The sequence below is a fragment of the Prionailurus bengalensis genome, chromosome E3 (genome assembly GCF_016509475.1).
Source record: "Prionailurus bengalensis isolate Pbe53 chromosome E3, Fcat_Pben_1.1_paternal_pri, whole genome shotgun sequence".
NCBI classification, from domain to species: Eukaryota; Metazoa; Chordata; class Mammalia; order Carnivora; family Felidae; genus Prionailurus; species Prionailurus bengalensis.
In genome coordinates, this window is record NC_057357.1 from 1,038,289 (window position 1) to 1,292,409 (window position 254,121).

The 254,121-nt window shown below is 60.3% G+C and overlaps 3 protein-coding genes and 1 long non-coding RNA gene across 12 annotated transcripts; 2 read left to right on the top strand and 2 right to left on the bottom strand.

Annotated features, from left to right (window-relative positions):
- Window positions 1–28,605: 28,605 nt before the first annotated feature.
- Window positions 28,606–47,828, bottom strand: PDGFA (platelet derived growth factor subunit A). 6 transcript variants are annotated; one of them, XM_043559480.1, is made up of 7 exons: window positions 47,238–47,828; window positions 45,690–45,786; window positions 40,929–41,033; window positions 38,587–38,774; window positions 31,924–32,050; window positions 31,450–31,518; window positions 28,606–29,705 (listed from the first exon to the last, which is right to left on the bottom strand). In XM_043559480.1, exons 1-6 carry the CDS (start codon window positions 47,298–47,300, stop codon window positions 31,463–31,465), a joined length of 636 nt encoding a protein of 211 aa, XP_043415415.1. In that variant the 5' UTR covers window positions 47,301–47,828; the 3' UTR covers window positions 28,606–29,705; window positions 31,450–31,462. The 6 variants fall into 6 exon arrangements, with proteins under 6 accessions (XP_043415415.1, XP_043415416.1, XP_043415412.1 ...); XM_043559481.1 differs by lacking the exon at window positions 47,238–47,828 and adding an exon at window positions 46,252–46,329; XM_043559477.1 differs by lacking the exon at window positions 47,238–47,828 and adding an exon at window positions 45,919–46,215.
- Window positions 47,829–70,301: 22,473 nt separating this feature from the next.
- Window positions 70,302–193,099, bottom strand: PRKAR1B (protein kinase cAMP-dependent type I regulatory subunit beta). Of its 3 annotated transcripts, none has more exons than XM_043559488.1 (11): window positions 192,994–193,099; window positions 178,882–179,082; window positions 162,397–162,555; window positions 159,590–159,681; window positions 108,597–108,658; window positions 108,153–108,199; window positions 95,236–95,394; window positions 89,464–89,524; window positions 83,957–84,078; window positions 72,049–72,130; window positions 70,302–71,707 (listed from the first exon to the last, which is right to left on the bottom strand). In XM_043559488.1, exons 2-11 carry the CDS (start codon window positions 179,059–179,061, stop codon window positions 71,535–71,537), a joined length of 1,137 nt encoding a protein of 378 aa, XP_043415423.1. In that variant the 5' UTR covers window positions 179,062–179,082; window positions 192,994–193,099; the 3' UTR covers window positions 70,302–71,534. The 3 variants fall into 3 exon arrangements, with proteins under 3 accessions (XP_043415423.1, XP_043415425.1, XP_043415422.1); XM_043559490.1 differs by lacking the exon at window positions 192,994–193,099 and adding an exon at window positions 180,559–180,672; XM_043559487.1 differs by lacking the exon at window positions 192,994–193,099 and adding an exon at window positions 180,113–180,223.
- Window positions 193,100–193,218: 119 nt separating this feature from the next.
- DNAAF5 (dynein axonemal assembly factor 5) lies at window positions 193,219–237,199 on the top strand. Of its 2 annotated transcripts, XM_043559485.1 has the most exons (13): window positions 193,219–193,852; window positions 196,315–196,499; window positions 199,778–199,902; window positions 200,285–200,403; window positions 211,471–211,703; window positions 212,825–213,037; window positions 217,949–218,092; window positions 219,361–219,529; window positions 221,493–221,640; window positions 223,980–224,130; window positions 225,536–225,692; window positions 228,042–228,236; window positions 236,170–237,199. In XM_043559485.1, the coding sequence occupies exons 1-13, from the start codon at window positions 193,234–193,236 to the stop codon at window positions 236,304–236,306; spliced, it is 2,595 nt and encodes an 864-aa protein (XP_043415420.1). In that variant the 5' UTR covers window positions 193,219–193,233; the 3' UTR covers window positions 236,307–237,199. The 2 variants fall into 2 exon arrangements, with proteins under 2 accessions (XP_043415420.1, XP_043415421.1); XM_043559486.1 differs by lacking the exon at window positions 217,949–218,092.
- A 4,974-nt stretch (window positions 237,200–242,173) lies between these two features.
- Window positions 242,174–245,043, top strand: LOC122471194. The gene is made up of 2 exons (XR_006294142.1): window positions 242,174–243,653; window positions 243,734–245,043. It is a non-coding gene; the product is annotated as an uncharacterized LOC122471194 (long non-coding RNA).
- Window positions 245,044–254,121: the final 9,078 nt, after the last annotated feature.

Sequence of the window (254,121 nt, forward strand, 5' to 3'; positions counted from 1 at the left end):
GTCTCTGTCTCTCCTCTCTCTGTCTCTGCCTCTGTCTCTCTCTGTCTCTGTCCCCCTCCCCTCATCCCACTCTCCTCTGTCTTGGGGAGAAAGCTAGGGGACGCTGTGTCCCCTCTCTGTGCCCCCCTGGGCTGGGCTGCCCCACGGGAGCTGAATGAGAGCCCAGCAGGGACCCCCTCAGACCTGGCGCTTTGTTCAGCTTCAGGGAGGGTGTGGGGGCCTGGGGGCGCAGCACTGGCAGGACGGGGCTCACGGGACTTCCCCCGGGCTGGCTAAGAGCTTGGATTACACAGGCTCCAGGACGGAACCTGCTAAGAGGCCAGGGCCTCCTGCATGGTGGGGGCCCCACTCAAGCCCTCCCTTCTGGGCTCGGGCAGGCCGCCCTGGAAATGACAAAGGCCAGTTAGTCACTTCCCTGGAATTGTCACATCCAGCTGCCCGGTCCTAAATAAACAAGCCAGCATTTCGCCCAGCGTTTTCGATTTTCCCAGGCACACACCGTACCCCGTGTGGCCATGTGGTCTCTCCGGGAGGGGGCTCTGGGCCTGCCCCCAGGTGGCAAGTCTGGAGTGGCCCGGCAGGAGGCAGTGGAGCGGGCCCCCCAGCAGGTGCCCGGAGTCACACCCTTTGCCCTCCTCCGGCCCCACCAGCAGAGCCCTTGTAATTTGGGGTGACATCACCCTCATATTGGCCACGTTTGATGAGAATTCTCCATTGGCGGGAGGAGGGTGACATTTGTGGCTATCCCAAAATAGCCCCCAAAGCTGCCCGCCACCCCAGGGATACCCGGAAACCACGCCAAGCTAAGAGCAGAGGTCACCCAGCTCCCAGGCCTTTGATGTTCAAGGGGCCTTGAAGAAACTTCCAGAAGAGGCGCGGGGCCACAGCTCCACCAGCGCCTGGTTCACTGGAGCCACGGCAAAATATCTACAGAGGGAACAGATGAACGACTGATTGGATGAAAGAACGAAGCTAGAAAAATGGAACGTGAAGAAACGGGTGTCCCTGGGGCCTCTGACGGGGACGCCTGGCAAATGTGGTCGGAAGCGTGGCCTCCAGAACTGTGGGAGGTGGGTCCCTGCTCCCAGCTGGTGTCTGCTCCCTGGTTAGGGCAGCTCCAGGACACTGAATCACAACAGCGCCTGGGCGTGTGATGCCCACCACCAGTGTCACCCTGCTCAGGGAAGGACCGGCGTCGCCCCATCTGAGAGACGGGAGCGGCTGCAGGAGGATGTGCCCAAGGTCACACAAGGTCTCACGCTGCCCTCTCAGCACCGGTCGCGGGGCCCTGGGCGTTATGCCTCAGCACCACATCCGCCACGGGACCGTCCTGGACCCTGCGCCCTCATGGTGGTGTAAGGGCTCCACGCATTTAGCCACGGACACCTGCCACGTGCAGACGTGGGCACAGTGAGCTCCAGGGGGAGCGTCGCAGAACTGCAGTCCTCTACCTGGCCGCCGTGTCCCTCCCGGTTCCTTCCCCAGGTGTGGATGAGCCTGGGGGCCCCGCGTGTGGCCTTGGGGCCCAGGAGGCACGTCCCCACCCTCTCCATTGAGGGGCCCAGTGGGGGGTCGAGAGTCAGGACCTACCTCACAGCCTGGCGTGGGCATGTTCTGGGCGTGTCTTCCGCTCCCGGAAGACAGCGAGGGGGTGAGGACGACCCCGTCCTCTGGGTTGCCCAGAGGTCACAGCCAGGACCTTGCCCCGCCTGTGTCCCTTTCATCCGGCGGCCAGCCAGAGCCGTGGGGGCAGGGCCACAGAGGTGCCCAGACCCAGGCAGAGAAAATGCAGGCGCATGTGGGAAACCCTGGAAACCCAGGAAAAAGCGATGTTACGTTCAGCAAACGTGTGTGTTGTGTGTTTTGTCCGAGACACATCTGTTTATCAGCTGGCCTATGAGCCCCCATTTCACAGACGAAGAAACCGAGGGCAGAGAGGGGTGAGCCACACGCCAAGGTCACACCATGGTCCCAAGGTCACACCATGGTAAGGAAAGACCCCCATGTCAGCCCCCAGTTGTTTAAGTCATACTTTCCTGTTATGGTCAGTGCTGTTTTAAGGGAGTTACTTATGGAAGATGAAGTCCACGTGGGGTCATGTCCCCCCGTGGCGGGCACCTCTGTCCTGCCTGGGGCCGCCGTTCCTTGGACCGCCTGGATGCTGGATGCCTGTCCTGCCAGCGAAGCCTGGTCTCCCCCCAACCCTTCCACGCACGGGGGCCGTGGCCGTCCTGAGACTCGGGGAGGGGAGTAGATGCCCCAGGTCTGAGTTCCTGACCACCGAACCACACTCAGGAGCGTGCCGTGCTCTGGGCAATTGGGGGGGGGGGGGGCACGGAGCGGCAGGACGTCGATCCCCTCTCTGAGCCTCAGTTCCCCTGCCCCTCACTCGGGTTCCCGCTAGAGAGTTCCAAGGCTCTTGGCCCCAGCCGCCCACCCCAGACCAGCACAGCGGGTGCACAGACCCACGACAGGGCTAGATTTCCGTTGCCGGGGTGGGCTGGGGTCTAACGGGCAACCTTCCCTGTGCCTCCCAGGAAGGAGACTGTTCTGTGAGCTTCCTGCCCCTACACCCACAGGGCGGCTGGCGGGAGGGACACTTCCTGGCCGCCTGCCAGCTCCCCGGCATGCCTGCGGGTGACTTCTGGAGCCTGGCCAGATGCCGTCACACGTCCCAGGGGCCCCTCCGCATTCTTGGCTTTTGTTTCCGATGACGCGGGGTCCCCCGGAAGAGGGGAGTCATGGCGGGGAGGGGCCTCGGCGTGATTCCGGATCCTCACCGGGACATCAGGCCCTGAGCCCAGTGGCAGGAAGGGGCCGCACAGGCCCACGTGCAGAGCACAGGCCTGGGGGCTGAGGCCCTGCGGCCCGGGTGCAGGGAGAGCAGGACTGCCCAGGCCTCGGGGCACATGGGGGCCAGGGAACCCGGCTGGGTGGCTCCGGCCCCACAGTCCACTCCCCTGGCTGTGGGCGTCGACGGGGCCCCTCCGGGTTACAGGCAGCAACAACTGTGCCCTATTTATACCATTGCTTGACTGTCCATGGGCTGCGGCCAGCAGATCCCGACCAGGATTCCACTGTGATCGGTTTACATTTAAAATAAATGTTTCCTTAGCTCGAGTCTGATCCCCGGCAATGAATTTCGGGAAGCGGGGAGCCAGGTCTAGCCTGCAAGGGAGGCCTCGCTGCTGGGCACTCGGGGACAGCAGCGACGCGGCCAGCAAGAGTGGTCCCCCCACCCTCCTGTACCCCGGGGGCTCCGTGCACCCTGGAGCCTCACCCGCCAGGTGACCCCGAGGCAGTCCTGCCCAGCCAGCCTCCACGCCAGCCTCCCTTCTCCCCACCGGAGTCCCGGCTTCCGCACGCCTCAGACACAGTTCCTCACCCGGCCCTGCCCACCTTACAGACGGCTCTGGAGCCTTCCCAAGGCGGGCTGTGAGAGAGACTAGCTCGAGGCACGTGGGGCCTTGTTTTCAGGGACCCCGACAGATGGCAGCAGGTCAGATTGAACTTCATGGCTCTTCCCGAAGACGCCCCTGACCTTGCTCTAAATGCAAAGGGACTCTCAGAGTTCGCTTGGGGAACACAAAATGCAGCCTCCTAACCATGATGGCAGCAGCCTGAGCTTGGCTGTGCCTCAGGTTCCAGTCCTGTCGGTCCCGGCCCCAGCACGCCCCATGGAAAGCAGACGGGGAAGAGGCCGGGGGCAGCTGAGGTGTGCTCACGGCCACCTGCTCCTTTGAGCCAAGATAGGGGAGGGGAGCACGAAGACGGCCCTGGCTGGGCTCCCAGTGAAGCCACCAAAACCCCCAGACCGATGAGCAAAGCCTCCAAGGAGGCTCCTCAGTGCCCCTCTCTGTCAACCCAAGCTCTTGGAAAGGCTTCTTCTTGGCCGGATGAGGGCCCCGGGCCCGTGCTCTGAAGAGGGGCCCGGGTCGTCAGCCCCTGCCTCGGGGGGTGGCACGCAAGGCCAGAGCTCGGTAAGACAAGGGCGCTTGTCTCGTGTGTGAAGAGCGTCCGAGCCCGACGAGCCCCAAAGGGGCTGGTCCAGCTCCAGCCGAGGAGCCAAGCCCTGACGCAGGTGTCAGGGACCCCGGGTGGTCCAGGGAAGGGGAGGGCGATGGGGACCCCGCCTGCATCCCACCCCAGCCTCCAGCAGCCCTGCCCTGGGGACCCAACTCGCTTCCAGGCCCCGCGGTTTTGAGGACACACGACACCCCCAGCCACCTGAGGGAAGCCTCTGCCCAGGGGAGACGCGGCAAGGTCATGGGCGGGGCTGGCAGGGGAGGCGGGAGGTCTTGGTCGGCCGAGGCAGGCGCTGGGCCAGGCTCCCCTTCTTTTGCAACCCTGTTGGGGCTGCGGTGCTCACTACCTCCCCTCCGCTAGGGCGAGGGACTCCAGCCTTGAAACCCACGACTATTGTGCCCCGCTTGGGGCCCTCTTCTCTCCAGACAAGGGGGTCTTGGCGGGGCGGAGCGGGGGGGGGGGGGGGGGCGGTAGTAAAAGCAGCCCACGTGACTGAGCGCCCTCTGGGCACCAGGCTCTGTGCCTAGAGCCTCACCCTCTGAGGTGGGTGTGCTGTGACACCCATCTGACAGAGGAGGAAACTGAGGCTCGCGGGGCCGGGGGCCAGATGCCGGCATGCTGACTTCCGAGGCCCTGTGCTGGATCACGGTGATGTCGGGACGGTGGCGACATTGGGTGAGGACTGTGTCCCGAGAAAGGCAAAGACGTGGTCTGATCCCAAGGCCGCCTCTCATGCAGCGGGAACCACAAGCGTTTCGTTTCCAAGCCCAGCAAACCCTGGAGGCCACTGTGTGTCCCACCGAGTGCTGCGGTGACCTGGAACTCACGGCCTAGCGGAGGAGGCAGAGAGTGGGTAGGTGGCCCCGGTGCCTGCGGTCAGGGCTACAGAGCTGCAGGAGAGCAAAGGAGGGCCCAGTGTCTGTGGGCTGGGGTGCTTCGGGGACAGCTCGACCCAGGAAGTGCTACCAAAGCTGGGTTTTGAATGCTGAATAGGAGTTTTTCTCCGAGGAGAAGCGTTCCGAGCGCAGAAGGCAGTATATGTGAAAGCGTGACGTCTGTGAGAGCGTGCTGAATGCCAAGTGCGTCGAGGGGCTCGTGCATCAGGAGGGGAAGTCGAGGGGGAGCCCCGTGTGTATGGCAGTGGCAGAGACAGGATCCACTGTCCCCGCCCCAGCTCCCCTGCCATCCTGGGGCCCCTCCCGTCTATTTGCAAACATCCCCTAGAGGCCTCTCACTGCGGACCGGAGGTGGTGCAGCACAGGCACCCACTCGGCGGGGGCCAGAACTCCCGAGGCCAAGACAGCAGGCACTTCCTGGCTCTGGGCTCAGTTCCCGGGGGAGGCGGGGAGGGGCACCCAGGGTGGCATTCCAACTCCTACTACACAATTTGTCCATTTCCTGCCCTGGCTGCAAATTTCAACCATTCCCTCACAGGCCATCTCCGGCCTCTGCCCACTGCCTGGCCCTGCATTGACCCTGGAACCGGCCAGGCCCTCAACCAGCATCCTGATGCGGGCACGGGTGCCAAGCCAGAGTGGTGGGGAGCCTGGGGTCTCACGCGGTCTGTGCCTCCCCGGGCCACGTGCCTGGCCACGGCGCCACCTGCTTTTGGCCGTGTGGGGCTGGTGTCAGAGGCCCTCTAAGGTAAGAGGCGCCGGCCAGAGGTGGGACGTGGGCTCCTGCGACCTGCTGAGGGTGGGCCTCTACCTGTTAACCCTGAAAGCGTGGTCCCTCCTCTCGGGGAGGGGGGCCTTGAGGGGGGCCCAGGCCCGAGGCGTCAGCGTTCCAGGTCCAGCACTCAGATGCCCAGCACCCCACTCCCCGGCAGGCCGACCTAAACAGATCCCGGGAGATCTGGCAGGGATCCTTCTGGAAACTTGAGAGAGCAGAGCACTCCGTCTCTGCGGGGACCCTCTCTAAACTCAAAGATTGTCCCGCCCTTAAGAGCATCATCCTGGAGACCAGGTGAGGGCGTCCGGCCTCCCTTGCAGCTAGAATGCAGTCCTGTGAGCTGGGCCCTGCACGTCTGGGCCCCGAGCAAGTCTTCTGGGGAAGCTGGGAGCCCCGGGGACCCCCTCCTGAGGGCCTGTGGCCTGCCAGTAGCCCAAGGCCTTTGGGGTGCGTTCAAGTCCTGTCCACAGAGTCTGGGGGCTACCCTTAATACGTGATCCTTAACAATTGTCCTTGGGCATAAACTAGCTGAAATGGGGCCTGCTGCTGGCAGCCAAGAATTTAACGCAGGCTGACGCCGGTTGGGAAGCTAGGTGCCGGGGCCGACGGGCACTCTGTGGATGGTGGCAGCCTTGTATGGTGCCCACCCAGCCTGGAGACCCCCTCCCCTGCCCGCTCAGCTCCCATTTCCTGGCCCCAGCCTGGGCCTGCCAGGAAGGACCCTTCCCCGATGCCCTAGAGGGGTCGATCTCTCTTCGTCCCCAGAAGCAGGCACCCAGCTGAGCCCCTAGGGGTGGGAACGGAAGACCCCTGCCTCCCAAACCCCGTGTTGAGAACGGCAGGCCCTGGGAGGTCCCCGGCGCCGTGAGAAACCCCAGAAGAACCCTCGGGGGTTCAGGCCCCCCCCCCCGAGCTGGGCCAGACCTCTAGCTCCCAGTTACAGCCCCAGAGCATGCTCCCCAGGGCCTGAGGAAAGGCTGTCAGTGGACACGTCCCATCTGGGGACACCCATGACCTGGCCGGGATGGCAGGGTCCCAAGAGTGCCCCGCGGTCACCTCACGCTGGAATTTGCACGGCAGGCCCAAAGGATCCGGCCATGTCTCTAATCGGGGGATACCATGGCTCTCTGTGTGATGTGAACCCACTGACCACCAACGAGCGATCTCGTCCTGTGGTCTGGCTGTGCCCGAACAGCTCCATCCTGACCGTGGGGGAGGATTCGCTGAGAAGGTGCCCCGAGAGGGAGGGGAGAGTCCCAGCTCACCCAGCTTGCTGCTCCCGCTGCCATACCAGTGACCAGCCATCTGTGCGGCATGGGGGCTTCAGGAAGGGCAGAGAATGCCACGCGGATGCAGACCCTGGGGGCCACCCGGCCAAGGGGGAGCCAGGAGAACACAGGGTGTGATGTGGGGCCAAGCTCACATAAAGGGTGTGTTCATCCAGGCCGCGTGGGGCTGGGCGCCCTCCAGCCCAAGCTGTGAACCCAGACAGATTTTCCATGCTGGGGCCCAGGGCCCCCGCCAGCCTGCTGTTAATAAAAAGTCACAAGGCTAAGCCAGAGCAGCTCAGAGAGACGGGACGGCCTTCCAACACATTCTAGCTTAGTGATTTAATGGCAGAGCCGGCGTGCACTATTTATGTAATAAATCCATCCATTTGGGGGTTTTAGTATGTCAGAGGAGGCTCCTCCCCAACCCCACCCCCCACCCCAAACACAGAATCCTGAGAAAATCTCATTTCACAGGTTCCCATGAAGCCAGGTGCAAAGCAGCCGTGGCCGGCGTGGAGCCCGACTCCGGGAACATCGCTGCTGGCAGCCGGAGGGAGAGCACGAAGCAAGGCTTTCTGGGTGTGGCCGCCCTAAGGCAGGCAGGTGGCTCTCTGCTTCCCAGGAGAGGCGCCCCCCCCCCATCGCCTGACCCCGCTCTGGGGGGAGGGGGTCAGCCCCTCCGGGCAGGGGCTACATCCCAGCCGAGAAGGTCCTAATTCGACTTGCTCACCGGCGACCGCACTCCTACAGACTTAGGCACTGAGGCAGATGCTTCGGGCACAGGCTTAAAACGCGCCTCCAAGCTAGACATTCAGCTAAGGTTCACGGACCGAATTTCAACTCCAACATCAGAGCAGACCCTGGTAATCTGACGGACGCAACTCAAACAGCCCGACTACACCCCAATCTGCCCCAGGCAGCGAACCAAAGACCTCTTAGTACTTGGCTTGCAGGTGCAGGCAGAGGGCACGAGGAAACGCCCTCTTGCAAGACACCAAAGCCCCTGAGGCGGGTTGAGCTCTGGGGCCGGGACTTCCAGGCCCCAGCGGGTGGGGACAGGCGAGTGCCCCCGGGGTCTGCCAAGCAGCCCCCTCCTCCATCGGCCGCCGTGATAGGCGGTCGGTTTGCTGCCAGGCGGGAACCGGGAGTCCATGCACGGTGGCGGGCTGGTCACACACAGGGCCCCCCAGGCCCCACACCCACCCCGAGAGTGAGGTTATCGTTCCCCGGGGCGGACGAGGGCACACGAGAGCCTGGGGGTGTTGAGGGGTTGGCCAAGGCGCCCCAGCCGGAAAGGGAGAGACGGCACTCAGGGCGGAGCCTCGCACAGCCCACAGCCCACCGCCCACCGGGGGAGCCCACTGGGCCCTGCGTGCTCTCCTCTGCTCCCGCAGGGCCCTGGGCCCGGGAGGGCGTGGGGGGCGGGCACGGGAGTCTCAGCAGGCCCGCCCCGTGACCCCGCTGTGCAGAGGCGACAGGCAGACGTGGGCCCTGCCGATGACCGACGAGGGCCCTGACTTCATGCGTGCCCCAAGAGGCACGACCAAGCGGGCCAGCTCTGCCCCGAGCCCCGAGCCCACCGACCGGCACCCCGTACCTGGGTCAGCGCCGCGATGCGCTGTCGGTCATCTGCCTCCCGGGGCCGCCAGCGCCGTCAGTCGGTAGCGAACACAACTCGCCTCTAATAAAACAAATCATCTGAGGCTGGGGAAGCCACAAGAGGAAACAGCTGTGTGCTCTTGGCTGCGAACACGTGTTTCTACGCCCATCTCCCCGCTCCCCGCTCTGCTTCTGCGGAATTCCGGATTCTTGGCCATTTTCTGACGGCAGAGCGTTCTGTGCTGGGGAGAGCGGTTCCGAGGCCTCGCGCACATCACCTGGTCACACGCAGGCAGAAGCCGGATGCGCAGGCCACGCTCAGTGCCCGCTGTGTGGGTGCGGAAAAGTGAGCCGTGGACCCTGACCCGACTGTACCCCACAAAGGCCGTCCCGGCCACAGATACCGACAACGCCCAAGGTGAAATGCCTCCTGTGCACAAAGGCGTCGGCCAGGACATTCAGATGGGCCCTGTCCATAATTGTCACAAATCGGGACACATCCAGATGTCCACCAGTAGGCGAAAAGAAAAACAATCTGGGCGGGGGCGGTGGGGGGGCGCCTGGGTGGCTCAGTCGGTTAAGCGTCTGACTTCGGCTCAGGTCATGATCTCGCGAGATCTCGCGTGATCTCGCGTGAGTTCGAGCCGCCCGTCGGCTCTGTGCTGACGGCTCAGAGCCTGGAGCCTGTTTCGGATTCTGTGTCTCCCTCTCTCTGACCCTCCCCCGTTCATGCTCTGTCTCTCTCTGTCTCAAAAATAAATAAAAACCGTTAAAAAAAAAAAAGAAAAAAAAAAGAAAAACAATCTGGGGAACACAGCGGGACCCTCATGAGAACGACAGACTGACCTGCTGATAAATTCAATGACACAGGTGACTCTAGGGAGCGAAAGCTGCGAACCAAAAGCACATGCAGCGTCTGCACCCTTTGCTGGGAATTCTGGAGCAGAAAGCACGGGTCTGCGCTCGCTGGGGCCAGAATAGCAGCTCTCCTGATGGGGGACTGGTCCCGGGGTGCAAGGAAGTCTCCTGGGTGTCAGGGGATGCCCCATACTTTGGGAGCTGGGTACCCAGGTGTGTACGTGTAAGAGGTCACGAAGCTTCGCACACAGCTTCGTGCATTCCAACAGAGCCCCATGGAAAGACAGGTAAATGCTTGAGGGGCGTCAGTCCTCCCGCACCCTGACCTCCTTCAGCTGAGCTTTACCTCCTAAAGGCAGGAGCCAGAGGCGGGTCCTGCAGAGGGAAACCCACCCACCCACCTGTGGCAGCAGAGAGGTTGTTAGGGGGCTGTGTCCTCGGACCAGGTGAAGACAGGTGCCTACTTCGGCCCCAGGACCCCTGTGTTGCGGCGGGTCTTAGAAGTGGAGACTCCCAGATCTGAGCCCGCTGGCTCCAGCCTGATGTCGGGGTGGAAGGGTGTCAGGCCCACGGCACCAGGCAGGTTCCCTCGGGATTCGCCGACCCTGGGGAGAAAAGGCAACGTCCAGAGCCTCCCCAAGGACTGCATCCCATCACCACACGCCTCCACCAATACCAGCACCACGGCTGCCGACCTCACCTCCGCCGTCACCTCGACCTCCACCACCTCCTCCATCACCACCTCCACCGTCACCGCCATCGTCTCAGTCATCCCTGTAACTGTCGTACCACTACCCCATCCCCTCATCACCATTACAACCCCTCTGAGCCTATTTCCTTCACTGCTAAGATCTGGCTATCTGGTATCCGGAGTCCCGAGGCAAGTGATGAGCCCTGCAGTCCAACGTGGGTCTTCAGGCTCGGACTACAGGGCTCTTGCCCCTCTGCCCTCGGTCCCACGGCCCCACCAGCTCCCTCCACAGCCTCGTTCCGAGATGCTGAGATGTGTCCCCTGGAATCCCAGCTAAAAGTCATCCTGAGATCCTGTTTTCGAAGCTCCGTGTAATCCACGCGGGTCTGGACATCCTACCCTCTTCCTCACGCACCCAAAAGCGTTAACTTGAAGGCAATCCCGTGAGTTGCGCCAAGTACCAGGGCTCTCCTCAGAACCAACATGGCGGCACCCCGTCTCAGCACCCTGAACTCAAGCCTCCCCCGTTGGAAGTCTGCTGGGGGGAACTGCCCCCCCCCCAAAGAATGGCTACCACCAACGGAACAGCCGTGCCCTCGGCAGGCACAGAGCAGAAACCTCCCCCAGGACTGGACGGAGGCTCCGTCCATGGGATGGAGCACACCTGTCACCTCTGAAAGGCTGTTGGACTTTGTGGAGGTGACAAGCCCCAGTCAGGACCGCCTCAGGATCCAGAGCCAAGGGTCCGGAACCCGTGCAAGTGTCCTGGGGGAGGTGGGGCAGAACCAAGCACCCCAGACGGGGTGGCTGTGGACAGCACATATCTGCCCCCCGCGGCTCTGGAGGCTGGAAGTCCCGGAGGAAGGGGTCTGCCGGCCACTCCCTTCCGATGCCGTGAGGGACAGTCTGCTGGATGTCCCTCCCCAGCCTCGACTGGCTGCTGGCCGTCCTTGACGCTCCTTGGCCTGCAGGTGGCGATGCCGATCCCCACCGCCACTGCCACGTGGCCTCCCGCGCGCGTGTCCGCGTCCCCTCTTCTGTGATGACACCAGCCCCCACTCCAGCGTGGCCTCAACTTAACCATCACGTCTGCAGGGTCCCTACTTCCAAGTAAAGCCACTTACACAGGTTCCGGGGGGACATGAGTTCTGGGGGGGGGCCCCGCCCCCTCCACCCTGCAACTCCTCGTGCCCCCGTCACCATCCGCACTCTTTCATGGAGACCCACCTGCTGACCGTCTGTCTCTACTCCTAGGGCACCGGCTCCTGCGTGGGCGCCTGGCCTTATCAACACCGCTCAGCAGGAACCCGGCCCACGGTACACGCTCAACAAACACCTGCTGAATGGACGGGCGAGTAACGCAGGGGCCACAGTGGAGATCAGATTCCAGATTATCTAGAAGGCCTAGGTCGCGTTGCGCGCCCCAAACAAAGCCTTCCGGATCCCGGCGGATGATCGGGGAAAGATCAGCCTGGGTCGGAAGCCTGCATCTGCTGGGTGGTGCAGTCAGCCGTTCACTGCCCTGAGCCCCCCTTTCCTCATCTCTACAACAAGCCGGGAGGCTCGCCTCTGCAGGCTGACCTGGGGGTGGGCAAAAGGATGGCCAGGGTCGGGCCTGATGGAGAATCACCCCGGTCTCCAAGATGGCCTTGGGCGAGGAAGGGTCTTGAGGAAGGGGCTGTCTGCGCTCAGAAGGCCGTGAGTGCCGCACCAAGTGACGGTGTGGCCGTGTCGACCAGTCCTGGGGAATCGGCTCCAGGGAGCCACTTGTCCGACGTGGTGGCCGGGAGCCACGGCACAGAGCTGAAGTCTGGGGACCTTGCCACTCCCGCCTGCCCCCAGAGTCCCGGGGGGGCTGGGGTGGGAGGGAACCGGGGAGAAGGCAGCTGGCGGCCCAGGGAGCTTCTGGAAGGGAGCCACTCTGGAGTGGCGCTGGGCCTCTTTACGCGGCCCGCCCAGGCCGGGGCGCGTACTCCTCCTCCCCCGGAGAGGAGGAAGGCCAGGGGGCTGGTGGCAAACCGTCCTGGCAGCTCCCCAGGGGCTCCTGGACAGGCTCGAGTTTCCAAGGAGCATAAACTGTCTTACAAATTAAGATAGCAACTCCGATGACTGAGAACATTAAAAATAGCTACGCTTGCTCAGCCCCTCCTCAGGGTTCTGTGGGAAAGAGTCCGTCAGCCGGACGGCTGACCCCACGGGCCTCACGCTGACGCGGGACCGGCCCAGCTCCTGGAGAAAGCGTGGGAGGAGCTACAGGCCTGGGTGCCCCGTGAGCGGTGAGCGGCCAGGCGGCCCACCCTGCAGCGTCCCTGGTGACAGGAGGGGACATCGCTCAAGGAGCGTGTTGCCACGGCATCTGCCCCGGGGGACCGGTCACAGCCCCTCTGGCCCCTCTTTGTGTCACTTCCTCTCCTACAGCTGCCTTTTCCCAGCCTGCCGTGCACGAGAAGGAATCCTTTGGCCCCACTCGAATGTTAAGAAGGGACGTGTTAATACACAAGTCCTAGCGTGTGCATGACAAGGACGTAACCGAGTCGGGTGCCTTTGGCTCAAGTACGGAAGAGCTGACTTGAAATGGCTTTAAAGCGTGCTGTGTCGCGTGACAGGAAGTCTGGGCTGGGGCGCTCAGCGATTATGTGACATCACAGCACTTGGGATCCCTCCTCTTCTCTGTTCGGCCGTCCTCACTTGGCCTCAGTTCTCAGAATTGGTCTTCGTGTTTGTAAGATGACTGCCATGGCTCCGGGCATCACATCCCCATCCACCAACCTCTAAAGATGCCCCTGCCTTGGGCCTCTTTGTAAGAGCCAGGAATATATTCTCAGGGACCCTCTAAAGTCTCATTGCCAGAATAATTACAAGAAGTTGTCTCTTGGTGCTAAAGGGAACATGTATTCCTTTTGTAGTACAAAGAAAGCTTAATATACTTTTCTAAAGAAACCCTCTTGTCAGCGGAGTGCAGGATGTGGACTCCAGAGCCGTGGGCTCGGTCCTCCCAGAGCAATCCCAGGCTTTGCCGGAAAGGTCCAGGACAAGGTGGGCCCGGGACAGCCAGCACCGCGTACGAGAACCCACCGAACCCCCGGATCTCAAGGATAGGAAGACTTTTCTCTCCTCAGTGCCCCCGCCCCCGGCTGGCGCTCCAGCATGGAGGGTTCCAGAGGGCGAGGCCTTTTCCCCTCACCGGCTGCAGGGTCCTTCCAAGGAACACAAACGGGCATCTTGCCCCACGAGGCCCGGCCCTGTGTCAGCTCACGGGCTCTGCTGTCCCTCGCCGCTCTAGCGAATCCGGAACTCAGCGGCCTGACGTGACAGGAGTTTATGGATGGCTCACTCGAGGCCCCCGGATGCTCCGCGACCCGGGGATCACTCAGGACCCCAGACTCCAGAGGGAGGACAGGCCCCCCCGCGGGCGCCTTCCTTCCCCACCCCTCCGTCCTTCGTGGGGACTCGGGTCCCGGGGGCACTCCGTGACTCCACGCCGTAAAGCCACAAGCCAGCGTGCAGCGTGGCCCTGTCTCCTGATGGACCCTGGCGGTGGGCTTGGATCCGAGGGCCATGATGGCAGCAGGAAGCATCCAGGCCCCCCTGTGAGGAGCGTCACTCCAGCGGCAAGGGGTTTGTAGGGAGGAGGCCGGTGGGGGGGCCCTGTCCGCGGAGCCCATCCCGCTCTGTCCAGGCCCCCTGGTCCGGCCCGGCTGGACCAGCTCGCAGGACTGGGACAGAGACCGAAGCAGTGTGGCTGTTTCTGTCACGTTAAAGCACAACATTAATTCAGCCATGTCTCCTGACCTCAAAATGTCTGAGGAGCAGAGCTCTTAGAGATGAATTATTCATATCTGGGGGACCCATTCTCCCAACATGTGGGAAAATACATTGGGTTTTCCTCCTAAAATGGGGCTGTTCCACCTGAGGGGCTTGTGGAGAAAGAGGCTTTCCGGCAGACCTCCCCCCCACCCCCCACCATGGTCTCCCCTGCGGGTCACGACCCCCGACGCGGGCCTGGCCCGACGGATGACTGATCGGGTCTGGATCGATCGCAGGCATGCGTGGATGGAAGTCTGCAGGAAGCTGTGCTGGGTCTTGTACCCCGGCCAGAGGCCAGCTGGGGGAGTGGGGACACGGGCGGGGAGGGAGCGCTCACGCCCAGCACCCCCGGGTGTCGGCCTGCTCTGTGGCCTCCTCACCACCGCCCCCCCCAACACCCGCATTCATAAGCTGTTTGCTGAGCCAGACGGTGACCAAAGGGCCCTGAGGCTCAGTGCCAATATTCTGTGGCTCGAAACCAGAACATTCCTGGAGATTTGCCTTAAATTCACCAGCACCGGGGCCGGGGTCTCTCTCCCAGGCTGGGAAGTCCCTGCGGCCCCTCGGGCTGCGGGAAGGACCAGGTCCTCCCAGAGCTTTGGTGAGGGAGGGGGGTCTGGGGGAGCTTGGCCCCTCGGCGACTTTCTTGTGGTCACTCATGTTTGCGTCTCCCTGAGGGCTGATGGTGGACAGCATCTTCCTCCAAGCCTTTTGCCAGCCGTGGAGCTTCCTCGGTGGCGCATTGGATATTCGCACGGCTGCTGTGTGTCCGTCCCTGGCTCCCAACACCCACTGCAAAGACCAGAGACACCATCCTTTCCCTTTCCTGAGGGCCGCTGTCCAGTGAGTGAGGCCCGGGCGTGACGCTGTTTGGTAAAGTGAGCACAGGCCTTTGGCCGGCTGGGCTGGGCACCCCTCTGGGTCCACATGAGGAGTCCCGCCCTGGGCTGCCACCCCCCGGGTTCCAAGACCTGGAGAGACAACCCCCCCACCCCCCGCCCCGCCCAGGTCCTCATCTATTAACCGAGGACAGGAAGGGTCCTGCCCCAGGCCCACCGCTTACTCATAGCACCAGGGGCACAACTTGAGCTTGACCCACACCTGCCCATCCTGGCGACCGGCACTGCCTCCTCCACTGCTGGGTGGAGAGTCAGGGAGGGCTCCCCGGAGATGGAGCCAGAGCCAACCCCGGAGAACGAGCAGCCAGGTGTGCGTCCCAGGGGTGGGCTCCAGAAGATGTCCTGCGTGAGCATCAGCACCAGGCACCATGTTCCAAAGCTGTCGGGCCCGCTTTGTTTTCCAGAACTCAGGTCCAGGGGAGAGGGCAGGTTGCTGGGCATCCCGATAAGTGCGGGGAGCGTGACCCCGCCAGCCCCTCCTCCACCCTCCCCTGGCCAGCTGGGGCAGGAAGGCTGCCTGACCTCCCCTCCAGGGCCCAGTCTCAGCATGGCCTTGAAGGGGTGGGTCTGGAACTGACCTGGGGGCTCGGCCCCGGGGGTGCTGTGGGGTGGGGTCCCCCTGCAAGCCTCTGCCCCCTGGCTTTCCCAGGGCCTTTTACCGCCACTGTGTGGGACCCTTTCAGATTCACTGACAGGAGGGCTACCAAGGGCCGGGGGCCGGCAGGAGGTCTGCTCACAGCTCCTACTCAGGTAAAGGTGGGCTGGGGGCCAAGGCCCAGAGGAGCAAGTGGGGAAGTGGCCAGGCTGTGGGTCTCTCTACACTTGCAACATGCACCCTCCCCGGACGTGGGTGGGCACCAGGTGTAGATAATCCAGCCTGCGTGCCAGCGGGGCAAAGACATCCTCTCCCTCTAGACCCGGGAAGCAACACTTAGGGGGTGTTATCCAGCAGACAACCAGAAAGAAGGGCCGGGGGGAGGTAACAGACTGTGCAGAGGGATGCCCCCGGGATGGTGGGGCCCAGAAGAGAGGTGAGCAGCGGCAGGAGTCAAGGGCCTGTCCCGTGGCCCTGGCAGGAGCTGACCTCCACTGGGGCCTGGGGGGGAGGGGGGGGCGGGGCACTCCTGACCCTTGTCCCGCAACTGCCCATGGTGATAGGGCACGGAGCCTCGGGGGAAGCCCTGGACCGAACTGCCTGGCTGCCTTAGACCCCGGTCCGAGCCCCAGGCACTGCTGAGCGTGGACAGGAGGGCAGAGGGGGCACCAGGTGCCCGGCCTCACCCAAGGTCACTGCTTGAGCTCCCAGGAGGCCCGGAGGGCCAGCTGGAGGCCAGGAAGCAGCGAGCCCAACACGGGACCCCAGGACAGGAGGCCGCTGTGGCTTCTCGCAGAAGCCTACCCCAGGCCTCAGTTTCCCATGAGCCCCAGGGGAACGGGCCGAGCCAGAAAGCACGCCGGGGCAGGTCCCACGTCTGCCGGAGCTGGGCCAAGCCGCTCCCGCCCTGGATCAGGAGCGCCCCTGACAGAGGCCAGCCTCCAGTGCGCGCAGGAAGGCTGAGGGGAGGCTGAGTGGCGGCAGGGAGCCAGCACCTGATCCCGCTAATTAATGGCTTCGAACTGCCCCGAGGAACAGCCCCAGCCCAGGAGCGTCTGGCCTCCAGACAGTGGCGTCTCCTCTGAAGAACCCCTTTGTCTAACTTTGTTTTAATGTTTGGAAACCAGAGGCTAACCTCGCCTAATCTCTCCATCTCGTCCTCACGGGCAGTCCCTCAGCAGAGCTCAGTAACAGGTGGTCCGGGGTGGCAGGCAGTCACCCCCCCCCTCCCAGGCCCCCCTCCCCTCGCCCCCGCCAGCCCCCCCTTCTGTTAACGGCAGAGGCTTCCCCGAGTTGCCACAGGGTCGTTCTCAGCCGGCCTTGCGGGAACGCTCTCCACCCCACTGCTTCAGCCTGGGCCCCGCCAGCCCTGGGGTCCCCACTCACACGGGGGTGTCTTCCCTGATCCCAGGAGGGCAGGGCGGGTGCCCTCAGCAGGCCCTCTCAAGCCCCGGAGAGGCCGAAGGCCCGACGGAGTTGAACCCCAGGCTCAAGTTCAAAGTCTGAGTCCTCTGTGCATGAGACTTGGGGTCAGGTTCCTTTCCGAACCCGCACCCCACTTTTCCTCCTGCGAAACTGAGGTTGCTCATGGCTCCCGTCCCGAGGCGTGGCTGTGAGGGTCAGACACACGACGCGGCACTGGGATCCAAGCCACTCTAGCCGTTTTCTTTCAAGCCTGCCTTTTCGTTTACTGTGTGCTGATGCCTGACTTTCCCCCTCAGCCAGCAGCTCCATGGAAGCAAAGATTCAATGGTGCCAAGCACAGTGACAGACCCGTAGTAGGTGCTTAAGAGATGCTTGCTGGGAGGGCGCCTGGCTGGCTCAGTCGGTTCAGTGACTGACTTCGGCTCAGGTCATGAGCTCCCGTTGGTGGTTCGAGCCCCCGCCTCGGGCTCTGTGCCCACCGCTCGGAGCCCGGAGCCTGCTTCCGATTCTGTGTCTCCCTCTGTCTCTGCCCCTCCCCTGCTCACACTCTGTCTCTCATTCTCTCAAAAATAAATAAACATTTTAAAAAATATATTAAAAAAAAAGAAAGAAATGTTTGCTGGATAGATAGACGAACGGCAAATGGATGGAAGGATGTAGATGGACGGATGGACGGACGGAAGGGTGGGTGGGTGGGTGGGCTCATGGGAAGGTGGATGGGTGGAGGGACCAATGCAAGGGACGCTCCCGAGGCAGTCCCTTTCTGATGTCTAATTGCAGCGCAGTCAGGGGCACCCGGCCTGGCAGGAGGCACGTCTCTTCCCCCCCACTGTGGAGTTCAGGTGCCCTGGAGCACAGCTGTGCAGAGAAGGGTGTTCAGCCTGGGTTCCTGAGGGCCGGGACGAAGGGAGCTCTGCCACACCCCATCTCCCAGGCAAGGGGGAGGAGGTACAGATGGGGGCGGACGCTGGCAGAGTCCCCTGGGTGGGGACCGCCCTGCCTGAGGGAGGGAGGGGCATTTGCCTCTGCCGGCCCCGGGTCGGGCCACGTTTGTGGGACTCAGGGTAAGTGCTGGTTGCCACAGGGCATCCTCCCTCGGCCTACAACCTGGTGCGCTTTGCGACCTCCCCCCCCCCCCCCCCCCCGGGCCCTTCCTCCACATCCCCCCCCCCCCCAGGATGCCCTTCACGCTGGAGTCACTCTTCACAGTTTTTGTGGAAAATCCGTCTATTGTCTTCATCGCTCGGAGAGCTATCATCTCGAGGCTGGGGCTTCCGAAGGCGTTGCCATGGAGACGAATTTTCTGTCATAAATAAAAGTATTCTGGGGTCAGGAGATCTCAAGCATAACTAGGACAGATTTTGAGGGGAAAATGCCAGAATTCTTTAAGCACACGAGACGATGATTTGGGCTGCTTTTTTCCGGAGGGTGTTCTTTGGGCTGTTATGAATTGGCACGGGAGCCCAGCCTGCCTCGGAAAGTGGGGTCTGTCCCTCTGCTGTCCCCAGTCGGGCCCTCCCTCTTCCTACTGCTCGTGGACTGGAACCCCCACCCCGCCCCCGACCTGGTGTGAAACCCAGTTTACCTGTTCAGTGAGGCCTGGAGAAGCCAAGAATGGGAGGGTCCCTGGGGGTCCCCCGGGCCTCCCTCTCCGGCCCTGAAGCTGTGACCGGCTCACCCTACGTTTCTTGGCACATTCCTCAGCCGCCCTGAGGGGCCGGAGTCTGCTCAGGTGCTTCCCTGTGAGCTTCGGGCCAGAGAAGACGTGAGCGGGCGTGCCTCCCGAGGCCCCACAGACGAGCCCCCAGCCCACCAGCCCCGTGGAAGTTAGCTTTAGGGATTTCCTGTGTTCAGGGTCGCGGAAGGTCAGTGTTTCAGGAGGCAGGGGAGGCGGGAGCAGAGCCGGGGGGGGGGGGGGGAGGGAGGGAAGGTATGCAGGGCTGAGGGGGTACAGACGCCACCCAGGCAGACAGACGGAGGGTGCAGGCCCGCAGCCAAAGGCTGTTTGCCAACCCCCCCCCACAGCCCGTATTAGGTAAACAGAGTCTCCGCCCGGGCCCCAGCGCCATCCCTGCACAGAGCCCCCCCATAATCCGGGAGCTGTGGCTGCTGCCCGAGGCTCCGGTCCCCAGGGTCTTCCCAAGGTAGCTCCAATCCCTAGGAAGGTGGCTTCCAAATAATGAAGGAGGAGGAAGGGAAAGGGGAGGAGGGTGAGAAGGAGGGAGGAGGGGGAAAGAGGGAGAAAGAGAGTAGAGGGGAGGGGAGGAGGGAGAAGGAGGAGGGAGAAGAAGGAGAGAGGAAGGAGAGTGAGGAGGGAGAGGGAGAAGGGAGAGGGAGGAGGGAGGGGGAGGAGGGAAAGAGAGGAGGAAGGGGAGGAGGGAGGGGAGGAGGGAGGGGGCAGAGGGAGGAGGGAGAAGGGGGAGGGAGGAGGAAGGGGGAGGAGGGAGGAGGACATAGGGAAGAGTCCTGTTCTGGTGGGTCATGTCCCCACTCCCCCAGCTGAGAGGGTCTGTGTCACAGTGGGATGCTTGGCTAAGATGTCTGAAGTGAAGTCCTGAAAAACGTTCTCCTTAACCTGCAAATATTCTGTAAAACACAGCCCCAGATAATCACCAGGACAATCCTCTCAGGGCCCAGGGGCTGAGATCCAGAGAGGGGAGGACCTGCCCAGGGTCACACGGCCAGTCCTGTGCCCCGCACCTGTCCGGTGTCCCCAGACCTGCTTTCAGCCTGGGGTTCTGCCTCCCGATGAAGTGTGACACTTCATGGATTCAAACACAGCAGGCTTTCAGGCCCCTGTGCCGTCAGAGGCAGGTCTGCTGAGGCTACTCCCTGCCCCTCGGGCCAAGTGGGGCCACCCTAGCGGCACTGCCCCCTCACTGCCACACGCCCATGGCATTTCATTAGTGCGGGCCATGGGTCCTGGCACTTGCTTTCTGTTCAGGAGGGCTGGGCGTCCACGTGCTTGTGCAGGCCACAGTGTCATCCAGAGAAGGATGCCGGGGTGTACCCTGTCAGGCCAGGGCATGGACGCCCACTGCTGGGCCGGGCTGGCAGGATAGGACACGGCCTTTACCTGTGCTCCCACTTCTGGAAAGGCCGCATGCCCGGGAACTCAGCTAGGTCCCACAGCAAGTGGGAAACAGGGGGTCACCTACGTGGCCACAGAGGGCCACCATCAGGTGGTGGTCGGAGCCCGGTGCCCACCCTGGAAGCCAACAGATATCACGGTTTTGAAGAATATTTAATAATCGGAAAGGGACTCTTTTCAGGAGTGGAAAGAAACATGAAGTACATACAAGGAGTACTCAAGGGAAACTAGAAAATTCTTTGAGGTGAATGAAAACTAAAACACACACACCAAAACTCATGGTGAGTGCTACAGCTGTGCGTGGAGAGAGATCCAGAACTTGGAAACTCCTAGTCTGTAAAAAAAAAAAAAAAAAAAAAAAAAAAAGATCTCAAATCAGTAATTTAATCTTCTATCTTAAGAAACGGGAACTGAAAAAGCAAACTCAACCCAAAACAAGCAGGGAAATGAAATAACAAAAATTAGAGGGGAATAATAACATAGAGATAAGAAAACAGTAGAGAATGTTAACAAAGCCAAAAGTTGAATCTCTGAAAACAGCAACAAAATTGATGAAACTTCAGCTTTACTCATAGAAAGAGAACTCAGACTACTAAAATCAGAAATGGAAAAAGAGAACATCACTACTAACCTTACAGAAACAAAAAGAATTAAAAGGGAGCACTCTCAACAGTTGTCAGCCAAGCAATTACATCACCTGGATGAGATGGATGAACTCTCAAAACCCTACAAATTATGGAAATTGACTCAAAAAGAAATGACTCCAAGAAAAATGAAGATCCATAATGAGCAGAGAGAATAAATTCATTAAAAAACAAACAAACTTCCTACAGAGACAAGGCCAGCCTTCATGGGTGAATTCTACCAGACATTAAAAAAAAAAAAAAATTAACACCACGGCTTCACAAACTCTTGCAAAAAATAGAAGGGGACGGAACTCATTCTCATGGAATCATTATTTTTATGTACTGACACCAAAACCAAGTGATCACAAGCAAAGAAGACCATGGACAACTACCATTCGTGTATAGACATAAAAGTCTTCAGTCTTCAAGGAATTATTAGCAGACCAAATCCAGCAACACATAAAAAAGTGATGATACTCCACGACCAGCTGGGGTTTATGCAAGGAATGCAAGGTTGGTTTAACATACAAGAAACATATAATATTGTATGTGTGTGTATAACATATATATATAACATTAAAAGAATAAAGAAAAAAAAACATGATCACCTCAACTGCAGAAAAAAGCATTTTGACGACAACCCAGCACCACTTCATGATAAAAAAAACAAACAAAACAAAACAAAACACTCAGCAAAGGAGAAACAGAAGGGACCTTCCTCATTGGATAAAGGGTGTTGACAGAACAACGCCATATTTAATAGTGAAAGACTTAACACTTACCCCCCAAGACCAGGATCAATACAACACTGTGTGCTCTTTCCACATGTACTCAATGTTATACTGGACATTCTGGCGAGTGCAATTAAACACACACACACACACACACACACACACACACACGGAATAATGCATTGGGTTGAGAAGGAAGAAATCACTACTCCTATCTGAAGGTGATGTGGTCTTGCACATAAAAAATCCTATGAAATCCAAACACACACACTCACACACAGCAGAGCTGATAAACGAGTCAGCAAAGTTGCAGAATACAAGATCAATACCTAAAGCCAGTTGTCTGCTGATCAGTAAGCCCTAGCAATAAACAATCTAAAAATTAAAGAAAACAATTCCGTTTACAATAGCATTGAAAAGAGTAAAATAACTTAGGAATAAGTGTAACCAAAGAATTGTGAGACTTGCATGTTAAAAATCACAAAAATATCACTTAAGAAGTTAAAGACGCAGGATTACGGCGGCAAACCCCAAACTGATTGGCAGATTCAGTCCCCATCCAAAATCCCAGCTGCCTTTTTTGAGGACATTGACAAAGCTGATCCTAAAATTCAAATGGAAGGACAGTAGACCCCAAACAGCCAAAACAACATTGGCCAGGAAGACCAAAGTTGGAGGGAGGACTCACACTTCCCGATGTCACCCTTCAGTCACAAGGAGGGACAAGTCAGTGGAACAGAACTGAGAGTCCAGAAATAAACCCTTACATTCATGGTTAGTTGATTTTCAAGAAGGGTGTCAAGCCAATTCAATGGGAGAAAAATAGTCTTTCCACGAATGGACAACTGGACGTCCATGGGGAAAAAAAAAAATTAAAGTAGACCCCTACCTCACACCATGTACAAAAATTAACTCAGAATGGGTTAAAGACCTAAATATAAAAGCTAAAACTATAAGCTCTTAGGAGAAAACATGGCCATAAATCTTCACCACTGCATCCCCTAAAATCATCCTGTTCATACAATTTGGGGCAACTCTGGTGTACTATAATCTCGGGGCACAGGTGAGACAACCAAGGCCCAGAGAGGGGGCAGCCCTGTGTGTAACCTGTGACTTCTTCAAGGAACTCCCTTGGTGTGCACTCTCTCCAAGACAAGGACGGATGGGTGGGTGGATGGATAGACGGATGGACGGATGGATAGATGGATGGACGGATACATGGGTGGACAGATGGATGGATGGGTGGATAGATGGCTGGACAGACGGATGGACGGATGGATAGATGGATGGACGGATAGATGGATGGATGGATAGATGGCTGGACAGATGGATGGACGGATGGATAGATGGATGGACGGATACATGGACAGATAGATGGATGGATGGATAGATGGCTGGACAGATGGATGGATGGATGGGTGGATGGATGGATGAAGAACTTCCAGAGATCTGGCGGCCACAGCCACGGCCCTCCAGCTCTCTAGAAGTTAGGGCTGGCCGGCCCTGAGGACGTCTGGGTGGGTGCTGTTCTGGGGGAGGGGGCAGTGGCAGCTGGCACCACCAGGCTGTGCTGGGGGACAGGGTGGAGGGCTCTGGACCAGCAGAGGATTGGAAGGCAGCCCTGGGGTCAGGCAGAGCTCCTGGCGGGTGCTACAGTGCTGAGCTAGGAGACCCCGTGTCTTGGCAGCCGCCTCTCTGGGGGCACAGTTTCCAGTAGGTCTACAGCAGCCTCTTTCTCGCCAAAAATGCAGCTGTAGGGAAAGGCCCAGAGCCTCTGTCTGGGGTCCCCGAGGGCGGGCACCAGGGGGTGTGGCGGGGACAGCTGTCTGCTCTCCCTGGGCAGGCGGGACTGAGCAGGGACCAGGAAGGACCCTGAGGGCAGCTGGACAGAAAGACCAGGGTCCCTGCGCCTGTCCCCAGCTATCCCGAGTGGAAGGCCCCTTCCAAGCACCTAGAGAAGATGCCTCTGTCCCCCGGGGCCCCTGGAACTGCCCCGGGGCCATGCCCACCCAGGCCCATGCACAGCCCAAGAGACCAGCAAGCTTCTCCGGTGCAGCAGGAAAGGCCAGAACGGGCGCCCCACCATCGCCCTCCGACGGGCACTCCCTGCGAAGGGCACGGCCGGCCCAGAGCCCAGAGCTGGTGATAAACGCAGGACTGAGCCACTGGCAGAGCTTTGGGGAAACTGTCCAAGGCCGGCCGAGCTCTGGGGTCCTCGTCCCCTGCCAGCCAGGATGAGGGGCAGTCTGGGAGGTACTCTTAAGGGCCTCGAGTCCCCCAGGTTAGGTGAGGGGACTCAGCCCATGTTCTGTGGCCAAGGACTGGGGCCGGCCCCATCGGGGAGGCCGGAAGCCCCTGCCCACACCTGAAGCCGGCAATGGACGCCCCACCCGGGGACCGTCCAGGAGGAGCTCAGAGGGGAAGCAGTATTTCTGTCCATCTGTCTGTCTGCTGTACATCAGAACCACAAAGGGCCTTCTGGGCAGCAAAGCGCCTGGTGGAACCCCCGTGTGGCATGGCTATGCCAGCAAGGGCCACAGGCCGCCAGCTCCAGCCCAGGAGCCAAAAGGGCCGGACGGGGGTGCCTCAGCCCCCGGGGCTCCGGGCAGGGCCTCACTTGGGCGGCGGGGCGCAGGCCCCAACAGGGACCGCGTCTGCTCCCTGGTCCTCCCAGGAACACTGCCCACTGATCAGCAGGCTGGGGGCCAGATAGCGAATACTCCACATTTTTGGCGGCTCAAGGGCCTGGTTGGAAACAGTCACTGTTTTATTCTTCAGAAACCACACGCTTTGCGCCCCGTGCCCTGCAGGGAGTGGGGGTGGGCACTGTGGGGCGGCAGGCCAGCTCCTGCACACTGCTGTCACCTCTGAGGCCAGGCTGGGCGCGGGCCCCCGGCCCGGGGGTGAATCCGAGGGCGCCTCCCTTGGTGCTGCGAGGACCATCTGAGACGGGGGCCCTCAGGGGCACGAGGACCCGGGCTCTGCCTGGCGCCCCAGGGGCCACCAGGCCTCCCTTCACGGGCTGCTCAGGAACCTGGAAGCACGGACTCCTATTCCTGCCTCTGAGAGTCCCCGGCCGGTGAGGAGAGACAGCCTGGGACCCAGAAGCCACGTCAGCTGAAGAAGGTGTGAGCAGCGTGAGGTGGTCCCGCCCGGGAGGGGCAGGCAGAGAACCTTCCAGGCCCTCACACCTGGAGGCCACCTGGCCCAGCCTTCACCTCCTCCACACACTCTGCGCCTGCGGCGTGGGAAGGTGGACGGGTGCGTGAGTTTGTACCCTCCGCCCTCCCTGTGTGAGAAGCCGCCTGGGTGGGTGGAAGGCGGGTTGGACAGTTTTGGGGCCTGGGGCCACCCCCAATCATGCTCCCCTGGCCTGAGGGGGCAGCTCCTCCCCTACGCCTCCTTTGTGTTTCGAGGACCCCGTGACTCCACTCCGAGGGGCTGCTGTAGGCCGAGACCCTTGAGTACGTCGGGGCGACCAGCACAGACGGCCAGCAACGGTTTTCGAGAGCAGGAGGTGACTCGCCGGAGTTATCCGGTGAGGACACTCAGGGTCACACGGCTAGGTCGTCCGAGGTCACATGGTGAGACACCCAAGGTCTCACTACCGGGTGGGTCCAGGGCACGGAGGAGCCCCACAGAGCCACATTCTCAAACCCCACCCTCGGCTGCCCCCAGCCCGTGGACACGAACGGCCCACAGATGGATAGAGCCGGGGCGGTCGGTGGAGAGCAGGGGGCGACGGGTCCCGGCCAGGCAGGGCCCCAGGCCCACCCCTGGGTGCAACCTTCACGTTAAGTGGCACGGAGGTGGGCACACTGGGAGGTCTGGGCCGCAGACGACCGCGGCACGGAGACCCCAGATCAGCCCCGAAGCCGCGGAGACACGGCCCCACAGCCCCGTGGTTTCCGTGGCCACCCACAGCTGGGCGCCCACTCCTTCCCCGCCAGCACCCCCACTCGGCCCCACGCAGGCGTCCTCTCGTGCCAGGAGGGAGCCCGTAGGACCATACGCTCACACGGGCGCCCCCTTTCCCGGGGGAACGGCTCCCAGAGACGTTTGCAAGGCCCCCGGGGTCCCACGGGAAAGAGCAGAGGTGGGTGGTGCCCTGGGCGTCTCCCTGCTTCCAGCCCTGTATCTCTTCTCCAAGGAGCTACCTGCCCACCAGCCGTCCTCAGGCTCTGCTCTGGGGAGCCCAGGTTAAGGCACCACAGTCTGAGAACACACGGCCGTCCACCATCCCCCGTGAGCGCGGCCTGCCCGGAAGCCGGGCCCGGCCCGGGAGTCCCCTCCGTCCTGCCACTCAGTCCCGCGGGCCAGGGCTCCGCTGCCAGGCACCCCTGCTCCACCGGAACGGTTAACTGAAATCAACAGTCTTTTAAAAAACTGAAGTGCACGTCGCTGACAAAAATGAACGGTCACGGCACCGGGGCCAACTGGATTCCTAGTGCATCGCTGCTCAGTGAGCACGGACCCTTCCGGGCCACACTGGCACATGCCGAGCCCCAGTCTGTGCCTCTACAAAATGGGCCACGCGGCAGGCAGGGTGGACCGAACCCAGAGGGCTTTGGGGGCGGGGCCTGGGGCACCCACCGCAACCTTGCCGGGTGCTGATACCCGGAGCCCCAGGACGAGACCCATCGCGGAGCCACCTGGCGTGCAGCCGGCAGGGGCGGGGCTGGGACAGCAGCGGGCGCCCCAAGGGAACTGCAGCTGGGACCCCAAGTGGACGTGAGCGGGGCAGGGGCCAGCCTCAAATCCCACCTCCAGCTACTGCCTCGGGAGGACGCCTGAGCATCGGAGTCTCTGTCCCCGTCCACACAAGGACGCCACACGCCGTGGCAGACCACAGAACCTGACACTCACCAGGGACCAGGCCCGGGGACCAGGCGTCTCTGCTCCATCCCGGGTGAAGCAAGACAGGTGGAGGACAGCCTAACTGGCCTGGAGCTTCAGCTTGGCTGGGAGCAGCTGGGACCAAGGGCCGGCCCTTCCCACGGGACGTGGTGACGGCTGCGGTGACGGGGAGGAGGAGATAAAACTCAGCGCTGCTGGGGGTGGGGGGCGGGCGAAACAGGGGAAGGGGATTCGGAGGCACAAACTCCCAGTTGGGACACAAGCAGGTCGCGGGGGGCGGGAAGGACAAGCGGAGGGGAGAGTCACCGATGTGATGATGTCGTGCGGGGACAGGCGGGGACACGAGTAACGGAGAGAATGGTGCCACCGCTAACTACACTATGCGCGTCACATCGCCGGCCAACCACACGCACTTCGGTACAACGCACTCGGGCTGCACCGGCCGGCGGCACGTGGCAGGAAGGACTCGCCGTGGCGCCAGGTCACAGGTCAGGGCCTGGGGCCCGCCTCCACGGGGATGGGTTGTAGGTGCGGAGAGGACTATGGGAGGCCTTGTCCAAACCCCTGACCCTCTGGGTCTTCTCCTCTTTTTCCTTCTCCTCTGACCCTGGGCATGTTGCACTCGCTGGGGGTCCGGGCGGCCGCCATCCCCAACCCTGTTCCACAGCACGTGAAGGCCCTCACCCGGGCCCGGCCACAGCCACGGCCACGGCACTGCAGAGAGGCTCCCCTGGCTCACGTGTCCCAGGGAGGCCGAGGCCAGGCTGCCTGCTGCGCCCCGCCCCCGGAGAACGTGGCCCCCTCTTCCGAGGGCCAAGGGCATGTCAAGGGCGCAGCGCCCCATCCTTTGTCCTCACCCCCAGAACGCAGTGGTCTGGGCCCGGCCCAGGCTGGAGAGCAGCGTGTGGAACCCCACCACACACGCCAGGAGCACCCACTTCACGGACCAGGGCGGCAAGTGTGGGCAGGGGGAGTGGGCTGCCCAAGCTGGGAGGAGGAGCCCTGGGCAAGGACAGGCGACTGTGGCTCTCCGGGCAGTGCGTCCAGTGGAAGGGAAGCCACCCAAAGCTTTGCTCCGCTGCAGCGTCGGGCCCAGAAGCCGAAAGGACAAGCCAGGGGGTGGGGGCGCCGTGCTTCTGCACAGGGAGGTCCCCGCTGGGGGTCCCCGTGCGCATTGTACAGAACCCTTGCTGTATGCCAAGCTGCGGTCCCCACGGTGCAGATGGACACAGAGGCCCGTGGCTCAGGGACACAAGGCTTACAAGATTGCAGAGCACCAGCCCCGAGCACACGCACCCAGGTACGGGCTAGGGTGACGGGCTGGGAGGGGCCCAGGCAGGCGCAGAAATGCCAAGAATTTAGGGCAAAGCCGCAACAAAGCCTGTGGGCCGCGTAGGCCTGCGATCCAGAAACAACCCGGCCACAGACCGCGGCCTCCGCCGGGTGTCAGCCCCTTCCTGGCTGGGTGTGGACGCCAGCCTGCCCGCCCCCGCTCCACCCAGCAGCACAGGCCCTCAGCAGGGAGACAGGCGGCCAGGTCTCCCCCCCACAACCCTCCCCTGCTGCCCCGGGCCCTCTTCCCGCCTCACCCCCTCCCCAGGAGGGCACCAGCTTTTCTGCTCCAGCGCTAATGGACAGATCCTTCGTCCGCCGGCTTTGGGCAAAGGGAAGAAACGGGTGGTATCATCAGCATCTCACGGAGACATAAACACATAAATCACCATCGTCCATCTCCCGTCAGACCCACTGCCAGCGCACGGGGTCGTGAGCGGCGCGGGCTCGAGATGCCCGGCACGGGGCCCGGGACGGCGTCAGCTGCGCCTGGGGCTGGGCGCGAACAGGGGGCCCGTGGCCACCTGCCCCCTCCGGCCCCCCCACCCCACCCCAGCCTCCCTTCGCTCGTCCTGCCGACCAAAAACTACACCGTGGAGATGTGCTGCTGGAGAAATTCCTTTATAAAAGTCCTCCCGCGAACACACAGATACCGGAGACACTCGCTCTCGCGCTGGAGTCCCCGCCCACAGCAAAGGGATCTTGACGGCCACGTAGCGTGTCCACTTTGGGGACACGGACGGCAGGCCACGGGCGACGTGGGGCTGCCTGCCTTCACTGGCTCACGCACGCGGGGACAATCAAGTCAACTCACTTCCAGATTAAACCCATCGTCTGCTTGGCCGCGCCCCTGGCCCGGTGGCTCCGTTGGCCCATCCCCGCGAGGCTCCGGAATCTCGAGCGCCGGCCTCGCTCCTCTTGTGGCGGGGAGGGCGCGGGGCTCCTCCAAGTGATCGTCCGCAGCTCCAGAAACCGCTCCGCGGACACGTGATGGGAGACGGGTCTAGACTCGGTTACGCAACCAGAAAAATGGACCACAAAGCACTTTTCCCGTGTATGGGTTTTGTTGGTGAGTTTTTCTTTTTCCTTTTGGTTCAAAAAAAAAAAAAAAAAACATAGCAGGCTCTCAGGTATATAAAAGTGGTAATATTAGATAAAAATACAAACTTCACCTTTACAAAACAAAAACACAACACACACACACATTTCCGTTGAATACATGTAAAGCGTAACATCTTCCCAAAAATAAAGAATTTAGATTCTGTCCAAACACTGGCACAGGGGCGACCTGGCGGCGGCCAGGGCGGGGAGCCCGGGATCGGCAGGCCGGGACGGACTCGATTGGTTCACGCAACTGTTCTCTCGAAATGGCTTAAATTAAAAAGTAAGATGAAATGGGGCCGGGGAGAAACACGTAAAGCCAGAAACATTTAGGAAATGATGCATAGGTGGGTATACCATTTTATTTTAATACATCTCGTTTGTTTGCATCCTGCGAGGAGAAATACCGTCCCACTGTCCTGACTTACAGCAGCCTGGTGTTATAGGTGTCAATGCCATCCAAGAGATCATTTAAAAAAACAAAAACAAAAACAAAAACAAAAACACTAGCCAAAGAGTAAAAAGGAAAGCTTAATAATCACTTTATGGTGTAAAAAAAAATCCACTTAAGGCTCTCAGGAAGGTTTCTGTATAGACTTAAACACTACGGCAAGGAGATGTGTTTCTAAGTCCCGTGGCGGTTCTGAGACACTCCTGGCTCCCGCGTGCCCCGCAGGGCCCTCGGCACCCGCCCGGAGTCCTCCAGAAAGCAGGCGCTGTGTCCCCGGCAGAAGCACCTGTGACCACCCTGGACAGAAATCCAGTCCACCGAGGCGCGACACGTCCGGCCCACGGGGCGTCCCTCCATTCCGACAACTGTGTAGATATTTGTGTGAGTCAGTTTTGTTTGTCATGTTTCGTGGTTGTTTGCTCGCTCTCTGTCTTTTTTGTTTGACGAGGAGGCTTCCTATTGTTTCACCGAGCGCTACAATACTTGCTTTGATGTCGCACTGAACAAACGTATACTGTCTCTTTGTTCTCCAGAGTGCGCGTGGAGACAGTTTTTCACGGAGGACAAAGACCACACACTGGCAGTAAGCACCGCACATAGTAGGTTCAGGAATGTAACACGCCATGTACATCCGTGTCCCGGAGAAGGGCCGCTGGCTTATTCTCACCTCACATCTGCAGGGAGAGAGGACACAGGCAGACACTGAGGGGGGGGACCGAGCGCGCTCGTGGGTGGGGACTGCCGCGGAACGATGAACCTGAGCGAGGGTACGCACGCACGCACGCACGCACCACGACGAGTCTCGGGATTCGAGGGTTCGGTGGAATTTTTCAAATCAGGTGTACCTCATTACCCTTTCCGTAACATCCTGACCAGGATTGGGGTTAGACTCTTGGGATCTCACAGAACATTCCTTAGAGCAAGCCCCCATTCTCCCATTGCACAGATGAGGGGAACTGAGGCCCAGAAAGTTGTGTTTTTGTTTCGCTGGGTTTTGTTTTTTTATTTTTTGCCTTTTTCCTCCGACCTAGGGCTTCACGTGATTTCTGGAGCTCTGGCAGCCATCCTGGGCCATGAGACCACCCTAAAGCTGGACACCACCAGGCATACAGGCAGGGTTTCTGTGTCCAGACAGATACTACACTGAGCTCTGAGCTAACAGCCACTCTTCCCTACCCATGTTACCTGTTCGCCGCTCATCTCAACACCTTTACCGCCCACACGCTAGCAGGGCCTGGGGTGGCAGGGATACCCCCGGCCTCTCACTCGGGGTCCTGTCATCGGCAGGCCAAGCCCAACCGGCAGTGTGCCGACCGGATGCGCAGGGAGGCGTCGAACCGCACCCCTGGGGAAAGCAAAAGCCTCAGCCAGGCAGTTGTTCTGAGGCTGCTTCAGGAACCCCCACGTGGACCTTTCCTCCCCAGAGGATTCTACCGAACGGCCCTGACCCTCGGGCCCCGGCACGCCTGACCTGGCAGCTTTCTGCGCTCACTCTACCAGAGCCCGGGCTCTTGGACACCCAGAGCAGACAGGCCACCAACAAGGAGCAGAAAGGCTGGAAACGGCCTCCGTGAGGGCCGTGCCTGCTCAAACCCCATCTTCCTCTGGGAAACGGTGCACCTCTCTACAAGACTACACTTCCCGGGCCCCCGACAGCCGAAGGACAGCCAGGGTATGTATGAGAGCACCAGTCCCCAGGGGGCACTTCTCCGAGAGGGTTTTTCTGCCCCTCTCCCCACCTTACTCTTCCAGCCTGGGGTGTAGATGTGATTTCCGGAGCTTCAGCAGCCATACTGAACCACGAAGCAATTCTGAGGACACACACCACCAGTCCCAAACGGAAGGGGGTCCTTCCCGATGATACCCAGAGGAGGCCACGCCTACTCTTAAATGCCTATCTTATCTCAGCCCTGTTTTCGGTGTGGTTACTAGCAGCCAAACACAATTTCCAACACAGTAGCCAACAGCCCCGTACGTTTATGAAACGCTTTCAGGCAGGACCTACTCAGTCTCTGACTACCCTAACCTACCATCCTGTAAGCCTCAATTTCTCATCTGTCAAATGGGGCGGGTAACCTGCCGGACGTGGTGATCCCAGCTAACGAACGTCGGAGCTACCCCAGGGCTGTTCAGGAACCCAAATCACTCCAGTCACGTGATGCTGGGGCCTCCCCAATCAGCGGAAGAGGCCAAAGCCAGAGCAGGGGCTCCAGAGCAGAAGGGAGCCGTGGATCAGGCTCCGTGTGCGGCAGGAGGGGGGAGCCGGGGACGGGAGCGAGCAGACCCACAGCCCAGCCAGGCCCCGGAAGCTTGCAGCCGGATCAGGCCCAGTCAGGCCGCCGCGGGAGGGATTCGCCGTGTGATCAGCCAGCACACCTCCACCCGCAAGACCACAGCGTATCCACGGGCAGCTCCTACCTGGTTGGCTGCGTTAGGTGGGTTTTAACCTTTTTCTTTTCCGTTTTTTACCTGACTCCCTACGCCTTCCTGTTAACAGAAGGGCAGGGAGGGTGAGCGGGCCTAAGGGAGGGCTGCAAAGCTGCAGCAATAAATACCTCAGGTGTTTGTCTTTCTGGAAGAAAACTCGATTAGCTTTGGCACAGAGACACTTCCTGGTGCCCTGAGCCAGCCTGACACGGCGGGTCCCAACGCCATGCTGCTTCTGGGCAAAGTCTGCCCGGGACGGGGGGAGGCCGCCAGGTCCCCCAGCACACCCAGCGCCCACCTCCCGGGGGCAGGGCCTTTCTCGGCCACACGGCCCCCAACCCCCCGCGTGGTGGGGACGTCGAGCGTCTGCCCCTTCGCACTCCGGCGACGCCTGCGGGCAGCGGTGTCCCCAGCAGGTCCCCGGTCGGCCGCAGCACCAGACCCCACGGCAGAGGCAGCGCCTACCTGTCTCCTCCTCCCGGTGGTCCGGGGTCGGGCCGGTGGCCGTGCACGTGCACTCCAGATGCTCCTCCAGCCGCACCTGTACCTCCTTTAACTTTGGCTTCTTCCTGATGTACTCCACCTTGGCCACCTGCCGAGACAACCCCGCCGTGAGCGCCTCGGCCGCGCCCCACACGAGTCACTGGGGGAGGGGGGATGTGCCCGGCCCCACCCGGGGCGGGCCGGGAGGGCGACCTCTGAACTCCACCCTCTGACCTCCTTCCTAGCGGAAGAGGCAGGCGTGCCTCGGCATCTGTGGTCTGGTCCACTTCACTCGGAACCCAAAGGCTCATTTGTGCCAGCCCGAAGGCGTGCAGGTGCCCCTTGAGGTAAGAGCTCTGAGGGACACGGGGCAGGGAAGGGGTTCGCTTCCAGGTCTTAAGGGCATCCGCGGCAGTGGCCGGTTTCCAAACGCAAGCTTGCTTATTCAAGGGGAAAATCCCACGGCCGACGAGCTGGCCTGCTGCACGGGGCTTGGGGGGGGTCACTGTCCCCTCTGCCCATCCCGCCAAAGCCCCAGGAGGAGCGAAGCGAGCACAGCCCTAAGGGCCCACAGGAAGGCTGTCAGGTTTGGACGTGGATTCTGCTCTGCTTTGGACGGCAGATCAGGACACCACGGGCTCCAGGCCACACTGCCCACCCCACGGCCACCCCACGGCCTCAGTCCCAGCCTTGAGGCCTTCTCACGCGCCCCCCCCGCCCCCCGCCCCAACCCGCAACCGCCCTGGGACTGGAGAAAGCCAGGCTTCCCGGAAACATGGGCAGGGACCCAGGGCCCTTCCGGAAGGCTCTAGAACTGAGCCAGCGCCTGCTCCATCCACAGGCCGTGTCGGCCCAAACCCTCGGCACGGAACCACAGCGCAGCAGGCCTGACGGTCCAGCCCGTGGGGCACAAGTCCGGGCAGCCAAGTGACCAAGTCCCCACGGGCCCCTTCTGTCATGGGAACACAGCTCCGCCCTCCACGTGGACACACACGTGCACTTGTAGCACACACACACGCACGAGCCGTGTCCCAGAAACAGAAACTGCTTACACACACATACACACGCGCACGCATGCACCTGGCATCAGAGGGCACTTCGTACACACAGGGAGCAGGGTCAAGGTGGCCTCGCTTCATCCCAGGGCACGGAGGAAATAGGTGACGTGAGAAACAATCCTCCCCGCCCCTCTCTGCAGCCCCAACGGGCTCCCCCCGCCACGTGCCTGAGCTCAATCCCCAGCAGGGGCAGGAGGGCCATCTTCCCGCCAGCCCTGAACCCTGCGGACCCGAGCACAGGACACACATTCCATCTGCACCAACACTGGGGCTGTGGTCTCAGGTCCTGGCAACGGCCCTCAGGGGTGTCCGTTCTATCCCCCTCTCTGTTGGCCTGGGGAAACTGAGGCAGAAAGGGAGCAGGGTCCACCCAGGCATGACTGACAGCAGAAACCCCCAGCCTGGGGACAGTCAGGAGGGGAGGAGGCAGGAGGGACGGTGTGGTGGTGGGGGGCGGGGGGGGGAGCGGGAGGGATGGCTCCTTTGCAGAGGCCTAGAGTCCAGAAGCCAGAGGACCCCAGGCAAGTGGGACAGCCCACCCCACAGGTCAGCTGGCCCCTGGCTTGTCCAGACCTGTGGCCGCGGGGCTGCGTTAATGGTTAACCCGCAGCGCAAAGGGGGCTGGGTGCCCCGCGAGCGCGGGAAGAGGTGTGCAGCCTCAGGTGTGAATGTGGACGCCCAGGTGTGGGCTCACAGGTGGGGTGGGAGCCAGGCCAGGTCTGGGGCCAGGCCTGGGAAGCCTCCTAAGTAGACAACAGAAAGAGAAAGGGGCTGGGGGCATGACCAACCACAGCCACAGGGCACAGTTAGCTCCACGGGCTGTTCTGGGAGCCAGGACCACACGGGAGGCAGGGAGGGAGGGAGAGAGAGGGAGGGAGGGAGAGAGAGGGAGGGAGGGAGGGAGGGAGGGAGGGAGGGAGGGAGGGAGAGATCCCTGGACATGGGGCTCTTGGGCACAAGCGTCACAGCCCCCAGGACTTCGCACGCATAAAAGCACTGGGACTTGCAACGGGCACCTTCCGGAGCGAGCGGCCCCCTGTGCCTTCCCACAAGCGGCCCCCAGCCCTTAGGGCACCGGGAGGGTCCACCTCACAGGGACCCCAGCCTGGCCCCCTTGCTTGCACAGCCTCTATTCAGCAAGCGCCTCACCTATTATGTCTCCGGGGGGGGGGGGGGGGGCAGATGCGGGGGGGGGGGTGGGCAGGCTTGTTCTCTCCACACGACAGACCGGCCACCAGGGGGAGGGTGGGCAGTCCACGAATCCACCCCCCCGTGGTCCCCTCGGCAAAGCACTCACAACCCCAGCCACTGCGGTCTGGGAACCCACTTTCTCCTCAGACGGGCCCGTCTTTATCAAAGAAAAACAAACAGTGATTTATGATTGCACCTGCTTCTGGGTATGTGAGGATTCCGGGCTGTTCCGCCACCTCTGTCTGGCCAGGAAATGGCTGCATTTTTCCCCCAAGAGCACACTGTCAGTGTTAAATTCTCAAAAGCGGCCTCCATGCTAGCCAACCCCCAGAACAAGACGGCTATGTCCTCGGGACCCTCATGGGGGCTGAAGCCCCCAGACCCATCCAGGAACCCAAACGGGGTGCCGTGCCCCGCCCCTCCCTCCCTTCCCCTTCTGTCTGTCTCCTGGGGGCCTGAGCTGCACCTGATAAACAGGACACTCAGCTTTCCCACGGCAAGTCGGCCCGCCATGAACCGCCCCACACCCGCTCACTCCTGGGGCAAATCCACCCAAACACGTCACCCGGTGATGCCACGACCCCTTCCAGATGAAGGACGCTCAGCAATGACCTGAAGCTCCGCGCCCCCGCCCCCAGAGTCCAGGGCGGGGCACCGTCGAGGACAAACACCAGCATTTACTGGACCCCCGCTCACAGCTACCCCGTGAGGGCACGGCTAGGGTCCGTTTACAGACAGGGAACCTGGGCGTCTCCTTTCGCTGGAAGGAGGCCTGGACTTGGAAACCGCAGAGGCCCTGAGCTCATCCCTTAACCAAGGGACTTTCTAAGTGGGGGAAACCTGTCCCGCTGGGCATGAGGCCTCCAGAGCCCTGCTGTTCCAGACACGGGACTCCTGGTGTCCCTCCGCGTCCTCCACGTCCACGCCGCGGGACTGAGCCCCAGGGTCACGGCACATGCTCTGACCGGGCTCAGCAGGCAGGTGGTGTGGAGCCCTCGTCCCCCCGCCGGCTGGAAAGGCCAGCACAGCCCAGGGGCACTGGCTTCCTGAGGCCACGTCTAGGGCTCTCCACAGGCAGGCAGGGGGCGGGAGCCTGGAGCCCGGCTCGCCGTGGGGAGGGGCTCGGAATCCCTTCACGGGAGACCCTCGCCGCTAGAGCCACTCACCTCTCCCCAAGGCCCCTGAACTGGACCCCCCACTCCATCCGAGGCGCAGAGGCCTGTCCGGGGCACCCCAGCGAACACGCTCAGACCCCCTTCCGGAAGCCGGAGGTCTAGCAATGCAAAGCCACAGCCAGCTGCCCTGGACGTGGCCACAGAGCTGGGTCCTGGCCTCTGGAGACCCGGGGGCCTGACCGACTTAACGGAGCGACCAACTCAGCTGTAAGCCCGCGGGCTACCTGAAGAACACGGGAGCCCCCAACTCCCAAGGCCACCCCATAGCCGGCCCAACCAGCACGACACCACCAGAGTCCGGGGCCGTGCTGTCTACACCACCTTCTCCTGGCCCACGAGGCCTGGGTGTGGGGGACAGGGTCAGATGCCTGCAGGGTCTGGGGTCAGCCCTCACTGGGGAGTAGAGGAAGGGCTCGTCCCTCCGGGATACCAGTCAGAGAGCATGCTTGGTGCCCCCAAGAGCAGACCCCAAACACTGACCACGGCAAGCTGATGCAGGGACACGGCCCCCAGGACCACGTGCTCACCTCTCCCTGAGGTCTGATGGCAGCCGTCCCTAGCAAGCCCAGGGGGGCCCGCGGGGGACCATGGGGTCCAGTCCCCCACCAAGGGCAGGTCCCGGAGAACGGACGAGGCCACAGCCCCAGAGAGTGAAGGCCCGCACCTGAAACCACGGTCGAGCTGGGGTCACACAAAAACCCTCAGGCCACCCTCTGTGGCGGTCACAGAAGAGAGCCACCCTCCAACGTCAGCGAGTCCTGACGCTCAGGGCCTGGGGACCCCTGGCAGCCTTCAGCTGGGCACACTGGACAATTCACCGCCTGGGCTTCAAGGAGGTGGCCACTCCCGGCCTTCCCTTCCCTTCTCCAGTCTGTGACCTTCAACTGTGATCAAAAGGCCATAAACCGGAAAACCAGGCACGTGCCAGCCCGGGGCAGGACCTCCCACCTGCCCGGCAACACGGTCCCCTGCTGGCCCCCAGCGCCCCTCACGGACGCTCAGCCCGGGACTCTGCAGAGCCCAGGGCCACGAGCTCTGCCTCAAACCCCACGGACCAGGGACAGCTCTCTGGGCAGGCGTGGGGGCCAGGCTGGCCTCCACAATGGACCTCCTGTTCCCACTGACCTTTTGTCCCTTCTCGGCCAAAACCCCCAGTGTCTGGGGCCGGATGTTTCCCTGCCAACCCTGTGATGGGGAGGCAGGGAGAGGGGAAGGAGGAAGGGGTCTGAGAGGAGCAGGACGCGGGACATGGAACCGGGCCACTGAGCTCCAGCTGCAGGACTAGCCCCTCTGTCCCCTTGGGTGGACCGCGACCCCATCAGAGCAGATGAAGGCCCGCAGGGGGAGCCCTGGCCCAGTGCCACTCTGCCCAGCCCTTTGGGCCTGTGCCCAAGGCAGACATGGGCCGCACCCCCCACCCACCAACACACACCGTGCTGGAGGCCCCGCTGGAGCGTCTGGACCCCCACCCACCCACTCAGGTGGGCCAGGGAGAGGGCATCCCTGCCCGTCCCAGGACCAGACGCTCTGCAGTCCTTACCCCTTGGGAGGCAGGAGCCCACTTCATTCCCGCACCTCTGTATCTGCGAGAGCCCGACTGGGCACCAAAAGGCAGCCCCAGCGCCCACGCGTGGGGCTGTCCCATCAAGAGCACCATGGGGCACTCCGGTAGCTCAGCGGTTGAGCGTCCGACTTCGGCTCAGGTCATGATGTCACGGTGCGCGGGTTCGAGTCCCGCATCGGGCTCTGTGCTGGCAGCTCAGAGCCTGGAGCCTGCTTCGGATCCTGTGTCTCCCTCTCTCTCTGCCCCTCCCCTGCTCATGCTCTGTCTCACTCTGTTTCTCAAAACTAAATGTCAAAAAAAAGAGAGAGAGCACCACCATCCATCCCAACGCCCAGGAAGGAAAGATCTCAGCACCTGGATTCTTGGGGCTCAGGCCCCCTCACAACATGGCACAGGTGAGGACACCGAGATCTGAGGGAGGCTGCAGTGGCCACGGCCCCACAGCAGGAGCAGAATGCACAGGTCCTGTCCCCTCTGGCCTCTGCGTCCCCCTTTGACAAGGGTGCTGTGCTGGGCTCGGCACCCGGGTGGGGGCCCCGTCAGGGGTCAGGCCCGAGAGCCCCGTGGAGACAAGAGTCAGCATCCCAGGCCAGCACCCTGCGAGCCCCGCTGCAGGGGATCGTCCGCCTTGGGGATCACAGTGCAGCAAGCCGTGGAATCTGCTCACTCAAGGCCCCAGGTGCTCGAGGACCACAGCCCCAATTAAGGTCTGACATGCCTTCCCAAGTGACGAACAAGTGGGGCCTGACCAAGAAAGTGCCCGGGGCCTCACCTGGGAGCCCACAGAAAAGATCTAAAATACCTCCCATCAAGGAATGGCCTCTGATGCCCCCAAAGAGGAAGTTTGCAATCCGGGGAAAAGGGACCCGCCTGCCTCTTGGAGGCCCAGCCAGCCGGGCAGTGCCCGCTGCCCAAGTCCACACTCCAGGGTCACCCGGGACAAGTAACCTGCCAGGCCAGAGCCAGCTTCCCAGGAAGGCAGCCCCCTCCCGTAGACAGGGACCACCCGGGACTCGCCTGGGTCCCACACAGCCCCAGACAGACTCATCTCACAGATGCAGCAAATGAAGCCCGAGGGAAGCAGACCCACGCCCCAGCAGAACCTTCCGGCCACTGGCCCCCCAAACAGACCCCCATCTGGCAGGCCAGAGTGACCTGAAGAGACACCTCCCCCAGTTCTGCCTCGGAGGTCACCACGGCCGGCACCCTGCCTGGGACAGTGAGCCCAGCGCCGATCCTGGGGGTCTCCGGGCAGAGCACGGCTTCTGAGAACGAGGGGAGGGGTTGGCCTTACGGCCCCGGAGAGCGAGGCAACCCCGGGAGGGCCCTTCTGGAGAAGGACTCCACAGACACACACGCACCCCGTGGCACGGGGCTCGGAGAGGACACCAGGAAGTGCACGAGCAACGTGTCCTGAGGCTGCTTTTCTCACGGCCCTTCCCCGCGGCCACCTTGCGGGGGAGGCTGTGTGCAGTTGGGGGGGAAGGGAGCCAGACACCCCCCCCACTCCCCCCACCCCCCTGGCAGCCGACCAAGCCCCAGTCCCGGCTCTGCCCGCCCCCGCTCTGCACCCAGAGCCTAGCAGTGTGGCCAAGGGAACAGGCGTGGCCTCGGGACTCGAGCAGCTCCCCGGCCGCAGGGCGCCCCCGGGGCTCACCTTGACGCTCCGGTGGTGGACGCGGGAAGGCTGGCACTTGACGCTGCTGGTGTTGCAGCAGCCCGCACAGCGCTTCACCTCCACGCACGGGGGCCAGATCAGGAAGTTGGCAGACGTGGGGTCGACCTGACTCCGAGGTATCTCGTAAATGACCGTTCTGGTCTTGCAGACCGCGGGGATGGCTTCCTCTGCAGGGCAAGAGCCACGGTGAATGTGGAGGCCACGCCCCGGCTCCCACCAGCACCCAGGCCACCCCGTGACCCGCGCGGCCCTAGAGGGGCAACCGGGAGCCCAGCTCGGGCTGGTGTGCCCCCACCTGGCCGCGGCCTCTCCCAAGCGGAAAACATCCCACGGCTCCCGGGCCCAGCAAAGGGGGAGAGACACCCCGGACCCGGACAGGTGCATCTGAGCAGGATCAAGGTGAGGGAGCAGCAGCGAGGGCCAGGCGGGGACCCCCCAGGAGAAAGGCCTTGCTGGCAAAGGGGACCACAAGACACAGGGAGCCCAGAGGCCCAGGGAAGCCCCAGGTGGCCCGCAGAGGGGGCGGGCGTGGGAACCGATGCTGAAAGGGGAGTGTCTCCATCAACGGTTAGGGCACTCCCAGGGCCGGTGGAAAATGGGTAGAACAGGGAAGCTGAGGCTGGGACCCCCACAGCGACAGCCCTGCCTGCTGCCACCCCCACAAGGCCAGGCCCTGCCCCAGGAAGGGACACGGCCCTGCCTCCCCAGCCCACCAGCCACAGTTCTGCTCAGCAAAGGTCACCAAGAGACCACCCCACCAGCCTCCGAGGAGAAGCTGGTGCTACCTCCTCTGCGCTCCTCAGCACAGGCCAGCCCGTCCACCCGAAGCCCCGAAGTTCAGGGGACCCCAGTGCACATGCTGCCCTCTGGCAGCATCCGGCCGTGGCGCTGGCCCTGGCCCCGGCCCCCCACCGTGTGCCTGGAGAGCCCCGCCAGGCTCTGGTGCTGCCCACGGGAGCTGCTGCCTCCAGGGGCAAGCAGGGACCCCGGAGCCCAGAACTGGAGGGAGCCGCTCCTGGACGCAGAGGGCTCGGCCTGACCCCCGTGGCCAGCTGGCATGAGGCAGGGCCTTGTCTTCTGCAGACAAGCTTGAGATGCGGGTGAAGCCAGGGAGGGGTGCCAGCCTCTCTCCTGCCCATCTGCCACTAGGGTGAGATCCCCCCCCCCCAGAGCCTCTGGAGACTCGGGGTACTTGAATCCCCTGAGGTACTCAGGGAGCACCTGGAGAGGGGGGCACTGGGCCTCCAAGAACAGCCCCGCCTACAGGGAAGGCTGGGTGCTGGGCGGGGGGGGGGGGGGGGGGGGTCTCAGCTCCCAGCCCAGTGTCCACCACCTGGGAGGGGTCTGGGGAACCCGTCCAGGTGGGGCCGAGGGTGGAGCTGGGGAGAGAGGCCTGTGTCCAGGGCTCCTGGTCTGGAATAGGACAGGCCTCTGACACTGGTCTGGAGAACCTGAACCCTACAGTCAAACGGTAAACGTCCACTGCCTTCGCGAGGAATCATCACCCACACGCTGCACTCAATGACAGAAGCTAGGAGATCTACCTCCTGGGAGTAAATCTCAGGCTCAGAGAAGGCAGGTGCTGCCCAATGGCACACAGCAGAGAGCAGCAGTGCGTGGTCACAACCAGGCAGTAAGGAAAAGTGGCAGGAACGAACCCCCAGGTGGCATCGACTCCAACCCCGGAGCCCGAGTCCCAGCGCAAGAAAGCGCAGGCCGAGGCTGTGTCGCAGCTGACCCAGAGCCCCCACGCCCACGCCCCGTTCCCCCCCCCCCCCCAGCCAGTCCTTCCTCAAGGGCCAGCAGACACGGGGATGCCCTGCTAGGCGACAGGACAGAAACGCCACCCGAACCCAGGAGCCCAGGAGCCGAGGCCGAGCGGGGCGGGGGCCGAGGGCAGGGCCCAGCGCACACAGCTCGGCCGCATCTCAGGCTCCGCAGCCTGGAGCCTGAGCTCCAGCGCACCGCGCCACAGACTGGAAATGAAACACGACCACGTTTTCCAGCGAGGCCTCCTCCAGAACAGGCCCCAACAAGACCGGGCACTTAAGGAATTTATGATGGCTCTCCTCTCCTGGAAACTCTTGGCCCAGGCCAGGCTGCAGCAGGCAGCAGACGGGCCAGGGCAGGGAGACGCCCCCGGCAGAGGAGGGAGGCCTCCAGAGACGGCGGGCGGCCAGAGCTGAAGTCGCTGGGGCCCCTGCGCAGGCCGGGCCTTTGTTTCACGGAGGAGGGCGGGGGTGGTGGTCCTGAAGGCACGGTGGGGGCGAGCCCCCCAGCCCGGCGCCCCCCCCCCCCCACCCGGCAGGCCCGGGGCTCACCAATGCTTCTCTTCCTCCGAATGGGCACGGGCCGCTTCTCGGGCGCATGCTTGGAGGAGTGGCCCCCGTGGGCTCTCAGACTCGCCTCCAGAGCACCCTCGGGCCCTGCAGGGAGAAAGAGGAAATGGTGACCGGCGGGCCCCCCATCTGCGTGGCACCCGGGGACCTGTCCAGCAATGCTTCCTACCTGCCTCCCCCAGACAGACAGGGTCCCCTAGGAGACCCACTACTCCCACAGGCGCAGAGGATGCGAGTTCTGACTGCCAAAACTCGGCCCCCCAACCTCTGCGAAGCATACACGAAGGGGCCCGGGCTGTGCCCTGGCCGTACCTTGAAGCAAAGCTGTGGACTTGGGGTAAAGGGGCCACGTGTGGTCTTCCCTGGGGCGCCTCCCCAAGTGAGGGCCAGAGCAGGGAAGGCCTTCCTTGTCCAAAAGACCCAGGCCCCCTGCTCACAGCCCCCTTTTCCCAGGCCCACCTTCGGGAAAAGGTGTCAGAAGGACCAGCACGCTGTGACTTTCCTGGGGTGTGTGTGTGTCTCCCTCTTTCTCACCAAACCGACTCTCGATGAAGCACCCTAACCTTCGAGGGGCACGGGAAGCCAGGCCCGACTGGACCGACAGCTGGACCCCGCCTGGCCCACTCTGAGTCCACAAGAAACACACGCAGAGAAGCAAAGGAGCAGGAATCCCAGTGCGCGGCCAAGAGGCCGGCTGGCAGGAAGGCAGGCGTGCTTGCTTGCCCTTGGCCTCAGAGCAGTGGTCCCAGCGCTAAAATCAGAACCGGACCCTCATCCCCCAGGCCCGCGACAGCCCCAGTACACAGGCCACCGCCCTCTCCCACCCCAGTGCCCCTGGGCAGCCTAGGGGAGCCCCAGGTGGGGTAGGAGGGACACACAGTCCTGCCACCTGCCACTCACACCGACCAGGCCCCGTGACACGGCCCGTGCCCGGATGACTGCTGTGGGTCGCACCTGGCCTCCCTGCCTTGACCCCAGACACAGCCACGGGGGGAAGGGGGTCTCCTTCCACGTCGCCCTCCAGCCTCCCCCTGTAGATGAGCAGGGGCCCCGGGTCTGAGGAGCTCCAACAGACAGGGGCTCCAGCAGACCCCTTCTTCCGTGGTGTCCCAGCCACCAGCCCAAACCGGAGGCCCCCTCCTGGGCGCCCGGACCACCAAGTCCTCAGGGACTGTCTACAAACCCACAAATCTGAAAGCTCCACTCTTTTGAAATGAAAACCAAATACCAGGCGAGAGGTGCAATCAGCAGAAGATACGTTCTTTCAGAAAACCGAAGTCTGGGAAAAACCCAACTTTTCACTTAAAATGACTCAATGTTCCACTGCCACTAATTTTTTTGAGACCCGAAATAAGATCAGAACACAACTATTCATGCAGTAAGAATTTCCCATCAACCAACTGTTACAAGAGGCATTTTTTCGCAAAAAAGTGACATTTATGAGTCACGTCCCGGTGGCGGCCATCTTGCCGTCCCCACACCAAAGAGCAGCTGGCCCCGCTGTCAGCTTCCAGGGGCAAGCGTCACGGCACACGGGCCACCAGCTTCCGAGACTTACTAAAGCCAGGGGTCACCTATCGCTTTCCTGGAGACTCAGTCCTGACGTGTCCGCAGGAGGCACCTCCACTTCCTGACATCTGAGGAAACTGAGGCCCAAGACGCGAACGCTGGGTAGGGGCATGGCCATAGGAGGACCCGGGAGCCCCGTCCGGGCCTCTCGCCTGAATAAACAGAGAAGACAAGGGCCCTGCCAGCTTATCAACGGCGCTGAAACCTGAACCCGCAGATTGCTTTCAAGACAAGAGGCGGGGTAGAAATAGCTCCTGGTCAAACACGCCCTGCGTTGCCCGCGGATCGGATCCAGATGGGTGGCCGTGCGCTGCGCGCCCATCCACGCTCACGGGGGAGCGGACTTCTGATTGATGCGGCTTGAGAAATGGCCCAGCAGCGACTTGGGGGAGAAGGCCCCGCCTGAACGATGCCCTAAAACTGCTCTCGGGACAGTTAATCAAGTGGGTTTCCCTTTTGTCTCTCGTGCACAAATGTCCGAGTGACAGCTCAGGATGGGGACAAGCCCCCTCCAGCCTTCAGTCCTAGAGCAGCATTAATGGCCCAGGACGGGGATGTTTATGCATCAGTCACTCAGTGACCACCCCCACCCCAACCCCGGCTGCTGGAATAACAAAGCACCCCCGCTGTCCTGCTCAGTGGCTCTTTCTCATCCTGAACTCAGAGACCACACACTGGTCCCTCCACCCAAACGCCCCACGTGGAGAGTCAGCGACGCCCCAACTCCATTCGCCCTCCGGCAGCGCTCAGACTCAGGGCGGTTCCCATTGCCCCTGGGGTAGGAATCCTACCGGGACAGGCTTCATCTGTAAAATGTGGATACACCCACCCGGCCCACGGGGAAGAACCTGGGATCCTACAGGTCCCCCCAAAGCCCCGCCCATGCCAGGAGGGAGGAGTCAGCCTGTAAGAAAAAGCCTTTTCTGCCCTTGGGGCCCAATTCCCTTCACACCCCGACCTCCGACCTGGGGTGGGGGTCGGGGGCGCCTCACCCTTGAGTTACCAAGAGGGATAAAGACCCACCGGCTGGGTGTCTGGGTTTCTCCACACCCCAGCTCCTTCCTCAGGGATCCCAGACAGGCTCCAGGGCCTGGAGGGCAGCTCAGTCCACAGGCAACTGACCCCTCGGCTGTTTACAACCTTCCCCAACAGCAAGATCTGTTTCAACTCATCCCTTTGGGCGGGAACAGGTGTTGGGGGGGAAAGACCCCAAAACAAGCTCCAGAAGCAGCCAGCAGCAACCCCTACGCTGAGGCCAGAGGCCACGCACTGCCGTGGTTCCCAGCTTCCACATCCCCGTGAAAGGGGCCAGACCTGGATGGAGAGCCACCCGAGGCTGTGTCACAAAGGGCCTCCTAGGCCCGCTCCTGGCGAGCACGTAAGATCCCAGAAGCCCGGCTCCATTCTCACCCCGGTATCCCCAGCAAGATGAGTCCTAACCCAGGATCCTAGCCGGACCCCAAACCTTGCGGCAGACAGGGGTGGGGGTGCAGGACGAGGAGGAGGAGGGCCCGGGGCTTTTGGTAAGGGGGCAATTTGAGACCAGCCCAGGGAACCGGCTGGTGCATCCACCTTCTCCAGTTTGGACCCTCCCAGAGAATCCCGGGCCCAAGAGCCCCCAGGTCAGGAATGCCATCAGCATAACCCACCCAGCAGCAAATGCAGAAAGTGTTAATGGGTGGGGGTTGGGGGCGGGGCTGCAGAGACCAGAATAAGAATGGTCCCAACAGAAAGCGAATGGCCCATTTCCCGGTGGCGTCCCAAAGCCGTCCCACAGGGAGGCCCAGCCCTTCACAGGCCTCGTTCCCGAAAGCTGAAGAAAAAAGGCCGTGAACCTTCTCAGGGAAGCGGTCTCCCCACTCGCACAAATCCGCCAGGGCCCAGCAGAATGCAGGCTTCTCCTCAGCTAACCAAAGCCAAATCCTTCTCCCCAGGGTTACACATCAAGGAACCAGACCAAAATCCCCCCCTGGCCCAACTCTGATCTCCGAGTGAAATTCTACCCCCTTCCTGATAAGGATCAGCCAAAGGACTTCCTGGGTCACGAAACTACAGAAACCATGGGCCTTGCTAGAAAATGGTCTTGGCATGAAATGAAAATAGTTCAGGCCTCTCCACCACCATAATTAGGTACAAATTTCCAAATGACTAGACCATGTGATTTTACTTAATTCCCCCTCGGCCCCCCTCTTTCAGGGTAGTCTGCAGGGAGAGAGAAATCTTCACTGAATCCTTCCACTGGCCTCCACCACTTGCCGTGGCTCCGTCTGACAAGTCCATCTTGGGCCTCTTTTCAACCAGACACTAACAAATGTCCTCTGACAGATGTATTTCTGTAGCTGACCCTCCACATGCCTCGTTTCCCCCACCAGACACAAATTTCGAGCAGGACACCACGAAGATGTGGGTCAGAATCCCGGCCCTCTAGAAAAGGGCTCCCTCAGTTCACACCGCAGTGCAGCCACCAACAAACACCACCGACGACGACCTGGGTCCCAGGGGACCTGTGCGCGCCAGTCCCCTCCAATTCTGCAGCTGACGCTGAAGATCTTCAAAACTCTCCATTTACAGATAAACCGGAGTGGCTAGGCTCCAGGGCCTGGGGGTGAGCCCCAAAATAGTCCCCAAACACCAGATGTGTCCACCACGTGCCTTTTTATTGGCCCGTGAAAACAGAAAGGCACGGGTCTCCGGAAACCACAAAGGCCCCGCCGCCCCCCGCCACAGGAGCGGGGCACCAGTTCCCCGCGAAGACAAGGGGGCAGCTCCTCCAGCACACGCCTGCCCGCGGGGCGCACGGCCAGGGCTCCGCGCCCAGGCCCCGGCCCGTTCTGACGCTCCTCCGGCCGGAGGGCAGGCCGGGGGCCCGCACACCTGGCCCGGGCGCCGGCGCCCCCTATGCGGCTGAACTTTCAGTGACACACACGGCATTTTCCTTAAATGCAAAAACAATCCCCGGGCAAGCGAGCAAATCGCGGCCGCCTCCGGAGAGAAAGTGGGGATTGGAAGAGAAACTCCTGACTCATCCGCCTGGGCTTTTATGGCCCGGGATTGGATTCTGACCTTTCGGTTCGTTCCTGAGCGGCGCCCGGCCCGGCCCGAGCGCGGGAGGCGGCGCGGGGCGCATACCCCCGCACACCCACCCCGCGCGCCGAGGGAAGGGGCGCGATTTACCTACGGAGTCTATCTCCAGGAGTCGCTGGAGGTCCCGGATGCTGTGGATCTGACTGTGCGCCAGCCTCTCAATCACCTCGTGGGGGATCTCGGCTTCCTGCAAACAGACCCACACGGTCAGCGCCAGCGGCGGGGCCGGCTAGCGCCCTGCGCCACCCCCCCCCCCCCCGCGCCCGACCCCCTCCCCCACCTCGCACCCCCTCCTGCTCCAAGGCTGCCCGGCCCCTACCCGCGGGGCCCTGGAGTCCGAGGCCAGGGGTGGGGCTGGGTGAGACCCCAAATGCTCGGCTCCCATCCAGGTCCACCTTTGCAGAAAGAAAGCCCTCCCACCTTTAAATTTTCAAACAAAAGCCCGGCACTGCGGACCCTCCGCCCCGGGTGTCAGTTACAGTAGGTCTAGGGGCAGCGGAGAGCCCGAGGAGTTTCTGATTTAATAGTGAAATCGACATCCAGAAAGATCAAGTTGAAATGCGTCACGGATCGGCGACGAAAGTCACGGCAGCCTTAACACTTTAATCCTGCCAGCGGCTTAAATTTCACACCCCGGAATCCCCGGCCGAACCTGCGGGGTCGAGGGTCTCCGTCGCAAAAACACGCGCGCGCGCATTCACTCGTTCACACGCGCGCCCCACCCGCTACGGCCCGGCCGCGGCCCTAGCGCCGCCCAAGACGCCCCAAATCCAGCCGCCGGCTGGGAGAGGCTGCATGGCAATGGGAGGGTTAAATCTCCACCTCTGGCAGCTCGCGGTCCCTGCCCAGACCACCCCCGCCTCGCGGGCTCCCCCCTCCTCCAGATTTTTAAAGGGAGTCGGGGGTCGCTGCTGGGGAGGGGGGGGTGGGGAAGGGGTCTCAAGCACCAAGTTCCCACGACGGGGGCTGCAGAAAGTCATTCATCACAGGAGAGCTCCCGGGGATTCGGGATTCGACATTGGGGGGGTGGGGACGCCGGCGGTGGGAGGGCGCGGGCGCCTGGCCCGGCCCGGCTCGCCTCACTCAGCCACCTGTAAGCAGGCCCCGGGCTGGCGGGACTGCGCCGGCCCAGCCGCCAGGGCTAGGCTCAGGGACAGGGACCGGGGGGTGGGCGGGAGGGGGGGGCGGCTGTGACCCGCCCCCCCCCCCCCTGCTGCCCACCCTGCCTGACGGGGACTGCCGCAGCAGCCGCCCCTGTTTATCCGCCGCTGGCTCCGCCAGGTCACACACACCCCCTTCCGCGCTCCCCGCACCCCGATACTGCATTGTCCGCCGCCCCCCGGACGCCCCTTCCGGAGAGGGGCCCGCGCCCCCCGAAGTTTCTCCCCACTCGTCCACCCCGCGCCACTCCGTCCCTCCACGGCAGAGCGACGCAACACGCTGGAAACTCACCAGACACACTTCGGCTTGGCAGAAAATAAAACCCAGTTGGGAAAATCAAAAAATCGACCACCCTAGCAGAAATCAAAATGCGCTCCGCAAAGCCCCAGAGCCCGAGGCGCCCCGGCCCGCGGGCGGCTGCAGGAGGCGTGCGCCGGGGGAGTCGGAGAGGGGACGGGGCGCGGGGGTGGCACCCACCTCGGCCAGGGCATGGGCGAGGTATCCGCAGCCGAAGAGCAGCAGGCAAGCCCAGGTCCTCATCGCGTCCCGAGGCGCTGGCGGCTCGGCGGGGAGGCGAGGCCGCGGGGCGGGCGCTCCAGCCGGGCTCCTGTGGCGGCGAAATTCAGTACCATCCCTCAGGGAGCGCGGCCCGGAGGAGGGTGGCGCGGAGAGCAGGGAGCCGGCGGAGCGCGCCCGGCGCGAGCAGCGAGTGCGGAGAGGCGGGCAGCGCCAGCGAGGAGGAGGAGCAGGGAGTGCGCGCTCGCCGCGCCCGCCGCGCCGGGAGCCTCCTGGGCCGCCGGGTAGGGGGTGGGGACGGAAGGGGCGGAGGGCGGGGGCTGGGCCTCTTCCTTGGTGCGTTCCCGGTGCTGGCCGCCGCCGCGCTCGCTCCCCGGCGCTGGCTTTAGGAGCGACCCGGCCGGTAATTCTGCATATTTGCGGGCATCAGCCCCGAGAGGGACCCCGGAGCGAGGCTGGAGCCGCCGCCGCCGCACCACCCATCACCTGTCTGGACGCCCGCCCGGGCCCCGGCCGCGGGCTCGCGCTCTCCCTGCGGGCTGCGGGCGGCCCTGCGCGCCCACCGCCGGCCCCGCGCTCGCCTCCGGCCCTCCTCCTGCAGCCGCCGCCCGGCCGGGCACGGCGCGGCCCAGCACGGCGCGGCCCGGAGGCCTGCGTGCGCCCCTCCGCGGCGTGCCCTCGGCTCTGGCGCCGCGCTCCGCCCTCCGCCGGCCCGAGCCGAGCAGCGCCCGCGGCCGCGCCGCCTGGCAGCCGCCGCCCGCCCGGGGCCTCGCCGCGCCGGCCTGAGGAAGGCGGGCGCAGGGTCGAGCTGGAGCAGCCGCCGCCGCCGCCGCCGGGAGAGGAGGAGGACGAGGAGGAGGCGCCGGCAGGCCCGGCTAGCCGGAGTTGTGCGGGCTCCGCAAGGCGCGCGTGTGGAGCCGGCCGGCGGCGGGGAGGGGGGTTATAGCGCCGCCGCCGCCGCGCCCCTCCCCCGCCCCCTCCCCCTCGCCTCCCCCGGATTCCGGGCCCCGGACCCGCACCTCGGAAGCGCGCGGGGGCCGCACGGGCCGGGCAGGGCCCGGCCGCCGCCGCCGCCGCCGCAGTGAGCACACGCCGGCGCTCACGCAGGCAGTAAAATCCATCAAAGCCCCGCGCCCGGCTCCGAGCACAGCCGCCGGGTTCCGCTCGCCCGGCGGGGCTCCCCGCGCGCCCCTCCCCGGAGCTTGCCCACCCTCCAGTGCCAGCTGCAATCCTGCGGCACCGGACGGGGAGGGGAGGAGGCCGCCGCGGAAGAGCCGCCGTCGTCGGCTCTCCTCCCTCGGCCCCAGCGGCGGCGGAGGGCAGCGCCCAGAGCTGCTACGCCGAAAAGGGCAAAAGCGAGCCGGCCCCCGCCTCCGGCCCCCCGCCCCGGCGCTCGGGCCTCTTTCCACCGCTAGGATCCAGGGCCCCTGCCTCCCCGTCTCCATAAAAGGAGGGGGAGTGAGTCTCTGGTGAGAGGTGGGGCGGGTTTAGGGGCGCGTCTGGGGCACTCACCTGGCGGCTGCCACGCGCCCCCGCCCAGAATCCGATGCCTGGGGCGCCTGAATGAGGAACCTCCACCCGCATTCCGAGATGGGAGAGCGCCCAGGTCGGAGGAGGGGGCTGCAGCGTGCCTGGTCCCCACCCTGGGACCCCGCGTCCCCACTCCCTCGTGGAAGGCTGGGCTGCGGCCTGAGCCGGGAACTCGAGGGGGCGGAAGGGAAGGAGGAGAAAGGATCCGCTCGGGGAGGAACCCCCAGAGTCTGAGCCTCCCACGCCGGGATCCGCTGGGCGTACAGAGCGCCACCTCCGGCCGAGGCGCGGCACAGAGCGCGATGCCGGGGACCGGCGCGCGGGAGGCCCAGGCCTGAGCGGGCTGCACCGTTCCCCTGCCGCCGAAGGGCAGGTGCGCCCGAGCTGGGCAGGGTCCGCGCGCCTACACCAGGTGGGATCGGCCCCCCGGCTGGTCTCTCGAGGGGGCAGCCGAGCCTGGAACCCGGCCTAGGAGGGAAGGCGGGCCTCGCCACCCCAACGCTAGACGGAGAGGCCCCCTGAGGGTTAGGGGACTCCCCGATGGGTGGGCGGCTGCCTGGAATTCCGCCCGCCCCAGGCCTCCGCCCCCATCTGCCCCATCCTGTGGATTAGGCCCGCGCCCCGCCTCGGCCGCCCTCCCGCCAGACAAAGGCAGTAAAGGCGAAGCCTGCGGGCGGTCTTTCATCGAACGGCGGGCTCCGGCATTTCAAAGGCCAAGTCGGGAAGGCGCTTCGGGGGGCGCTCGCCTTCCCCCCAGATACCTCGGGGTGAGGGTGAGGAGGGTGGAGGCAGGACCTCTCCTGCCCTTCCCCGAGGGCCCGGGTCTACCAGCGCCCTTCCACGTGCCTTCACACACCTGCAGCCTCCCCGATGCCCCTGCCTTCCCCTGGCGGCAGCCCCTCGCAGGGACCCCGCCACGAACCCCGCTCTCCAGGTGGTCAGGATGGAGAAAGCCCGAGGTGGAACCAGGGAAAACTTGGAAACGTTTAGAAGCACGTGAGGGCCAGTCCTTGTCCGTCCAGCTGGAACCTTCGATGGCTCCGAGAGGGGGACCACTGGCAGGCTTGGGGAGGGCAGCCGAACAGGCACCCCCAAGGACTCAGGCTGGACCGGGTCTGAGCCATCGCCTACGCGCCTCCCGAACTGACTGCATCACGTCCGCTCGAGCCTGGGATTCCTCTCCGGCAGAGGGGCCCGAGGACAGTCCCTTGGGGCTAAAGGGCTGGGTCCGGTCGTGGGCGCGGGAATGGAGGAGGAACTCCGCCGCCTGTGCGGGGGCTGAGGTGGGTGCCTCCCTCCGCGCCCCTCCCTGGCGGCACTTCAGGGGTGCCCAGCTGGAGTTTGCGGCCAGCATGGCGGCCAAGGGGTCGCTTTCGATAGGAGTTGCAGGCCAGCCCCAGGGCGGAAAGCAAGGGCGAGGCCGGGGTGCATCCCGCCCCCGGACTGGAGAGCTTTTGGGGGCGCGGCGCAGGCGTCCCTATAATCGCCGGCGGCTATTAAAAATAAAAACCTCAGCGAGTCGTCATAGCGACCAGACAACAGCCGCTGCGGGAGGGCGGCAAAAACCGTGCCACCGGCGCCTCTGGGGGAGATTCGGGGCACGCCGCGCGTTCCAGCCGGGGCGGGGCTACGACCCCAGCCCCACGGGCCCCGCCCTCCCCCACCCCCGAAAAAACTGGCAGAAACAGAGCCAGGGGCCCGGCTTCCAAGAATGCGACGTAGAGATACAACTGACTTGACCAAGAGGTCAGCAACTTGGGTGAGAACCCACGCGACGCGCTCCCTCCTCCCCGGCCCGTGCCGCGCGGCGCCCCGCCCACTCAGGTCCCAAGCGTCTCCCTTTCGGCCCGCGGAGGGGGGGGGGGAGGGCACTGGGTGAGCAGGTGGGCTTCGGGGGCTCACCCCGGACAGGGAGCCGAAAGTCCGGAGGCCAGGCGCGTGGGGGGCTGCTGCACCTGCCCGGTGCGCCGGGTCCGCGCTCCTTGCGGATCAGGCGTGGTCACGTGCTTCTTTCTGCCCCGGATCGAGTTTCCCTTCCAGCCGCTATTAGGCGGTTCACACGGTTCATTGCAAATATTTGATAATGAGGCTAAATATACATCGGAATCGGAGGAGGCGTGGGCGGCCGTGCGGAGAGCGTGGGCGCGGCGTTCCCGGCTGGGCGGGCATCCCCACCCAGGCCCTGCGGAGGCGCCGGACCCCGGGACGGGCACCAGGCTGTGTGCTATACGGGGAGACCCGCCCCGCGCGCCGCCCCCGGGCCATTCCGGCCCCAGGCTCGGGCACTGTCCCCAGAGGCCAGCTAGAGGGCCCCTGGCGGAAGGAGGGGGCGCCGCAGGGATCTCCAGGGGGGGAGGTGCCGGCGGGAGGTGAAGGTGCACCTGGCCGCTGGGATGTCCGGTCGCCCCCGGAGCGGGTGCTTCCGGGCTATCTCGGGCGTCTCCGGCGCGCCCCGACGTGCCTGCAGGCCCATAATTAGAGTGAGTCAGGTGCTCTAAATAGGCGGAGAGAGGGGGTGCCGTGCAGCTGGGGTGACTGGTTGGGCGACAGCCACTGGTGCCTCGCCATACTGCCCATGATCCCGCAGCAGGGAGGAGTGGGAAAGGACCTTGGCCGTTCCTCGGAGCAACGTAGGGGCCAGAGGGGCACCCGCTTCATTAGGCACCCGGTGAGCTGCGCAGCCTGCGTGTCACCCTAACCCCAGCTCACCTCATGCCCTCGCCGCCCGCCGCCCGTGCCTGCCTGGGGCCTGGCGCCAGCTGACAAGCCGCTACGGCTAGGATTGCTGTTGCTTCCCGGTGGGACTCACGACGAGCATCCACTGAGCACCTGGGTCCCTGTGTGACTTCATTTCCCTCACGCGGACACAGACGAGAGCAGGTCCCTCCCACCTCTCCCCATTTTACAGATGGGAGCACTGAGGCCCGGAAGCCGGACCCTTGGCCCGCAGGGCCGGAGCTGAGGCGTGGCTCCGCCCCAGGCAGGGGGCTCTGATGGCATGGGCTCCTGGGCGCAAGCCGAGCTGCTCAGGTGGCATTTGTCTGTCCCACGGGTCACAGACAGGACGGTGACGGATGCTGCGGCCGCCAGCGGTATATATAGGCAGCAAGACTGGAGTCCGCGCGTCCACTTGGCCCCCGCGCACGGGGGCAAGGAGGGGCTGGCTGCCCGCCGCCCCCCGTGCTGGGCCTCGGTGATGTGTCTGTCCTCACGCTGCCGTGTCTCCGCTCTCTCGTGCGGGAAAGGGGGCCGGGAGAGAGCCTCCGCCCCCGCCCCACCAGGGAGAAGCAGTCTGCGCGCGCGCTCGCGCACACGCACACGCACGCGCAGCACGCGCAGCTGCCCGGCGGCGGTGCCCCAGCTCGCTGGCGCGGGGGGGAGCCCGCCGAGCGGCCGAGCCCAGGCCTCTGCCAGGAGCCAGACCAGATTTCAGAACAATTTGTAATGACGAGACACGACTCGCTTTATCTCTGGGCAAGGCTCTCTCAGGCTCAGGGCAGCTGATCCAAAGGCCGAGCGGGCACGGGCACGGCTCCTTGAAGATCAAGAGGGCCCGTGCAGGCGTTAATGAGGTTATTACCTCGGCCGCCCCAGGCCTTTCCACGCAGCCTCCCCAGAAAGGGTGATAAACCTGTCGGCAGGCCGGCAGGGCATTCCCAGTGTTGTTTTTTACTCCCTATTAAATGCTTTTATTTCCCTTTTTAAATTCACAAACAGAAACGGAGGTTGAAACAGCTGTGAGCCCGCAGTCATCTTGCGAGTATGCTGTGCGTGAAGACCCACGTTAAGGGACACTTGGCAGCTTGCAGGCTAGACTGTGTGGTTCGGGAGCCACCAGCCACCCTGTGGCCACTGGCGTGTGAACCATGGCTGCTTCGCCCGGCGATACGCCGGAGACGCACGGCCTCTGTGGCGGAGAGGGCTTCGTGTGCAGGCAAGGGGTGTGACATTTGTCATTGCCAATTTTTAAATTAGTTCCATGTTGAGATGATAGCATTTTCGATGTATTGCTTAAATAAATGATATTACTACAATTAGTTTCACCTGTTTTTCCTTTGTTTGACACGGTCACTATAGAACATTTGAAATGTCCTAAAACGATACGTCCATTGGGCAAAGCTCGTCTAGACACATGCAGTTCAAACCTGCAGTGCAGAGCCAGCCAGGTGAGTGCTGGCGGGCCGCCTCCAGCCTTGAAGCCAGCAGAGGTCTGGACCCTCAGACACCCCAAGACCAGCGGGGCCAGGGGACGGGGACACCCCCGCTGGCCTCACCGGCTGTGTGATCTTGAGCAAAGTGTTGGGCATCTTGGGGCCTCGGTTTTCTCCTCTGGATAATGGCCAGCATAGACGGTTGCTTTAAGGACTACTCATTCCCCCCCTTCAACAAATACTCACGCACTCCACTCTGTGGAGCACTAGGGGCGCAAAGCTAAAACAAAGCTCTCCTAGGACTCAGGGTCTCCGGATAAGCAAGTGACAAATAAGCATGTAGTGTTTCAGGTAACGTGTTTCGGGAGTGGTCAGTAAGGTCTGTTGGAGAGGAAGCCGACCGGCCATCTAGAAAGTCTAGATCCAGTATTATAGGCAGAAACAACAATAGCACGTGCAAAGGCCCCGGGGCAGGAACTGGCTTGGCTTGTTCAAGGACAACAAGGGGCAGGGGATGGTGGGAGAAGGTGAGCTGGGGGAGGCAGGCAGTGGGGCAGGTCACACAGGCCTTGAGACCAAAGTAAGGCATCTGGACTTTACTCTAGGGGTATGGAAGGCATTAGAGAGTGTGGGCAGGGAACACAAAATGTGGCAGCCTAGACGAGAAGTTTAGCTGCCAGCCTCCCCGGCCAAAGCAGCAACCCCTGTTCCCCTTGCTTGCCTGCTGGGGTCTTCAGGACTTGTGGCCAAGTTCCTGTGTTCTGGGTGTGAATTCCAAGGAGATGGGGCTGGCCACCCAGTCTGAACCCAGAGTCCCCACCTCTTTCCCCAGGCACTGCCCACGGGCCCTGTCCCTCTCGGGTCTGTGACCGTGGACGGGGCGGGAAAGGCCTGCAGCAGCCCTTGGCCATCAGACAGACAGGACTCACCCCTGCCGGACAGAGGTCAGAGCTAGCGGCTGGACCCTGGGACGGCTGGGGATATAGTGCAGGGATGGCCTGCCAGGCCTCCCTGAGAGAGGACAGTGAGGTCACACTCTCCAGAGACATGGGCCCACCAGACGGAAAAGCGTCCCGACGTCAGAGAGGCCTGCACCTCCCTGGATGGGAGCACAAATCAGACCAGAGCTGTGGGGTCAACTCAGGGGGCCTCCCTCACCAGGGGGAGAAGGGTGCTCAAGTGGCCCGTAGAAGCCGGGCCAAGGGGCTAAAGGTGCATGCAGGAAGCACAGAGACTTCTAGAAGGAAGAGGCAAATGGGTCACGGAGCTACCATAATCAGAACAGAGAGGCTCTCGTGTGACAAACGGACCGGAACCACAGAGCCCAGAAAAGACTCCGTCCCAGAGGAAAAGCCGTGAGAGGTACCGGCCTGTTTATTCCATACGACAGTCTGGAAGAGTGACCTGCTGAAACCACACTTTACCCCCAGCGCTAAATGCACGTCAGGGGGGTCCGGCAACGGTTCAATGAATGTTCTGGAACATGCGTGGGGCGGGTGCGTCTCTGCAGGGGGGAAGCTCGCACCGCCGCCTGCCGCGCTCCTGCCAACGTGCGTGCTCTTGGCCAGCCTCGCGGGAGCAAGCAGCCCCCTCCGGGCGGAGGGGCGCTCCACAGGCCCCCGAGGCAGGTTGTTCTGGGGACAGCAGACGAGAGCGTCGGGATGGCTCCACCAAAACCCGGGCAGCCAGGGACGCCACCAGGACCAAGGAGAAAGGGACGGTCGTGCTGATGCCGCGCGCCTTGGGACCTGGGGTGAAAGGTCACGATGCCCGCGGCTTGCTTCCAGCGGCCGGGGTCCGGGTGTGAAGGTGACCGGTGGGTCGACAGTGGCCAGCGACACACAGGTGACTGCGGCTTCGCAGAGCCAGCGGACCGGGGGACGCGGGAGGCGGGTGAGCCGAGGTTCACTGTCGGTTCTCACGCCTGTTCTGGAAGGCCGACAGCGCTCAAATACAAGGCTGTGGGGGAACGCCGATTGCTGTTTCCCAGTTTCCCCACGGTTTGCCGAAGTTCCAGAAGACAGGGAGCTTTCTCCGGAAGACAGCACGGACCACAGATCACTGTGGGCAGCAGGGCCGCCGCTCACAGTGTTTAGGTTCAACAAAGCCCAGCATAGAAATTTGAAACAGAGTAAAAACTTGAAACCCCGAACGCAACCGCTGTCTGTTACGATCGCGTGCCCCGCCTCCCCGTGTATCGATCCGCCTAGGAAAAGCGTGTGGTGGTCACAGCCGTCTACCTGCCGGGTCTCCTTCGCGGGTCCCTCCTCGGGAAAGCACGGGCTGACACACACAGGGCAAGCAAGCCCTGGGGGCACCCGGCCACAAGGCCGGTGGACGCGCCCATGGACAGCACGAGCAGCCCGAGCGGAGGGCGCCGGCAGGCGTGGGGGAGGGGCGCAGCGACGCTGACAGCGACTTGGCACCTCGAGCCCTGGCCGTGACCCAACCCTGCAGCCCCGCGTCTGGGCACCTGGCCTAAGGAAATGGCCCGACCACAGAGCGGCCGCGTGCGCGGGGGGGCTCCGGGGGGGCGCAACCGGTCCCACAAACACTGGAAACAACCTAAAATCCCAGGTGCGAGAGGCCTTGTTTTCCTGACCCTCTGGTTGGAAACTGTCCATCCCCGGGACGGCGGCGAAGACAGCTCTCCGAAGTGGAAACCACGGAGACGGGACGCTGTCCACGGCGGGGTCAGAGCATCCGCCGCTGGTCTGGCTTCTTTCCGCCCAGTGTCCAGGTGGCGTGGGGTGCGGGTGTCACTGGTGTGAGAGGTACAGTCCCGACTGTTTCGGAAGAGACACCCAGGCTCTAAAGAGGGCAGCACTCCCCCCCTGCCCCGCCTCTCCCCCCCCCCACACTGCAGGGATGGTGGCCCTTTTAGAGCAGGGACACTGACCGGCGGGGGGTGGGGACACGATGCCCCGAAGGGCCAGGCTGCCTGCGGCCCTCCTTGGGTGGTCCTCAGCCCTCCAGGCGTCCCCCACCCCACCCTGCACCAGGCCGGCCTGGGAGGGGCCGCTCTGTCCCGGCCCGCTTGGCCCCTGACCCCTGCCGGCTGGTGCCCCCCCCCCCCCCCCCGCACCGGGGAGGGAGCGCCGGAGCTCAGGGCTCACACCTGTGCTCTGAGTGACCCCGGCAGTGTCCTTCCTCCCTGGGGACAAGGGCTGTGGGCCCAGCAGAGGGAGAGCTTGACACCCCTCCCCGTCTGTGACTGCCGGGGAAGCTATTTTCATCTGTGGCTGTTTTTCTCGACAGGAGAGAGCAAAGTACGGAGGATAATCTTATCCTTGTCCTGCGGTGACCCTTGGGAGACCTGGGGTGGGGGGAGGCCTGGCGACCTCTGCGGCCCAGGCTCCCCTCTGGGGGGAGCAGGGGAGCGGCGTGTGGGTCCCCTGGCTTCCTGAGCCCCTACTATGCGCCTGCCGGCGGGACGTCAGAAGGACAGGAGAGAGACCAGGCCCGAGGCCCAGGGGAGCCAGCCCGGGGCTGCGGATGGCTTCACCACCAGCTGGCTGTGCAGCCTGCCACAAGGGGCTTCACCTCTCTGAGCGCCTGTGGTCTCAGGTGACGGGGGTGATGCCTGGGAAGCAGTCAGCACAGAGCCGGCGAGCATCTCACTGCCAGGGTGCGGAGAGGGCCGCGTGCGGTGACGCGGGCACAGACCTTATGCCCCGCGCTCAGCTCGGGGCGTTTCCGCCTGCAGCTCAGAGCTCCCCGCCCCCCCCAGCCACAGGAGCCCTGGGTGGGGGGGCACAGGCAGCGTGGCCCCACACGTGCGGGCGAGGGGTCCCTCCGCACCCCACGTCACCAGCTCCAGTCTCCCCGGGACGGTGCCGCGCTCCGCCCTTCAAGCCTTCACGTGCAGCTAAGATCACAGCGTGTGCCCTGTGAACGCAAAACAGGGCCACCCAGCCCCTACGACCCAAACTCTGGTCTACACTAGGGTTATCTCTGGATCCCCTGAAGCTGACATTCTGGAAATGTTTTATCAGAGACAACGTCTCTGTCTCTAAGACAGACGCCCTGAGACGCGTTCCTTCCACAGCAGACATTTACCATGCACCTGCTATGTGTGATGTGTGAGGAGCACCATCCCTGCCCTCACAGAGTTGACCTCCCGGAAGGTGGAGACGGACAACACGGAGGAAGGGGTTTACCTGCCTGCTGATGGCCTTGGCCAGAAGCTCTCAGCTTCAGGGTGGGGGGACTCGACCCAACCTGGCTTGCCCAGTGGGCAGCCTTCAGGAGAGGTCTGGTCGAGGACGCGGCTCTGTGTGTTAGTGGCCCTCTCTCCCTCGGTGTCTTCCTTCAGCTGAGGCCTCACGGTGACAAGACGACTGCCGGAAGCAGCTGGGGCTCCCTCGTTCACACTGAGCAAGCTCCGTCTCAGAGCACTGCCCTTGCCCCGAAATGGTGCGATGGCGTTCTTGTGTCCCATGCTCCACTCGCCCCTCTGCCAAGACCTCGAGCCCAGAGCTCCCTCCTGAGCCCCAGACTCCACTCAGCACCTCTGCCTGGGTGTCCGACAGACAAGTCTAACTTAACACGGCCAAGACCAGCCCCTGGCTCTGCTGCGTGCTCTGTCCCTGGGGACACCGGCCTGCTGGCCGCTCAGACCACAGCCCGCGAGCCGACCCTGAAGCCCTCTGCCTGTACGTCCGTGTGTCAGGAAATATTGTTGACCCGGCCCTCAAAATGTCTCTGAAGCCTGACCAGTGCCTCCCCGAGGTCACCTCCTGGCCCCAGCCCCCACCTTCCCACAGGAAAACTGTCCCGTGGTCCCAGGCACGCCCCTCCACCCCAGCCAGGGCATCTCCACTCTGCTGCTAGAGTGACCCCCTCAGACGCGTCAGCCTGCCCTCGGCCCCAGCCTTGTCCTGGGGGCTCCAGGGGAAATTAAGTGTGCATTGGGCTCTGGCGGGAATGAAGTGCATGGCCCCTACTGCCTGTGCCCACTGCTGCCGCCGAACCCGCCTCGCTGAGCCTTGGGCCCTCCCCTGAGTTACAGAGCCTTGTCCCGACAGATAACAGGTTATAAATACTCCTCTCCTCACCGTGCAGGCTCCCACTGGCAAAGCTGGTGTGTGGGCAGGAAGCAGCCACCCGGGATCTGCCCGGGCCAGGGGCCCACGGCCCCCCACCCCCCCACGAGATCCCGCAGTTGGGACCACCCAGCTGTCACCTTTCCAAGTGGCTGGTGCAGCCGGGCCGAGAGGCCCCCAAGTGTCCCTGAGGGTCTCTCAAGGACTATTGAGGACTGTGGGGTCTGGGGTGAGGGCAGCTCACCTGGAAAACCCAGGTCCAAGTCCACGCTCTTTCTAGCATGTTCTGTGGGTAAGTCATGGAGCCACTCTGGGCCTCGGCTTCTCGGGAGTCATAACAAGTCCCAAACCAGGAGGTTAGAACCACAAGGACCACGCACCCCACTGTCTCCGTGGGCCGGGCACCCGGGGCTGAACCAGCTGGACGGCTCTGGGTGCTTCGGTCCTTGCTCAGGCCGCATGTGTCCTCATGACCCGGCGCCAGGCTTCCCCCCATGGGGAGACCCCCCAGAGAAAGCGTCCTCAGCACCCCGTCCTCCACAGTACCCTCTGGGTGACCCACGTGGGTGGGGGGACCCCAGGGCGCCCTGGGCTTAAGGGTGGTTTCCAGGGCTAGGCAAGCTCCCGCCACAGGCGCATGGGGGACTCTTGGACCACGCACCCCTTGCCTCCCAGGAGAAGTTCGGGGGCCTCTCAACCAACTCAGCCTCCAGAGAACGGGTCCCTGGGTCTTCCAGACTCAGCGGGAAGCAGTGCACAGGGCCCAGCCAGGCGGGCGGGTTGGGGCCTTGTTTAGCAAAGGGGGTGCATCCCTTCTGCTGGTGGCTGTGCCTGGGGACATGGCTTAGCACTTTCCTGAAGGGTCCCCCAAAACATCCACCCACTCAGCTCCCAGGATCCCCCCGGCCCCCCTGGACACTGCCCGTGTCTGACAGGAGGCTGAATAAAGCCAGGCTCCCCAAGGGCACCCCTGGGTCCAGGAGCGAGGAGGAATCCCAGAAGGCTTCCAGGAGGAGGCACCTGAGCAGAGCCTAGGGCAGCAGCCAGCAGCCAGCAGCAGAGCTGCCCAGGCCAGGGATTCTCCTTCCAGCCGGGCCCCACCCATCTTATCTCCTCTCCAGGGAGCGATCCCAGGGACCTTCCCGGGAGGGCAGCTGGGCCGCTCCCCTCCCCAGCCCGGCTGCAGTGCTGAGTCAACCGTCTGGAATGCACTTCCAATTCCCCCACCACCCCTCCCCCTCCTCGCTGTCCCCATCCTCCTCCTGCCCGTCCTGCGCCTCCAGTGCCAACCCATCCCTTCCTGACCCAGCCGCACCATTCCGGCCACCAGGCCGCGAGGATGAAGGATGGGCCAGGGACTCCCCAGGGCTCCCTGTCACCCTGGAGGCCAGGGCAGGAAGGAGGAGGTGCCTTCCCAGCCGTGGGGCGGGGGGGGGGGGGGGGGTGTCTCCTCAGGGACCTGCCCCAGACCCTCTGGCCCAAGGGGGACGTGCCAGCTCTCGGCATCCCGCTCAGCCAGACCCCAGTAGAGATCTGGCCGAACCCACAACGTCCCCACCCTGTCTCCTCTGCACCCCAAGCATTCGTTCTCTCTTCACAGGGCTCCGGCTTCTGGAAGCGGCTGAACAAGGGCCTCGTGCTTTCCTGGTGGCCTCCCTGGAGGAGGGGGCACCTGGAGGACGAGAAGCTCAGCGTGTCTCTCTGTGCCACCAGTGGCGGGGACTCGAAGGGACAGCATCCTGTGGGTCCTTACACCCTCTCGGCTCAGCAGCCCCTCTGAGCCTGTAGCTCGGGCCCGGCTTCTGTGGGCTCCCGTGTCTTGCTGTGGCCCCACAGGGGTTGAGAGCAGGACAGAGTCCAGACGAGGCCTTGCAGCCCTGCCCTGCCTGTGTGCTTCCCAAGGCAACCCCTCTCCTCTCCCAGCTCCCCTTCCTCCCCTTCCTCAGCTCACCTGCTGACCCCGGGAGGTGTCCTGAAGGTGGTCAGAGCCCTGCAAGGTTAATCTTGTGGAAGGGTGGCTGGGTGGGGTCAGCCCCCAGGGCCCGGCGGCGCCCTCCTCGCACGTGCTCAGACACCTGAGGGGCTGGTGGGTGCCTGCACCCCTGCGTCTGTGTTTGCGAGCTGGGCTCCTCCCAGCTGGAGGCGGGCACCCGTTTGAGCCCAAGCAGCCATGCCTGAGGGGCTCCAAATGTACCTGGGTGCCTGGCCGAACCTCCAGGCGAGGCGTCCACCTTGGTGGCCTGTTGGGGGCTGGCGCTCTGCTCGGTTCTGCACCTGTCCCAGGAGCAGGAGCGGGGTGCTGGGCTTACAGCAGGGCTGACCTGGAGGAGGAGGCTGGGTGGGGGCTCTGTTCCCAACAGTGACTCTGCCCTCAGGCTACATCTGCCCGGAGCCCCCAGCAGGACCTCCCAGACACCCTCTACTACCATTCCCCTGTGCGTCCTGCCCCGCCCCCCTCCTCCCCAGCCCCCAGCCCTGTCAAAGTCCTGCCCCTCCTTCCTAGTGCCCCGCCCCCCGTCAAAGCCCCGCCCCTCCTCCCCAGCCCTGTCAAAGCCCCGCCCCTCCTTCCTAATGCCCCCCACGTCAAAGCCCCCCCTCCTTCCTTGTGCCCCCCCCGTCAAAGCCCCGCCCCTCCCCCCAGCCCTGTCAAAGCCCCGCCCCTCCTTCCTTATGGCCCCCCCCCCGTCAAAACCCCGCCCCCTCCTCACTAGCCCTGTCAAAGCCCCGCCCCTCCCCCAGCCCTATCAAAGCCCCGCCCCTCCTCCCCAGCCCTGTCAAAGCCCCGCCCCTCCTTCCTTATGGCCCCCCCCCCCGTCAAAACCCCGCCCCCTCCTCACTAGCCCTGTCAAAGCCCCGCACCTCCTTCCTTGTGCCACCCCCCTCCCCCCGTCAAAGCCCCGCCCCTCCTCCCCAGCCCCGTCAAAGCCCCGCCCCTCCTTCCTAGCCGCTCCCCTCCTCCCCCCTCCCCCAGCCCTATCAAAGCCGTGACCGGGCTACGTCTTCTTCATGGAACACAGGAACTCAACTGCCCGCCCATGTAGTGTCTCATGGCCCCACCAGGTTGGGGCTCCGGGGAGCACGTGGCCATTTGTCATGAGACCCCGGTCCTGACAATGTCTGTGGGACGTGCCAGGGCCCTTGCTTGGCCCACATTCTCCCTGGGTCTCAGCCTAGAAGCTGAGGTGCCTGGGCGGGTGGCCCCAGGGACAGGCCTCTGCTGTGCCCAGGGCCATGCAGGGGCTGCGGAGGCCCGGAAGAGGGGGCTGGCCGTGAACCGTGGGGGCACTGCTCTCCGCACCCCACAGCCTCCCCTCACCAGCCCTGGTGTCGGCCCCGCACGGCGGCAAGGTAACCCCAGAGGAGGAAGCCGGCCTGCTCCCCTGGGGTGGCGGCCTGGCTGTGCACAGAGGGTCTGTGATCAGCGACAGGTAAAGGTGACAGGGGCGGGCTCAGATCCGGGCTCCAGGGTGGGGGAGACCACGCCTGAGTGGGAACGGAGGGGCCCCCAGGCGGCTGCCACAGACGTCGGCCCTTCTCCGAGCTCTGTTTCCTCAGTGGGACAGTGGGTCCCGCAGGCTGCTGGGGGGCTCTCTGTGCTGGGGACCTGGGCGCTCAGCACACGCCTGGCACACGCTCGGTCCTCGGCACACGGCAGTGGCTGTGAGGCTGGCGTGGTGGCTCTGTGCCAATGCAGCATCCGCCACGTCCGCCACAGGGCCAGCCCCTCCTCGAAGGCAAAAGCACTTGGGAGTTGTTGGCTCCCAGGGCCGGGGGAGGCCTGGAGCAGGACTGTGGGGATGGGCGCCCACCCAGGAGCCCCCTCGGCCCTGGCGGGCACTGGCCTTCTGAGCGAATGAATGAACGAGTGAGGGACGGAGGGAGGGAGGGAGCCAGGCACGAAGCACCAGCCTCACCTGCTGTCAGCCCCCGTGAGGGGGGCTCCAAGGTCTCCCAGGACCGTCCCCGAGAGGCCTGGAGCCCCGTACCTCGTGGGTGGCGCTCAGACCTCTCCTGCTCCCCTGCGGCAGCGAGGGGGTCCCCAGCCCCCCAGGGTCAGTGTGAGGTCTGAAGCCAGGCGGTCTTGTCCACGTTGCCCCTTGGCCAGCCCACAGCCGAGATCCCTTTCCCTCCCCAGCACCTCCAGGACCCTCTGGGGGCCCCGTAGTTCAACCCCCTAGTTCAGGAGCAGCGGCCACCTGAGGGACGGAGACCAGGACTGAAGCTTCCCGCACAGGAAGCTTCAACACCCGCGGGCGGCCTGCATTCCATTCCGGAAGGTTCTCCGTCTCCTACGGCTCTATCCGGGAGCTGGGATTCGAGGAACTTCCCTTGGCCCCACGCAGCCCAGGCATCAGCACTTGGGAGGGTGATGGTGGGTGCCCCCAAGCCCGCGGAAGCTCGCTGGGGGTCCCCACTTGGGTCCCGCCCTGAGGCCAGACACTCCCCATTGGTTCTTGTCATGCCTCTGAGATCTCTGGACCGGCCGCCGTGTGCGAGGCCCAAGTGGATTGTGAAGCAGGACTGACGGGGGTCACTGGAATTGGAGGTGGGGGCGCAGGAGGAGTGTGAGGGGCAAGCCCTGGGGAGGGGTGTGGATCTGGGGCAGGTGAAGACCAGGGCTGCCCGGGTCTGGGGGTGGGAGCACCAGGAGAGGAAGGGCTCTGTGCTGGTCTCGGTCTGCAGGCTCCCTGGGGCCAGTGTGGGGCTGGAGCCTAAGCAGGGAAGCAGGGGGCCGGGAGCTGCCGGGAGGCTGGTGACGCAAGAGAGAGGCCTGGACTGGGGGTGGCCTGGAATGTGTGGGGGTGGCAGGGCACAGCAGCGGGGGCAGCCCCGGCTGGGCGAGGCCCCCCTGCCCCTGGGGCCGCACCTCTCGTCCCCTGGGACCAAGGCTCACAGTCCCCAGGGTGTGGCCACAGTCTCAGGCCCGGGGCCCCCCGGGGGTCACTCCTGCCCCTCCTCCAGGCCCCAGATTGCTGACACTGTCCCCCGCCACCCTCACCTCTCCAGAGAGGCCACTCACAGAGGCACACACCACAGACAGCAGCTGATGTGGAGAACTCACACCTGAACTGCCTAAATTCGTCGGGTTTTTCCTGGCAACCTATTTAGTCCTTAGAAAAATGAAACGTGGGTGTTCCTAGGAGTCTCCAGGTATGACCAGGGCTCTGTCCCTCAGAAACACGAACCATTTGCCGGAGCGCATTTGTAAATCAGCCAAAAGCCGAACACCACACGTTTCCACCTGAGCCGGCAGCTTGGGGGAACCACAGGGGGGTCCGGGGCCCGGGGGCTCCCGTCCCAGCTCTGGCATCTACTGGGGCTGGTGAAGTGCCCTCTCTCGGCTCAGCCTCCCCGCCCCGTCTGAGGCTCCTCGGGGTCCTCGACTAGGCAGTTCAGTCCATTCGGATCCAGGCGGTCTCTGCAAGGGCTCACGTGTGAGTTCAGTCGATCATGCGTTCGTCTGACAAACGTGTTCGCATGGGGCTATGTGGGGGACAGCTGTGGAGCAGACCGAGAGGGCCCCTGTGTGGGGAGACACCCGGCCTGGTGTAGACTGATGAGCTGGCCCGCAGCCTTGGCCACCCCAAGACTGCTCCAGGAGGGCCCCTCCTGCCTCAGGAGGGCCCCCTCCTGAGGACCTGGAGAGACACGAGGCCCAGCACAACGTGGTCTGCCGACCCCCGGCCAGGGCCCAGTGTTCCTAGGAACTGGGGGAGAGAGGCAATTCAGAAACATGACTGCTTGTTCTTCAAACTCTCCCCCGCCGGGAAGTGGGGCCCGGGTCCCCTCCCTGAGTCCAGGTGGGCTGGACGGCAGAGAATACGCAGAGGTGACGACCCCCAACCCTCACAGCAGGGCCTAAGAGCACCTCCGGCCGGGCGTTTCACCCCGCTCCTGGCCGTGCAGCGCCCACGGAGGGAGGCCGGCTGTGCAGAAGCTCAGGCCACCCCAGGGGCCGTGGGTTCCGTCCTCGGGGCCCAGCAGAGTACCCGGAACAAGGTCAGAGGAACGCCTCAGCAGCTGTCCCCTGCTCATGAGGTCCCCGAGCCCTGACATCGGGGAGCAGAGACAAGCCACGCTCACCGGGCTCTGCCCCATGTCTTAACCTGCACATTCTATGGTGGGTGTTCAGGCCCCCGGGCCTCAGAGGGACACTACACGGAGGAGTCGCGTGTGCAAGGCCACGTCTGTGACCTCCACAAAGCTGGGTCCCAGAGCAGCTGCTGGGTGGGCGTTCCTCATCTGGGCATCCTCAGGGGCCAGCCCCAGGGAGACGGGGGGGGGGCTCAACAAACAGAGGAAGGGGGAGGAAGGACACGTGTCCGGCTGGCATGTGCAGGACGGGCCCCATAGCCGGGAGCCAGACCCATCGGAGCCACAGGCTCTGGGGTTCACACGTCTGGGTAAAGCGGGAGAGCCTGACATCATCATGAGTGCGTGCGACATGATCGGACGTCCCGTGTAGCAGTAACTCCACACTGGGGTGTCTCCAGACCGCCTGCTCAGTGGTGTCCACGCAAGGACCCCATTTCATGGCACATCTAATCACACCTCGTACCCCCCACTTTGTACACCAAACAGTCGAGGCCCCGAACAGGGCAAGTGAAGAAATCTGCCTGGTGCCCCACGGCTCGTAAGAAATGGGACCAGGACTCGAGGCAAATTGGATTATATTCTAATGACCGTGCGTTCGCAGCCCGACATAGGCTCCCCCGACGCCAGCACGGTGAGGTAGTTCCCCAGAACGTTCCCCAAACACACCCGCCTGATTTCTCCAATGTAAAGCGAAAAGGAATGTTTGACCGGGGAGGCTGAAAGGGAGGCGTCCAGGGGGATGACACAGGGCTCTGTCCTGGAGGCAGACCTGAGCCCCAGCTGCAGCGGACTCCCACTGGAGCAGCAGATTCAACCCCGCGACCTGGGAGGCCGAGTGTGAGCTCTACGCGTGGACTTTAAAATCCTCTGCACCCGCGCAAGGTCTTTCTTTGTTGAACGATTCCCATGGAAAGGTTCTGAGGGCCTTCGTGGCCCCCAAGCCTGCCGTGGGTCTGAGGTTACTCGGCCCAGATGCAGAGACTAATTGAAGGTTTCCCTGCCCTTGGAGCTTAAGTTAGAACCAGACTAGCTGACCCCCAGAAGACAGGGGGTGCCCTGCCCAACTGGAGGTGAGGCTGGGGCAGAGAAGTGAGTCATCGACTTCCTAATTTGGTCACATCCCAGGAGGCAAGAGCCGTCCAAGAGGGGAGAGCGAGGTCAGTGCGGTCAGAGGCGTCAGGAAAGTCTTCCTGGAAGGGGGTGGGGTCGAGCCACACTCTGGGGAGGCGAGGCCAGACCCCAGGGACCCCGTCTGGATCTGAGTCTCAGGGACCAGAGCCCCCATGGCCTTCAGCGGCCACAGGAGCCTTTGAATGTGGGGCCCAGGACCCCCAAGTCGGCCCGGACGGACAGGCCACCGCCAAGGGCGAGAGCCTCCCAGACGAGGAGTCACCCTCCCCCAGGCACGGCCCCGCAGCCCTGGCCCCGGGAGGGAAGTGCCCGACCTCAAAGTGAGTCACCGCCCGGCTGATTCAGCTGCCCAGCCGGGCGAGGTGAGGCCGGGCGGACCGCAGCCACGGGCGGCACGGAGGGCCCCCGCTGGCCCCAGCAGGGTGTGCAGGGCGGCCGGGACCTGCCAGGCTCCTCTCGCTTGTTGGGGTCTTCTCTTGCCACAGGGCTGTGGGGGTCGTCACCCCCACTTCACAGGTGGGGACGCTGAGGCTCACAAGACCCGCGTCTGGCCCGGAAAAGCCGCCGCAGCCGCTCACGCGCAGCAAGAGGGGCTTCTGGACCCAAGGGGGGATCCCTCCTCTGAACCCTCAGGCCAGACAGCCGGAAAGGGTGTCTGTGGGGGCGCTGAGCCACCCCCACTGCCGGGAACAGTGAAAGGGGCGCAGAAGGAATGAACTCCTGAAGGAACCTGCGTGGTCACTGCAGGGATGGCCTCTAACTCTGGCCCGGCCAGGCTGCCCAGCGGTCCCCGAGCCACCTGTCCCCAGCCCCCCCTCCCCCCCGAGCCCACCTCAGGTCAGGGAGGGGATTCTGGACCACTGTGGGCAGGGGGTGCGTTCCCAGGCTACTCCAGAGAGGGGCAGGAAGGCCTGGAGAGGTCCAGGGACCGGCCCGCGGCCACACGAGTGGCTCTGGGGACTTTCCTCTGGGCGTGTGGGCAGAGGGGCTGGGGCAGGCTGGGGGTGCCGCTTCGAAATGAAGACTCAGGGAGCTGACCGCCCCCCCCCCGGGGCCCCTCTCCTGCTCTGCCTGAGGCCTCGGGAGGAGGCCGCGGGCTCGTGAGGCCGACCCTCCCCGGGCCCTGTCCTCCCTGCTGTCCCGCCAGACCCCGGGCCCTCCATACCACACGCCGCACTTGGGGCTCCTGGGCTCCACGCTGTCCGGGGGCTTCCGACCGTGACCCAGGCCCCTCGGCAGGGTGTCCGGGGGTGTCTGTGCCCCTCCCCACCCCTGCCCCCACCTCGCCTTCCTCTGGCCTTCTCCTTCCTGCCCCTTAGACGCCCAGCCTCCGTCTTTCCCTTTTAATCCAAATACCGGGGATCTGCGTATGCTTTACCCGGTTGCCTCCAGGGCTCACGTCTGGCAGAGCGCGCGCAGTCCCACGAGCGGGGTCCTGATGTGGGTGCAGCCAATGGGCCCGTCACCCCCGCAGCGCCCGGGGGGCCGTTTTTCGAGCGGCTCCCTCCCCGCCCCCCAACCAGTTCCTCGTTTTGTCCTTTCAAGGAGGCCACACAGGGCACGTGAGGGCCGCGCCTCTGCTCAGCACTGTCCTCTGGAGACGCGCCCGGGGTCCTGCTGCCGCGTTAGTGCTCGGTCCCTTTCCGTGGTCGAGCGGAGTCCGTGGCTCGGTCCCCTGTGGACGGCCAGGTAGCTGGCCGAGCGGGGCCCCAGAGGGAGGCTGCGGGAGCCTCGGCGTGAGGCATCCCGCGAGCACACACCCGCCTCTCTCCACCGTGTGACGGCTGTGCCACGTGCTGCTTGGTGCTGCGTGTGGTTTGTTCCTTTTTAAAGACGCCACCGTCGGGGCGCCTGGGTGGCTCGGTCGGTTGGGCATCCGACTTCGGCTCAGGTCGTGATCTCGCGGTCCGTGGGTTTGAGCCCCGCGTCGGGCTCCGTGCCGACGGCTCGGAGCCTGGAGCTGCTTCGGATTCTGGGTCTCCCTCTCTCTCTGCCCCTCCCCCACTCATGCTCTCTCTCTGTCTCAAAAATAAACGTTTTAAAAAAAAAAAAGACGCCACCGTCTCCCGCACGGCCGCACCGTGGCCCCGCGTGCTGCCGGCACTGGCCGCTGCCGCCACCCTTCGCCCCGGCCGCCCCGATGGGTGTGCAGTGTGGTCCCCGAGGTCTGCACCCCGCTGGCCGTGCGGCTCTCTCCAGGGCGACGCCCCCTCACGCCCTCGCTGGGTGGCTGTGTCTTACCGTTGGGTGTCTGGCTTTCTTCCCTTGGTGGGACGTGTGGTTGGAAAATTCTCTCCCGTCTGCAGGTTGCCTTTTCGTTTCCTTCACGGAGGCGGCTGGAGGACGAATGTTTTTAATTTTCAGGAATTCCAAGTAATCCAATTTCCCTTTTGCGGATCGTGCTTTGGGTATCTGATCTCAGAGCAATTTCCTTGCTCGCTCGAGATCCCAGGATCTTCTCCTGTTTGTGTTTCTGGAAGTTTTAGCCTTCTGTGTTTACGTGGAAGTCTGTGAGCTGCGTCGAGCTAATTTTTGTAGAAGGCGTGAGACTCGGGTCGAAGTGCTTTTGGCCCACGGAAGCCAGAGACCGAACCTCCCAGCACCTCCCTCCCTCAGCCAACAGTTGGTGTGCTTTTGTGTATGTATCCCGGCGTTTATCGGGGCCGGGGGTCCACCCAGCTGGGCCCCAGCCACGCCCTGACCGCTTCCGTGCCTCGCGGGGGTCCAAGTCAGCCCCAGAGGAGCAGAGAGGACCGGGGCCACCGGGGACAGAGAGGCCGCCACGGCCACTGCACCTGGGGGCGGGAGGGGGGGCGGTGTGGGGCTCCGTCTGCGTGGCCACAGTCCCCAGGCCACGGAGGGTGGGGGTGACCACACAAGCTCTGACCCCTTCCCGGCAGTGGATGCCGTACGGAGCCCCTGGCACCGCCCTGGGGGCCGCAAGGGGGCAGGAACAATCGCCCGGCTTGTTGTCTCAGGCACACAGAAGTACGCTTTCAGAGCCCACAAGCCCGGGTCTGTGCCCGCCTGGTGCCAGACGGATCGGGCCCAGGGCCCAGCTGGGGAAGATGCTTCGGGGGCCTCGGCCCCGCGGCAGGCAGCAGGGCGCCCAGCCTCGGAGGAGGGGCCCGAGTGCCGGGCAGCTCAGGTGGTGGCCGACCCTCGCCTTGGAGATGGGCACAGGGCTCGGCCCCACACCCAGCCGGGCCTCGGTTCGAGTTTCCCGCGGCCGCTGTGACAAAACGCCAGACCTGGTGTGGCCCCAGGCCCAGGCCAGGAAGCAGTCTCAGAGCACGGAGGGAGGATGCTGCTCGGTGCGGCCTTGCAGACGGGGGTGAAGGAGGGCTGGCGGCTACACAGCCACGAGCAGTGGCCGCCGTCCCCGGCCTCCAGCGGCTCATCTGCGCCACGGGGTCTCAGGGTTCTTCGCGCCCCTCTGCCTGCGGTGGTCAGGACACGCCCCGTGCCACGGCGCCCCTGACGCCCGTCACGGCCATGGCCACCAGCGGGACACAGCGGCCAGAGCCCTGACCTCGGGGCTGCGCGCTGGGCAGTGACATGAGTGGGAGTCACGTTTCTATTGAACGTGACTTCAGGACGAGGTCCTGACACGCTCACTCCCTCGGGCCACTCGTGGGGGGAGCCCAGGCGTCCCCGGGAGTGTTCCCACACCAGAACCGAAGCCTCCTGCACATGGGGTGTGGGGGGCGGCCCCAGGGAGGCAGACCAAGCCCCCCTCCGGCCTCCTCCTCTCGGGGGACCCAGGCCAGAACCGCCCAGCTAAGCCGCTCCCTGAGGCCCCCGATGTCTGGGGCTGCCAAACTTGGGGAATTCACTCTGCGGCAGGAGGGAACAGAGAGGCTCTGGGACCCAATGCCCACCCTCTGAGGGGGGTCCCTTGACACGTACCTCCGCCCTGCCCAGGGTCCTTCCCCCAGTCTCCCTCGCTGTCTCCCCCCAAACCCAGCCCCCCAGGCCAGGTTGCTGCCAGCGTGGGGCCCCCGGGCCGCCTCCCTTGGGGACACTCTGACATCAAATCAGGGCCTTCACGTGCCGAGCCACAGGACGAGGAGGCATTCTAATGGATTTAGGAAGATAAGAGTTATTTATAGACCTACGTCTCACAGGGTCAGATGTGTGACTTTAACAGAATCAATCGCGGAGAACATTGGGGCCCTGCTGACACAGATAAACAGAGGTCCGGGGACGTGGATGAAGGTCACAGACATCTGGCCGATTCCCACAGGTCGGTTCCGAGCAGCGGGAGCCAGGGCCCAGGAGGAGGCCGTCCCCAGGTCCGCACCAGACCCACAGCCGTGCACACGTCGGCACTGCACACGGAGCGTGCCGGGCAGACCGGCAGCCACAGCAACACGCGGCCGGCGGGTGCCCCACGCGTGCACCCTGAGCCGCGCTGCACGTGTAAATGCACGCCGGGGCCCAAGACCGCATCCCCAGAGGAGCACAGAATCTCTCAGGAGCCATTTCTGATATTGAGAAGATGCTCAAATGGCAATACTTTGAGTACACACGAGGCCCCGGGTCGTCAGACTCAAGGACACGGGAGGACCCACTCCCACGAGGTCCCGGGGTCGTCAGACTCGCGGACACGGGAGGACCCACTCCCACGAGGTCCCGGGGTCGTCAGACTCGCGGACACGGGAGGACCCACTCCCACGAGGTCCCGGGGTCGTCAGACTCGCGGACACGGGAGGACCCACTCCCACGAAGTCCCGGGGTCGTCAGACTCGCGGACACGGGAGGACACGCACCGGGACCCACTCCCACGAGGTCCTGGGGTCGTCAGACTCACGGACACAGAGGAGACAGTGGGGCCGGGGCTGGGGGAGCAGGTGGGGGTCTGTGTGTAACAGGACTGAGTCTCAGGGTGGGGACATGGAATGTTCCGGAGCCGGACGGTGGGGAGGGCTGCACAGCAGCGTGAATGTGCTCAGTGGCCCTGTATTTTTTAAAATGGTTAAGGTGGCAAAGCTCACGTTATGTATATTTTTGCACAATAAAAACAAAAGAAAAACCCTCCTCTGTTAAAGATTTCAGACCAAAGCCCAACGTGGGAAGAGGTACTTCGTGGCACATTTAATACACATGCAGCGTTGAAACTTCACGGTACGCATGGCGGCTCAGGCATCACAGAACATCCACGGGCAAAGGCAGGGCTGGCCGGGGTCGCCTCACAGTGGCGGCTTCCCAGACGTGCGTAGGAAGGGCAAAATCAGGCTAACTGCATGACCTCGTTCTCATGTCTGTCACCAGGGGCCACCGTGGCTCTCTGTCCTGCCCCCGGGCCTCTCTAGCTCCAGCTGATGCGGACCGAAAACACATTTAAGTGGGGTTTCAATCGATCGTCGACCTGGGCCGGTGTGGGGCCTGTTTGGTTTTTATCTTTCCTGCTCCGGGAGGATGGAGATTCAGAAAGCACCTGTCTCCCGGGGCAAGGGCTCGTGTCCAGTGGGGCACCGCCTGACAAGTGAGAAGGAGCCCCTGGCCGTCACAACCGTACCCAGAGCATGTCTGGAAAACCCCTCCTCCCCCTCAGAAGGTCCCCAAGGAGCTGCTCTGCAAAGAAGCGAATATCATGCGGCCCCCAGCCTGACTCTGAGAGAACCGTGCTCCCTGGGTTGTGGAAAGCGTCCAACTCCTGATGTCTCCTTCCTGTCCCGGCTGTCCGGCCCAGCGAGGGTGACCATCTGGCACGCTGGCCATCCCGAGGGGCGAGTCTCTGGAAAGGTGGGGACGCACACTCGACCACATCTCTCCTCTAGGGGCTCCCGCGAGCCTGGGCCCCGGGGTGGGGGGGGCTCGCCTGCGGCCAGATGAGGCCCCCTCCTGTCTGAGGCAGGGGCCGCTTTCGGTCACTCTCCTGCCTGGCGTCTCCGACAGGACCCCTGGAAACAGAGGATCCCCGTGGGACACCCCCTTTCACGTCACTGCACCCCACTCAGACTACAGCCCTGGTGGCCTGGCCCCTGGGCACAGGGGCGGGCGCACGTCCCGACCCGGCCAGCCCAGCACCCCCCTCCCGCCCCGGGCTGGCCCGGACTCACAGCTGACTCCTGCGCCCCCAAGACTCGGGGAGGAGTGAGGCTGGGTCCCACAAGCGGCAGAGGGGAAGGCCTGGGGGGTCTTGAGGGCCGTTTGTTTTTGAAACGCACGAGATGACTGTTTTTTTCCAAACAGGAGTCCGAAGGAAAGGGCGGCCCCGCGGAGTTGGGGCGCCCGCCCCCACGGCCTGCGGACACGGGAACAGGCCAGCACACGGAAGCGGGGCTGCGGGGCCGCGGGGCTCAGACAGTGAGGGAGATGAAGCTGTTGTAGCGCTGGATGTTCCTCTTGAGGATCTCGGAGCAGGGGCCCAGCACGCGCTCGAAGCGGGGCCGGTCCAGCTTGACGCACTTGAGGGGCCCCCGGGCCACCACGGTGGCCGCCCGGGGCCGGTTCAGCAGCAGCGCAATCTCCCCTGCGGGCGAGCGGGCGGTCAGGGGCCGGGTCCCCAGGGCTTCTCCAGACGGCTGGCCCTCCCCCACTGGCCCCCAGCACGCGCACGTGCACGCACGCGAGGGCACACACATGCGCGCGCACACACACACACACTGACACGTCACCCTTGGAGCACAGCTGGGCACCGTCCTGCCTCCCCACAGGGACTTGGGTCACTCGGGGCTCCAGGTCACGCCCTCCCTGGGGACAGCCATGTCCGTTGAGGGGGTCCCGGCCTGCCCCCCACGGGCGCCCCCGCAGCTCTCCACCTCAGGGCCCTTCCGGGGCTCCCCTATGAGAGGGCGGGGAACCCACACTCACCAAAGTAGTCGGAGGGCCCCAGGCGCCCCACCTCCACGTACTCTTCGTTGGGGGACCGGCGCTGGAGGACGGAGGCCGTGCCCTGCAGACGCCAAGGGACAGGTGAGGGTCAGCAGTTGGGGGGGGTCACAGGCGAGGGGGCATGCGCAACCCCCCCTCCAGCTCCCGTCCGCCTGCTCCCCGTCTAAACCGAAGTCAGGCGTTTCCTCCTTGGAGACAGAAGGGTGTGAGGTCAGAGGCCACCGCAGGCCGGGCAGTGGGGAGAATCTTTGGGGGCAACCCGGGCTGACCTCGGGCTAGCTCCCAAGGACTTGGCGCTCCAGTGGGATGGGCGTGGTCTAAGGTCATGCCCCCAGGGAGCAGCGGGGGCCCCTCCCGAGCGGGGGTGGGGGGTCTGCAGAGGCTCAATGATTAACACGGAGCCCAGGGAGCCACCTCACACGCAGGGAGCCGCAGACGGGCTCTGACCCCAGGCCCCCTCACCTGCCAAGCGCCTCAGGACAGTCCCCTGTCTGGGGAGCCCCCCCGACTCTACACCTGTGAGGATCAGAAGTGAGGCTTTGTAAACTGCCCGGAGCATCCAGCCGGCGCTCAGCCCTGCTCGGTGGATGTGCATAAACAGCATCACTCCTGCAGCTGAGCCCCACGGCCGGGCTGAACGGCCTCCGGAATAATCGAGCCTCTGGGATAGGCTGCCGACTCCTTCACCGCTGCCGAGGGGGCTGAGGGCCGGGGTGGATGAGGGCCCCTGTACCCTCTGCTGCCCCGGGGCACCCGGGCCCTCAGCCTGTCAGGCGCGTCCGCGGCCCCGTGCCCTGGCAGCACCGACAGACGTGATCCTGATCCAAGGGGGGGGCTCAGTTTACCCGGCTCAGGTCGCCGGCCAGGCCGGCTCCCGCCTCACCGCAGGCTGGGGGAGACGCCGTGAGAAGACCCTGCTGGTGCCGCCGTGCCTGGAATCTCCGGGCACCGATCGGCAGCCGCCCCCCCCCCCCACCGCCGGCAGCTGGATCCCCGCGCTCACCCCTGCACCGGCCATGGGGCCGCTCGGCTCGTGGGCGTCTGGTGTGTTTATGAAGCCAGCTGATGGATGGAGCCAGACGTCTAAACAGCAGACCGATGCCGCCACTGCCCGGGAGGCGAGGGTGGCAGGGCCTGGAGCACACGTGCTCCCTGCCCAACCCCAGAAGGCACAGAGTCCTGGGCTGGGAGCAAGGCTGAGGGGACTCACGGGCTCCGACATCGTCAGGGAGGCACAGGGAAGGTCACCCCGGCACCGTGTGCGGGCCCTCCGTGCCCTGGGCTGCTGAGACGGGCGTGTTTTTTCTCAGAGCCCCGCTGTGCCCACCTAATTCTTTGACATTTACGTCCTATAACTATGATGTACGTGACCTACACGCCTTCCATTCCCGTTTACGTAATTTCCATTTTACAACTGGGATTGTTTTCCTCTTTCAAAACCCCAGCAGTAGAACTGGATGTGTCCCGTGTGTAGAATCAGTGACACTGCAGGCCGAGAGCGTCCGTTCAGATGCAAAGCCAGCTGCAGGGGCCTGAGGGCTCCTGGAGTATCTGTGAGGCAGTGCAACTAGAAGATGGGCAGCCGATTCGGCGGCCCAGACAGGTGTCAGGGCCCGGGGCTCACCCCTGCGTCCTGCTCTGGAGACCTCAGGCCCTCATGGTGGCACAGGAGCTGCCGCGGTTCCGGGAGTCACCAAGTGTCTCCCCATGCTATCAGCAGGCACAGAACCCACTGCTTCCTCCTGCAGCTTCTCTCCTCAGCAGGAAAACCTTCCAGAAGCTCCCAGCAACCTTCCCTCACGCCGCATTGGCCCAAACAAGTCGCACGCTCACCGAGGCCCGGCCGAGAGGGTGGGCAGCAGTGGGAGGGGCTGAGGATCAGGTGGTGTTTGCAGGAAGGAGCAGGGATGGGTCTGGGTGGGCCAGCACTGGTCGGGAGACCACCATCCACCGAGAGACCAGCAGCATTTCTTTCCCGGGGGCGCACAGAGCAATGGCCACGTGAGACGAGGCAGGCCACGACCGTGGACGCTGGGGGGCACGTGCACACGGGTATGTCACCGTCTCAGCCAGACGGAAGCAAGGTCGTCACACATGAAGCAGGGAGAGCCCACGGCAAACACACGGCAGGGGAGCACCACTGTCGCCGGCCGCAGCCCCCGCCTCCTTTGTGGGTAGACGTGACCACCCTCTCCCGGATGGACAGATGGACAGATGGACAAGGGTGTGCGCTGCCCCCCGCGGCTGTGACGTCGACCGCGGGCGCCAAGGCGAGGGGGCCCCAGGGCCACGTGGAGCCACCTCCCGGCCCAGAACGTGCTCACGAGAACATGCTTCCTTGTGCTCTCGGGCGTGTGGTTTCGGGGTCTCCTGACCTGGCGGTGCTGGCAGACGCTGTGGGTGCAGACCCTGCGCCCGCGGGGCCGCGGTTCCCACGACTCGCTGCCCAGGCTGCCGACGGGGCTGCACAGACACCCCCGAGGGACCGCCAGCCGGAATGTTCCGGGCCCGAGAAACACTTGCCAGAAGGCTAGACCGTACTCGTCAAATTCCTCTCTCAGTGACTCTAGGCCCGGCCCGAAAATAATCGGGTCTCGCCGAACGTGGCCTGGGAGGGCCCAGGAGAAAAGCGTTAGCACCGGCGGCAGGGGCGGGATTCCTAGATGACTCCCTCCTTCGGCGCCGTTTCAGTTTTAAAAACCGACGAGACTTCCGTGGCTCAGATTTTCTCCAGTGGGCGGTGCGATGCCCACAGTGAGGGGAACCTGTCAGGGTGGCACGCGGGGGGGCACTTGGGGCGGCTTCTCCTCCAGGACCCCGGCCGCACACCCTTTACTCATTCGTTCGGGGGCTCAGTGCCTGCAGAGCGACTCCCTGGACCCCTGGACCCACCACCCCGGGCGGACGACAGGCCGTGCGGGACCCGCGTCCGTCAGACCCTGTACGCGCCCCTGAACAACTGAGCGCCGCCAGGCAGGGGCTGGAAAGCCGTGAGAGACGTGCCAGCCCCACCTGAAGCCAGAGCCGGCCGACCTCAGCTCCGTGGAGCGCCGGCCACAGCCGCGGGGGGCCCCCCACTTCCCAGCCTCAGCCTCCTCTTCCACAGAGTGGGTACAGGACCGTTCGGCCTCCCGGAGCAGGGGCCCGACCACCTGCACTTCAGAAGTAGCTCCATCCCCGTCAGATGGGACAGGTGGCCGTGAGGGCAGTGGGCGCTTGAATAAGCGGAACAGAAAACGCCCGTGGCTGCGGCGTTCACGAGACGTTCCCGCCCGTTCCTGCCTGACGCCCGGGGACCCCTGTGGACGCACCGCCGTCCGTGTTTGTGTGCTTATGCACAGGCAGCGTGCTGCACGTCTGCACGCGCACGGGAGTAACTGAGCCCGCGGGTGAGAGCACCTCGCAGACAGCCCCAGGCTCCCCCTGCATCGGCGAGTGGGCGCCCGTCGAGCTCCTCTCTGTTCTCCCTGAGGGGCCGGGCCGACTCTGCCAGAGCCCCGGTCCCCCCTCCCTGCGGCACGGCGGACAGCCACGGGGCAAGGGCATCACACCCCACGGCCACCCACACCCCGGCCGGGTTCGCGCTCGGGTCCAAAGGTCACCCGTGAGGCCCGGCCCCAGAGCGTGCAGCACCACAAGCCCTGGCTGCTGGCGGTCCTTCCTCCAAACCCACGGTCTGTCTCATGCCCCCCAAGTCAGGCGACGTCCGTCAGGAGCAGGGGGAAGCGGCCGGTGACCGATGCTCCAGCGGGCACACACGATGTCCGGGCTGCACGCAGGCGGCCGCACCAAACGTGCCCTGGAGCATGACGGGAGGGGCCTGCGGGTCCCAGCCCACAGCTCCCTTCCCCCCCGGGCTCTGCCCCCAACGTCCGGCCGCTTCCTCCCTGCCACCCGCAGCCTCAGGGGCACCGGGGAGTGGGTCCGAGGCTTCCTGGCCACACACGCCCTGCTTCGAGTGAGGGCAGGAGAGAGGGACCACCACCCAGGGCTCCTTCCAGGCTGGGGTGGGGGTGGGGGGCGCGGGCAGCCCGCTGCAGTCCACCCTGGGGTCCAAAGGTTCTGGTGCTCAGCCGAGCCCAACGGCCACCAGCCACGTCCTCAGGAACCACCGTCTGCAGACTTCCTGTCTGTGCTGGCTGGCGGCCTCCACCCGGGGCACCGGAGCCACGGGTAGGCTCCTGTCGCAACGCCTCCCCGGGGGGTGGGCGACCCAACCCAGACCACCCAGGGCACCGTGGCCAGCAACTCAACTACGTTCCAGCCCTGCGCCCAGGGTGAAGGCCTGAGCAAGAAACAGAGTCTGGACGTGCAGACCTTGGGGCGGGGGTCATGTTTTCTGTCTGGGAGAAACATCCCCCAGACTTTCACCACGTCTCTGACGCTGGTAACAGAAGCCAGGAAGAACCCGTCAAGGAGAAGGCACTTAGGGACGCACACGAGCCGCCATGGGGATGGCGGTGAAGGGGGGGATGGCGGGTGGGGAGGAGGCAATGTTTTCCTAAAGACGTTTCTGTGTCACCAGACTTGTTCCAGGAAGTGACACTTCGGTGGCACGATTTTGTTAACGTTTTGTTTTTCTAAGGCTCCCATCGAGGTCTAGCCTCGGCTTCCAGCAAGCTGACTTGTGTGGTGATCCAGAATGTTCTGGGGCAGACAGTGCCAAGGCCCCGAGCCACACGACAGTGCACTTAATCCACGGCGGCACGGAAGGTGACGTACGTGCCCTCACGTCCGTGTGCCGAGGCCGATCAGAGCCCAGGGCCTGGCCTGCCAGGTCCTGCCTGAGGGGTCGGCCAGGTGTGCAGGCAGGTGAGCTGGCGAGGGGGTCGTCGGGCCCCTGACGAGGAAGGAGACATCACAGCGGCCCACACGGGACGGGGCCTGGGAGGCCCCCTGGCGTCGGAGGGAGGCCGTCCAGGCACCGAGTGGGCACCGGTGTGGGTGGAAGCAAACCCCTTGCACCCGGCAACCGCGCCCCCGGGTCACAGAAAAACTGGCGGCTGGGTGTTCAGGGCGCCCTAAGCAGGCGAGCGGCTACGTGGGGTCAGGTCCAGACGAGGGGCCGCGATTCCGCGCCACAAAGGACTGCATGCGATCACCAATAACCTGGACTGCACGCTGATTCCAACGACAGGACGTCCTGGAAGAGGCGGAGCTGCGCAGGCAGAAGACGGGTGCTGCCCGGGCTCAGGGCGGAGGGAGGAGCAGGGGGAGCACAGGGGACTTTTAGGGCGGCGAACAGCGCGAGGGACACGGGACGGTGGACACCTGCCGTCCCACGTTCGCCCAAACCCACAGAACGTGCACCCACCCAGAGGGACCCTCCCCTGAACCATGGATTCCGGGTGACAACAGCGTGTCAGTGTGGGGTCACCGACTGTGACAAATCCACCATCTGGGGGACACCGATAATGGGGGAGTCTGGGGGGGAGCGGGGAATTACGGGAAATCTCTGTCCATTCAGCTCAACGTTGCGGTGAATCTAAAACTACCCCCTAAAAATAAAGTCTCAGGGCACCTGGGGGCTTAGTCAGGTGAGCGTCTGACTCTTGAGCTTGGCTCAAGTCATGATCTCGTGGTTCGTGGGATCGAGCTGACAGCTCGGAGCCTGCTTGGGATTCTCTCTCCTTCTCTCCTGCCCGCCCCCCCCCCCCCAGCTTGTGAACACTCACGTGTGTGCGAGCACTCTCTCTCTCTCAAAATAAATAAATAAACTTTAAAAAAATCAAATCTTAAAAATCAGAGAGAGAGAGAGAACTTCTCTGAAATCCTGCTCTCTCTTATTCTGGGGGTCTGGCCGACGAGCCAGCAAGCACCCGTGACCTCGGGCAGCCCCGCACCAGGCCCGCAGAACAACGGTCTGGGCCAATCGCTATCCCCGGATGCAGACTGGAGGCCACTTCCCTCTGTTGGTTTCCGTCTGCAGAACGTTTCCTGCACCTCAGGCCCCGCCCCAACCTGCCCAGCACACCCTCTCTCCGGCGGGACCGTCCCTGCTACCTCCTGGCTCCAGGGCCCCCAGCTTCAGGGCCCTCCTGCCGAGGCCCGGCCCTCCTCCACGCGGACCCAGAGCCAGTCTGTGCCAACGGACTGGGACCACTTCCCTCCTTGGCAAGTAAACACAGAAGCGCCCGTAGCCGCTGTCCCCGCCCCACCTCGGCCTGGCACGCAAGGGCATGGCACCAGCCCAGCCATGAACGGCCCTGGGCACAGAAGGACATGCCCACGGGGGAGGTCTCCTCCCTACCCCGCAAGATCCCGGTGAATCGTGCGTGCCCACCAGCCTGGTCCGTGTGTCTGAGGGGCCAACAGGGCCAGTCCCCGGACAGACCGTGGCCTCGGGAGCAGTGGTTATGCCTTTGCTCCAACATTGTGGACGTTTACAAAATTAACTTACTAAGAGAGCAGATGAACCAAATCTGGAGTTTCCGTGACAGTGTCTCCCCAGCTGCCAGTCGGTGGGCCTCAGGGGGTCCTCCTGGGCATGCAAAGTCAGGCCCGCCCACCTCCTTGCCAGTTCTGGAGACCAGGAGCCGGGGGTCTCAGGGCCTGGAACACCTGGGGGCCTGGCCAGTTCTGCACCCGCTCGCCCTCTCTCTGCCCGGAGCCCAATCCCTGAGGAGGCCTGGACGTAGTGGGTCCCACCTGGTGCGCCTGCCGGCTCTTTGGGAGGGAAGTGGTCTAGAGAACACGAGGCCACGCCCACCCCACCGGCAGCCACGGGTCAGGCCCTGGGAGGACCCAGGGGCTTTGTACTCTCCGGGTCTGTCGGCCGGGTTTACCAGGCCGACCTCGCTCATCCACTAAGGATGTTTTCAAGAGCTCTGGGGGTCTGGTGTCGTGGGGATTCAGACACAGCAGGTGCACGCACAGAGCCGGGAGACCACCTTGCCCAGGAGGGGCACTGCTCCGGCACAGAGACCCTCAGGGCTCAGGCGAGGCCCCCGGTCTTGCAGCCCAGCCCTGCCTTCCCGGCTGGGCTCCCACCGGACGGCAGGCGTTCATGACTCACCAAGTGTCTGTAGGGCCGTTTCCCGCACCTGTGCAGGGCAGGGGGTCTCCACCAGCCTCGGCCACACCTCGGGGACCAGCAGAGAGAAGACGCATAAGCAAACCCCACGACCATCTTCCAAAATGGAGCGGAGACACTCAGCCAGGCAAAGGCATGAGGGCGGGGGCCCGGCCCCACTTACTGACTGGAGGAAAGGAGGCCAGCCACGCAGAGCCCCCAGCCAGGGCCCCCCCAGCCCATGCTCCCTACGGCAGCCGCGTCTGCAGGCGCCCAGGGCCCTGCACCTGCCTCAGGGGCCCCACACCCCCCGCGCAGACACCTGTCTATTCCAGAAAAGCCGACAGGCACGTCAGTCGGGGTTCTCCAGACAGACAACCAATGGGACGTATATGTGTAGAGAGACGTCAAGTCCAGGAATTGGCTCACAGCACAGTGGGGACCGCGAGTCCAGAATCTATAGGGCCGGCCGGCCGGCAGGGGGTGTCTCCCCCGGGGGGACACGCGGGTCTTTCTTCTCTCAAGAAAAGCCTTCAACTGACTGGCTGAGGCCCACCCCTTCACTCAACATCAGCTGATGTCCACGCTAGTCCCATCTGAAAAATACCTTCGCAGAAACATCTAGACACCCGGGGACCGCGGCTTGCTCAAGCCGACCCATCAAACTGACCCTGACCGCAGGGAGCCGCGGGGCCTGGACCCCTTTCCCGCTATCTCCCTGTGCGCAGACCAGCCCCGCTGTGCGGGGGAGCTCACAGGCGGCCCAGGAACCGGGGGTTAACCCATTCCACTGTGTGCGTGTGCTGTTCGCCAGCTGAAAGAGGACAGCTCAAACTGGACTGGCCACGCTCCCGAAAGTTTCCGCAAGAACATGGGCCACCCGCGCCTCGCCTCGCCCCAGGCCTGGCCTGGGGGGGGTGGTGGGGGGGTCTCTTCTCGTAAGGAAACATCAGCCACAGGATGGTCACTGGGGTTTCCAGAAGTCTCCAACCAACGGAACAGCCGTCGGAGGGAGAAGGGCCGACCCAACAAAACACATGAGTAACACTACCTTCTCCTGCTTTGTCCCACGACAGTCTGGGTCGGCTCGGGTCAGATGGAGGCTGGCTTCCCCACCCGAGGCACCACTCAGACCAGGGAGCCACCAGGCAGCTCGCTGGGTGCTGTGGGGGAGCGAGGCTGGCAGGCTCGACCCAGGTGTGGCAGCTGTAGCCAGCGGGCCGCCTCTGGCCGTGTAGCAAACACCCAGGAAGCTGCATTTCAGGCCGAGAGCCTCGATTCCCGTGAACCCTGGGATCCCACCAGGACCTACCGGACTGGGTCGATCACAGAGGAAAAGGGGAAAAAAATCCAAGTTGCCAAGGAGACAACTTCAAATACATTTCCAGGAGGGTCGGGTTACATTCCAGAGCCGGTGCACGAGCCCCTGCCCCCATCCACATGGAGGACGTTCCTGCACGGGGCCCCAGGCCCAGGGCAGGGCCCAGTGTCACTGTCACCCCACCGCCCTCCCTCGGCACCTTCTCCTGGAGACCCCGCAGGGAGCCACACAGGCCTGCCCTGGGCACAGCACGAGACCCAGAACGGTCCCTCTGTGTCGTCGCCCATCACCCTGCGTGAATCACAGAGGGCAGTGCCGTTCTATAAAAGAATGAGGGGTGCCCGGACCCTCTTGTGGGACACACACATGTGCACACATCACGCGGGAGCAGGGAGCAGGACCCCGGCCACTGGGATGCAGGGCGCACGCTTGCTGGCTGCGCGGCCTTGGGCAGAGGCCCAGCCCTCCCTGCCCCAGGAGGGACGCTGGCCCCTGACCAGGCCTCCCTGACAGGTGCGTGGGGGTTCACACAACGCCCGGCGCATCCTGGGCTCAGAAAGTCCCAGCTCACGACATCAGATGAACAAACCAGGTGACCACTCCCCTCCCTGGAGCTGTGTGAGGGCCCCCCACCCCCTCGCCAATCTGTGCCCATCACCCGCGTTTAATGCTTTTTTTACCCGTGTCCTTGGACCCGGCTGGGAGGTCCAAGCCTTAGTCCACAGCAAATGATGGACGATTGTGTGGGCTGGCCCGAGTTACTCCCTCAGCTCGGAGACCACGAACCTCAAAGCCTGCGAGGCCGGCAGACCAGACACAAGGGCCGGGTGGGGACTGTGGCTAACAGGGATCCTTTCCCACCCCTCCAGTCTGCCGATTGTGGCTAGGTGCCACACGTTTACAGAGGAGTTAGATTCCCACTGCGACGGGAAAAGACCTTGATTTTTAAACACTGGTAATCAGGGGCGCCTGGGTGGCGCAGTCGGTTAAGAGTCCGACTTCAGCCAGGTCACGATCTCGTGGTCCAGGAGTTCGAGCCCCGCGTCGGGCTCTGGGCTGATGGCTCGGAGCCTGGAGCCTGTTTCCGATTCTGTGTCTCCCTCTCTCTCTGCCCCTCCCCCGTTCATGCTCTGTCTCTCTGTCCCAAAAATAAAATAAAAACGTTGAAAAAAAAAAATTAAAAAAAAAATAATAAAATAAACACTGGTAATCAATTCAAATGTTTTAAAAAACCACCACGCAAATGAACACAGACGCACCTCTGAGCCAAAGTGGCCCCGTGAGCACCAGCTTCTTATTAGTGAGTTGAAACCTAGGGCAGGAAAGGATCTGTGCCTTCGAGCCGGCACCACACCCTCCCCTTGGTCCCAGGTCATCAGAGGAGGGGCTCCACACGTGCACCCCTCGCGGTTTCAGGGGTTGGTGACTTAGAGCCACGGTCTGTCCCCCTCTCACCGGCCGCTCTCACCCAGGCACCTGCTAACGCCCGGGGACCACGGCTGCTCTCTGGAGGTGCAGTGGGCGGGACACCCAAGGTGGGGCGTCCTGTGCCCGGAGCTCAGGGCCCCACTGATGAGCTGAGCCGTGTGGGTGTCTCAGCACGGCCGCTGGTGCCAGGAAGGAGGCGCCCCCACGACCAGCCTGGGTGTCCCGGCGAGTCAGACCCCGCTTGTCCAGGAAGCAGCGAGGACCCTGAGGGTGGTCACATCCAGTGCAGATTTGGGGGTGGGGTCCAACGAAGTGGTGGCTGGAGGGACCCCCTCCATCCCTTCCTGGACCTCATGTTCTTAACTGGGAAATGCCAGGCCCACACAGACCCAGAGAGGGTGTCACGTCTGAGGCCACAGCAGAGGGGACATCACCCACCAGCCCCTTTGAGGAGCAGGAAAGGGTCCCCCCCCCCCCCCCCCCCCCCCCCGCCGCCAAGCTCATCACGGGAGGAAGAAGCCGGCGGGCACTCCCCTGGACCGGCTCCACCCCCTGTCGACCTAGAATCAGAATTCATTCCGTTTTCTCCTTCCTTCCCTCTCCCTTCAGAAGGACTTGTGACTCACGCAGCCGAGAACTGCTGGGGCTGGGGTCCTTCAGAAAGATTCACACGGCTTCCAGGGAGCCTGGGGTGAAGGAGCCGCACGCACCCCCCACCCGCAGGCACCATGTGTCCCCGGTGGGTGGGTGTGGGGCTGGGACGGGCGCGGGGCCTGGGGAGGGGGGCGGGTTGTGCCTCTGGTGCCCTTGCAGACCCACCTTCCAGAAATTTCAGGCGGGTGGCGGAAAGGGACCCTGACACACCCTCCCGGGAGTCACAAACCAGATTTGTTTCCTGTCCAGGTCTCACCCGTGCTGTTCGTGCTTCGTGTGCCGGCAGAGAGGGCTCCGCATCTCACCGGCACCGACGACCCGGCAAGGTCCCCTCTTGTTTTGTTTTTATTTTTAAAAACGTTTATTTTTGGGCGAGAGCGTGAGAGTGTGCGAGCAGGGGAGGGGCGGGGAGAGAGGGGGAGGGAGGGTCCCAAGCAAACTCTGCACCGTGAGCACAGAGCCTGGCACGGGGCTCGATCCCACGAACCGCGAGACCGTGACCAGCCCCGAACGGCTGTCGAGAGTCAGACGTACCGACGGAGCCCCCAGGTGCCCCTCCTTCGTTTGTTTTGGACCCAGAAAGTGGCCACTGGCACCGAGCAGGGCGTACTTTGCTGGCCGTGCAGAAACTCCAGCGTGGACGGCCTGCTCCGGACAGCGCCGGGGCCCCCACGCTGCCCCGCCGAGGCCTCCCTCTCTCCGGCGGCAAGATGCACAGCTGAAGAATGTGTTTTAATGAGCATGAACGTGAAATCCTTCCGCCCCTGAGCGCCACGGGAGGAGGAAGCGAGCCCAACAGGCGGCGGCATACTTGTGGCCCCGCGTAATCGGTGCTGCCCCCCGCGAGGCGGGCCCCCCATTCATTCCGGGCAGCGTCTGGGTGGGGGCTCACCCCAGGGGTCCCAGCCCAGCACAGCCCTGGGGACGGGCAGCCACAGCAGCTGCTTGCCTCTGTCAGTGACAGGCGCGAGTGTGGCCGACACGGATTACGGCCCGAGCGCCAGCTGTCGCCGGGCCTCGTAAAAATGACTCACGCGCCGCCAGCCTGGGAACCGGGAGCCTCTTTTAAAAACCAGCGTCTTCGTTTGAGGTCCTTGTAGATGGGCGCATAGTCGTGAGAGACAGCACGGAAAGAAGCCACAGACATCTTTGTCCGCCAGTGACAACGCGCCACAGAGCTTGGGGTGCCGCGCCACCCAGGGTCCCGACGTGGGTTCCGACTCTCCACGCCCACTGCGCACACGCTCGCGTTCAGTGCGGCACAACGTCCTCCCGGGGCACCGCACGCCTGGGGACCCGACGCTGTTTTCCAAGAGGAGAGTCTCGCTTCCGACTCTCCGGGGCGAGAAGACACGACGGCACGGTGTGAGGCCGTTGGCGGGGCAGAGGGCGGGGGGGGGCGGAGGGGGGGGTACTCGGGGTCGGCACACGGGAGCGACGCGGACGGAGCCCCCGTGAGGGCGGCCACTCACCTCCGTGATGATGAAGAAATCGTCCCCGGGCTCCCCCTGGACCACAATCTCCTCTCCGTCCTCAAACTGCACAGGCTCCAAGGCGTCAGCCACGGTCAGGCGCTCCCACTTCTCCAGCGACTCTAGAGTGGGCGACAAGGGGACCGTCACCGCGGCCTCGCCCCTGCCCTGCACCCGAGCGCTCGCTCAGCAAGTGCCGCCGATCGGCAGCGAGGGACCCGGGGCGCGTCTGGGCGCTGGGAGGGCCTTGGCGTCGCAGCGCTAAGTCGGGCCCAGGAGGGGCCCCGGCCAGCGCGCCCGCCGAGCACTGAGGCCACGACGCGGTTTAACGCGAGCCTGCTCGGCACCACCGCCGGCTGGGAAGACGCTTCGTCACCGCTCAGCCGCGAGGCTCGGCATGGCTCGCCTTCCGTTATTTCAGGTCAACACACTTAATTCCAGCTCACGCTTCTCGACACAGCTTGCAAGATCCGTGTCCCCTGCCGCCCCTCCCCAGCCCTCCCCTTCCTGGTCACCGTCCATCCCTAGCCCTCAGGAAGGGAAAAAACACCCAAGAGGCCCCATACGCTCCTTCTGTAAGGAAATAAGGACTGCCCGATTAACTCTTTCTTTCTCGGCGGAAGAACCCCCCCCACCCCCCGGCCTAGACTCCTCAGACGCTGCTCAAGTGGGCCAGCGGCTAAAAATACAAAGCAAGGCATTTATTTTAGAACTAGGTTAGGAGCGGGATCTCTCCACTTTAAGACGCCTGCCAGCGCTTCTCGTAGCAAAGGACCGGCCCCCGGGGAGCCGTCAGTGCACGCGCCCAATCCGCCCGCCTGGAAAGGTCTGCGAGGCCGGCGGGGCCGCTGGGGAGTCAGAAGCCGGGCGTTCCCACGCAGCCCCGCACATCCACCGCCGGGGACCGAACAGAGCAGCGGCCTCAGGAGCGGCACAAGGGGTGCTCGTCGGAGGTGGGCACGGGCGGGCGGGCCGGCCAACGCGGAGGTCTTGCCCGTGGGTTCTGAGCGAGAGCCACGGGTCACGCTGCTGGGGGGACATCTGTCCCCGCGTGTCTCTTCACTTCGGCAGGTTCCTCTTGTTACACCTGAAACGTGACGCTCCGAGGCCTGAACGTCGACGCGCGAAGCTGCGTCCCGTCAGAAGACGCCAGGAGACGGCGGTTTCTGGGCCCCGGTTACTGAACGGGCTCTTCTCTGAGGCAACTCAGGAAACAAGCCCTGGGACTGGTTCTTCTGCTGTGCACAGCCCGGCCCTCCAGGCAGCACGGTCCCTTTCCCGAGTGGGACGGTCAACACTGCACCCGCACAGAATGCAAACGGAGGCAGGCGTCCCTCCGCTGTCACAGACGTCCTGCAGCCGGAGCCCGAGGGCCAGCAGGCGTGTGGCCTGCAAGCAGGACACGGGGAGGCCGCGGTGGCTTCTGCGCTCACACCCCCCAGGGTTCTGCCACGTTCAGTGCCCCCCCAGGGGCCGGCTCCTATGTCCGTGCGCAGAAACCAGAACCCCCGGGCCCCGGGCGCACCGTGGCCGCCCACGCTCCTTCTTGCCGGGGGCAGGCTGCCGAGGCCAAGCCCCCCCCCCCCCCCCCCCCCCCCGCCTTCCAATGCCGGAGGGCTCCGTGCAGCTGGGTGACTGAGGGCCAAGGGGTCAGTCTTGGGTCGCTCTGCCCGACGGCCACGGAGAAGCGCTAGCTGGCAGTGGGTTCATCGGAGGGAACAAAGCTTCCACGTGCAGCTGAGCACTGAGGGCGCCTGGCACACAGTAAGAGCAGGACGGATCGGAAGGCGACCGGGGCGCTGGGGCTCCGAGGGAACGGGAGACGGTGAGGGACCAGGGGGCCCCAGGCCCGGGGATTTCTCGTGGGGCTAAAACACCCCTCCTCCCAGCCTCTGTGAGACCCCGAAGACCCGCCCGCGAGGCTGCCGAGTGCGACACTGACCCATCAGCACAGCAACCCTTCGCATGACGCGCCCAGACCAGGCACCTGCAGAGGCGGGCTCGTGGGCACAGGGCCTCCCCCGGGGGGCGACAAGAAGGTTCTGGAACCAGGGAGTGGGGGTGGGGGCACAACCCTGAGTGCAGACGCCCCGAAGGGAAAAACTCTGGGACAGCGGATGCACTTGTACCACAGGAGCACGAAGAAACGAGACCCTTGTCTGTTCGTTTCGCGGAACCTCAGAGGGTGTGGGGTCGCGCCGTGGCAGGCGCCCCAACCCCGGGGTCAGACGTCCTGTGGCGCCCTCCCTGGCAGGCCTGCTTGATTGTCTTTGCTTAAGTTACTCAGATTCGCTACAAATAACTCAAGAAACGGAACAAAGCGTAAAGGATGTGAAGAGGTGCCGAATGCCACCCTACGTCACATCGCCTGGCCGAGTGCCTCTCCAGTCGTAGATCCAGACGGGAGGGTGGACAGAAGACAGTCACGGATGCTTTTACAAACACGACCACCAGACGCTTCCAACGTAAAGTCTTAAAGTCCACTCTGCCTGAATTTAACACCAGGCAAAGAAACCAAGAGTCTCTCTGTCTCTTTCGAGGTAAGATACTTTCTTCTCCAAAACATTCCCCTACAAGAGATCACGAAAAACACTGACTCAGTGGTCAGGTTTCACACACATTGATGCAGATGGAACGCCCACTTTTTGGGTCCAAAGGGGTAGAAAACAGGCCATTTCAATTTTTCTTGATGTTTATTCATTTTTGAGACAGAGACAGAGCACAAGCAGGGGAGGGGCAGAGAGAGAGGGAGTCACAGAATCCGAAACAGGCTCCATGCTCTGAGCTGTCAGCACAGAGCCCGACGCAGGGCTCGAACTCATGGACCGTGAGATCGTGACCTGAGCCGAAGTTGGACGCCCGACCGACTGAGCCACCCAAGCGCCCCAAGAAAGATCTGCTCTTTGAATTTTTTTTTTTTTTTTAACGTTTATTTTTTTTTGGGACAGAGAGAGACAGAGCATGAACGGGGGAGGGGCAGAGAGAGGGAGACACAGAATCGGAAACAGGCCCCAGGCTCGGAGCTGTCAGCACAGAGTCCGACGCGGGGCTCGAACTCACGGACTGCGAGATCATGACCTGAGCTGAAGTCGGATGCTTAACCGACTGAGCCATGCAGGAGCCCCAAAAACGGGCCATTTCATGTGGGTCGACTTGACACCCTGAACTGCAGGCAGGCTCCGTGTCGAGGGAACAGGTGGCCCCGTGTGGCCTCCCTCCCGTGTCGGTTTTCGCTCCCCGGTGTGGGCTGAGAAGGAGCAGACACACCCATCCCATCCAGGGTCTTCTGAGCCTGCCTCCGGGGCGCTGGCCCTCCTGCTCTGGGCGCCTGGGGCCTGGCGGGGGCTGCCTCGTGCCCTGCCTCGATCGATCGAATGCCTCCGTGTGGCTCTGCCCTTCCTCCGCCCGCAGCAGCCACACCCCTGGGCGCTCTCCTGGGCTCGGTGACGTGCCCTCCCCGGGGACCTGCTCCGCGCTCGATCTCGTCCATCCGTCATTTGGAAAAAAAGTTATCGAGACAGTAGCGCACGTGACGTAACCCAGCAACATCCGTCCTGCGCAAAATCACGTGAAGGTTTTGTCACAATTGCTTCAGATCCGTTTGTTAAGGTTTTAAAATTTTTAGTTTGTTATTAGTGAGGCGTGGTTGACCGTAGCCATCACTGATAAAACGCCAGTGCCCTGCGCAGGGCGCCCAACCTGACTTGCGCCTCCCTCCCCGCGGCTACGACGTCCCAGGACCCGGCGGCTGGTCTTACGCTTTTGCGGCAAGATGGCTTCGCAGGCCCTGCTGAGCCGGGACCGTCTGCTGCTTTCTGCCTGCCCGCAGCTCTGGTGACTCGCTTGACTGCCCTCCACCCCAGAGGACGCGGCAGGCCTCACGCCGTCTCCACCGCCTGGATGCCGAACACCGTGGTCTCTCTCTGCGCCCTCATGAGAGACTCCCGAAGGCCGTAGGGCGGGGGGCACCGCTGTGCCTGCTCCTCCCGCGACCCTGCGGACCTCCGAGGCTTGGCCGGAACGCGTCTCTCCAGCTCTTCCCCCTTCAGGCCGCTGCTCTCTGGGCGGACGTGTGTCCTAGACGAACCCTGTCCTGGATTTGATTTCTGTTTCGGTGGCCGTGCTCTCTTCCTAAGTGGGTTCCTTCCGTGTGTGGCTGGCTCTCAGCTTCTCTCGGTACTTCTGGCACCTATCCCAGTGCCAGTCTGTTCGGCCGCGGTGGCCTTTCCCCCGACGCGTCCACGCTTGGTGCAGGGGGTGCGGGTGGGGCTTCCTCCTGACCTGGAAGGGCAGGCGGCGGGCACCCCCGCCCCTTGTCTCTGCAGCCTGGACAGCGGGCCCCGGGCAGAGGGGAGCCCAGCTGGGAGCCAGGGCTGCTCCGGTGCCGGGTCAGCCCGGCGTCGCTACAGGCTCACGCCGCGCAGGGCGGGGAGCGCCCCGATCCTGTAACCTCATCCGCGAGCCTCAGCCCCAGTGCCGGACTCACACCCAGTGGGTTTTGTTTGCTTCTTTTCCTTCCTTGCCCCAGCACGCTCTTCCCCATCCTCACCCAGAAGGCCATGAGGACTGCTGCTCGACAGTGGTTTCCAGAGGTTCCCGGAGGCTCGGCACTCAGCTGTCCCTCGCCCTCCCAAGCGGGGCCCCGCCCGTGGGCTAGCGCTGCCCTGCGTACTTGCATTTCAATTGATTAAAATGGGACAACATTATGATGCGGTTCCTCGGGCACACCAGCCACAGGTCAAGCGCTCAACGCAGAAAGGACCATTCCCTGACGGGATCGGCCGGCTACAAACGGTGGCCCCTGTGTATGTCACGGCTACTCCAGAACACTGAAGACCCTTGGTGGTGAGAGTTCTGTTGACAGGGCTGGAAATCGACTGAAATGCAGCCAATGTGTTTATCAGACCACAGGGCGAGAAAGGGCAGCGAGTGCACCAGGGGAAACCCGCTTGGGAAAAAAGAACAAATGAGGCCCAGGAATGCTCGACACCGGGGACCACGTTTACTAGAACACGAAATGGGTCTCGAAACTGACGGATACGGAGGAAGGGCTGGCGGGGACACCGACAGCGGAGGGACGGACAGGCGGAGCACGCGGGACAAGGGCACAGACAGCCCAGGAGAGGATGACCGCGCCCGGCGGATCAGACACAGAGCTCTCGGTGCACGGGGACAGACACACGCACGTGCACGTGTGAGTGTGGCTGTGTGTGCACACGTGTGTGAACGTGCCTCTGTGAGTATATGCACATGCACGTGTGCAACTGTACCTCGCGGCGCATACGCGTGTGAGCGTGCATGCGAGCATGCCCGCGTGGGTGCATACGTGTGAGCCATGCCTGTGAGGGCTCACACGTATGCCTGTCCCAAACCCACACGTCACCCAGAGGGCTGAACCTTCCAGGCACACGGGGAACATGGAAATGGCTGGACCCAGCAGGCAGGACTCAGATGAGACCGGAGGAAGCTACCGGCACAGGCTCGCGCACGGCGTGGGGGCCACTGACCCAGGATGGAGACCTTGCTGAGAAATTCCTCGTACATCTTGCGTTTTCTCAGGGTGCTGCCCTGTTCCAGAGAAAGGAGAAGACAGAAAAGAAGGTGGGTCTTTGTGCCTGAATCATCTTGACGTTTCCAAATTTCCCCAAATGACTCTGAACTCTTAAAAGGAAACCCTTTGACCATCCCATGTCCCGCAAGCCCCTCAAAGACCCCAGCCGGCACCTCCTCCAGGCAGCTGCGCCTCCCCTGGCCGCCGGCAGTGACCTCATCCAGCCCGGGCCAGTGACTGGTCCACACGACGAGCATCCAGCCAACCAGATTCCTGCACTGGGGTTTCCACGTGCTCAAGGCAGATGTCCCCAAGGCGGGATTGCAAGGGGTACTGTCTGAGCCGGGCTCACCGGACCCCCACCCTTCCCCCCAACACACACACACACACACACACACACACACCTGGAGAGGCTCTGGGGCTGGTGGCAGAACTGAGTGTGTGACACGCTAAGGGAGGGAGTAGCCGACATGGGTCAAGTCCCCGGGCTGGTCGTGCCTGAACCTGGGGCCTGGTGAGAAGGGCCAATGAGTTGCTTCTTTCCCAACCAAGTGCTGGCTGAACAAGATAAAGCCAGCAGACAGGGCCCTGTCAACCTCCGCGTGAATTAGAAATGAAAATCCACCCCAAAAAGTAGAACCTGAACGTGAATTGGAAAAGGGCACCCGCTTCCTCAAGCACGCATCCCAAGTGAAGGCGGCGGCGGCCCAGCCTTCCAGCAGCCAGCACCAGCCCGGCAGGTAGAGAGCAGTCTGGACTTTATCCCCTTGGCCTGCTGCCCACGGCCTTTGCACAGTGTACGCACTCCACAACTGGACATGGCTGCGCCACCACTAAGTCCTGTGAAGCACTGCACATTCAGAAAACGGGGACATGCTCTCCACCGGCAGAGCAGCAAGCCTGGTCTGGTTAAATTCAAACGGACTCATCCATCACCTGGGACGCGGAAAGGATGGGTCGACCACAGACCCGACACCTGGTGAGAATGTGCTCGGGCCCGGGCAGCAGCGGAAACCCAAAACGCTCAGGCCCACCTCAACCTTGCGAGAGTCCCGGGAGACAGGGGCACGGTTACCCTCATCCCCAGACGAGGAAGCAGGCTCGAGGGGCAAGCAAAGGCCTAGACTGGGATCACAGGAGCAGGAATGAAACCCGGGCTGGGTCCTACACATCCCACAGCTTGGTGACGATGGTGGTGGTGATGGTGGGGTGGACAGTGACGATGGCGGGGGCAGCAGTGATGACCTCTGCCAAGTACGGTGGTGGAGGGTGGAGGGCTGATGGGGCGGTTCGGGAGAGTCCCGTTCCACATCCACATCACCCGTAACCTCCTGCGCTCTTAGACCAGTCTCACCACCTCGGGGCCTCAGTTTCCCCAACAGGAGAGCGGTCGGTCAGCACCACGTTCTCCGTGTCTTCGACCTGGGCTTCTCCCTACCTTCCTCCAAACTGCCCACATCCTCACCTCAGCCCAGAAGGCTCCTCGTCTGCTTCCCACTGAGACGCAGAGGGGGAGCCATCAGCCCCAGAAGGACCCCCCCCCCCCCGCCCCACCATCAGAGATGGGGCTGGAAACTCTGCAAACAGGCCCTCGCAGCTGCCCAGATGCCTGATCTGGGAAGAGGTGAGCTCAGCTCAGACGTCCCCAGTGCTGCTAAGACCAGCGCCTCGAAGGATCAGCTCTCTCCGTGACCCTGGGGTCGCCACCGGTCTCCACTCTACAGGGAGGTGTGCAGGTCAGGGAGAGGTCGTAACCTGCTTGTGGCCACTGAGAGGCGTGGTCGGGGTCAAAGCAGGATGTCGATGTACACTTGGTGTTCATGCCACAGAGATGCAGACATGCTGGGCATCCTCCCCCTGCAGAGGGCACCCACTGCGTGCGGTCCTGGACCGCGGTACGCTGGGCATCACCCCTCCCCTGAAGCGCCAGGCCACCCGGGGGCTGAGCAGAGCCGGGACCATCCAGCCCTCAGCCTCCGAATTCAGGGGGTCACCACTACACCCACAGCCTCCTGAGGCTCAACCCAAAGAAATGCTGAGAACGTCCTAGAGCATAAGGTCGTTTTCGGACAGGCCCTCTTCAGGTAGGGGTGGGGGGTGCTCAGTGCCCACAGAAAGGGCTGGAAACTGGGGGACCGGTGGCCCTCCCCCCGCAGGGCCTGACATCTGAAGACAGAGGCAGCCCAGGCTGACACCAGGAGGGCCTGTCCCCAGCGCACGGAGTGCGCTCAGGAGCCATGGGTAAGTAGAGCTCTGCCACTGCCTGGTCGGTGCACTGGAGGCCCGGCCTTACCATTCTGCAGTGAGAACCTCACGGTGCCTGACACAGGGCACAGGGACCGATGGCAGGCGAGGGCAGCGTTGGGAGGCCGCTCCAAGAGGCCAGCACAGGGAGTCCACTGGGGCAGACACCCCTTGTCTCGTGGCCACACAGACACGGGACGCATAGGAGAAGGTGGGAGACTTGGGCGAGCCAGGATGGGAAGGGCGGTGCTGAGCGTGGGAGGCGCTGGGGGCGGGGGGCAGGGCAGGCCCCAGGCAGGCCAACGGAGGCTGCGGTGTGCACCTTTCCCCAGCTCAGGGCGTCCAGGACTTGGGAGCTGCACGCACACGTGACACGGGAGGGGCGTCCGGACAGCCCTGGGTCTGAACGCCGCCCCCCGACTAGGCGTGCGGGCAAACATTCCCACTTCCGGCCTGTTTCCTCGGCTGCACAAGTCCCGCCCCAGAGGGTCCCATGAAGGTTACGGGAGCCCAGGCCTCCCCAGCACCACAGAGGCTACAAGTCCCGAGTTGAGAATCCACACAGAGGCCCACGGTCATCCCCGGGGCCCTCCATCCGGCCAGGCCCCAACAGGGCCAGGGGACCCAGCCAGCCGTGCACCTCCCTGCCAGACGACACAGCACTGAAGGGGCTTCTGCCGGGCTGCGGCTGGTGGCCAAGGCGAGGACGCAGAGCCAGGCAGCCCGTGGCAGAGCCCAGGGCGTTTCCAACACCGTGGCCACCATTGTGGCCGGTGTGGATGCTCAGCCCGGGCCACCTGACGTCCTCGCCGGCCTCGCTGTGGAAAACACATTTCTTCTGGAAAACCACCGATGGTTCCCACAGCCCTCCCAGCAAGGATGCCACCCAGTGGAAGACAGGCCCGACTCTGCCCAGGGACCTCGGACACTAAAGGCCAGCGTAGCTCGGTCCAGCCGTCTCCTGCTGCAGGACAGCTCACGGGAGGAGATTGGCCGCAGCGGCCGACCGAGGCGCCCCCTGCCTTGGGGTGGCTTCCCGCTGTGATGGAGACTTTGGGTGAGGGTGGGTGGGAGCCCGGGGACCTGTTCACAGCCGAGTGGGAGGCAGCTCTGAGAGTCTGCAGCACCCCTCGGTGCAGGAGAGGCTGGCGTGGGACTCCGCTTCCCGGGTGCACGGTGGCCCAAGGAGATTCTCCACGTTCTCCACGCAGGGGGAGCAGCCGGCAGACCAGGACGTCCCCTCGCTGCAGATGGGGGGACAGAGCCTGGCCCGGCTCAGTGGCGGTGGCCGGGCGGGCTGGCCTCGCCGAGCTCTGTCCGTGCCTCCGCACCACACGGAGCAACAGAGGGAAGGGAAGGGACGTTCACGGGAACTTTCCAGATCAGACGTCCTGAATCCCTGGGGACACCACTGGCACTCTCCACCATCCCCCCCCCCCCCCGTGCCCCATGGCGTGTCCCAGCTCAGCGCTAAGCGGATGCACGATGGCGGGGCCACTCTGCATGATGGGTGCCTCCAAATCTGTCCAGACCCAGGACAGACGCTAAAACGGATTCCCTCCGGCAGGACACTCCCTTCCGAGGCGGCCGGCACTTGCCATGTTCCTTCCCCAGACTCGGAGGCTCTGCGGACTCGCAACATAGCTGTGGCTATTCTTAGCACACGGGGCTTCAGAATGAAGACAGAGGAAGCGCCAGCTGCCTGGGTGGTTTGGGAACTTCCCTGAATACAAGGTTCCAGCCACAAAGATCCCACAGCCCAGAAAGACTCAGCACTGACGATGGCGAGAAACAGCGGCTTATGCAACACGGGCCAGGTGTGTGTGGAGGGGCAGAGGCTTCTGGGTCCGCTCCCAAACCTGCCCGGGCCGGGAGGGGGCGGGGTGGGGGAGGGGTCAGGGCACCCCCCCCTCCCCCACCGGGCAGCCGGCCTCTCCCAGGAAAACAGGCGCCGGCAGGTGGAGGACAAGAGCAGAGAGCACGGGCTGGGCTCCGGGACGCAGGGACGTGCAGCTTTCTCCCAGCGTAGCCGGGGCTCTACATCTCCCGTACGCGGTGGGCGCTCCGTCGATGCTTGCTGGGTGCACGGAGGGCGCTTCCTCACACGCACAGAGCCCGATCAGACCACGACCCCCTCAACGGCACTGAACCCTCCCCACGTCATGCAGACCCGGTGTTACAGCGGGACCAGGACGGGTCGGGGGCGCGGGTGTTCCCAGCACGAGGGGCAGTCTGGGCCGGGCCCTAACCCCAGGCTCCCATCTGACTGAGGCCTGGGGCTTCTCGAAACTGCCTGTGGACCGAACCCAGGCCTCCCCCAGAGCGTCCCCAGGTCACAGCCCCCACCCCACACCATCACCGGAAGCTGCACCGTCCCCAGGGACACAGCCTAGCCCTGCAGGGCACGTGAGGGACACCAAAGGTCTCCAGGCTGGCGGCTGGTCTCCCTCACCCTCCCAGGGTCAGGATGTTTCCATGCCCCCCAGGACGGCCCCCCGTCCATCGTGGAAGCCGCTCTGGGGGCCCCCCTGCACACTTGGGTGGGAGCTGAGGGCTCTGTGGGGGTGGTGAGCCCACAGACCGCATCGCCCACAGGACCCCTACGTCGCCATCCACAGTGGTAACCCCGCTGCTCCCTCTGTCCACGCAAGCCCGGACACTCCTCTCCTGGATACGCTGGTTCCTGCTCAGATACGTCTGCTCAAACGCCACCTCATCACGGGAGGGGGGCTTGGGGCCTTTCTAGAAAACAGCAGCCTCTCCGCGCCTCCCAGTCACCTCCACCCCATTCTCAGCTTTATCTTTCTCCAAGGAACTGCCATCACCTGAGGTGCGTGTTTGTCCCCTGACTCCCCCACTAGCACAAGGGAAGCTTCCCAAGGCCGGGTGCGGCACCCGTGGTATTCCCGGGCGGGTCTCAGCACCACGAACATGTGTGCAGGACGGGCACTGAGTGGGCACAGGCAGGGCCTCCCCAGCTCCCAGATGACCTCTGGGAGCCCCCTGTGCATCTGCCATGCCCCTGATGGTACAACAGGGGACCTGTGCCCACCCTGCACCAGCCAAGAGTGGATGTGGCTACACATGAGAGAGAGAGGCAAAAACGCCCGAGGGTTGATCCCTGCGTGAGGATGTCTGGGGCCAATCAGTCTGGTCCCGCTGTGCCGGGGCCACCACAGAGCCAGGCCCCTGGAGCAAAGAGTTGCTCTACCCCCTTGGTGAATGGGTTTCCAGTCTCAGTCACCTCGTGATCCAGGGTGGCAGCGAGAGCTCCAGCCATCACGACCCCATTCCAAACAGCTAAAAAGAGACAGGGAAGGAAGGCAAAGGAGCCTCCCCAGCTACCTGCTTGCCTTTTAAGAAGTTTCCAGAATCTCTCCCACACTTCCCACCCACCCCAGTGGCCCTTATCTATCACCCTCCCTTGGATAAAGCTAGGGTTCCCGACAGACACTTGGCTGCGGGTGTGCCGGGCGCCGCTCACCATGAGGATGCGCCGGTAGCTGTCCCGGTCAATGCCCCAGAGCTTGAGGTCCGTCTTGGCCTTCACAGTCGCTGCCCTGGGGGTGCCGTAGATGAGTGCCAGCTCCCCAAAGCTGCCCCCTTCGCTGATGCTCGTCACCCACTCTCCATTCACGTATACCTTCAGGGGACAGAGAGAGAAATGTCAGAGATGTCCCAGGGGACACGTGGGGTCACGCCGGCGCGTCCCACACCGGGAGCCCTCCTGCACGCCCACCAGAGGAGACCCGGCAAGGACCTCGCCTGCCCGGGCACGGCCTGGACCTCTGACAGCTTTGCTGCCCGTCGCACTCCCGGCCCCGCACAGAGCCCTGGCTGGGCGGGGGCGATGGCACCTTCTGAGTCCGGGCCCCAGTTGTCGGCGAGACGGGCCAGAGATGAAGGGGAAAGTACCGCCTAGGGCTCCTGGTCCGAGCAGAGCCCTGCCTGCGTCCCTGGCCGGCCTTCGATTCGGTTCCTCATCCGCCTTAGGTGGGCCTTGGGGCCTGTCTCCCCAGCCGCACACTCAGGGCTTCCTCAGGGCGCCCCTGCGGACGCCCTCCGGGTCTCTGCCCGGCGCCCCCACCTCCAACCAGCACGCGGGCCCGGCCTGGCCCGGAAGGAGCCATGTTGGCAGGGCCTGCCCTGCCCGGGACAGCACCAGGCTCCCTGGGCCTACGGTCAGTGGAGACGCTGCTGGGGCACCGACGAGACGAGGCTGTGCTGAGAAGGGCCCTTTCAGCCCGCGTGCGTACTCGGCACAGTGCTCCCACTATGACCGACCCTGCACGTTCCGGACCGCACAAGAATGGCGAGATTGTTCATTATGTGGTGCCGATCTGGTTCCTATAAACTGACACAACACGGGCATTATCCCCCAGCGTGTCAATGAGTTTTAAGAACAGCTCCCATTGGCAATATGGGTGCACGTCGGGAAAGAATGGATTGCGGTGAATCACGGGCGTGATTCTTGCCGGAATCAACGACTCATTGTCTGCCCTACGACTGACACACAGAAGCGCGTGTCTGCAAGGAGACGCCATGCAGGTGAGAACCCCGCGTTCCGTGCGAGCGAGGGCCAGGGGAGACCCGGCCGACCAAGAGGGGTGGGCGTGGCCCGAGGCACAGTGAGGCCCAGGAGCATGGGCTCGGCACTCGCTTCCCGCAGGGAAGTCTGGGCAGCGGGGCCCCTGGGGGAAGAGACGCCAGGGTCCACACAACGAGGCCCTCGAGGAACGAGAACAGTGTCCCGTCCTTCCCACGAGGCAGGGAACAGGCCGCCTTGCTCTGCCACAGACGTGCAGGGATGCAGGAGTTTTCAGGGTGCAGGGACATCCTCCAGAACGTGCACCCCTGGTTTTCTCAAAGGGGACCCGGGGCCCATGGAGAGGGGGCAGTGACCACTTATCGGTGTTCCCGGTGACCCAGGCACAGCCGGGCCAGCCCTCCCCGCACTGGGCTTCCTTGCGGTGAAGTCCTGGCCACGGAGGCGTGACTCCGCCAGCAGCCACGTGCATGGACCCCAGCTGCATAGCTCCAGGACGCCCCAGACGTCCCCAGGTCCCCTCCAGCAACCACGGCCCCTCGGGAAGCAATCGGGAGCACGTGCCTCTGCCCTCGCCGTGCGCTACGGGGCCCAGCTGGCTGCTCGGCACAGCCGTGGAGCGGGCACCCGTCCTGCAGGACACAGACGGTTCCTGTGACTCCTCCAGGGGGAATGTCGGGCTCGGGTCGTGGGTCGGAGGTGGGGAGACTTTGCTGACAGTCCGGGGAGGTGGGTGGGCCTGTCTCTTGTGCCTTAGGGGGCACAGAAGCCACCTGCCTCCATCGGCTGCCGGCAGGGCCAGCCCACCCAACAGACAAAAGAGCACAGGGACCCAGGGGACAGAGAATGGGGCTCAGCAGAGCCATCCAGGTGTCCCTGGACCCCGGTTTCCTGAAGCACATCCCCAAAGGCAGGGCAGGACTAAGGGGACCCCCTTCCCTGCCCAGAGCCCGGGCCTGGGAGAGCTCCCTGTGAGACGTCAGAGAAAACCATTGTGCGGAGCCACAGAGGGCCCAGGACCACACTGCAGGCCAGCCACAGAGCACAAAGAGGCCATCCTTCTCGGGACACTGGCCTCTGTCACGGCGACCGGCACAGCGCCGGGCCCCACCCCAGCTGGCACGCCAACGGGCTACTTCTTGCTTTGTTTCACTTTTTGTTTCTTCTTTTAGAAGAAAAATGGTGGGAGGCCCCACTGGGCTGCACACACGGTCCCACCACTGACAGTGCCTTCTCCAGCTGAACCCGGAGCCCCCACCCGGCCGCGTGTCCACCACCCCGGTGTGGACTGAGCGCCCCTCTGTGCCCTGCGCGTTCTAACTGCTGGCGGTCAGCAGGGGAAGGCAGCGGGTTCCTGTCCACAGGACTCACCCACCGGCCGGGAGAAAGGCTGCAGGCAAATAATCACACAAACGCACATTCGTTGTGACACGTGCTCCGGGCGTGAAGAGAGCGTTCAGAACGACCACGGCAGTGACTGTCTGCAGAGAGCTCTCTGTGAAGGGGAAGTTGAGCCAGGCCTGAGCGTCTCGCCCAACGAGCAAAGACGTGGGAGAAGGGCGGCTGAAGCCAAGGACAGGATGTGCAAAGTCCCTGGGGCCACAAAGGAATGGATACTAGATGCGGCATGACCAAGCGGGGACAGACGCCACGGGGGCAGGAGCAGGGGGTCAGGGAGGGAAGGGCTGCAATGTTGTTCTAGAAGCAAAAGGCAGCCACGGAAGGTTCCGGAACCTCATCTGGTTTACACTGTGACACTCCCTCTGCTGGGGAGTGGAGAACAGTGTGGGGCTGCCCGAGGGGAGAGGGGGAGGGGTGGGGAGGCCACTCAACAGGTGGCTGTGACGTGGCCCAAGCTGGACAGCCTGCTTCCGCTCCACGGAGGGGTACAGACGGCGATCGGACGGGGCGCGCAGGGGGGCACAGGGTCCTGCTCACGAGAGCCCGGGGCAGGGGCGCCCGTGCGTGGAGGGGAGGGAGCATCGCCCGCCTGGCTGTGCCCCCCGCCTCGCCCTGCCACCCGCCCTCCCGACCCGGGCATCTCGGTGCAACGCTCTACCGCCCAGAGAGCAGAAACCATCTGGGAGGTGGAGACAGAGCGCGTCTGGCGGGAGGAGTGCCCGCAGCCCCGCCCGCTTTCTCACGCCGCCTGGGGCCAGCCTGGCGCGGCCCGCGTGCCCCGCTGTTGTTTTCCTTCACAGACGGCAAGGACAAGCTAATGGCCCGTCTCCTCCCGCCTCCCAGGCCCTCACGGGAGCGCCCGGAGTCGGCCCCCGACGTCCAGGTCACTCAGCCGGTTGCCCACAGGAGCCCTGGGGGCAGGGCACACCCCGCGGCTCTCCCTACCAGGCCTGGGCCGTCTCCAGCCCCGAAGCCGGATGCCCACGGGGCGGCCTGGCTGGCTGCCGTTCACAGCGCGCCCCGAGCACGGGCGTTGACGCTCCCGTCCGCGGCACCCGGGCCACGCGGGTTCAGTTTCCACTTGGGTGGAGAGCCGGCCAGCCCCCTCCAGAGGAGCCCCAAATCTGTCATGGCACACGGGCCTCCTCCTGCCCCCTCCCTACACAGACCACACTAGGCGCCCACAGAGCAGGATTTCGCCAGGACCCCGGAGCGCCCCTCCTAAACGTGGAGCACGGCCACCACCACACTGGGGCGGGTCGGCTCACCGTCCCCCAGTCCCAGAGGACAGTCATTACCCGCGGAGTCCAAAGCAGCCCCCGACCACAGCGGGCCCCAGATGTGCTCTGTGGACGAAATGGGTTAGAAGGCCCCAAATGCAGCAGAGAAACATCAGCACCAGCTCTAGGCCGTGGCCACAGCACGTAGTAAGTGACTGATTAACAGGGACAACCTGAGGACAGGGCCTAGAAGAGACACACCTCGTTCACAGCGGCATGATCCACAACAACCAAGAGGCGGGGGAGCCACCCCGTGTCCCCTGACGTGACCAGACAGACACAGCGTGATCCGTCCACACAACCCACTATCTCTCACTCAGCTTCACGAAGGAAGGAAACTATGACCCTGCCTCAACGGGGATAACCTCAAGGACGTGACGCTGAGTGACGCAAGCCAGACACAGAAGGACACGCACCGGGACCGACTCCCTCGAGGTCCCGGGGTCGTCAGACTCACGGACACGGGAGGACACGCACCGGGACCCACTCCCTCGAGATCCCGGGGTCGTCAGTCTCACGGACACAGAGGAGACGGTGGGGCCGGGGCTGGAGGAGCGGGTGGGGGTCGGTCCGTGTGTAACGGGACAGAGTCTCAGTGTGGGGAGATGGGATGTTCTGGAGCCGGAAGGTGGGGCGGCCGCACAGCAGCGTGAATGTGCTCGGTGCCCCTGAGCTGTAGGCTTGAAACTGGTTAAGATGGCAAATTTCACGTTGTGTGTATTTTACCAACTTTAAAAAAACAGAGCACCAGGCAAACGCTGAATAACAAGTGACCATGCCCCGGGGTGCCCTGTCCAGGGGGAACGCAGCTCAGAGGCCTCCCCTGGAGGCTGGGAACCGGAGGGAACCGGGCGGGGCAGGAGCCTGGGGGTGGGGGTGGGGGCAGTCCCGGCACAAAGAGGGTCCGAAAATAACGAAAGCCTCCCAGGATTAGGGAGGAGCCAGGCCTCAGACAGAACTACGTTCCTGAGCCCTAAAATCGGCAGTGGAGTATCCTTTTAAGTAGAAATGCTATGTTCCACGAATAAAACAAATTGGGAGATATTTTTAAACTCAGAAAAATGGATTACAGCTCTTGGCAACACATGCTGTGGTGTCTCTCGAAAACCATAATTGAAGCCGAACCTGGTGTTTTGGGCACCGGCCACCTGGCCATCCCCCCAGGGCGCCGCTGGGCCCAGGGCAGCATCCACGCCGCAGAACGGGAAGGTGTTCAGGGTGCCGAGCCCAGCCAGGAAGAGGGCCCGGAGGGGCGGGGGTCGCCCTCGGGGCTTCCAGACTTAGTGGGCCCCCCTCCCCTCGTGAGGCCGCACAGCCAGGCTCGGCGACCCCGGGGCCGGGTCAGCCAGGCCAGGCCGCTCCCCTGTGCCCTGGAGGGCGGCTCACAGAAATGGGCACGTTCAGCGTGGTGCCAGGGCCACAGAGAATCTGTGTGATTCCACGCCGGGAGCGTGGTGGCAGTAATCACGATACCCCGTGCCCCATGCCGCACCCCGGCCAGCTGACATCCCAGATTCCTGACTGAGCCCTTTTGATTCCCTCACATGTGGCTTTCAACCACACTGCTGTGCTGCCCGGTGGGTCCCACATCACAGGACGGCGCCCGCCCAGCTGGGGACCCGAAGGGCCTGACAGAGGGACCCTACAAGGCACTGCCTGGCCCAAACCAGAGACTCTGTCCGGACGCGGGCATCCACCCACGGTGCCCAGACATCCGGCTCCAGGAGCCTGAGTGCGGCGGGCACCTTAAAGACACCTTTGTACCTGAACTTCTGAGGCCGGGGCCGGACCCCGCCCAGACAACATATTTGGGGAACCAGCTTGCAAGAAGGTGACCTCACTTCTTCCCTCCCCAAACCGCCTCCGCGGGTCCCTGGCCTAAAGAAAAGCCAGCTATGACCCCTGGCGCGTCATGGGGAGGCTGGGGACTGCCTGTCGGCCCCTACCCCACCCCAAGGGGCCCTGGGGCCGGGCTCTGTGACCTCCCCCGGGGGTGTGGAGGGTCCCTGTCAGGAAGGGCAGGCCAAGCCAGCCGATTCTCAGCTGACTCTTCCCCGTCACGTCCCACTTACGAAGGGGCCGGGGGCAGTGGAAGGAAACGCTATCCTGTGGGACCTGAGGGCCCTCGGACAGATGTAACGGTGGGTGTGAGGAGGGAACAACCCACGCTAAGACGCTGAGCGTCAGGGGCACCATCATCCGGGGTGGCAGGGCCCACGAGCTGTTTAGGGGACCCTCTGTCAGGGGGCAGGTCCTGGTGGGCACCCGTCTCTCACACCTTCAAGCGCTTCCTGCCAGGTGCACTCCCTGCATCAGAGCTGGGGGTGGAGAGCTGGGCGGGGGGGTTCTTCGTGGTGCAGGTGCGGGCAGGAGGTGGCAGGGATGGGGTCTGCCCAGGACAGTGGCCGCAGTGGCCCAGAGAGAGCAGATTAGCGGGGTTGGGGGGGTAGTGTAGAAAGAGGGACCACATCCACAGAGCCTCCTCCTGACCCCACAACGGGCTCTGCGAGGCCACATCAGGAGGACTGCTCCCTTTGGTCTGTGAGCTCTCTGTCCTTCGAGGACACGGACACAGCGGTCAGTACAAGGCCTCGGCTCTCAGGCCCAAGCCTGGGGGGTGTCTGACCGTCTGCTGCCTTCCCACACGGGCCAGGGAGGAGCATCTCACGAGACCCTGCTGTGGGCCCTCCAGGCTCCTGAAGAGAAATGCAAGAACTCTGGGAGAAGGCCCCCCGCGTCCCGCACCCGCTCACCCCAGCAGCACCCCGGGTGTGCCCAGAAGTCCCAGGGTTTGCTCTTGTTGCTGCCTGAGCCCTGGTGGCACGACTCGAGTCAGCCCTTTGAAGACGTCTCCAGACTGAATTAGAAGATTCACAAGCTCCAGTGAACACAGAAGAGGAAGGAACATCCCAGGGGAGGAGAAGCAGGAGCCAAGATCTGGGTCTGGGTCGGGCTCCCTGTGTGGCAGGGAAGGTCCTGGGTCATCAGCGCAGCAGCCCAAGAGAGGAGCTGGGTGTGGCTCTGCCTGGACTAAGGGGCAGCCGGGCTTGGGTGGGCGGGGTCTTGAGGATGCACAGGAGTTTGCGAGGAACAGCAGAAACAGGAACCGATGGAAAAGAGGAAAGACCCAGAGGTAAGGCACTTGCTCACTGCTGTGCAGACCCTGAGGGCAGGGACCACGTGCCCCCAAGTGCGTTCTCAGCACACAGCAGGGCTCCGGAAACATCTGACCAAAAATGCGAGCAAGGTGAGGAGAGGCTGGGGGTGGAGGGGGCTCCTGACTGAGAACAGGGTCGAGGAGCCGGGCGGGGGAGGCGGGGGCCCCTCGCGGGCAGGGAGCGTGGTGCAGGGGGTTGGCATGGAGACATCGAGCACCCCAGCCCTGCTGTGTAACCTGGCCATGGGGGTGTAACCACGAGCTGAGCTGAGTCACAGGAAGGAGGCGCTCGGCCACAGACAACCATGGGGCCAGGTGCGCGTGCGGAGGAGGGACGTCCCAGGGAGGCCAATGGAGAAGCGGGAGCAAGAGGGGCAGCAGGGGTCCTGGCAGAGGCTGCACAGCGCCAGCAGGCCCCAGGAAGCGAGAGGGCACCGCTGGGGGGGGCAGGCCCCAGGAAGCGGGACCCCAGGAAGCAAGAGGGCACCGCTGGGGGGGGCAGGCCCCAGGAAGCGGGACCCCAGGAAGCAAGAGGGCACCGCTGGGGGGGAGGGGGGGGAGGGCAGGCCCCAAGAAGCAGGACCCCAGGAAGCAAGAGGGCACCCATGGGGGGGGCAGGCCCCAAGAAGTGGGACCCCAGGAAGCGGGACCCCAGGAAGCGAGAGGGCACCGCTGGGGGGGGCAGGCCCCAGGAAGCGGGACCCCAGGAAGCGGGACCCCAGGGAGCGAGAGGGCACCGCTCAGGGCGGGGGGGGTGGGGGGAGGGCAGGCACCAGGAAGCAGGACCCCAGGAAGCGGGACCCCAGGAAGCAACAGGGCACCGGTGGGGGGGGGGCAGACCCCAAGAAGCAGGACCCCAGGAAGCGGGGCCCCAGGAAGCGGGACCCCAGGAAGCAAGAGGGCACCGCTGGGGGGGGCAGGCCCCAGGAAGCGGGACCCCAGGAAGCGGGACCCCAGGAAGCGAGAGGGCACCGCTGGGGGGGGCAGGCCCCAGGAGGCGGACCCCAGGAAGCGGGACCCCAGGAAGCGGGACCCCAGGAAGCAAGAGGGCACCGCTGGGGGGGGCAGGCCCCAGGAAGCGGGACCCCAGGAAGCGGGACCCCAGGAAGCGAGAGGGCACCGCTGGGGGGGGCAGGCCCCAGGAAGCGGGACCCCAGGAAGCGGGACCCCAGGGAGCGAGAGGGCACCGCTCAGGGCGGGGGGGGTGGGGGGAGGGCAGGCACCAGGAAGCAGGACCCCAGGAAGCGGGACCCCAGGAAGCAACAGGGCACCGGTGGGGGGGGCAGACCCCAAGAAGCAGGACCCCAGGAAGCGGGGCCCCAGGAAGCGGGACCCCAGGAAGCAAGAGGGCACCGCTGGGGGGGGCAGGCCCCAGGAAGCGGGACCCCAGGAAGCGGGACCCCAGGAAGCGAGAGGGCACCGCTGGGGGGGGCAGGCCCCAGGAGGCGGACCCCAGGAAGCGGGACCCCAGGAAGCGGGACCCCAGGAAGCAAGAGGGCACCGCTGGGGGGGGCAGGCCCCAGGAAGCGGGACCCCAGGAAGCGGGACCCCAGGAAGCGAGAGGGCACCGCTGGGGGGGGCAGGCCCCAGGAAGCGGGACCCCAGGAAGCGGGACCCCAGGAAGCGAGAGGGCACCGCTGGGGGGGGCAGGCCCCAGGAAGCGGGACCCCAGGAAGCGGGACCCCAGGGAGCGAGAGGGCACCGCTCAGGGCGGGGGGGGTGGGGGGAGGGCAGGCACCAGGAAGCAGGACCCCAGGAAGCGGGACCCCAGGAAGCAACAGGGCACCGGTGGGGGGGGGGCAGACCCCAAGAAGCAGGACCCCAGGAAGCGGGGCCCCAGGAAGCGGGACCCCAGGAAGCGAGAGGGCACCGCTGGCGGGGGCAGGCCCCAGGAAGCGGGACCCCAGGAAGCGGGACCCCAGGAAGCGAGAGGGCACCGCTGGGGGGGGCAGGCCCCAGGAAGCGGGACCCCAGGAAGCAGGACCCCAGGAAGCAAGAGGGCACCCATGGGGGGGGCAGGCCCCAAGAAGCAGGACCCCAGGAAGCGGGACCCCAGGAGGCAAGAGGGCACCCATGGGGGGGGCAGGCCCCAAGAAGCAGGACCCCAGGAAGCGGGGCCCCAGGAAGCAAAAGGCACCGCTGGGGGGGGCAGGCCCCAGGAAGTGGGACCCCAGGAAGCGGGACCCCAGGGAGCGAGAGGGCACCGCTCAGGGCGGGGGGGGGGGGGGGGGGGGGGAGGGCAGGCACCAGGAAGCAGGACCCCAGGAAGCGGGTCCCCAGGAAGCAAGAGGGCACCGCTGGGGGGGGGGCAGGCCCCAGGAGGTGGACCCCAGGAAGCGGGACCCCAGGAAGCGAGAGGGCACCGCTCAGGGCGGGGGGGGGGGGAGGGCAGGCCCCAGGAAGCAGGACCCCAGGAAGCAAGAGGGCACCCATGGGGGGGGCAGGCCCCAAGAAGTGGGACCCCAGGAAGCGGGACCCCAGGAAGCGAGAGGGCACCGCTCAGGGCGGGGGGGGGCGGGGAGGGCAGGCCCCAGGAAGCAGGACCCCAGGAAGCGGGACCCCAGGAAGCGAGAGGGCACCGGTGGGGGGGGACAGGCCCCAGGAAGCGGGACCCCAGGAAGCGGGACCCCAGGAAGCGAGAGGGCACCGCTCAGGGCGGGGGGGGAGGGCAGGCCCCAGGAAGCGGGACCCCAGGAAGCGGGACCCCAGGAAGCGAGAGGGCACCGCTCAGGGCGGGGGGGGAGGGCAGGCCCCAGGAAGCGGGACCCCAGGAAGCGAGAGGGCACCGCTCAGGGCAGGGGGGGAGGGCAGGCCCCTGGAAGCGGGACCCCAGGAAGCGGGACCCCAGGAAGCGGGACCCCAGGAAGCGAGAGGGCACCGCTCAGGGCGGGGGGGGAGGGCAGGCCCCAGGAAGCGGGACCCCAGGAAGCGAGAGGGCACCGCTCAGGGCGGGGGGGGAGGGCAGGCCCCAGGAAGCGGGACCCCAGGAAGCGAGAGGGCACCGCTCAGGGCGGGGGGGGAGGGCAGGCCCCAGGAAGCGGGACCCCAGGAAGCGAGAGGGCACCGCTCAGGGCGGGGGGGGAGGGCAGGCCCCTGGAAGCGGGACCCCAGGAAGCGAGAGGGCACCGCTCAGGGCGGGGGGGGAGGGCAGGCCCCAGGAAGCGGGACCCCAGGAAGCGAGAGGGCACCGCTCAGGGCAGGGGGGGAGGGCAGGCCCCTGGAAGCGGGACCCCAGGAAGCGGGACCCCAGGAAGCGGGACCCCAGGAAGCGGGACCCCAGGAAGCAAGAGGGCACCGCTGGGGGGGGCAGGCCCCAGGAAGCGGGACCCCAGGAAGCGGGATCCCAGGAAGCGAGAGGGCACCGCTCAGGGCGGGGGGGGAGGGCAGGCCCCAGGAAGCGGGACCCCAGGAAGCGAGAGGGCACCGCTCAGGGCGGGGGGGGAGGGCAGGCCCCAGGAAGCGGGACCCCAGGAAGCGAGAGGGCACCGCTGGGGGGGGACAGGCCCCAGGAAGCGGGACCCCAGGAAGCGGGACCCCAGGAAGCGAGAGGGCACCGCTCAGGGCGGGGGGGGAGGGCAGGCCCCAGGAAGCGGGACCCCAGGAAGCGAGAGGGCATCGCTCAGGGCGGGGGGGGAGGGCAGGCCCCAGGAAGCGGGACCCCAGGAAGCGAGAGGGCACCCGCTCAGGGCGGGGGGGGAGGGCAGGCCCCAGGAAGCGGGACCCCAGGAAGCGAGAGGGCACCGCTCAGGGCGGGGGGGGAGGGCAGGCCCCTGGAAGCGGGACCCCAGGAAGCGGGACCCCAGGAAGCGGGACCCCAGGAAGCGGGACCCCAGGAAGCAAGAGGGCACCGCTGGGGGGGGCAGGCCCCAGGAAGCGGGACCCCAGGAAGCGGGACCCCAGGAAGCGAGAGGGCACCGCTCAGGGCGGGGGGGGGGGAGGGCAGGCCCCAGGAAGCGGGACCCCAGGAAGCAAGAGGGCACCACTGGTGGGGGCAGGCCCCAGGAAGCGGGACCCCAGGAAGCGGGACCCCAGGAAGCGAGAGGGCACCGCTCAGGGCGGGGGGGGGGGGGGAGGGCAGGCCCCAGGAAGCAGGACCCCAGGAAGCGGGACCCCAGGAAGCGAGAGGGCACCGCTGGGGGGGGCAGGCCCCAAGAAGCAGGACCCCAGGAAGCGAGAGGGCACCGCTCAGGGCGGGGGGGGGGAGGGCAGGCCCCAGGAAGCAAGACCCCAGGAAGCGGGACCCCAGGAAGCGAGAGGGCACCGCTGGGGGGGGCAGGCCCCAGGAAGCGGGACCCCAGGAAGCGAGAGGGCACCGCTCAGGGCGGGGGGGGGGGAGGGCAGGCCCCAGGAAGCGGGACCCCAGGAAGCGGGACCCCAGGAAGCGAGAGGGCACCGCTCAGGGCGGGGGGGGGGGGGAGGGCAGGCCCCAGGAAGCGGGACCCCAGGAAGCAAGAGGGCACCGCTGGGGGGGGCAGGCCCCAAGAAGCAGGACCCCAGGAAGCGAGAGGGCACCGCTCAGGGCGGGGGGGGGCCCCAGGAAGCGGGACCCCAGGAAGCGAGAGGGCACCGCTCAGGGCGGGGGGGGGGGGAGGGCAGGCCCCAGGAAGCAGGACCCCAGGAAGCGGGACCCCAGGAGGCAAGAGGGCACCCATGGGGGGGCAGGCCCCAAGAAGCAGGACCCCAGGAAGCGGGACCCCAGGAAGCGGGACCCCAGGAAGCGGGACCCCAGGAAGCGAGAGGGCACCGCTGGGGGGGGGGGCAGGCCCCAAGAAGCAGGACCCCAGGAAGCGGGACCCCAGGAAGCGAGAGGGCACCGCTGGGGGGGGCAGGCCCCAGGAAGCGGGACCCCAGGAAGCGGGACCCCAGGAAGCGAGAGGGCACCGCTGGGGGGGGGGGCAGGCCCCAAGAAGCAGGACCCCAGGAAGCGGGACCCCAGGAAGCGAGAGGGCACCGCTCAGGGCGGGGGGGGGGGAGGGCAGGCCCCAGGAAGCAGGACCCCAGGAAGTGGGACCCCAGGAGGCAAGAGGGCACCCATGGGGGGGGCAGGCCCCAAGAAGCAGGACCCCAGGAAGCGGGACCCCAGGAAGCGGGACCCCAGGAAGCGAGAGGGCACCGCTGGGGGGGGGGGCAGGCCCCAAGAAGCAGGACCCCAGGAAGCGGGACCCCAGGAAGCGAGAGGGCACCGCTGGGGGGGGCAGGCCCCAGGAAGCGGGACCCCAGGAAGCGGGACCCCAGGAAGCGAGAGGGCACCGCTGGGGGGGGGGGCAGGCCCCAAGAAGCAGGACCCCAGGAAGCGGGACCCCAGGAAGCGAGAGGGCACCGCTGGGGGGGGCAGGCCCCAGGAAGCGGGACCCCAGGAAGCGGGACCCCAGGAAGCGAGAGGGCACCGCTGGGGGGGGCAGGCCCCAGGAGGCGGACCCCAGGAAGCGGGACCCCAGGAAGCGGGACCCCAGGAAGCAAGAGGGCACTGCTGGGGGGGGCAGGCCCCAAGAAGCGGGACCCCAGGAAGCGGGGCCCCAGGAAGCAAGACAGAGCCGCTGGGGGGGCGCAGGCCCATCGTCTGGTCACATAAAGGACTTGGGCCTGAGTCAGAGAGAAGCCCATTCGAAGGCTTTGCTGGAGACGCTGTCCTCCAGGCCCCGTGTGGGCGGCAGCCTGGGGACCCAGGGAGGGACGGATGCCCTCAGCCCTTGAGTCGGGGGGGGGGGGGGGCGGCAGGGGTGTGTCTGTGCCACGCCCAACAGGTCCACAATGGGTGGGGGGCTCCCTTAGCCCCGGACCAGCAAGGTGGACAGAGGAAGGTGAGCGGCAACAGGAGGAAGACTGTCCAGGGCCTTGGGGTCTGTAAACACTCGGCTCCCTGCCCGCTTTGCGAAGCGCCGGGGACCCTGGGGACCACCGTCCGTGGGCGCACACCCTCTTACTCGCGCAACGCTCAGGTGCGTTACGCCGGCCTCCGGATGAAACGCGCTCCTGGGCTGACCGGACTGCGGACCAGGCAGGGAAGAGATACTCACGTCCACTTCTCCTTGGTCGATCACGTAGAAGTTATCTCCTTCGTCCCCTGTAAGGAGAGAAACACGCTGTGCACACCGCGAAGGGCACCGGGGGCCACGCTTCCGTCCCCCGGAAAGCTGGACCTGCCCCAGCTTCACAGAGGCCAAGGTCCCTGGGTCTCGCCGGGTATGTCTTGTTTGTTAAATAAAACTCGTATGCGCGACACGAGGGTTGACCCACAGGGGCACGCTCCCCTCGCGCGGCCCCCCGTGCTCCGTGTGTGGTGGGGCCCCCGTGGTCCCCGCCTGGCCCGTCTCAGGGTGCAGCTTCGCTGGTGGAACGTTACGGAGACGTGGGGTTGGCGTGCAGAGAGCCGTGACGTTTCTCGCGGGCGGGCGGACGGGCCTTGTGCTCACGGGAAGCCCGCGGCCCGGCGCCCTGGCTCAGGGAAGCAGGAAACATACCTTGCTGGATGACGGTCTCCCCGGCGATGTGCGTGACAGGGAACATGGCATCAAATATGTCGCTGCAAGAGAACACGCACGGCATGTGGGGGCTGTGGCAGCGCGGGGCACAGACCCCCCCACCCCTCACCTCACGCGGAGCAACCAGCTCCGGTCACCCGGGGAAACGGAAAAATCCGCCTTCGGAGGAAATCATGACCCTTCGTGGCCCTGCCGTCCGGGTGACAGCTCCCAACCTCCAGACCATGTCCGTGCCGGGATCCACGGGGCTCTCGGTCTGGGTCTCCACAGAAACGGAATCACCCCGCACGCATTGCATCAGACACAAAAACAAGCTGACGGCAGACCCTGGCTGTTCCTCGCGTCAGGAAACGTCCTGTGGGCCTGCTTTCTGCACACTTCCCTCGAGGGGCGTCCCGAGATCCCCGAGGTAGGAACCAGGGCCTCTACGCGGCCTGGCCGGCCACCGGAGCCTGACCCGCGGGCCGTGCCAAAGGGCGGCCTGGCCGTTAAGTTTCGTAAATGTGGCTGTCGGATGGACCGAACGGGCAGGACACAGGCAGGGGGGAGGTGGAGCGTGGGACCCTCATCTCCGCGGGACTGCATCCAGAATGCACTGTCAGAGGTCAGCCTCGCTCCCCAAATGCGATGGCCACGCCCAGGAGACCGCACCCACCCACCCACGGGGTCCCGAAGGAGAATCGGGCAGCTGGGGCCCCTGTGTGGTCAGGGCACACGGCAGGGCTCGGGGGGGGGGGCGGGGGGGCTGCCTCCTCTCCCCCCGCTGAACGGGAAACCTTCGCCCGACTGGTCAGGTGGAGTGAACCTCAGAGGAACTCGCGGGAGTTGGACACGACCCCCCAGGGGCAAGCGCGAAACCAGAGATCCCAACAGCCTTGTGCTCCGCTGTCTCTAGGATCCAGGAAACGTTAAAGGGTCTGGTCAGTTGTCCAAACTGCATTGCTTCAAAACCACAGCATCAGGGATGTCAAAGTGAGCAGATGTTGAAGAAACGATTTTACAATTCCTGCCTCGTTTTTAAAAAAATTCTCGACGGTAATGGTAAAACATTTTCCCAAATGCCATGAGTAATCAAGCCAACCCCGGGACCCGTCACCACCCAGCCGGGGCAGGTGCTTGGGACAGCGGTCAAGCCCCAGGGCAGGGCCGCAACCCACCGCCCACCCCACACGCGGCCTGGACTTCCATTCCACGCGGACGAGCCCATGGAAAAGCCTGTCTCGATTTGGTGCCTTTGTCGTTCACACAGAAGTAACGGCTGTAACTCGAGTTTTTGTCCTGTGCTTCGTGACGTGTGTCCAGATGGAGAATCCCCTAGCGGCCGTCCTGCCGAGGCCAGGCCAGCGCCCCGCTGACCACACAGGCGCCTCCCCAGGTACAGAAGCAGCGATGACTCCCAATCTGTGAACAGCGAGGCCGGAGAGCCCAGCCCCACGCACCAAAAAGGGCCGCCCTCCCCCTTTCCCCTCAGAAGAAGCTAACGCCCCCAGAGCCCCCCAGCCCGTCACCAAGGCTGGAACACAGGCCGTGTGCGGGACGGACGCCGAGAGGCCCCCCTCCTTCCCCACCTCTGCGTCCTCTCAAACAAGACCCAATCCTTCCTGCCTCTTAGCACTTAATGGCATTAAAAGGCTCTGATGAAAAGAGAAACGGTTTTCTATTCTAATCTGTAAGTGACCTCTGGAAACCTTTACTGAAGCTGTCGCCTGCATCTCAGCGTCTCACACCGGGTCCTGCCGCGGCCCCCGCCAGGCTCCGGAACTGGGCTTGGCAACTCCTGGGTCGGGGCCTGAGCCAGGCCCGGGGACACAGCCCTCGCGGCCGTGGAGACACAGAAACGTGAAGAGGTTACAGCCCTCACTCCCCAAGGACGCTGGCCGGGTGCCCTCCCTCCGCCCGCTTGCTCCGAGGTCAGACCTGCGGCTGTCTCGTCCAGACAAGGAAACCAGAGACACTAAGTAACTCTGCCAAGGTCAGCAGCTGGGAAGAGGTGAGGCCAGGCCGCACCCCTGCCTTCCTGTGCAGGGCTCTGTGGGGCGCCCGGGGCTAAGCGAGGCCTCCCAGTGTGTTCGGGGGCACGGGGCCTTCCCGGTCTCAGGAAGTGCCCTCAGAGAGCAGGTGGTGGAGGGTCCTGGCTGCCAGCCCCGGGGAAGCCACAAGCACACTCTGCCCTCCTCCAATCTTGGCCCGACGGTGGGGTCCTCTGGCTCCTGAGAGGTCCCCAGGCCAGAGTGGTCGCCACTCCCTCAACAGCGGGGAGCAGCTGACGAAGGGGTGCCTGCGGGTTTTGGCCCCGTGTCCATGTGGCCCCGCGGGCACCTCTCGCCAGAAGGTGAACTCACCTCGCTCGAGGGCAGCGAAGGGGCCCTCAGGGTTTGACCAGGAGTGATGGGGATAGAGGCATTATCTATTCATTTTGTTTTAATTATGACTACTTATTGGTACCGATGGTTTCTGTCAACTTCAGGCCAAGGTTGGTTCTCAGGCCCGCTGCGCCGTGGATGTCTTCGGCTTCTAGCTGTGTTTATGCACGCCTTCCAGAAAAGCAGAATAAATAGAAAAACCAGCGAAGTCAACGATACGGAGACAGGGATCCAAGCACTCAGACAAGCGGTCTGCAGCAGACGGGCCCAGGCACTCGCACACCTGCCTGCATCACAGCGAGCAGGAGCCTAGGGAGCACCCGACGGTGAGGGAGCCACGAACGTGAGCCTCTTTTGAGACAATCTGCAACAGCCAGGATGGGTGCGGAAACACATCCCAGACACCGCTCAGGTGCACAACGGAGGGAAACGCCAGCCTTAGTGGGCTGGTGACTGTCGGACGGCGGCTTTCCCAACCAAGTCCACGGACCCCTTTACGGCCTCCTACCTCCGTCCGTGCCGGGTGCTGGGACCCAGAGCAGAGCACCGCTGACAGGGAGCTGGGGCAGGGTGGTGGCCAGGGAATGGGCAGACTTGGACCCCAGCCACAGCCGGGCCTGGCCCCTGATGCTCAGGGCCTGCGGAGTGCTGGGTCCCAGGTCCTGCGGGGTTTACGGCTCAGAGACCAGAGCCCATGGAAGTTCCCACCTGACTTACTCCTTGTCCTGGTGCCCCTCCTTCCCTGGGCTGCTCAGCTCTCACCCTCCTCCCCCTGCTGTGGATGGTTTCCTGACCCCATATCCCCCAGCTGACTGTGAGTTCTGAGAATGAAGACCACCTCACTGCAGTCTGACACACATTGGCCAGCCCAGGTCTGACTCAGAGCAGGTCTTTGGTATGGATGGAAGGACAGAGGTTGGCTGGTGGATGGCGAGTGGGTAGGTGGGTGGATGGGTGGTGAATGGGGGGCAGGGTAGATGGGTAGGTGGGTGGATGGATGGATGGATGGATGGATAGATGGACAGATGGGTGGGTGGATGGGTGGGTGGATGGATGGGTGGGTGGATGGATGGATGGGTGGGTGGGTGGGTGGGTGGTGAATGGGGGGGTGGATGGATGGATGGATAGATGGACAGATGGGTGGGTGGATGGGTGGGTGGATGGATGGGTGGGTGGATGGATGGATGGATGGGTGGATGGGTGGGTGGATGGATGGATGGGTGGTGAATGGGGGGGGTAGATGGGTAGGTGGGTGGATGGGTGGGTGGGTGGGTGGTGGGTGGATGGATGGATGGATGGATGGGTGGTGAATGGGGGGGGTAGATGGGTAGGTCGGTGGGTGGTGAATGGGGGGGGTAGATGGGTAGGTGGGTGGATGGATGGATGGATGGATAGATGGACAGATGGGTGGGTGGATGGGTGGGTGGATGGATGGGTGGGTGGGTGGATGGGTGGGTGGATGGATGGGTGGGTGGGTGGATGGGTGGGTGGATGGATGGGTGGGTGGGTGGGTAGATGGATGGATGGGTGGGTGGGTGGGTGGTGAATGGGGGGGTGGATGGATGGATGGATAGATGGACAGATGGGTGGGTGGATGGATGGATGGATAGACAGATGGATGGGTGGATGGGTGGGTAGATGGATGGATGGGTGGTGAATGGGGGGGGTAGATGGGTAGGTGGGTGGATGGGTGGGTGGATGGATGGATGGATGGATGGATGGATGGATGGGTGGTGAATGGGGGGGGTAGATGGGTAGGTGGGTGGATGGGTGGGTGGATGGATGGATGGATGGATGGATGGATGGATGGGTGGTGAATGGGGGGGGTAGATGGGTAGGTGGGTGGGTGGTGAATGGGGGGAGTAGATGGGTAGGTGGGTGGCAGATGGATAGATGGATGGATGGGTGGATGGATGGATGGATGGATGGATGGGTGGTGAATGGGGGGGGTAGATGGGTAGGTGGGTGGGTGGTGAATGGGGGGAGTAGATGGGTAGGTGGGTGGCAGATGGATAGATGGATGGATGGGTGGATGGATGGATAGATGGACAGATGGGTGGGTGGATGGGTGGGTGGATGGATGGGTGGATGGATGGATGGATGGGTGGATGGGTGGATGGATGGATGGATGGATGGATAGATGGACAGATGGGTGGGTGGATGGGTGGGTGGATGGATGGGTGGATGGATGGATGGATGGATGGATGGGTGGATGGGTGGATGGATGGATGGATGGGTGGATGGGTGGATGGATGGATGGATGGATGGATGGATGGATGGATGGATGGGTGGATGGACAGATGGGTGGGTGGATGGGTGGGTGGATGGATGGATGGATGGGTGGGTGGGTGGGTGGTGAATGGGGGGGGTGGATGGGTAGGTGGGTGGATGGGTGGGTGGATGGATGGATGGATGGATAGATGGATGGGTGGTGAATGGGGGGGTAGATGGGTAGGTGGGTGGATGGGTGGGTGGATGGATGGATGGATGGATGGGTGGTGAATGGGGGGGGTAGATGGGTAGGTGGGTGGGTGGTGAATGGGGGGGGTAGATGGGTAGGTGGGTGGCAGATGGATAGATGGATGGATGGGTGGATGGATGGATGGATGGATGGATAGATGGACAGATGGGTGGGTGGATGGGTGGATGGACAGATGGGTGGGTGGATGGGTGGGTGGATGGATGGATGGATGGGTGGGTGGGTGGGTGGTGAATGGGGGGGGTGGATGGATGGATGGAAGGAAGGAAACATAGATGAAGAACGAGCTGTCTGTTCAGGCAGCTCCAAGACAGGAGATCAACTAGAACATGGTTGGGTCTTCTAACAAAAGTCCCTGCTTCCTGAGGCCATTCACTGAAAATGGTGGCTATCGATCTAGATTCCTCAGGCGGAGCCCAGTACCCTCGACCCAAAACAAAGCCTCATTAAGCTTCTCCCATTTGAACCTCACAAGCATGGAAAGCCATTGGCTCCCATCCCTGTCCCCACTCTACCGACAGGAATATCAAGGTTCAGAAAGGCTAAGTGACTCACCCACAGTCACGCAGCCGGTTTGGGATGCAGTAAGGCTGACCACCCCGTCAAGGTCCCACTCACTCATGCTGCAGAGGACGCACAGAAGAACAACCAGGGCGGGGGAGTCTGCTCTCTCTGGCCAGGCGCCAGGCCCCGACTCGTGGGGTGGGTCCACTCCGAGGCCTGGCCTCCTGGAGATGTTCCCAGGGCAGGAAGGCTGGATGCCAGCCAGGACCCTGCACGGACCACAGGGCATCACCCCCCCTGCCTACGGTCACACTTGCCCTTCCAGGCACACCTGGCTGCCACCTGGATCCCACCGGGTGCCCAGTTCCCAGGCGGGAAAACTGAGCCCCGGAGAGAGCCACATCCTGAGAGCTGCACTCTCCCTGGTTCCAGCGACAAGGCCACAGGCATCAGCGGGCATCAACTTCAAAGCCTAGACCACCTGTCACGCCTGACGCCCTGGGGGGTGGGGTGACCCTCCCCCCGAACGCCTGACGCCCTGGGGGGGGGTGACCCTCCCCCCGACGCCTGACTCCCTGGGGGGGGTGACCCTCCCCCCGACGCCTGACACCCTGGGGGGGGTGACCCTCCCCCCGACGCCTGACTCCCTGGGGGGGGGTGACCCTCCCCCCGACGCCTGACTCCCTGGGGGGGTGACCCTCCCCCAGACGCCTGACACCCTGGGGGGGGGGGTGACCCTCCCCCCGACGCCTGACGCCCTGGGGGGTGGGGTGACCCTCCCCCCGAACGCCTGACTCCCTGGGGGGGGGGTGACCCTCCCCCCGACGCCTGACTCCCTGGGGGGGGTGACCCTCCCCCCGACGCCTGACGCCCTGGGGGGTGGGGTGACCCTCCCCCCGAACGCCTGACTCCCTGGGGGGGGGTGACCCTCCCCCCGACGCCTGACTCCCTGGGGGGGTGACCCTCCCCCCGACGCCTGACACCCTGGGGGGGGGGTGACCCTCCCCCCGACGCCTGACTCCCTGGGGGGGGTGACCCTCCCCCCGACGCCTGACTCCCTGGGGGGGGTGACCCTCCCCCCGACGCCTGACGCCCTGGGGGGTGGGGTGACCCTCCCCCCGAACGCCTGACTCCCTGGGGGGGGGTGACCCTCCCCCCGACGCCTGACTCCCTGGGGGGGTGACCCTCCCCCCGACGCCTGACACCCTGGGGGGGGGGGTGACCCTCCCCCTCACAGCTGACTCCCTTGCAGGGGAGTGACCCTACCCCCAAGCCTGACTCTCTTGCAGGGGAAGGGTGTTCACGTGAAGTCATGTTTTCAAAGACAAATTCAAAATGAGGTCCCAGCCTTGAGGTCAGAATGCCACCAATGAACCCCGACTTAAGGTATTTCAGGGAAGAGCTCCTGGCCCATCTCGGGAGCTCACCCCCACCAAATAAAGCCGTGTAAACGTGCCACAGCTAAGCCCCACGACATAGAAAACCTCGGGTTTTTGTCTGTTTTCAGTCTAAACCCCATACACGGTCCGAACAGTCCAAACGCAAGTCAGTGTGTAGAGCATGACCTCCTGCTGAGTTACCTGTCTCGACCCTGAAAATAAGACTTTGCAGGATGAAACCAAGCCGGCTGAGGGCCACCAGACACTTCCCGGGTGTGAGGAGTCCCTTTGTCACGTCACTGTCACCTCAGGCCAGCCCCCATCTCCTCCTCTATCCGAGCAGAAAACAACCCCTGGGCGCTGAGCCCTGGGGGTGTGGACAGGAACCCCCTCTGTCTCTCCCAGGAGGAAGAGGGCGCATTCACCCTGCTGGGGTGAAATCTCAGCTCAGGCACTTCTCACTGCAACCTTGTGACATTTATCACCGACATCCCCGTTGTGGGGAGAGGAGGACTGAGGCACAGAGAGGGTAAGGAACTTGCTTGGGGTCACACAGCCAGAAAGTGGGAGTGCAAGACTGCAAACCAGGTGACCCGGCACATAAGCAAAGTTCCCTTAACGCCAGGATGCTTGTCTGCGATGGGCACGTGTGACCTTTACTAAATTAAAACATTTTCCTCCTGGGACTAGTTTGCCAAGAAGTTTTATAATAGGTGCTGCGCTGTATGAAAATCTTTCCCCACACCTACGTGATCTACCACAAAGATCTTTTTCCCGGGATCTGTCAATGTGGCAACACATGGACAGTGTTCTCAGCTCAAACCGTTTTTGAAAACCAGATAAACGCTACCTGATCGGGATGTGTGGCTTTCAAAAATCAAGTTGGATCTGTTTGGCTACTTAGGGTTTTTGCATCCACGTTCACAGAACATATACTACACCTATAATTTTTTTTTTAACGTTTATTTATGTTTTAGAGAGAGACAGAGCACGAGTGGGGGAGGGGCAGAGAGAGGGAGACACAGAATCCGAAGCAGCTCCAGGCTCGGGGCGGTCAGCAGAGCCCGACGCGGGGCTCGAACTCATGACCCATGAGATCATGACCTGAGCTGAACTTGGACGCTTAACCGACTGAGCCACCCGGGTGCCCCTACACCTATAGTTTTTATACGACTTCTTATTCGTTTTCTCATACGGCCCGTACCACGAGCCGGGATGCAGATTAGACTGTCCTCACACAATGAGCCGGGCGGCTCTCCTGATCTTCCGTCCTCTGCAGCCACTGGTGAAAGGAGAATGGTCTGTTGACGTTGGACAGGACTCTCCCGTAAAGCCGTCGGGGCCTGGCCTCTCCGGAGGGGGCAGGCCCTTGGTTACCATTTAACCTCCTTAGTGTTTATTGATCGTTCCCCACTTAACGGTTTCTTCACGTGCCAATGCTACCTGCATGTTCAAAGTTAGCTCCCAACGTTTAAAAATTGACAGAGTTATAAAAACCGAAGTTTTTGGCTTTTCTTTAAAAAAAAAAAAAAGTTAGCTCTAGCTACATGGGGCCTGTGTTCTCACAAAGCAAGAGCTCAGGCCATTTCCACCCTGGTCAGACCACATGCTCTCCGTTTGGCCACCATCCCCAGAAGGCCACGGATTCCTGCCCCTGCACCGTCTGGGTGCACCAGCCCGCCCCTGCACCCGCTGTGGGGAGCCGCACACGTGGGAATTCATCACGGCGGGGGTGGGGGGTCGTCCTGTGACAACTGCTTCTCTGATGGCAACCCAGGAACCCGGTGCCACTCCTCAACTTGCCTGGAGAGACCCCAGGGGCGGACTCTCCGAGGACTTAACCCATCCGGAGAATGGGCAGGCGGCATGCTCACAGGCCACAGGGCATGTAACCACTCGTGAAGCACTTAGCAGAATGAGCCCCGCCATCCGGAGCTCCTGTGACCGTTTCTGCCGGCTCCAGATCCCACCCCCCCCACGGCCCTGCTAAGATGCCCACGCGTGTCTCAGGGTCCCCCGGGGATGAAGCCGGCCGGGGCACGTCGCACCCCCGTCTTCGCCAGCCTCACGAAGCTGCAGAAGCAAACAGGCCGCGCCAGTTCTCAGAGCGAGGCCGCCTTGAGCAGGACGGGCCTGGGAGGAGGCAGCCAGCCCTGCATGTGGCCCACGCACCCAGCCTCCTTCCAGTGCTGGGACGCGGCGGGGTGGGACTGACAGGGTCCCACACGGACCCCCCCCCTCCCCAGCTCCAGCAACCCGAGGTGCTGCATCTTGGAAACCCTGGCGGGTGGAGGGCATTCCCGGGATCTACGCAGGGAGCCCCAGGACACGGGCCACAGGGTCGCCTCCAGTAAGAAGGAAAGCAGACCGTATCAGTGCTTTCATTTCTGGATCTCTACTTCTTTAAACGACTTACTCGGACAAACGTCAAACTTTCAGAAGCACGGAGGGGGCGTGGATGTGGGAGGGGGATGTGCAATGTCCAAAGAGCAGAAGGCAGCCCCTCGGCCGTGCACCGGCCGCGGGCGTGCACAGAAGCGCACATCCGTGTACCACGAAGACCACAAGGGAGGCGTGAGTGATGTGAACAGAACGCAAGAACAAAGACCGCCCAGGCTGCAGAAAGCACGTCCCGGTGCACAGGAGCGTGTTTTCCTGGCTCCAAAGTGATGCCAGAGACGGGATGTCTGGCCCGTCCCCTTCAGAAGTGGTTCAGAAGGACCCAAGCCTGCCGCCTCGGCCACGGGAGAACTTCTGTCCGGCTGTTTGGACTCGGTCAACGTCACCCAGGGAAGCAAGCGCCCGGGACCCACAGGCAAAGCTCTGGTGCCCACATCCTGCTTTATGCTGCCTGTCACAGCCCGAGTGACAGCGGCCCCGGGCTGTGTTTAGGCCTCTCCACTGTTTGGGTGAGAGCTCACTATGTTTCTCCATCCACTGCAAGTTTCCAAATAATCCTCTGTAAACAGTGATAACTCAGGCGTGGCCGTGTCCTCTGGAGACACGGTGCTGGAGCACCAGGAGCACGGGAGCCTCTGCCCCGGGGGCTTGGTGCCACCTCGTCTACAGCGGTTCCCCACGCACAAACGCCGGGCCCTGGAGAGGGGCGCACGAACACGCGCCCGGGACTCCGGTGGGGAGTGTTTCCGCAGCACCCAGGACGGGGGACGGGCGCCGGGCCTCGGGGGAAGGGGTGGGGGCCAGGATCTCCAGCCCAGAATCGCCAGTGCACAGCCCCAGCCCTGCCATCCATCGCACCCCCAGAGGCCCCGGCCAAGCGGAGGTGCCCCGTCAGAAGGCACCTTGGATGGAGACCGGCGCCCGCAGGTGTAGGCTGAGGCCGGGGAGCTTTTCTCTTAAGAATGTGCCCTCTGACCCCGCAGGGCCGCTGAGGTTCTATTCCCTCCCGCGCTCACTCTGGAGGCACAGTTAAACACACGAGGTGCGGTGCGCCCACTGGGCCGCTGGGGACCGCGCTGTCTGCAGTCACGGCAATCTGTAACACCTGACGGCTGGGGACCGGTTAACTAAATTACTAATTATGGGCCAGGCGAGGGCACTGCAGACGCACCTCTGCGCGGAACACGGGCATCCGTTACAGGTCTGCTAAACAGAAAACATCTCGCAAAACGAGTCTGACGGAAGTGCAAGGAGAAACAAACAATCCCAAATTAGACTGGAGCGTTTCAACACCCCTTTGTGAGTTACCGGCAGCTCCACAGGCAGAAAACCAGCCAGGACGCGGCTGAGCTGAAAAGCACCATCGGCTAAGCAGACGCGGCTGACGTTCACAGGACTCCTTCTCAAACACAGCAGAACACACATCCTTCTCAAGTTCGCAGGAGTTTACCACGATGGACCACATCCTGGACCGCAGAATACACCTGAACACATTTAAAAGACTATGGTACACAGTGTCTCCTCCTGGGCCACAGCGGAATTAAACCAGAAATTAGTAACAAAAAGAGAGCTTGAAAGTCCTAATATTTGCAGGTTGAAAAACACACCGAATAACACATAGGGCAAAGAAGAAGGCTCAAGAGAAACCGGGAGTGTTTCTAACTAAACGCAAATGAAAATGCAGCTTATTAAAATCTGTGGAGGGGCGCCTGGGGCGGCTCAGTCGGTTGAGCGTCCGACTTCGGCTCAGGTCACGATCTCACGGTTCGTGGGTCCGAGCCCCGCGTCCGGCTCTGTGCTGACAGCTCGGAGCCCGGAGCCCGCTTCCGATTCTGTGTCTCCCTCCCTCTCTGCCCCTCCCCACTCATGCTCTGTCTCTCTCTCTCTCTCAAAAATAAACATTAAAAATTTTTTTTTAATGAAATGAACATAAAAATAAAATAGGAAGTGAACAGAGAAAATCGACAAAACCGAACCTGGTTCTTTGCAAAGATGAATAAAAACCTACAATCCTCTAGTGAGGCTGAGAGAGGGGAGAGAGCAAACAGAAGTGAGGGAAGAGGAGTATGGAACCCCGCAGGTCCCAGAGACACTAAGAGTCGGATAAAGGAACGCTACGAACACCACAGACAGGGTGAAAACCTAGATGAAAGAGACCAGTTTTTCTGAAAGACATTAGCCACCAAAACTGACAAAAATAAATAGATAATATACGCAAGAAATTGAATCAATAATTATTAATTTTCCGTAATAGAGAGCCCGCAGGCCCGGAGGGCTCATGGGTGAATTCTGTCAAATATTTAAGGAAGAAATTATACCAATTCCCAACCATCTCTTCCAGAAAACCGAAGCAGAGGAAAGTTTCTCACTCATTCTACGAGGGCAGCATTAGCCTAACACCAAAACCAGACAGAGGCCTTACAAAAAAAGTTAAATCACAGACCAATATCTCAAGATACGGTTGCAAGATACAAGCTTAATATACAAAAGCTGGTCACTTTCTTACACACCAGCAATGAAACAGTGAAATGAAAAATGAAAAGCAAAACACCGTTTACAGTAGCACCCCTCAAAATGAAATACCCAGGCATAAACCTAACAAAATATGCATGAGATCGACGTGAGGACAGCTACAAAACTCGGATGAAAAACAAATTAAGTAACAAATACAAATTGTCAACTGGATCCCCACTTGATCTGCAGATTCAACTCCAATAAAAATCCCAACAAGTCACTTTGTAGAGATCAACACGCCGATCCTACGGTTCACACGTCGAAGCAAATGACGCCGAACAGCCTGCACAGAATTGAAGTCTGAGCGCGGGCTGCCGGATGTCAGGACCTGCCAGAGGGCTGCTATAATAATTGAGACAGTGTGGGGGCGCCTGGGTGGCGCAGTCGGTTAAGCGTCTGACTTCAGCCAGGTCACGATCTCGCGGTCCATGAGTTCGAGCCCCGCGTCAGGCTCTGGGCTGATGGCTCGGAGCCTGGAGCCTGTTTCCGATTCTGTGTCTCCCTCTCTCTCTGACCCTCCCCCGTTCATGCTCTGTCTCTCTCTGTCCCAAAAATAAATAAACGTTGAAAAAAAAAATTTTTTTTTAAATAATTGAGACAGTGTGGTGTTGGCAAGAGTACAGGCCAATGATAGACCCAGGGAACGGAATGGAGAGCCCAGAGACAGAACGCCCCGAATACAGTCAACCGACCTTTGAGGAAGGAGCGAAGACAGTCTCCCCCACACTGAGCCGGAACAAGAGGATGTCCACACGCTGAGTCTAGACCCAGACTTTACTTCCTTTACAAGAACTAACTCAAGATGGATCATAGATCTAATCGTAAAACACAGGGGCGCCTGGGTGGCTCATTCGGTTGAGCGTCCGACTTCGGCTCAGTCGTGATCTCACCGTTCACGGGTTTGAGCCCCACGTCGGGCTCGGCGCAGGCAGCTCGGAGCCTGGAGCCTGCTTGGGATTCTGTGTCTCCCTCTCTCTCTCTGCCCCTCCCCTGCTCACACTCTGTCTCTCTCTCAAAAATAAATACACATTAAAAAAATGTTTTTAGGGGCACCTGAGTGGCTCAGTCAGTTAAGCGGTCTGACTTCGGCTCAGGTCATAGTCTCACGGTTTGTGAGTTCGAGCCCCACGTTGGTCTCTGTGCTGACAGCTCAGAGCCTGGAAACCGCTTCGGATTCTGTGTCTCCCCGTCTTTCTGCCCCTCCCCCACTCGTGCTCTGTCTCTCAAAAATAAATAAATGTAAAAAAAAATTTTTTTTTTAATTTTTTTAACACTTTTAGAAGATAACACAGAAAACAATCTAGGGACCTTGGGTTTGACAATGACTTTTTAGATGCAGCACCCGCAGCCCCCCGGATGGAGGCCTGGCTGCACCACAGAGGACACGTGCAGCCGTCCGTCCTCGGAGGGCACCAAGAACCCCCAGGGGGTAGCGGAGGCTCCAGGGGCCACCCGACTGAGAGCCCAGCCCCATCGACCCCGGCTCCTGCTGGGCACCTCTGGGCGAGGGTGAGCAGCCCCAGGGAGGTTCGAGCACCACACCCGGTCTGGCTCACCCACCCGGAGACCGTGGAGAACAAGGCAGGCGCAATCCCTGCCTCAAGAGGCCGAACAGCTGGGGCCTTCCGGCTGTTGCTTTTCAACAAACACACAGAGGGTCAATGCCAGGTCAGCCCCCTGCCGGCCTCAGGCCGTGGCCGGAGCGCAGGTAAGAAAGCCAATCCCTTGCTTGCCACTGGGCAGAGACCATGGGAGAGGAGAGGCGCCAATGCCCCGTGTGGACAGACATCGGCAGGGCCCCGGTCTCCTCGGCCTGGGGGCCCAGTAGTGGGGAGGATACCCCAGAAGCAGCTTCCGGTACTTACGGCAAATCAACCAGAGACAGAGAACGGGCACAGAAGGCTCCGGGTCGGGACCCGTCCCACACGGTAACCAAGCCCGGGCTGGAAACCTCATCACCCTCTGCACGACGGGCTCAGAAACAGTGCCTGGGAGCCAAGGGGAGTCACCTCCAAGAGCCTGTCTCCTGAGACTCAGATTCTAGATCTTTCTTCAAGGATTTCATGCCGGCAGCCAGGGCTGGGCATCCGGCTCCGGGGCAGGCTGGGGGGGGTGCGGGGGGAGCTGTGGCGGGCGGCAGGGTTGAGGGGATGCGCAGAGAAGCCAGCCGGCGGGAGTCCGTCTGAGGTTCAGCCTGGGTCAGTGCAGCCTCCCTGCCAGCTGGCCAGGCAGTGGGCAAGCAAGTCTGCCCTCTGGCCCCGACTACTCGGGAGCAACATGGGGCATCCTCGCCCAGCCACCTGAGGTTTGCGGAGCTCCACGGCCCCGTCTGTCTCCCCCCTGAACACTACCGTCCTCACCTCCTCCAAGCAGTCCCCTGGGATTCCTCCCCCCCACACCAGTCAGGGCTCCTTGGTTCTCAGGCCCGTTTGTAGAGCAGGTGGTTTGAGCCCCTGAGGAACAAGATTCGGCGTTCTGCAGCCCGTGGCAGTGCTAATCCTGGAGGGACGCGGGTCTCAGAAGCCCTGAGCCGCCCTGCGCTATCCTCACAGGGCCGGGTGACCCTGGTGTGAAAGCTTACAGTGAAGAGGGCCCCCCTTCCCAGCTGCCCTTCTGCAGGCCACGTCCACGGCCAGGGACACGACCCGGGAACTCTGCTGCCCTCCCCCTCCCCCTCACCTCGCAAGGCGGGCGTGTTCTCCAGGGTCAAAGGCATCTCGCTTATTTTAAACCAGAGGGCCCACGGACCGGTCACAAGATCCAGGCAGCCGGTGTCCTCATAACCGCAGACCCCGCTCCAAGCACGTGGGAGGGGAGAACGCAGCGGCCTGTCTGTAGACACCGCCACCGGGGCTCCGTGGGCCGGGGACACGTGTGCTTTCTTTCCACGGCTGCTAAACCAATCAGCTGCTCCACGGGCCACTTCCCAGGGTGGGCACAGAGGCACCCAGGGCCAGGGAGGCGGGGTGGAAGGGTGCTTCGGAGGCTGAGGTGGAAGGGTGGGTCACGAGCTGGCCGGCCTGGCGGCGGGACCCGGGCTCCCAACAGGTGGGCAGCCGGGACTGCCAGGGACCGGCGGTCCTCCCGGAAAAAGCCGGAGCTGCCCAAAGGAGAAACAAACTGCCCCGGGTGTGGGGGTCCTGCCAGGGTGTGCCAGGGGGTTCCGCCAGGGGATGCCAGGGGGGGTCCCACCAGAGGGTGTGGGGGTCCCACCAGGGCGTTCCCACAAGGAGGTGCCAGGGGTGCCCGGCCAGGGGGTGTGGGGGTTGCGCCAGGGGGTACGGGGGTCCTGTCAGGGGGTGCCATGGGAGTCCCACCAAGGGATGCTGTGGGGGTCCCACCAGAGGGTGTGGGGGTCCCACCAGGGCATTCCCACAAAGAGATGCCAGGGGTGCCTGGCCAGGGGGTGTGGGGGTCCCGCCAGGGGGTGCCGTGGGGGTCCCACCAGGGGGTGTGGGGGTCCCCCCAGGGCATTCCCACAAAGAGATGCCAGGGGTGCCTGGCCAGGGGGTGTGGGGGTCCCGCCAGGGGGTGCCGTGGGGGTCCCACCAGGAGGTGTGGGGGTCCCCCCAGGGCATTCCCACAAAGAGATGCCAGGGGTGCCTGGCCAGGGGGTGTGGGGGTCCCGCCAAGGGGTGCCGTGGGGGTCCCACCAGGGGGTGTGGGGGTCCCCCCAGGGCATTCCCACAAAGAGATGCCAGGGGTGCCTGGCCAGGGGTGTGGGGGTCCCACCAGCGGGTGCCGTGGGGGTCCCACCAGGGGGTGTGGGGGTCCTGCCAAGGGGTACCGGGGGGGTCCCTCCAGGAGGTACCAGGGGCACTGAGAGGGGGTGCTGTGGGGGTCTTACCAGGAGGTGGGGGGGGTCCCACCAGGGGGTTCCCGCCAGGAGGTGCCAGGGGGGTCCCGCCAGGGGGCGTGGGGGTCCCGCCAGGGGGTGCCCAGTTAGCGCACAGCTAAGGTGCGTGGACACCGGGTGGATGGTCTCTAGTGATGCCATGAGGGTCCCGAGGCTCCTGTTCAGAGAGGATATGTGGCCAACTCAGAGTCATTTAACTTTGCTATTGTTACTCTGAACCTGAGTGAAAACACACAGCTTTTACAAGGCTGGCCCTGAGTCAGACCCTCCTATGTCAAAGGCACCCGAGGGACGTACCCCAGGCCGCCAGGCATGAGCACGCCAGCAAGGGGGTTACTGCTCTCAGAGCCGATGGGGCCACCGGGACTGTGGAGACAGCCAGGGCTCACGGAGTCAGCCCCCTGTGGGCCCAGGCAGGCCCAGGGGCCAGGAGCGCACTCCCCCACCTGCAGAGAGCCCGTGACCGGAGTGCAGTGAGGGCCCAGGATGAGTAACACTCCTGTGTCCCACACGACGGTGAGGGCGGCTCTGACTTTAAGAGCGCCCGTTGGTCAAAAAGAACATGGCCGTGGCCGGATGCAGACGGCACCCCGCTTCTGCCACCCCGCCAAGGCCAGTGCGGAGCACAAGAACGTGTGAAGCCTGTCACTGGCCAGACCAGCTCCAGGGCCAGGAGGAGCTCTGCCTGAAGCCGGCCGCGTGGCCCCGAGGGTCCCCGCGCCTCATACCCGCACCCGGCACTGGGAAGGGAGAAAACGAGGCCAGCCGAGGCACCAAGGATGCCCGTCGGAAAGCCGCCGGCAAAAGCCACAGAACCACCGGCGCGCCCGTCACCAGGGGCAGCTTGCCGGGCAGTCACGCGAGGACGGGGAGGCCTCCGTGCAGATCCGCAACGGTCACCGGGGCGACCCCAGAGGGGCAGAGCGTGTGACAAGACAGCTCGTCATGTCGGAAGACACGCGCACGTGTGCAAGGCAGCAACCCCGGAGCGACGCGTGTCCCACAGGGCAGCGGGGGCATCTCCGGGCCGCGGGGAAGGTGCTGGGACGCGGTCTGTTTGTCCTCGCCTACCCTGTTCGTGTTTATCTGTCACCTGATTACGAATCATCAGTTTTACACAATCTTGAGAGGTGCAGCGCCTCTGTTTCTGGTTGGTTCTGGGCTAAGGCTCTCTCCCTGCTGCAAGAGCCCCACGATGCTGGCCTACACTTGATTCTCCACGCCGCCCCCCCCCCCGGCTTAGTGAGCCAAAACAAAGGGCATGGCCGGGTGCACCCCGGGTCATTCTCACGCTCACGCGCTGGGCTGGACTCTGCCCGGGTTCCCTGTGCACAGCCGGCCACACCTGGACACACGCGTACCTGTGCCCGCTCCGGGGCAACCGGCGGGGCTCGGGGGCCATGCCCCCAGGCCAGCTGCAGGCAGACCGCACCCCCACCCCCACCCCAGCCCTGGGACTGGCCGGGCCGGGAAGCCAGGCTGTGCCAGGACGCAGGGTTATGTGAGAAAAGCAAACGGGGGGGTCCACGTGGAGGGGCAGGGGCAGTGTCTGCAAGGAAGGCGGGGACAGACGTGGACGTGGGTGCGTTTTTGCTCACTGAAACCAGGGACAAACCGTGAGGGTAGAAGGTGCGGAGGGGAGACACCCTGTCTGCGGGCACGGCCTCGGAAACACGTCACTGCTCTGCACGATTATAAAAACACAGCTGGGATCGGAAAGGCAATACTGACAAAAAGCAAACGGCAACAAATGATAGCGTAACTGCCCCCAAACGGTACCTGGGGACAAAGTGAGTGTCACGGACCCTTGCTGGTGGCAGGGGGGGCTAATGGTGCCGTCATGCCAAGACGGGGCGCGAGCGTGTGCTGGAATAAAGCAGAGCAATCTTCAGCGGGTGTCGTTTAGACGTGGCACATATGGGAGGAGAGACGCACGCACGCACCCATCGAGCTGTGCCACAGGGAAGGTAAGAGCCCAAGCCTGGAGCCCTGAAGCGGAACTGAAGAGCCCACGTGAACACACGAAGTATTTTGTCCTGAAAAGCCTGGAAGGGGGTGGCTGGGTGGCTCAGTCGGCGGAGCCTCCGACTTCGGCTGAGGTCACGATCTCACAGCGCGTGGGTTCATGCCCCGCGTCGGGCTCTGTGCTGACAGCTCGGAGCCTGGCGCCTGCTTCGGGGTCTGGGTCTCCCTCTCTCTCTGCCCCTAACCCACTCGCGTTCTGTCTCTGTCTCTCTCAAAACTAAATAAACTTAAAAAAAAAAAAAAAAGCCTGGAAGAATGACAACTCAGAGTGGCCCTTTTTTCTTTGGAGAAAGAGTGACTTCAGGTCTGGGGCAGAAAACACAAGCCAAGCCTACAATGTCCTAAAATACCAGAAAGCAAGGAAAATGGCGAAAACGAAGGGGCTCACAGCAGAGACCGAGGAGCCTTCACGGAGGCTCTGTGGGCCGCAGGCGGGGCAGTCCCAGCACCCCTCGGTGGTAGGGGCCCGAGGGCACGCCGAGGTCGGGGGCCGGCAGAGGAAGGGCCACCAGGGAAGAGCCGGACTCGGGAAGCCCCGCGCTAACCTGGAGGGCGGAGGAGCGGGGAGGCAGCTCGGGGATGTCCACCGGGCACGCCCCTCGCGTGTCCGCCCCGCGCAGGCCTCTCCCGTCGGGGCCACTGGGCCCGCACCTGCTCCACGCGCTGGGCGTGAGGCCGCAGGGCGGGCTGGGCTCTGGCGCTCTGGGGCCCGTTCTCCTACGTGGGCTCCAGCCAGGGAACGAGCAGGGAGCCCCGGGCAGGTGCCCCACAGACACGGACAGGACGCCGAGCCGGTGCAGAAGCGGAGCCCCGGCCACCCCCGGGAACCGTCAGCCTGGCCCAGGCGAGGCGACGTGCCCCCCACACCTGGCCTCCCCTACCTGTGCCGGGTGAGCCGCTCAGAACCACACGGTGTGCTCAGGCTTCTCTGCCAGGTAAGAGGCTACGCTGTTCCACCCCCACCCCCGCAAGGGCAGAAAAGGCAGGCCGTCCCCGCCGTATGACGGCCGGGACAAGGGTGAGCCCCGGGCCCCAGCAGTCCGAGAGAGGCAGGGGGACACGGAGGCGGGCTTGCAGGCACAGCCGGGCGTCTGAGGCCGCGGGGACACTGCTCAGGGGTCTTCGCGCTGTCTCACTCGGCCCAGCCCTCGACACGAGGCGTGTGCTGAGTGCTAGGGCTCTGGCCACCCAGGGTGGGAAACGGGGTCTCAAGCGTGCAGAGGCCACAGCCGGGTGCCCCAGCAGGGCGGTGGGGCCAGCCTGAGAGCCCCCTCCATCAAACAGAGGGGGCAACTGAGGCTCAGAGGCACCACCGTGGGTCACAGGTCACACAGACGCAATGCGACTGCCAAGCCACGCCAGATCCAAGGGCCACCGAAACTCCCTGGGGGTACCACACCCTAAAATCCGAAGGAAGAAGACTTCCCTGTGGGCTCATCCTACTGTCTGGGACAAGGAGGAGCATGCAGGGGGCTGATGTGTCTCAGACCTCTCGTCTCCTGGCTCTGCTCAGGCTTCCAGACCCGGCCCAGACGCCTCCTCCCCCAGGAAGCCCTCCGTGTACCACTCCTGTTGGTGCTGGATGACACCCTCTACCCCACACCTCCCGTCCACCCCTATACAACCCTGAACAACTCCAGTCAGTGGAAACAGTCTGTGACTCCTACCCTCAGGACAGGCTGGGCACGGGGGACTGGATGGTCTGTGTGGAAGGAAAGAGGAAGGAGGGAGGGAGGAATGGGGGAAGGGGGGAGGGAGGGAGCAATGGGGGAAGGGGGGAGGGAGGAAGGGGGAGGGAGGAAGGGGGCAGGGAGGGAGGGGCGAAGGGAGAAAGGGAGGCAGGGAGGGAGGGGGGAAGAAAGGAAGGGGGGCAGGGAGGAAGGGGAGAAGGGAGGAAGGGGGAAAGGAGGGAGGGGGAAGGGAGGGAGGAATGAAGGAGGGAGGGAAGGAGGAAGGAATGAAGAGAGAGAAGGGAAGAAGGAAGGAGGGAGGAGGGAGAGAGGAAGGGGGGAGGGAGGAAGGGAGGAAGGGGGGAGGGGGGAGGGAGGAAGGGGGGAGGGGGGAGGGAGGAAGGGGGGGCAGGGAGGGAGGGAGGAAGGGAGGGAGGGGGGGAAGGGAGGAAGGGGTGCAGGGAGGAAGGGGAAAGGGAGGAAGGGGGGAAGGGAGGACGGGTGAAGGGGGAAGGGAGGAAGAGGGGAAGGGAGGATGGGGGCAGGGAGGAAGGGGAGAAGGGAGGAAGGGGGGAAAGGGAGGAAGGGGGGAAGGGAGGACGGGGGAAGGGGGAAGGGGGGAAGGGGGGAAGGGAGGACGGGGGAAGGGGGAAGGGAGGAAGAGGGGAAGGGAGGATGGGGGAAGGGAGGGACGAATGGAGAAGGGAGGAGGCAGGGAGGAAGGGAGGAGGGAGGGAGGAAGGAAGGAGGAGGGCGGGAGGGAGGGGGGAGGGGGGAGGAAGGAAGGGGGGCAGGGGGAAGGGAGGAAGGGGTGCAGGGAGGAAGGGGAAAGGGAGGAAGAGGGGAAGGGAGGACGGGGGAAGGGGGAAGGGAGGAAGAGGGGAAGGGAGGAAGAGGGGAAGGGAGGATGGGGGAAGGGAGGAAGGGGAGAAGGGAGGAAGGGGGAAGGGAGGAAGGGGGGAAGGGAGGAAGGGGGGAAGGGAGGAAGGGGGAGGGAGGAAGGGAGGAAGGGGGGAGGGGGGAGGGAGGAAAGGGGGGCAGGGAGGGAGGGAGGAAGGGAGGAAGGGGGAGGGAGGAAGGGAGGAGGGAGGGAGAAAGGAAGGAGGAAGGAGGGAAGGAGGGAGGAATGAAGGGGGAGAAGGGGGAAGGGAGGAAGGAAGGAGGGAGGAGAGAGAGGAAGGAGGAGGAGGGAGAGAGGAAGGAGGAAGGGAGGAAGAAAGGAGGGTGTAAGGAGGGAGGAAGGGGGGAGGGAGGAAGGGGGAGGGAGGAAGGGGAGGGAGGAATGGAGAAGGGAGGAGGCAGGGAGGAAGGAAGGAGGAGGGCGGGAGGGAGGGGCAGGGAGGAAGGGAGGAGGGAGGGAGGGAGGAGGGAGGGAGGAAGAGAGGAGGGAGGGAGGAAGGAAGGAGGAGGGAGGGAGGGAGGAAGGGGGAAGGCAGGAAGGGAGGAAGAAGGGAGGGAGGGAGGGAGGTGAAGGAAGGAGCGAGCGAGCGGCAGGGCGGCCTCCCTGAATGCTGGAGTTGGGCGTCCGTGCCCCGTGGGCCCCACCATTCTAGGGGTGATGACATTTGACTGAGAAACTGCATCTGGCCAGGGTTCCCCAGCCAGGCCACGGTGGAGCTGGGCTCCAACCCCAATCCGGAAGATTCTAGAGCTCAAGAGCCTCCTCTTCAAGTCAGACAGGAAACCGGGTCGCGGTCCCAGCCTACCCTCCACACACCCCTGCTTAAGTCAGCTGCCCGCTCCTGAATCAGTCAGGGATGTGACGCGGTGGCTTTCCCGCCACAAGTGAGTAACCTGAACCTAGTCATGAGCGGACTCAGCCGGGCCAGAAACCGTAAGGCCGCTCCGGGCACTTGAGAGACCGGGCAGGTGCCGGGCCCGGACCGGGTTAGTGAGGAACCCGCAGCCGTGATAGAGTCCTGACTGCGGTCATCACCCTCCGAGGGGCCCCACTCGTGGGGGACGTGCCGAGGTCACTCAGTCTCAAGCGGCACGGGAGTAACTAAGAGGCAGAGACACGTGGACAGCGTCAGCTGCCAGGTCCGGGGGAGGCACACGCTCCTTGTAAACTTTTCTGTTTGGGACACTTTCAAGAAAAGTAGAAAATAAAAAATAATAAAAAGTAAATAAAAGAAACTTCTAAAAATTTACTAAATAATAAACTTTTTTTTTTTTAAGTGAAAAGGGAAAAGACAAGTACACAAAAACCTTGACTTTGAGCTTCTCTGCACAGATCTGAGATCTGGCCGATGGGGCACAGAGACCAGGGTGCAGGCTGGCGAGCCGGGGCCCTGCTGGCGGGAACTTCGCCACTCTGGACTGGCCCCAGCGTCCTCTCTGGGCGGGGACCAAGGGGCCCGGGCTCGGCGAGGCCGCGGCGGATGCTGAGCGCACGGATGTCGAGCACCTGCACACCGAAGCCCCGAGAGTCTGGCCAGGCCCGGGGGCTCTGGAACGCTGCCTCCAAGGCCCCGGGACTCCACCGTTCGGCCACCAGGACGCAGCAGGTGGGCTCGGAGCCGGCGGAGAGACGCACAGAGAGGCATGAGGCTGCCGGGCTCTGGAGTCAGGAAGAGAATCTCAACCTGTCTCAATCTGTGGCAAGCAGGGTGGCCGCGGGCCCGGCTGAGTCTCGGCTTCCCCGTGCAGGAAACAACACCACAGAGGGAAGCGAGCTCCACAGGGTGCCGTAGAGGCACCTGTCCCCTGCCACCAAGGCCGCCTTCCTCCCGGGGGACGCCCAGGCTCCTCCAGCAGGGATGGGGGTCAGCTCCATTCCCGCCCTCTCCAACAGCTGGAGCACAGTGACCCCAGGTGGCCAGCACCTCCCCACCGATGGCTTCACAAGACGGCAAGCGGACGCCGAGCTTTTCCTGTCACAAGGGACCCTGCGCGGCACTGCTCGGTGCGGGTGGGTCTCTCCACCCGGCACAGGACGGGCGCCACCCGGCCTCACCCCCTCGTCCGGAGAAGCTCCCGCCAACGGCCGAGACCACCAAGTGGGCACGGCACAGGGGACAGGAAGGTGGGTCACCCTCCCCGGGCCCTGAGGCCGTCAATGGCAGGCCCCCCTTCCCAAAGCTGGTGGGGGCGGGGAGCCGGCCTGCAGGGTGGGCCAGTGGGTCAGGCCGCAGGAGTCAGAGTAACAGGGAAGGCTGGGGATCCCGGATGCGTGATGGGCTGGGCAGCCCGGGCCGAGCTGCCCACCTCCCTGCTCTGGTCCATCTGGCAACAGAGTCCACAAGGACACGGCCTCCCAGAATACCTGTGGAAGCATATCAGACACGCGCTGGAGGGCCAGGACTGTCCTCATTTGCTGCTGAAAGCCCAGCCCTGGAGCTGCACCCAGCACCCAGCACCCAGGCCCTGGAGCTGCACCCAGCACCCAGCACCCAGCACCACGTCCCTGGAACTGCACCCAGCACCCAGCCCCTGGAGCTGTACCCAGCATGCAGCACCAAGCCCCTGGACCTGTACTCAACTCAGCACCTTGCCCCCAGACCCTGGAGCTGCACCAGCACCCAGCACCCAGCCCCTGGAGCTGTACTCAGCACCCAGCACCCAGTGAATGTCAAGGGGCAGCTATTGAGTTATTCCGTAAAGAGCACATAGAGGGCATGTCACAAATGAGGATGCATATATGACGACTGACCGTCATCACTGTCCCTGCTGCTGTCATGTGACTCATGGCAAATAAGATGCCAGGGCAGGCAGTGACATCGCTCCAGGCCCTCTGCCCGCCCCCCACTCCCCCCGCTTCGGGAGCTGGACTCAACCTGAGCCTCGGAGCCAGGAGCTAAGTTCAGGCTGGTCAGCTACCAGCATCATGATGCCCGCTTCCTAGAGGCTCCATGAACAAGGACTCTCACTTTTCTGAGCCATCCGGCTCCTCTGAGACCCCAGAGGAGCCACACCACTCTCCCAGCAGAATGCACATCCATGCACTCTGCCTCAAACTCACAGGGTTCAGGGACCCCCGTACACCCCCCACCCAAGGCCAGGTCACAGGGCACCGTGCTCGGAGGAGGCCGAAACGGCCTCTCAGCCAACGATGCGCACACAACTGGTCCTGGGAGATTCAGATCCCACTCTCACTGAGCACAGCCCAAGCGGTCCTGTGTGAAGGAAGGGATGTGCCAAAGCCACCCAGAGAGGAGTCCACTGTGCATGTAGGAGCCCTGACATCTGCACTCTGGGCCCCATCCTCGCTCCCACCCCACTCCCCGATGCCCCCAAAGCCACTCTTCCTGCCGGTCAGAAGGTGCACCCCAGTCCTCCAGAGCCCCATCCCACCCCATAGGCTCAGCTGGGCAGGGCCATCCCCTGGGAAGGCCCTGTCAGCGGTTGTGGCCTTTGGAGTCCTTAGAACAGGACTTAAGTTGGCTCCGTGCTGTCACGGCTGTGTGCCCTGAGCAAGCCACCTCACACTCTGGGACTCAGTGTCCTTACCTGTAGCGTGGGGTCGACTACCACCAGCCTTCTGTGGTTTCTGTGAGGTTAAACGGTCCTAGCAAACTGCCTGGCATGCAATCTTCATTATACACACGCCTGAGGTGTTTCTCAGTGACCCACCCACAGGCACAGGTGCACACCGCCCTGCTCATCAGAACCATGAGGTCAAGTGCAAGAATACCAGCCGTTGGGAATGCAAGCTGGTGCAGCCACTCCGGAAAACAGTCTGGAGGTTCCTCAAAAAAGTAAAAATAGAACTACCCTACGACCCAGCAATTACACTCCCAGGTATTTATCCACGGATACAGGGGTGCTGTTTCGAAGGGACACATGCACCCCATGTTTATAGCAGCACTATCGATAACAGCCGAAGAATGGAAAGAGCCCAAATGTCCATCGATGGATGCATGGATAAAGAAAACGTGGCATGCATACATACACACACACACACACACACACACACACACACACACACACACACCGGAATATTACTCGGCAACGAAAGAGAATGAAATCTTGCCATTTGCAACTACGTGGATGGAACTGGAGAGTGTAATGCTAAGTGAAATTAGAAAGACAAAAATCATATGACTTCACTCATATGAGGACTTTAAGAGACAAAACACACGAACATAACGGAAAGGAAACGAAAATAATATAAAAAAACAGGGAGGGGGACAAAACAGAAGAGACTCACAAACAGGGAGAACAAACTGAGGGTTACTGGAGGGGGTGTGGGAGGGGAGATGGGCTAAATGGGTCAGGGGCACTAAGGAATCTACTCCTGAAATCACTGTTGCACTATACGCTAACTAATTTGGATGTAAATTTTAAAAAATAAAAAATTAAAAAAAAAGAATACCAGCCATTAGGGCACATGGGGGATCAGCTGGTTAAGCGTTCGACTCTTGACTTCGGCTCAGGTTATGATACCATAGTCATGAGATCGAATCCCACGCCGGGCTCTGTGCTGACAGCACAGACCCAGCTTGGGATTCTCTCCCTCTCTCTCTCTGCCCCTCCCCCACTCAGACTCAGGCACGTGCACGCTCTCTCTCTCTCTCTCTCTCTCTCTCTCTCTTTAAAAAAAAAAAAAAAAAAAGGAAAGTGGTACTCCGTACCGGACAAACGCATCAATATATAAAAATCCAATCTAACGAGAAAATGGAACAGCAACCATATTTTGCTCCAGCCAGAAGGTGAGTTAACAAGAGCATCAGCTCCCACAGAACGAGCCACCGGGTAGGAAAGTGGACATCCTCACTAACTACAAAGAAAACACGAAGAAAATACCACTGCGGACTCCTTATGCAGGTTTAAATCTGCAGAAACAGTAGGAAGAAATACAGAGAGAGCTCATGTGCCCGCGACACCCTCTCCCCAAAGGTAACGATCTACAAGACGGTGGCAGCGTCCAGGGTGCCCACGGTGACACACCCAGATTCGGGTCATCAGGGGCCACCAGGATGGGTCACTCTGTCCTTTAAAAGCCACACCCACCCCGTCTTCCCGATCCCTCCCTCCTCTGCCTCAGCTTCCAACCCCTGGTAGCCACCAAACTCTTCCCCATTTCTCTAATTTTGTCACTTTGAGCGCGTACTTCAACGGAAGCACCGTGATGTGACCCCCAGGGACTGGCTGGTCTCCTTCAGCACAGCCCCCAAGATACTCTCCAGCTGCTGCCGTATCCAAGGTCCCCTCCCTGTTCGGGCCGAGGCCTCATCCACAGTGCATGTGCACCCGCTTTACTCCACCCTGCACCCACTGAAGGGCGTCGGGGTCGTTTCCAGGTTGGGGCTATCACAAATAAAGCTGCCGTGAGCAACACTAACGCACAGGTGTTCGCGGGGACGTAAGCCACCGCTGCTCCGGGACAGGCAACTGAGTGCTGGTCACTCGGCAGAATCAACTTTAGGTCTTTAAAAAGCTGCCAAAGTGCCCTGCAGGCTGTGGCATCTGCGCCCCGCCCCCCACCCGGGCTGAGCAACCCGTGTCTCCACACCCTCCACGGCTCAGGAGGGGTCCCTGCAGTTTATTTCAGACCCGACAGGCGCGGCTCCGGGACTGGAGGCGGGACTCCTGGGGCTGGAGGCGGGGCTCCTGGGGCTGGAGGCGGGGCTCCCGGGACTGGAGGCGGGACTCCCGGGGTTGGAGGCGGGGCTCCAGGGGTCAGGGTTCCTGGAGGCTGACTGTCTGGACATCTGTCCCTGCGTCTGTTCCACCTGCATTTCCTTTTCCGGGAAGGGTCTCTCCGTGTCTCCTGCCCAATATCTAAGCAGACAGTTTGGCTTTGTGTAGCGGATTCCGGAGGTCTTTCTATATTCTAGACACTAGGCCTCGTTCAGGCATGTGGCTGGGGGACGTGTGCTCTCACCTCAGGCCCGTCCCCTACCCTCTGCACATGACCCTTCAAGGAGCAAACACCTTCAATTTGAGAAGTCCGTTTGTCTATCTTCCTTTCATATATCACAGTCTTGCCATCAAAGTGCTCTGTCCCAGTCAGTCATGGGGCCCGAAGACCTTCCCTAGAAGTTTCACAGCCGTGCTAGGTCTGCGATCCATCACGAGTTCCGTTTTGAGTAAGATGCAGGATCGAGGTCGAGGCCGCTTTCCGGGCCCTACGTGGAAAGCCTATCCCCCTCCACTGCCTCACCCTCCCGGTCCCATCGGAAGTCGGCTGGGCACAGCTGTGTGGCTCCTGTTCCGTCCCACAGGCCTGTGAGCCGCATCCTGGCTGCCGCAGGGACACAGTGGGCCTCCTGCCTTATTAACTCGTTATTCCTTTGCAATGTTGTTTCTGCTGCCCTGGGTTCTGTCCACTCCCACGCAGACTTTAACCAAACACCTGCTGAGATACCGGTAGCAACTGCATTAAACCCAGGGATCAGTCTGAGGACAAGTGACATCTTTCCAAGGTGGAGTCTTCTCATCCATGGACATGGTATGTTTCTCTACGTATTCAGGGTTCTTGGACTTCTTTCCTCAGCATTTTGTAATTTTAAGCACGCATATCCTGCACGTGTTAAGTTTGTACCGAAGGAGGTCACTTCAGTTACAGTGGCTGTAACGATACTGCATCTTTAATTTCTGTTCACGCAGCACATTGCTCGTATGTGGAAATGCAGGTGGTGTTTGCAAGCTGACCTTGCATTCTGCGGTCGTGCCGAACTCATGCATTAGTTCTGGGAATTTCTGTAGATTCCTCGGGTTTAGCCCACAGTTGATTTAACGTGGGAAATCACTGAATGTAAACCCATCCTGGTGACAGATTACAGGGGGAAATCATATGAAGGGTCTGCAGATAAATTGTGAGTGCTAATTGTAGTCTCTGTGGGCTCCAGACCATTTTATCAAAAACCCACTGCATTAGCATATAACCTAACAGGCTATCAAAAATCGAAATGTTTTAAAAATACCATTTATAAAAACATGAAAATGTGAATCACTTGGGAACAAATTGAACAGAAGATTTTATGACCTTCATGGGAGAAAACTGTTGGAAAATTCTTTAAAGTCCTAGATAAGAGAGACACCACGTTCATGGGTTACATAGGAAAGGTGTCGATTCTCACCGAATAAATGCAGAACGCAGTGCAATACGGGTCAAAACCCCAAGCGGTGACTCTGGAGAACCGGACAAGCGGATTACAAACTATGAGGAAAACACAAAGGCCGATTCAGTGATGAAAACGAAGGGAACAGTTACTTCCAGCACCAGTAAAAGCTCACCACGTCGGACGGGGATCCAAGACACAAAAACATACACATTCACTCCATTCATATGAAGTTCCAAACCGGGTAGCAGCAGAGAAAGCAACACTGCCCTGTTAGGCCTGCGTGCACGCCAGAGGACTAAAAAGAAACACAGGAGAGTAATGACTGCAGAAGTCACGCAGCGTGGTCGGGAGAGGCACACTGGAAGCCCCGAGGTGCAGCCACTTACGAACGCACCGTGGCGACACGGGGGCTCGTTTTTTATTTTTTTATTTAAAAAAAATTTTTTTTTCAACGTTTATTTATTTTTGGGGGGACAGAGAGAGACAGAGCATGAATGGGGGAGGGGCAGAGAGAGAGAGAGACACAGAATCGGAAACAGGCTCCAGGCTCTGAGCCATCAGCCCAGAGCCCGATGCGGGGCTCGAACTCACGGACCGCGAGATCGTGACCTGGCTGAAGTCGGACGCTTAACCGACTGCGCCACCCAGGCGCCCCAACGGGGGCTCGTTTTATACGCGCTCTCTAAGCCCTGTGAGTGCATGTGTGCACACACGTGTAAATGTTCTGTGCGCTCTTCTGCGTATACGAGGTAGCTCGCAACTTGAGGAGAAGACAGAGATGGAGAACAAAAGAGGCAGAAAAAGAATTACTTTAAGTAGAACGAACGAAAAAGAAAGAGGGAGCATCTTCCTGATCACAAATCAAGACCCCTGCTACAGCTATGGTGATTGACACAGGGTGGTGCTGGGTCAGGGAGAGGTCGGCAGTCCAATCGTCCAGAGAGGAAATGCACTTGACACACAATAGGGGCGGCATTCCAGGTCAGTTCAAGGAAGGCAGAATTTTAGCAGGTGCTTCTGGGACACCTGGTTGTCCCTGTGGAAAAGTCAAACTGTACCCCTCCTTCATACCACAGAAAACACCAATTCCAGGGACACCTGAGACCTGACTACAAAAGAAAAACACCGTAAGGTTCCTAACATAACTTAGGAGACCATCTTCATGGTCTCAGGAAAGGACAGGATTTCTTTATCCTTCATCAAGTCATAAAAACACTAACCTTAACAGGAAAAAGTAGTACATTCAACTACCTTGGACAAGCCACAAACTGGGGGGTGAATGTGCAAATACCAGAAAAAGACAGGCACGCCTGGGTGGCTCAGTCAGCTGCGTGTCTGACTTCCTCTCAGGTCACGATCTCGAAGTTCGTGAGTTTGTGAGCTCGAGCCCCGCGACAGGCTCCGTGCTGACAGCTTGGAGCCTGGAGCCTGCTTTGGTTTCTGTGTCTCCCTCTCTCTCTGCCCCTCCCCTACTCATGTTCTGTTTCTTTCTCTCTCAGAAAATAGGTGAACATTTAAAAACAATTTTTTTAATAACAACAACAAAAAAGAATTAGAAAAAGACATACAACCCAATACCGAAATGGGTACACGACTCGCACAGGGAATGAACATATGAAAAGATGCTTCATCGAATCAGTCATCAGGGAAATGTAAATTGAAACCACAACGAGGCAGCATCACACAGCGACCAAAATAACCAAGAAGCCCACCACCACCTAGCAATACCCAGTGTTGGTGAAGGTGTGGGGAAGTGGGGCCCGCACACGCAGCTTTCCCCAGTGAACGGAAGGCACACACGGATGACAACCCAGCAGGTCCACACCCGAGTACGTACCGTGGACAATGCCTGTCCATGTGCAAAGGAGGCACAAACGTTCACAGCCACCAAAAAGCAGGGTCTAGCCAAACAACCGTCAACCATGGAACGGGTCAGCCGTGGAATATTCAGACAATCAAACACTGTACCCAACAAAAACGGGACAGCTCCTCAAAGGTCACACACAGAGCTGCCACAGACCCTGGAAGGTAGGTGCCCAAGAGGACTGAAAGCGTGCTCATGTGAATACATGCGTGTAGATGTTCACGGCAGTGCTATTCACAAGAACCCAACTGTGGGAACGGCCTGACAGGTCCACCAACAGACGAATGGGCAAACCAAACGTGGTCTAGCCATACCGTGGGCCGCCACTCCACCACAAAGAGGAGGGGAGTTCTCATCTATGTTGCAGCGACAATGAACCTGGAAGGCATTATGTTACATGACAGAAGCGAGACTTGTCGAGACCACATGTTGAGTGATTCCGTGTTCATGAAGCAGCCAGAAGGGGCACACGCACAGAGGCGGCTGGTGGTTGCAGGGGTGGGGCGGGGAGACGGGGAGCAATGACCAGTGGGCACGGGGTACCCTGTGGGGTGGTGTAAAGGTTCCAGAACAAGATGGTGGGGTGGATGCATGGGGCTGTGACTAGAGCACTGTGTTCACTCTAAAAATGGTTAGTTTTATGCTACATGAATTTCACCCTAATTAAAAAAAAAGAATAAATGACAGCTGCTTTCTTCCGTGAATGAATCTTAAAACAGGACATTGAACAGAAAATAAGACAGAAAGGAAAATAACAAAGAGAACGATTCCATTCATACCAAACTTAAAATAGGCAGAACAAGAACGCATGCTTCGGGCAAGTACACATAGGTGGTAAAATTATCAAGCGTTACAGGGAATGAGTCCCCAGAACGGACGCTAACTCTTCTGGTTCTTAACCCTCACAGTTTGGTCCATTAGAATTACTTCACTAAAATGCATTATACATTCTTTAAGGGATTCCTGGGGGGGGGCGGGGCTCAGTCGGTTAAATGTCCGACTCTTGATTTCGGCTCAGGTCGTGATCCCAGGATCACGGGATCGAGCCCTGCATCAGGCTCCGTGATGACTAGAGAGCATGCTTGGGATTCTCTCTTACTCTCTGCCCCTTCCCCGCTAGCATACGCACTCTGTCCCTCTCTCTCTCCAAAATTGGAAAAATTTTAAACTAAGGAAAAAGAAAATGGCATTCTTCCTGATGTATGTAAATCTAAAAACACACTTTAAAGGAGTAAAGAAAGAACAAATATTGTTACAATGTCGATGCTACCCAAAGCAATCTACATATTCAATGCAATCCCTATCAAAATAACACCAGCATTCTTCACAGAGCTAGAACAAACAATCCTAAAATTTGTATGGAACCAGAAAAGACCCTGAATAGCCAAAGCAATCTTGAAAAAGAAAACCAAAGTAGGAGGCATCACAATCACGGACTTCAAGCTGTATTACAAAGCTGTAATCATCAAGACAGTATGGTACTGGCACAAAAACGGACAGTCAGATCCATGGAATAGAACAGAGAACCCGGAAATGGACCCACAAACGTATGGCCAACTAACCTTTGACAAAGCAGGAAAGAATATCCAATGGAAGAAAGACAGTCTCTTCAGCAAGTGGTGCTGGGAAAACTGGACAGCGACATGCAGAAGAATGAACCTGGACCACTTTCTTACACCACACACAAAAATAAACTCAAAACGGGTGAAAGACCTCAATGTAAGACAGGGAGCCATCAGAATCCTCGAGGAGAAAGCAGGCAAAAACCTCCTCGATCTTGGCCGCAGCAACTTCTTACCCAACGCATCTCCGGAGGCAAGGGAAACAAAAGCAAAATCAAGATAAAAAGCTTCTGCACAGCAAAGGAAACAGTCAGCAAAACTAACAGGCAACCGACAGAATGGGAGAAGATATTTGAAAATGACATATCAGATAAAAGGTTAGTATCCAAAATCTATAAAGAACTTATCAAACTCAACACCCAAATAACAAATAATCCAGTGAAGAAATGGGCAAAAGACATGAATAGACACTTTTCCAAAGAACACATCCAGATGGCCAACTGACACATGAAAAAAGGCTCCACGTCACTCATCATCAGGGAAATACAAATCAAAACCACACTGAGATACCACCTTATACCTGTCAGAATGGCTAACATTAACAACTCAGGCAACAACAGATGTTGGCCAGGATGCGGAGAAAAAGAGTATCGCTTTTGCACTGCTGGTGGGAATGCAAACTGGTGCAGACACTCTGGAAAACAGTCTGGAGGTTCCTCAAAAAACTAAAAATAGAACTACCCTTCGACCCAGCAATGGCACTACTAGGCATTTATCCACGGGATACCGGTGTGCTGTTTCGAAGGGGCACAGGCACCCCCATGTTTATAGCAGCACTATCGACAATAGCCAAAGGATGGAAAGACCCCAAATGTCCATCGATGGATGAATGGATAAAGAAGATGTGAGATAGATAGATAGATAGATATATACACACAATGGAATATTACTCGGCCATCAAAAAGAATGAAATCTTGCCATTTGCAACTACGTGGATGGAACTGGAGAGTGTAATGCTAAGTGAAATTAGAAAGACAAAAATCATATGACTTCACTCATATGAGGACTTTAAGAGACAAAACACACGAACATAACGGAAAGGAAATGAAAATAATATAAAAACAGGGAGGGGGACAAAACAGAAGAGACTCACAAATATGGAGAACAAACTGAGGGTTACTGGAGGGGGTGTGGGAGGGGGGATGGGCTAAATGGGTCAGGGGCACTAAGGAATCTACTCCTGAAATCACTGTTGCACTATACGCTAACTAATTTGGATGTAAATTTTAAAAAATAAAAAATTAAATTAAAAAAAAACCTTTTATACAGGACTGTAAATTCCTAAATAAAGACTTTGAACAATATTATAGGGACAAAAAATAAAATAAAGGAGCAAAGAACAAAACAATGAGAATTGGGAAAGCTAGAACCAGGCATACATACCTCATGCTGGAGGGGCACAGGCCAGTGCTGGGAACCCCGGACATCCCCCCCAACTCGTGAAGGGGGAGAGCCCCATGCTGGGGTCCCCAGACATCCCCCCAGCTTGTGAAGGGGGAGAGCCCCATGCTGGGGTCCCCAGACATCCCCCTCCAGCTCGTGAAGGGGGAGAGCCCCATGCTGGGGTCCCCAGGCATCCCCCTCCAGCTCGTGAAGGGGGAGAGCCCCATGCTGGGGTCCCCAGGCATCCCCCTCCAGCTCGTGAAGGGGCAGAGCCCCATGCTGGGGTCCCCGGATGCCGGCAGCTGGTTCTTGCAGTCTCTTCAGCTCAGGGCAAGGAAGAGCCCATTCTGTTCATGCTGTGCTCTGTTCCAAGGCCTTGTCCTGCCCAGAGAAGGCCTGGGGGGGCCCTGGCAGCTGCCGGCCTCGCAAGCACTGATAATATCTGAGTGCCACAGGCCAGTGAAGGCACACAGCAGGCACATAACAAATGCCCGGCCAGCGAGGGTACACAGCAGGCATTTAATAAATGCCCTGGAATGAACCTGTGGAACAAAGGCCTAGAATACCTTCAGAATGTCTGTGAGTCCCTGGGACTTGGCACATTTTAACTTAAATGCCAGCCTATGCCCAGAGCAGCAAGTGTTGAGGGGGGGAACAGCTTCTCCCCGTAACTGGTCCCAGAGGCAACTTGCAAAGGCACACTTCCCATAACTAAACCCCATCTGGAGACCTCACCCAGCTCCACCTGGTGGGGACTGAGCAGCTGTCCCTGGGCCCAGCAGAGATGAGGCAAAGCCACAGCCCAAGTCCCCCGGCAGCCCGCTGCGGTGGACCGGCCTGCCACACGCCTGCCCACCAGAGGCCCCACAGCGGCCTCCAGGCCAAAGCCGGCCCACCCTGCCGAGGACAAGGTCTGTCTCACAGTAGCGTCGAAAAGAACGGAACATCTACCAAGAGAAATGCAAGACTGAAACTGAAAACTAGAGAAAGTTGTGAAGAGAAATGAAGAATCTGAATACACGGAGGGAGGTCTCACGTCCGGGACTCTGAAGCCGTGATACTGACGAGATACCAGTTCCGTAAGAAACTGATCTCCAGGGCGCCTGCGTGGCTCAGTCGGTTGTGCATCCGGCTTCGGCTCAGGTATGATCTCGCGATTCCTGAGTTTGAGCCCCGCATCGGGCTCTGTGCTGACGGCTCGGAGCCTGGAGCCTGTTCCGGATGCTGTGTCTCCCTCTCTCTCTGCCCCTCCCCCGCTTGTGCTCGGTCTCTCTCTGTCTCTCAAAAATGAATAAGTGTAAAAAAAAAAAAATTTTTTTTTTAAAGAAACCGTTCTCCAAGTTCAATGCAGACTTTCAAAAGAGAAACCACCTAAAGTTCGCATGGAAAAGCAAAGGCCCCAGAGCAACCAGGACAGTTTTGAGAAAGAACAAAATGAAAGGCTCGCACGACTTGGTTTCAGAACTTACGACAGAGCCCCCCTGCCTTACACGGCCTTCGGTGCCAAGAGCACACGGAGCAACGGACAGACTGAGAGTCTAGAAATAAGCCTTCCCACTTCCAGCCGCAGGTTCCCGTCCAACACGGAGAGCAGTGTTTCAACAGAAGGCGCTGGGACAACGGGAATCCACAGGAAAGAAATACTCCTGGACCGTGACCTCCAGCCACACACAAGAAGTAACTCAAAATGGGTCGTAGACCGGGGCGCCTGGGTGGCTCAGTGGGTTAAGCGTCTGACATCAGCTCAGGTCGGTCATGATCTCATGGTCCGTGAGTTTAATCCCCGTGTTGGGCTCTGTGCTGACAGCTCGGAACCTGGAGCCTGCTTCACATTCTGTCTCCCTCTCTGCCCCTCCCCAGCTTTCTCCCTCTCTCTCTCTCTCAAAAATAAACAAACATTACACAAATTAAAAAAGAAAGAAATGCCAAACCAAGTGGGAAGAAAAGATTCGCAAACACACATCTGATAAAGAATCCACGTCCAGAATATATAAAGAGTGCTCCGAAGTCAACAATAAGACCAAGAACTCAATTGAAAAATGAGCAAAAAATTTAACTAAGGACTTTGCCAAAGACTTCGTACAAATGGCTAAGAAGCACCTGGAAAGCCGTCCAGTCTCATTAGTCACGAGGCAAATGTAAAGCGAAGCCACGTGCGATACCCGCGAGGCTGACGGCAATCCAAGCACAGGCGAGCCAACGTCGTTCTATGTAAAAGAAGCCAGAAACACGGGGCCACGCAGGGTCTGCTTCCGTCATTTCAAGCGTCCAGAAAAGGTGTGCAGGGTCGTGGGAGGTAGGGCGGTGGAGAGCATGGATGGCAAATAGGCACCGGGGATGTACGTCGGCAGGAGTCATGCAGTCGGACCCGTCTCTTCCTGCGCTGGTGCCCAATGGCCTCCAGGCGCACACTTGACTGGGACGCCAGGAGGAGCAAGACTAGTGACCGAAAACCTCGCAAAGGACACTGTGGGGCAGCTCGGTCGTAACTGGTCACTCGGCTTCCTTCCACCTCGTTCTGCGGGAGTCCCGATCCGTCACAAGGGAGTCCGAGGGCCGAGGCCACCACGCTCCAGGCACCAGCCCGGCCCAGACCTCAAGTCGGCCGAGCCTGGCACCAGACTTGGGGTGCAGAGCCCTTATTAACTCCTTGTTTCTGTGTTTTCCTGGCTGCGGTCTCCGGCCTTGTGGGGCTCGGAAGCCGTCCCCACCGGGCCCCACCAGCATGACGGACGGCCACTGCTCAGGCCACAACCTCTGGGGGGCCGCTGCGCCTCGGTCTGCAGCACGTGGGCGAGCAGGGGGCAGCGGTGCCCCCGCCCGTCTGCAGAAAAGTGGGCTCGTGTGCACTTACCCGCATGGAGAGCGAGCCCTGGGCTAACAGAGCAGCTCCCTTGTCCAAAGCATCTCGAGATGTCAAAGATCTCTTAAAATTCTGTTCAAATCACCCACCTCTGAGCTCCGGAAGCCCACACGGTCAGGGGGAGGTGGTCCACGCACTAGGGACAGAATTCACTCCTCGGGGGCCCAGACCAGGCTCCCTGGAGCCGGGCCCCACGTGGAGGGCCCCCTGGACACCTGGGCGGTCCTCTCTCGAGACGTCTAAGAGCCATGACCCCGTGAGGGTGAGTGAGGACAGGCGTCTTCTGCACACTGAGCCTCTCAGCCTCTGTAAACGAGGTGCAGCTTGTCCTGTGACCCGTGACTCACTTGAGATCCTTGACTGAGAGACACAGATGAGAAACGAGCAGACATGTCTCTGGAGCCCCTCCCTGCCCGCACCGTCCCCGCTCGTCGTGGGAGCCAGAGGAAGCACTGCCTGCCCAAGGTCGCTCAGCGTCCCCAGGCCCACGTGCCCTCCCCTCCAAGACACAGAGGCTGCAGAGAGAACCCGCAGGAAGAGAACGCAGGTGGAATTCGGGTGCACGTCCTCAGCCAGACCTACGTCCACACGTGGCTTTAGCATCGGGCTGGCTCAGAACCCTTGAAAGAGACACCGGTGAGGTCTAGTGCAACATGGGGGCCCCGGCTCACCCTAGGAAACCCAGGGCAGTTACTTCCAGTAAGGCCTCCCTCGGGCCGGGGGGCAAGGGCAGGGCCACCCGTGCGTCTCGTATCCCACCGCAGCGCCCCAGCATGCTGTAGCTGAACACAGCAGTGAGTTCACGGGCACCTGATGGCGACGTGATAGGACACACTGCGGTGACCCGATGGCGGGAAACGCGGTCGCAGCTTCTGTGTGTGGAGGGCACCGCGCACCGGACGTGAGTGGGCTTATGTCCACCGTCTCCTTCACACCCGATGCTGGACGCCGTGATGTCACCACACGGCCCGGTACGACAGGCGGGGGCAGGATCAGACATCCATCTGGGAAAGGCTGGACACGGGGCGGCCACGCTCAAGTTCACACTGGACCCAGGGAGGCAGGGGCCTGAGAGCCTGGCTCTGAGGAGCTGCACCCCACCCCAAATCTCAACCTCGTGCTCCCCCTTCAGGAGAAGGCTCTCAATGTTTCTGGCCAGGCGGCGCACAGATTCCAAGACGTGGGAAGTCTGATGTTCGTGAACTTTTCCGGTTCTGCAAATCCAAGTGCTGAAGGCCACGGAGCCCAGAGGACACGAGAACACCGTGTCCTTCCGCCAGCACCCCGGCTAACCACAGCTGCAACGTGGCTGAAAGGAGCAAAATGCTCCAGGAACACAGCTGCTTGCAGAATCATCATCATTTCCACACAATTAAACCTTGTTCGCCACGAAAGCATCACTCGGAAGTGGCTCTGTTCTCGGCCCGGACCCAGGAACTCACAACGAGCCACGTAAAATTGATTACGAGTTAATTGCTCTGAGAGATGCTTAGCTTTGAACTACGAGCCGTCGCGGCAGGGGTAATTAAGAACAAGCCATGTTCAACAAACTCAATGAAAACCAAGATTTAAATGCTGAAATTGGCTGCTGGCCTGAATGTAACAGGAAGGCGGTTCCAATCCGAAAGGCCATCGGCTGAGCACACGCCGTGCGGGAACGGGGCATCGGGGCAGCGGTGAGGGCACCCAGGGCACATGACACCTCCCTCCAGTGCCCAGCGGGCTGCTCCAGCCGGCCTCTCCGGATCTAAGGCCGCTGGCAGCCTCCCTGCACCCAGGCTACATCCACAGTCCCTCCCTTCCTGTGACTACGCCCGTGGTCGCGATGCCCGCACACGAGTACCCTTAAACCACATCCCTTCGGGTGTCTCTAAGCCGACAACGAAAATGCTGCACTGTGTGTTCACATACTTGGACAGGGAGTGACTTCTGGCCGCTGCAGACAACAGCCTGCCACCCGTCCTTCTGTCCTTCTGCAAATACGGTCAACGCAAACCCTTTGTGCGAAGGAGACTTCGTGTGCCCACCGCCCAGGCCACGGGATGCCCCGATGATGCCCAGACGGAGAAGTGTTACTTCCAGGTGCGTGTGGGCGTTTCTGGAGGAGTTGGGCACCTGAACCGGAGGATGGAGTGGAGATGGCCGTCCCCGTGGTGAGTGGGCGCCATCCCACCCACGGAGGGCCTGGGGGGGGGAGGGGAGGATAGCAGGAGAGTCGGCTCTCTGTGCAAGCTGGGAGATCACGTCCTCCTGCCCCCAGACAGCAGGGCTCCTGGGTCGCGGGCACTCAGACTCAGCCCAGAGCACACAGCGGGCTCTGCTGGGTCAGCCCCCACAATCACATGACCCGACTCCGGTACCAAATGCCTCAGGTATGTCTGCGCCCCACTGGCCTCGTCTCCCCAGAGAATCCAGTATGCTGCGGTGACCGGCCCCTCACCAGCTACTTAAAACGGGACGTTACTGAGCGCTGGATGTTCACATGGCTCCCTGTCTCCAGAACTTTCCGTGCAGAACATACCCAAACATAAGAGCATTTATGCCTTGTCTCGTCCATCACCCTACCACACCTCTCTGTACAAGATACACTGAATTTCTGGAGCTTTTATCATCATTTTTTTTAAGATACAGAAGTATTTTTTTTTATATTGGCTGACTAAATGTAAATACATCAACATTTTTGATAAATAATTATTACATTGAAAGATTATGTATTCCGGAAATACACCACTTGGGAGTTTTTGTATTTATACTGATTTATAGCGCCTTATTTATTTATTTATTTATTTATTTAAAAATTTTTTTTTCAACGTTTATTTATTTTTGGGACAGAGAGAAACAGAGCATGAACAGGGGAGGGGCAGAGAGAGAGGGAGACACAGAATCGGAAACAAGCTCCAGGCTCTGAGCCATCAGCCCAGAGCCTGACACGGGGCTCGAACTCCCGGACCGCGAGATCGTGACCTGGCTGAAGTCGGACGCTTAACCGACTGCACCACCCAGGCGCCCCATATAGCGCCTTATTTAAAAAGAGGCCTCGTTCCACCGTTTCGTGGCCTTGAGGCTTCTGCACCTTGGGGCAACCCACCCAGGTAAGACCGCCCCTCTGACAGCGGAGGAGGTCAACTTTTTAAGAGTAAGGGCTAGCAACGGTTAGGAAAGGTCAGGGAAAAGCCGGGGAAAGGTGACTTTGACTGCTCGGTCCCAAGTGCGAATCTGGAATCTGAAACCCAGGACTCTGACCCCGTTGAGTGGCCCGTGGAGGCCTTGCACACCAGGGTCTGTGTATCATGCTGGAGGATCTCGGCCCTCAGAAGGGCAGGGTCTGGGTCACCCTCTCCGCCTTGACAGGATCGCTCCTGGTCACCTCCGACCACCCAGGCTGCCCCTGGCCCTCAGACCAGAAACAAGCTTCCCGATCCCCACGCTTTCCGGTCTTGGCTGAAACGTTCCTCGGCCCGCGAAAGGCCGTCTCTAGCTGCGTGTCCAGCACAGACCCTGCCCCGCCCACTCCCGGTGCGTTTCCCACAAAGCCCCCACCCTCCCTAGAAAGCACAGAATCACATGCCGATGAGCGAGTGAGCGGGAGAGAGCTCCTGCCTCCGAGGTCACACAGCCAGCCCGCAGCAAGGCCAGGCCGCCGCCCAGGGTCATCCTCTGGCTCCCCTGTCTGACACAGCCTCCTCTTGATAGCAAAACAGTGTTGGGGCTCCCGGGGGGGATCCTGGGGGGCTCAGTCGGTTGAGCGTCTGCGTGTCGATTCCAGCTCAGGTCACGATCTCAGGTTTCGTGGGATCAAGCCCTGCGTTGGGCTCTGTGCTGACAGTGCAGATCAGAGCCTGCTTGGGATGCTCTCTCTGCCCCTTTCCCTCCCCTCCCCAGCATGCTCGCTCTCTCTCTCTCTCTCTCAAAATAAATAAATAAACAAAAAAAAAAACGGTCTCTAGCACAGCCACCACTCTAAGGGTCCTCCAGGCCCTCCGCCTTCTGGAAGCTTCCCTAGGCTCCTCCCTTTTCAGTGCTGAAACTCTCCCAGGCCCAGAATTTGAGCACTTCTCAAGGCCAGGGCCAGAGCTCCGCTGCCCTGCCCAGACTCCCCACCGCACCCAGCCCAGGACAGCACACACAGCCAAGCTTACTGGGGCCGACGGCCCTGAAGGCTGCAGAGGGGACCTCGTGCCCAGACAGGCCAGGCTGGATGCTGGCCTGGCCTCTCTGGGACCACACACAAGCCCTTTCACCTATGAGCCCACTTTCCTCACCTAAACATCAGGCAGAGACAACACACACACATACACACACACATACACACATACACACATACACACACGGCTTCTGGGAGAGATTAATGAGGTCACAAGTACCCGGTGCTCAGCAGGTACACAGCACAGATGAAGCCAACGCTGACGACTGGGAGCCACTGGGCAAAACCAACACCTGAGGCAGGGGTAACCCCCGCCAAGCACTGGAACAAGCCTTTAGAAAACGGTCTTTTCTGAAAGGCCAGAGAAAGGTCAGGAAAAGCCACGGGAACCTGGATGGTCTAGGAGTGATAGAGAATGGATCCATGGGGACGATCTCAAGGAGTGAATGAGCGAGTGGGAACAGGGAAGGAGTGGGAGAATGAGGCCAGATCGCGTGGCATGAACGAGTGAATGAATGAATGACATGAATGACAGGAATGAATGAATGAATGAATGAGGCCAGATCACATGGCATGAATGAGTGAATGAATGACAGAAATGAATGAATGAATGAATGAAGCCAGATCACATGGCATGAGCGAGTGAATGAATGAATGACAGGAATGAATGAATGAATGAGGCCGGATCACGGGAGTGAATGAGTGAATGAATGAATGACAGGCATGAATGAATGAATGAGGCCGGATCACAGGAGTGAATGAGTGAATGAATGAATGAAAGGCATGAATGAATGAGGATGGATCATGTGAACAGTGAATGAATGAATGACAGGAATGAATGAATGACAGGAATGAATGAATGAGGACGGATCACATCGCATGAATGAGTAAACGAGGACAGATACTGGAGGAAGAAGGGAAAGAGAATGAAAATGAATGAATGAATGAATGAGGCTGGATCACAGGAGTGAACGAGTGAATGAATGAATGACAGGCACAAATGAATGAATGAAGCCGGATCACATGGCATGAACGAGTGAATGAATGAATGACAGAAATGAATGAATGAATGAGGCCAGATCATGTGGAGTGAACGAGTGAATGAATGAATGACAGAAATGAATGAATGAATGAGGCCAGATCATGTGGCGTGAACGAGTGAATGAATGAATGACAGGAATGAATGAATGACAGGAATGAATGAATGAATGAATGAGGCCGGATCATGTGGCGTGAACGAGTGAATGAATGAATGACAGGAATGAATGAATGAATGAATGAGGCCGGATCATGTGGAGTGAACAGTAAATGAATGAATGACAGGAATGAATGAATGAATGAGGCTGGATCACAGGAGTGAACGAGTGAACAAATGAATGACAGGCACAAATGAATGAATGAAGCCGGATCACATGGCATGAACGAGTGAATGAATGAATGGCAGAAATGAATGAATGAATGAATGAGGCCGGATCATGTGGAGTGAACGAGTGAATGAATGAATGACAGGAATGAATGAATGACAGGAATGAATGAATGAATGAGGCCGGATCACATCGCATGAACGAGTGAATGAGGACAGATACTGGAGGAAGAAGGGAAGGAGAATGAACGAATGAATGAGAAATGGCCTCCGGTCCCCCAACAGCCCCGGTCTAGCCTCCCCCAAAAGAGGGCTCTGTGCCAATGGCCAGAGGCCTGATCTCAGTGTGGGACACAAGTGGGGGGCGGGCAGGGCGGGAGGAGGTGAGGGTGAAAGGGCCCGGCTGCAGGCAGGTCTGAGGCCTGCCGTGTCCCCCCCACCCCCACAGCTGCTCCTGAGGTCAAAGCACATCTGTGCAGCCGCTGCGCTCTCTGAAGGAGGCGGCGGGACCAGCTGTCGCCCCCGGGTCGCAGCGCGGGGAGCCGGCCCTTCAGGAGCCACAAGGACGGGACCCCCCCCCCCCCCCCCCCCCCCGCCGACTGCGGAGTTCCGGAGCATCCTCACTGCGTTCCGCTCCTGGCCGCCCACACGCTTAGGGCGCACCACCGGCCCCTGGACAGTCTGGGGGCCCTGATCCCACGCGGAAAGGAGCGCTCCCATCCGGACACGCGAGGCTACACGCGGCAGCTCTGGGCGCCACCTCCCAGCAAGCGCCACCCTGTCCCAACTGCACACCAAACGTGGAGGACGGGAGCGGGGGACACGTTCGCCTCGCAAAGTATCAACAGCGAGGCCGAGTGACCGCTGAGGGTCCGTGGGCAGGGAGAGGAAGGGTGGGACCGCGGCGGCCAGGGCTCCTTGGCACGGCCCCCTCCCTGCCGCCCACGCCTGCCATTCTCTGCGACAGAACTTGTAACAGAGGGTCCCGTAGCGTTTCCAGCAACAGTCACCCAAACGCACTCCCCCACACCAGCGGCAGAAGTCACACTCGCCACGTGCACACACAACACGCTCATCGGGGACATCCGTCCGCACCCCACCTCAGCAGAGCCAACCTGAACCCCCGGCCTGCGCTCCCCTAACCCGCCAGAGAGCTCCGCACAACGGAAACCTGAGCACGCCTTCCTGGACCCCCCAACGCCCTCACGGCACCCCACAGCCACCCGGCGGCTGCTGAGCCCCGGGCCGGCACACCCCCACCCCCACCCAGAGAGGGGCCGCAGCCTGCTGGGGTCTCCAGGCCCGCACGCCGCTGCGGGGAGGCCTTCAGAACACGCGGGCCCGGGCCAGCCCCCCACAGGTGCTCAGTGAACGCACAGACCTGGCAGAGACCCCCACACGGACAGGGACGCGGTTTCTGTCGGATCAGTAGGCACAGAGACACTTCCGCTCAGTGGGCGTGTCAGCACGCGTGGCTGTTTGGGAAGATCCGATGTGCTTATGTCCCTAAACCACAATAAAATTCCTGGTGGATCAAGCCTTCCATCACTGGAAGAGAAACAAGCCACAGGCAATCTGGGAAGGTTCTAGAAAAGATCACGAGTGTGTTTGCTTATGGTCTTGAAGTCTGGAAGGCGTTCTGAGAAGAACATCAGAAGCCATCAAGGAAGGAGAGGAAACCTGCCAACGTAAAACCTACAGCCTCCCATCGACGGGCGAACAAAGCCTGGTCCGTCTAGTAGAATATTAATATTTCAGCCTTGAAGACAGAGGGGAGACTCCAACATGCACTGGGACCCACTCCCACAAGGTCCCACGCACCAAGGACCCACTGCCACGAGTTTGCGGGAAACGAAAGGCAGAAACCAGCTGAAGGCAGCACAATCCCTTCCCCTGGAGGGTCCCCTGCATGCGGGCCGTGTGGGCCCCTGGCGGAGACGAGGCTCCGGGGACGGCGGGTCATGAAAGGGCGAGCAGGCGCCTCCAGAGTGGCAGCCGCAGTGACCAGAGGTGCCATTTCCCGGTGGACGTGCCAGGCGGGAAGCCACAGGCGTGGGCACCGCATGCAGAGCTGGGCCACTGGAAGGCAGGTGCCTCCTCCCACACCTTCCAAACGCGAAGCCGGCTCCATTTGACCCAAGGGCACAGACACCTGACGGGAATCAGGCGGGGCTGTGGGGGCAGCAAAGCCCGTGTCCCAGGGGGGCGCCAGCGCGGGCCTCCCTGCTTCCCTCTGTCCCTCTCTGCGTCGGAGAAGACGTCTCCCCACTGAGCCGTGGCCCCGGCTGCACTCAGCATCTGCTCCGGCACCCCCTTCCTCCACCCCTGCTGCTGCCTCCGCCTGCCCACACTGTTCCCACACTCGAATGCCCTCCCCACTCTCTTCTGCCCATCCTCGAAGACCGGGCTCAAAGGTTGCTGGTTCTGGTAAGTGAGCCCCCCGAAAGTACAGGGAGAATGGGCTCCTTTCCTCCTCTGTGAGCCCACAGCGTTGAGGCACAGGGCAGCCTCCTCCCAGAAAGGTCCCCACTGGGATGAGCCAGCAGCAGGAGGGAGGCACAGCTGCGGGCAAGGTCCTGATGGCACACGGCCACGCACCACACAGCGCCTCGACCGGGGCTCACGATGGTTGGTCGCGGGTTGTGGGACCCAGGGCAAGCGGCTTCGCCCTCGGCTGGAGCACAGGTGACCGCATCACTGACTCTCACGGGGCAGCTGTGCGGGTCGGGACAGACCCAGGGCCCTGATGCAGAGCGCAGCATCACCTAAAGTTACACTGAGATACCCGAGGCTTTCTCACTGCAGAAGCCGCACGCGTGCACGACTGTCTTGGGAAGACTGGTGCTGCCCCAAGGAACCCACGTGACCTCCAGTCAGTCACCCGCCTCCTCCAGGCCTCAATGTTCCCGCCTTTACAAACGGGAGCGGGGAAGCTGGCCAGGCCACCACAGGGTCCCCCTGGAGATGAGGACAAGTGTGGGTGACCACAGTCCTCTCGGCTACCTGCCCTTCACCCCGGCCTCTCCCTACAACCCCCGCTCTGACCCCAGCCAGCTGGTGAATTCCTCACACCCCAGCTGGCAGGCAATTCACCCATGTTTAGTGACCGCGGCTCAAGAATGGAGCGGAGCCAGGACCCAGGGCGCCCACTGGGTCTCAAAGCCAGCGCCTGCCCCCTTCCTGGGGCCGCGTCGCCCCCTGGGGGTGGGGGGCAGAGGTGCAGTGGGCCCGCTCACCGCCAGGGGGCATCTTGAGGAGCGGCCCTCCGGGACTCAGTGCTGAAGGAATGGCCCCAGTCCCTGCCCCTGGGCAACAGGCTGTCCCACCCCTCTCTGGGCCCCCAGGCCCTCGCCCATGGAACGGGTACTGGCGACAGAAGACATCGGGCAGCTCAAACCCATCGTCCACGGGGCCTCGTCAGGCGGCATCAGCAGGAGAGCCGGTTGGGTGGGGAGAAGGGGAACAGGAGGGTCTGCGGCATTCTGGGAACGGCACACGGCCAAATGCTAGAAGATTCAAAGCGTTGTGGCACCCCACCACCAAGACCACAGACAGACCGCCACATGTCCACAGCTGGGCGACAGACGGGCCGGGCTCTAACCGCTCTGTGCTCACAAGCCTGGGCAGCTCTTCTCAGCAAAGACTCCACAGAGACCCCAAAGCTGTGCCTTGTTCTCCTTCTGGAACCACACGACTCCCCATCAGCTGGACTAATTCTGGGCACAAGGGAAAGAACTCTTCTCTTTCCCTGGGGGGGTTACTGAGCTGGGGGGGTACCATCACACGGAGACAGGACGGCCCAGCGCAGCCCTGTCCTGACGGGGTGCAAGCCCAGCTTCTCCCAGTCCTAGCTGGGGGCTCTGAGCAGCCTGCCTAACCTCTCTGTGCCTCTACGCCTCATCAGAGGCCCCAGCAGCGAAGCCGGCCAGCGCCATTCTAACCAGACGGTGCCCGTGAGGCCCGAGGTCCAGGGACTAGCTCGGAACAGGTCACGTGAAGCAAGCTCCAGTCCTCAAGGTCTCCTCTGCCCGGAGCGGGAGGCTTTATGCAAGATGAAAACCAAATTCATTGCATGTTCAAGCCATTAAGCTCCTCCAGAGATGAGGCCCTGCGTTCTCCAAAATGCTAATTTTGTTTTTTTTTTGTGTGTTGCCTGAAAGGGAAGCAGCACGCCCTGAAGCCAGAGCCAGGCCAGACGGGAGAGAAGGGCCAGGCAGAGGCCATGCCTCGGCCGCAGCGTGTTTTTCTCATCACCTGGGAACCCGAGCCAATCTGTGGAAAAACAGACCGCAGAGATGCGCGGGCGGGAGGCAGAGGGACAACGGCAGGTAGCAGGAGACAGCCGCTCAGGCCAGCGGTGCGGCGCTCCAGCCAGAGGCCCGTTCTAATTAGAGCTGCAGAGAGCAGGGCCAGCCAGGAAGACCGCCCCAGGGTGAGATGCCCTCGCCGCTCGTGGGGCGGGCGGCTCCAAGCAACGAGGCCCCCACCGAGGCCCGAAGCACCACACACACACACACACACACACACACACACACACACACACGGGGCCTCCTCATTGCCATGCTTCCCGACTCCCAGGGGCACGGCGGTGCTCTCTGGACACCCCAAGCAGAGCAGGGTGGGAGAGACCTGACTGAACCCGGGGGCTCCCACCTCCCTCCCTCAGGGCTGGGATGCACGGTTCATGGCCCTTCCCAGGGCTGTGGAGCGCCCCGCAGGCTGCCCTCTGAGGCCGCCTGTGTCCCTGAGCAGAGTACGTGCCCCCAGCACCCCCAGGAAGGACAAAGGATCTGACTTTGCTCACCGTACCTGACACCAAGCAAGGAGCCTGCACCTGCCCCCTGCCCCCAGGACCCTCACCGGGAGTAACTCAATTTAGCAGAGTTGCTGTGGAGGGGCCTGAAGATACCAGCTCCAGCCCCGGCTGGGACACCTACTGTGACCTGGAGCGAAGGACAAAGGCCCTCCCCTCACTGGGCCTCGAAACCACCTGTACACTGAGGTTGGGAGATGAGCTGGTCACCCACAGCCCTTCCTGCTGCATCCGGAGGCCCAGAGCAGCCAGCTGACCCACCTCAGGCCCAGGATGGAGCAGAGCATGACCTTGTGGAGTGGCCACGGACTGAGCACTGGGAGGGAGTGAGGCCGGTCTGTGGGGCTCGTGTGGGCATCTGGGCCAGCATCAGAGCAGCAAGGCCGTGGGCAGGGAGAAGCCCAGTGACGTAGTCTGCCCTCCACACAGCCAAAGGGCTGCCGGAAAGAGGATGACGACGGTGACTAGGATGGGGAGGGGGAGGGGGAGGAGGGTGGGGGTGATGGTGGTGGTGTGGGTGACGATGACAGGGACGATGACAATGGGGATGACGACACAACACGGGAGGACACTCCCATGGACATTACTACAATCCACCGTCACTGCAACCCTCGAAGTGGGTTTTATTCCTCCCATTTGACACTTTTGACACGTTTGAGGAAACGGAGTCCCCGAGAAGGTTGTCACGCAACTTCAAGACATGATTCAACTGCCTCCTTCCAAGACATTTTAACACACGTGGGTTTCTGCAGCGTGAATGTGTGCATGTGTGCATGTGTGAGTATGCCTGTGTCTATACACGTGTGTGTGTGAGTTGGGGTGTGTATGTGCTTAAGAAATCTCTGAGCTGCCACCGTGTTCAGGGGTCTTCTGGTCCTCCCTCTGGCTCCCCAGATCCCCCACTGCCAGTTCACCCCAGGATACCTGCGGACCCCCCCAATGACCACGTCTGGATCACCCACCCTCCAGTGTTCCTTCCTCCTGCAGGTGTATGTGACCTGTCGTCAGAGCAGTGAGGGAGGGGGAGCATGGCCTCGGAGCCCCCAAGACTCAGGAGTCCTGGCTCTGCTGTGACAAGTGTGGGGCCCTGGTCAAAAGACACCCCCTTTTTATGCACGGAGGGGGTGCCCGAGGCAGGGGCCCAGAGAGAGCCTTCGACGGGCGCTCTCTCCTAGGAGATAGGTGGCGGTTTGGGGGTTAGGACCCTTCCCCCATGGCTATGTGGCATCACCTTTTCAAGAAAAGATTTTGAACAAAATGCTCACGTCTTCGCAAGCACAAGTAGCTGCACACAGACTGAAGGACAGATGCCGTTGTTGACCGACAAGGGCAAAACCACCCAGCCCGTGACCACAGGGTCACTGGTCTCACACCTGAGCTGGGGGCGGGTCTTTCAGCACAAAGGTGCGCTCACCCCCAGCGGATTCACCCCTGGGGATTCACGCGGGAGGCAGCCTCTGAGTCGAGAAGTGCATCTGGAAAGAATGGGCCCCAAACCACAGCCCAAGCTGCTGAGCCCGCCTTCTCCTGAACTGGAAAAAGCCAAGTATTTGCATGTCACACAGGGGACATCAAGGGAAAGGTCAAGAGATGAGTCTCTGGCTGCCAGCTCCCCCGGAGGCCACTTCCTGAACCGTCAGCCTGTTCCTTCAGAGGCCAGAAAGAGGAACCCCCCCAGGGTTTCAATATGGAAAGTGAGTTTTCCTGAGGGCAAAACAAAGATCTGAACCACAGACACACCCCCTGACAGAGAGCTCTCTTCCTAAGCCAGCCTCGCAAAGAGGAATTTTCAATCCAACCATCTGCTTCCTGCACTTTTGTCCACCTGGCTCCCAGATCTGGAAAAGTCCGAGGCGGTAGGAACTGCACGAGTCTGGAAAGTCAGGGCCAAGGGCACAGGACCCCAGCACAGACAGTTCCTGGACGCACGTGGCCAGAGACACCACTTGGATCAACGCGTCCTCGGGCCACACCGCCCCCCCCCCCCCCCCCCCCCCCCCGCCAGCCAGTGCCTGGGAGCGGGGAAGGGGCCACCAAAGGGTGTGGAGGGCGTGGCTCGAACACAACTGCCCCCCAAGGGGCACCCGGGCTCCACAGAAGGGGGGACTTGAAGCTCCGTGGGGCCAGAAGGGAAGCTGAGTGTGGGGCTCCTCACAAAGTTACTGCCCCGCGATAAGGGAAGGACTATCTGCCCCGCGAGCCACCTCTGGGTTTGCAACCAAAAGACCCAGACGCCCGTGTTCACGGGAGCATTTTGCCCAACGACCAAGAGGTGGGAGCAGCCCCAGCGTCTGTCAGCGGAGAAGCGGATAAACACATGGTGGTCCCCCTGCAACGGAGAGACCCCCCACCCTCAGAAAGAAGTGAGGACTGACCCGGGGCACCCCGAGGGTGCGAGCCGACACAAGAGGACAGACGCGGTGTGACTGTTCCGGGGGTCTGTCTGTGAAGCCGCACTTGGGGGAGGTCGGGTGGGTGCCGTTGACGAGACCGCGCCTCGGCCTCCCGGGAGCCCGTCTGCAGCCTCCCTGCCTCAGGCGGCGTCCCCGCGGCCAGGCCAGGCCAGGCGAGTGTTCTGGGAGGATCCCTGGGAGGGGACGATCCCGTGAGTCCTGGGACAGTCCCGAGATTCTGGCCACACGCCAAGCACCCCTCTGTGCCCTGTGACGCCAGCACGGCAGTGTCCGGAGCACAGGGGGCACCCGGCCGGTCTGGGCCGCCACAACCGAGCTTTCCTGCCCCCGACCTCCACCCGGCTGCGCCCTACCTGGGGACATGCTACACGTTGGGGCCTCCCCGGACGACCGTCGCAGCACAGCCTCCAAATTTGCAGACGTCTGCGTTCCCTTGACGGACACTTCCGGGGAGGCCGGCCCCGCGAGACAGGACCTCGTCCTCTGCTCGGCCGCCCCCAGCACCGGCGCGCAGCCCAGCACACGCTCTGCAATCGCGCCCTGACCTCCGTGGAGCCGGACACACAAACTCGGGGTGACCTCCGTCTGTTCACCGCTTTCACCGTCAACTTTACCAGGTCAGGGGCCGAACGACGGGTGACAGCTGGGTGCCCCCAGTCAGATGAAGTCGACTTCGGCGGCAGCCAGGGCACGCGGCCCGGGGATGCCACGCCCTCAGCCCCACCCACCACCCTCAGCCCCACCCACCACCGCTCATGCAGGCGCCAGGCCCGCGCTGCTCTTGCGGCCGGAAACACACGAGCAAGGAGAAGCTCCGGGGGGTGACCGTCACCGCCACCGCAGCCGTTCCCACAGGGGCTTAATGCGGACCAGACCGGGACACCGAGCCCCAGAGAACAAAACCAACCTTTCGTGTGAGCTGGGTTTTGGGGGACAGCCCAAATCATGTCGCCCCGGAACTCCCGCCCCACACTCGGGGACGGGCCCGACCCGGTGACGACGGGGCCAGCGGCTGCAGCATACAGGTCAGGGGCACACGCCGGCCGGGCTCCGGCATCGAGGTCCGCCCCGCACCGCCCGGCAGCTGCATGCCCACAGCGTCTCCTCTACCCAGAGCGGCGCCTCCTCCCCCTAGCTGGCTGCAAAGTGCCAGGACCCCGATGGACCCAGGCACGCTCCATCCCTTCCCTAAGGGCTGAAACTGGGTAAAGAATGGATGGTGGGGTGCCTGGGTGGCTCAGTTGGTTAAGCGTCCGACTTCGGCTCAGGTCACGATCTCGTGGTCCGTGAGTTCCGGCCCCGCGTCGGGCTCTGTGCTGGTATCTCGGAGCCCGGAGCCTGCTTCGGATTCTGTGTCTCCCTCTCTCTCTGCCCCTGCCCCGTTCATGCTCTGTCTCTCTCTGTCTCAAAAATAAATAAACGTTAAAAAAAAATTTTTTTTTAAAAAAAGAATGGACGGTGGTCTGTGTGGCCGCTGTGGGGAGCGTCTGACCTCCTGCCGGAGGGTGCGGAGTCTGTCCACAGAGACTAGCCAGGGTCCTGGGGCCATCTCCAGATGGCTCACCTTTCACTCTGGACCCCTGGCACCTTCTGAATTTCGACCCGTGTGAACGCACCATCCAGTCAGAGCCCGGGTTTAAATCTGGACTGAGTTTTTGATGTTTACATTCAAGTTAATAAAGCTACAACTCCGAGTCATCTGGTCCCACCTGGTGACCGAGGACCTACCTGCCAGGTGGACACCTCCATGAAGGCTGAGAACAGGGGACTGTCTCCAGTTCTGGAGGCCAGGAGCCCAGAATCAGCAGCAGCAGCAGCAGCAGTCACAGGGCTTCTCTTCGGAGCAATCCCCCCCATGCTCCCCTCTTGCAAGGACACAAGCCTGCATTTAGGGCCTGTGGAGGGTGAATCCCGGACCACCTCTCCGTGTCAAAACCCTCCTGGGGCGTGAGCCCAGCTGGGAGGTCCACGTGGAGAACTGGCCCCCCGCCCTGCCCGTCACGCCCCCACGTGCTTCTGACGGGTGGACATCTCAAATGCCCCCGAGACACTCCCGGAACACGGCGCCAGCCAGGCCTCACCTCGGAGACTCCGGGAGCGCCCAAGGTGTGGGCAGGCCTTCCCTGCGGCCTTCCTGGGTGACCAGCCTGTGCCGTGTTGCCAAAAGCCCTGGAAAACGCACCGGCACCTACGGAGACCCTACGCCCCATCTCTCTGGCCCAGCTCCTCTGTGGGGGGCCCATCCTGCGTAAACACCTCTCCTTCCTGTCCGCCGGGGCACGATGGCATCCAAGAACCGCAAGCCTCCCAATGACCCTCTCTCTCCCCGCACGGTGCGGCGCTCAGCAGATGTTAACCATCCCAGATGCTCACGCGGAAGGACCCACAAGCGTCACAGAATGAGGCTGCGAGAGGACTTTCTCTTATTTTGTGGGTTTGCATGTTGTTTAGATTCTGTATAGGACTGTCATCAGAACACTAGGTTATCGAACCAAGAAACATAATTCACCAAAATGGAAAAAAAAGAGAATTAAAACACTGCACAGTCTTTCATCCACCCCGAGGAGCTTAGCTCGAAGGAAGAAACAGACACAGAGGAGAAGTAAGGAAGTTAGAGCAACTCCACAGAAATCCATACAATGAGCCCTGAAAAAGTCTTTACTGACAAAGAGGGATGTCCGTGACCTCGTAAGCATGACAAACTCGTAGAATGTGATCCCATTTTGTGACAACACGGAATTAGAGTGCACACTTCAAGTAAACCCTCAAGGATCACCCCAAAACGCTCCCAGTCCGATTTTCCCAACTACGTGTAGGACCTTAATTCCCAAGCATGGCACCCAGCCTGTCACAGCTGCCGGGTGCCCGTCCCTGGACAGACCCCACCCACGGCCATTCCTGCGGCCCTTCTAGACCATGTGACTGACATCAGCACCTGGTCAGCCACGTTCCTGGACCGCCAAGCCCTGCCTGCCAGTCCCATCTCCCCACCAGGCAGTGAGCTCAGCCCAACAAGGCAGATCCCTGTAGAAGTTGCTGGAAGACTAGGCCCCCAGTGGTCAGAGCGAGGAGACCCACAGTGTCTCTCGACGACAAAGTCACACGGAACCCGCAGATCCTAACCTGGTATGCAGAAGGACAGCAGGTGCACAGAGCACATTATTTCTGGAAGCCGCCCATGTTCTGTGAGCACATGCTTCCAAAAGTGTGCCCTGTGACCGGGTCCCTGGGGTTCAGGGCTGGTGGTGACCAGCAAGGCCTCCCTGGAGGGGTGTCAATCCCAGCCCCGCCCCTCCCAGGTTCCTACCTTCTCTCATTGTCGTCCAGGTGAGCAAACAGCACGTTCTTGGAGATGGCCTTGGCCAGCGCGGTCATGGTCTTGTAGTCCTTGGGAATAACCTGCAGGGGAAGCCAGCGGAAGTCAGACTTCTGGGCACCCCTGAGGGTCAGGGCTCGGGGCCCGGCCCCTCCCAGCACCTGCGGGACCCTGAGAAACCATGACGTGGCTGGACACAGAACCGTCCGGCCTTCAGCGTGTTACTGCTGGAGGACCGCAAAGACAGACAGCCCGGAGTGTGATCCCGGAATGGGATGTGTATGTCACCATTGCTGTAAGCAGCTGGAACCAACATGAAGAAAGAAAGGGAAGACAAGAAAACATGGTGATCTGAGAGGTGGTCTAAGAACCTGGAGGACTTGGGGCCTTGGTGGACTGGCCCTGGCGGGCCTTAGGGACCCCTAGAGGATGCTACAAGAACTCCAGGCCCTTGGATTATCAGTTCTTCTGTTTTATTTCAGTGGCTTTGTTTTTAAGGCAATAAAACACTTGCGTAAATATTTGAAGACTGAAAAAAAAAAAACACAACTTGAGCCAAGTTTGGAGCCACACCCAAGGCTGACCTTCACCCTCCGAGGCGGTGATGGGCGGGCCTTGTAAGGGGGGGCTCTGCCGATAACTGAGCCCGATGATGGGCAGGCCTTATAAGGGGTGGGGGCTCAGGACCCTGTTGATAACTGGGTGTGGTGATGGGGGGGTGCCTAGTAAGGGGGGGGCTCAGGACCCTCTGCGTGGCTATGGGGGCCTAGTAAGGGGGGCTCAGCCCCTGCCAGTAACTGGGCGCGGGGAAGCGTCCACCACAGCAGACCTGCCTGGTCAGAGCTCCCAGTAAGCACAAGCCCAAGAGCTCCATCACCGACCGAACAGCACAAAGTGCCTGCATCTCACATTACAAGCATCTCAAACGCCAAGATTTCTCCCTCAAAATAAAAGACACCGGTGGGAGGGCTATTTGGGCCGTAACGTGACCCCCTCTTGGAGCTCAGCTGCCAGAAAGCTCTGCCAGGCTGGGGGGTGGCATTAGGCCCCAGCACATGTGCACATTACATTTAATACCATGGGTCTTCACCCAGGGACTTTGAGAGACGGGACTCAAGCCCTAGAGATTTACTCTTTAAAAATAAGCCTTTTATTTTAGAATAGTTCAGACTTGGGGCGCCTGGGTGGCTCAGCCGGTTTAGCGTCCGACTTCGGCTCAGGTCGTGATCTCACAGTCTGTGGGTTCGAGCCCCGCGTCGGGCTCTGAGCTGACAGCTCGGAGCCTGGAGCCTGCTTCGGATTCTGTGTCTCCCTCTCTCTCTGCCCCTCCCCTGCTCATGCTCTGTCTCTCTCTGTCTCAAAAATAAAACATTAAAAAAAATTTTAGAATAGTTCAGACTTATGGGAAAAGTTGCCAAAGGCAGTGCCCGTACCCTGCAGTCACTTGGCCCCACTGCTGGCACCTGACCTTACTCGGGAACACACCACAGCCACGGAACCAGCCACGGAACCAGCCACGGTGCGTGCTGGCAACACGTCCTCAGTTTCACCCGAGCTGCTCACCCTGTCCCTGGGCCTCACCCAGGTCACATTCAGTGACTGCACCCTGAGCCCCCCGCTCTGGACAGTTGCTTAGGGCGCCCTTGGTTTGATGACCTGGACAGGTCTGAGGGGTGCTGGCCAGTTACTTTGCAGAATGTCCATCCACCTGGGTTTGTCTGGGATCTTCTCGAGGTGGTAGGGGGTGCTGGGGGGCGGGGGGAAGACCACAGAAGTGAAGTGCCCTGGGGGTTTTAAATGACACTTTCGGTGGTTTCTCATCCCTGATGGTGGGCATGTAACGGGGCCAGAGTCTCAGTGCAGGGGGATGGCACGTTCTGGAGGCAGACGGTGGGGATGGCCGCTCGGCAGAGTGAACGTGCTCAGTGGCCCCGGGACCCAGCTGCCCCCAAAACCCGTGTGTTGAAGCCCAGGCACCAGTGCGTGGTGTCTGGAGGTGGCCCTGAGAGATCAGTGCCCTCCTGGCAAGAGACCCCCAGAGCCCACTCTCCCTTCCCCTGGATGCCCGATGACACAGGAGGCCGAGCGGCTCCCACCAAGAACCAGCCAGCACCTGCTCCCGGATGTCCAGCCTCCAGACCGTGAGCGAGCGTCTTTGCCACAGCTACGCAGGCTCACAGAGACAATAAGCTACATTGTGTGTATTTGCCTGATTAGATTTTCTAAAAGGTCCAAAACTAAAAATACCAAGAAAAGAAACTAAAACTGAGGCTAGAAATACACAAGATAGAAACGACAGAGCCCACGTCTAAGGGCAGACGGGAGGTGGGCAGGGGGCACCGGGCAGGGAGCCAGGCCAGAGGGCAGGCAGGGGGCCGGGCACACCAACAGGCACAGGGGTACCACGTGTCCTCGCACTCCAGAGCACGTCCTGACTCAGGCACACCTGCTGGTCGCCGTCCCCAAGGGAGGGACACTGAGGAACAGCAACATGGAGGAGGGAATTCCCACCAGGCGGCTCTGAGGCCAGGCGCCAGCCTCCAGGGCAGAAGGAAGTCTAGGAGGACAGGGACCACAGGATCGGGATTCGGGCCCCTCCGCCCACACCCCGTGAGCTACTGTCCCGTCCCTCCCTGGAACACGTGGGTCAGAAAACCCCACAGGAGAGCCCACGGGCATGACCGTGACCCTGACCATGACGCTGCCATCACACCGGCCCCTCCCCGACCAGAAGGGAGGGTGGCCGGAAGCCGGGACCCTGAGGGCCTGGGCCGGTGGGGGGGGGGGAGGGGGCCCACCTTCCTCACGTAGGACACGGCGTCCTCCTCCGTATACACCTCGGCACTCACACCCCCTCGGCGACGGCGGGCTTTCACCACCGGGTTCGGCGGGGTCGGGGAGACCTCCTCGTCGTGGGAGTCTGACTTCTGCTGCGTCAGAATCTGTCTGGTTTCCTCCTGTGGGGAAGACAGCGGGCGGGCTCACACTTGGGTCTGTCCGTCCTCCCGAGCCTGCTCCTTCAGCACCTTCCAGGGCTCCCCCATGACGGCCTCTCCAGGCCGGGAAGAGTCCCCTGCTCCCAGGCCACCTCCAAGTCCCCCTCCCCCACCCACACGGCCCTGATGGCTGGGCCCAGGGGGCGGGGGGGCACGTCCGCTCCGTTCACTCCTGTACCCCCACATCCCACGCGTGCAGACACGCAAGAAATGGTGGGCGGATACATAAAAGGAAAGGAAATCTGTTTTGTTTTCTTCCCTCCCTTATTTAAATGGTTTACAAATTGTGAGTGCGTGCAGAGGGCACAGAATTCCAAAAGTGTAAAGGAACACGCACTGCACACTGACAAACAGGCCCCCACACCTGACACTCCAGCCACCACATCCCCACATCCCCAAATCAGTCTCAAGACCGGTGGGGCAGCACAGAGTGAGGTGGGGATCCAAGGCAAGCAGGCCCTCACCTGTCTCCCCACCGACCTAGGACAAGGCCTCCGTCCCCTCATCGGCGAGGGCCACCGGGTCAACCCAGCAACCTCCCGGGTCAACCCAGCACAACAATTAATCTGACTTTACCAGGCAGCCACCCAGCAAAAACATGAAGTTAGGAAGGAAACTGAGTCCCACCCACGGATCCTCAGGGGTTCCCGCTGCCCCATGTTCCAAAGCACCCCTCCCTGCTTCCCAGGCAGCCCGTGAACCCTGAGAGAACCCTGAAACTATCCTAATTCATACTACAGTGTAAATGACTTCTGGAGGCGTTCTTCCCCCAGAGGGCTTGTACTTTCTAAAGATGACGTTTTAAAAGACCCCAGACGGGACTCTGAAGTTCAAACGGGAGGTGTGGTATTCCGACTGGGAACCCACAGGAAAAAGAAAGTCAAGAAACTGTCATCCACCCAAAACCAACACAGTTCTGCCATTATTCTTCGTAGGAGGGCCGCCTGTCGCATGCCAGGTGCTGTTGTCGGGGTTTTGCTTTTCCCTCAAACAAGTTTATTTCTTCCACTAAAAACAACCAAAGAATACAGAGCCAAGCGAAAGTTCGACACGGCGCACGTCAGCTTTGTGGGACGTTACATGGCACTTGTGCCCCGGGTGGGGGACGCTGGTGGCGTGGACCACAGGACACGCCCGCCTGCGGCCACCGCCTGGGCCCAAGACCAGTGTTTGCGGGCCCGCGGCTGCTCCCTTACTTCCCCTCCGGTGAGGCCCACAAACCAGGCTCCTTTGCGGGGAATTTCAAGGCCTTTAAAGGCACTGTAGCTCTCCACGCACGAGCTGCCCCCTGTGCCCCAAGACCTGCTGCACCCTGAGCTCAGAGCAGAAGCAGAGGCCCCGGCTCCCCCCAGATGCAATCCTGCCCCTTGCAGGGAGGAGGGAACGAGAAAGAGAGAAGACGAACGGGCGGGCAGAGCACCAGCAGTCAGGAGAGCCTGGAAGGTACATGTGCCCAGTGGGCAGGACACTGAGCTGGGAAGGCTCCTTCCGGAGTGCACTGTGCGATCCTGAGGGAATCCCTTCACCTCTCTGCCTCCATCAAGGACTGTTGAAAGCGACTTCACGCAGCTATTTAAAAGTATCTTTAGGGGCGCCTGGGTGGCTCCGTCGGTTAAGCGGCCGACTTCGGCTCAGGTCGTGATCCCGCGGTCCGTGAGTTTGAGCCCCGCGTCGGGCTCTGTGCTCACAGCTCAGAGCCTGGAGCCTGTTTCAGACTCTGTGTCTCCTTCTCTCTGACCCTCCCCTGTTCATGTTCTGTCTCTCTCTGTCTCAAAAATAAACGTGAAAAACAAAAATAAAAATAAAATAAAAAATAAATAAATAAATAAAGTATCTTTATAGAACCTCCAAAAGAAAGGGTTAGCAGATGGGTGGTACGCATCCTCCCTCCCCCCTCCCCTAAATGATGGTAACATTAAAGCCTGAGGGGAGGTGAATCCGCAAGGTGAGGACCACGGGGCATGCCTCCACAGGTCTCTGGAAAACAGGACAGCAAGCTGCCTGGCACTCAGAGCAAGCCACACGGAGGGTGTGCAGGGAACAGGCCCCCGGATCCAGGGAGGGAGCCTCCAGGCAGACAGGGGGACCTACCGGGTTCGTGGGGAGCCACACCCTGGGGAGCAAGGGCCACTGGGTCCGTAGGGAGCCACACCCTGGGGCGCGGCACCCCACCCCCCAACTCAGAAAGGTGTGCAGAGGTGAGCTCCTCCCTTCCTACCACCGCCCCTTTTCACGTCCCAGTGTGGAAACCCTCAAGTCCGTAGGGTAGCAGAGGGAGTGACAGACGATCACCAAAATCCCATCACACATCTTCAACAATCATCAAAACAGGGCACACCTACTTCAGCTCACCGCCACGCACTCCACACGCACGCACGCACACATGTAATACGTGCACGTGTCCATGCGTGCAACACACACGTATACATGCATGCACACGTAACACCCGATGATGTGTGCACATGATACACACGATATATACACAATACACAGAATACGCATATGACAGACATACAACATGCACACGTATAATACACACAGGCACACGTAACACGTGTATACGGTACATTCACATACGTAGCACACACATAGTGCGTGTGTGCCTAGGACAACATGTATACAAGGTACACGCACCTATGATAACACACGCATACAATGTACACGCACACAACACGCACAGACATGCATACACGACATATACACACACATACGTACACAGCTCTGCACGTGTAACACATACGTGTATACAAGACACACACAAGACTCCTCTGACACACGGGAGATGGAAGCAAATCCCGGATGTTATGAATTTCATTGAAAAGTTTTCTTTTTTGGGGGGGCGCCTGGGTGGCTCCGTCGGTTAAGCGGCCGACTTCGGCCCAGGTCATGATCTCGCAGTCCGTGAGTTCGAGCCCCGCGTCGGGCTCCGTGCCGGACAGCTCGGAGCCTGGAGCCCGCTTCGGATTCTGTGTCTCCTCTCTCCCTGACCTTCCCCCATTCATGCTCTGTCTCTCTCCCTGTCTCAAAAATAAATAAATATTAAAAATTTTTTTTAAAAAAGATTAAAAAAATTTGTTTTTGACATTTATTTATTTTTGAGAAACAGAGTGAGACAGAGCGTGAGGGGGGAGGGGCAGAGAGAGAGGAAGGCACAGAACCCGAAGCGAGCTCCAGGCTCCGAGCTGTCGGCACGGAGCCCGACACGGGGCTCGAACTCACGGACCGCGAGATCATGACCTGGGCCGAAGTCGGACGCTCAACCGACGGAGCCACCCAGGCACCCCATGAATTTCATTTTAGACCTTTTAGTATGTACCTCCTAAAAGATGACCTTTAAAAAACATAGAGCCCCATGTCCTCAAGCTATATGAGCCGTTGTGACCACAAAGCATCACTCGGCTACCCCAGCCTCTGGCCACAGAGCTCAGGGGCTAACGTGGGGCCAGGGCCAGTGATGCGCCCTTCAGGGCCCAGGCTCCGGGTGCATCTCGGCAGCCCCGCGGCCCCCTTGAGAGGCTCGGGTGCGGCGAGGGGGGTCCAAGCGGGAAGGGCGGGGCTGCACGCAAGAGACCGGCCAGAGGCCACCTTCTCAAGGGAAACACTGTCGGGGCCCTCCCTTCCATGGGGCCGTGGGCATCGCCGTCCTGGCACCAGCCACTTTCCATGGATCCGGGGGCTTCCAAATGCAAGGCCACTCGGGGAGGCGCTGGGCGGAAACGGGGCCGTTATTTCTGGACGGCACCCCTTCCCCTCCTCCTCAGGATTCCAGGAAAGTCTCTGGTTTTCCAGAGCCCCCTTCCTGTCTCCTGCTCTCACGCAGATGAACTGTCTGGGTTGCAGGATGGTCAAGGGCAGGAGGTCAGAGGAATCTTCACAACAGTGTGGGAACGGCGATTCCAGAAAGCTCTGCGGCCAGAACCTTCCCCAGAAATGCCTAACGCCGCCCCAGGGACCGTCCTTGCTCTGCCCCGGGGCCACGTTCTCCCCAGACCGCATATGACGTTCACTGTCTTCTGACCATAATTTTCCGGCACGAGAGGCAAAATGCGGCCTTGCGGCCTCAGAAGAGGACATTCTCTTCTGAAGGTCGGGAGCCGGGATGTCAGGAGACTTTCTGGAACTGAGTAGACGCTGCTGAGAAGCCCACGTGCCTGGGACCCGGCAATGATGGAGTCATCCCCTCCACCCCATGCTCCCCTTCTCTGGCTGAGGACACAGCCTGCCGGTCCCTTTGAGAGGCCTCCTGGGGCAGCGGACCACGCCAGCCTGATTGCCCACACTAGTCCTGAACACCCCGCAGGAGGAGGGGCCGCTTCCCCGGCGGTGGCCAAGTTGGCGTTTCTGGACCTCCCCCCAGGGGGACTGACCCTTGCCTCCCTGTCCCCTCCGACCGAGGGAGAGCCGTGGTACTTGGGGACCTGCGGCGTCCAGGACAGGGGTCCATGGAGCCACCCCTGGACCAACCACAAGCCCCCTCCCAGGGCTGCAGCATCTCAGAGCACAAGGCAGGCCCCGAGGCCAGCCATCCCCACCTACAAGGCAAGGAAACCGAGGCCCGGAGAGTGCAAGGGGCATGTCCAGGGGCGCTCGACCTTCAGTGGCAAAGAGAGGAGAGAAAGGTGCAGTTTCAACCATTTATTGAGCACTTTCGGAATACCAGCCCTCATACAGAGAAAAAGGCACGGTTTGTCACGGAAGGTTTCGATCTAATAGGAAAGACGGGTCCAAGTCTGACAGAGAAACAGGCTGAGCCATGAAGGACTAGATACAAGGGCTGTGCAGGCAAGGGGGCTCCTAGGCCACCCCTGGGAAGGAGGAGGCCGGGAGGGCTTCCTGGAGGAGGGGCCTTCTGAGCCCGCCCGGATGAGACAGGCCGAACCCAGGGGACACCGTGGGTGGCTGGGAGCTCAGCCCCCCACCTCCCCAGGTGCCCTCTCCGGACCTGTGGCAGATTCCCGTTTACACGGTCCCTTCTTTGTGCAGCCACCTTCCCAGATGTCCATTTTATTCATCCCCAGAGTCACCTCCTTTACCGTCTGCCGTCACCTCCTCCATTTCCGTTTCATTAACTTCCGCTTTATCCTTGTTATTTCCACCGTGTGGCTCTGTCACTCACCCTCTTTCCAACCTCCCAGGCCGCACACCGTAGCGGCTTCCATAGGCTCCCTCGAAAATTCAGAGGGCAACTCTATTTGGAAACAGGACCTTTGTAGACACAGGTGAACATGAGGTCTTGGTGTCCTCGTAACAGGAGGAGGATTTGGACACACGGCTCAGGGCAGATCTCACCGTGAAGACAGAGGCAGAGGCCGGGTGATGTGTCTGCACGTCAGGGGCTGAGAGCAACGTGAGGCTGGGACGGACCCATGTCGGGACCACCAGGAGGAAGTGGCGCTGCAGCTCTGAGCTTGGGCTCCCGGCCTCCCAGCCGTGGGGCAGAAAATTCCTGCTGCTCGTGGCCCCCCAGTCTGTGAGGATTTGCTCTGGTGCTATAGGAGTCGGAGACACATGGTTCAGTAATTCCTAATCTTAGTGTCCAGTGAAGCAATAATTTCCCCTCTAAAGACCAACTGGGGGGCGCCTGGGTGGCTCAGCCGGTTAAGCATCCGACTTCAGCTCAGGTCACGATCTCACCGTCTGTGAGTTCGAGCCCCGCATCGGGCTCTGGGCTGATGGCTCAGAGCCTGGAGCCTGCTTCCAATTCTGTGTCTCCCTCTCTCTCTCTGCCCCTCCCCCGTTCATGCTCTGTCTCTCTCTCTCTGTCTCAAAAATAAATAAAAACATTAAAAAAAAAATTTAGGGGCGCCTGGGTGGCTCAGTCGGTTGGGCATCCGACTTCGGCTCATGTCACGATCTCAAGGTCCATGGGTTCAAGCCCCGCGTCGGGCTCTGGGCTGATGGCTCCGAGCCTGGAGCCTTCTGATTCTGTGTCTCCCTCTCTCTCTGCCCCTCCCCCGTTCACGCTCTGTCTCTGTCTTCAAAATAAATAAACGTTAAAAAAAAAAAAAGACCAACTGGGATGCTTTAAATGTCACTTAATTCTAAATATCTCGTAATTTTTTACTATGACAATCTTCTTCCACAAATTACGCAAACGCTCATTACGGGTTTCCAAGCATATGCGGAGGCTGGCTTCCTCCATTTTCTCCTGGTCAGCACTTTATTAATGAGAGTGAAACAACTTTATTGGGTTATGGTCAAAGAATATGGTTTTTGAGTAAGAAAAAGATCTGACCTCATCAGGGGATGTACTTGATTGTAAAATTCTGATTGACACACCCCTTTCCAGGATCTCGTCAGTTGCCTGAGCACACACTGAAGCGTCCCAGAAAGAACGTAAGTCAGTAAGGACGCAGAGACGACCTGGGGCCCTGACCAGCCGTGGCCCTGCTGCCTCGTGCAGGTGGGTGAAGGGCAGTGCGCACGCCCAGGGCGGCACAGCGGGGAAGTCCTGGGCTTCCTGATGTGCTCCCAGATCCGGCCCGGTACCTAGAACGGCACCTGCCACGTAGCTGGTATTCAATAAACATCTGTCGACTAAGTGAGTAAGTGAATAAAACCTTTTTGGAGAACTGTCACCACAAATCGATGAGCACTTCTAGGCCCCATGAATCTACCTCTTAAAATATATCCAAAGGAAGCAATGAGAGGTGTCAGAGATATCTGTACTAGAATGTTCTCTGCAGTGTTTCAACAAAATTTTTAATCCAGCTAGCAGCAAGAAATTGCTTGAATCAATTTAGAAATATCTACGTAAGGGGCGCCTGGGTGGCTCAGTCGGTTAAGCGGCCGACTTTGGCTCAGGTCATGATCTTGCGGTCAGTGAGTTCAAGCCCCGCGTCGGACTCTGTGCTGACAGCTCAGAGCCTGGAGCCTGTTTCAGATTCTGTGTTTCCCTCTCTCTGACCCTCCCCTGTTCATGCTCTGTCTCTCCCTGTCTCAAAAATAAATAAACGTTAAAAAAAAAATTAAAAAAAAATAATTTAGAAATATCTACGTAATAGAATACTCTGGCCTGTTATATCATGTTTTTAGTAACATTTAACGGTCACGGAGATGATCATAGGGGCGCCTGGGTGGCTCAGTCGGGTAAGCATCCAACTTTGGCTCAGGTCATGATCTTGCAGTTTGTGGGGTCAAACCCCGCGTCAGGCTCTGTGCTGACAGCTCAGAGCCTGGAGCCTGCTTCAGATTCTGTATCTCCCTCTCTCTCTGCCCCCTCCCTCGCACGCGCACGCGCGCTCTCTCTCTCTCTCAAAAATAAATATTAAAAAAAAAAAAAGCAGGAGTCAAAATTACATGCAGTTAAGGGAATGAAAACACAAGCCACAGACTAGGAGAAAATACTCAAAAACACACATCCGCTAAGGACTCGTGTCCAAAATGCTCGAGAAACCTCATAAGGTCAACAAGAAAGCAAACAACCCAGTTAAACACCAGGCAGGAGATCTGAGCAGAAGCCGGGGGAGAACGCGTGTGGGAGGGCAGGCATGCACGGGAACGTGCTCCACGTCGTGTGCCGTCAGGGAAACGGGGAGCAAGACAGCAAGGAGAGGCCACCGCCGCCTGTCAGAAGGGCCACGGCCCACAGCACGTCACCGCCGGGTGCTGGCGGGACGGGGAGCAGCGGGGACGCAGAATGCCGCGGCCGCTCCGAGAGGGACCCTGGTGTCTTACAAAACCGAGCACGGTCTCGCCGTGCGGTCCTGCAGTCACGTCCCAAGATGTGAGAACGTGCGTGCGCGCAGACCTGCACGCGGAGGTTTGCAGCGGCTTTATCCGTGATTCCTGAACCCGGGCAGCAACCGGACGCCCTTCAGTGGCTGGTGGACAACCGGGCTCCATCCGGGCGGTGGGGTTTTACTCTGCCCCGGAAAGAAGGGAGCCGCGAAGCCAAGAACGACGCGGAGGAACCTTCGATCCAGGTTACTGCGTGAGGGAAGCCAGTCTGGAGAGGCCGCACCCTGGGTGATCCCAGCCGAGTGGCCTTCTGGGAAAGGCAGGGCCGGGGAGCCGGTAAAAGATCAAGGGTTCAGAGGGAAAGCGGGAGGCATGAGTAGGTAGAGCTCGGAGTTTTTAGGGCAGCAGCACTAATCAAAATGATACTTTAACAACAGATATGTGACATCAGGTATCTGTCAGAAGCCACAGGACTGTGGGGCACAAGGAGTGACCCTGACATAAATTCTGGGCTTCAGTCGAGGGCGGCGGCTCTCGCCAGCTGTAACACACGCCACTGACACAGCGGGACTAGTGGGGAGCCGCACGGAGCGGGGCGCGTGGGAACCCTGCGGCCCTAAAACTGCTCCCACAAGATAACACCTGTCCATTAAAAAGGAGTACCACTTAAATAACAATAAAAAACGAAACAGGAGTAAATCTAACCAAACACGTGAAGGAGCTGTGTATTAAAAATACAAAGGGGCGTCTGGTGGCTCAGTCAGTTAAGCGTCCAACTCTCGATTTCAGCTCAGACCATGATCCCAGGGCCATGAGATCGAGCCCCACGTCAGGCTCTGCACTGAGTGTGGAGCTTGCTTGGGATTCTCTCTTTGCCCCTCTCCCCACTTGCACATACCCACTCTCTCTCTCAAATAAAAATAAATAAGTAAAAATTAAATAAATACAAGTTTTTCTTTCATTGACATTAGAAATCAAAGACCCAGATAAACGGAGAGCTATTCTGGAAAATTAGCTGCAGGGTAACTAGAAGATTCTAGATTCTGGTCTATTCTCCTTAAAAATAAATAAATAAAAGTTAAATAAATACAAGTTTTTCCTTCATTGACATTAGAAATCAAAGACCTAGATAAATGAAGAGGTATCCTGGAAAGTTAGCTGCAGGATAACTAGAAGATTCTAGATTGTTGTCTATTCTCCTTAAACTGATTTACGTATCAACGTGAACCCACTCAAAATCCCAAGAGGATTTTTTGGTCCATGTCACCAAGATCACACTAAAACACGCCTAAAAAGGCAGAGAAACCGGGGTGGACAAAACAATTTTGAAAAAGAACAATGCAGGGGCGCCTGGTGGCTCAGTCGGTTGAGCCTGACTCTTGAGTTTGGCTCAGGTCATGTCACGGTCGTGACACCAAGGCCCACATCAGGCTCTGTGCTAGGAGCCTGCTTGGGATTCGCTCTCTCCACCTCCCTCTGCCCCTTCCCCAAATCGTTCTCTCTCTCAAAATAAATAAATGAACGTTTAAAAAAAAGAAGAAGAAGGAAAGAAAAAGAACAATGCAGGGAGGCTCATACTACCCGACTTCAATCTTCACATAACGGCAGAATGATCCAAGGGCGCCAGGGGGCTCAGTCGGTTGAGTGTCCGACTTCAGCTCAGATCATGAGTTCAGGGTTTATGAGTTTGAGCCCCACGTTGGGCCCTGTGCTGACACCTCAGAGCCTGAGCCTGCCTCAGATTCTGTCTCTCTCTCTCTCTCTGCCCCTTCCCTCTCTCTCTCTCTTTCAAAAATGAATAAAACATTAAAAAAAAAAAAAAAAAAGAATGATCCAGAGACATGCCCCCAGCACATACGGCCAGCTGATGAGGTCAAAGGTCTGCCCAAATTCAGTGCAGAGTTCTTCACACAAACCTAAACACAAAAGCACAATCCACTAAAACAAATACCTTGAAAAACCGGACTTCAGAAGCCAGAACTTCCACTCTGTGAAACACACTAGTGAGAAAACCAGGCAGACAGGCTGAGGACGGACTGGAAGGAGGGGTCTGCAAACCAGAACCTGACGCAGGACTTGCATCCATGCACATAAGGGCACGAGTTGAACACACGGAGTTTCCAAGCCCAACAGTAAGAGAAGGACCTGGTAAGAAAATGGACAAGGAAAAAAAAAAAAAGAAAATGGACAAGAGCCATGAACAGGCACTTCAGCGAGGAGACAGGCCAAGGGCAAGTAAGGGCATAGGAAGAGCACGGGAAGACGCTCAGCGGCACTGGTCGTTAGGAAATGCAACAGTGGCCTGAAGGGCCACCCCATGCCCATCCGAATGGCTAAACTTTGAAACCTGATAACATCAAGTGCTGGCCACGTGAGGGCCAGGAGCCACCGCTGGTGGGAATGCAACCCGCCAAAGGATGAACACACTGTGCTCCGTCTACACGGCGGAGTGCAGTTCAGCAAAATAACTCCAACCCAGGACACTCACAAAACCTCGAAGCATCTCAGAGGCGCTTCGTTAAGTTAAAGAACCCAAACTCGAAAGGCCGCATGCCACGCAGGACTCCACTGACGGAACATTCTTGAAAATGCAGAGCTTCGGACACTCCAGTGGTGCCAGAGGTTACAGGTGGGGGATGGTCTGACCAGCACGGGCAGAAAGAAATGGGCGGGGGGGGGATGCAGATCAGAGAACAGCGGCACCTCAGGTCTGGGCCTCGGTTACGGTGGCAGGAACACTACGGTCAGAACTCATATAGTTGCACAGCACACAGCACGAGCTTCAGGGCATTTAAATTCAAGGAGAATTTTAACAGGCGAGCAAAGCGGGCTTACCCGTGCTGCCGTGGAGCGTCCCCTCGAGTGACCCGTTGGCGGGGACAGGCCAGGCTCAGGGCAGCATGCCCACGTGCAGCTCAGCCCAGAAATCGCACCCACGTTGCCCAAAATGCATAACATCCTCCCGAGAAATCTCAGGCAACGGAACCAACAGAGGTGGGCTCTGGGCGGCAGGGGCGGCGGGGGTGAGAGACTTTTAGCTTTCACACCTTTGACTCTGTGCCATACGCACACATCACTTTTCTGGGGTGCCTCACTGGCACGTGCATCCAGTAGGGCGTCCTGCTCTGAGAAGCTGTCTTGTCCCCCGCCCGACGCAGGGCCTTAACTGACGGTACGTGTGCTGTCGCAGCTGCTTTCGTCCCCGGGCACGGCAGCAGTCACCTCAGAGCCCGGAAGGCCCGGCGGCTTTAAGTGCCAGGGGGCAAGCAGGTGGTGATTCCATGCGACCCTGCCCCTCTGGGTCCCCCGGGTGTGCAACGAAGCAGTCCGTCCGTCTGGGCCTCTGGGCGCCACCAGAATGGCGCCGGTCACCGGGAAGCACGTGCTGAGCTTCCAAACCGAGCGACCAGAGACCCATCCCGTAGCCCAGCGCCTACCCACCGCCCTCAGGAGCGGTTGTCTGGGTGGGACGCCATTTACTGCCACGGATGTCTCCCACGAGAGCTGCCCCTTCTGAGCTGTGTCCGCTCCTTCCAAAAGCAAAACGCGTGACTTGTTAGTTTTTACTAAAGACATAGCAGTGAGCCTGGCCGCTCGGACTGCGTCACCACCGCTGAACCGATATCCAGCGGGGGGGTGTGGGGGGGGCAGGCACAGCAGTGAGGTATCGATGTCCACAGATGAGCACAAAACAACAGTCATAGAAGCCAATGTTGGTGAGGATCTGGGAATTCAGCACGAGCCACGCGTGTTAGGGAAACCACAAACTCATCTAATTCTGTGGAGTAAACCGGAAACGTGGCTCTAGAGCTGTAAAAACACGCAGACACGCAGACCCCAGAGCACAGGCCCTGACTGCAGCACAAAGGCACAAAGGTGTTTTCTGAAGGAAAAAAAGAAAGAAAAAAAAAAGAAACTGAAAACCATCAAACACGAAACAATGCAAACAAAGGCCACGACATCCACGTGATCTTATGGCCACGGATGCCACAACGGTGCTACTGAGACGAGCACGGAACATCAACGCATTTGACACCACTAAAATGGACACTTTAAAACGTTCAAGGGGGCGCCTTGGGGCCTCAGTCAGTTGAGCGTCCGACTTCGGCTCAGGTCACGATCTCAGGACTCATGGGATCAAGCCCCGCGTCAGGCTCTGTGCTGACAGCTCGGAGCCTGGAGGCTGCTTCCGATTCTGTGTCTCCCTCTCTCTCTGTCCCTCCCCCACTCATGCTCTGTGTCCCTCCCTCTCTCTCTCTCTCTCTCTCTCTCTCAAAATTAAACATTAAAAAATGTTTAATACATTTTAAAAAATAATAAATAAAAATAAAATGGTCAACAGAGTGAACTTGATATCACGTACGTTTTACTGCAATAAAAGAACCCTAACAAAAAGTCAAACCAAAAGCGCACGTACGCGACAAGGACCCACGTCCGCACGTGCACGTGTCTGCCGCACAGCGGGAACAGTCCTTGTGAAAACGCAGGGTTGGTACGTACGTGAACGGTAACAGGTGTATCTTTATGGAGGGAACTCTTGCTTACAGCGTCTAAACTGCATTCTGGAAAGGACGAACGACTTCATCGCCCATGATCTTCTGAAAGACCACGTCTTGGAGAAGCTTCGGGGCCGTGTCGTCAGTGCATAAGGACCGTCTGGCCCCCTCAAGTCTGGACCTTAGAGGAACCGCCTGCTTAAATGGCCCGCGATGAAGTCACTCACCGAGGCCCGAGGCCCGGCCAGGGCAGCGCCCCGAGAGCTGGGCCATCCTCGCCGCTCCGTGCCGGGCCTTTATCCGGGCCGCGCAAACACGCTTCCCGCTCGTCACACGAGAAAACTCCCCCTCCCCGGGCGTCTGCCTGCTGTCCACTCACGGTGGCCTCTGCAGGGAGCAGGTGGCCCGGGACTCCGCCCCTCCCCCAGCCACGGGCAAAGAGCCTTCCTGCTCCCATATTAACGAACACTGGCTGAGCGAGTGAGACTCCCGTGGGACCTCAGGACGCCCCCAGGCAGGGGTCTCAGATCTGGCACCAGGGACGGACCCCCTAGTAGAGTCACCCACACGTGAAAGCATGCACGTGGTGTCAGAGACCCCGCAAAATCCCCCCAGCACCCGAGCGCATCGGCCCTGGCGGAGAAGTGACAACAGGCCGCAGCCGGGCCCTGAGGCACCGGCTTCTGTCCGCACCGTCTGTCACACACCTCGGAGCTCGTGTGGCACTGCCTTTGACAAAGACGTGAAGGCTGGTCACCCGCTCTTCCCGTTACCAGTGGCTCGCGGTCGCCCGCAGCCTAAGCAAAGCAGCCCTTTGCAGCCGGACTGCAACCCCCCAGGGCACAGCTGTTGGGTTCCCAACCCCAGGACCTTAGACCGTAAGCTCATCTGCAGACAGGGTCTTTGCGGATGTGATCATTAAAATGAGGTCACGGGGTGGGCCCTCAGGCAAGGTGACGTGTCCCCACGGAAAGAGAGAAGGCCGTGTGAGGGTGGATGCAGGTCGGGACGGGAGCACGGCAGGCTGACCCTGGGGGAGGCGTCTGGGGCAGGCCGGGCCCGCGCCCGCAGCCTCCAGGACCGAGTGTGGCCGCCTGGCCTGCGGTGCTTTGACCCGGCGGCCCCGGCAGGCTGACGTGGTGGCTACGGTGACCATGACTTGGCGAGGATACGAATCCCTCGTTGTCAAGTAGGAGCAAAGTGCTCAGTCTCCTCCCCCGACTGTGACAGGCCACCCTCCTCTTCCAGAGCCTGGTCCTCACCTGTCACCTCCTAGGGCAAGTGTGATCAGAGAACCTTCCCGCCCCCTGCCCTTTGCCGGCCACCCCCCGCCCCCAACGCGAGCTCACAGCCTCCTGACGACTCGCGCTGTCGCCGCTCTCCCGCCCTGCCCGTCTGCTCCCACTGTCCCCTTCTTGCCAGGTGGCACCGCCATTCACTCAGGTCCACACCAAAGCCTCTTGCCCTGCTCCTACGTCCGCTCCGCCGGCCAGCCCTGAGCACTGAGCCACAACTGACAGCCGTGTTGCCTCCCCTCCGCCCCGCGCTGGATGCTCAACCGTCTCCAGCCATCGCCCCGTGTCCCCTGGGGGCCAACCGTCCCTGGTGGAGAACCTCCTCTCCATCTCATGCTGATGCCCGTCAGCCACACCTCCGAGACACGTCGCCTGGCGGGCACCACTTGGGAGCAACCCCAGCAAATGACTGCAGCCCTGACAGTGAGGGTCTGAGGCAAGGGAGGAGGCCGCAGGGACAGGCACGTCACCTGTGGGTGGGCCTGGTGGCCAACACTCACACCCACGGCACCGCTCCACAACCGTGACCTCAAGAGTAAGCAACGTGGATGAGGGCCACAGGACTGTTGCACGTCAACTGGGAACGACAGCCTTTCAAATGAAAACTGCCCAAGCCGGCTACGATGGGCAGACCCACAGCCAAACTCTGTCAGCGGCGGGCACGTGAGCTGCCACGACAAGGCCACAGCCACCCAACGGGGCCTCCTCCACCCAACAAAGCCGTAGCCACTCAACAATGCCATCTGGAATTTCCATAATCCCATTTCCAAAAACCGTACTCAACAAACAATGCCACACACAGGGGGAAAAGGCCACGTACAAATGTGTTGGTGTGGCATTATTTTCAACTGTGAAGAAAACCACAAACAACTCAGTTGTCTCGTCACGAGGGACAGTGTTGAGAAAACTTCAACGTAGGGTCACACACCCAGCCGAGTGAGGTCCGTGAAAAGCACAAGCACGCGATATAAAATGGCATCTATGACAAGACTGCGTGGGGAGAGGGGGCAACTGGGTGGAGGGGGGCCACGTATGACTGTTACTCCTTCTTTCTGCTTCTGAACCTTTCAAACTTTCTTTAAAAGGTATGCATTACTTGGGGCACCTGGGTGGCTCAGTCAATCGAGCGTCCGACTTCGGCTCAGGTCATGATCTCACAGTCCGTGAGTTTGAGCCTCGAGTCTGGCTCTGTGCTGACGGCTCAGAGCCTGAAGCCTTGCTTCCGACTGATTCCGTGTCTCCCTCCGCCGCTCGCACTGTGTCTCTCTCTCAAAAATAAACATTAAAAAAAAATTTTTTTAAAGATAGGCCTTACTCGAAGATGTTGTTTAACAGGTTGTTTTAATTTTCTTAAGTTTGTTTATTTTCAGAGAGAGAGAGAACAAGAGTGGGACAGGAGCAGACGGGAGGAGAGAGAGTCCCAAGCAGGCTCCATGTTCTCAGCACAGAACCTGACGAGGGGCCAGAACCCACAAACAGTGAGATCATGACCTGAGCTGAGATCAAGAGTCAGATGGCTGAGCCACCCAGGTGCCCCTAACAGACTGTTTTAAAGGAAAGAAAGGAATTCCTTTGGGTTGGGGCTAAGGGTCACAGGAGGCCCTTGGTGGGGGGGGGGGGGGACTCAGAGAGGCTTAAGAGCAAACCTGAGCTTCCTCAGGTCATGATGTCACCGTTCATGAGTTCAAGCCCCACATGGGGCTCTGCACAAACAGCGTAGAGCCTGCTTGGGATTCATCTCTTGTTCTCTCTCTACCCCTGCCTGGTTTGCTCACTCTCTCTCTCCCTCTCTCAAAAAATAAACATTTTTTAAAAATTTTAAAAAAAGAACAGACCTGAGTCTGACCCCAGGGTTCTATCGACCCTGTGAGACTAGGGCAGGGACAGTTAAGTTAGGTTGTGAGCAAGGGACTCAGAGGAGGACCCTCAGGTGCCCCCCGGAGAGGGTTCAGGGTGGGAAGCCAGAGGAAGGAGCCCACCACGGAAGGGCAGGTCGCCAAGGGGCTCGGGAACCCCCTCCCGCTCCGAGCCTGTCCTCCCACCAATGGACCAGGAAGAGGTGAGGGAGACCGTTCATGGAGGAATGAGCCAGGGGGTGGCAGGGTCGCTCCTCAGAAGAGAGGCGTGGGTCGTGTGCACTTCCCCACGCTGCATGCGCCTAAGGGGCGTTTCCCTCTGCGGGTGCCCACCCCCTCCCAGAGGCAGACTGCTGCAGAATCAAGTGTCACATGCACTTCAGACCTACGTCCTTTCATCCCAAATGTCAACGCACCCATAACGACACCTGGTCCCCGTCTCTGTCCCCCTAAGTTGAAAACTCAGTGGGCCCCGAAGGGGCGCCTGGGGGCTCAATCGGTTGAGCGTCCGACTTCGGCTCAGGTCATGACCTCACGGTTCCTGGGTTCGAGCCGCGCGTCGGGCTCTGCGCTGACAGCTCAGAGCCTGGAGCCTGCTTCGGATCCTGCGTCTCCCTCTCTCTCTGCCCCTCTCCCACTTGGGCTCCCGCGCGCCCTCTCTCTCCTTCTCTCTCCCTCAAAAATAAATAAATGTGAAAAAAGAAAACTGTCAGTGGGCCCCGTAGGCCATCTTCCCAGTCAGTTCTCCCCAAGGCGCTGTGCCTGGCAGACCCCGAACCGCTGGGAGGGCAGGGGGGCAGGGAGGTGGTGGCTGGGACCTCGGAGCAGGAGAATGAATCAGGTGAGGTCAGCCTCCCGGGCTGGGCCCTGGAAGAGCCGCGGGGCACTCTCCTGAGCTCGAGCTCCAGCAGGTGGGCCCAGCACCCCTGTGCGGGGAGGGGGACACCGGGCGGCACTGACCTTCTCCAGCTTCTCGAAGTGCTCCCGCAGGAACTTCATGGGCCTGTCCGGCTTGGACACACACAGGTGCACGATGCAGTCCTTCAGGACCTGCTGAACACCATGCTTCTGCACATACAGCTCGCACCCCTTCAGGCTCTCGTCCTCCTCCGCCGCCGGGCAAGAGGACGGGGACGCCATGGTGGCCCCACTTCTGGCCTCCTGGGGAAGAAAACCCAGGCCACTGTACACATGCATCTGAAAGGCACCTGGGGTGTGTCGATTTCAAATCCAACAACCCCACGACGGGCGGACGTGCCCCCCCCCCCCACCTGTCACAGGTCTTCCTTTTCAGGGACTGGATGAGTCGTCAACACAAAGCCTTACCGCGAAGATCTTTGTGGGCACGGGGGAGGATCAACCAGATTTTGTAGATGAGCAAACCCCTGGTCTCCGAGAAACCTGAAGGCGGAAAGTGGGGGCCCTGGGAACCTGAGTGGCGACCATCCCTCCCCCCTTTGTAGGGACAGCTGTGTGAACCGGGGAAATGAAGGGGTGCTGCTAAGGGGTCGAGAAGCCTGCTTTGCAGGAACAGAAAGAAAACAAGGAAAACAGTTGAAAGCCAGCTGAGGGGCCTTCTGGAAGGATGGAACATGGGGAACAATGGCAGGGCCGCGCAGTTCTCAGCCCGGCGCTGGGGGCTAAGTCACAATGACAGGTCAGGAACTGGGGCTGCACAGCTCCCGCCAGCCGCCCCCCCCCCAGCCTCGCGGGGACCCCAGGAAGGTGCCAAGGCTGCGCGGGCCCCCCACCTTATAGGACCCTCGCGCCCCTCCCCCGCCTCTGCGCCCCCGACCCTCCTCCAAGCCCTGCGCGCCCCCGGTCCCTGCGCCCCTTCCCCAGGCCCCACCTCCTCGGGCCCCTGCATCCCCTCCCCAGGCCCGGCGCTCCTCCCCCCACCTCTGCGCCCCCCGCCCCTTCTCCAAGCCCCGCGCTCCCCCACCCCGTCCCTGTGCCCCTTCCCCAGGCCCCACCTCCTCGGGCCCCCGCACCCCTTCCCCAGGCCCGGCGCCCCCGCCCTGAGCCCCCAGCCCGCGCGCCCCTCACGACGGCGCGACGGGCCCAGGTGCGGCCAAGGGGGCGGGGGCTCCCCAGGCCCACATTTCCCGGGGCCCCGCGGCCGGCCCAGCCCACCCCTCAGCCCGCGCAGGCCGGGGGGCCCTACGCAGAACCCCGTCGCAGCCCCGCGTACCTGCCTGCGCGGCGCCCGAAGCCCGAGGCGGCTGCGCGCGGACGCGGGGACGGCGGGCGAGCGGGTCCCCGCACTGCAGCGGCACCGCCCTCCGCCCGCCCCCGCGCCGCGCCGACCCGCCCCCGGCTCCCGGCCGGCCCCCTCCCCCCCGCCCGCCCCCCACCTCGTCTACTTCCGGCACCGCGGCGTGCCTCCCTCTGCCCGACCGCAGGCCTCTCCGCGCGGGTGTCCCCTCGCCCCTAGCTTACCTCTGCACCCCCCCTCCTCCCTCCCCGCCTTGGCCAAGCCCGGGCGGGCCTCGAGTTGGACAAACCCACGGCCGGCCAGGACCACCGCCCTCCGCCGCCCACCGCCCACACCTCCTCACCCCTCCTCTCCCCTGCACCCCGGTTGGCTGCAGCTGAGGCGGCATCAGGGTCACGGCCGGGGCCCCCCACTGCTCACACCTGGCGTGTTCCATCTACACAGCCTGCAAGGTACTGGTTCCAGCAAGTGCACCCATTCTCGGGGTCGAGGGCCCCAAGTCAGGGCCAGAAGAGGGGGCCAGATGGGCCCAGACGTAGAGGTGAGCCGATTTCCTTCAGATGTCCCAGTGGGAAATCAGGGGGTCATCCTAATTTCTTCCCACCACCCTCCGGTGTCCACGAGGTTACGAGGCCTGCAGAGCCCCCCCCCCCCCCCCCCGCCGTGACTTCCTAATCTGTAAACCCAGACCTGCAGAAAACGGGACTGTCCTTATTTTCCTGTTGCCCAAACCACGCTTTGCCCCCATTCTGGCAGGGTGGGGGCAGAAACTCATCTCAGTCTGCTGGGGGACCCCACCCTTGCCACAGAGTGGTCCAGATACCAGGAGAAGGGACAGGGAACCCAGGCCTTGAAGGGACAGAAGATATTTGTGCACCTCTCCCACACTCTCTTGTGCACAGTCACCTGTCCTCCGCTCACCTGTCCTCCCTGCTCACCTGTCCTCAGCACATCACAGCAAGGCCGGCCTCACCAGGTGCGCTCCCCCGGGAGGGCTGACGCTGGCCCCACTTTCTCTTGCCTACGTGAAGGTAAAGGGAACAGGTCACACTCAGGTGGAGAAGCTAGGAGCTCCTTTCCGCTTCCCCAGCACCTGCCCTCAGTGTGGGGGGAGGTCAGGGGTCAGCTGGGCAGCCAACTGGACAATCAGTAGCCAATGCGCTTACGTGAGGACAGCGGGAATGTCCCTCGCAGAGCTGGGGTGTGAAACCATGAGCACCCACAATGCTGACAGTCACGGGTAGGTCACCTCCCCCCGGGCAGTGATAAATCCTGGCTCCTCGTAGGGTGTCCAAGAGCCCCCGCCTTCCACTGGGAACAAACGGCTGGTATCAGGTCGCCCATTCACAAGCCCCGTAAATAGTGCTCGTCTGAGAATGTCCCCTCCACCCACAGGGAGGCCCCCCGCTACATGCTCAGCCCTACTGTGTTCCCCAGCAGAGGTTATCGACAATCTGAGCTCTGGGGGGGGGCGGTATTTACCCCTAGAACCTGGGTGACCAAGCCTTGCAAAGACCCGACTTCAGAGCCACGTTCTTTCCCGAGCACCACCCCTGGGTCTGTCAGCTCCACTCTCCCGCCAAGACTCAACCACCGGAGTGTTTCTCCTGCAGGAGCTGTCCCTGCACGGAGGTGGGCACCTGTGGCGGCAACGTGGACTCCCCTCGTGGGACTATGTGAATCTGCTTGCTTAATGCTGACAGCTCAAATAGGCACAGTGCTGTTTGTTCCCTCCTTTATTCAGTCTGCGGGGCAGAGACACAAACATTCTCTGGGTGCAGAAGGGAAAATGACTCGTTCGACCCTGGCCTCTGGAGACGTGGCGGGGCACCGTGGTCTGACTTCCCCACAGGCACCGTGTCCTGGGCAGCGTGCAGAAGCCTTGAGGGCGGAGGATGTGGCTGACTGCTACTGACCTGCTCGCTGGGGGACAGCTGGGTGCCAGAGCCTTCCTGGAGAGGCCCTTGGGGGACAGCCGGGTGCCAGAGCCTTCCTGGACAGGCCCTTACACCTCAAACGGGTGGACGCTACTCGAGTGCAGCTTTTAGGTGAGGAGCTGGGACGGAGGCCAGCAGGGAGCAGCAGGCAGCAGGGGCCAGTGACCGTGACCCCCAGTGGTTATTATTCTTAGGGCCACAGCAGTTCCTCGGGGAGGGCTCTAAGTCCCACCCTGAGCAAACACAGGCAGGGGCCCTGTAGGGATGCAGAAGACGGGCCACAGGGGGAGAGGAGGCGGGAAGCATCCCCCAAACCCTGTACTTCTGAAGAAGCTGCATTCGGTGAGAGAGATTCCTTGGGAAGGAGGCAGCAGGAGAACGTTGCAAGAACAATGTTATCCAGTTTTCAGCTTTATTTTTCATGTTTATTTAGTTTTGAGAGAGACAGAGCACGAGCCAGGGAGGGACAGAGAGAGGGGGAGACACAGAATGCGAAGCAGGCCCCAGGCTCTGAGCTGTCAGCACAGAGTTCGATGTGGGGCTCAAACCCGTGAATGGTGAGATCGTGACCTGAGCCGAAGTTGGACGCTCAACCAACTGAGCCACCCAGGCGCTCCTTGATTTTTCAGCTTTTAAATGGCTCATGAGGTGGGTCTGGGATGCACAACTTCCTACCAGTTTTCTCACATGTCTGTGAAGTCTGATCACCCACGCTCCCTGGGGTGGCCCTGCTGTGTGACAGCCCACGCTTGGAAGCAGACACCCCGTGGGGCCTCCGGTGAGAACACAGACCACAGACCCCAGGCCCACAGAGCCACGGGATAATCGGGTGTGTTGTTCAGTCAGTGCGTTTGCGGGGACTCTTTCCGTGGACAGCTGAGTCCCGGGCAGGGGGTGGGGGCCAGGGAGAAGCAGCCCAGCCTCACGTCCAGGTGGGTGCTGGACGAGAACGCAGCTACAGAAATGCCACAGACAGAACGTTTGCGGCCCCCCAAACTCCTGTTCAAATCCTGACCCCCAGCGTGGGGTGCTAGGTCCTGGGCGGGACCCTCACGGCAAGCTCAGTGCCCTCACGAAAGAGACCCGAGGCGCGCCCTCGCCCCCGCAGCCCGGCGAGGATGCGGTGACCAGACGGCCAGCAGCGGCCTGGCCGGAACCACAGGGGTTTCTTCTCTCCACGTCCAGCCTCCAGGGCCGTGAGGAATCAGTGTCTGCTGTTCACAAGCTGCCCGGCCCGTGGTAATTTTGTCATAGCAGCCCGAGCAGACTCAGGAGGCGGGAATATCCAGCAGAGCCACATAGGAAGATACATTAAAAGATTATGAACAGGGTACAGGAAAGAACAGACGTTCAAGAATCAGAACAAGGAATCCAGAAATAGACCCAAACCAATATTTACAGGGACTCTGTACGTGATGAAGGTGGCATTGCATATTTGTGGGGATGACAATAACTTAATAGTTTGGGAAGAAGTAAAGCCAATTGGAAAAAAGTTAGGCTGGATCCCAGTGTCTCTCGTTGTATAGATAAACTTGAGATGGGTCAGATGATATACAAGCAACAGAAGTAACGTTTGGGAACTATCTTATCATCTCCGGAAACAGGAAGCCTTGCTTTTTTTTAACATTTATTTTTTATTTTTGAGAGAGCATGAGTAGGGGACAGGCAAAGAGAGAGAGAAGGAGAGGGGGGGGGGAGGGGTGCTGAGAGAGGGAGACACAGAATGCGAAGCAGGATCCAGGCTCTGAGCTGTCAGCACAGAGCCTGACGTGGAGCTTGAACCCACGAACCGTGAGATCATGACCTGGGCCAAAGTTGGACGCTCAACCGACTGAGCCACCCAGACGCCCTGTCACAGGAGGCGTTTCTAATCATACATCCAGGAGCTATAAATATGAAAATCGATAAACTCAACTCTGTAAAAATGAAAACCTGTGCGTAAAAAAAACCCTCGCACATTCAAAATAAAAACAAAACGCAATAAATTCACGATACCCGTCACAAAGGACCGATTTCCTCTGCATGAAGACACCCAGTACAGATTAACCTGTCGGGCTCACACAGGCCCTGCGGTCTGGCAACTGCAGGTGGTGGGGGCATGGGAAACGGGCCCCCGCGCTTCTGGTGGGGGTGTGCGCAGAGGGGCCTCTGCGCACACCCGTGGAAAATCGTTAAATACCCAGATCCCAGCAATCCTACCTCGCTAGGTTTATCAATCATCTGATAACAAATCAATACCGCAGTGACTATCCCGATGGGTGCGGTTTTCTGCACGTGGGTAAACGTATACCTTTCCGGGCACACAGAAACTCCTGATAAGCAGAGTGGCAGGAAAAACCAAGTGTCCATCGAAATACTCTGCGGCCCACGGGACCACGGGGCGCCACACGACCGTTTAAAGAGCATGTGGCGGCCCTGAGTGCGCTAACGCTAACCCATCCCCACGGCGTGTTCCTGAGCAGAAACCAAAACCACGGTGTGAAACTTGGCACGTGCGCTGCCAGCTGAGGGGTGGCCGTACGTGTGGGCGCGTGCGGATTCAGGCATGGCGCCTCCAGAGGGACACTGAAGGACACAGGCGGCCTCTGAGGCGAGCGGGGGCAGGAGCCCTTCTGTGTTCCGTGTCCTCGAGTGCCATTCGAGCTGTGCACCAAATGCGTGTCTTAACCATTCAAAAGTAATCGATTTTCTTTACATTAAATTTTTAAAATCTTCCTGGAAAGAGGGAATTCAAAACACCTGTTATTTTCGCTTCCTCCACAAGCCACACTAAAATCACAATAAAGGCATTTTTTTTTAATATTCACTTTTGAGAGAGAGCGCAAGCGGGTGAGGGGCACAGGGGGGCGGGCGGGCAGATCTGAAGCGGCTTCTGCACAGAGCCTGACAATGGGCTCAAGGTCACGAACTGTGAGATCATGACCTGACCAAGTCAGACGCCCAACTGGCTGAGCCACCCAGTTGCTCCAGGGGACTTTGCTGTAAAGGCACAAAGCCCCGAGGATGGGGAGAACCCAGGGGAGACCCTCACAAAAGTCTGGGAGCCCGAACGAGGACGGGAGAGCCGTCGTCGACTTACTGAACTGTGAGCTGACAGACAGAACCTGTCGAAGAGCCCGGTTCACACCACAGGCCTCCCCACCCCTACCCCCGCAGCCTCAGAGGTGGTCTCACCGGATCCCCTGGAAGGGAGAGCTGCTGGAGCTGGGGGAGAGTTGGCCTTGCGGCCCCAGAGGAGAAAGACGGTCTCTAGACTGGGGGTCCAGGACAGCAGAGACCCAAACCAGGGCGGACCCCTGCCCCTCACCGGAACGCCGGGGGCCCCATCTTCGCCCTCCCCCAGCGCTGGTGGGTCTTCTCCAGAGAGCCTGACACGAAGACACTGACACCAGCAGTTCCCCGGTGCCCGGCCTGACCAGCAGGGCCAAAAGCAGCGGCCCTCCCACCACCACATGCACCCAACGTCCGACAGCCGCAGAGCTTCCCTGAGGGCCTGTGTCGCTCGAGGGGTGAAGCCACACATCGGATGCTAGAAACTGCCCACCATCACACCAGTTAGGAAGCCGGAGTTGGCCAGGAGGAGAGCTGCCCCGCAGCGGGGCCCCAGCCTTCGAGGGGGCCCGTCCATCACGGGCCGGAGACCACTCCCGGCCTACGGACTTCCTAACTCACACGAGCCGGTGAGCTTTGGGACGGAGGCTACACCACGTTGGCTTACTGGATCCTGGAGGTCTCAGCCGTCTGTGACCCTGTCCAAGCCAGAAATCAGAATGCCCTGGTCATCCCCCTGCCCCTCGGCCCCGAATCTGCTTCTGCAAAGTAACCCTGCCCCTGCCCACGTGCCCCACCGTCTCCCATCAGGCCGGTCCAGGGGCAAAGCCAGTGACGCCTTCAAGCCAGCCAGGGTCCCCATCCCCCTCCCTCCCTCTGCTCCCAGGCCCTCGGACTCTGTGCCTGAGCTCCTCCACCTCGGACCCCACTTCCAGAGTCTCTCCTGGGGGCGTCTACACCTCCGCCCTGCCCCCCACTGCACGTGGCACCTCCCCTCCCGGCTGTCGGCTCCGTGAGAAGCAACAGCATCTGCTTTGACTGCCTGCTGTGTCCTGATGCCCAGAAACGTCAAACAGCCCACGTGTGTTGGATGAGATCACGAACAAATCAACCAAGCACGAATTATTTGCTGAAGTCGGTTTGTTATACTGGCTTAAATGACACGCTTTAAAACACGTGGCACAGGACACTGAACAAGCGAGACTCCGCGAATAGACTTGGAAATCACGTTTTCCTTACCTCTTCCTGCCTCTTTAACTATTCAGTGGAGGCAGTCCCATCTCTGCCCTGAGAGGCACGTGTGGACAGTGCCATCTCGTTCTGGCTCAAACGTAGAGTTTCAAAGTTCTAAGGTTACGCTGAGATATGAACCCAGCGTCAGTCAGCTCAGTCGTCGTAATCGTCCAGGACCAGGAAGCGATGAAAACGCGAAACCAGACTGAGATTGGGAGCACGGCCTCCTCCAACGAGGCGCCCCTGCTGCGAGCAGTGGGGAAGGAGAGGGGTCCCTTAGCTCTGCCCCTCTCTCGCTCTCCCGCCACCCTCCCCAGACTCCGTAACGGGGCCTGCCCCCTCCCGCATCAGAACAGCCTCTGGCATCTAGAATTCCCAGAAGAGGGCACACCACCGGCCACTGCGTCAGCCTCAGGGACCTCACAGAAGGGGAATCTACGCTGCGTGGCCTTCCGTGTCGGGCTCTCACCGAGCATCGTGTTTTCAGGGTTCAGCCACACGGTGGCCGGCGTCCGCACTTCATTCCTTCTGCAGCTCGACAGTACCCCACGGTTTATCCGTCACCCGTGATGGACACTCGGGCTGCTTCCACCGCTCGGCTGCTGGGAGCACGGGCGTGCAGGGACCTGCCTGACCTGTGTCCACCTCTACAGGCTGTGTTAACAGGACACAGACGTGGTGGATCTTACGGGAGCCCCAGGTTTCGTTTTTTGAGGAGCCGCCAGACCATCTTCCACAGCGGCCCTCCACCAGCAGCGCCCAAGGTTCCGGTTTCTCGCGTCCTTGCCAATACGTGTTGTTTTCTGTTGTTGTTGTTTTAGTAACCGCCTCCCCCAGGCGTGGAGACAGCTCGGCACACTTCCTGCCACGTTCCAGGGGCCAGGCGAGCTCGCAGGCCAGCTCAGATTCAACACGAGGCTGGATCCGTGTGTAGGCATGGGAGGAATGTCAGCAGCTGTCTTTGGAACCTGTCCTCTGCATCTCATGTGACATTTGCTAAGTGGGTATTTGTGGGTGTGCCTTCTATCCCTCATCTGCCAAGTTGTTGTCATGAACAGGTGTCACGTTTCATCACATGCTTTTCCTGCAGACACCAAGATGATCCCATGATTTTTTTTTTCTTCAGCTTTTTTTAATGTGGTAAATTACATTCATTTTTATGTTAAATTAACTTGCATTCCTGGAATAAGTTCAACCTGGTCACAATGTATTCTTCTTTTTAAATTCTTGATTTCCAGACTGACTTGGTTAATATTTTATTTAGGATTTTTACATCTGTATTCAATGAGACAGACTGATCTATGATATTCCTTTTGTGTAATGTCCCTGTCACCGTGTGGGATCAAGGTTATGATGCTGGCCTCATAAAATGGGTTTAGAGATGCTCCCTCTTCCTGGTGTCAAAGAGTCTAGGCCCAGAGTTACTTCCTAGTTAAATGTTTTGAAGTTAATAAAGACCTGTGCTTACAGCCATTACCGTGGGAAGCTTTTTATTTATTTTTTTAATGTTTATTTTTGAGCGAGAGAGAGACAGAGTGTGAGCTGGGAAGGGCAGAGAGGGAGACACAGAATCCGAAACAGGCTCCAGGCTCTGAGCTGTCAGCACAGAGCCTGACACGAGGCTTGAACCCACCGACTGCGAGGTCATGACCTGAGCCGAAGTCACTCGCTTAACCGACTGAGCCACCCAGGCGCCCCAATGCTTTTAAACCACAAAGTCAATTTCCTTACTAGGTACCAGACTCTCCTGCCTTCCTATTTCTTCTTGCATAAGTTTTAGTAAACCACATTTTCCTAGGAATCCACCAACTCATCTACTTTGGGAGGAATAAAGTGATTCCTATGATCCTTGTAGTGTCTCTTTATTGCTCAGGACCTGTGGTGATAACCCCTTTCCACTGCATGTCGGTATTTTGTGCTGTCTCAGTTTCTCCCCTTGTCAGTCTTAACAGAGGTTCATCAACTTTCGTAGCCTCATAAAAGAACAAACTCTTGGTTTTATTCATACTCTCCACCGTACGTTTTTCTACTTCATTACTTTCTGTTCTAACCTTTATTATTCCTTTTCTTTTACCAGGTTCAGGTTTATCTACGTATTTTGCTACTGGGGGGAAAAATCAACCTTCCGTACTCTACGTGGGCAAGAAGCGTAACGGAGATAGCGGTGGAGTAACAACATCTGATCTCAGTCTGATTCCTGTTCCTTTGAAAGCAATCTGTTTTTTCTTTGGCAGTCTTCTCCACATTTGTCTTTGACATTCTTAGATTCCATAGCCTGTCAATATGTGCACCTCCGGGGCGCCTGGGTGGCTCAGTCGGTTAAGCGTCCGACTTCAGCTCAGGTCATGATCTCCGAGTCCGTGGGTTCAAGCCCCGTGTCGGGCTCTGTGCTGACAGCTCAGAGCCTGGAGCCTGTTTCAGATTCCGTGTCTCCCTCTCTCTCTCTGACCACCCCCCATTCAAGCTCTGTCTCTGTCTCAAAAATAAATAAACGTTAAAAAAAATTAAAAAAAAAATATGTGCCTCCTTGGTACTCTGCAGATCTAACCTGATGGTCCTTTCTCTTACACTCTGGAAAATTTGTCTCTGTTGTCTCTTCAAATATTGGCTACTCCCCGTATTTATGACCCCTTTCTCTAGGGCATCCATCAACCAGATATCAGCATTTTTGCTTCTATCCACCTCTTTTAGGCACCTTCTTCTTGTTCCCGGTGTCACACCGCCAAGATAAAGACTCTCACCTCTTTTATGGGCATGTCTTACTTATTTTGATGCACTGGCCCTTCCGTTGGGCTGCTCCTGTGATCACCGGTTTACTTCCTTCCCTTCGGTCTGGCTGTGTGTCTTCGGGAAGGAGACAGGGCAGATGCCGTCTGTGTATCCGAGTGGCCGCCACCACCACCATCACAATGCTTAAGTACCGTCACCACACACGACTGCCCCATCGGTGCATCATGGCCACTCCCAGCTTCACCCCTAACCCCAGAGACCACAAAGACCTGGACTTGTGACTTCACGAACGTCACGTAAGTGGGATCTCGCTGCACTCACCCTTTAATGACTGCCCTTTGGACTCAGGACATTTTCCCTAGAGTCACCAGCTCCTTGTGTAGAGCAGCCGTTCATTCCTTTGTATCTCTGAGGACACCTGTGCTGAATTTCCACGTTTGAAGATTCTCTTATTGTCTGCTACTGATTTTCAGTTTGATTCAGAGAACATAGTCTCTGTATGGTTTCAGTTCTTTTAAATTCATTTTGTTTTATGGCCCAAGATACGGTCTCTCTTGGACTGTGTTCCACGGTCACTGGAAAAGAATGTGTCCTCTGCTGTTGTTGGGGGGAGTGTTCCACAAGTGTCCCTTAATCCTGTCGGTTGAGGGCGGTGCTCTTGTGTATCTTTGCTGAATGTCTGTCTAGTAATTCTAGCAACTGCTGAGAGTGGGTAAGAAGTCCTCATATAAAGTCCTTCATATGCTCTGAAGCTGTCATTTGGTGCCTGTGCACTTGGGATTGGTCATTTTATCATTAGGTAACGTCCCTGTTTTTTTCTGAGAAAGTTTCTTCACTCTGAAGATTAGTTTGGCTGATATTAGTAGAGTCTATCTGCTTATTAAAAATTAATGTTTCCTTGATATATCCTCTTCCATGCTTTTACTTTCAATCTACCCATGTCCCTGTGGCCAAAATGAGCTTCAGCATATAGTAGACAACGCAGAGTTGGGTCTCAGTTTATTCACTCTGCCAACCTCTGTCTTCTAACTGGTACATTTAGACCATTTACGTTAAAGTAGTCATTGACATATTAGGGCTTCTGTCTGCCATTTCATTAATCGTGTTTGTTTCCTCTCTTGTGCCCTGTGAGATCCTGAAACATTTGTTAGAATTCCATTTAATGTTTCTGCCTCTACCACCGTGTTGAGTTTTCTCAGCGGCTGCTCCAGACATCACCACACACACACACACACACGGCACTTAGAGGTCCCCTGGTATCAATGTTGTGCCACGTCGGCTGCAGTGTAGAAACCTTACTGCCACTTATGTCCCTTCATCCTTCCCACTTTTCAAATATAATTATAAATATTTCCTCTGCATACACTGAGCCCCACATCAGTGTTATTTTCTGCTTCAAGCATCAAGCAGGATTAAAGAAACTTACGAAGTGAAAGACGGTCAGTCATGTTTCCTTCCACTCTTACCCATTCTATTCTTAATTTTCTGAAGGTCCCTGCCTTCCTGTTACAATTTTCCTCTTCTTGGACAGCTCCTTGTAATCATTCACCAAGGGCAAGTCTGCTACCAACAAATTCTATCAGTCTGCTTCTGTCTGAGAATATTTTCATTCCTCTTTCACTCCTGAGGACGGTTCTGTTGGTAGAGAATTCACTTCCCTTTCAATCTCTTTCAATGCTCGAACAACATGCCGCTTCCTCCCGGCCTCTGTGATGTAAGGTAAGACACCTGCTGTCACTCATGCTGCTGTTCCCCTACAGGCCATGCATCGTTTCTACGTATAACATTTTTCTCCTCTCTTCGGTTTTCAGAAGTTTAACTATGATGTGTTTCCCAGTCCTGTGGCCAGAAAGCGGTGGTTCGTCCTGCAATTTTCTCGCCCGTGCTGTGACTGTTAAATTAACATTTGGTCAACAAGGACTGGGAGGGAAAGTACATGAGAGGCGCTTATGACTCACAGGTCCTGGGTGTACACAGCACAGCACGTGGGGAGGTCGAGGCAGGGCACAGGCAGAGAAAGGGTCCGTGGAGTGCTTTGGGGGTTCGGGGCTAAGGCCGGGTCGGTCAAGTTGAGTAAAAAAGAGCAGGGCTTTGGTCAGCTTTGCAGGGGCTCCCTGGGCGTCAGGGGAATGTGCTTATCACAAGGGTTGTAGGAGAGTTATACCAGAACTTTCACTGACTGGGACTCTGCAGGAATTCTAGGACACGTGCACATGGGAGGGGCTGGTGCTGGTCCAAAGCCCCTGCAGGCTGCCTGGCTACACTCCACGGACACAGAGGCAGCAACATTATAGACGAGTTTAGTCAAACTCAACAGCCTGCAGGCAGTTCTGGGTTGGGCTGCAGGCCTCTCTGGCACCTATTCTGGGAACCTGTGAGAGAGAAGAGGAAAACCCAGGGAACCCACTGTGCGGCCACCACCCAGTGCTGAGGACCCTGGCCTGTCCTTTCCCATCACTGTGGAATTACTGGTAAGGTATTCCACAGGAAGGAGCAAGGAACAGTGAGTCTGCGCCACGCTTTCTGGAGCAGGAGGCCGCAACACCCTAAGTCGACTGCCTGCGTTTCCCATCTGGGGCAGAGCTCACCTTCAAACAGCCACAACTGCCCCCCGCTCCCCCGACAGCAGCAAAGCACGCTCAGAAAAGTCCCAGCCTGCTGGTGCCGACTCTCCCACCCCTACAGCCTTCCTTGTATCCCCATCAGTCTAAGATAAAGGCCCTGGTGGTCTGACCCCCTCCCCCCCTTCCTGCTCTCCCTGGGTCCCTGGGCTGCAGCCACAAGGAGCTTCCAGAACAGCCTCGGGGCCTCCCTGATGGGCTCCCTTGGCAGACCAGGTGCCTTCCACGACAGTCTGGAGGACAGAAGTCAGGGCTGGTTCCTCCCCAGGCTGCTGGGGCAGGTCTGTCCCGGGCCACTGTCCCTAGGCTGCCAGGCCAGTCTGTCCCAGGCCGCTGTCCCCAGGCTGCCGGGCCTCTCTGTCCTGGGCCGCTGTCCCGAGGCTGCTGGGCCACCCAGTCCGGAGGCTGCAGGGCGGCTCTGTCCTGGGCCGCTGTCCCAAGGCTGCTGGGCCGCTCTGTCCCGGGCCGGTGTCCCTGGCCTGCTCACGTGGTGTTCTCCTGTGTGCCGCGTCCACCTCCAAAATCCGCCCTTCATAGTGTAAGGGTTAAACTGTAGTGTAGGGCTAACGCTTAGCTTGACAAATAACAGCTTTGGGTTGACACTGAAGGTTAAGAGATAACAGCCTTGCTTTGCTCTTGTAAACTACGCCTCATACTCTTGTAAGTTAGGCTTCACCAATTAAGGAAACAAAAGTTCAAAAAGAGCATCAGAGGCAGGGTCAAGGAGATCCACTGGTTGCAACCTGGAGGCAGAAAGTCTAAAATCAACACCTCGTTAGGCAACTGTTTCTAACTCATCTAGAAACTGTTTCTTTGTTCTGTTCCCAGGTGATGATAAAACGATGTCATCCGTTATAAAAACTCTGTACCCCGGCTGTTCGAGGCTGCACTCTTATCAAGAGTGTTGGTCCCGGTCGGTCGGCCTTGCCTCTCACTGTAATAAACTTTGTTGTGACTGTCACTGGTGCCCATAGCATTGTTTCAGGAGTCGTGTGGATGCAACAATAGGGGCAGTCGCATGGGACCGTGGCCCCCGTGACGTATTTTTACCCTGATGGCCGCTGTAAGGTCCCTATCGCTAAATAAGGTCGCGTTCTGAGGTTCTCGGGACTAGGACTCCAATACACGAACTTGGGGGAGACAATTCAAACCACAGCACCCCCACCCGGGGCCTCTGCCCCTGCCGTTTCCCTCCCTCTCCGGCTCTCCCGCCAGAGCCTCCGCGGAGTTCCTCTCACTGACCCTGCCCGGTCACCGGTGCTGTCACTTCACGGGCAGGCCTTACCTGTCCACATCAAGTCCCCTCGCCATTCATTCCCCGGGACCAGTTTCGCCTCCTATCGCTACGCTGAGACCGGAGCGCGCAGGAACCCGCGGCGTTTCCGGCCCCTCCCGGCAGTGTCCCGTCCGCGCCCAGAGCTGCCGATAAAGTTGTATTCGCGACCAACCGGAAGGGGAGCCGTAATCCGCGCCGCGGCCGTCGTGAAAGCGCCGGTCTCCCCTAGCGACGGGCAACGCGGGCAAGATGGCGGCACTGGTGGCGGCGGAGGCCGCGGCGCCTCCGGGCCCGGCCGAGGCGGCCGAGACGGCCGAGGCGGCGGAGCTGAGCCGCGCCCTGAGCCGCCTGCTGCCCGGCCTTGAGGCCGACAGCAAGCTGAGCCGGCGGCGCGCGCTCGAGGCGCTGCAGCGCGCAATCGAGGCGGCGTGGCCCGAGGAGCCCGCCGCCGAGTCCGCCGCCGCGGCCGCAGGCTTCCAGGGCCCGTGGGCGCGCCTGCTGCTGCCGCGCCTGCTGCGCTGCCTGGCCGACCCGGCGGAGGGCTGCCGCGCGCTGGCGGCGCACCTGCTGAGCCTGGGCCTGCGGCGCGCCGCGCGGCCCCGCGACGCCCTGCCGCGCCTGCTGCCGGCGCTGGTCGCGCGCCTGGCCGGCCCCGAGTCCGAGCGCGGCCGGCCGCCCGAGACCTGCGAGGAGCTGCGCCTGGCGCTCGTGCAGCTGCTCGGCCTGGCCGTGCGCCTGGGCGGCGCCGCGCTCGCGCCCCACCTGGACGACGCCGTGAGGGTGCTGCGCTGCACGCTGCTCGACCCGTTCGCCGCCGTGCGCCGCGAGAGCTGCCAGTGCGCCGCCAGCCTGGCGCGCGCCACGCCAGGTGCCCGTCTCGCGCGGGGGTCGGGGTGGGGGTGCGGGCAGGCACGCGCGCCGTCCCCGACTCCCGAAGCTGCGGCCGCTCCTGGCCGTTCGGTGGTTCGCAAAATGCAGAGTCGCGGAAACCCCGCTGAAATCGCCCAGAGGGTCTGGGACGCGGCGCGTTCCGGTAACTGCTTCTCACCCGCGTGGCGAACCCGGGCGCTGGTGGGAGCGCGCTCCGAGACTCACCGCTGCGGTCTCCCAGGCCTCGTCCCCATCGCTAAGCCTATCGGTCTTCCCTCTTTGGGTCGGAGCGCTGTCCTCCTAAATGGAGAGAGGCCGCTTCTCTCATGTTTTCCTTTAATTCGTTCTCCATTTTTTTAAGAATTCTAATCTGATCAGTACATTCTCTTTTTCTAAGTAGCTGTTTCTGCAGGATCTTGCCCCAGTTAACTTCTCCTTACTGCCTCAGACTGGGGTGTGGAATGGTTGGAGGCCTCTACTTAGTCCCGTTGGGAAGGTTTCCTGTAGGAGGAAACATACAGGTTGAAGATCTGTGATCTGTGGTCTGGAGGAAACCAGCTTTGAGGAATAAACAACTTGGTAGATCTGAGGAGCAGAAAGGAGGTCAAGATTGCTGGAGGGAAGAAAGGGGGGAAGCTGCTGCAGGTTTGAATTTAGTGTTAAATGCAATGGGGAGCCAGCGGGGGGTGTGGAGAAAGGGCGGGAGAGGCTCAGATTCTGATTTGTTTTTAACGTGTATTTATTTTAGAGACAGAGAAACAGAGCACAAGTGGGGGAGGGGCAGAGAGAGAAGGAGACACAGAACCCTAAGCAGGCTCCAGGCTCTGAGCTGTCAGCACAGAGCCCGACGCGGGGCTTGAACCCACAAACTGGGAGATCATGACCTGAGCTGAAGTCGGATCCTTAACCGACTAAGCCACCCAGGCACCCCAGTTCTGATGTTTAAAAGATCACTGTGGTGCTCAGAGAATCGATCACCAAAGGTGGCAAGGGGAAACGAGAAGGTCAGTTGGGGCGAGAGTTAATCCATACTTAGATGATGGTTGGCTTGGACTTGTGGGGGCGAGCGGTCCGCTAACAGACATGGAAGAAAATGGATGGATGGATGTCGGGCACGGAGCCGGCAGGGTGTCCTGTCGAACTGGGTGGGGGATGAGGGAGAAGGAGGTTTGGGTGGACAGGAGACAAAGAAGAATGAATGAGGCTTCCTTTCACCCCTTGCCATTAGGGACCGTCAAGATTTCCATTGTGAGTCGCAAGTTTGGATTCAAATAGTACAGAATTCTAAGAGAGCTGGGTTTGAGGCTTGGGCTGGAGACAGCCATTGGGAATTACAAGCTTTTATTTATTTTTTTTAAATTTTTTTTTTAATGTTTATTTTTGAGACAGAGAGAGACAGAACATGAGCAGGGAAGGGACAGAGAGAGAGGGAGACATAGAATGTGAAGCAGGCTCCAGGCTCTGAGCTGTCAGCACAGAGCCCCATGCGGGGCTTGAACCCAGGAGGTGTGAGATCATGACCTGAGCCGAAGTCGGACGCTTAACCGACTGAGCCACCCAGGCACCCCAAGGGAATTACAAGCTTTTAACACATTTCTCATTGACCCCCAACCACTTCGCTCCCTGGTCTGTGTGTCAGCCAGGGTGACGGCTTCTGCCTTGCAGCCTTTGCGTGTTCCCTCACTGGATTGTAAGTTCTGGAAGGGTGGGGCAGTGCCTGCCCGCATCCTGGGTGCCCACTCATTTCCGAGCGAGGGACGGTTCCTTGTGCTTGAAGGATGTCCCTCCTCCAAACCCTCTACTCTGCCGACTCCCCGTGAGGACCCTCTCCTGGATCCACACCACACTGGGCAGCGCTAGGTCAATATCCCGCCTTGATCTGAGGCCCTCAGGGTGAAAGAAGTCAGCTACAGCATCACCGAAGTAGCCGTCTGTGGTTGCGTCTCCAGCAGCGGCAGAACTGAAGTCAGAACTCCCACACCAGCGGGCCGGCCTACCTGTCAGAGACATCCCAGTTCTGATTTTGTGCGAGGCCCGAACAAGTAGGAAGTGGAGTAGCTTCACCCCAAGTGATGTCGGCCCTGTTCCCTGTGTAGCACCAGCCATCTGGCTTCGAGGCACAGCCAGTGTGGGGACTTGGGCAGCGTCCTCCAGGCTCCGTTTCTCTCCTTTGCTTGGCATCCCTCTTGGACACCCAGTGCCACTGCTGTCAGCCTCACACTCTCCTCGTAGCTCCTGCCTTCGGCCAAGAGGGAGTCAAGCCCCTGGCCTTTTCCTTTCGTGCCGTCTGGGCCACACGCCAGTCCTGTGCCTCTCCCGGCGCCAGGGGGCACACACCTGTGCTCGGCAGGCCGGCAGCAGGGACCTGGGTGGGGAGAGGGCGTTCCGGGACACGGGGGGGGGGGGGCCTGTCTTCCCAGGAGCCCGTGGAGGTAACTGGGTTCCTCCCCTGTCTCACAGACCACTTCCACATGCAGTCGGAGTCCTTGATCGGCCCCCTGATGCAGAGCATCTCACACCAGCACTGGAAGGTGCGGGTGGCTGTCATCGAGGCCACCGGCTCTGTGATCCAGTTTGGCAACGGGAAGTCGGTGGACGACGTCCTCCCTCACTTTGCTCAGAGGCTCTTCGATGACGTCCCCCAGGTAACGAGTTTCTCCTCTAGGTGGTCCGCCCCTCTTCACCGGGAACGCGCTATTTGTAACTTCTTTTTTTCTGTAAAACTCTTACCTGTTGCCCCGGACATCTTGCATCACTCGCCGTCACTGGGTGGTCTTAGTTCACGCCTCTGGGAAAACGGGGAGAGTTGAATTGTTTTAATATGTTCGTTGTTCTTCACTTGGGGGAACGTGGGACGGGAGTATTTCCTCCTTGGAAAATAGTCGAACCGTGTGTAGCGCGTGGTTTCAGAGGCGTCTGTGAGACACACGTCCATCGAGGCGGATTGATGAACCCCAGCGGTTGGTGAACCAGACCTGTGAGGAGGAGGAGGAGGGTCAGAATTGGTGTGTCGGGGTCATGTTTCTGTTGGGCCTTCGGAACCACCTAGAGAGAGACAGACCGAGACCAGAATGCTGGCTTTTCTGTTGGCAGAAGTCAGGTTGGAGGCTGGGTCATGGATGTGAGGCCACAGTTTGCTTATAGAATCTGAAGGCCCCCGGCAACAACAAGGGGAGGAGAGCCACCCGCCCCCCAGAGGGAGGAGACGGGGAGGGGATCACTTAGGGGAGGGAGGAGACGGACGAGGGGGTCGCCCGGGGAGGGAGGGGCAGCGGTTGCTGGCGGAAGTCCCCTGAGTGGTTAGAAAGTGCCCCTGCCTGTGGCCATGGGGGCATGAGGTGGCCCAAGGTGGCCAAGGACTGAAAAGCTGGTGCTATGGCCGCCTGGCCCCTGCTGTCCCAATGGGGGAGCACTTGTGTGCCGGCCCCTCCCCCATTGTTCACACACCCTGTCCTTTAACCCTTCACACCAGCTGCTCGCATGTCCCCTGCGGTCTGGAAATGGTGCTGCACGCTCAGGGTGGCCCCGCCGGAGCTGGCCCCTGGGGCCCAGGTGTGGTGACACTAGAGAGTGTTGCCCGGCACCACCCGGCCGCCTGGCCGCAGGCACGCTTCAGTTCCCTTCCAAGTTGCTTTGTTTGGTTTTATTTTTTTACGCAGCTTTATGGAGCTACAACTCACATAGTGTGCAAATCACTCACTTAAACGTTCGGTGTTTTTGGTATGTTATTTTTAGAGTGTTTGGTAAAATACGCATAACGTAAAGTGGGCCATTTCTACCACTTTTGAGATGGAGTTCGGACGCGTGAAGGACATTCACGACGCAGTGGGACCGCCGCCGTTAACCACAACTTCTTCCCATCGCACCCTCCCCCCTCCTCCCTGCCCCCACTCCCTGCTGCCCGTGAGCAGGACAGCGAGTGGTCTTGGTGGCTCTTCCACCGGGCGACGTGTTGGAGCGGGGGTCACGCTGCGTTCCTCCGTGAGGCTGAGGGATCGCCGTTGTGCGGTGGGCTGTATTCTGTCCCTTCACCCGTCGCCGGGCGCTTGTGCCAACGTGGGGACGCAGGTGTCTGAGCCCACGTTCGCTTCTCTGGGGCCCGGGGCGTAGACCCAGGAGTGGGGGTGCTGGGTCGTACAGTAACTGTCCATTTAGCCTATTGAAGAGCCATCGGGCCATTCTCCGCGGTGGCCGCGCGCCTGGCATTCCCGGCGGCGGTGCGCGAGGGGTCCGCCCCTTCCACATCCCAACGGCGCTTCTCCGGGGTCTGTGTGGGTCTGTCGCCGTCCTGCCGGGTGTGAAGGGGCGTCTCAGTGTGGCCCGTAGGCACGTGTGCACACGTGCACAGAAGGGGCCCCGATGCCTGTTGGGGTTGTGTGGACGGCTTAGAGCTTCTTACCACTTGCTGTTGGATTCCTGAGGAGGCAGAGGGGCTGGGGGTGGCCCCGGCACCCCTTGGGGACTGGAGGTGCCTCTCGGCAGGATGAGTCTCCCTCAGGGCTCTAGGGGCCAGAACAGAAGCCCCCCTCAGTTGCCCGCCTGTGACGTCCCGCACCGGGGTCCGGGTGTGACGTGCCAGCCGCCCAGGATGTCGCTTCAGGCCGTGTCCCTACACCCCAGAGACAGAAAGCCCCTCCCTGCTCCCAACAACCTGCGGGCCGCTGAACTGGGGTGACTGTGGACGCTGCCCCCCCCCCCCCGTGAGCTGGATGGGGTCAGCACCGGGCAGCATGGGAGGTGGGGACCGAGAGCAGAAGCGGGCTCTGCCCCGGGAGGGGGCGGGGTGCTGGGTCGGCTGCAGCCTGGACTGGAGACCGGCCTCGACTGGAGACCTGCTGCGGGAGGCAGGGACCGAGCTGGATCCCGGTGGCAGGCGGTGGTGCCGCCACCCCCGGACGGCCTCCCTCCCGGCTTGTGCCAGGCGGACTCGAGGCGTGAGGGCAGATGGAACGGCTTTCCTCGAAGGAGCGTGATGACTGCGTACGACAGCTTTGTGTGAACAGTGCTACTGAGTATCAGTCGGCAGCTTCCCGTAAACAGCCTGTTTGTGTCACAGGCCCCGTGAGTGTGGACCTGTGAATGGGTGTCGACAGGTCCCTGTAAAACCCTATGGCTGCGTGTCAACGGACAGGTCCCTGAGAACGGCATGGCCGTTGCTGCTGTCAGGGACAACATTCTGCCTCCTTGCTGACGGAGTTTTCCAGAACTTGGGGCTGCAACTCTTTCTTGTGGTTTAGTATTCCAGAAACACTTTCCGCCTGCCCGGGGCAACACAGCCCTCGGAGGGCGGCGGTGGCGCTCCCGCGCTCCCCAGGATCGGGCGCAGGCTGGGGCTCAGCCCATCCCGCTCTCCTCCCACGACGCCAGGCTGGCTGAGTCCCCGCCCCGGGCTCTGTTCTGAGGGAGCTGGGCCTCAGGCACCTCGTTTCTTCCCTGTGGCGGGCAAAGTGGGCAGAGGCCTGCAGGCCGCCTTGGCACACGGCCAGAACCAGGGGCCCCCTGTTGGCCTCCTCAGGAGGCCCTCGCACTCCGGGGCCTGAGGCCTCGGCGGTGTGGCCTCTGCAGGCTGACGTTTTGCGGGGGCTCGCCCACGGCCCATTTGAACACCTGCGGTGAGACAGCGCCCAGCCCCGGGGGGTTCCCACACCGAAGGCCCGGCCGGCGAGACCCGTGGGACCTGCTGCAGCCAGCAGAGGACCAGGCCAGAGCCCGGGAGACGGGGGCTCACGCCCACGAGATGGGGCGGTCCTGGCATTTCCTCCGCCAGCCCGCGGTGTGGATGGCAGAGCCGCTCTGGGACCCCAGGCGGGCGTCGGGCCAGGATGGCAGCGCCCGAGCTCGCTGCAGGGTCTGCGTGGCGGGTTCCCTCTGCACGTCCTGTGCCTGGCTGAAGCCCTTCCCCCCCCACTTCCTTCGCGTGCAGGTGCGGCAGGCGGTGACTTGTGTGGTGGGGGGCTGGCTGCTGGACCTGCGGGACCGCTACTCCTTCTTCCACAAGCTGATCCCGCTGTTGCTTAGCAACCTCGAGGACGACATCCCTGAGATCGCGTAAGTACGGAGCTCATGCTGGTGGCCGCCGCTCTGGGCGAGGCCTGGGCCGGCCGGGTGCGGGTCCCCGTGTTTCTGGGACTGTCAGGGGCCCCTCCGAAGTTGTCACTTACAGCAGCGGTGCTGAGTCTGCTGCGGAGTCCCTCCTGGAGCCCGCCTCGTCCCCTCTGTCCTGCTTGCCGTGGGATCTTGTGTCCCACGGGACGCGTCTGCGGCTTTTAAATAGTCGAGAGTTCCGGGTGCTTCGGGCACGTCCAGGAGTCCATCTGGGTTTAGCACCATGAACAGAGCCGTCAGAAGCCCTTGGAGTTCCCAGCGCCCTCGGGGGCGGACGTGGCTCCGGCCTTCCGCACGCCCTCCTGACGCGTATGTTGTCCCACAGGCTCGCAGCCGCCAGCCTCTGGGAGAAGGTGGGCCTGCAGTGGCAGAGGGAGAACGAAGACGACCTCAAAGATAAGCTGGACTTCGCCTCGCCCCCTCCAGCCCACCACCCCTCGCCAGGTGAGTGTGGGCCGCCCGGGCGGGTGAGGGGTTCTGTGGCGGGGCTGGGGCGCGGGCCCACACAGTAGAGTGTGCTAGAGACCCGGCCCAGGACACCTCCCTGGGGCCTTCCCCTCTGGGCCCGCTGCGGGTGTTGGGGATACGTCAGGCCGCGAAGCCGTGGGCGGCGGCTGCTGGTCGTGGCAGGAATCGTGGAAGCAGGCGGTGCTGCCACTTTACAAGAGGACCTGTGAACTGCACCCAAAGTTCAGTTACAGGGGAGGAGCAGGGCCCGGGCCAGGGGTGCGCTCAGAACAGAGGCGCCCCCACAGCCTCCCTGCGGTTCCCTGCCACACCGCGAGCACACACGTGTCGTCGGCGGCGTGTCCCGGGCACGCGAGCCAGGCCGGGCGGAGCCACCCCCGGAGCCGTCCCTCCTCCCTGCCCCACGGACCCACGTGCCGAGCAGCGCTTTCCGCCGGGGATGCAGCATTTCCTGCTGCCGTCTGTCTGCAGCGCATCTCCTTCAAACACAACGCTGGCGAGGGCCGCGGTGGTAAAGATGCGCGGTGGGTCGATAGCGGCCACGAGGAGCCCGCGGCGTGAGGGCCGCGCGGACACCTGCCACGACGGGGGCTCCGAGGCCGGCTGGGGAGCGGCCCTCCAGCCCCCCAGGCTCCCAGCCCCGTGACCCCTTCCGGTGTGTGTTTGGCTGGTACAGGGGAGATCACACAGGTCGTAGAAAGGGCCAACTTCAGCTTTCTGCCTCAGTAAAGCTTGACAGCGCGGCGTCTTTTTAAAGCGTGGACCTTCGACGTAAAGCTCGCTGTGATTTTATTTTTAAACGCGCCCTCATCGCCTGCGAAGGAAGCCGAGCTCCGAAGGGGCCTTCCTGCCCTCCGCTGCCTGGAGGCAGCATCTCGCCACTTGGCCCGGCGGGAGACCACACTCTGCTTGCCGACGGGCCGTTCCGGCCGGCTTCTCACCGCGGACGGGAAATGATGACCGCCCTGGGACGTGAGGTCGGGACGCCTCCCTCCCCGGCCCTGGGCAAACCTGAGGTTCTCGGCCGACAGCTCCCCACGTGTCACATGGGTCTCCGCCCAGGAGTGGTCAGCCTGTCGCCCTGCCCCCCCTCCCCCGGCTACCCGCGTGCACGCGGGGCCGTCTTCCCGCTGCAGGGACATTTTGTCCGGTGTGGGTGCAGTGCTGGGTCATCTCCCGGGTCACGCAGGGCTCAGGGGCACGCAGGCTGGTGGCTCTCAGGCTCCGAGACAGCCACCTTCCAGAGGCTTGCTTCAGTCCCACCGGAACGAGTTTGGGACAAATTCCAATCGTGGTTAGCGGTATGAGCACTAGATTTTGTTAGATTGTTAGCATTTTTCTTCTAAAATTACTTTTTTATAATTAGACTTTCAAATCTAAGTTTTAAGATTTTTTTTTTTTACACCATTTCATACATCAGATTTCACGAGCCACCCCAGGCCCTGCCACCTGCCTCCCCTCGACTCGTGACACGGCCATGAGATCATTTCCGTTTGCACGTTCACCCTTCCCACAGAAGGCTCCCTAGGGTGGGGGCCTACCTTCCTGCCTCGGGGAGCATCTCCTTCTGTGGATATGCCTCAGTTTACCTACCGCTGGAGCCAGGATGTTTAGGTCATTTCTGGGTTTGGGTGATTTCGATTAAGGCCTGTCTGAGCACCTGCGTCCGGGTCTCTGCATGAACTATGTTCTCTCTCGGTTAAGCCCCAGGGAGTGGGTGCTGCCATTCTCTCTGTCTCTCTGTTTCTCGCTCTCTTTCTGTCTCTCAGTCTGTGTCTGTGTGTCTCTCTCTGTGTCTCTATCTTTCTGTGTCTGTCTCAGTCTCTCTCTGTCTCTGTGTCTCTGTTTCTCTGTGTCTCTGTCTCTCAGTCTTTGTGTCTCTCTGTCTCTGTGTCTCTCTCTTCTCCGTCTCTGTTTCTCTGTGTCTCTGTCTCTCAATCTCTCTGTGTCTCTCTCAGTCTCTTTCTGTCTCTGTCTCCGTGTCTCTCTCTATCTCTCTCAGTCTGTGTGTGTGTCTCTCTCTCTCTCTCTGTTTCTCTCAGTCTCTTTTTCTCTCTCTCTCTGTCTCCGTGTCTCTCTGTCTCTGGGTGTCTCTCTGTGTCCTCTCTCTCTCTGTCTGTTTATCTGTCTCTCTCTCTCTGTCTCTCAGCTGCGTGTCTGCGTCCCACCTGCAGGGGGCAGGTCACTGTTGGTCCTGGTCAGCACACGCCGTGGCATTGGGTCTGCTGTTCGGCCATCCTCACGGGCGTGTCGTGGCTCTAATCTGACTTCAGCATCTGTCGTGCACTCACGCCCCGTGCTCATCCACGCGTCTTCTTGGGTCGAGTGCCCAGATCTGTCGTCCGGGTTAAATTGGGTTGTTTGTCGTCTTACTGTGGAGTTGTGAGGATTCCTCACGCGTTCTGGGCACGGGCCTCTGTCGGCTCTGTGTCCTGCGCCCCTTCTCTCTGGCCGGACTGCCTTTGGAGTCCCCAGCTTGCCCGTGGCCGGCGGCCCTGGCGGGGCCTGCTCCCCTCACTCTGACTCGCAGAAGGAGACCCCCTCCTGCTCACGGGCCTCTCGCTGTCCCTGACACCGTGCTTCCGTGAGCGGACGGACGGATTTGAGGAGGTGCACAGCTCACTGCCGAGGGACCTGCGTCCTGTCCCATCGGGGTTTGGGCCAGGTGCGCGTAGCATGGGCCGTGCTCGTCACCACACAGTTCGCCATTAGCTTGACAAACGCAAGTGTCCTGTTGCGGCACAGAAATACATCTCCACTTTTGGAACCCAGCTACGTCCCGGAGTCAGCCGCTCGCTGAACCAAGAAGTGCAGGTTCGTGCTTGCAGAGGACGTGCCCATCGTCGCGCCCTCGAACCGTGGGTTGGAGTCCCTTCTCCCGGAAACTTTCCTCCTGTGAACACTGCTGTCCTTGGTGCCGCTTGAGCGAAGAGGAAAGCATTTCCTCGTGACGGTGACCGGCTTGCCAGACCTTTTGACGCAAGAGAGAACAGAGTTGGTTTTTCCCCAGCTTAGAAATAAGTAGAGTTCCGTTTGAATAAACACCGTTGTAACGTGAGCGCTTTCACGGTGACGCCCTTCAGGGTTTTCGTGTTCTTTGCGGAGCTCAGACCTGCTCTGCTTGCCTGTTTCGTCCAGGTATCTGGAGAGGTGGCAGTGGTCAGGAAAGTCTCATTGTGCGGAGGAGAGATGGGCGGGCATGGGGGGCGGGGGCGGGTTTGCACCGTGTGCAACCAAGCGAGGGTCCGTGGCGCACAGCACAGCCACTTGGAGCCTTGGGTGCTGGGGAGCAGGGGCTCCGGGACACGGGCGGGGTCCCACTGCTCAGAAGGCTGGGCGAACCTGGTTTTCTCCTTATCGGAGGTGAGGCGCCCAGGCCCAAAGCAGGGAGCGGCTGGTCCACGGGCAGGGAGTCAGGACCGGCACCCGCCTGAGCCAGGTTGGGGCTTAGGACACGGGTGTGTGTCCTTGGTGACCCTCCCCAGCCTTCCCGCTGACCGCCGCCCCCTGCACTTCTTGAGGAGGGACGGTCTCTGGTCGACTCTGAGCCGCGTCCACGGGAACCTCGTGCAGAAGCCCGAGTGTCACCCTGCCTGTTTGTGGTGCCTCATAAACCCACACGCGTTCAGGGCAGACCTGGCGGCACACTTAGATACGCGCTTTAAAAAGCCGCTGAGCTGTTTTTCTGCCCACAATTAAATTGCGCTTTGCCTGATGGTGCAAAAACTAAGCCAACATAACGTTCTGCGTGCTTCTGGCCCAGCTTAGTCAAGGCTTTGTGTCGACCCCTCCTTGAGTTAAAACTCCAGCACGGTGGGGGGCGCTCTGCCCATTTGCAGACCGCACCCCTCTCTCCCCCGGGATGGGTCTCGGCTGCTGCGTCTGCACCAGGGGCATCACCCACAGGCCTGGCAGCCCCCGGGCACCCACCCAGCCCGATGATAAAGCCCCAGGTCAGCTGGTGGGAAAAACGACCTCGGGACGAATCAAGGACACCTACAGGGAAGACAGAACACCTGCGCTTTGAGCCAGGATTGGAACTTTGACCTCAGACCCAGAGGTCACCACTCCCAGAGCCTGTCTGCCTCCCGTGCGCACAGACTTGACACCCCGCTGGCTCTGACCCTCCTTCGCAGCCCACCTTTACGGTGTCGCCCCCGGAGGCGACACGAGGTTGCCGTGTTACTCCTGACCTTCACGTTTGGTTTCTAGCGAGGTGAAGCAATTGTCTGTGGCCGTCGGTTAATTCTGTTTCAATTATGAAAACAAATTGGCTGTACGAGCGTCTGTCTGGCCTGCTTGCTGTAAGGTTGAGCAAGGCTGGTAACGGCGGCTGGTTCTGTGGGGCCGAGCCAGCACGCCGGCCGCCCTCTGTCCGCTGGAGCTGCCTCTGCACGCCCGGGACTTTTCAGGGACGAGATGAGAAGATAGCGGCTGAGCTGCACTCTGGACTCTGGACATGAGTCGATCACTCAGGCCTCGGGGCGCTTCCCCGGATTCCAGGACAAACAGGAACGCCGACCTCGCGTGGTTTCCTAAGTCAACAGTAATCGCGTCGTGGGGAAAGAGAAGCCTCACGCGGTGCTGGTGCGAAGGTGAAAAATGGTGCCGCTGCTTTGGAAAAGTTTGGGAGCGTCTTCAAGTGTTAAACACGCAGTTACCATGTGACCCCGCTGTCCCAACCCAGATGAACCTGCACTTCCCACGCGATCACGTGACCCCACCGTCCCAGCCCAGAAGAATGCTCGACACGACACGGACGCGCGTGTTCACAGCAGCATCGTTTATAACAGCCCCAAAGTGGGAGCACCCGGGGTCCACCAGCTGGTTCCCGTGTCCACAAGTCGTGTCTGCTGCCACCGTGGAGCAGCACCTGGCCACGAAGAGGAGTGTTCTGACGTGTGCTACGACATGAATGACTCAGAAACGTCGTGTTTAGTGAACGGGCTCGGTCACATGGGCCCTCTAGAAAAGGTGGAAGGGTAGGCGGGGAAAGCTGACTCGGGGCAGGGGAGGGGCTGGCGGCCAGCAGCACGGGGCTCTGTGGGCTGGGGTACCACTGGGGGTAGCCCCTCCGAGCACAGGGCCGCGAGTAGCTTCCAAGGCAGCTAGATCACAGCTCGGCAGCGCCGCGAAGCCCGCAAGGCGTGTCAGGGTTAGCAGGCTGTCGGTGGGTCCAGCGAGCATGTACTGGGGGCTCCCGCCCCACGGTCCAGAAGATGGTGGCTCGACGGCCTCTTGCCCCGCTCAGGGCTCGGTCTCCGGGGATGGCCCTCGCGTGATGGGACTCTGGAGCCGCGGCACACGAGGACGCAGGTGCCGGGGAGGCCCGGCACCCTGGCGGCGGACTGCTGGAGGGGCTGTAGTTTGGGGTCAGGTCTGAGTTGAACATCTGGGACGTGGGCGCTCTGAGGGTAGAGCCAGGTCCGGGGCCGCCCCGGCCACAGGCTGCCACTCGCCCAGGCCCGTTTCTCCCTCACATCCTGTTTACTTCCTTTATATATTCTCCAGGAGGCCACACGGGGATGCACACACCCAGAGGGAGTGGGAGGGTTTACTTCCGCCAAAGTGATCGTTTTGGAGATAACAGCTATGGAAACTTCTAGGTGCCAGCTATTTGAATGTGCCTCACTGTATCCCTGTCTCTGTCTAAGCACAGCCTGGACCTAAATGTAAGGAAAGGACACACCACCTGTGCCCCCAGACCCAGAGGCTCTCCCGGGATTAGAATGCCTGCACCCACAGGTGCTCGCAGAGCCACCGGCCGGGAGCCGCCCATGGCCCTGGGGCTGGAGAGCACACAGCACACCACGAAGACCTGCGTGTCCAGAGCGGCCCTGCATGTGCTGTGGGGAGAGCGTGTGTCCCAGAGCGCCGGGAACAGCCAGGCACAGAGGCGTGTGTGCCCTGGTTTCTGGGGCCAGGGGTAGCAGGTGCATTTCGTGTCCCTGGCCATCCCCCGGGCCGCCTAGTTCATTCTCCCCAGCTACTCAACTGGCTGTTCCGTTTGGCAAATCGAGGACACCAAGGATCAGTCCATAGATGACGGTGCTCTGTTCCATCTGCTGCTTGAGACCACAGCCTGGGTTCTCCTCGCGTCTTCCACTGCAGCACTGAGCACGAGGACTGTACCGAGACGGGGCGTTCTCTGCCACCCGGGACGGCAGCCGCCAGTTGTGGGCGGCTACTGAGCACTTGAAATGTTCTTCGGGGACCGAGAAACTGGATTTTAATTCATTTAAGCCTAACAAACTTCAAACGGCCATGTTGGTTAGCAGCTACCAGGCTGGAAATTGCAATTCTAGAGTCTGGAATGGGGTTCAGCCAACTCTTTCTGTGAAAGACCATACGGTCGGTAGATCAGGCTTGGGAGGCCATGTGTGTGCCACAGCTGGTCCACTCGCTGTGGTGATGTCGCAGCGGCCCTAGACAATAGTAAATAAGCAGGCGCAGCCGTGTCCCCCGCTGCCACTCAATTTACAGAAGGAGGCAGCATGCCACATGTGGCTCCTGGACCCCTGGCCCGGAAGAGTATGGCCACTTCTGCTCCATTAACCAGCACAGGAAGGTAGGCTTCAGAACACAGATGTAGTGAGGCCCCGTGTTTCTGCGAAAATGCCTCGTGGCCCCTTGTCACCTGCCACCCTGCTTCATGTCCCCTCATCTGACAGGCTTCCCACACTGGATGCATCATTAGGAAGAAAGGTATTTCTTGTTTATTTGTCGTCGGCAAAATTACAGCAGGCTCACTTCAACAGCCAACAAGGAGTCACGTGGAACTAATTTCCTAATACAGCATGAGCACAGAAAAGTAACCGGGAAGACCTGGAACCTGGAAGCGGGGCCTCACGGCGCATACTGTTGCTTCTCCTAAAACACAGCCTTTGCACTTTGATCTCAGTTTCCTTTCTGCCTTTAGAGTTTTGAATTTTCGTGAAGTTTTCGTTTGAATTCCGGTTAGTTACCGTGCAGCGTAACGTTCTCAGGCGTACAGAGTAGTGATTCACGCTGCACACACCACCTGCTGCCCATCACAGCTGCGTCCTTTTCCCCGTCGCCTGTTCCCCATCCCACACCCCCCCCCCTCCCCGGTGACCAGCCGTGTGTTCTCTAGTTAGGAGTCTGTTTCGCTGTTTCGTAGTTTGCCTCTCTCTCTCTCTCTCTCTCTCTCTCTCTTTCTTTTTGCCTTTGTTCATTTTTTTGTTTTGTTTTCTTAAATTCCACATGAGTAAAGTCATCTGGTATTTGTCTTTTTCTGACCGACTCACCTTCTTAGCATAATACTCCCTAGATCTATCCGTGTGGTTGCAAAGGGCAAGATCTCATTCTTTTTTATGGCTGAATAATATTCCATTGCACAGATGCCACATCTTCTGTGTCCGTTCATCAGTCAGTGGACACTGGGGCTGCTTTACAGCTTGGCCGTTGTTGATTGCGCTGCTATAACGTGGGGGGCATGTGCCCCTTTGAATTAGTGTTCTTGTGCAGTTACTGAATCGTAGAGTAAGTTCTATTTTTAATTTTTGAGGAACCTCCGTAGTGTCTTCCAGAGTGGCTGCCCCAGTTTGCATTCCCACCAACAGTGCGTGAGAGTTCCCCTTTCTCTATCCTCGCCAACACTGGCTGTTTCTTGTGTTGTTGATTTTAGCTGTTCTGTGAGGTGGTACCTCGTTGTAGTTTTGATGTGTAATTTCCCTGATGATCAGTGATGACGAGCACTTTCTCACGAGTCTGTTGGCATCTGGATGTCGTCCTTGGAGAAGTGCCTGTTCATGTCTTCTGCCCCTTTTTTAATTGGATTGCTTGGTTTTTAGGTGTTGAGTTGTATATGGGTTTTTTTATATGTTTTGGATATTAACCCTTTATCAGATATGTCATTTGCAAATATCTTCTCCCATTCCATAGGCTGCCTTTTCGTTTTGTTGATTGTTTCCTTCACCGTTTAGAAGCTTTTTATTTTGATATAGTCTCAGTAGTTTATTTATTTCCATGGACTCAGGAGACATCTAGGAAAAGGTTGCTACGGACAGCCAATGTCAAAGAAGTTACTGCCTGTGTGCCTGTGTTCTACTGTAGGATTTTTAGGTCTTTAATCCATTTTGAGTTTATTTTTATGCATAGTGTAAGAAAGTGGTCCAGTTTCCCCAGCACCATTTGTTGAAGCGTCTTTTTCACACTGGATATTTTCTTCTGCTTCGTCGAGGATTAATCGACCATATAATCGTGGGTTCATTTCTGGGTTCTCTCTTCCGTTCTATTGATCTGCGTGTCTGTTTTTGTGCCAATCCCATACTGCTGTGATCACTATAGCTTCGTAATACAGCTTGAGGTCCAGAATTGTGATGCCTCCAGCTTTGTTTTGGTTTTTCAAGATGGCTTTGGTTATTCGCGGTCTTTTGTGGTTCCATACAAATTTTAGGATTGTTCTAGCTGTGTGAAAAATACTGTTGGTATCTTCATAGGATTGCATTAACTGTGTAGATTGCTGGGGCCCCTGGCTGGCTCAGTCAGTGGAGTGTGCGACTCTTGATCTCGGGGTTGTGAGTTTGAGTCCTATGTTGGGTCTCAAGAATACTTAATAAAATCTTCAATCTGTAGATTGGTTTGGGTAGTACGGACATTTCAACAATATTGGTTCTTTCAATCCATGAGCATGGAATGTCTTTGCATTTCCTTGTGTCCTTTTCAGTTTTTTTCGTTAGTGTTTTATAGTTTTCAGATACAGGTCTCTTACCTTCTTGGTTAGGTTTATTCCTGGGTGTCTTAGTATTTTGGTGCAATTGTAAATGGGACTGTTTTCTTAATTTTTCTTTCTGCCATTTCATTATTGGTGTATAGAAACGCAACACGTTCCTATACGTTGAGTTTGTATCCTGCAACTTTCCTGAATTCATGTATCAGTTCCAGCAGGGGTTTTTTTTGGTGGTGTCTTTCCGGTTTCCCATATATAGTATCATGTCATCTGCAAATAGTGAAAACTTTACTTCTTCTTTACTAATCTGGATACCTTTTATTCCTTTGTGTTGTCTGATTGCTGAGGCTAGGACTTCCGGTACCGTGTTGAACAACAGTGGTGAGGGTGGACGTCCTTGTCTAAGTCCTGACCCCAGGGAAAAGCTCTCGGTTTTTTTCCCATGGACTATGATGTTCCCTGGGGTTTTCATATATGGCCTTTATTATGTTGCCGTTTGTTCCTTCTATTTCCACTTTGTTGAGGGTTTTTATCACGAATGGATGTTGTACTTTGTCAAAAGTTTCTTCTGCATCTATTGAAATGATCATGTGGTTCTTATCTGTCCTTTTATTAATGGAATGTATCACGTTGATTGATTTTTGAATGTTGAACCATGCTTGCAGCCCGGGAATCCTTCCTACTTGATTGTGGTGAGTGAGTTTTTTAATGTACTGTGAGATTCGGTTTGCTAATATTCTGTTGAGGACTTTTGCACCTGTGTGCATGAGGGATACTGGCCTATAGTTCTCCTTTTTTTGTGGTATCAGGGCGGTACTGGCTTCACAGAATGAATTTGGAAGTTTTCCTCCCTCTTCTACTTTCGGAATAGCTTGAGAACAGAGTTTAAAGTTTTTAAGATCAGACTTCTAATCAGAATCTTTGAACCTGTTTTTGTGGAAATTAACAAAGTTACTCTAAGATCACATGGAAATACGGAGGACCTAGGGCAGCCAGAACGTTGACAACGGAGAGCAAAGTTGAAAGGCTAACGCTTCCTTTTCCAGAACAATCTGCAGAGTGAGAGCACAGAACTCCAGACTGCATGGGGCCAACCCACAGGTGGGGGGGGGGGGGAACAGGGCCGGGGTCACGTGTCCACGAGTAGACACCCACGCGTGTGGACGGCTGATCTTTGACAGGTTACGCGACAATTTGGCAGAGAAAGGATGGTCTTTCAGCATTGGTGCTGGAAGAATTGGAGTTGCACATAATTGGGTATGAATTTGGGTCCATTCCTCCTATGATTTTCAAAAATTAACCTGAATTGCATCCTGGACCTAAATGTAACAAACACCTAAGCCTGTAAACCTCTGTGAGCGGGGCTGGGGCGTTCTCTCGCACGTCGTGGGCGGAAGGGGAGCCGACGAAGTGGGCTTCACCAGAACGACGACCTGTGCTCCGTGGAAGACGTTGTTGACAGAGTGAAGCAACAGCCACAGACGGAAAAGATTTGCAAATTACAGATTGAAGGGCTGCATTCAGAATACAGAAACAACGCTCAGAACTCGATGATATAAGAACAGATTTTTTAGTGGGCAGATTTTGTAGAGCGCCTCACCACGAAAGATACAAACAACCTCGCGAGAAGCTGCGCCGCGTCCTTAGGAAGCAACGGGGAACCACAGCAGGCTCCACACACGCTCTAAGTGGCTGCCATTGAGCACTGGCCCCCCACACGCCCAGGGGGCAGGATGCGAAGCGGCACGGCCACTTTGGAAGGGGTGAGGCCGCTGCCCGTTCGGTGGAGTATTGTCGTGGAAGCGGCCGCTGCGTCCATGCAACCTTCTTGGCCACAGCCAGCCCGGGAAGCAGCCCGAGGTCCCGGCAGGTGACGGACAGGCAGAGGGATGAAGGCACACGGCCACACGGATGGGGGAAGGGGGCCGGGAGCCGGCGAAGCCGGTGTGAGCCGCACGGTCCCGCGTAAAGACGGCCCATGTGCGGTGACGGGAAGCGGAGTGGGGAGCCCGGGAGCACCATAGGGGTGCTGGAAGCTTTGGGGCGACGGGTAGCTGCATCCTGCTTGCAGCACTGGTGCGGAGGTGTATCCGTGTGTCAGAACACATCGGGTTAGGCACGCGGTGCACTTGGTTGTGTGTCACTTAGACCTCGGTCGCCATACAAAACTTTTAAGCCAAGTGAGGCCACGCGAATCCATCTCCGTCCTCAGAGTCAGCCTGCGTTTTTACGATCTCGAAATGAAATGGGACTTGCAGGCGCACCTCAAACAAGGGACGTGTGACGAATGACCTTCCCTAGGAGTCGTGAGACGTGCTTTGTGAATTGCAGTTTGTGTTTTCCACCTGCAGACAACCGCCCCGGGTTGGGCTGTCGGGAGCTCGTCTTCAGAAACCTCTCCAAGATCCTTCCCGCCATCTGTCATGATGTCACTGACTGGGTGGCGGGGACCAGGGTGAAGGCCGCGCAGCTGCTGGCCGTGCTGCTGCTGCACGCCGAGGACCACGTCACGCAGCACCTGGAGGTCGTCCTGCGAACCCTGCACCGGGCCTGTGCCGACGACGACAGGGCCGTGGTCCGCAGCGTGAGTTGCCTCTTCCGGTCACGGAAGCTGTGGCTACGGGTTGTGGACTTCGCCCTGGTTAGGCCGCGGGTCTGTGGGTTTTACCAAACGGGAGAGCCAAGATAACGTTCGCGTCGCCTGAGATCCCCTGGGGTCTCGGCAGCCGCGCCCTCGCTCACAGCCCCTGCACAACCCATGTCTGGTTTCTGGTCCCGCGGAGGGGGGACACGTAGGGTCCCTCTTCAGCAGGCTCCAGCCTGCCGCTCCCCACAGCTGCGCTCCCAGCACGTGCAGGCGACGGCTCTGGACGCACGGATCCCACCAGCGAGCGGGGGACACCGCCCACGGGCTTGTTCCTGAGAGTCTAGCTTGGGCAGGAGGGCACTTCCCTGGCCCTGATGGCCGTCACGCCCACGGGCTCTGCAGGGAAAGCCAGGCAGGCGTGCGGCCTGGCATGTGACGGCTGGCGCCACCCCGTGTGCAGCCAGTGGAGCCTCAGGTTTACTTCCCTTGTCCTGATTGGCCCACCTTGCCAAGCCACAGCCCACGTGGACCTCACTTCGGACGTAAGTGGGCCTGCAACAGTGACCTGACAGTCTGGTGGTCGTCCCATTCCGTCACCAGGGGATATTGTGTACATGGGATCGTGCAGTGTGCCCTTTAGAGGTCGGCTTTTTTCACTCCTCCCGATGCCCTAGGGCCCGCTGTCCCGACTGCCCAGTGGCACCCATGGCACGGTGGTGCCGGCCAGTGGCTGTTTGTTCGAAGCAAGCTTGGGTCACCGGCAGCAGCCAAGGGGTGTGGGACCCGGTGGGCATTAACTGTGGCACACACGCCCGGCACAGACCTCCCTGTCTGTGCTGGGCCTGGAGGCCTGCAGGGAGCCGCGGGAGGGCCCCGAGGCCTGTAGGGAGCCGCGGGAGGGTCTGGAGGCCTGCAGGGAGCACGAGAGGGTCTGGAGGCCTGCAGGGAGCCGCGGGAGGGTCTGGAGGCCTGCAGGGAGCCGCGGGAGGGTCTGGAGGCCTGCAGGGAGCCGCGGGAGGGCCGGGAGGCCTGCAGGGAGCCGCGGGAGGGCCGGGAGGCCTGCAGGGAGCCGCGGGAGGGCCGGGAGCAGCCCGCCAGCGGCTCTTGTCCTCGCACAGTGCACCCGATCTGCCGAGCTGGTCGGGGCGTTCGTCAGCCCGGAGGTGTTTCTGAAGCTGGTCCTGCCCGCGCTGAAGAAGTCGCCCTCCCCCTCGGGCCTCCTGATCCTTGCGTCCATCGTCAGAGGCTGCCCTAGAGAGGCCCTCCGGCCGCACCTGACGCTCATCGCTACGGAGCTGGCCCGGCCCCACATCTGTCAAGGCTCTGAAAATGTAAGTTGTAGGAAGGGAGGCGGGGGGAGCGCGTCTTGAGGGGTGGACAGCGCCCCCTGCCGACACTGTCCGCACATCGCCGGGGACTGCTATTAGATCCGGTCCCGGAAGCAGTGCTGCGGCTGGTTATAACGTCGCGGCCGGGATGCATCTCCGCAGATGGTTATGACGTCAGGTTCCAGGAGGCACCGCCATGGGGGGTTACTGTGTCAGGTGCCAGGACGCACCGCCGCGGATGGTTATGGCCTTAGGGCCCGGCGCATCCCCGCGGATGGTTATCAGACGAGGTCCCAGCACGCACCGCTGCGTCAGGTCCCTGCGTCAGGTCCCGGATGTACTGCCGCAGATGGTTATGTCAGGTTCCAGACGCAGTGCTGCGCATGGTTATGACGTCAGGGTCCGGATGTACTGCCGCGGATGGTTATTGCGTCAGGCCTTAGCATACACCGCCCAGATTATTACGTCGGGGCCGGACGCACCGCTGCGGATGGTTATCACGTGAGGCGTCGGCACGCACCGCCGCGGATGGTTCCTGTGTCAGGTCCCAGATGCACTGCTGCGGATGGTTATGTCAGGACCGAGATGCAGCGATTCAGGTGGTTATTGCGTAAAGTCCCAGCACAGACCGCCGCGGCTAGTTATTACGTCAGGTCTCGGGCGCACTGCCGCGGATGGTTATTACGTCAGGGGCCGGATATACTGTCACAGATGGTTGTTGCGTCAGGTCTCAGCACACACCATCACAGATGATTATTACGTCAGGGCCGGACGCACCGCTGTGGGTGGTTATGTGAGGTCCCGGCACGCACGCCGCGGATGATTATGACGTCAGGGCTGGACGCATCCCCGCGGATGGTTATCAGATAAGCCCCTCGGTACGCACGCCGCGGATGGTTATGACGTCAGGGCAAGACGCATCCCCGCGGATGGTTATCAGATAAGGCCTTCGGCACGCACCGCCGCGGATGGTTGTCAGATAGGTCCCAGCATACATCGCCGCGCGGATGGTTATGACGTCAGGTCCCGGATGTACTGCCACGAATGGTTATAGCCGGGCCGGATGCACCGCCGCGGATGGTTATCAGATGAGCTCTCAGCGCGCACCGCCACGGATGGTTATGACGTCAGGGCCGGATGTACCGCCGCGGATGGTTATCAATTGAGGTCTCGGCACGCACCACCATGGGTGGTTATTGCATCAGGTGCCGTCACGCATCCCTATGGATGGTTATCAGATGAGGTACCGGACACACCGCCGCGGATGGTTATCAGATGAGGTCCCGGCATGCACTGCTGCGGTGGTTATGACGTCAGGTTCCAGCCCTCAGACGCTTCCGCCTGATAGTGGAAGCCAGGGTCTGGGGCCTCTTGGGCCCACTGCCACGTTCCGCTCTGTCCAGTCCGTAGCCTGTTACGGTAAAACTAAACACGTTGGCGGGGGGGGGGGGGGGGGGGGGGGGGGGTACGTGGGTGGCTCGGTTTGGTCGGGCGGCTGACTTCGGCCCAGGTTACGATCTCAAGGTTCGTGGGTTCAGGCCCCACGTCAGGCTCTGTGCTGACGGCTCGGAGCCTGGATCCTGCCGTGGATTCTGCGTCTCCCTCTCTTTCCCGCCTCCCCCATTTGCACTCTTTCTGCTTTTCTCGAAAACAAACGTTTTTTAAAAAGACATGTTGAAAGTGCACGCTGGCCTCCTCCCACCTGGCCAGCGGCCTCTGTGGGGGGCAGCACGGAGCGGGACACGTCCACGCCGGGGACGCCCGCGGGGCCAGGCGTGGGGGCACCTCTCCCCGCCCCGCCGTGGCCCGCAGCCCGTCCCCAGGAGCCGGGGCATTGCTCGCGTCCCTGGGTGTTTTACTAATGCGCTGGGAAGCGGTTTGGGCGCTCGGGCCTAGCCGTGTGGAATGATTTGTAATCGTTTCCCGTGGAGAAAAAATGAGGACTTTGTGCGCGGCGGTGACAGGCTTCAGCCCTGTGTCCCCAGCCCTGGGCGCTGCCCTCCCTCTCCTCTGTGTGGACAAGGGCCTGCCCGCCGCTGGCCGGCCTGGGGACCCTGCTCGGGGCGCTCGGCGGGGGGGGGGGGGGGGGGGGCGGGTTGGGGCCCGGCCACGGCTTCCGCACGGCCACCAGGGTGCTCTGCGCGGGCTCATCTGGTCCTCGCGGCCCCTTCCCCGCCTCGCTCCCAGGCGACAAGGTGGTCTGGGCTCGGTCACACATCCACGTGCAAGGCCGTCTAAACGGAGGGGCGGGGCTGTGTCGGCCGGAGGTGGCCGTGAGCCGCTCCACCTGCTTTTGGTGCTTCTAGGACGATTCACCTCTTCCCAAACCTGGTTTTCACAGAGTCAGCGAATCCACGAGAATTGTGCACGTGTATGCAGGCGGGTCTGGAAACGGTTCTGACTCCGCTATAGATGTGTGAGCCAGAAGCTTTTCTCCTCTCAGAAAATTAAGTTTGAGAAGGAGCATAGATGTTTATTTTTCTGTTTTTTGTTAGCGTTTTACTTATTGATCTGTTTTGAGAGCGAGAAAGAGGGCGTGCGTGAGCGAGGGGCAGAGAGAGGGAGAGAGGGTGCAGAGCCCAGAGCGGGTCACTGACCGCGAGACCAGAGCCGAAGTCGGACCCTCAACCGACCGAGCCCCACAGGCGCCCCCGCACAGGTGTTCGAACACAGATCTTCCACGTTTTACAGTAGAGAAGATACGACCTTCACGCCTCAGTGTCGTCCACGGGAAAACCAGTCCCTTAAGCCACGCAGTTCGGATTAAGCGTCCAGCTTTTTCGAGGAGTCATTTCTGCAACGACGTTTGTACACAGACAGACGCCTCGCCGAGGAAGCGCCGTGCAGCCAAGTGTCCCTCTGGACGCCCTCCAGCTGCCTTCCTCCCCTTTGCTCGCGGACACAGCCCTGTCGCCCCCAACCCCAGGCGGGGAGGGTCTCGTGCTCCTGTGGTGACCCAGGACACACGGCACGTGCTTCCCGCAGACGTCCCCAGGCAGCCTTTTCCCGAGAGCCAGCCGAGGGGTGGACACGATCGTGTCCATCCAGCAGCGGGGCCTGGGGGGGGGGGGTGAGTCGGGGGACCCACGGCAGGTGCCTGCGTCTGGCCGGGGCCGGGCCCAGGGATCGGTTTCTTCCGTTAGAAATGTTTGCTTTGTGACAGGAGCTTGAGGTGAGGAAATTGTCTGATGGCGTAAGGAGAAGTCACGCGGTCCCGTTGGACCAGCGGAGACCCGGGGTGCGGGGGCGTCGGTGCCGTTACCGAAACGTTAGCCCCGGGCACTTTCTCGCAGTAAAGTCGGCGGCCTCAGGTGACACCTTTAGGAGCAGAGGCTAAAACATGACTTTGGGTGTCCGTGTGCGGCCTGCGCCCTTTCCGCCTCTGGGGGGCAGGTAGGTGGGGACCGTTCCCCGCGGACGGCGCCGCTGGGAACGTGACTCCTCACTGGCACGGGAGTCGCGGCCTCAGGACCACCCAGAATCGAACAGCTCGCGCCTCCAGAAGGGAGCTTCCTCCTCCCGGAATCTCTCCCAAAGCATCTGGTCCAGGTCACTTCAGAAGTTAGCTGAGGGCGGCCTGCGGGGCTGGGTCGGGTAGACGCCCGACTCTTGATTTCGGCTCAGGTTCGCGGAGTCGAGTCCCGAGTCAGGCTCTGGCAACAGCACAGAACCTGTTTGGGATGCTCGCTCGCTCGCTCCTTCGCTCTCTCTGCCCCTTCCCTGTCTCGCACGCGCTGTCTCTCGTTGTCTCCTTTGGTAAATGTTTACAATGAAAAAGAAATTCGCTGAACTCAACGTCCTCAGAAACTCATTTACTCTCAGTCCGGGACCAGAAGGAACTGGGCTGTAGGGCACGTGAGGATTTGAGCAAAGTCACCAACCAGCCTGGCTTCTCGGGGTAGCTGGACACCCAGCCCTCAAGGCCTCGTCCTGTCCTGCTCCCGAGCCGCGTGCACAGACCACGCTCCTCTGTGATCCCGTGTGAGTTCTGTTTAAACTTTGGTGGCTTACGTCACTTGTGCACGAGCCTCAGGGCCACAGAAGGGACTCTGGACCCACCCCCGCCAGCGGCACGGTGAGCACGCTTCCCGTGTTCTGTGCGCTGCTCCGTGACCGCGACCCCGTCCTTCCTGCCCCTCGTGAAATGCGTGAAGCAGACGTGTGGAGGAACGCACTAGAAGCACGTGGACACTCGCTCCTGGCCCACAGATGACGAGGCTGGCAGGCCAGGAGGGGAGCGGCTGGACGGACCGGCCGAGGCGTCCCCTTGTCTCCCCGGCCACCAGGAAGCGCTTCCCGAGCCACGGAATTTCTTTCTTTTTCTTAAAACGGTAGCGTGGGAGGACTCGGAAACTCACAGCAGCAGAAGAGCAGAATGAACCCCGTGCGCCCCCACACAGCCTCAGCGGCCGTGGGCTCGGACTGTGCTGTGTGTCCACCTCCCTCCGCTGTTTCTCTTACCTTTGGGGGCAGGTTGGTGGGGGCTGGGTGTTTGCAAGCAGATCCGTTTCCCTTGTGAATTCTAGGGGATGTGTTGCTGACGCATGAGAACTTCTTTAAGCATAACTCAGACACCGTTAAGCATTTCTTTCCGGGGCTGTGTTCAGTTTCCCCTGGAAAATAACGCCATAAAGTTTTCCCGTCGAAGAATGCCCTCCTTATGGTCCGTGTGTTCTAATCTGCGACCAGAGTGTGCTGTGTCCTGTGGGTGGGTGCTGGGCAGGGGGAGACAGGAGCTGGAGGGGGCAGAAGGGGAGGGGGTAGGACGGTGGGCTGGGGCTGGGGCTGGGGGCAGAAGGGCAGCGGGGAGGGAGCCGGGGCTGGGGGTGCAGGGGGGCCCTGGGGGCGCGGCAGGGGGCAGGAGCACACAGGCTGGGGGAGAGCTGGCTCAGGTGCTCCCTGCTCTCCTGGCAGCACCTTTACGGGGAGCACCTGCTGCTGTGCGTGCGGACTCTGGTCTCCGTGTGCCGCGAAGACTGCAGGCAGTGCAGCTTACAGCTCTTGGAGGTGCTGGTGACCATAGAGGCGCTCTGGGGTGCCACAGGCCTCGGCGACAAGGTGAGGCTGCGCGGGGGACGGAGCTTATGCTGAGGAGGGTGCTCGGCCCTGAGCAGGTGGGACCACCATCCAGAAATCCTGCTGTGGAATCGGAAGCCTCGGGCTTGTCTGGCTCGGCTGACCGGAAGCGTGGAAGGGCGTGTGGGACGAGTGGCTCGTGAGGCAGCCTCGGGGATGCAGGGAATTTCAGATTCCCTCCAATTGCCGCCTGTCATTGTGTCTCAGGGGTGACAGCTGCAGACAGACAGACGGACACGTGTAACCTCGCCTCCCGTCTGTGGTAAACACGTAGGTGACTGGCCGTCTAGAGAGAAAATAGCATCGTGTTTCCTGTTTAATCCCAGGCTAGCTTTACAGAACTACTTCTGTTCTCTCAGCTCTGGGTCTAGGCTTTAAATGCTCTACTGACGTCCAGTTCCCCTTGGGCTCCAGGGACCTTTTGGGGGGGGGGTTGTCTTCCTCCTACAGCCGTGCACAGATCTCTAGGGCTCACCTATGGAGGAGGCGTGCCGGGGAGGCTCACAGAGCCACAGGCCCCGTGTCCAGGAAGCCCCCCGCCCTCCCCTTCCTTTCTTGGGCATCTGAATTTTGTTTTCTTTCGTTTAAAGACAACCTTTCCCCTTTTCAAAGGGCACATATCTCAGCAGGCGGCTTGTCACCGTGAAGCCACACACACTAGCAAGAGCCGAATCCACGTGCCTGGGACCCACGGGAAGGAAACCGAGCAGCCGCCAGGTTGTAGGCACAGGCTGCTGGGAGGTGGCTGCCGGCCCATCTCCTATCCCCTGGCCTGCTGTCACCTCTGTCACCACTGTCACCACCGGAAGGCCTGGTCACAGGGTGGCCTCGGGCAAGCATAGTTTATGTCCCTCAGTTCGGTGCCCTGCAGCCCCCAGGTGCCCTTGTTCCTCACAGAGCGAGCTCTCCCACCGCAGGGGGCCTGAGGACCCCAGGAGAAGCCTTGTGCAGCCTGGGGGCACGGCGGCTGAATCTCTCATAAATGCAAGTCTGTTGTTTGTCGTCCAGATGGCGCCGACCCAGCGTGAACAGTAGCCATCAGACGGGCCCCTGCAGTCCTAGCCCCCGCGGGCGCTCCAGGGGCTCTGTCGAGTTGCGCGTCCTCCGCGGTGGAGGTGGCGCGCTCGCGGTCGACCGGGTCGTCCTAGCCCGTCGTGTGACAGAGCGCTCTCTGGTGATGACGATTGGTCTCCCCTGGGCTTTTGAGCCTTAGGAGTGGGGTTTCCCCAGCCAGTGACTCGCATTTCCAGGTCCGGGAGACCATGGACGCGCTGGCCGCGGCCCAGGACATCGACGGCCGCCAGGATCTGTACCGGGAGCACGCGGGCCCCCTCGTGGAGTGGCTGGCCGCGTCACACCACGACTGGACCGTCCACTCAGCAGAGCTTCTGCAGTTCGTCGTGGTGGTCAACCACGCAGGTGAGCTCCCGAAAGTGTGTAATGTGGCCCCTGAAAGTCTGCCCGGCAGGGGCACCTGGGTGGCTCGGGTCATGATCTCACGGTTTGTGAGTTCGAGCCCCACATCGGGGTCTGTGCTGACAGCTCAGAGCCTGGAGCTGCTTCGGCTTGTGTGTGTCTGTGTGTGTGTCTCTCCCTCTGCCCCTCCCCCCCGAAGTAAACAAAAATGTAAAGAAAAGAAAGTCTGCCAGGCATACGGTGTTTATGTTAAGCCTCCGAGGCATGCTCATCATGGCCTTGGGCGCAGTGTGTTCTTCCCACAGTCCACAGTGTCCCTGCAGAGCCTCACGCGTGGCGTGGGCCTCTGCGGTCCAGTGTCTCCAGGCCCTTCCCCCCCAGGTCGCAGGGTGGGTGAAGGAACGTTCCTTAGGCAGAGCTTATGCTCAGACCTGTGCCTTCTCCCTGCCTTGGGACATCCGTAGAGGTCTCACCGGACAGATTTCATTTTAAAAGATGAGTCTTAAAAAAAAAAAAAGATCTTAGACTCTGAACAGCAGCTCTCTTCCCAGCTTAGAAAACAGCCAGAGGCCGCATCCGAAGGCTCCGGAACCAAAAACCTGTGCACCCTTGAGGCCGGCCAATCAGGAAGAGGGGACGCGGCCTCGGTGCGCTTTTCCAAGTGTTTTCTCAGAGTGTCGATGGCGTGTTTCTCCGTCCTGTGTCCGGAAGCGTCCTGCTTCACACGCGCTGTGCTCGGGCGGCGTTCATCGCCAGGTGCCCGCACCCCACGCGGCGCTGTCCCACTGAGAGCACGCCGCTGCGCCCCCGGGTCTGTTCGGTGTCCGTATTCTTCCCGTAGGATGCTCCCGTTTACGTGTCTCGTTACGCCGTCAGCCGTGACAGACACCCTGCTGTCTGGAGGAGACTTTGTTTTTATAGAGCGCGTTCAACAGACTGGACTTGTTCAAAATGGTGTTTGGCGCCTGGATAGCAATGAGGGGACAGTGATGCACGTGAGCGGAAAGTGTCTTTATGGGAGGGGCCGGAAGATGCTCCCTGAAACCCCTCTCTCCTCTTGCTCGTGCGCTCTGTCTTCCGTGAAAACGCGGCCTTGGGAGATCAGGGTCTCTTCCCGGAAGATCGCTCCCTCCTCCTGCAGTGAGAGGTCTGGGGCTCCGTCTTCCATGCGATCTCCAAGGAAAACAAACCCCAGAGGGTGTGAGCAGACCCGGTGCCCACCAGTGCTGGCAGTGTCCTGCCCCTGGGCCACGTCCTCCTGCCTTTGTTTCTCTTTCTCCCCCAGACCCACACCTGCCCTCAGATTAATGCGCAGCCTTGCGTTTCCGTCTTGCAGCTTTGACGCCAAGTGTGAGACAATGCATCTGGGCCTTGCCGTGGGACGAGCAAGCGCGTTGTGAACAGGGTGGCTGGGAGAGGGCCCGCCTGGAGGGGAGGGCACTCCGTGACCCGGGTCCGTGCAACCCGAGCGCGTGTTTGCACCCCGGGGACTCTTTATTCCGATCACGACTCGATGCCCTTCCAGATACTAAGGCTCGTTGCCCGTGTGTGAGGCCCGCGGTCCCGGGGAAGCTGCGCAGGCGCCTGTCCAGCAGCAGCTCGGGAAGGGCGGTGGCTGCCGAGTGTAGGGGCAAATATTAAACACCGTACGTGTTCTGAATAATTTATCTTGGTTGATCTTTAAAGCGTTGCTTGACTGTAACTTTTTTTTTTTTTTAAGAATCTGAGAAAACACGAGGAAATAGAAAGTCACTGTATTGAACAATTAGCACGATTTGGGGGTTAAGTGTTTGCTTTTACAGGGACACCCTCGATCCAGAAAGGAGAGGAAGGTGGTGGACGGGCCGTAACTGCCCCTGTGCCCACGGCCCCTCCCCGGCACCCGGCGCCGACCCGGCGGCGGGGGTGGGGGCTGTGTCATCCCACGAGCAGGAGCCGTGGGAACCGTGAGCTGTGTGTTTTCCAGGCCCGGCGCTGGGAGAAGTGCTCCCCCACCTGGTGCCTGTCCTCAGGAGCTGCCTCCAGCCCACCCGGGACCCGCAGATGCGCCTGCGGCTCTTCTCCTCCCTGTCGCGGGTGCTGCTGAGCGCAAAGCAGACGGTCGACTCCCAGGGGTATGTGTGCCCGGCCTCCGGCCTCTGCGGGTGCTCTCAGGTGGGAGCTGGGGTCACCCCGGGCTCTGGCGCTGGCCGCGGGAGCGAGCACCCGCCCGGACAGACATGAAGTCCACGTCGTTTCCACGTGGCCATTAAAATTCCATCGAACGAAGAGGTTGTAGGGAACATTAACTGTTAATGGTTTATACGTTAGCTATTCTCAGTTTTAAATGCCTTTGGTACCTTTGAAACCTATCAGAGAATGGGCTGAATCGCCCTTAGTGGCTAAAGCGTGAGGAAAACCCTGTTGCCAGCAAGGACTGAGGGCAGCAAACCCGTGACGGGCTGGCGGCAGACCCTGGCTGGTCGGGCGGCGCGTGAGTGCACCTCGCCCCCAGGCCCCCAGCGGCTGGGTGGGCGGTAAGGCGTGTGGGGACCCTGTCCCCTCGGAAGGAACGCGTCCTGCCATGTCACGAGTGTGCTGGGACCTTTCCCTGGGGCTCCTCCTCTCCCCGGGCTCTTCCGGCCCGTCTGCGGGCAGGGAATCCTGTCTGCTGCTCGTCGGCCCAAGCTTCCAGCCTACAAGGGCCATAAAGAGACGATGTTGGCCCACAGGCCTCCCGGCAGGGGAGCTTCCCGTGGATAAGCCGCAAGGGCGCGGGCCAGCTGGCGCCTCACAGCCTGTGCTCCCCCACGACCTCGCGAGGGGCCTCAACAAGCCCCCGGGCACGGGGAGCCCTGGGGAAGCACTGCCAACCCTCTTCTGCCAGAACGTGTTCGCCGGCCACCCGCGGGTCCCAACCTGAGGCCGAGGTGGCCAAACACGGGCGCTGATCAGCTGCCCTGGGTCCTTGGCCTCACGATGTCCTACTGAAGCGCCAAGTCGGGCTCCTCAGTTTGAGGAGGTGCTGTTTTGGGGACCCTCCATGGACAGGTTGCTCCCTCCACAGAGCGCCCCCAGCGTGGGCCCTTGGTGCCGGCCCCCACCTGTCCTGGGTTTGGTCATTGCTCTTGGTGGTCCCTGCACCCCCAATCCCGTGGCCTCTGCTCCCCGGGGCATCTGTGGAGACGCGACAGACCTTGCTGGCCACCACCTGGGCTCTGCCCGCTCCTGGAGGTCGACTGGGGACTGGGGGAGGGGCGCCAGCAGCGGTAGGAGGTCTGTCTTCAGACCCCAGCGGGGACCTTGCTTTGCGCAATGGAGCTGCTCCACAAAGTCAGCTGCTGGGTCTTAGCGCAGTGCTGATGGGCCCTGGGTCACTGCCCGTCTCCCGCGGCAGAGCGGCAGCCTGGCCAGCAAGTGGTCCTCGCTTTTCCAGCCACTTCACCTGACGCCTCAGAGGACAGGACTGTTGGGTCTTTCCACAGAGCCCCCTTGTAAACCATTTTGCGGGAAATAGCAGCCCTTTGTGTAAAAATTAAAGCACGTTAAAAACCTAATTGTGTGAGTGTGTGCGTGTGTGTGTGTGTGCAAGTCCAGAACCAGATTTGCCGCATACCTACATCTCTGGCTCTTGGATGCCCCCTGCTGGAAGCAAGCAGGTGGAGCCTTCCCCAGAAGGGACAGTCCCTGAGTGAGGGTCCAGGCAGCAGAGAGGGACAGAAGCAGAGGCCGGAGGGCAGGGTGCAGGGAGAGCCTCGGTGCCACGCGGCTCTGGCCTCGCCTTGGAGGCTACTACACCTTTTCGGTATTCCAGAACAGCTGGTATTTGAGACGTGAGCCACCTTTGAAATACAATTTGGAATAAGGTTGGGAAATAAGTTGATGAATTACTCGTTCAAGCAAACGTGTTTCAGTCTAATGATGGCAGCGCAGTGGGATTCGTGAGGACGCTCAGGCTTTTCTCTGGGTGCCTCTCAACGGGGTGCTCAGAGTGTGGCTCTGCAGCACGAGCCGCCCGGCACAGACAGACGTGTGAGTTTACATCCAGACCAAGTGCCCAGACTGCTGGCAGGAACGTCCACGTCTCTGTGACCGTGGCGCTCGGGCCCTGGGTGCGGAGGGGAGCGTGCCCACGGGGGGGTGTCGGGTGTGCGTGCGTAGGATGGCCACACGTGCAGATGACGTTGCTGGCCTGGTCGATGTGCCCGGTGACCTCACGTCTCCTCTTTTAGAGCCCAGCAGAGATGGGTGGGGCCCCCACAGCCTCACCCCTGCAGAGGGGGGGTGGGGGGCTGCTCTGGAGGCTGCAGGCCCAGCAGAGGCCAGCAGGAGCTGGGAAGGCCGCTGGCTCTCCCCCGGCCCCCTCTCCCCTGCAGGGAGGGCGCCCGCCCCAGGGAGGCAGCCGTCCTCCTATTCCGGCTCCCCTCTGCCCCACGCGCTCCCCTTCACCTGCCGTCTCGTGTCTCCACCCCAGGCACTTTCACCACTACCTCGACACTGTGACGAAGGACATCTTGGTCCCCAATCTGCAGTGGCACGCAGGGAAGACGGCTGCAGCCATCCGCACGGCAGCCGTGTCCTGCCTCTGGGCGCTCATCAGCAGTGAGGTCCTGTCGGACGAGCAGGTGGGGCTCCCAGGGACACCTGCCGGGGGGAGGGGGGGACACACGTGTAGCCGCCAAACACTGCTTTCTGAAACCCACAGGGGAGGGAGCCTGGGGGCCGCAGGCGAGGGCAGGGCACCACCGGCCATCGTGACCCGTAGCATTTGGTTTTGATCAGGTGGGGCTGCCGTTAGGTGTATGTATTGATATGTATTGAATGTGGCTCTTTACGGAGCAGAGGACGTATGCACAGAACTCTACCTGAGCTTGGCCGATCTCGGGGTTTCTGCGCTACTGTTACCTGCGCAACGGGATCAGGGAAACGGGGGGCTAGGGGCAGCTGTCGGAAGGCCTTGCTGTTGCTCTGCACTCGGCCCTAGGTCTGCAGGCATCCGGCCAGGTGTTCATCTAGTGTGTGAGCTCCACCTCCTGGTCCACTGAACTGCCATGAGTCTTTTTTAAGTCGGTTTTGTTTTATTGATTTATTTAAACTTAAATCCAAGTTAGTTAACATGTAGCGTGATAGTAATTTCAGGAATAGAACTTAGCGATTTATCACTTACGTATTGCACCCGGTGTTCGTCCCAACAAGTGCCCTCCTTAACGTCCCCTCGCCCATTTAGCCCATCCCCCCACCCAACACCCCGCCAGCAACCCTCAGTTTGTTCTCTGTATTTAAGAGTCTCTTACAGTTTGCCTCCCTCTGTTTTTATCTTATTTTTCCTTCCCTTCTTCTATGTTCATTTGTTTTTTAAATTCCACACGAGTGAAATCGTGTGATACTTGTCTTTCTCTGACTGCCTTATTTCACTTAGCATGATACGTCTAGTTCCATCCACGTTGTTGCAAACGTGAACCACCATGATTTGAGGTAAAACGTCCCCCAAATTGTACGGACACAACATGCAGCCACGCTAGCAAGGAGCAGGCTAGGCTGTAGGCTTGTCTCCACGGCTTTGTGAACGATGGGCTTGTCCACTGACCAAGTTAAACAAAACTGTTCAACTGTTCATCTAGATTTTATTTCTTTTTTAGCGTTTATTTATTTTTGAGAGAGAGAGACAGAATGCGAGCAGGGGAGGGGCAGAGAGAGGGAGACACAGCATCAGAAGCAGGCTCCAGGCTCTGAGCTGTCAGCACAGAGCCCGACGTGGGGCTTGAACTTGAAAACCACGAGATCATGACACGAACTGAAGTAGAAGTCAGACGCTTAACCGACTGAGTCCCCCAGACGCCCTAAGTCATCTAGATTTTAAAATCAAGGTTTGAGTTCTCATATAAAAATCTTAAAAACATTCCAGACTCCTTTATATCTGTACGAGAGCCAAGCTCCTTCCATCATGGGCAGCGTGTGCACAGTGAGGGACCAGCGCTGTCACCTCCGGGACAGAGCCAATCAGGACCCTCCTCTGTCTTCCGATTACAGATCTGGAAAGTTCAGGAGATGCTGATGCCGCAGATTCTAACCTCCCTGGAAGAAGATTCCCAGATGACTCGATTAATTTCGTGCCAAATCATCAACACGTTTTTAAAGACCTCCGGTGGTGTGGCTGATGCCGATAAGCTCATCAAGGTTTATCCTGGTACGATGCTTTTCTTTCCCGAACTGCGTGGGTCTGTTTCTTCTAGAGGGAAATGGAAGCTGGTACTTGGACTTCCGGTCGGCCTGGTGCCAGGAGTCCAGACGCAGCCGTGACCAGTGAGCCGTCACTGAAGAGAGAGCGAGGCAGGCAGCCCGTGCCCAGGCAGTGGGGCCCCGCACCCCCACCCCAGAGCAGGCGCTGCAGCCAGGCCAGGGCGCGAGGACGGGCGCGGCAAGAGCTCCTGCGGCGGCCGTGCCTTCCGTCCCGCGTCTCTGCCTCTTTGGAGCCCCAGCACCGGGCGAGTCCCAGATCAGAAGCAGAGGAACAACCCCCACCCCGGCCCCGAGCAGAGTAGCAAACGCAGAGGATTCCTGAGAACACAGAGAAAACCGCGTTGAGGAGGAGAACAAGGATCCCAACGCTGCAGGGATAGATGTTCTAGAGCCCAGCTCAGAGCTCAGACAAAAACGCAAACGGGACGAAGCTGCAGATAAAGAAGGAGCCCGGCAGACGCTCTAGGCTTGTGCACGCCAACTGGAGGGAGGGTCCTGTGGAGGAGGAAGAGGAGGAGGAGGAGGAGGAGGAGGGGGGCGGTCAGCCTCAGGTGGGGCGTGCAGCGTCTGTGGGCGCACCTGTGGCTGGTCTCCACGGCCCGTCATAGCCGCACTGGGCTGTCCTCTGTGCCGCGGCATTTAGCTGATGTAGTGATTCCTAAAAGGTGGTTTTCAGGAGTCCCAGAAATGAAAAGTCCCTGAAGTTCAGAGCTGGAGCCACTGGGTACACAAGATGGAGTGTGGTGGGGACGGGATTCGTGAGCGGAGTCCACTCGGGACGCCGTGAGAGGAAGACACGCGTCTGCGGGGAGAGGGGCTCTAGCGCTCCCAGCTCCGGGGGGAGGGATGGATGGCTGATACCGGCAGAGGTGGTGGCTCAGAATATTCCGGAACTGCAGGTGGTGCATCTTGATGCTGAGCAGGAAGCCACCTGCTGAAATCCAGAGTTGAAGTCCCCTTTCTCACGCGTTCTTGCAAGTTTCTTTTCGCTTTTTGTGTTTGCTTTTGTGACAGCAAACACCGTATTCCTCCCGGCGACCCTTACAGTTCTGTTTGCGCCAAGTCAGTTGGTGACTGTCAGAGTCCGTTGGGATTTTGCTCACGTCTAAAAAGAGCCAGTGAAAAGATTGCACATATCTGGGCTTTGGGGGTTGTTTTCATGCAAAAGGATTTCCTCGCGAGCTCCTTTCTCGGGACCAGTTCAGGGCCCTGGGTGGTGATGTGTTTGCAGAGGGCAGGACGCCCCGAGGTCTGTTGTATGGAGGATGCATGTGCACCCTGCACGAGCCCCAAGAGAGCCACCCTTTGTTCCAAGCCACAGTTGCACGTGACAGCTGACCCCAATCACAAAAGTGAATTTCCAGGCCACTTCTTAAAACTCGGGAATTACCGTCAGAGGAAAACACGCCATGCCAGAGTCAGCCTGAGCCGGAGGGAGTGAGGACATGGGAGGAGTCCCTGCGGGACTCGGGTGGTGGTGTGCCCGCCAGGCTGCCGTCCGAGGACTGGATGAGGCCCAGACCCTTAGGAAAGCCCTTCTGCCGTGAGCTAGTGCCCGGCAGGAGGCCGCAGTGCCACGAGCCCACAGCCCTGCCTGCTCACTTCTAGGGGCCGGGCCTCCCACCACCTGGGGCTGCAGCCCTGCTCCCTGCCCCTGGCTACCTCTTACCCTGCTCACGGAGTGCCCGAGCGACTGCTGAGTCTCCAGAGACACCCGGCCATAGGGCCAGGGATTTCTCACAGTTTGGGGGAGAAAAGTATACATTTGATAAAAACCTCACCGGTGAACGGTGAGTTTCTGCTAACTGGAGAGGTGGTTCCTGTTTTCAGCAGCCGAGTGGTCTGGCTCAGAGCTCAGCAGAAACAACTGATACGGGTGGTGGCAATCATGTCACTGGGGCCCGAGCTCTGTCCCTAGAGCCCAGTTGGGAGGGCGGTGTGTACATCCAGGGGACGGGCAGCCAGGGTGTGATGCCCATGGTGACAGACGGAGCATCTTGGAGCCACAGAGAGCCCAGGGCACCTGGCAGGTGAGACAGGGAGAGCAGCTCAGGCCTGCCCACCCCTCCTCCCACCCGGCCCAGGGTCCACCCTGTGGCCAGTGCGGTCAAGGGGTCTGGCACACTGGGAGCCGCCCCCAGCCCCTGGCACGCGAGCACCAGTCTCCCCACAGGATGGGTTTACCATGGCCCGAGGGCGAGTGCCCCAGGGGTGGGGTCAGGTCCCCACTCTGGAAGCTCCAGTGCTCCGTCTGTGCCGGCCTCTGTCTCACTGTCCCATCCGGCCCTCCCTCCAGAGCTCCTGAAGCGTCTGGACGACATCTCCCACGAAGTGAGGCTCGCGGCCACCTCCGCCTTGGTCACGTGGCTGGCGTGTGTCAGAAGTGACGACGACGTGAGGTCCTGCTACCAGAGCCACATTCAGTTCCTGTACAGAGAGCTCCTCGTGTACCTCGATGACCCGGACGGCACTGTCCAGGATGCGGTTTTAGGTAGGAGTCTCCACCACGCGTGCTGCGTTGTGAAGGCTGTCCCCAGAGCGTGGACGCGGCTCCTCACAGCCGAGTCACGGGCTGGCCACATGAGGGCGGGGGGCAGGGCCACGGCCTCAGGGCCTCTGTGGACTGGCCTCCTGGGTGGGTTACAGCCCTCGAAACTTACCGCGGTAGAAGTTACAGTGGAGAAAAATCTTAGGTGTCTATTAATTCGTTTAGAATGACTATAAATCCATCATATATTGACATAATTAATGTGTGCTTTTGAAACGTAGGTTTTTTCTTTTTAAAACTTTTTTAGTGTCTATTTCTTTAGTGTCTTTCTTTGAGAAAGAAAGCTGGCACGGGGGAGGGCGTAGAGAGAGAGGGAGACCCCGAATCCAAAGCAGGTTCCAGGTTCTGAGTTGTCAGCACAGAGCCCAACGCAGGGCTTGAACCCACGAACCGTGAGAACATGACCTGAGCCGAAGTCGGAAGCCGAACCGACAGAGCCCCAGGTGCCCCTGGAAGATGTATTTTCTAAAAACAGTAACACGCAGACAGAGGAGCGTCGCTTTACCTTTCCGCGCGTCTCGGTAGAAGCAGCTGGGCGTTTGCGGCTTCCGCCTTCTTGGCCGTGGTGCGTGTTGTCCAGGGAAGCGTGTGAAGGAACCTGGCCCCGGACAGGTACGCTGTCGGAGGCGGGGGTACCCGTTGTGCGTAACCACAGAGATGCCTTCATACCGCCCGACCTGCCCAGGCCGTCGTTCCAGGGTCCAGCGGGGTTGACTCCGGCTACGCTCTCGCCTGTTGGTCGGTCCTGCACGTTGCCGTTTCGTCAGGCCGTGTCCAGAAGTCACGTTTGTCGGCATCGAGCTCAGAAAAGTCTGGGGAAGAAAAGTTGCAGGAAGCCGTTCAGCTGACGGTGTCGGAAACAAGTTACCGTGATTGCGGTTTCGGCTTGAAAGCTTAAATCTTCTCATTGGCCACAAGTACCGTCACTCTGTTCGTTTTGAGACGGTGTCCTGCCTGGTACCCGAGTGCGAGGAACCTGAGTCTTCGTGCTGTCGTGGAAGCGGCGTCCCGGGGGCCCAGGCACACCCCGCCGTGCCCCCGCCCCACCACACAGGACACTCCGACGGCAGATGCCGCAGAGCAGGGACATCGGGTGTCGTCCCCAGAGCAGCACGAACGGCGTCGTGCCAAGAAGTAGATTTGAATGAAATTCCCAACGATACTCCAATAACCCAAAGGAAGTCAAGAAAGGAGGCCAGGAAGAACACAGAGACAGGGCCAACCGGAGACAGAGAGACCGGGTGCAGCCTCTGCTGCAGTCTCGTTGAACGTTAACGAGCTGGACGTTCCAGGTGAAAGGCAGACAGAGTCAAGTCAGGGAGATGATCACGACTCAGCTGGGCTGCCTGAGAACTGATCTGACGGAAGAATCTTGACTGCTTTATCGAGGACATTCTTGAGGGAACTTGGCAGCAGAAGGTTCACCGACCCTACAGCTGCCCGCCCTGCTTTGTGTCGCGCAGCGAGTGGGCGGCCTTGTCCGGGGGGAGTCCCGGACACAGTTTTGACTCCCAGACCCCTGAGGGCCGTCCCCAGCGGGTGTGGGCGACAGCTGGGCAGTGTCGGGTGGGCGCTGGCAGTGTCGGGCTGGCTCTGCGGCCGTTCCCAGTGCGTGGGCTGGGTCCAGCCGCTTGGCCGGGTCCTCGCAGACCCCACCTCGCTCTCCTCTCTGCCCCCCCACCCCCACCGCCCCCCCCCCCCCGGCAAGAGAGAGAACAGCTGTGTCCATCTTCCCTGGCCTGTAGCCTGGTTGCTGCGGAGGCCAGGGGTCCAGGGCCCAGGGGACCAGCGTGTACCCTGTGCGTGTCCTCTGCCTGCCAGAGCTGGCAGGACTCGAAGTGGCAGAGACGTTGGGGCAGGCCGACCACTCTGCTCCTCTGCTCCTGCACCCTGACCTCGGCGTGCACCCTAACCTGGGTGCTCATGCGACGCCAGCTCTTAGCACATCCCGCCCTTGCTGTCCCAGCGGCCAGCCGGCCGTGTTTAGAGTCCTGAGCTCCAAATGCCCCAATTGCTCTGCTCCAGGAGACCAGGCACATCTCCTGGAAGACTGGCCTTCCCCCCCTGCTGGCCTCCCCTCCAGAGGACTGGTTCCCCCTGCCAGCCTCCCCACCGGAGGATTGGCCTTCCCCCCTGCCGGCCTCCCCTCCGAAGGACTGGCCTTCCCCCCTGCCAGCCTCCCCTCTGGAGGACCGGCTCCCCCTGCTGGCCTCCCCTCCAGGCGACTGGTCTTCCCCCCTGCCAGCCTCCCCTCCGGAGGACTGGCCTTCCCCCCTGCCGGCCTCCCCTCCGAAGGACTGGCCTTCCCCCCCTGCCAGCCTCCCCTCTGGAGGACCGGCTCCCCCTGCTGGCCTCCCCTCCGGGCGACTGGTCTTCCCCCCTGCCAGCCTCCCCTCCGGAGGACTGGCCTTCCCCCCCCTGCCGGCCTCCCCTCCGAAGGACTGGCCTTCCCCCCTGCCAGCCTCCCCTCTGGAGGACCGGCTCCCCCCCTCCCCGCCTCCCCTCCAGAGGACTGGCTCCCCCTGCCGGCCTCCCCTCAGCACCTCACGCCTGGGGACCTCTTGACTGATGACGGTGCTTCTGTCCCACTGACAAGGCGAAGTTCCTCCATGTCCACTCCCACGGCTGGTCCCGCGTGTCCCCTAACCCCGCCCCCCCCCCCCCAAGAGCCATTCTTGTCCTGCTGCCCGAGCTTCCTGCTCGGGACTCTTCTGCACCTGCATATACTCGACGGGACCACTGGTCACCACCCCCATGGCTCCTGGGTTGCCTTGCGTCCCTCTGGCCGCTGCTTCTTTCTGCACATGGCATCTTGGTGACCTTGTCTCCTCTCCTGGCTTCAGATGCTACCCATGTGCCGGGGTCCCCCAAACCGAAGTCCAGGCCAGACGTCTGCCCCAGAATCTAGACACGCACATACCCAGGTGCTCAGAGGACACGAGCGTCTGCCGGGCACAACAGCTGTAACGTTCAGGCCACCCCCGGGGCCACTGTCCCCGCTTGGCCACCCTGCTCCCCCACCACGTCCCCATTACCACCAGCAACGTTCCGTCCTCCTCGTGATTGACGGCAGAAACCTCGGAGCCAAGTCCAATGACCTCCTAAGTCGGCTTGTCTCTGTCCACCCCTGCCTGCATCTGCCAGGGCACTCCTGCAAGATGGCTTGGATGACTCCAGTGCTCGGCCCACGGCACCTGCCACCTCCCCTCCCACCCAGAGTCCAGCCCCCACCAGCCCCCCACCGTGCCCATTGTAGTGGTGACCAGGAACACTGTGCTTTCTTCCTCCTTCTGACTCGCGTGTGCTGCTCCCAGCCTTCCTCTTCCTTCTGACTCGCGTGTGCTTGTCCCTTCTCCTTCTGACTCACGTGCTGCTCACACCTTTCATCCTCCTTCTGACTCTCATGTACTGCTTTCTCCTCCTTCTGACTCTCGTGTGCTGCTCCCAGCTTTCCCTCCTCCTTCTGACTCTCATGTGCTGCTTTCTCCTCCTTCTGACTCTCGTGTGCTGCTCCCAGCTTTCCCTCCTCCTTCTGACTCTCGTGTGCTGTTCCTGGCTTCCTTCTTCCTTCTGACACTCGCATGCTGTTCTGAGCCTTCCTCCTCCTTCTGACTCTTACAAGCTGTTCTGAGCCTTCCTCCTCCTCCTGACTCTCGTGTGCTGGTCCCTCCTCCTTCTGACTCTTGCGCGCTGGTGCCCCCTCCTTCTGACTCTCATGTGTTCCCAGCTTTGCCTCTTCCTTCTGAGTCTCGCGTGCTGCTCCCGGCTTCCCTCCTCCTGACTCTCGTGTGCTGTTCCCAGCTTTCCCTCCTCCTTCTGACTCATGTGCTGCTCCCAGCCTTCCCTCCTCCTTCTGACTCTCGCAAGCTGTTCTGAACCTTCCCTCCTCCTGACTCTCGCGTGCTGTTCTAAGCCTTCCTCCTCCTCCTGACTCTCGTGTGCTGGTCCCCCCTCTTTCTGACTCTTCATGTGCTCCCAGCTTTGCCTCTTCCTTCTGACTCTCGCATGCTGCTCCCGGCTTCCCTCCTCCTCCTGACTCTCAGAGGCTGCTCTCAGACTACAGTGCGAAGGGTCCCTGGACACACGTTTGTTGCCTGCCATATCCACGGAGCCCAGCACGCAGCGGGCCTGCAGGAGGTGTTTGTTGAATGAATCAGCATCAGTCAGTGTGATGACAGGGTTGACCATATCTCTGGGCCAGTTTATCTACTAATGTAAGAGCTGTTTCTAAGGCCAAAATGACACACACAAATCACCCTTGGGGATTTTGGAGGACTTTTGTGGTCCACCAACAACTCCAAGATTTTTTTTTTTTAAGCGTATTTATTTTGAGACAGAGAGTGCAAGCTCGGGAGGGCTAGAGAGAGAGAGAGCCTCAGGCAGGCCCTGCCTGCCAGCACAGAGCCCGACACGGGGCTCGAACCTACTACGCCGTGAGACCGTGACCTGGGCTGAAATCAAGATCCAGACGCTCAACCGACTGAGCCACCCAGGCGCCCCTCCAAGATTATTTTTAAGTTCCGTTTGTCTACACTGGGACCATTGTATGCTGACCCAGCAACATCCGATGGATGTAAATGCTGTAACTACTTTCTATTTAAAACTTTGGTTTTTTTTAGAGTGGTTTTAGGGTCACAGCTAAATTGAGAGGAAGGTACAGAACTCTCCCACTTACCAGCTGCCCCCCACATGCATCACCCTCCCCACTGGCGGTACACCTGTCCCTCACGGCTGTTGACTCACACTGACAGGCCAGCACCACCCAGAGACCAGGTTCCGTGAGGCTCTCTCTAGGCGGCCGCGCACGGACGTGTGACCCGGGCCCACCATTCCAGAGCCACTCAGAATAGTCCCAGTGCCGTGTGTGCTCTGCCTGAAGCCTCCCACCCCGACAGCCACTGGTCTGTTACCGTCTCCATAGTTGGGCCTTTTCCAGAGTGTCACAGAGCCAGAGTGCTACAGTATGAAGCCTTCCCAGACCGGCTCGTTCACTTGCTAACGCGTTTACGGTGCGTCCGCGTCTTTTCGTGGCTTCACAGCTCACTTCTTCTCAGCACTGAATGATCCACTGTCTAGACGGACCCCCGTTATTCACCCGTCCGGCTGCTGAAGGACAGTTACGGGCAAAGCTGCTGTAAATACATGTGTGCACATAAGGCTTCAGCTCCTTCGGGTAGATAGCAAGTGGCACGATTGCGGGGTCGCATGGTGAGAATGTACTAGTCCTGTCACGAGTCTCGCCAACCTGTCTTGCAAGGCGGCTGCCCCGTTCCGCGTTGCCGCCGGCAGGGCCTGGGATTCCTGCTGCTCCGCGTCCTCACCAGCGTCCACCGTGACGTGTTGTGGGCCGTGGCCCTTGCGACAGGCGCGTGGTGGCGTCCCCTTGCTGTTTTGTTCCACGTTTCCCGGAGGACACGCAACGTGGAGCCTCGTGTCTGGTGCCTGTCTGCGCTCTGTGTCTCTTCCCTGCTGGGGTGTCGTTAGGTCTTCGGCTCGTTTCTTGCTTGGATTGTTCTCACGTTGGTGAGCGTTTGGAGTTCTTCGTGCATCTGGATAACGGTCCTTTATCAGATGTGCCTTCTGTGAACTGTCTCCCGGCCCGAGGCTTTGCCTTCTCAGTATCTCGACGCTGCCTTTTGTGGAGCACGAGTGTTGAAGGTAATGACGTCCAGCCCATCAGTTACTTCTTCCGTGGGTCTTACCTTCGGTGTTGCGTCCAAAAGTCATCGCCACACCCAGGGTCCCCTAGGTTCTCTTCTGCGTTCTCTTCCAGGAGTCCTGTACTTTTTCATTCTTTGCCCAGTTTCACGTTTAGGTCTGTGATCCGTCTCGAGTCAGCTTTTGTGAAGGACATAAAGTCTGTGTCTAGATTCTTTTTTCCCCCGGCACGTGGACGCCCACTCGTCCCGGTTCCGTTTATTGGAACGGAGCCTCTGTGCCCTGTTGGGTGACCAGGTCTGCGTCTGGGTCTCTGTCCTGGCCCATCAATCTATCTGTTCCTTCAACAGGACCACACTGTCTTCGCTACTCTGGCTTTGTAGAAACTCTTAAAGTCAGAATGTGTCAGTTCTCCAACTTCGTTCTCCTTCAGTGTTGCGTTGGCTCTTCTGGGACTTTACGTTCACTTAGTATCTGAAAAATGGCCTGCTGGCATTTTTATTGTGATTGCCTTAAATCTATAGATCAAGTTGGGGAGAACTGACATCTTGACAATATTGAGCTTTCCTATCCTTGAACATGAAATTCACATAATGGCTGTCCCATTTATTTTATTTTTTCTTTCATTTATATACCACCTTTGGTTTAGTTTTTACTTCTTTTTCTTATTGTACACAGTAGGACTTCGGTACAATGTTGAAAAGGAGTGGCAATTTGGGATCTTAGTGGAAAAGCTTTGAGTTTCTCGCCATTAAGTATGACTTTAGCTCTGAGGTTTTTTATAGATTTTCTTTATGGTGTTGAGGAGGTGCCCCTCTATTCCTAGTTTGCTGAGAATTTTTACCATGAGCGGGTACCAGCGTTTGTCAGAATGCTATTTATGTGACCATATCATTTTCTTTTTCAGCCTATTGATGCTATGGATTACATTAATTGATTTTGGAATATTGAACCGTCTTGCATTTGGGCTTCATGCATCATTCTTTTTAAACACTATTGGATTCGATTTGCTACTATTTTGTTGAGGATTTTTGCATCTGTGTCCATGAGAGGTAACCATCCGTGGCTTCCTTTTCTTGTGATGTCTTTGTCTGGTTTTGTATCCGGGTCATGCTGGCCTCGTAGAGTGAGTTCGGAAGCTTCTATCCTCTGGAAGAGATGGTAGGCAGTTGGTGTAATTTCTTCCTGAAAGTTTGGTGAACCAGTGAACCCATCTGGGGCTGGTGCTTTCTGCTTGGGGAGGTTATTAATTATTGATGGTTTCTTGGATCCATGTAGGTCTGTGGAGATTGTCTGTTCCTGTGTGAGTGTCTTTCAGGGAAGGGGTTCGTCCGCCCCGTCGGGGTCACATCACATCTGCGGTCCAGGACTTGGTCAGAGGACACCAGCTTTTGGTTCTGTTGATTTTCTTCATTGGTTTCTGCTTTTAGAATTCTTACTTCCTTTCTTCTGCTTACTTTGGATTTGCCGTTCTTTTTCTAGTTTCCTAACGTGGTAAAGGAGAGTATCGACTTGTAGATCTTTCTGCGTGCCTCACGCAGGCACTCGATGCTGTGAGTCCCCTCCAGGCACTGCTTTCGCCACATCCTACGATTTTGGGTTAAGTTGTGTTTTCATTTTCATTTAGTTCAGATAGTCTTTCGTTTCTTTTGAGATTTCTTCTTTGACTATTGTGCTATTTAGAAACGTGTTGTTTAATCTCCACGTGTTTGGGGATTTTTCCAGCTTACGTCTCTTTCATTGATTTCTGGTGTTGTAACTCTGTTGTGTTCTGAGAGCAGACATCGTAGGACTGGTGTTTTTTTAATTTGTTGCGGTGTTTTTCATGGCCCGGAACGTGGTCTGTCCTGGTGAATGTGCCACAAGAGCTTGAGAAGGACTTGTATTCGGATGCCGTTGGACAGAGTCGTCGGCACATATCTGTCGTAGCCAGTGATGGGTGGTGCCGTTGTTAAGCCGCGTCCTCGCTGGTTCTCTGCTGGCCGGGTCTGTCCATCTCTGACAGAGAGTGTGGAGGTCTCTAGACACAGTGTGGATTGACCTGCCTCACGTGGTTTGGCGCTCTGCTATTAGCCGCGTACGTGCACAGGCTCGTTGGTCGCGTGGAGATCTGACCCTTTGTCATTAGGTAGCGTGTGGCCGCTCAGTCCCTTTTCATAAACAGGAATTGGTTTCGTGTTTATTTCTGGCGTGTTAATGGTGTTTTGCTGTTTTACAGAGGTCCTCAAAGCAGGCAGTGTCCTGTTCCCTGAGCTCCTGGCTAGAGAGACAGAGGCTGTCATCCACAAGCACCGCTCTCCTGCCCTCTGCCAGCAGCTGCTACAGCACCTGCAGGCCCAGCCGCCCGCCCAGTGAGCAGCAGCCAGCGCGGAGCGAGCCCCGAGCTCCCGTCCTCCCCTGGGCCGGGGCCGGGGCCTCTCCACCTCGCAACACGGCACCTTTGTGTCAACGACCTAGGACACTCACAGGCAAGACTTTGATAGCAAGAGTATTGCAGGAAACGTGTGGTGTGCAAGATTCTCCCAAGACGCTTCTCAGGCCCGGCAGTTTCTGAAGTAACATTCGCTGAGCGGCTTCTGTACTGTCATGTCTCATTTATTACAGTCCGTTGACAGATCTCCCCAAAATCTGCGGGTAATTTGAAAGTAGAACGAGATGGCACCTGCTCACCCTGGCAGCCAAAGCATCCTGTTTGTTTCAAAGCTACGTGCACCTGCTACGCTCGTGGGTCAGTATCTCTGTCTTGCGTAAATGCCCGCCTCACCGAGAAAGTTCTTGACTATTTTTCTTTCAAGCAAAAGTTATTAAAAAGAAATTTTGTTCTTTCTTTGTGTTGTGTCTACTAAAACCTAGCATCACAGTGAACAGTCTAAAAGGAATTTGAAATCTTTATCAGTTACAGTTTTCCGTGTAAAATATCCTGGAACTCGGAGTGTTAGTGGATACATTCGGTCATGATATTTTTTTCTTAGGTCATTATGCAAACAGTGTTGAAAATACAATGTTTTATCAGATGTAATTCTGGTAGCTCTCTCATATAAGCAGCAGTAAAGTAAAATGGGGTTTTATTCTCTAGCACTTTCTACACCCAAGTGCCTAAAAAATTTTATTTTAAATGGATATTATTTCCATAAGCCAAATATTTATGTTACCAGGGAAAAAAATACTGTGTGTATTTTCTAACAATCAAATATGAACATTTATGCTTAGGTGTTTGAAAATTTAATTAAAAATATTTATTACAGTTATTTTGTATGCCTGTGTTAATGTGCTTTAGTAGTTAATCAACATTTTTAGAAATCGCTTATTTTTTCCTTAGATCTCATCTCCCGGCGACCCCCACCCCGAGACCTGGGTGGCGGGCCCCAGGCTCTCCCACTGCTCAGTGCGGTGTCTTCTCTGGACACCAGGTGGCAGGAGCTCCAAACCGCATCACGAGGCCGGCCGCCAAGCTCGTGGGGCCCTCCGTGGGCGCGCCTGAGTGTGCGGCACAGGCAGGGAGAGCGGGCCTGGAGAGGCAGCGGGATCCAAACCACGCTGGCCGCCAGGGAGAGGCAGGACGTTGTTTCTGCACATCTTCAAGGGGAAGTGTGCAGAGGCAGCAGGACAGTGAGTCAGTACCACTCGGTGTGACGTGAGCAGGTGTGTGTCCAGAGAAAGACACAAAGGCTCAGCTGACGGGGTTAGCGATCTAAGTGCCTGAGAACCGACATGTCCTTAGCAAGTGTTATGCACTCTTCGCTCAACTCCTCAAATTTTCACGGAGCCCTACCCTCCCTGTGCTGGTGGCCGAGGACAGGGACACGTACAATTTGGTCCCTGAGGGGTGTCTGGGGGTCTCAGCCAGTTAAGCGTCCCAACTCTTGATTTCGGTCATGATCTCATAGTTTGTGGGATCAAGCCCCGCATTGGGCTCAGTGCTGACAGTGTAGAGCCTGCTTGGGATCCTCTGTCTCTCTTTCTCTCTCTGCCCCTCCCCTTTTAGCACTCTCCCTCCCTCTCTCAAAATAAATAAAAAATAAACATTAAAAAAAAAACTGGTCCCTGGAAGTTTACAGCATTACTGAGATGTAATTTACGGAGCTGTGTGCCAACCACCGTGGCTGGTTCAGCACTGTATCATGCGAGGGCCCCCACCCACCCAAACCCGTGTGCAGCCGATCCCTGCCCACATTCCCAGCCCCAGCAAGCACCGAGCTGCTCTGTGTCTAAAGTGGTGTGTGTTCCGGATGCCTCATATACGTGGGACCATATGATAGGTGTTTCTTAGGCGTCTGGCTTCACTTAGCATAGTTTTTGAGGTTATCTATTCACGCACTGGTTCGGGGATCGGCACTTCTTTCTGGAAAGGGCCAGAGGGTAAATATTTTAGGCTTTGTGGACCCAGTTGTCCCAACTCTACTGTTTTCCATTCACCTGTTGATGGGCATTTAGGTTTGAGGCCATTATGAATAAAACCACTCTGAGCTCTGTGGTACGCGTAGATGATTCATGGCCATCGCTCTTGGGCGGGTACCTCTGAGTAGAATTACTAGGTCATATTTGATACGTGTTTGTAGCCCGGTTGATTGATTTATTGCTATTTTTTACTGCTTCACTGAGGGATGCCTGACCTACGATTCACTGCACATACTTAAGTGGGCACTTTGAGAAATCCCGACACACGCATACACGCACAGAACCACCACCACGGGCCAGACCGCCAGCCTCCCCGCCACCCGCAGGCATTCTCTCCCGCCCCTCTGCCCACCTCCAGGCAACTCTGATCTGCCGTGGTCACTGCCCCGCAGTCTGCACTCCGTGGGACTGTACGTAAGTGGACACAGTGTTTCTGGTTTCCCTTCCTCGTCCGAGGCATAACCAAGATGCACCCACGTTGTAGCGCCGGTGGGTGGCGGCTCGTTCCTTTCGTTGCTGAGCAGTAGTGTTCCGCCCTGCGTCTACACCACACCTGGTGGCCGTCACAGAGATGGCCTCTTGGGACACTGTGTGCACGTAGTCGAATGGACACGCCTCTCATCTCCCTGGGGCGGACGCCCAGGAGGGGAGAACATCCAGCCGGAGCGGCAGGACCACCTCATCCGCCCACCAGCACCACTGTCCTGCCAACACGTGGCACGGCAGCGTCTTTAACCGGAGCCACTCTAACGGGCACGGAGGGCGACTTTGGGATGGCTTCAGTCTGCATTTCCCTAACGTCTAACGATGCGGAGCCCTCCCACGTGCTTGTCTGTCTGTATGGCTTCACTGGTGAAATGTCTTAAAATCTCTTGCCCATTTTTTCAAAATGAGGTCTTCATATTGAATATGAGATATTGTGGATACGAGAGCTTCGTCGCGTACGGCTTGCAAATATTACCACTCGTTCTGGAGCTTATTTTCATCTTCCTCTTTGGGCTTTTGTTTTTGAGTAACCTCCACATCCAGCGCGGGGCCCAGACTCACAACCCGAGATGGACAGTCGTGCGCTCCACCAACTGGGCCAGCCGGGCGCCCGTTTTCACCCTCCAACAACGTCTCTCGAACAGAAGCTAGTTTCGAAAGAGCGTATCAATGTTATTTTATTGTGTTTTTTGTACTCTAAGAAATCTTCACTGAAACGCAAGTTTCACTTCTAAACTTTAAGAAGCTCAGAAAGTTCTTTACGCAAAGATGATTGCCTGCCCCTACCTACAGCACCAATCAAAGGCAAGCTTCACTTGCTTTGAAAATCTCCTTTCTGTGGCCTCTATGAAAACACGGCATGTCTCTAGGGGCAGTTGGTGCAAGATAAAACATGTAGCCCCAGACATGCCCGTATAAAGTGCAGTAGTGACTAAACCACGCTGTATAGAATGAACCGTATATAAGAGGAGAGAGCTAGCCTGTTTGCTCTCATGCGCATAAACTAGTTCTGGAAGGGCACAGAAGAAACTCGTGAGGGTGGTGGCCTCCGGGGAGGGCGCCTGTGTGACAGCTGCAGTGAGAGTTCTGTCTGTGCTCTTTGGTGTCTCTGAATTTACTTTCTTTTTTTTTTTTCTTTTTTTTTTTTTAATTTTTTTTTTTTCAACGTTTATTTATTTTTGGGACAGAGAGAGACAGAGCATGAACGGGGGAGGGGCAGAGAGAGAGGGAGACACAGAATCGGAAACAGGCTCCAGGCTCTGAGCCATCAGCCCAGAGCCTGACGCGGGGCTCGAACTCACAGACCATGAGATCGTGACCTGGCTGAAGTCGGACGCTTAACCGACTGCGCCACCCAGGCGCCCCTGAATTTACTTTCTTATAAAAACGTTTGTTGGCGTGTCTGGGTGGCTCAGTCGATTAAGCGTCCGACTTCAGCTCAGGTCATGATCTCGCAGTTAGGGAGGTTGAGCCCCCATCGGGCTCTGCGCTGACAGCTCAGAGCCTGGAGCCTGCTTGGGATTCTGTCTCTCCCTCTCTGCCCTGCCCCTGCTTGCACTGTCTCTCTGTCTCTCAAGAATAAATAAATATTTTTTTTAATGTCTGTTCATCTTGAGAGAGTGAGCTGCGGAGGGGCAGAGAGAGGGAGAATCCCAGGCAAGCTCCTTGCTGTCAGCACAGAGCCCAACGCAGGGCGTGATCTCCGGATCATGAGGTCATGATCTGAACAGAAATCAGGAGTCAAGATGCTTAACCGACTGAGCCACCCAGGCGCCCCCCCCCCCCAGTTGTTTTTCAACCACTGAATCAACATGGTCATTTCAGGAACCGTTACCCTATTTTCTCTACTTGCACATGTGCAAACTTTGTGTGAACATTTCCATAATTGAAAGTGTTACAAACCTGAAAAACAATCATGGGACGATCTGGAAGGAACAGGCTCCGACTGGTGCTGAGGCCACCACTCCCCAGGGCGGGGGGTGGGGCGTCCCCTTTACTAGACTCACCTTTCCAGTCGCCTTACAATCAGGGTGGAAAATTAAGTTTTCTCTAAAGAAAAAGCTTTCTTCCTGACTTTTCTCCATCTTCCGGACTGTCTAAACAGCCAGGGTCATCCGGACATCCAGTCACTGCCTGTGTGATGTCAGACACGAGGGAAAAATTACTGCATATTATTTAGGGTGGGCTACGGATTTTCAGAGGCCACGGGCAGTGCGGTCGTGGATGAGAACTGCTGTCCCAGAAGGGAGGCTGCAGCATGGACTCTATTCCCCCAGCCCCTCCTTTGACCTGGGAGTGTCCTTGGCCTTGTCCCCAGGGTCTGAGCCTCCTTCCTATGACTCTTCCTGGCTGGGGCAGGGAGGCCTGGGACCTGCTGCGAGGACAGCGGCACTGGCTGATTTGTCCCCAGGCATCTGCGCGGGGTTTTCCCGTTTGGGACAGTGTAACTTGGAGACACGGCAGTGCCTGTTGCTGGCGGACGAGAAAGATAACCATAGACAGAAGAACCTATGAAGAAGTCTAAGTGTTCTCTCCCGGGCCTAACTGCCGGGCGCCTTTATCCTCTAGGACTTCGTTAGTTTACATTTTTGTCCTTCAGAATGTGAGTTGGCCGTTTTGGCTAAGATTGAGCGCAAAGAGGTGCAGCGACCACGGCAAACGTAAAACCGGGAAACAACGCAGGCGAACTGGCTTTGGTGTGCAACATTGGCAATGTTTCGGTCTACAAGCAACAAGATCAACTGTTCTGGGCTGTGTGCGCACGCAGGGGCGTCCTGGTTCTAGTGCGAGCACACCCACCAGTCCTGCCGCTTGCACACCGGGAGGTGACCGAGGCTGGGCAGGTCAACAACCTGCTGGAAACGGTCCTCCTGGGGAGGCTTCACTCGTCCTTGAGAAGGGGCCCTGGGCCTCCTGGTGGGATGGCGGCCCTTGCCACTAACCCTCTCATCAAAGGGCTGTAACCTGCACATCTTCCCCTTATTCACGACGTGAAATTTATTCTTGAGAAACCACTGTGAACATTTCACACACGACTTGAAACCCCTGATAAAACACGTAGTGGCAAAACCACGATTAGGCACTACCAACTTGTATAGGACTCGCTCTAGGACAAAACCCTATCCTCCCCCAGCTGCGTGGCCTGGGATGCCTCGGATCGGAGCCCAAGAGCTCACCGCCAGACATGGTGGAGGCGCCAGCGTCACCTAGCAGCCGGTGCCCACGCCCAACATGCAGGGCTGGGTGCAGCTGGGGGCAACTGGGGGCAGCCGGCGTTCCCTGCGCCCGGAGTTGCTGGGAGGGTCCCCGGCGCCCTCCCGCCCCGGCCCCCAGCTCCCCTAGCACCCCCAGCACGCCCGGCGCCCGCCCCCACGGCCCCCAGGGCCCTGTCTCCTCCGAGTAGCCTGACAGGTGCCCCTGCTGTCGCTTGGAGCACGTGACCACCAGCCGAGGACCGGGCGAGCGCCGCCCCGCGCCTGCGGCAGCCGACGCTCCGGAAAACAACGGCGCGGGCGCTTCTGCGCCGTCGCCCCCGATTGGCCGCGTCCGGGTCACGTGGCCGCACCCCTCCTCTGGAGGGTGGAGGTCCCGGGTCCGAGCACCGCCTCGGCAGTGGCTGGTGCGAGGGTGGCGTTGTCCCTCTCCACCTCCGAGAAATGCACCTGCAGTCCCCCGGGTGTTCGCAGCCTGCGCTGCTGGCGCCGGTTCGAGCCGAGCGCTCTTCCCTCGAAACAGCGGCCAACCGCGGTCAGAACGACCCGTTCGAGGTCAGAGTGTCCGTCTCCCGAGCGTCGGTCTGACCCAGAGGAGGTGCTTGGGCCACTGGGCTTCGAGCCCATTCTCACCGGGCTCACTCCCCCCGCCGTCCCTACTCGGGGAGGGGCCCAGGGGGCGAGGGGAGGTGGTGCCGACCGACTGCAGCCCCGAGCGCGGCAATTAGCCCTTCTTCCTGGGCGGGGGGAGGGGGGGGGGCGGCCGGGAGCCGAGGCCACACCCTGCACCTCCAAGTGCGGCCCGGACCGCGGGCACTTAGCCCCTCCTCCTCCGGGGTGCCCCGCCCGTCGAGGCCTCGCCCCGCACCTCCGACTGCAGTCGCCCGCCGCAGACGCCGCCCTCAGAAGATCCGCAGGGCCCCCTCCCCCACACCCCCTCCGCGCTCCGCTGCGGGGAGTCCACCTGCTGCCCGCCGCAGCCTCCCGGGTGGGAAGCACAGCCCTCTGGGACCTGGGGTGGGAGGAGGAGGCCGGGAGTGCCCTTCCTTCCCTCTTCACCACACCCTGCTGCTGCTTCCGAATGAGCCTCTTAACGAACGGGCGGGTTCCAGGGCCGGCACCATCGGGAGAGCACAGGATGAGCCCCATGCGTCCTGTGTCGCTAGAAGGGAAGGAGGCGCTCACCAACCGATATGGGGTGTGCAAGGGCTCAGGAGCCAGCCCGGAGGAGCTCCCGGCGGCCCAGGCTGGAGCAATAATGAGCGCAGAGGTAGTGCTGTTGGACGATAACTGTTTTCGTAGCTGAACACCCACGAGTCCATAGCGCTATAAAGAAACAGCAGCCAAGTCGGTGAGGGAGAAGGGACGGCCCTTTCCTGTAGAAATATCACAAGAGATGTAGTAGGGGTGAGGGAATCCGGGGAGCGACTCGAGGCAGACGCCACCATGGTGCCTCCGCCGTGGCGGTCACCGCGAGATCGGACGGTGCTAAGATCAGCGAGCAGAAGCTGAACTGCTTCACATCTCTCCCCCAAGACGTTTGCCGATTAACGGGAACAAATAGTGACTTCACAGTGGAGAAACTTGATCGACGCCCCGCAGCCAGGTGGTGAAGCCACGGCATAGTCCCTGATGTAGCAACGCGTTGAGAAAGGCCCAACATCACTTCTGTGGTTTTCTCGCCAGGATCCTGGGAACAGGTCAGAGAAATACAGCAAGACATTGTTCAGCGGAACAGAGTGCTCTCCCAAAGGGCCACGCTCCCGGCAGATAAGGCAGTCCTCAGGAGCTGTCCCAGATTGGAGGTGTGTGAGGAGCATGACAGTTGACAGCGTGCGCCACGGACTGAATATTCACGTTTTCCCCAAACTTGGCCTTTGAAACCTAATCCCCAGTGTGATGGTGTCTGGAGGCGGGACCTGCGGGAGGTGCCGAGGTCCTAAGAAATGGAGCCCTCCTGAATGTGACCCGCGCCCTCATAGAAGAGCCTAGAGAGCCAGCGTGTCCCTTCTGCCACGCGAGGACACCGAGAGAAGACGGCTGTCTGTGAACCAAGAGGCGGGCTTTCGCCAGGCACCAATCTGCGGAAGCCCTGGCTTTGGACTCCAGCCTCCAGGACCGTGGGAAGCACACGCTTGTCGTTCTGGCTCCCCGGCCTGTGTTATTTTGTTCCGGCGGCCCCACCAGACGGAGACAGTATTGCACCAGAATTAGCTACCTGGCTTTGATATTTATGCCATAGATCTGTAAGGCGTTAACGGTGAGAAAAGCTGGGCAAAGCATTTGCGAATTGTCTGTGCTTTGCTTTGCTTTGCTTTGTTTTGTTTGCCAGATTCAGGTGGGCCAGGGTGAATTCATCCTTCTCCTGGGCTGGGGGAGCAAGGGGAGTCCACGTCCGGGCTGCCCTCGTGTCCCGGAATGGGGCGAGCTGATGGGAAGCTCTGGTGGATGCCCTTCATGGGCTCTCGGGTGCCCAACCTGCCTTTACCGGCTTGGCGAGTACGGATGTGTCCGGCAGGGACAAGCTCGGCAGATTGGAGAGCGGCGAGGAGCCCAGGTTGGGGGGCTTATGGATGAGCAGGAGGAAGGTGGCAGGAGGCGAGCTTGGACAGATGGCCAGCGTGTCATGGGGGCCACATCAGGTGAGGTTAGAGAAGGAATCCTCACCCACCCCTTCACATCTCCCACCTCCGTTTAGTACGGTTTGAGTATCCTTTTGGGTTTTTCTCAATTACCTGTGTAGCATTATGTCCTATTTCCTACTTAAAGCTCTGTATCTGGTCCAGCAGCTTGGATGGTTTCTGCGTCCTCTCCCACCACAGAAGAGAGGGATCCCACCCTCCCCTCGGCCTCCCATGCCTCCACCGCCTCCTGGCTCACGTCACCTATGCTTTTGCCTGGACATTGTCCAGGTCGCTGCTTATCATTAGACGAGATTGTGTTGCTTGTAGGCTGATGCCAAAGTCTAGAAGTCAATCAGCAATATTTTCCCTTTATGGCTGCTATATGAGTTTTATTTCTTGAACAACCTTTTGAACGAGCATTTTCTCTCTTAATGCCCGATGGCCTTAAGGAAAATGATTACATTCCATGAATAGCCCAAGATGTTGCCATAGTTTTTTTTGGGCCATATTTGCACAGCTCACGGTTACAGCTTTTCATTTTATTTACTGAGTTTCTGATTGCCTTTATTTTTTCTCATTTTCTAAAGAGCGTGCCTTCATCATATCATCACGTTGACACGGCCTCTCATGCTAGATCTTGCCTCAGATGCCCGCCTTTTCCCCTGGAGTGGTCAGTCCCGGAGCTCTCCAGCCTCTTTGCTGTCCAGGCCTGCTGCCCGGCCATCACTGTGGACATCACCCCACGAGCCTCCGGACTGGCCCGCTGCTCAGCTGGTCCCATGCTTCCCCTGTTCTCGGTGTCCTTGGTTCTCTGACATACGTTACAAGCAGGTCCTCAGAAAGGGGAGTCTTTGCGCGCTAAGAAGGCCTTTAATTTGCCGTCCTAGCGGACATAGACTTGTAGATCCCAAGTCTCCCCTCAAATTGTGAAGGCACAGCTCTGTTAGTGTCTTGCTGTTGACAGTTTGATGACGCTTCCTTTGTAAGAGTCATGAGTTCAATTTCTGGATGCTTTTAACATCCTTCTTTATCCCTAATGTTCTGTCTCAGTCGGTTGGGCGTCTGACTTGGGCTCAGGTCATGATCTCACGGTTCGTGGGTTCAAGCCCCGCGTCGGGCTCTGTGCTGACAGCTCGGGGCCTGGAGCCCGCTTCCGATTCTGTGTCTCCCTCTCTCTGCCCCTCCCCTGCCTGCGCTCTCTCAAAAATAAACATTACAAAATATTTCCTGGCATAGTTTTTCCAAGGGTGTGTGTCCATGCAAACAAATAGGCCCAGGGTCCATTTGTTGTACAGAACCCATCGGCCTCACGTGGGTCAGTCCGCCCCCCCACCGCCTCCCAGAACCCAGAGTCAGATACATCGTGTCCAGCAGAAGCATCATGTAACACGTATGCATCGAAATTTTTCTAATGGCTGCGACAGGGGAAAAAAAGAAATGGAGGAAATTCATTTGGATAACATACTTTATTTCACCCAGACCCAGTATATAAAGAAATTATCTCAGTAGTCAACCTAAAATAGAATGAGTTATTTTACATTCTTTTCTTCATACTGAGTCTTTTCAAATCTGACGGGTGTTTACACACACAGCACGTCTCTCTGACGACCGATAGGACTTTCAACCGTCGTGGTTCACCCGGAGCCACCGGGGTTCTGGCTCTGAGCGTCCTACACCCCAGGAAGGCCAGCTGGGGGTGCAAAGAGCGCCAGAGTTCCTCAAAGGGTCTGGAAGGTTGGGGGAAAGTACAAAAGCTTGAGCACGTGGTGGGCGTGAGCAGCTCGTCTTTGACTTTGGCCGTGGGTTGCCGTAGGGGTGTCTTAAGGTGGTATTAGGTTGTCCTCCCATAATGGGTTTTTCCTCCCGTTTTCGCTACAACACAGCTTGCCTGTGAAATGGAAAAATAATAAAAACTGAAAAGCGGCCGCCACCTGCAGTGGCTGTGGCCCCACTGCGGCCTGAGCGACGCCCTCGCGCCCCGTCAGAGGCAAGCCTCGCTTCTCTCCCGCCTGGCTCCCGGGTCGCCGTGTGCAGGCCGCCCTCTCTCCTCTGGACCGGTTCAAGTCCCCAAGCAGGTGGTGTTGCAATCTGTGGGGGAATTTCATCCACAAGCAGAGAATCTGGGGAAGGCTGCTTTCCAGATGGTTCGTGATGGTTCACATGCAGTCTACCCCCTTCACCGTTTTTTTTTTTTTTTTTTTTTTTTTAACGTTTATTTATTTTTGAGACAGAGAGAGACAGAGCATGAACAGGGGAGGGTCAGAGAGAGGGAGACACAGAATCTGAAACAGGCTCCAGGCTCTGAGCTGTCAGCACAGAGCCCGACGCGGGGCTCGAACTCACGGACCGTGAGATCACGACCTGAATCGAAGTCGGCCGCTTAACCGACTGAGCCACCCAGGCGCCCCCCCTTCACCGTTTTTAAGTGGGTCGTTCAGTGGTATTGTGCGGCCGCCGCCACCGTCCGTGTCCAAAGCACTTTTGCTCTTTGCAGAACAAACCCTGTCCCCATTAAACACGCCTGCCCCCAGCCCCTGCCCCCACCGTCTACTCCATCTTTGTGAGTCTGAAGACCCCGGGACCCCACGGAAGCACAATATACTACAGCATCTGTCTTACCTCACCGAGCGGCACCCATGTGGTGTCAGGTTTCCTCTCTAAAGCTGACATTCTGTGTGCACGGGCCACATTTTGTTCATCCGCTCGCTTGTCAGTGGATACTTGGGTGGCTCCCACGTCCTGGCCGTTGGGAACCACGCTGCTGTGAACGTGGGGCGAAAGCATTTCTTCGAGTCCTTCATTCCGTTCTTCTGGTCACATACCCGGCCGTGGAATCGCTGGGTCACCCGGGAATCCGTTTAAGTTTCTGAGGAGCTGCCAGACTGTTTCACAGCGATGGCACCATTTTGCCTTCTCATAAACTGGTTAATTTTACATTATGTGAATTTCACCTCAATTAAAAGAAAAGTTAAAAGCGGGGAGTTGCTCAAGGCCAGGATACGGACTCGGGCTTTTCCTCTGAGTGACCTGAGAGCCACGGGTGGTTGTGAAGGAAGAGGTCATGGGACCAAGAAGGGTCTGATGGCTAAGCCGGAGCAGGGACACCGGCTGGGAGGCTCCTGTGGTAATCTGAGCAAAGAGCGGTAGTGGCTTGGGTCAGGGTCATGGCCACAGAGAGGGGACGCGGTCCGACTCTGCATCTGTCCGCAAGGTAGAGGGGAACCCGAGAAGAGGTGGATTGTAGGTGATCGGACGTCTGCAGCCAGAGGTCAGGGATGGTTCCCATCTGGAGACACGAATCTCGGCACACTCAGCCGACGACGTGTTGAAAGGAATGCGCGTTGGACAGAAATACGACGTCCAGGGATGGGCATCGAGGGGTTGGAGGGATGAGGAGGCTCGAAGAAGCCGAGGAGGAGCCGGAGAGCCAGGGGACGCGTGGAGCGGGGTTGGGGCGGAGCACGATCCAGATGGGGCTGCCGCCAAGCACTGGCTTCCGTGAGGCGGAGGTCGGCGGTGGCCTCAGCAGAAGCAAGGAGGGCTCCAGAGAGAGCAAGAGGAGGCTGGGGGAGCGGATCGTTCCTCCAAGGAGAGGAACGAGGGGGCAGGCAGAGGAGGGCCTGGGAGGGTTTTTGAGTTTTGTGGTTCGGTTTTTCGGATGCGAGCGATTTTGCTTAGCAAAGGACGGGGGAGGGGTACAAGATGTCTCTCAGCCGGTTTATGAAACACACGTGGCGGGGTGATGAGTGTGCCCACCAGAACCCCGAACATGACTTCATTTGGAATAAGGGTCTTTTCGGATCTAATTTCAGTAAGAGTCTCGTGATGGGGTCACCCTGGGTTAGGGCGGGCCCTAAGCCCACTGACGGGTGACCTTACAGGAGGAGAAAGGCAGAAAAGGACACCCACAAGGGGAAAGAGCCGGAAGCAGGAGGCCACAGCAAGGACGGCAGGAGCCTCCAGAAGCTGGAGAGACACGGAGGGACCCTCCCCACTTAGGCACAGCAGCCTGGAAGAGCCTCCCTCACGAGGCTCCTTGCAGCCCTTGGCTGGTGCGGTTAGGGACGCAGGGTGAATAAAACAGAGAGAACCCCTTGTCGACAGTGAGCGCACCCCTACGCGGATCTTGGAATTCTGCAATTTGGGAAAGCTGGCCGGAGCGGGACGGCCACAGCTGTCTGTCTCGTTCCTTCTAGGCATCCCTACGTTGTTCGCGTGTGAAACCACACCAGGGCCTGGGAGCCACCGTTGCCGGCCGCAGGGCACAGTCACAGACAGCAGAGGCCAGCAGGTCCTTTGTGGATGACACCCCCTCGCCCAAGGAGGACCCAGAAGCAGCAGGGGCAGGAACCAGCGCAAGAGGGGAAATTGTTCCCCCTCTCTGGGCGGGCGCTGCCCCTGGTAACTTTCCTAACCCGGCTCCCGGCCAGCCCCGCCCTCTGATCTCATGTTGGCCCTCGAGCCGGGCTTGGGTTTCTGACCCCAGCTTTCCTCCTCCTCTCTCGGGAGTCAGGTTCTGTTTACAAGGCTTTCCTCCTCCTCTCCCTGGAGTCAGGTTCTGTTTACAACTGAAAGCAACCGTGCCAAACTGGAGGCAGGAGCTCCCGGAGGAGAGAGAACTGTTCCCTCCGCGGTCGTTGCCCTCCGTCTGCTTCCCTGGCCTCGAGATGAGACCGTGAGCAGCCGTGTCACCGCCCTGTTTCCACTCCGGCCGGGCTGTGACCAGCAGCAGCGGGGAGGCGGGCATCGCAGGCACCGGCAGTTTGGGAGTGTGGTGGATGGGCTGGCAGCCCACCAGGCTGTTTGCTTCCCGGCAGAGCAGCAGACCCTGGCTGCCCTTTGTGGGGAGGCCCCCCAGACCCTCCCGCCTGCCTCTCCTGGTCCCTCCCTTACGCGGAGGCCTCCAGCACCCCCAGGGGCAAGGTCCTCTCCGGTGTGGAGACCAGGCCGTGGGCTCTGGGTGCAGAGGCCACTTGAGTCATGCTCCTGAAAGCCCTTGTCTTCACGCACATGATACGTGACAACCAGGAGTGTCCCTTGGCCTGGTGAGCCGGGGTGTAAGGTGATGCCTCGGGCCTGCAGAACGCAGAACGATGGGGTTTCGGAGGTGAGCGACCCACCTGCCCGCAAGCCCACAACGTGGGTCCTGAGGCCGTCCCCAGACTCCAGCCTGTCTGCTCCAGAGCTGACCCTAGGTTCCATCCCATGTACTTCCTGCTGTCACTGCTGGGTAGCAGTGGACCTGCCTTACCGGTCACCTCCAGAGGGCCGGCCACTGCAAACACTTTACCTCCATTCTCGCACAGACCCTGCAGGCACACATTGTGAATCCCGTTGATAGGGGAGGCCCCTGGGGCTCAGAGAGGCCGAGGACTTTGGCCCCGGGCCACACAGCTCCAGCTGGCCGACTCAGGGTGGGTGTGAGGCCGGAGCCGCCGGTCCCCCCCAACCCACACTCCCCCCGCTTAGCCCTTGGGGGAGAATCACAACCTACAATCTTCCACTCTTCGCACCTCTCACGACTTTATTCCGCACCTGTGGGTTAAGGCAAAATGGGTTTTTGAGTGGCGTGAAATTATTTTGAAAAAATCGTGTTTAGTTCCAAAAAATGGGAAAGTATCAGAGAAAGTTTGATTCTGTTGCTTCTCTACCTTGACTGAAATCTGGCGGGTTTTTTCTTCATTAACTCTTTGGAATTTATGTGGTTGTAAATAAATAAATTATACTTGTATTCACTCATAGGATACACAAACATACTGAACTCATTTGTTTCTATGATACATGTAGATATTTACATGATATATAAATGTACTGTTTGTAAACATAGTCTGTATTTAGTCATGTTTTAATAACTTCTCTAAATGCAATATAATAACTTTTTTTTTAAGTAGGGTTCACACCCAGTGTAGGGTCCCACATGGGGCTTGAACCCAGGGCTCTGAGATCAAGCCCTGCATGAGCTGAGACCAAGAGTCAGGCGCTGAACCAGCTGAGTCACCCAGACACCCCTTGAAATAATGACTCTTTTTTTTTAAATATTTATTTTTGAGAGAGAGAGAGAGAGAGAGAGAGAGAGAGACAATGTGAGCAGGGGAGGGGCAGAAAGAAAGAGAGGGAGACACAGAATTCAAGGGCTCCAGGCTCCAAGCTGTCAGCACAGAGCCCAATGCGGGGCTGGAACTCATGAACCGTGAGATCATGACCTGAGCTGAAGTCGGACGCTTAACCGACTGAGCCCCCCAGGCACCATGAAATAATAATTCTTAATAGAACACATAACCACATTAAGTCGAACATTTATTATGAAGATAGCTGTGCCTAAAATTGGCAACGTGTCGTCTCTGCACTGAGAGGCCCCACTTGTGGGTGACGCGCTAGCGAAGCTTCTGCACAAGACACACCCTGGGAGGGGACTGAACACCCACCACTACGAGAACATCAGGTCAGATTTATTCTGTCCTCGGTGTGGAATACGACACATCCGGCATCGGGGATGGAGTCGAGCCCTCGAAATCAAGGGGTTCCATCTCAAATCCTAACGTGGGGGGCTCGCTGAGCAGAGCGGGGCACACACTGGTGCTCCAGGTGCACTGATACCCAGGGCTGCGCGTCCTTACAGGCACCTGCTCGTGTGCGGGAGGAACAGCCACTGCTGATCTGTCCGCCAACCTCCTAGGTGAGGGAAGACATTGAGGGCTGAGAAGGGGACGTTAGCCCTATGAATCATCTATCTATCATCTATCTATCCATCCATCCATCCATCCGTCTTCTCCTTACCTAGTTATTTATCTACCATCAATCTGTGTGACGCCCCCCACCTCCCCGTCAAGTGTGGAAGGAGGCGGTAATTAAACCCTCCTCCATGGCCATCATCGTTGAACCCTTCTCACTTTACCCATTTATTCTCCGTATCCTTCCCTACTCCATTGCCACCCCCGTCCCCATAGGCATCTGTACCGTATACTTGGTGTCTGTCTTTCTTGTTGCCAGAGTCCTCGTTAGACATACAGCACTGTTTGGGTGTGTTTTCGCTTACCTAAATGGTGTCCTGCTGCGGGAAGGAGCCAGTATGTGTTAGTCTGGGTTCTCCAGAGAAACGGAACCAGTGGGAGACACGTCATGTACGCGAGGTACGCACCCACAGGACATCTGGATGTATGTACCATATATAACAAGTTTATGTGTATATATATATATGTGTGTGTGTGTATAAATATATGAAATTGTCACATGATTATGGAGGCTCAGACATCCGGTGGCTGGAGACCCAGGGGGCCGATGCTGTGAGCTCCAGTCTGAGTCTGATCCAAAGGCAGGAGAAGACCGATGTCCCAGCTCAAGGACAGGCAGGCAGACAGAGACAATCCTTTCTCCCTCTGCCTTGTGCTCTATCCCGGCCACAGTGGATTGGACGAGGCCCACCCACACTGGAGGGGGCCATCTGCCCTATCAGTCTGCTGAATCAAATGTTTATCTCATCTGGAAACACTCTCACAGACATGCCCAGAATAATCTGTGAGCAAATATCTGGGCCCCCGGTGGCCAGTCCAGCTGACACATAAAATTAACCAGCACACCATCTTCCCAGTTCGCCTAGGCCGATCCAGGTTGTTGCCGCACTGGGCCAGGGCCCCCGTCTGCCAGGGTGTCGGGGTCTGCACCACCAGAGGTGTCCTCACTGCCCCGCTTGACACGGCCAGTGCCCATCTACCCACTGCCGAGTACAGCTTTTTGTTCCTCCCTTGGGTGTCAGGATGGGTGTCCTGGAAGGGAGGGCCTGCTCAGGTCCCCTTCCCACGGGTCTGGGGCGGGGTGTGAGGTCACGGGGCGCGAGCATCCCTGTGCCCCCGACCTGCACACCAGCGCTTGGTGGTACCCACCCTCTGCTGCCCGCTGGACGGAGGTGCAGAGGGAAGAAGTTACTTACTTCCATTTGCATTCTTTGGATCACAAGTGAACTCAATCTTATCTTTCTTATCTTTTTTTTTTTAAATGTTTCATTTATTTTTAAGACAGAGAGACAGAGCATGAGTGGGGAGGGGCAGAGAGAGAGGGAGACACAGAATCTGAAGCAGGCTCCAGCCTCTGAACTGTCAGCACAGAGCCCAATGTGGGGCTCGAACTCACATACTGTGAGATCATGACCTGAGCTGAAGTCAGGCACCTAACCAATTGAGCCACCCAGGCACCCAGACACTTTTAAAATTTCTGAAACTTTTGAGTTAATTGTGCAAAATACAGATAACATCAAGTAGGAAGAGAAAAGCCCCTACTTGGACAGAATTACAGCTGTCAGTTTTCTGTGCCGTGTGTGCGTGAGCCACGGAGTCCTACGGCCCATGCGTGTTGCGGTGAACCGCTTGTCGCTTCCTAAGTGCGTTTCAAGTCCTGGCCTCTGCATTTACGTGACACCGTAAGGCGCTCTTTTTCAAGAATAACTTTGTTCCTGGACTTGTGTCTTCCTCCCATGATTTAAGTCTACAACGTCACATTCCAGTCAAGTTCTCTCATTGTGATCTCACACTGACTGTCACTTGAAGAATTCTTTCCACCTGGAAGCCAGTGTCCACACGTACTCTGCTTCCTTGAACAGTGAGCGAAGGCCTCTCTGTCTTTAACTCCCACCTCAGGGCGCTGGCACCTGCACTTTTCTCCGCCCAGAATGTTCTCTCCCAAGTTCTCTGCTCGTTCCCTCCCTTTGGGTCTCAAGTGTCACCGCCACATTTAAATTTGCAGGCCCCCCACATCCTAGCCCTGAGTCTGCTTTGTTTTCTTCCAAGGTGCTCACCACATTCCCAGACCACAGAAACACACGGTGCTGTTCCCGCATAGCTCTGCCCCCTGGAACACGGGGACAGAGAATTTGCACCTCCGCACCTGCTACAGTACCTGGCACCCAGCAGACATGCGTTCAATCAGTGCAATCCCAGTAAGGAGGACACAGAGGACTGAGGAACTGTCCAGGAGAGAGTGTGCTGGGTTTGGGGTAAAGGGATCACCAACCGGCCAGGCGAGTGGCGAAGGTCTAGTGGAGTAGGCGGCCAACAGCGAGAGGGAAGGGGGGCAAACAAGGCAAGTCATGCAAGGGCCCCCATCGCCCCGACGGTGCTCATAGAGAAGTCTCTCCCTTCTCAGGCCTTGTCTCGAGAGGCTGGACTAGCGTCCTCCAGGGTATTCGTCATGGTGCTGACCCGCCTCGCACAGCTATGGTAACAGATGGATTCTTTCAAACCGGTTCACTGGTACATTCCGGTCGCAGCCAGTTCAGTCCAGACGCAGCAACACAGGCCAGATGGAAGCCCGTAAGGCTGGTGAGGGTCGCAGGAAGGGCTCCAGGTGTGGAAGCTGTTCCCCAGCTCAGGTGCTCACCTGAGTCGGCACCACTGGGTTCCTCCCTGATTTCTGCCTCTTTCCCCATCACTAATACTCCCCAGGTGGCAGAGACACGAT

Excerpts from the sequence above, each read along its gene's own strand:
- DNAAF5 (XM_043559485.1), top strand. The coding sequence starts at position 193,234 with ATGGCGGCACTGGTGGCGGCGGAGGCCGCGGCGCCTCCGGGCCCGGCC. Across the intron at positions 200,404-211,470 it reads AGCCCACCACCCCTCGCCAG|ACAACCGCCCCGGGTTGGGC; the intron begins GTGAGTGTGGGC and ends TTCCACCTGCAG. Across the intron at positions 225,693-228,041 it reads GCTCATCAAGGTTTATCCTG|AGCTCCTGAAGCGTCTGGAC; the intron begins GTACGATGCTTT and ends CCCTCCCTCCAG.
- PRKAR1B (XM_043559488.1), bottom strand. The coding sequence starts at position 179,061 with ATGGCGTCCCCGTCCTCTTGCCCGGCGGCGGAGGAGGACGAGAGCCTG. Across the intron at positions 95,395-108,152 it reads TCGACCAAGGAGAAGTGGAC|GTATACGTGAATGGAGAGTG; the intron begins GTGAGTATCTCT and ends TGTCCCCTGAAG. Across the intron at positions 71,708-72,048 it reads GGGGCCCTCCGACTACTTTG|GGGAGATTGCGCTGCTGCTG; the intron begins GTGAGTGTGGGT and ends GCTCGCCCGCAG.
- PDGFA (XM_043559477.1), bottom strand. The coding sequence starts at position 45,984 with ATGGGAGCCGAGCATTTGGGGTCTCACCCAGCCCCACCCCTGGCCTCG. Across the intron at positions 32,051-38,586 it reads TCCACCACCGGAGCGTCAAG|GTGGCCAAGGTGGAGTACAT; the intron begins GTGAGCCCCGGG and ends TTGTCTCGGCAG. Across the intron at positions 31,519-31,923 it reads CCACCGGGAGGAGGAGACAG|GAAGGCGTAGGGAGTCAGGT; the intron begins GTAGGCGCTGCC and ends TTCTGTTAACAG.